At 41.9% G+C, this 288,358-nt stretch overlaps 4 protein-coding genes across 8 annotated transcripts; 1 reads left to right on the forward strand and 3 right to left on the reverse strand.

Moving 5' to 3' along the window:
* Window positions 1-1,365: 1,365 nt before the first annotated feature.
* LOC140198865 (interferon-induced GTP-binding protein Mx3-like) lies at window positions 1,366-46,107 on the reverse strand. 4 transcript variants are annotated; one of them, XM_072260032.1, is made up of 16 exons: window positions 45,901-46,107; window positions 44,776-44,840; window positions 43,077-43,152; window positions 37,395-37,589; window positions 33,756-33,948; window positions 27,419-27,556; window positions 24,039-24,193; window positions 22,836-22,974; window positions 20,515-20,713; window positions 17,769-17,847; window positions 15,764-15,886; window positions 10,645-10,789; window positions 9,008-9,166; window positions 6,200-6,276; window positions 3,601-3,801; window positions 1,366-3,136 (listed from the first exon to the last, which is right to left on the reverse strand). In XM_072260032.1, the coding sequence occupies exons 3-16, from the start codon at window positions 43,137-43,139 to the stop codon at window positions 2,909-2,911; spliced, it is 2,094 nt and encodes a 697-aa protein (XP_072116133.1). In that variant the 5' UTR covers window positions 43,140-43,152; window positions 44,776-44,840; window positions 45,901-46,107; the 3' UTR covers window positions 1,366-2,908. The 4 variants fall into 4 exon arrangements, with proteins under 4 accessions (XP_072116133.1, XP_072116135.1, XP_072116134.1 ...); XM_072260034.1 differs by lacking the exon at window positions 45,901-46,107 and adding an exon at window positions 45,387-45,406; XM_072260033.1 differs by lacking the exon at window positions 45,901-46,107 and adding an exon at window positions 45,185-45,236.
* A 14,545-nt stretch (window positions 46,108-60,652) lies between these two features.
* Window positions 60,653-158,006, reverse strand: c2cd2 (C2 calcium dependent domain containing 2). Of its 2 annotated transcripts, none has more exons than XM_072260037.1 (14): window positions 157,270-158,006; window positions 142,049-142,144; window positions 136,782-136,901; window positions 129,943-130,044; window positions 128,864-128,980; window positions 125,130-125,271; window positions 124,754-124,862; window positions 119,973-120,037; window positions 111,958-112,073; window positions 104,331-104,502; window positions 102,349-102,462; window positions 69,509-69,636; window positions 67,131-67,449; window positions 60,653-64,222 (listed from the first exon to the last, which is right to left on the reverse strand). In XM_072260037.1, the coding sequence occupies exons 1-14, from the start codon at window positions 157,570-157,572 to the stop codon at window positions 64,014-64,016; spliced, it is 2,112 nt and encodes a 703-aa protein (XP_072116138.1). In that variant the 5' UTR covers window positions 157,573-158,006; the 3' UTR covers window positions 60,653-64,013. The 2 variants fall into 2 exon arrangements, with proteins under 2 accessions (XP_072116138.1, XP_072116137.1); XM_072260036.1 differs by having other exon boundaries at window positions 124,754-124,919.
* A 12,459-nt stretch (window positions 158,007-170,465) lies between these two features.
* On the forward strand, window positions 170,466-182,074 carry atg101 (autophagy related 101). The gene is made up of 2 exons (XM_072260040.1): window positions 170,466-170,892; window positions 175,064-182,074. Exons 1-2 carry the CDS (start codon window positions 170,641-170,643, stop codon window positions 175,466-175,468), a joined length of 657 nt encoding a protein of 218 aa, XP_072116141.1. The 5' UTR covers window positions 170,466-170,640; the 3' UTR covers window positions 175,469-182,074.
* Window positions 182,075-183,946: 1,872 nt separating this feature from the next.
* On the reverse strand, window positions 183,947-229,591 carry zbtb21 (zinc finger and BTB domain containing 21). Its single transcript, XM_072260038.1, has 2 exons — window positions 229,470-229,591; window positions 183,947-198,336 (listed from the first exon to the last, which is right to left on the reverse strand). Exon 2 carries the CDS (start codon window positions 198,322-198,324, stop codon window positions 195,094-195,096), a length of 3,231 nt encoding a protein of 1,076 aa, XP_072116139.1. The 5' UTR covers window positions 198,325-198,336; window positions 229,470-229,591; the 3' UTR covers window positions 183,947-195,093.
* Between the last annotated feature and the right edge of the window lie 58,767 nt (window positions 229,592-288,358).

Consider the following 288,358-nt stretch of genomic DNA (forward strand, 5'->3'; position numbering starts at 1 on the left):
TTCTTCACCAGGTGTGTGGAAGCATTGCCATGTTGGAATTGCTCTGTTGAGACAGTATCCTGTATAGTAGCTGAGGCATAATGCCCCAGGTGGGCAGTACCAGCCAGCCTTGATTTGGATCAGGGAAAGCACTTTACTGGAAAAGTGATCGAGAAGGCTTGTTCTTTGTTAGGGGCCAAGTGTAAGTTTTACATTCCATGCCTACCTCAGAGTTCTGGCATGTTTGAGAGAATGAATCACACCCTAAAAGAGACCCTAGCAAAGGTATAACCTTTTTAAACAGGTCATACCTTCTCCCGAAGAGATCCAGTAAGCACATCAGAAACCCTGCCCCCTGCACCAACTCCTCAGCCACACATTCATCTGCCAATTCATTCTATTCCTACCCTAAGTGGCATGTGGTGCAAGCAGCAATTCAGAGATTACTACCCTGTTGGTCCTGCTTTACAGTTTTCTATATCCTCTCTTCAGGACCTCCTCCCATTTCCTACCTATGTCATTAGTACCAATATGTACCACGACTTCTGGTCACTCCCCCCACCCCCCTTAGAATGCTATGGGCCTCATCTGAAACATCCCTGACCCTGGGAGGCAAAGTACCCTCAAGTGTCTTTTTCACATTCATTGAATGTTGCCTGGACTAGAACATAAGAAATACAAGCCTATCCAGCCTGTTCTTCCATTCAATAAGATCATGGCTGATCTGGCCATGGACTCATCTCCACCTACCTGCCTTTTCCCCATTGCCCTTAATTCCCCTACTATGCAAAAATCTATCCAACCTTGTCTTAAATATATTTACTGAAAATTGGAGAGCATCCCTTATGAGAATAGGTTGAGTGAGTTAGGGCTTTTTTCTTTGGAATGAAGGCGGATGAGAGGTGACTTGAGAAATTTGTACAATAAAGAGGCATAGATCCAGTGAACAACCAGAGATTTTTTTCCTCGGATGGGAACAACTAATATGAGGGGGCATAATTTAAGGTGATTGGAGGGAAGTATAAGGGGGATGTCAGAGGTAAGCTGTTTTACACAGAGTTGTGAGTGCATGGAATGCCCTGCCGGGGTGATGGTCAAAGCAGATACATTTAAGGATATTTAAGAGACTCTTATATAGGCACATGGAAGACAGATACATGCAGAGCTATATTGGAGAGAAGGATTAGATTGCTCTTGGAGCAGGCTAAAAGGTTGGCACAATATTGTGGGCTGAGTGGCCTGTACTATGCTATATTGTTCTAATTGTGACTGGCACAGGTAACACAACTCAGTGACCACTTTTTGCATTAGAACACCTGAGATTTCTCCATATGGGCCAGGTGAAAAAATTGTCCCCCAAATAACTTGACAAGGATAGCCTATCAGTTGGTGCTTTCATCTCTCCAATTTCTTTCACCCTCTCCTACCTCCCCTTTCATCCTGCTTCAAGGGCAGGCCATGATCTTACTCTTCCCAAGACCACAGGCAGTATGATCACCAGTGCGACATTCAAGACAGACTTAAATTGCGCAGTAAGCAACTATCTCAAAGTACAAACTGGCCACATTACGATGTAGAATGGATGCTATTTAAATGCAACTTTTGAAAGGTTCTGGCTATACTACATATTAATAGCCATGTTTATCACAGAATGAGTCATGTGTACAGTCTCACCATATCATGAAAGATTCATCTACTAAGCATAGGTCAAAAAATCTTCATGCTGGTTCAGGAGGCAGACGTTTGTAGGGTAATAACTGTTTCTGAATCTGCTGATGTTGAATCCTATGTGGAAGCAAAGACTTGGCCAGTTACAGAAATTTAAGGTTGGAGATAGTGAGATTTTTTTTCCTCTTTTAAAACTACACTGCAAATGTTCTTTAGCACCATCTTCTATTAGATAAATGTTGTACCAGGTGGGTACTTTATAAGTCAGTGGATGAACAATACATCTTTGGTCATCAAATCTGTGCAAGTTCACCAGTCCCCTGTGGTACTCTTTGTCCATGTTTAACTGAACGTGCAGAAGTGAGTGCTGCAAGTGACCTCTATCTCACACACATTTATTATGTATTGCATTGTACTGCTGCCGCAAAGTTAACAAATTTCACGACATATGTCGGTGATATTAATCCTGATTCTAACAGTTTACATTGGTGATGAAAGACATTTTGACACCCTTGAACAGACCTTAAAAAGAAACAGCACAACCCCAATGTACATTGATTTCTTTTGATCTTGAAGATCCAAGGATTTATCAATTTATCACTGAACATACAAAAATTACCAATTATGAAACTGAAGTTTGTTCGGTTATAACTTAGCAAAAATGTAAAGCGCTTTGTGCAACATTGAATTACAGTCTAAAGAAGTAGCTTACCGACCCATCGGGAGGGACCACACTACAGTAAATCTAATAGTGCAATGAAGAAAACAAGTCAAGCACTAATTCCCACTCTCCTTCTATATATCCTTTTGAACATAACTGATAATTATCTATTTGCTTTAAGTTCAGTCTTTACCTCAATGCAACATCTGAAATATTATACAGAATGTAAATACTTGGAATACTCTGTGATATTACATCTGGTGTATTAAAGATAATTAAAAGTTTCTAGGCAGCTTAAACTAGTTTATATATTGAGCAGCTCAATATGCAGTTAATGGAAATTCAATCTATGACTTCCTGGGTCAGCTAACTTCAGTCAGAACAGGGAAGAGGAAATTATCCAGAAGGAAGACCAGGTGTATTGAAATTGGGCGAGGAAGATCCTTAAGTTCTTCTAATTTAAGTGAATAGGTTGACAATATTTACAGTTACACAGGATTGTAACATGGTGTGACTTTTGACTTCAGGACCAAACAGAATGAAGAAATTAGCAAATGAAATATGTATGCATTTTCGTGGTACTGACTGCATTCAAATTATTTAACCAAATTCAAGCAATATCTTCTGGGCTTTTCTCAATCGCTCTATTCTGCATTTAAGGTCGTCTCTCTTTCTCTGTACATCTTGATCTTCCATCAGATATTCATTGATGTGATCCCTCTCTTGGATGAGCTGTAGCATTGCCATCCGTACCTTATTCGCCATTTCATTTAAAATGTAGCAACGTATGACCATGGGAACCTGGTCAGCCAGTCGATTAGAGGCAATCTAGGGAGTTGAGAATAAAAATAATGGAAAAATGAAAATGAAGCAAAACTTCCCTGTGCACTCTTACAGATTAGCGAGTCCTAAATTCAGAGCTAAAGTTTTCAAGAATGAGTTTTCCTACAAAGGGGCTAATATAATCTGGAGCTTCCTTTTGCGGATGGCATTGATAGTTCTTTATAAAGGATGGTGTTAGGGCATGTGGGTCAGAGGTGAGTAGGAGACCACAAGCTGCAGTTGGAACAGAGTTGGGAGTCTCTTCCTATGTTCCTGTGAATCTGCTGTTAACCTCTAAGCAGATCAATGCAAGAAAATTCAACTCACTGTGTAGAATGCAACTGTTTCCTCATGTCACAGCAAACTCTTTCAACAATGTATTACTGCGAGCAAGGAGGAAATAGCCCACCAGTAGCTAGAACATACTGAACAGTTACAAATGTGCTTCATTATTATTACGATATGTTTACCTTGTAATATGTTTCTAAATGAAATGACATTTCTTTGAGGCTGATATTTCCATGGTTCCATAGTTGGTTGCCTTTCAATTTACTCAGGCCTTCGCTATAGAGACTATCCTGACAGTACACCGTGCTCTCGACCTTAAACTGGGCATGCAGAAACTTCTCTGCTTCATGTTCTTGCTCATAGCTGAGAGTTGCAATTTTGACCTGTACGTAAAGACAAAAATAGCAGAAATAGTCAGCTCAAGGCCCACTTTCCAGCGGGAAAATTTAGTGTCTAAAACAGTTTTATGCTCTACGAAACTGGAAAACCACCATCAACACAATACATCACAGTTACCTTTCCAGCCCACTCCAACAGCTCCTCCCCATTCCCACCATCTCTATCACCAAGAGGAACAAGGACCAGGGGTGTAGGTGAATACTGCTGCTTACAGTTCCCATTCTGAGTTGGACAGCATCGTTAATCCTGGAATTCCTGTCATAACACCACCATGGGAAGGTGGCAGTGGGGTGGGTGGGGGGAACCCTCACCAGAAACAATGTACAGTTTTAATAAGGTAACTCTCTACGACCTGCTCAAGGACCTTGATAGCAAGGTGCAGGTATGAAAAAAAAATACTGAAAAGCAACTTGTGACCAAGAAGGAAAGAATACTTAAGAACAGGAAATTTAGAAGATGGAGGCATTAAAGGTCTGGGAACACACACAAGGTTGGACAAACCCCCAGGACCAAGTAAGATCTATCCCAAAATGCCATGCGGGAAGAGGAACATGATAACTAGATCCCTGATACAGATTTTTGCATCTTCATTAACTACAGGTGAGGTACCAGAAGATGAAATGACAGGCTCCTGAGACCAGTGACAGTTGGAGGAAGTTGTAAGGAACAGGATCTAAGTTTATTTAGAAAAGGAACAACGGATTAGGGATTAAGAAGAAATGCCAAATGCCGTTAACAATTCTTAAGGTCATACAGCATTCCTGGAGCCCTAATGTACAGGTTGATGTTTCAAGTTGAGAATCTCCACAGGCACTGAGGAAACAGGAAAGATTGCCAGAATTTAGCAGTACAAGAAAAGAGCAGATGACAGGTGGAACCAGATGTAGGGAGGGTGATGAGCAGAAGGAACAAAGCAGGGGGTGGTTGTGAGGAGAGGGATGGGAAAAGAAAAGGAGGAGAAATCTAGGTGGATAGCTGAATGTGTTGAAAGAGAACACAAGAGAATATAGATTACCTGCCGATGGAAAATTCAATGGTGATATCAGATACAATTAGCACATTTAACAGGCATTTGGATAGACACATATATTCGCCAGGCATGGAAGCCTTTGGCCCAATTACACCCAAATAGGATGAGCAAAAGAGTTTAAAATCAGAATTAGATTTCTTATCACTAACTAAAATGACATTAAATTTGTTATTTTGCGGCAGCAGTACAGTGCAAAGACAAAGTTACTATAAATGACAAAATAAATAATGCAAAAAAAAAAGGAAAAGAAAAGCAGCACACACAAAAAATGCTGGTGAACGCAGCAGGCCAGGCAGCATCTATAGGAAGAGGTACAGTCGACGTTTCGGACCGAGACCCTTTGTCAGGACTAACAGTTAGTTCTTTCAGTTAGTTCTGACGAAGGGTCCCGGCCCCAAACGTCGACTGTACCGCTTCCTTTAGATGCTGCCTGGCCTGCTGCGTTCACCAGCATTTTTTTGTGTGTTGCTTGAATTTCCAGCATCTGCAGATTTCTTCGTGTCAAAGGAAAAGCAGGGTGATGTTTGTGGGTTCATGGACCCTTCAGAAATCTGACGGCAGATGGTAAGAAGAAGCTGTTCTTAAAGTATGTGTGAGCCTTCAGCTTCCAACACCTCAGCCCATTTTCCATAATACAATTACTCAACACTGAAGATGTACTTGATTCACGGTTAAGGAATTTACAGTATGATTGAGGGTGCAGGGGGACCCATAATGGTGCCTCATCTTTTCAATGATTTGGTTGAGGATCAGAATGCAAAAACTCTATTTTGTATTTTGAAGTCTTCATGCATATTGCCAAAAGTGCCAAAATGAAAAATCAAGCCCAGCATCTCTATGCAATTGTAACATGCATTGAGAAATTCTACGCTTTCCTGCAGTGTGTGTGGTTGGCATGTGATGAGCATGTGGTATGAGAGAGAGCGAGAGCGAGAGAGAGACAGAGAGAGAGATTGATTTGATCACATGCATGATAATAAATGAGGGCATGTCATCAAGATGATTTGAAATTTGTTGGGTAGCATTATTGACAGATATGGAAGCATGGGCAGTATATGGAGTTGTGGTAGAGAACAGCCATTGAATCATAGAAATTTATGACATGGGGGAAGCCATTCATCTTATTTTGTCATTGGCTTGACTGAAGCATTAGAAAAGGGGGCCAGCAACAATGGGATGAATGGCCTGTGTTTGTTCCAATGTTCCTATGGAGAAAACAATGGGAATGTAATTGGGCAAGAAATGGTTTGCAATTGGCAGGAACTTCTACCACCCTCCTACCCATTCCTCAAATTCTCCCCTGTTTCTCTGACTAACAGTAGGCAGAAGGTACGTGTACATAAATACTGTACCTTGGCAACTTTGTAAAGGTTGTAGAAGGCACTGAAATGTTGCTCAGCGACATGTAAAAGAGCTTCCCTTGTGATCTCTAGAACAGAACAGAGGACAAAAGTCACTTTCAAACCCACCGCCAAGTTACCCTGAATCAACTAAAAGAAAATGTCACCATTTTGTTTTAGTTGCTTTGGCAAATGATGCGAATAAAGGCTTAAAATAGCGATTTGAATGCATTTCTCTTACAAAACTCTTTCTCACGTTTTTTCTTCTGTACACCCTCCCTTGTTCATAGCCACAGGTTAATTGATTCTAACAAATGGTTAGTTTAAAAAAATAACACCCACAACACGCTGGAGGAACTCAGCAGGTCGGGCAGCATCCGTGGAAAAGATCGGTCGACATTTCGGGCCAGAACCCTTCGTCAGGACTGTAGGGGGAAGGGGCAGAGGCCCTATAAAGAAGGTGGGGGGAGGGTGGGAAGGAGAAGGCTGGTAGGTTCCAGGTGAGGAACCAGTAAGGGGAAAGATAAGGGGGTGGGGAAGGGGAAGCAGGGAGGTGATAGGCAGGAAAGGTGAAGAAAGAATAGGGAAAACACAATGGGTAGTAGAAGGAGGCGGAACCACGAGGGAGGAGGTAGGCAGCTGGGGGAGGGGGCAGAGAGACATAGGGATAGGGGAAGGGAGGGGGAGGGAATTACCGGAAGTTGGAGAATTCTATGTTCATACCAAGGAGCTGGAGAATACCTTGACGGTATATGAGGTGTTGCTCCTCCAACCTGAGTTTAGCCTCATCATGGCAGTAGAGGAGGCCAAGTATGGACATATCTGAATGGAAGTGGGAAGCAGAGTTGAAGTGGGTGGCAACCGGGAGATCCTGTCTCTTTTGGCGGACGGAGCAGAGGTGCTCGACGAAGCGGTCCCCCAATCTGCGTCGGGTTTCTGCCCCCTCCCCCAGCTGCCTACCTCCTCCCTCTTAGTTCCGCCTCCTTCTACTACCCATTGTGTTTTCCCTATTCTTTCTTCACCTTTCCTGCCTATCACCTCCCTGCTTCCCTTCCCTCACCCCTTTATCTTTCCCCTTACTGGTTCTTCACCTGGAACCTACAAGCCTTCTCCTTCCCACCCTCCTCCCTACCTTCTTTATAGGGCCTCTGCCCCTTCCCCCCTACAGTCCTGACGAAGGGTTCCGGCCCAAAACGTCGACCGATCTTTTCCACGGACGCTGCCCGACCTGAGTTCCTCCAGCGTGTTGTGAGTGTTGCTTTGACCCCAGCATCTGCAGATTATTTTGTGTTTAGTTTAAAAAAAAATGACTTTAATGTTGATATTACTCACACTTGGAGTACTGAGAGCAATTTTGGGGTTCTCTTCGAAGAAGGGATGAGTGGACATTGGGGAATGTCCAAAGGAGGTTCACAAGATTAATCCCAGGAATAAAAGAGGTAACGTAAGAGGGGTGTCAGATGCTCTAGGCCTGTACTTGCTGGAGTTCTGAAGAATGAGGGGGCTTCCATTGAAACCTGTTGAATATTGAAAGGCCTAGATAAAGTGGATGTGGAGAGGATGTTCCCTATAGTGGGGTAGTCTAGGACCAGAGGGCACAGATTAGGAATAGAAGGATACCCCTTTAGAACAGGGATGAAGAGGAATTTCTTGCCAAGGGGTGGTGAATCTGTGGAATTCATTGCCACAAGCGGCTCTGGAGATCAAGGCATTGGGTATGTTTAAAGTGGAGGTGGCTAAGTCCTTGTTAATATGGGCATCAAAGGTTACTGGGAGAAGGCAGAAAAATGAGGTTGAGAGGGATAATAAATTGCCATAACAGACTCGATGGGGCAAATGGGCTAATTCTGCTCTTATGTCTTATGACCATATCATTGAGTATTTTATTATTACTCTGGGCTCTTCGTGGACATTCAAAGGTCGACCGCACAAGGGTATATCGCTGTAGGGATCCAAGCAGAGACAGAGAAAGAACACAAGACTGAGATGATATCGGTCTACAAGACAGGTTCAACTACTTCAGTATAACTATCTCAGCAAGAATAAATGAACTAAGACTGAAGCTAGTGGATCTGCTGGAGAGAGGAAGATGAAATGTGCTGGAAAGCTCCTTTAAAGAGTTGAAGAAATCTTAGGCTCCTTCTTAATATGATTCTGGGGGGAGGGGTCTTTGGCCACTATCGTTAAAAAACTACCAGAAGTTTAGCCACTGGTTTTTGTCACTCCCACATTTGTTTCCAATGAGGTCAATACATAGACAGGAAGGTAAATTTCAGCCCAGGTACACCTACCACTGGTGAATTTAGGTGGTGACATCCACCTCCTCTCCATTGACTAAGTCTGCTTTTTCCGCTGTCTTGGGAAAGTGGACAACATTATCAAGGACCCCTCCATCCTGCTCATTCTCTCTTCTCCCCTCTCCCATTGGAGAGAAGAGACAAAAGCTGAGAACACAGTGCATCAGCCTGAAGAACAGGTTCTACCCTGTTAAAAGACTCTTGAATGATAAAGGATCTCTTGCATGATAAGCTCTTGATCCCTCAGTCCACCTCACCATGGCCCATGTGCTTTCTCTGTCTGCACTGCATTTTCTGGAAAATTATAATGCTATATTCTGCATTGTTATATCATTTACTTCTGTGCTGCCTTGATCCATGGACTGGCCTGACTGAAGTGCATCCAAACAACAGCTTTTCACTATTTCTTGGTACGTGTGACAAGAATGAAGCAATTACCAAAACCTTTGATGAATATTCTCATTAGAATAGCCAGTATTCTTACAGTTCAAAGTTGTGCACCTCATGCATAGCAGTCACATACCAGTAATACGCCTCATTTTTCTAATCGCTGGATCTTCCAGTTGTGCAATCTCTTTCTTCATAAGAGATTCGAAGGTTTTGTAGTTGATGAATCCAGGCAGCTCTCTTCCACGGTAAAGATTTTCATATTGGAGAACTTCGTCACGGACATAGTCTCGGACTGCCAGCGAAAGAAGATGTAAGACTCATATTCTTTTACAATATTCCATTCAAAAGGCAATATATAGATCAGTGGTTCCCAAACTTTTTTTGGCCACTGCCCCTTGGCAGCAGACCACTTACTCAGCAGCCCCTCTCCTTTTCCGGTCATTACATAAAAACTACAATGAATTTTGATTTACAGTGCACAGTGAAAGAAAATAGGAACAGCAAATTCAAAGCAGTGACAAATAATTGCAAAAAAAAATTAAAACTATTTAAAGCTACAAATAAAATTATTTCTTTAATTTCTGTAATTACAGTAAAAGCAATTTTCATCAACTACCTACAGAGGCAGTATTGTCAAAAATCAATGCTGGAGGAATTCAGAAGGTCAATGGGTGGAAGTGAACAGTCCACATTTCGGGCAAAACCCCTCATTAAAAGTACTGACCTCAGTGCTGGAATGTGTGGCGACACGTGGAGGCTGCCCCCAGCACATCCCTAGGTTGTGATGGTTAACACAAATGACACATATGTTGTATGTTTCAACATATATAATAATCTGAATCTGACCTGCTGAGCTCCTCCAGCACTTTGTGTGTGTTGCTCCTGATTTCCAGTGCCTGCGGAATCACTTGCATCTCTGTGTGTACATTCCTTCCTTACCCTGAGAGGGCACTGATTTACTCACTGATGATTCAGGCACGGAACGAACTGCCCTGGTTAACAGAGTACTAGGTAGCGCCTCAGGGCAGGGTAAGCCAGACAGAAACAAGCATAGGTAAGGTGCCTCCCTGTTTTTCCTAATGACTGATACAGAATGTCTCTCCGCCTGACCTTTTTCCAAATGACCCTTGCAACGCAAATAACCAGAAGCAGGAAGATGTCAGTCCATGGCCTCCTCTACTGCCACAATGCGGCCACACTCAGATTGGAGGAGCAACACCTTCTATTCCATCTGGGTAGCTTCCAGACTGATGGCATGAACATTGATTTCTCAAACCTCTGGTAATTGCCTCCTCCTTCACCATTCCCATTCCTGTTCCCCTCTCTCACCTCATCTTCTTGCCTGCCCATCACCTCCCTCTGGTGCTCCTCCCCCTTCCCTTTCTTCCATGGTCTTCTACCCTCTCCTATCAGATTCCCCTTTCTCCAGCCCTTTACCTCTTTCTCCAATCAACTTCTCAGCTCTTCACTTCACCCCTCCCCCTCTCCCAGTTCACCTATCACCTCCCACCTTGTACTTCTTCCTCTCCTCCCCCCACCTTCTTGCTCTAACTTCTCATCTTTTTTCCCAGTCCTGATGAAGGGTCTCAGCCCAAAACATCAACTGTTTATTCTTTTCCATAGATATTGACTGGCCTGCTGAATTCCTCCAGCATATTGTGTGAGATACCTTTCAACATTAGCCCGTTAGATTACATTTAATCAGAAAACTAGATCATACAGCCACAATAGTCAATTAAATAAGGTAACTCCAGTGATTATTCTACTCACAGTCTGATATTCTCTTTGCCAGGAATGAATTCCATGTCGCAAACTCCTTTCGCACTTTGGTGATGTACCTTTCTTCTTTTGTCTGGTCATGTGGTTCCTCCCCTGAAGTCAAACTTTTAACATGGTTGCAGAAATCATTGATTTTCTGTGATGAAATGACAAGGTTTGTAAAATTACTGGCATAACCATTAAGGAAAGAATAAAACAAAAAAGACCACTGCAAGGCATTGTTGTACCCAGAACTCCTTTTCCAAGTGAAACTTTTAAGACTTGAATGTCAGATCATTGGCTTTCAGACTGCAGGCTGACCAATGGTGGGAGATTCATTGTGTGACTAGTACATGCAATTTAATGAGGGTAGGTTTTGTTAATGGATTATGGGTAGAGAAAAGTGGGGTGGAGAGGGTAGTTTGGTACACAGAGGGAGAATTTCATAGGAACATAGAAAACCTACAGCACGATACAGGCCCTTCGGCCCACAGAGTTGTGCCGAACATGTTCCTACCTTAGAAATTACTAGGCTTACCTATAGCCCTCTATTTTTCTAAGCTCCATGTACCTATCCAAAAGTCTTTTAAAAGACCCTATCGTACCCGGGGACATCAGTGGCTCTGCTCAAGAGCATTGGGCTGGAGTAACTGGTAACACTGACAATAGACAATAGGTGCAGGAGTAGGTCATTTGGCCCTTCGAGCCAGCACCTCCATTCACTGTGATCATGGCTAATTATCCACAATCAGTATTCAGTTCCTGCCTTATCCCCATAACCTTTGATTCCGCTATCCTTAAGAGCTCTATCCATCGCTTTCTTGAAAACATTCAGAGACTCGGCCTCCACTGCCTTCTGGGGCAGAGCATTCCACATATTCACCACTCTCTGGGTGAAAAAGTTTTTCCTCAACTCCGTTCTAAATGGCCTACCCCTTATTCTTAAACTGTGGCCTCTGGTTCTGGACTCCCCCATCAGCGGGAACATGCTTCCTGCCTCCAGCGTGTCCAATCCCTTAATAATCTTATATGTTTCAATCAGATCCCCTCTCATCCTTCTAAATTCCAGAGTATACAAGCCCACTGGACAGTAAGCATCTTATTTCTTTGAATATATGGATTTTGGGCCACTGATCATGAAAATCAACATGGACTTTCCCCAACATGCATCCTTTTTTTGAAATTGCCCATATTTGTTATTTCAATTTATAATTCAAATCAGAATAACTGATGCCAAGATTAAGGAAGGCACTTTTGTTGGTCCACAAATTAAAACAGTTCATCAATGATAGGCAATTCAAAGAATTTCTAGTGGAACCACAGAAAATCACATGGAAGGTGTTCAAGGATGCTGTTGAAAATTTTCTTAGCGTCTACAGAGCACCAAACCACATGCAGTTGGTTCCACTATGTACAACATATAAAAACCATGAAGTGCAACATTCACTGAAGATTTATTTTCTGCATTCCCATCTAGACTTCTTCCCTGAAAGTCTTGGAGCTGTCAGCGACGAGCGTGGTGAAAGGTTTTGCCAGGACATTGCAGTCATGGAGGAACGGTATCAGGGCAACTCGAATCCATCAAAGCTGGCCGATTATTGTTGGACACTTTAAGCGAGCAGCCTCAGGCACTGAGTACAAACGAAAATCATCAACAAAGCATTTTTAAGCTTAGTTGCACTTAGTGGCTGTAAAAATGGTGCGGGGGCAGTGTTTCAACTTCTTGGATCATTGGAGCATTTTCTGGGGAAGGGGGTGACCTGTATAAGAGAGACAGGTTACACCTGAACTTGAGGGGAACCAAAACCCTGGCCGGGAGGTTTGCTGATGCTACTCGGGAGAATTTAATCTAGTTTTGCAGCTGTCTAGGAACTGGAGCCCAGGTCAGTAAGGGAAGGATCGGACCAGAAGGTAGATGCCAGGGGAAGTATTGAAAGCCAAAATCGAAATAACAGGTATGAAGTGTCCGATAGTTTGAAGTGTGCATATTTTAATGCTATGAATATTAATGGGTGAGGGTAATGAACTTAGAGCATGGATCAGTACATTGAACTATGACACTGTAGCCATTACTGAAACTTGGTTGAGGAATGGGTAATTAATGTAGCAGGTTTTCAAAGTTTTATAAAAGATAGAGGAGGAAGTAAGAGAAGTGGGAGGTGGAGTTTCACTACGAATCAGGGACAATTTCACAGCTGCTCTCAGGGGAGACATAATGAAGGGGTCAGACACTGAGTCCATTTGGATGGAACTCAGGAACAGGAAGGGTGCAATCACACTGATGGGATTGTACTACAGACCCCCAATAGCCACCGGGACATTGAGGAATAGATAAGTAATCAGATGAAGGAAATGTATAAAAATAACAGGGTTGTTGTCATGGAAGATTTCAATTTCCCTAATTTAAACTGGAACCGTCTTAGTGCAAGGAGTTTAGATGGGGCAGAATTTGTTAAGCATATCATAGAAAGTTTCTTAAATCAATCTGTTGATGGTCCAATGAGACTGGACCTGGTGTCAGGTAATGAGCCTGGCTGGGTAACTGACTTTTCAATAGGTGAACAATTAGGGAGCAGAGAGCACAATTCCTTATCTTTCAGGATAGTTACAGATAAGGACAAGAATGGTCCTAGTGGGATAGTTTTAAATTGGAGTCAGACAAAATTACGAGGGCATTAGACAGGAATTAAGAAGCATTAATTGGGAACACCTTTCTCTGGCAAGTCCATATCAGACATGTGGAGGGTGTTTATTGATCAATTGCACAGAGTATGTGAAAGGTATGCTCCTGTTAGAAGGAAGGATGGGGATGGAAAGATAAGAGAACCTTGGACTTGGGATGTCTAGAGAGGTGATGAATTTATTCAAAAAGAAAGGAAAAGTATGTAAAGCTTCAGAAGTTAGAATCAAATGAAGCACATGAAGAGTAAATGCCAGAAAGGAACTAAAGGAGGGAATTAGGAAAATCAGGAGGGGCTATGAATAGTCCTTGGCCAGCATACTTAAGATTTAGGAAGCACGAATCAGAGAGGGCTCTTGGGAGGTAGCCAGGAAGGAGCTTAAGAAGAAATTAGGAGAGCTAGAAGGGCACATAAGTCGTCCTTGCTGAGTAGGATTATGGCAACCCCCAGAGCATTCTACACATACATGAGGAACAGGAGGAAGACTAGAGTGAGGGTAGAACTGATCAGAAACCATGTGCTTGAAGTTAGAGGAGGTAAGGAGGTCCTGAATGAATACTTTGCTTCAGTGTACGTCTTTGACAAATGTGAGGTCAGTATAAAACAGATTCCTGTACTGGAACCTGGCCTTCATTTGCTGGGGGATCAAGTTCAATACCTGAGGTAATGTTGCATCACGATAGAACTCCGGTTAAACCCCACTGTGATCAGTATTATGTTCAGTTCTGATCACCTCATTACGGTAAGGATGTACAAGCTTCAGAGAGGGTGCAGAGACTATTTACCTGGATTAGAGAATATGTGTTATGAGTTGGAGGAGATAAGAGAGAGGTCCTTAATGAAAAATTTACTTTGGTACTCACCAGTGAGGTGGATGTTGATGGATGTGAGATCAGCATGGAGGGGTTATTATGTTGAAGTTAAGAAAGAGGTTGGCTTGGAAAATTTGAGAAGCATTAGGATAGATAAATCTCCGGGGCTGGAAGAGATGTACTCCGGGCTACTATGGGAAGTGAGGGAAGAGATTGCTACAATTTAGTAGTTGATCTTTGTGACTTCACTGACCACAGGAGTAATACCAGAAGACTGGACAGTGGCAAATGTTATTCTTTCAATCAAGAAAGTTTATACATCAAACTATGCCAGTGGTAGGGAGATGATTGGAGAGAATAGAGACGGAATCTATGAGCCAGCGTGGCTTTGTGAGGGGTGGGCTGTGCCTCACAAGCCCAATTGTATTCTTTGAGGGAGTGGCCAAAGAGATAGATGAAGGTAGAGCAGTGGATGTGGTGTATATGGATTTTAGTGAGGTGTTTGACAAGATTAATCATGGTAGGTTCTTTCAGAAAGTCAGGGGGCATGAGATCCAAGGACACTTGGCTGTTTGAATTCAAGGCAAAGTGTACGAGTAGATAGAGCATATTCTGCCTGGAGGTCTGGGACTAGTGGTGTTCCACAGACGTCTATTCTTGGACCCCTGTTTTTTGTGATTTTTATGAATGACTTAAATGAGGAAGTGTAATGATGGGTTAGCACTTTTGCAGGTGACACGAATGTCACTGGTGTTGTGGATAGTGCAAAAAGTTGTCACAGGTTACAGCGGGACATTAATAACTGGGCTGAAAAGTTCCAGATGCAGTTCAATCTGTAAAATTATGAAATGATACACTTTGGAAGGTTGTACTTTAAGGAAGAGTACAAGGTTCTTAGTAGTGTGAAGGAATAGAAGGAGCTTGATGTCCACATCCATAGACCCCCTCGGATTTGCTGCACTAGTTGATAGGATGGCACATGGTGTGTTGGCCTTCATTAGTCAGAGGACTGAGTTAAGGGCCATGGGGTAATGTTACAGCTCTATAACCCCGGTTAGACCACTCATGGATTATTGTATTTAGTTCTGGTCACCTCATTATAGGAAAGATGTGAAAGCTCCAGAGAGGGTGCAGGGGAAATTTACCGGAATCCTGTCTGGATTAAATAATCTCTTTTGATCAAAGGTTGACTGAGCTAGGGTTTTGTCTTTATAGTGAACTAGGGTAAAAGGCAACTTGATAGAAGTGATTAAGATGATAAAAGGCATAGATAGAGACAGCTAGCATCTCTCCCGGGGTGGCAATAGCCAACATGAGATGACTTACTTTTAAGCTGATTGGAGGAAAGTACGGGGGTAGTGTCAGAGAGAGTTTTCTTTTTACAGAGAGTGCAAGTACATTGATTGCACTGCCGGGGTAGTGGTAGGGGCAGATATATTAGGGGCATTTATGATATTTAGATAGGCACATGAATGGTAGAAAAATGGAGGGCTATGAGGGAGGGAAAGGTTAGATTGACCTTGTAGTTTAAAAGTTCATTGTGAGCTGAAGAGACTGTATCGTGCTTTTCTGTTCTGTGTTTCACAAATGTTGCTGTTGAACAGCCCAAACGTAGCCATTAAATAAAGGGAGCCTTACCTCGATTATGAATGTCATTTTCTCACTGTAAGAAGAGGGGACCGCAGAGTTGTGCATCTTCATAGATTCCAACGATTTGTTCAGTTTGCTCTCCACGTCCAGTCGCAACTGAGGCAGCGATTTCTTGGAAAGACGGATTACGCAAAGATCACCGTGTGTGAAGTGGAAAGGTGAGCCTGCCAGTTCTGATGCTAACTCCTCACTTTTACTTCCCAGCTTATTCCACAATCCCCTTCTCTGAAGGGAAGCTTGTAGCATGAGCTGATGGCCACCAGAGTGTTTTGAAATGCAGTGCAATATTTTTGAACTTGAATGTTAAATAGGTAATTTCATACAATGGCAATCCACTTGAGAGAGCATATTTTATCATCTCGTCTGAATGACCTCATTCCTACTCTACCGTAGTGTCTCAGTGCAGATCCCCAGCCTCTAATATGACACTTGATTCTCTAACTTTTATTGTCACTATAGCATAGAGAGTGAGAACAAACCTTGCTCTGTCCATTAATGTTGTCTAATTTGCCCACCGTTCCCAGTAATATTCCACTTACCTGATGATCTGTAAGTAATTTTTTTCATTGCACCTAAGCATACGTGTACTTTTGCATGACTCATCTTTGACTCTCAGTCTTTGCACCTCTGCACGATTATGTCAACTTCTGCTTCCTGCCATCCCTTGATCCCACTAACCCATCCCACATTCCTGGTCCTATGCTTGGGTCTTCCTTTTCAGAGGAACTTGCTATTCCCACTTCCCTATCAAGAAGCAGCAGCTGTAAGATCAGGGTTCAACTCCCAGTGTTGTTTGTAAGGAGTTTGTATGTTCCACCCATGGCCATTTGGGTTTCCTTGAGGTGCTCCAATTTCCTCCCACATTCAAAGACATACAGATTATGGTTAGTAAGTTATGCAATGTTGGCGACAGAAGCATGTTAACACCTGCGGGCTCCCCCCCCCCCAGCACATACGTGGACTGTTTTGGTCACTGACACAAATCAATGCATTTCACTATGTTTTGATGTTTTAATCTCAAGTTAATCACAAGACAATTTACAATGACCAATTAACCCACCAACTGGTACATCTTTGGACTGTGGGAGGAAAATCATGCAGTCACAGCAAGAACGTACAATTCCCACTGCTCCTTACAGGCAGTGACAGGAATTGAACCCCGGTTGCTGGTAACCATATAACCATTACTGCACAGAAACAGGCCATCTCGGCCCTTCTAGTCCGTGCCAAACTCTTACTCTCACCTAGTCCCACCGACCTGCACTCAGCCCATAACCCTCTATTCCTTGCCTGTCCATATAGCTGTCTAATTTAACTTTAAATGACAACATCGAACCTGCCTCAACCACTTCTGCTGGAAGCTCGTTCCACACAGCTACCACTCTCTGAGTAAAGAAGTTCCCCCTCATGTTACCCCTAAACTTTTGCCCTTTGACTTTCAACTCATGGTTTTAACTCCTCAACTCCGGTACTGTAAATTGTTGTGCTAACCACTATGCTACAGTGTCGCCCTTTGATGTACATGTGACAAATAAAACTAACCTTTCACTTCTACTTCAATTTTTTTTTCTAACCTGTTATCTCACATTAGCTGAGGGAATAACGCTCACCAGCAGAAAGATTCTCTTAATCAGTTAAATGCCACAAATTCAGGCTTACTGTTCAGAAATCCAAAGATGATCTCAAACTGCAATATATCCAAAAGAATTCCTGAAATGCACCTTATTATTTGTGGTAATATTACTTTCTGTGTCGTGTGTAAGTTACATGTACTGTATTGTACACTGATCTGGTGGTATACATGTATATGATAGAATGACAATAAACTTGAACTTTGACTTGGACTAAATGTGCTCCAGTTAAACAAAACCGATTTTCGGCTCATCGAAGTTCCCCATAAAATTCATGGTAGTGATGCTGAATTACCTTAAATATACAATTGAGCATAATGTATATTATCAAAAATTGAGATTGTTTACAGAATAAGACTTACATTAATGTGGTTAACAAGTTCCTTTGTTAGCCGAACAGCCAAATTTGAGATACCAGCCTTTCCTTCTTCAAAAAATTGCCTAGTTAATAAAATTTTAAAGAATGTCATAGTCAAGACTGATATTTTATGAGATAATGGCAAAATAATCCAACTATTTTTGTTTGCTTTAACTGGGAAGTGCTACGTTTATGAAGTGTAGAGACTTTACTAACAAGCCTCATGATAATATACTAGCAACATAAGCCAGGCGCCCATGATCCGGGTAATACCACAAGGCATGGAAAAATCCATGCATCTCCTTCACTCTGGATCATCTTCACTCTGGACAACCCTAGCACTGATTTTAGAGTCCTCCGCATGCTGCTCATAAACTCTGAACTGAAGGATATTTATTTATGGATGTGGGATACAATAGTCAATATTATCACTCTGTATCAGTCAGCACCAGTAATGCAATATTCCCAGTTTCTAAGGGTAAGCTGCTGGAACACAGAACTCCAGCAGAAAAGGAGGAGATGGAAGAGCAAGCATTACTTTTACGGCTGAACACAATCCATTTACACAAATCAGAAACCACTGGGGATGCTCTGTTTGTCTCTCTCTCTTCCTGGCAAGAGAGACAACCAGATCATCTCTGAGTGTCTCTATCATCTGCTGCTTCGATTTCACATTTCCAGCATCTGCTGCTTTGTTCTTGCCTCACTTTCTCCCCATTGTCCACCAGCAATAAATGACTGGGAAGGTCCAGTGTATTCCTTCTGATTCTCTGTGCATGAAAACTGACAAACTTGGGCAATCTACACCTTTCATTTTGCCCATCTCACAGTAAGTAACACTTCCTCAGCTCCATCAACACATTCTGCACCATGTCAACTTTGTTCCTTAGTCAACCAGCTCATGTATTGCCTGATAGATAGAGCAGTGAATGAAGCACGTGGCAAGCTTGCCTTCAATGGTGAGGACACTGACAATGGAGTGGGGACGTCATGTAGCAACTTTCAACCCTCAAGGACCCGGTTATGTTTTGTAACTTCAAGACATTAAACTAATTCAAAGAAAGGCACAAGGAGTCCGAAATATGGGTGTAAATTTGAGTTAACTTAAAGTGAGGCGCCCACTTATTATGATGACTTATGCAATTAATGTATTTTTACATATAACCTGTAATTAATTATTTGAACAGACAGAAATACTTAATCAAATGTATATGTATATAACACACACAACTTACACACATACACACACAGATTACTCAAATATTATTGAAATATTAAATATACAACAGACCCAACCATGCAGGCCATGGTCTCTTCTCACTGCTACCATCGGGAAAGAGGTACAGGAGCCTTAGGTCCCACATCACCAGGTTCAGGAACAATTGTCATCCTTCAGCCTTCAGGCTCCTGAACCAGCATGGATAACTTCACTCACCACAACACTGAAATGATTCCAAAGCCTATGAACCCACTTTCAAAGACTCTACAATTCATGCTCTCGATATTATTTATTACTTATCATTATTTAATTTTCTTTTTGTATTTGCACTTTTTGTCATCTTTCACATATTGGTTGTTTATCCATCTTTGTGTGTAGTTTTTCATTGATCCTGTTTTGTTTTTCTGTATCTACTGTGATTGCATGCGAGGAAATGAATCTCAGGTGACATTTATGTTAAATTGACTTTGAACTTCGGTTAAGAGTACACACTTAAGAGTACTCTGTGCAGTTCTGTTTGTCATGTTACAGGAAAGATGTGATTAAGCTAGAAAAGGTGCAAAAAAGATTCACAAAGATTTTTCCAGGACTGGAAAGTTTGACTTATAATGAGTGACCCTATAGGCTGGGACTGCTTTCCGTGGAGTGAAGGAGGCTGAGGGGTATCTTTATTCCTTGTTTACAATTCATGACGGGTATGGATATGGTAGATAGTCAAAGTCTTAGGATGGAAGTTTAAGATGAGAGGGGAAAGATTTAAAAGAGATCTGAGGGGCCAATTCTTCCCACACGGAATAGTGGGTGTACAGAACAAGCTGCCAGAGGAAGTGGTAGAGACAGGTACAGTTATAAAATTTGAATGATATTCGGACAAATGGCTGGATAGGGAAAGTTGAGGGACATGGGTTTAATGCAGGAAAATGGGATCAGTTCAGGCCAGAATGGACAAGTTGGTCTTAAGGTCCTGTTTCTGGTTTGTAAACTTCTCTGACCTTGCAGTAAAAATTAATGTAACATAGAAAAGACTGAGTGGTTTTGATTCCTGAAAACCACTGTTTGTTTTCCCAGAGAGTTTATCTACCATTGCCACGTTCCTTTTGAATGACAAGCAAATTCATTACTCAACATTAGCCCACACTGTCCTCAGCTGCTGTGTATAAATTATGCCATTTGTATTTTTTTTAAATATGGTTTGAAATAATGTTATTGGCTGATTTTTTTGTCAGACTTTGGAGAAATATCAATATTATTCCAAGTCAATTTAGACTATTTCCAAGAGCCTCAAATATCCATCTTAGTGCAAAATGGTTCAAATCCAGGGAATAACATACATTTGACTCTAAACCTCTGACCATTCCAATGTGAAATTAAATTTGCCTCCCGATAGTAAGGAGACGAAAGACATTATAAAAATTCACTAATATAAACAATAAAATCAGAATATGAAAAAGGACTGTGAGCAAATAGCAAGATGGAGGAGTTAATAAGAAATATTGAGAGATTAATTGAAAATGAGTCTCCCATCGTTTACCTGAATTGTTCATGGTCTTCAAAAAAAGCTTTTTCCTTCAAAATAGCAACACTGAGTGTTATTTTGTCATTGATATCTTTCTGGCCTCGACACTTAACAATCATGTAACCCTTACTCAATTCCACCACCAAGTTCTTCACAATGTCCACCACATTCTTCTCTGTTCCTTTGTCAACCAGGTCAGGTTTAGTTAAAATGCCTTTAGAATGTAAAGAAAGAGAAACGGTGATACAATTAATTTGTTTTGATTGATGGAGTGTTAAGATCGACTTTGAGAAGTGAGCTGTATTAAACTTTGTAAAATACTGGGTGAATGTAACTCTGTGAGCTTGCAGCATGTATCGTAGTTGTACAAATCATACACCAAAAGTTTGTTACTGTCTAATGTTCACTGATAGCAGCTGGATTCTTTCTTAGTCTCAGGCATCATTAACATGAGGATGTCTGTAATAACTGTTGGTCACTTTGAGAGCTAGGGGTGATGGATACTTCATCAAGTTGGCTTGATGGATCCTTTTACTGGATTCAGTCTTATCGCTTATATGTAATATTAACGTTGTTTTGTAACTAAAGAAATATTAAGCCGAAAACATTAGTGGACTGATGGATAAGGAGTGACCATTGAAGTGTTCAATTGATTTATAATACGCGTAATGAAGGTGGAGGCAAAGTCATGATGGTGCCGAATTGTGATTCCTTCACATTCATCTATGAAAGCAGCTTAATTTCTACCTTTGACTTCTCTCCTTCTCCCTTTCAGTGTGGATAGAGTTCTGTTGAAGACCCTGACCTGGAGTTATAATCAGACTTTGGTTCACTGTGGTCGTGGGAACCGCTCTGTAGGGCTCATGACTGGCCACTTTTCAATATCCCGAGGATAGGGCCTTGAAGACCAGCGTGCCTTTGCAGTTCTGAGGTCTCGCAGCCCTGAGGATGGGCTTATTCTAAGCTGGTGCCACCAACTGAAGCACTGGGGAAGAGAACGGAACATCAGAACAGCAGACCAGCTGTGGGAGGCTGTTTTCTCTCTCTCTCTCCCCCCCCTCCCACCTTTTAACAGACTTTTAACACCGTAAATCAATGTTTTGTTTTGTTATGTCTCCCCTCTCACTGTGAAAGGGGACACCTCCTTTTCCCTTTATTAGGGAGGGGGAGAGAGCTAGTAGCATGTCGAATTGGCAGGTGAACGATTAGTTTTTGTTGTCCAGTAGATCATGGTCTTTATTGGAGTGGTGCTATTGCTTGCTTGGTGGATGGAGGGTGCTGATGCTTTTTTGTGGAAGTGGGTGCGGTTGGGGGAGGGTTGTTGCTTTGCTACTGCTTGTGTGTGGGAGGGGGAGTGGGGGGGCTGTCATTCATCCTTTGGGGCACTCGTCTGTTTTTATAGATATTTGTGAAAAATTTCAGATTGTATATTGTATACATTTGTCGGATATTAAATGGAACTATTGAACTATTGAGCAACGTTAACAAACATGAGTTGCTTGAATGTATGAAACCAGGCTGCGTTCACGTTGGGAGTTCCCCCAACAACAATTAAGTATTGTGAGACCTGAAATCTTTGTGACTTACTACATAGTATTTTGGGTGGATTCTTTGTGCTTTCTATTTTATGATAATAAATTAGGCTTCATCTACTTTGGTTGTGCTTGTAGGCTCATTACCGTGTCTCCTGCTCACTGGAATAGTTTGAGTCTAATCCACAAGGAGAGTGAGAATGGAGAGAAAGGATTGGAAGCTACTAACACAAGGTATGGTTGAAGCTCATAAACAAATCTAAGCACTTTTGATAATTAGATGAAGGTAGATTTTTAATTTTATTTAATACTATAATCTATAAGACTGTTATAGCAAGTAATATTTCATGGTGCATTGGGGACAGTGACATTGAATACACTGCTTAAGATGATCTCAAAGACAGGTTGCTTTATGTTACCGTCCACAGGCTGTGTAAAAGGTGATGGGAGAGTGGAGTGTTTTATGCTCTGGCAACATATGGGTGGTGAACCTGAGGTGGAATTTCTTTAGCCACAGGATGGTGAACCTGTGGAATACCTGTGGAGGCCATCTATTGGGTATATTTAAAACGGAGGTTGATAGGATCTTGACTATTGTGAGCATCAAAGGTTACAAGGAGAAGCGGGAGAATGGGTTTGAGGAGGATAATGGAATGACAGAGCAGATTTGATGGGCTGAATGGGTTAATTCTACTCCTATGTCTTATAGAGTGCATTGAGACCAGGAGGATCTCCGCCATCAATGCTAATACTTTCCCCGATGGTCGGAAGCTAGAAAATCCTTCTATATTTATATGTAATTACCCAGAGTTCTGTCCCCGGTAGGATCCACTTCCTGAGCCATTTTCAGTGCTTCTGTGGTTGCTATGTCGACATTACACGGCACAACTACAAGATTAATTGTCTCTTGTTTCTGAATAAATTTTTTAATAAGTTTCTTAATCTGGAATAAAACAAACCACAAAACTGTGTAATCATAAAAAGGTTGACATTGACACATTCTAAAGTAACCAAACTCGGGTAAATGTGCAATGGACAACAGGGCAATGAGTGAAACATAGTGGGGTTCCGAGGTTAAACAGAGTGACACGCTCAGTGCAGACTGATGTACAATGATGTAAGGTGCATCAATATACTGGTAAGTTGATTTGGTCTAGGAAATCATTGTGCTATATTTAGCCTAATGCTGAGGCTTTATAAGATACTAGTCAGGACGCACTTGGAGTATTGCCAACAGTTTTGGGCCCCATATCTCAGAAAGGGGTTTCTGATACTTTATCATTGCAGCGAATCCAAAGAAGGTTCACGAGGATGATTTCAGGAATGAAGGGGTTAGCATATGAGGAGTGTTAGGCAGCTTTGGGCCTGTACTCAACTGGAACTAGGAAGAATGTGTGGGGATCTCATTGAAACTTACCGAATGTTAGAAGGACCAGATAAGGTGGATGTGGAAAGGATGTTTTCTCTGGTGGGGGTATCCAGAACTAGAGGGTTCAGCCTCAATATTTGAGGGGTGAACTTTTAGAGCAGAAGTAAGGAGGAATTTTTTTAATTCAAGGAGCGGTGAATCTGTGGAATGTGCTTCCACAGACTGCAGGCCAAGCCCGTGGGTATATTCAAAGAGGAAGTTGATAGTTTCCTGATTGCTTGGGACATCAAGGGATATGGTGAGCAGGCAGGTGTACAGGGTTGAGTGGGATCTGGGATCAGTCATGGTGGAATGACATAGCAGACTTGATGGGCTGAATGGTTAGTTCTGCTACTGTCTCATGGGCTTATGGTCTTGTCATCAAGCCTAGTGAATGCACAAAATATAAAGGAAATCCAAAATTTCATAACTTCAGGACACTCTCAAGTGGTTTAGAGGCAATTAAAAATATTCTTGGAACAATTTCACTTGTAAGTAGGAAATACAGAAGATAATTGTGATACAGATTCCACAAACAACTTGGGGGTACTTTTCCCTACATTATTTCAAAACATCAGATAGAAGTCAGGCCTCATTACCCGCTCTCCAATATCAACTGGCTGGTTACCAACTGCTACCCGGGCAATTCCTGGCAAGTCTATCAAGGTCAGGTCAGGAACAATGGTGGATTCAATTTCCAGACTGATCAATTCATCGCTGATTCCTACTCCTTGCCCGGCAATACTGTTCTGGGCTGCAAACAGTTACAAATTACATTCATTTTAATAAAAATAAACAATTAGCAAACTTAGAGACAATAATCAAGACACTTTGACTTGTAAATTAAACTTGTAAAATGAAGACAGATCTTGTGTTGCCCCGACATTGACAGCAAAAACCAGGGGAATGGTTGTTCATTCCAGCATGATCCCTGGTGTCATTATCTGCAGGGACACTGACTCCCATTTTTTCAGTATGCCTGAGCCCACTCCAGGGACAGTCTCAGAGCAAAGACTTACAGAATGTCTTTGACGAGCAGCAAGGCCCAGTGATGACAGTCAAGCATGACTGCACTGACCTTCTGTTCATGTTGCTGTTCATTGCAATTAACATCCTATTGATTAACATATAAAAATTTACAAGAAAGCACCTCAGCTAAACTTTTCATACATGGGGTTTAATATTAAGTACATGACTACAACTGATATTCTTGAATTTACTAGTTCATAGTTCTATATGGCGGGAGGAGAAGATGACGACGTGACGCAGCGTGCGCAGCTCTCCAGTGAAATGATATCATATTTGTTAAATAGGGGCCGTGCACAATTCTGATTTGATGGAGACAGACGTGAGAAGCAGAGGAACATCTGGAGAAATTTCTGAAATGCCCAGTTCGTTGCCGCTGCTACTGTGCGATCGAGAATCTCTGGAGGGAAGGCCCCAAAATACCTGGCTTTGCCTGCTGCTGGCGACCAACGCTGAGGTTGAAGCATTTGGCAGAGGTGGTGCTCAGTACTCGGTGTCGGGGGGCTGATCAGAGCTCAAAGTTTTCGGACGACTCAGAGTCAGACTGTGGTCAGGCATGGCAGGGAGAGTTTTCTTCCTTCTCCCCCGTTTGCATGAGATGTGGGACTTTTGAGAGACTTTGAACTTTTTTACTGTGCCATGGCCTGTTCTTCATCAAGTTATGGTATTTTTGCACTGTTGTAACTATATGTTATAATTATATGTTTTTTGTTAGTTTTTCAGACTTGGTCTGTCCTGTGTTTCTGTGATATCACACCGGAGGAATATTGTATCATTTCTTCATGCATGCATTACTAAATGACAATAAAAGAGGACTGCGTGTCCTCATAATCTAATCTATTGAGAGCATTCAGAATTCAGTATCAGAATCAGATTTAGTATCACTGGCATATGTCATGAAACTTTGCAGCAGCAGTACAATGATAGAGAAGAAGCTGAGTTACATTAAGTATATATATGTCTATTGAATAGACTAAAATAGGTAGTGCAAAAAAAATTTTGTAAGTAGTGAAGTAGCATTCATGCGTTCAGTGTTCATTTAAATATCAGAAGGCAAAGGGGAAGAAACTTCCAGAATCATTGAGTGATTCAGGCTTCTGTACCTCCTTGATGGTAACAATGAGAAGAAGGCGTGTCCTGGGTGGTGGGGATCTTAGTGATGGAAGTCGCCTTCCTTAGGCACCGCTCCTTGAGGATGTCTTGGATACTATGGAGGCTGGTACACATGATAAAGCTGACTAATTTTACAACTCTTCGCAACTTATTTCGATCTTGCGCAGTAGCACCCCCAAACCCGCTCCCACCATACAAGACAGTGATCCAGTTAGTCAGATTGCTTGCTACAGTATATTTGTAGAAGTTTGAGTGCTAGACTGGTTTCAATCTCTAAAAAGGCTGGAGAATTCCCAAATTATTTCCCTCCTGCTACCCTCGACTTTTTCACCTCTCCACATTGATGATGAAAAGTAAATTTGCATCTCATGTGAGGCAATCTTCCAGATACTTGCATATACTGCAGTTGTGTGAAACAGCAGGATGAATGAGGTAATTTTCCTGTTCTTCATTGTTCATGGGATACGTTCGGACCAGAAAAACTCTTGTCATAGTGCTTTCATTTTTTTTCATATTATCTCAGCTTATCTTTTCTTAGAGAGCAGTTAGCCTTACACTAGTCATGGAGGTGGCGTCAACGTACACCAAAACCAAGGGTGACTTCCTCCAGATGGTTCACAAAACTTCTTTCCACTTCTTTTACGCCTCCTTTTTCTGTCTTTCAAATGTGGCTCTGCTACTGTTGGATTGCGTGAATGACGGTTTGATAGTGTGTTTCCGGGTTAACTGAGCAGTCTGGCTCTTCGCGATCTCCGAAGGTGCTCCACAAGGTGCTTGGCCTCGAGGCCAAGAAGCCTGGAGATGGGGTACGAGCCTACGTTTGTCTCCATCTGCTCTCGCTGATTAAAGTGCCGAGGAGGATTGAAATCATTGAGGTGAGTGTGGAAGGTGGGTGAGTGTTCAGCGCCGTCTACCACCCTCTCGCTTGCTGCTGCCCCGGAAAAAGGTGTCTGCGTGCGACGGTCTCTCTCTTCTCCTCTGGCTCACCGGAAAAAGGTGTCTGCGTGCGACAGTCTCTCTCTTCTCCTCTGGCTCACAATTCCCGGAGGAAGGTCCTGGCATTTGACTGGTCTCTTTCTCCCTTAATACTGTCAGAGGATGACACCATAAACCTGGCTCTTGGGCAAGGTTTCATCAGTGCGATTTGTGGATTCCACTGTAGTTCACATTGTGATGTTTTTCTGGTCACTCCTTCTTTTGTTGCTATTTTGGACGACTTTGAATCAGGGTGGTCTGCAGATAATGAACCCTGAACTAAAGTGAATATGCTTGGACTCTTACTTTGATTTTGCGTTTTATATTCTATATTTTTTGCTCTTCTTTTTGGCGCTGTTTGCACGATTTGTTTTTTTTTTGCAGGGGTGGGGGGGGGGTCTTGATGTCTTGCTTTGAATGGTTTTCTTTGCTTCATGGTTGACTGTGGGGAAGACAAATCTCTGGGTTGTATGTTGCATATGTACCTGATAATAAAAGTACCTTGAACGTTTGAATCTTGAGAGACAATCATATTGGGGACTGGTTACCACAAGATGCATTTGATGGACTGACTCTGTGAAAGGGAATTTACATCAACGCCCCAAACTATATTCCTCCTGACATTATTGATGTTTTCTGAATGAAAATGGTGAACTTGCTATTGGCTGAAGAGCTGTATTTTCCATATTTAGGAAAATAAGTAAAAATGTAACTTTGAAACACAAGGTAAGTAGCTAGCTCTCACGATACTTTTGGCAATTCCTTTAAACTACTCTTTACAGTATTGTGATAATATGTTAAACCCCAATTTATCATGCATCATTAATCCACAAATGGTCCTAAAGAGCAATGTTTTGGAACATACCTTTGACAATTTCTTCTTCAACCTCAGCTGCGCAGCTGAGTTTCTTTGAATAATCCCTGTAGCTGATTCTCCCCTTCCAAACATTCTCCTTTTTAACTCTTTTTAGTTTCAGTTCCAATGGACATCTGGTTACAATTCCTGTTTCAAGGAAGACATTGTAAGGTATTAATTTGGACTAAAAAGTGATTATGGAAGGGAATGCTTTTGAGGAATGTGGTGAAAATAATGGCTCTGTGGCCTGGTTTGAAAATGACAGGATTGATGGCTTTGTGGCCTGGTTTGCAAACAGTAAAAAAAAATAGGTGAAGGGGCAGGTAGTATGGAGGAAGCAGAGAGTCTGCAGAAGGTCTCAGTCAGATTAGAAGAACGGGCAAAGAGGAGGTAAATGAAATACAGTGTGGGGAAGTGTATGGTCACGCACTTTGGTAGAAGGAATAGAGACAGACTATTTTCTAAATGGGGAGTAATTTCAAAAATCTGAGGTGCAAAGGGACTTGGGAGTCCTTGTGCAGGATACATTGAAGGTTAAATCACAAATTGAGTTGGTGAAAAGGAAGGCAAAGGCAACATTGGTATTTATTTTGAGAGGACCAGAATATAAAAGCAAGGATGTAATACTGAGGCTTTATAAGGTATTGGAAAACCAAATGGAATATTGTGAGAGTTTCCGGCTCCTTATCTAGGAAAAGGTGTGCTGACGCTGACATTGGAGAGGGTCCAGGAGAATAATTCTGGGAATGAAAATGTTAAAATATAGTATGAGGAGCATTTGATGGTTCTGGCCATGTGCTCACTGGAGTTTAGAAGAATGAAGTCTCACTGAAACCTACCAAATATTGAATGGCCTAGATTGAGTGAATCTTTGGAGAGTGTTTCCTGTAGTGGGGGAATCTAGGACCAAAGGGCACAGCCTCAAAATAGAGGGATATCCATTTAGAACAAAGAAGAGGAGGGATTTCTTCAACTGGAGGGTAGTGAATCTGTGGAATTCATTGCAACAGGCAACTGTGGATGCCAAGTCAATAGGTAGATTTAAAGATAGGTTCTTGATTAGTCAGGGCATAAAAGGTTATGGGGAAAGGGCAAAAGAATGGGGTTGAGAGGATAATAAATTAACCATAATGGAACAGCGGAATGGATTCAATGGCCAAATGGCCTAATTAGGCTCCTATGTCTTATGGCATCAAGGATTATAGGAAGAAGCCAGGAGAATAGGGTTGATAATATATCAGCCATGATGGAATGGCAGAGAGACTCGGACTGGCCAAATGGACTAATTTCTCTCCTAGATCTTATGCTCTTACTGAAAACAAGTCAGTCCAACAAATGGTCAACAGAATAACACTTACTTCTGAAAAACCATCTTAACTGAAAAATTAATTGAGATTTGAGGAACTAATGATACTGTCTTCAGATTAGCTTTTTACAAAATGTAGTCCTTTAAACATATTGCGTTGACAACACCATGTCAATCAGTGAGTTCAAGATGGGCTGGGCATATGACTCACAGCAAACTAACTATTGCGTATGAAACACGTCCATATATTTTGCGAACAAAGACTCAAGAATGCCCAGAATGTAGAAGGTGGAGCAGAGTGATGATGGCGCTAAATGGCAACGCCTTTGCTTGCATCTTCGGAAACAGCTCTATTCCCATCTTTAATATCTTTATCTTTCCCTTTCAGGCTTCTTTTGAAGACCCTGACCGGGAGTTGCACGCTGATTACGGTTCTTTACGGGAATGGGACCCGCTCTCGGGGTTTCATAACCAGCCGTTGTTATTCCGCACGCCAAGGGCTTGGCCTAAGAGTCCGGCTCAGATTTGGAAGCCTAGGATCTCAGGGCTCTGGAGACAGGCAGATCCAGGGTCGGTGTCATGGCAGGAGACTCGTGTCGTCAAGGAAGTTGGAATATCTACGGCTGTGTGCCCAGATTTTTGGGCACAGAGCTTGAAAAAAAGTGACGTAACGGACTTTAAACATCGTAAACCAGCGAGTTGTTTGTTATGTCTCCCCGCTAACTGGGAAAACGGAGACAACTCTTTCTCCCTTATTAGGGAGAAAGAGAATCTGTGGTATGGCGAATACCAGGTGAATGAGTAGTCTTTGGCATACTGCAAATCTGTGACTTTGCTGTTGCTTTGATCATGCTTGAGTGCTCGGTAGCAGGTGCCGATGTTTATTTTTGCAGGTGGGAGAGGGGGATCATTGCTCACTGCTGCTTACGCACGAGAGGGAGGGGAGCTGGGGGGACTTTGGGTTCTAACATTTAACTGTTGTTCATTCTTTGGGGCACTCCTCTGTTTTTGAGGATGGTTGCAAAGAAAAAGCATTTCAGGATTTACAAAGTATATTGTATACATTTCTCGGACATTAAATTGTACCTTTGAAACAACATGTCCCATAAAACCACGATAATTATTGTTGCAAAATGCACGGGTGGGGAATGTTTATATTAGAAATGTTCATAAGATCAGAATGTAGAACCATAGTAATTAATTACTGGATGAAATTCCAAAACATGTGGGATATTGACCAGAGACTCAGAACTCCCATAGCTGCTAATAAATTTTAAATTCAAGTCTGGAAATAAAATGGGTATTAGTAATGGTGATCATGAAACTACTGAATCTTTACTGTTGGGAAAGAAAATCAGCTATCCTTTCTCAGCCTGATGTCTATGTGACTCCAGATATGCCAAAATATTTGACTCTTAATTGAAAATGCCCGATAAACCAGTTCAGTGCCATGGCTGCCACTGAGGTCTATATTCTCAGAACAAATAAAAATGTGTCAATATACTTGATTGACAGGGATATTGGCCAATCAGATCTACTATGGCTGATCAGTACTCTCATTAATCTAAACATGAGAAAGTCTGCTGATGTTGGAAATCCAAAGCAGCACACACCAAATGCTCGAAGAACTCAGCAGGTCAGGCAGCATCTATGGAAAAGATTTTTTTTTAAATTGATGTTTTGGGCTGTCATCCTTCTTCAGGACTGAAAACTAAGGGGGAAGATGCCAGAATAAAAAGCTGTGGGGGAAGGGGAAAGAGGCTAGCTGGAAGGTGTTAGGGAAAGCCAGGTGGATGGGAAAGGTAAAGGGCTGGAGAAGAAGGAATCTGATACAAGAGTGGATCATTGGCAAAAGGAAAGGAGGAGGGGAGTCAGGGGGAAGTGAGGAGAGGTAAAATGCCAGAGTGGGGAATAGAGGAAGAGGGGACAAATTTTTCATTACCAGAAGGAAAAAAAAAATTGATACTCGTGCCATCAGGTTGGAGGCCAACCAAACGAAATACAAGATGTTGTTCATTCACCCAGAGTGTGGCCTCACCTTGGTCCAAGAGGCGACCTTGGACTGACATGTCGGAATGGCAATAGAAATTGGAATTAAAACATTTGGCCGCGAGCAAGTCCCACAAGCGGTCCCCCAATTTTACGACAGGTCTCACCAACGTATAGCAGGGAACACTGGAGGCACCGAACACAACAGCAGATTCACAGGTGAAGTGTTGCCTCACTTGGAAGGACTGCTTGGGGCCCTGAATGGAGGTGAGGGAGGAGGTGTAAGGGCAGGTGTAGCACTTAGACCGCTTGCAGAGATAAGTGCCAGAAGGGAGATTAGTGGGTGGGGGGGAATGAATGGACGAGAGAATTATGGAGGGAGTGATCCCTGTGAAAAGCTGGGGGAGTGACTAGAGGTAAAGAAATGCAGAGTGGTAGGATCCCTTTGGAGATGACAGAAGCTGCACAGGATGATGTGTTGGATGCAGTAGGTATGAACAAGAGAAACGCTATCGCTGTAAAGGCAACGGGAAGATGGGGTGAGCACAGATGCTTGGGAAATGGAGGTGAGGGCAGCATCAATAGCAGAGGATGGGAAACCCTATTTTTTGAAGGATGACATCTCTGATGTTCTGGAATGGGAAGCTGCATCATGGAACAGATGTGGGGGAGGCAAAGGAACTGAGAAAAACTAAACCTACTTGCTATGCATCTGATAGTAGAAATGTACAACTTGGATACTTATTCTTTGAAGAAGATAATGATTAGCTTTATTTGTCACATGTATGTCGAAACATACGTTGAAATGCATCTCTTGTGTCAAAGACAAGCACGGTGCAAAAATGTGATGAGGGCAGCCCAGAAGTTTCACCATGCTCCCAGCTGTAGCATAGAAGGGCCACAACTTACTAACCCTAAACTACATGTCTCTGGAATGTGGAAGGAAACCCATACGTTCACGGGGAGAATGTACAGACAGTGGCATGAATTGAATCCTGATCATGATCACTACTGCTGTAAAGTGTTATGCTAACTGCTTTGCCACGCCACCATTATTTCCAGCAATTACCTTAAAAATAACTTCCTATTTAATAGCATTTCTTTAATTGACACTTTTAGTACTGCAAAGGAATAGCAGATAGAAGGACTGAAATATTTTCTACTTTAGATGCTGTTATTGCACTTCAGCAATTGAGTTGGTTCAACCAGATTTGATCATGTAATTCTGTACATGATTGCTCTCAAATGTTTATTAGGAGGACAATTGCCTGGAACACAGGAAGAAGGAACTTGTTTTGGATAGCAGGGCCAACACTGCAGGTGCTGTTTCTTGGGTAGAGCACACAGGATGCTGATGGAATATTGCTGACTTAGAGTAACCACACAAGACACATTTCTCCCTTAGAGACATTTAAGGAATCAAATTATACCCAGCTAGACTTGATTACAATCATCGTCATCTGGCTACATACCTTCATTTCTTTCTTTTTTCCGGAAAGATGTCCACCTACTTCTTAACCTTTTTTCAACTGGCTGCTGTGATGGCCTTCTCTAACAACTGATCAATAAATCTGATCCCCTCCTGGGTGTCAAAAACACAACTGACATTCCCACCACCTTGATTTTTCCCATTTTAGCAGATACTTCAAAGGCCTATGCGAACATATTTAAAATTTTGGACAAACAAAAATGAGAACACATTTCTTAAATATGAGGTTCAGCAAATGATCAGGAACCCATTGGTGGCAGGAGAAGTGGAAACGGAATCAGTTGTAGCTTCACAAGGGAACTAGAGAGGTGCGTGAGAGAGATCAATTTGCAGGGTTGTGAGGAAACGTGGGGATAAGGGAGATTGGGATAGATTAGGATTCAGCACAGACTCAACAGAAGAATACACCATAAAATGGAAGGAGATACTTTTGAGGTAACTGGAAGAAATAATGGAAGCTAATGGAATATTCAATGCACATGTGAACTATGTGATTACGTTATTAGGCATGCAAGTTTATAAATGCTTTGTGATTCTAGGATTGTAATGTGGAGTATTGGGAACAATTGATCAGGGTGAACAATTTCTTTGGGCAGGTTTGAAAAATCTATATGGTAAGGCATTAGCTGTTACAGGGCTAGTGAAAACACAAGACAGAGACGGGTGGTTGATCAGACCAATCTTTGTCAATCCTTCCCTTAAAAGATAATCTCTGCAATTGTTTACAAATTTCTTGTAGTTTGATCCAAGAACATGTTTATTGGCAAAGATCCAGCCAGTGTTTCTTTCATTTCGATGTTCTTTCTTTCTGCCTTTGAGGGAAAGGTATTTTCTTCAAAGCCCCCTTCCACTTAATGGAAGATTAGACACAGTAGAAAGCATTCTTCTAGGGTGCATCGCAACCTGGTATGGAAGTTGTCCTGTCTACGACCAGAAGAAGCTGCAGAAGATTGTGAACACAGCCCAGCACATCACACAAACCAATCTTCCGTCCTTGGACTCATTTTACACCGCACGCTGTCGGAGCAGTGCTGCCAGGATAATCAAGGACACCACCCACTCAGCCAACACACTTTTCATCCCCCTTCCCTCCGGGGAAGGCTCAGGAGCTAGAAGACTCGTACAGCCAGATTTGGAAACAGCTTCTTTCCAACTGAATGGATCCTGACCCAGATCTGGGCTGTACCCTCCAAATATCTGGATCTGCCTCTCATTTTTTTTTTGCAGTACCTTACTTTCCCTATTCTATTTATGATTTATAATTTAAATTTTTATTATATTTACTATCAATTTGTACTCCAGGGAGCGCGAAGTGCAGAATCAGATATCGCTGTGATGATTGTACGCTCTAGCATCAATTGTTGGGCGACCATAAAGTAATAAAGTAGTTAGAAGGGTGAAGGCTGGCCTCTTATGACACCCAAGCCTCCTTCAATATGCATTTGTAGCACCACATCTATCCAAACATACAGTATATAGTTCACAACTATGAGTTGGGCATCTACATACAACAAATAAATCTACAGACAAACAGTTAATGATTGACTCCAACAGTCTCTTACCACTCCCTCTGGGAAGTGACACTCCAGAGAGGGCCTCCAAAACTGAGCTCTTCCCAGAGCTCTGATCACCAATCACTGCAATGGCTGGAAGCCCCAGATCTCTGTCCACACCAAATCCTCTCAGCGAGTCAATGAGATCAATGCATGGTCGTACCTCTTGTTCATATTGACTGGACAATGGAGTATCCATTGCCTAAAGAGAGAGGGAGAAAGAGAGAGGTAATCTTCTAGAGCTGCCTTCAGAATAAAATAAAAATGGCACTTTACATTGTTTTAACAGAATAAAAAGCAGTTTGAGGATTGAACTGGGTCATTGGAAAGAATGGCAATGGAGACCATTTTGGTGGTAAAAATCCCCCTTCCATAAAACTTAATGGATTTATGCCAATGGGCCAAGCACACCAGGAATAAAGTGAACCAAGACCACTTTTACCAATTAAAAGTATGATTAATCCAACTGGAAACTTGAACATTTGAGTAGTTAGGAAATTTCTAAGGAGAACTAGTGTGGATTCAGACCAAAAATATTCCCAAAAAGAAAAAAAAGCGAACTTTCAAAGCGAAGCCAGTGTTGACATTGACAAGAGTACAAGTTAGGTTTACAATGTAGTTATTGTGATCGACAGTATAAACAGCCTGAAGGGGAGTGGAAGGACAAAAGTCAAGTTTATTGTCATTATGTGCAAGTATATGTATGCACAGGTACAATGAAAAAGTCACATCACACGCACATAGTTCAAGTGAAGTAAAGGAGAAAATTAAGACGACAATGTGGGTACATGACAAAAGATTGGTCTGTAAAATTAAGAAAGTTGTGGAATTTTATTTATAAACCCAAAAAGCAAAGAGATAACAAAGCAAAGAAAGCAGCAACTGATGTCCAAATTTACAGCCTGTGCGCAAAGATATGAACTATATAATTCTAAGGGCAAAATGCAATCTATTGGAGGAACTCAAAGGGCAGGTTGTATCTGGAAAGGGAGTGGACAGTTTATGTTTCTACAAGTAGCTGAGACCTTGCATCAGATCTTATGCAGTGTTTCAGCCTGAACCTTCCAACTCCCCCCCCCCGCCCCCACCAATGGTGCCTGACCCCCGAGTTCATCCAGCAGATTTTTCGCCCCCTGTAACAGTATCTGCAGTCTTTGTGTCTCCATTATTTCAAGTGGATACTTTGTTCAGTCTCCAGAGAAAAAAAATAACAGGTGATAATGGCATTAATAGTAAGATGGAGGACTGTGAAATGGCATAGAATAATCAGAGTGAATACATAAAGAGATTATGCTCAGTCTGGAAAATTATACAGGCTTTTCGAACGTTCGCTTTATGACACCTCGCTGTTATGAAAGACCTACATGTTACCTGTTTTCGCTAAAAAACAGGTAATAAACTGTTACGAAAAAAAGGCAGCGCGCCCCCCGAACAGCCAAGCTCCTCCCCCGGAACTGCATTCTACCCGGCATTGCTTAAACACATGCCTGTGAGCATCTGTGCTTCATGTCGATTTACTTTGAGCATCGGTTAGCAAGATGAGTTCTAAGGTATCGAAAAAGCCTAAAAGAGCTCATAAGGGTGTTACACAGCGTAAAACTAGACATAATTAAGCGTTTTGATCATGGTGAACGAAGTAAGAACAAAGTGAGTTTGGCTTGTGGAAGCTGACGAAGATGATGTTGAAGAGGTTTTGGCATCCCATGACTGAGAACCGATAGATGAAGAGCTGGTGCAATTGGAAGAGGAAAGGATAACAATCGAAACCGAATGCAGTAGCGAACGGACCAAAAGTGAAGTCGTCCAGGAACTGAACGTGAAGCAACTGCGTGCGATTTTCGCTGCAATGATAAAGTACGACTTTAATTTTGAAAGGGTATGTCAGTTTAGGGCATATTTGCAAGATGGTTTGAGTACTTACAAAGAACTGTATGATAGAAAAATGCGCAAGGCTAAGCAGCCAAGCAAGCCTTCCACATCAGCCACAGCGGATGACAAACCTCGACCTTCGACATCGAGGCAGGCAGAAATAGGAGATGACCTGCCTGCCCTGATGGAAACAGATGACGATGAGATGACACCCCAGTGTCCCACCACCCCAACCTCCGACGACCCAGCCTAATACACCATCATTAGTGTGCTCGCTGTCTTCCCGATTCTGCTAAGTGATAATACACCGTACATACATTATTTCTACTTTATATAGGCTGTGTATTTTTATGTGTTATTTGGTATGATTTGGCAGCTTCATAGCTTAAAGGTTACTGGAGAGAGTGCTTCTGCCAAGTGTTTCTGCCGAGAGCACTTGCACTGAGTATTTCTGCCGAGAGTGCTTGCTTGAGATTTTCACTACGGTGGACAGTGCTGCAATGATTGCAGAAAAGTATTTCTACTTTATATAGGCTGTGTATTTATCAAATCATTCCTGCTTTTACTATATGTTACTGTTATTTTAGGTTTTATGTGTTATTTGGCATGATTTTGTAGGTTAATTTTTGGGTCTGTGAACGCTCACAACTTTTTCCCCATATAAATAAATGGCAATTGCTTCTTCACTTTACAACATTCCGGCTTATGAACCGTTTCATAGGATGGCGGGGGAAACCTGTATTTACGAAGGGAAGATCTTTCTTTGCAACAAATGAAGCTCAGGGTGAATTTAATTGAGACTTGTTGCCACAATTTCTGGTGCCAAATGCTCAGAACAACACGCGACTGTACAACAAGCAGCAGCAGCAAAACAGACCCTTTTCCATCACTCCACCACACACACACACACCCACCCCAGGACAGGCCATCCCATCTAGCCCTGGGCTCACAGACTTAGGGCCTGATATCCAGAATCAATGACTTTAAGGCTTCAACCTCAGGACTCGTTATCCTGAGGGCTTCAACCCCTGGTCTTCAACCTCCATATTCACCGACTTATGGGCTTCAACCCCAGGAGTCACCAAACACAGAACTCCGACATCAGGACTTGCTGACTGACCTTGAGCTTCCAATCTCGGGATACACTGACCTCAGAACTCTGACCCCAGGGCTCGCCAACCTCAGGGATTGCTGGCCTTCAACCTCAAGAGTACCCAACCTGACCTCTGACTCCTTCCCCCAACTCTTCATTTACTACCCCGACTTCTCAGTCCCCTCATCCCTGTGTCCTCTCCTAAACTGACCCCTAACTTACCACACTGGCCACAAAAATCAGGAAAAAAAGTAACAAGATGGTTTCACTGAACTCCTAAAAAAAATGTTCCTCCAACCTGAGTGTGGCTTCATTTTTACAGTAGAGGAGGCCGTGGATAGACACGTCAGAATGGGAGTGGGATGTGGAATTAAAATGTGTGGCCACTGGGAGATCCTGCTTTCTCTGGCAGACAGAGCGTAGGTGTTCAGCAAAACAGTCTCCCGGTCTGCGTCGGGTCTCGCCAACATATAGAAGGCCACACCGGGAGCACCGGACGCAGTCGACTCACAGGTGAAGTGTTGCCTCACCTGGAAGGACTGTCTGGGGCCCTGAATGGTGGTAAGGGAGGAAGTGTAAGGGCATGTGTAGCACTTGTTCCGAAAAAAGTAACAAGCGAGGTTACAATTCCAAGGCAGTTTAGGGGCATAATCTCATTGGGATTTTCACAAATTACGGTGACTGACCTTAACTGATATACTTCTCTGTTCCTTCCGTGCCTGACGTGCCTCTGGTACACCAAATGCATTGAACCAGACTTCCTTCTGTGGCCCATTGTTTGTGTCTCCATTTTGGATCAGGTTATTGGCTGTTTCATCTGGTACAAACAGCTCAATGGACAAACTCTCTGACTGTGGCATGAATGCAACATCCTTTTGTTCCTAAAATAGAAACACAACTCATTAGCTCCACAACGATAGTCACAGATGCTGAATGATCATCAAGCAGTTGTTCTATTGTCTAGCCCATATTGTGCTCCAGTTTTTGAGACAGACCCTGGAACGGACAACAGTAAAGTACAGGATCAAGCTCTTCGGCCTACAATGTTTTGTCACTCAAATTAAACTAGAAATTAAATGACTAATTAAACTAATCCCTTCTGCTGACACAATGCCCATATCCTCTCCATTCTATGTATATTCATGTGCTTATCGAACAGCATCTTAAATACCTCAGTTATATTTGCCTCTACCACCAGCTCCACAATGCATTCCAGGCACTCACACTAACCCACACATCTCCTTTGAATTTACCAATCTCACCTTACATTCATGCCCTCTAGTATCAGGTATTTCAATCTTGGGATAGGGGGGAAGATACCAGCTGCCTACTTTATCAATGCCTCTGATAAACTTATAAGGTCTCTCCTCAACCTTTGCCACTGCAAAAATAAGAACTCAAGTTTGTCTAAGCTCTCCTCATAGTACATGCTTTCTAATCTAGGCAGCATCCTAATATATTGCCTCCCAGGCGCCAGGGTTAAGGATGTTCAGATCAGGTCAACAGCATTCTTGAGGAGGATGGTGAGCAGCAATAAATCATGGCACATATTAGTACCAACATCATAGCTGGATAAAGGGACGAGGTCCTGAATGTAGGTAGCCCGGTGGGTATCTGGAAAGCAGGACTTCAAGGGTGGCCATCTCTAAATTGCTGCCTGTGCCACACAACAATGTGGGTATGAATAGGATGAATGTGTGGCTGAGAAATTAGTGTTGGGGGTATGATTCCAGATTTGTGGATTACTGAGAACTTTTCTGGGAAAGGAATGACCTGTACAAAAGGTTCAGGTTATACCTGACTCAAGGGGGACCAATAACCCTGTAGGCAGGTTTGCTAAAGCCATTGGGCAGAGTTTAATTTAGCTTGGCAGGGGTTTGGGAACCAGAGTGATTAGGTCAGAGGATGGAGCAATGTTGCAAAAGTTATATGCAGCTTTCAGAGAGAATGTGAGGAAGGACAGCCAGTAGAAAGAGCATATTTGCAGTTGAATGAGTTGAAATGTGTTTGTTTTGATGCGAGAAATATCAGCAACAAGGCCAATGAACTTGGTGCATGGGTCAATGGGTCAGCACGTGGAGCTATAATGTTGTGGCCATTGCAGAGACTTGGCTGTCACAAGGGCAGGAGTAGCTGCTAGATGTTCCAGGGTTTAGATGTTTCAAAAGGGACGAGGAAGGAGGTAAAAGAGATGGCGAAATCGTGGATAGTATCATAGCTGCTGAAAAAGAGGACATCCCGGAGGAATTGTCGACCGAGTCAGTGCAGGTGAAAATAAGGAAAAGAGCAACCACTCTATTTGGAGCTTTCTATATACCCGCAAAAAAAAGAGATACTGAGAGCAACACACATCAAAGTTGCTGGTGAACGCAGCAGGCCGGGCAGCATCTCTAGGAAGAGGTACAGTCGACGTTTCAGGCCGAGACCCTTCGTCAGGACTAACTGAAGGAAGAGTTAGTAAGAGATTTGAAAGTGAGAGGGGGAGGGAGGGGAGATCCAAAATGATAGGAGAAGACAGGAGGGGGAGGGATGGAGCCAAGAGCTGGACAGATGATTGGAAAAGGGGATATGAGAGGATCATGGGGTACTGATCCCTCTAAGATACTGAGGTGCAGATCAGGAGGATAATTTTGGAAAGGTGCGAGGTAGGGGCAGGTGGTATAGGAAAGTATTTAATTGCAGGAGGGGAATTAGAATACTACGAGGCAGGAAGTTGGGAGCATTAATTGGGAATGTACAATGGAAATGTTGAGGGTGTTTAGGGAACACTTGCATGGGGTTCTGGGTAAGCTCACCTTGTTGAAGCAAGGAAAGAATGGTAGGGTGAAGAAACCATGGTTGACAAGAGATGTAGAACAGCTAGTCAAGGAGGAAAGAGGAAGGAGGAAACATACTTAAGGTGTTGGAAGCACAGATCAGAGAGGGCTCTTGAGAATTATAAAGTAGCCAGAAAGGAGCTTAAGATTGAACGTCGGAGAACTAGATGGGGACCTGAGAAGGCCTTGGTGAGTAAGATTAAGGAAAACTCCAGGATGACTGTGGCAATTATAGATTAGTGAGGCTTACATCAGTTGTGGGCAATTATTGGAGGGAATTCTTAGGGACAAGATTTACAAGTGCTTGGAGAAGCATTACCTGGTTAGGAATCAACATGACTTTGACAGGGGCAAACATGCCTCATGGGCCTGATTGAATTCTTAGAGGAAGTGACAAAGCATATTAATGAAGGAAGAGCAGTGGATGTGGCGTTCATGGATCTTAATAAGCACTTGTCAAGGTTATCCACGGCAGGCTCATTCAGAAAGTTAGGAGGCATGGGACGCTGTGAAAATTGGCTTCACGGATTCTGAGTTGTCCTGTCCATAGAAAACAGAGGGTAGTGGTAGATGGAGCATTTTTTACCTGGATGGCAGTGACAAATGGTGTTCCGTAAGGATCTGTTCTGGGAACCCTGCTCTTTGTCATTTTTCTAACCACTTGGACAAGGACGTGGAGGAGTGGGTTAATAAGTTTGCAGATGACATGAAGGTTGATGGTGTGGAGAGTTTAGAAGGTAATTGAAGGTTGCAACAGGACATTGACAGCATGAAGATGTACACTGAGATAATGGTAGATGGTGTTCAATCTGGAAGAGTGTGAAGTGATTCACTTTGGAAGGCCAAAATTGAAGGCAAATTATCGGGTTAGTGGCAGGATTCTTAATAGTGTGGAGAAGCAAAGGGATCTTGGGGTTCACATCAATATACACCTCAAATTGCTGCACAAGATGATAGGGTGGCTGAGAAGGTGTGTTGCCCTTCATTAGATGGGGGACCAAGTTGAAGAGCCAGGGGGCAATGTTGCAGCTCTATAAAACTCTGGTTAGACCTCACTTGGAGTATTGCTTTAAGATCTGGTCACCTCATTATAGGAAGGGTGTGGATGCATTAGGGAGGGTGCAGAGGAGATTTTTTGAACGGTGCCTGGATTAGAGAGCATGTCTTATGAGGATAGGTTGAGTGAGCTAGGGCTTTTCAATTTGGAGTGAATGAGGATGAGAGGTGACTTGATAGAGATGTACAAGAAGATAAGTGGCATAGATCAATTGGATGGCCATAGTTCCCCCCGCCCCCCCCCCCCCGGGCCGAAATGGCTAATACAAAGGAGCGTAAGTTTAAGATGTTGAAAAGAAAGTAGAGGAAGAGTGTCAGAGGTTGTTTTATTTTTACCCGCAGAGATGTGGGTGCATGGAACATGCTGTTATGGGTGGTGGGGTGAGGCAGATAAATTAGGGACATTTATAAGACTGGTAGATAGACAGGTGGATGAAACAAAACCGGAGGGGGCTATGTGGGAGTGAACCGTTAGATTGAACTTGAAGTACAGTACTGCACAAAAGTCGTAGGCACATATACTGTATTCAGCTAGGGTGCCTACTGTACAGTACTGTAGTAATTTTATGTAATGCACTGTTTATTTGCAGCAGCAGTACAAACTAATTTCATGACATATGTAAATGATGATAAACCTATAAATCCGGTTCTAATATGGGTCTCTATTGTGGACTAAGAGCAAGAAGGGGGCAGGGAGAGGAGAATTATGGCTGGGAGAAGATGAAGTGAGAGGGGAGGGAGTGGGATGCATGAGACCGAGGTTCCCAGTCTGGGGTTCACAGACCCCTTGGTTAATGGTCGGGGTCCATGGCACAAAAAAAGTTGGGAACCCCTGTACCAAGGAGACATTTGCAATTATCAATAAACCAATTGTTTGGAATCAAATGATCTTGCCTGGTGTCCCGGGACTGGGGGTGTCTTTATCAGGGCCAGCCACTGCCCTAGCACTCGTTTTCTGGCACCTGTCCCACACCCTTCCCACGTCGCTTCACCCTCACCATTTCCAACATCCTTTGCTCCATCCAGATCAGAAACTTGCTGTCCCACCTCACGTTGACAAATACAGCACAATGCAAAGGTCTTAGGCACTCTAGCTACATACATGTGCCTATGACTTTTGCATTAAACAAGTGACTGAAAGGCTCGTACCGTGCTGTACTGTTCTATGTTCATGCTGGTTATCCTCTTCTGCACCCTCTCTAAAACCTCCCTATCCCTCCTACAATGGCGTAACCAGAAATGAACGCGAGACTCCAGACACAGGCTAACTAGCATCTTATAAAGACGCATATAAAGTTCCAAGTTTTGAACTTAATGCCTGATTAATAAAGTCAAGCATGCCCTATCAACCTGTTCAGGGAACTATGGATGCACTTGCCACATCAACATTCACTCTTACCTGTACAGTAGAAGGTAGTTGGGTAAAGCATCAGGTGACCTTAAAAATTTAGAACACATTTGTTTCCCAATATTTGCTGTTTGCAGTAATTCCTCACGAACAGTCGCAGGAAGTGACAGGAGGGTGCTAGGAGACAAATATAACACTACTCTGTTACCTCTCAAGGAAATGTTAAGGAAAACCAGCTAGTAACCCGATTCCAAAGGCTTACTTGCAGGTTGCGTCGGTGGTGGGGAAGGCAAATGTGATGTTAGCGTTCATTTCAAGAGGATTATAAGACAAGGCAGGGATGTAATGCTGAGGCTTTATAAGGCACTGGTGAGACCACACCTGGAGCATAGTGAGTACCTTTGGGCCCCATATGAGCCAAGATGTGCTGGCATTGGAGAGGGTGCAGAGGTGGTTCTTGAGTATGCTTCTGAGAATGAAAAAGCATATGAGGAGCACTTGACGGCTCTGGGGCTGTACTCCCTGAAGTTTAGATTAGGTTGAAACCTATCAAAAATTGAAAGGCCTAAGTAAAGTGGATGTTGAGAGAATGTTTCCGACAGTGGGGGAATCTAAAACCAGAGGGAACAGCCTCAGAATAGAGGGACATCCATTTAGAATGGAGGAGGAATTTCTTTAGCAAGAGGACAATGAATCTGTGGAATTCATTTCCAAAGACATCTGTGAAGGCCAAGCCATAGGGTATGTTTAAAGTGGAGATTGATATGTTCTTGATTAGTCAGGGTATCAAAGATTGTGGAGAAGGCAGCAGGAGAATGGATTTGGGAGGGATAATAAATCAGCGATGATGGAATGGTAGAGTACATTCTGGAATGGTCTAATTCTGCTCCTATGTCTTATGGTCAATGGATTCCTCCTGTAAAAGTCCAAAATCCTCAAAGATCAGGAGAACAAAGCATTAAGCCTGGATTTTAATCTTCCCTTTTCCCAAACAGCCCAAGAATACTTAGGGCAGGAACATTCTCAGCTATGCTATTGTGAAATGCTGGGGAATAGGCCAGAACTGGTTGCTAAAGATTGTTTGCCTGCCATGCCACATTCAATCTCTGCCAATTTGATGCCTTCTATGTGTACTGGACATGAAGTACCTTCAGCACTGCTGCATCTCTTCTCGATGAATGGGATTTTTGATTCTTTGAATTCATGGACATGTTGCTGTTGTATCTATGGAAATTATAAATATTTCAGTTCTGTTTTCATTTCTAAATTACAAATAATCTTGTGTACAAGATGTTCATTATTAAGTTAATTCAATCATTTAAATAGAAACAAAATGTCGTGTTTACACACTGTCAGTATATCCTATTCAATAGGCTCAGCAAAATGGCAAAGTCCAAAGGATGACAACCTACTCAAATGAAGGAATTTTACTTCTTCTCCATGCCATCTCATTGTCTATGATATTCTATCCTAGCCCCAAGTTCACTGAAGAATTTTTATACATTTTAATATACAGTAAAGCTTCAGAATGCTCAGGACATTGATGGATGTTCATCCTAATCACACAACAACCTTTTAATTCACTTTGATTTTTAGAAATGACTTTGCAGGACAACAATTTTTCCAGTGAATTCACTGAGTTAAAGGAAGCAAAGAAATCAGCTTCTTAAAGGGAATTGTGATACATCATCCAGAGAGCCAAACATTGAACCATTCAGATTTCTGAATAATAGGACAGGTATATTATATTGAATGTAAACCTATTTTATTTACTCTCTCCTCATAGAAGGACCTTCTCACTCCCTAAATCAGTCTGGTAATGGATTAGGTGAAGAAGGGCAGATGGAGTCTTGTGTGGAGAATCAACACTAGCATAGGCAGGTTGCAGGTTGCACTGAGTAACCTTTTTCTGCTAATGCTAATATGTTTAAAATGCTAATATATTTTTAGCAAAGTAATCCAGAGCAGAACATTACATGAGGAAGAGAAATCCCCACTCCCTGCAGTTTAGTTTAAGATCATAAGCGGCAAGGATTTGCTTAAAGAGTTTGTACATCTTGGAGGTGTAGCATGGGTTTCCCAGTAACCGCGTGGGTTTCCTTTGGGTACTCCAGTTCCCTCCCACAGTCCAAAGGCATACTGGTCGGTAGGTTAATTGGTCATTATAAATTGTCCCGTGATTAGGCTAGGGTTAAATTGGGGATTGCTGGCCGGTGTGACTCGAGGGGCCGGAAGCGCCTATTCCGTGCTGTATGTTAATAAATAGATGCCCATGCAGCTGAAGCAGAATGCTGTTGTGCTTTGCTTACCATGTGATCGGGTGGCATGGTAACACAGCAGTTGCTGTTATTTCCCCTGTAAGTACAGGTATGTGGGTTTGATCCTTATCTCTGGTGTTATTTGCATATTCTCCCCACGACTTGGCAAGTTTCAACTGGGTTGCTACTCCCTTATCATTATTTCGCTACTGTACACTCAGTGGCCACTTTATTAGGTACACCTGTACACCTGCTCGTTAATGCAAATATCTAATCAGCCAATCATGTGGCAGCAAGTCAATGCATAAAAGCATGAAGGCATGGTTAAGAAGATCAGTTGTTCAGACCAAACATCAGAGAGGGGAAGAAATGTGACCTTGACTGTGGAATGATTACTGGTGCCAGATGGGGTGCTTTAAGTATAGAAGAGCATCTCTGAACGTACAACATGTCGAACCTTGAATTGGATGGGCTACAGCAGCAGAAGACAATGGACATACACTCGGTGTTTCTATGTAAACGCAGAAGTTAAAATGGTGTTGGTACTACTGGAGGCCGGCAAACGGACTACTCATCGATGTAAACTAACCTGACACCAAATCAAAGAGCGATGGTTCAATCTTCGACACAAGAGGGCGTCTTCAGATTCTGCGCCTAAAGAACCATTTTCAGATCAGAACTAAAATTGTTGATAATATTTTTAAGATTTACGAGTCGGCTTCTCGCGCAGTCGTTTTAAAAGAAAAACAAGTAAATCACGCATCCGAATTCTGCAAGGAAGTTGAAAGACGCATTACACTTTGAACAAGTACTGCTGCCGGACGAAGATTAAGACCCTGAATGTTGTTGAGTCCCAGCCATTTGCTCCTTCCAAGAAGGAAGTTGTGAATTCTCGTTAGGAAAGAGGTCCCAACATCAACCAGCTACCAAAATCTCCACCCTCACCCCACACATCACTGCAAATGTCCTCAGGTACCCCGGAGCAAAGCCCGACTAACCTTAGTCCACATCTCTGAACTCCAGACCAACCCCACGTCAGTTCTTCATGAATGGTCTCTGTTATCTATTTCACAAACACTGCCCCCGGGTGCCCCAAGCTTACGGGTCCCTCTCCATACCCCTACCCTGTCACCCACTAGCACGGGCAAGGTGGGCTCACTATTTCAACACGGACGGAGTCCTACTCCAGGGGTTCTGTACCGGCTGCGAGGCTGTAATCCATTAGTTTAAAATCTGTTCCGTGTGCTGTACGATTCTAACAGCCATCTCTTCGTGTTTGCTAATCCAGACTGGAACTTGAGCAGCAGCCACCAACGGCACACGCACACTCCCCTCTCCATTGTCTCTCTGCGAACTCTCAACACCCCCTACATCACTTCCCAGGAGTTCTGTCGGGAGTGAACAATTACCACCCCAACTCCAAAGAACGGATAAGAAACATCTCCCGGAATCAAATTATATCAAAGACACCCCCTGCTAGAATAAAACTTGCCCTCGGAGTCAACATTGGCTGGAGATTCACCACGAATGAACATACTAGAACAAGGGAAGTGGATATCACAAGGAAATTAAACGTGTTTAAATGCATTATATAACTCAATGTAATATAGCGAATAACAGTAAATATTTTTGTGGGGGTTGGTTTGGAAATAATTGAGAAACGGTCATAAAAATAAAACCTAAATGAATCCGCTTAGTTGCAATAAGCACGTACCTGTATTTCGCCGATGTGGATGCGCGTCTCACTAAAACGCCTTTCTCAGCCAATGAGTCTTTAAATACCTGGACGTGGCCGATCCGGGAACAAGAATGAACCAATTAATTGCACACAGATACCACGAAAATCCGCGGAACAGGAAAGTAATGTGTAATGTGTCCTGCTTTTGGTTAATCGAAACTGAAACTAAACGATGTAAGACAACACTCACAACAAGCTGGAGGAACTCAGCCTTCATCTCCAACTGTCGCCAAGACATCACCACTCCTCTCTTCTGTTCCAACCTCACTCCCTCTGAACGCACTGTCCTCCACTCTCTCCGCACTAATCCCAACCTCACCGTCAAACCCACAGTCAAAGGTGGTGCCGTAGTAGTCTGGCGGGCAGACCCCTACCTCACTGAGGCCAAACGGCAGCTGACACCTCCTCTTACTTACCCCTGGAACAGGACCCCACCAAAAAAACATCAAACCATTGTCTCCCGTACCATCACTGCCCTTATCAACTCTGGAGACCTTCCATCCTCAGCCACTAAACTCCCACAACACGCACGGTTTTACCTCCTCCCCAAGATCCACAAGCCTGACTGTCCGGGTAGACCCATAGTTTCTGCCTGCTCCTGTCCCACCAAACTTGTATCTGCCTACCTGGACGCCATTTTGTCACCCATAGTTCAGTCCCTCCCCACCTACATCCAGGATACATCCCATGCACTCCACCTCTTCAATAACTTCCAGTTCCCCAGTCCCGACCACTTCATTTTCACTATGGATGTCCAATCCTTATACACCTCCATTCCCCATCAAGAAGGCCTCAAAGCCCTCCGCGACTTTCTGGACAATAGACCTCACCAGTTCCCACCACCACTACCCTCCTCCGGTTGGCGGAACTGGTACTCACACTTAATAACTTCTCTTTTGGCTCTTCCCACTTTCTTCAGACCAAGGGTGTAGCTTTGGGCACTCACATGGGCCCCAGCTATGCCTGCCTCTTCGTTGGTTATGTGGAATAGTCTGTGCTCCAAACCTATTCTGGTACTGTTCCCCAACTTTTCCTTCACTACATTGACGATTACATTGGTGCTGCTTCCCGCATCCATGCTGAGCTCATCAATTTCATCGACTTTACTTCAAACTTCCACCCAGCCCTCAAATTCACTTGGTCCATCTCAGACACTTCTCTCCCCCTTCTCAATCTCTCAGTTTGTCCACTGTCTCTCATAGCTACCTCGGTTATACCTCTTCCCCATAGGTGGCCTTAGCTATGTTTCACCCGTTTCAACGGAAACGGGCCCTGCCCTCCCAGGGGCCCCCGACTGACATGCAAAAATTTAATGCACGGCTCTCAGACGCCACAATATTCTCGTGCTATTGCCAGCCGAACCACCAGTGGGCGTTCGCTGACTGACATCTGAGAAAATATATTAAAATATTTACTTCACTTGTAAACATTGCTCCTAGCAAAGAAGGCTACTTTTCAATGAGAGGAAAATGAAACGCTCCTATCCTAGTGGTGCTGAAAAACGGAAAGTATTAGACAACAAAACAAAACGTCTAAATAGTCTCCCAAAAGTTACATCTTTCTTTGGTCCAGCATCTGTAAAAGGCCGGCCGACTGCAGTTGCTGCTACACCATCGTCACAGCACGGGGCTGCAGTGCCAACTGACAGTGTAAGCTGTACAGGAGATGTTGTTAATCAGAGCAATGAAAATGAGAAGAACAATTCTACTCAAACAGATGGTGATAATGATGACCAAACTTGGTTTGATGAACAAGAACCACAGCATGATGACAGTCCTACAACTGAGACAGGTGAGGGAGATGCCGCCACCAGCACACCAGACAGAGAGAAAGCCCCACTAACATTCACAGAGACCGATCCGGCACGTTGGCCAACGCATATTACCAGTGACCAAAAGATCGACATTGTTTGGAGAGGTTCTGTTCAGTTTGAGGACATTAACTTTCCACAGAGCCAATCACGCCGTCGTTTTACCAAGGACAGATATCTCATGAAGATGAAAAATGGAGAAACCATTCGTAGGTCATGGTTAGTGTACTCAGAATCAACTGATTCAATCTTCTGTTTCTGCTGTACCCTACTTGGCAAGCGAAATCACAGTCTCACTTGTGGAGGTTTCAGAGTATGGGAGCGACTCACTCTCACACTCCAGGATCACGAGAAGTAAAAAGCGCACCATGCCAACATGGATAGCTGGCGTGAGCTGGAAATGTGCTTAAGAATAGATAGATAGATAGATATACTTTATTGATCCTGAGGGAAATTTGGTTTCGTTACAGCCGCACCAACCAAGAATAGAGCATAAATATAGCAATGCAAAAACCACAAACAATCAAACAACAAAATGCAAACTATACCAGATGGAAAAAAGTCCAGGACCAGTCTATTGACTCAGGGTGTCTGACCCTCCACAGGAGGAGCTGCAAGTTCGATGGCCACAGGCAGGAACGACCTCCCGTGACGCCCAGTGTTGAATCTCGGTGGAATGTGGCCGAAGTCCAACAGTAAAAAGTTCAATATCCGGTCTACAAACACGTTCCTTGATCGTAATATGACCCGGATTGCACCATCTGTTGTTAACCAGAACAGTAAGCACCCAACTCCTTTACGCTTACCGCGCTCAGTGCACTTCCGGTCAGCCGGAACGGTCTGGAAGCCATCCATGGAGAAGTTTTGATCGGGTATGTCCTCGTGCAGCCCCGTTCCAGTGAAACACATCACACTGCACTCCCGAAATGTTCTCTGACTCCTGGCTAGCGCCATGAACTCGTCCATTTTATTACTCACCGAACTCCTCTTCTCCATAAGTCTCTGTTGGCTCGACCCGGTCCTCTTTCCTCGACTTTGTGATCCCCCTCTGCATCCTCTGTGTGTTTTCCTCCAGATTTCAGCAGAGGTGTCCGCCGCTCTGCTTGCTAAACCGGCCGGCATTAGCGCAAGCAGCTGATTCCTGGAATGAACAATGCTACCATGTTCCTGTCCCGCATGTCGGGATGTAACTATTTCCAGCGCTAAAATCCCAAATAAAACTCTCTCTACCAGCATGTTAGAGAGGGTGCAGCTTCGCCGTGTTACCGTGAAAAAAAATGCAAAAAATAACGCAAGTTAAAAGTAAGAAGGAAAAAAGTAAGAATCCAATCGGAACGGCTGTAACAGGCTGCATGCACGACCGGCGCGTACGCACAGTGCCATTGACAGCACGTACCTAGAAATGCAAATGCTGGAAAAAAAAACACTGGAATAATGTCATGAAGATGTTCATTGCCATAGTCTGTCACCTTGCAGAACGAAACCTTGCTTTCTGTGGACACAATTCCACCCTACATGATCCAAATAATGGGAACTTTCTAGCTCTGGTGGAGCTGCTTGCCGAGTTCGACCCAGTGATGAGCGAACATGTCAGACGAGCAGAGAAAAAAGAGATTGTTGACCACTACATGGGAAAAACCAGACAAAATAAGTTAATCACACTTATTGGATACAAGACACTGGAAGCGGTAACAGAGAGAGTAAAACAACCACGTTACTACTCGGTGATAATGGACTGCACCACGGACGCTGCACACACAGAGCAGCTCTCTGTGACATTGCGCTTTGTCACATGTCAAGTAAATGTCGGAGCTACTGTTACTGAGCATTTTGTCGGTTTCCTACCAGTGCTTGTCACAACAGATGCAGGCCTAGCCGACGTTTTCTTAACACATATGGAGAAGTTAGGATTAGATATCTCAAAATGCAGGGGGCAGGCATACGATAACGGGAGCAAGATGCGGCGGTAAAATAGCAGGGTGCAGAAGAGTGCTAGATATTAACAAAAAAGCTCTGTTCATGCCACGCGCCAGCCACAGCCTAAACCTAGTCATTGTCGATGCTACAAAATCAACAGTGGAGTCTGTGAGCTTCTTTGGGGTGCTGCAATGTCTGTAAACACTATTCAGCTCATCGACACAGAGATGGGAGCTGTTCAAGGAGAACGTGCCACAGATGACCCTCGAGGCCATATCCAACACGCGATGGAGTGCCGCGTGAAAAGTGTGACAGTCCTGCGCTACCAGCTTCCCGATGTTGGCAATGCGCTCCTGTCACTGATTGAACATGCCACACAGAAAGGTGAACATGCCACACAGAAAGGTGACAGTGAAACCACATCTGCAGCCAGAGGCCTAGACAGGAGATCATGTCATGGAAATTCTTGCTGACTGTTATCATCTGGTACAATGTTGTACATGAGGTGAATCGTGTCAGCAAGCTGCTCCGGAGCCCACAAGTGGGAATCGATGTGCTACAGCGCGAGGTGGAATATGTTCTGAAATTTCTCAAGGAATACAGAGAGAACGGCCTTTCATCCGCCCAAACAGATGCCAGAGACATAGCTGAAGAGATAGGGATGCCAAAGGTCTTTCTTACTGCATGAATCAGAAAACCAAAGCGCCAGTTCCAGTACGAGTCCCAAAGTGCAGATCCTTCCCTGACAGTGGCACCCGAGGAACGGTACAAGAGAGAAGTTTTCCTTCCACTCGTGGACTCTGCCATCACAGGCATTAGTGAGCACTTCAAGCTGATGGAGTCATTTTACAGTCTGTTTGGCTTCATTTATGGCAGAGAGAAACTGAAAAAAGCCATCCAAAGTTGCATACTGAAAGACAGCTGCGTAAACATGGAGAGGACACTTGGTAATCCAGGGAGCGGGAAGCGCAGAATCAAATATCGCTGTGATGATTGTACGTTCTAGTATAAATTGTTTGGTGAGAATAAAGTATAAAAGTGATGTGGATGCTGAGGACCTTTTGCGCGAGGTGTCGGCTGCTGTCAGTGCTGTGCCTGCAAAAGAAACCACTGGCCTGCAGATCCTGAGCTACATTTACAGCAACAATCTGGTTGAACTGTATCCTAACCTCACCATTGCTCTAATACCCATGTTGACAGTGCCTGTGACTGTAGCGAGTGCAGAGAGAAGTTTTTCGAGACTAAAGCTCATCAAAACTCATCTGAGGACAACCATGCTCCAGGAGCGTCTGTCAGCTCTTGCTCAGATATCAATTGAGCAAGATCGCTGGACAAAGATGAGCTCGTTAAAGCATTCTCAGCACTCAAGCACAGGACGGCGGTGAAGTTCCAGTGGTAAGTCTTTTTAATACATTTTTAGCAGAAATAAAGTTTATGATTAAAATAATAAAATAAACCACGTATTTCACTCAAAATGTGTGTAGGCGATAAGGCAGCTTTTCCACAAATGGTAATTTCTCTCTCCCGCTTGCATCCTCTTTCTCTCTCTCTCTCTCACTCTCCTTCTGTTTGCTCTCCAGGCCTTACATGAGCTGTCCGTGGTGCTGAAAGAGTGCGAGGCGCAGTTTGTTGTAAACTTCCAGTAATTAACTTTCAGACACTATTCATTGAATAAATAAAGTGTGAATTTTCATTAAATATGACATTGCTTTTGTTATTAATTTAATTAGAGGGAAATTGTTTAAGCTGTTCTTATGTCAGCTGATACCTAACACAGACTAGTTGCTGAAAAGGGCGAGGCTTCTCACCCCAAAGCAAAAAATGTCATTGTTTCAGTTTTTAATTAAGAGAATTGTTTGGATTATATTGAGCTGTCTGTCCATTATGCTGAAAGTGCATATAATGCGTCAACGTTTAAGTCTGAAATTATACCATTATTGATGCAAACCAACTTGAATATTCGCTTTTTTTCTTTCTTTTTTTTTTGAGAAGCGGGGGTAGGGCCCCACATTAACTCTTGAAACGGGCCCCCAGATGCTTAAGGCCGCCTATGCTCTTCCCACCCCGCCACATGCAAAAATACCATTCCCTATTCCCAGTTCCTCCGTCTCCACCGCATTTGCTCCCAGGATGAGGCTTTCCATTCCAGGACATCTCAAATGTCCTCTTTCTTTAAGGATCGTGGTTTCCCTTCTGCTGTCATCAATGATGCCCTCACCCGCATCTCCTCCATTTCCCGCACTTTGGCCCTCACCCCATCCTCCAGTCACCACAACAGGGACAGAGTTCCCCTTGTCCTCACCTACCACTCCACCAGCCTCTGGATCCAGCACATTATCCTCTGCAACTTCCGTCACCTTCAACAGGACCCCACCACTAAGCACATCGTTCCCTCTCCACCCCCTCCGCTTTCCGCAGGGATCGGTCCCTCCGCGACTCCCTGGTCCACACGTCCCTCCCCACCGATCTCCCACCCGGCACTTACCCCTGTAAGTGTAAGTGCTACACCTGTGCCTACACCTCCTCCCTTGCCACCATTCAGGGCCCCAAACAGTCCTTCCAGGTGAGGCATCCGGTGCTCCTGGTGCAGCCTCCTCTACATCGGTGAAACCCGACGCAGATTGGGGGACCACTTCGTCGAGCACCTCCGCTCCGTCCGCCAAAACAGACAGGATCGCCCGGTAGCTACCCACTTCAACTTTGCTTCCCATTCCCATTCAGATATGTCCCTACATGGCCTCCTCTACTGCCATGATGAGGCTAAACTCAGGTTGGAGGAGCAACACCTCATATACCGTCCAGGTAGTCTCCAGCCCCTTGGTATGAACATAGAATTCTCCAACTTCCAGTAATTCCCTCCCCCTCCCTTCCCCTATCCCTATTTCACTCTGCCCCCTCCCACAGCTGCCTATCACCTCCCTCATGGTTCCACCTCCTTCTACTACCCATTGTGCGTTCCCCTATTCTTTCTTCACCTTTCCTGCCGATCCCCTCTCTGCTTCCCCTCCCCCACCCCTTTATCTTTCCCCTTACTGGTTTTTCACCTGGAACCTACCAGCCTTCTCCTTCCCACCCTTCCCTACCTTCTTTATAGGGCCTCTGCCCCTTCCCCCTTCAGTCCTGACAAAGGGTTCCGGCCCGAAATGTTGACCGATCTTTTCCACGGATGCTGCCCGACCTGCTGAGTTCCTCCAGCGTGTTGTGAATGTTGCTTTGACCCCAGTACCTGCAGAGTATTTTGTGTTTACGATGCAAGACAACGAGCAACAAAGAACCGAAACGTTGACCACCCCTTCGCCTCTGCAGAGCCTGATGCAGCACACATGAAAGTGGTCATCGGGATAAGGGCAGCATCGGGTACACTTTTGCCCAGATTCTCTGGGGATTTGCTCCATCTTGGACTCCCAGTAGACAGGAAGACCGCCAGGTATTTGCTGAGATGGAGGATCGGGGAGCAGGGAGCAGGCCACAGCAGCCTTGAGAGCACAGTGCATCTGATATCCAAGCTCATCCCAGTTACTGACAGAGGCAGCTATTTCCACAGACATGAGCTTTGTTGACGTTTTTGGTCCACTCCAGGCAATTCTTGTTACACAGCTCAGCCTTTCTGAACCAGATCCCCAATACCTTCATGAAGTCAGACCTGACGGTGAAGGGGATGTGGGATTGGTCGGTTAGTTGTCAAAGAGCGTGGCCTTACTCTTACTGTGATGACTGTGGCCCCCGATGCCAACTCAAACTGGTCATAGATGATGATCAGTCTGAAAACTGAATGTGGATCCGAGCAAAAGACAGCAATTTGACGAATGATTTTATGAGGCTCATGTTGTCCTTGGGCACAGCTCCTTTTGGGACAAATTACATCACCACTGCAAACCATCAAATACACAAAATCATAGATAGGGTGAATGCAGGCAGACATTCTCCACTCAGGTTGGCTAAGACTCGCACTGGAGGTCCTGGGTTAAGGGCAAAAGGTGAAATGTTTAAGGGGAACCTGAGGAGGATCTTTTTCACTCAGAGGATGGTGAGAGTAAGAGTGTGGAACAAGCTGCCAGTGGAAGATGTGGGTTCAATTTCAACATTTGATCAAAGTTTGGATAAGGGTATGGTGGGATATAGTCCAGGTGCAGGGTGATGGGCCTAGGAAGAGTAATAGTTCGGCATGAACTAGATGGGCTACAGGGCCTGCTTCTGTCCTATTACTCTATCTGGGAGGATGCTCAAAGTAGGACTCTGTAAGGTCAAAGACAGGCCTAGCACCTTAATGTTCCTGGGAACATGTGCTACAGGTAGGACATGGGGAATTGAATTTTTTATTATTTCTGATTTGCATTATTTTAATCTAACTATTCAATATACATATATACTTACTGCAATTGACTTTTATGTATTGCATTGTACTGCTGCTGCTAAGTCAACAAATTTCATGACACATGCCGGTTATAATAAACCCAATTCTGATTAAGGAGAACATCATAACAGTGGTCCAAGATGAAATTAATGAGGAATCAACCACCATGCTTTATGGGTGGTGGTGAGAAATAAACGGGGGATGATCACCTTGCTGGGATTGTACTTAGGGTTCCCTAATAGACTTTATGATTAGTTTTAGTTTTATTTGTCACACACACACCAAAACATACAGTGAGGTGCTTCATCCAAATCAAGTCATTAAGGATCGTGCTGGGTAGCCCGTAAGTGCGTCTCCACACCTCCTGCACCAGCAGAATGCCCACACTCACTAACCCTAACCTGTACATCTTTGGATTGTGGGTGGAAACCCACACGGTCATGGGGAAAACATACAGACTCCTTACAGGCAGTGGAGGGAATTGAACCCCCATTGGTAAAAACTGGCCCTATAAAGTGATATACACTGTGTTACCTTACTGCTCACCGCCAACACATAGTAGAGGAAAATTTTTGCAGGGAGGCTGCGGAGCATTGCAAGAATGAAATATTTGAAAAGGTAGTGGATTTGGCACAGTATATCACGGATAAAGCCCTCCCAACCACTGAGCACATCGGCATGAAATGCTGTCATAGGAAAGCAGCGTCCATCATCAAAGATCCTCACCACCCTGGCCATGCTGCTGCCATCATGTTGAAGATACAAGTACCTCAGGATTTTCACCGCCAGGTTCAGGAACATTTACTACCCTTCAACCATCAGGCTCTTGAATAAAAGAGGATAACTACACTCATTCTACAAACCCCATTTCCAGAAAAGTTGGGATATTTTCCAAAATGCAATAAAAACAAAAATCTGTGATATGTTAATTCACGTGAACCTTTATTTAACCGACAAAAGTACAAAGAAAAGATTTTCAATAGTTTTACTGACCAACTTAATTGTATTTTGTAAACATACAAAAATTTAGAATTTGATGGCTGCAACACACTCAACAAAAGTTGGGATAGAGTTAAAATAAGATTGAAAAGTGCACATAATATTCAAGTAACACCGGTTTGGAAGACTCCACATTAAGCAGGCTAATTGGTAGCAGGTGAGGTATCATGACTGGGTATAAAAGTAGCGTCAATCAAAGGCTCAGTCTTTGCAAGCAAGGATGGGTCGTGGCTCACCCCTTTGTGCCAAAATTCGTGAGAGAATTGTTAGTCAGTCCAAAAGGAACATTTCTTAATGCAAGATTGCAGAGAATTTAGGTCTTTCAACATCTACAGTACATAATATTGCGAAAAGATTCAGAGAATTCAAAGACATCTCAGTGTGTAAAGGGCAAGGTCGGAAACCACTGTTGAATGCGCGTGATCTTCGAGCCCTCAGGCGGCACTGCCTAAGAAACCATCATGCTACTGTGACAATTATAGCCACCTGGGCTCGGGAGTACTTCGGAAAACCATTGTCACTCAACACAGTCCATCGCTGCATCCAGAAATGCAACTTGAAATTGTATTACGCAAGGAGGAAGCCATACATCAACTCTATGCAGAAACGCCAGCGAGTTCTCTGAGCCCGAGCTCATCTCAGATGGACCGAAAGACTGTGGAACCGTGTGCTCTGGTCAGATGAGTCCACATTTCAGCTAGTTTTTGGAAAAAACGGGCGTCGAGTTCTCCGTGCCAAAGATGAAAACGACCATCCAGATTGTTATCAGCGAAAGGTGCAAAAGCCAGCATCTGTGATGGTATGGGGGTGCATCAGTGCCCACAGCATGGGTGAGTTGCATGTATGTGAAGGTACCATTGACTCTGAGGCGTATATTAGGATTTTAGAGAGATATATGTTGCCTTTAAAGCAACATCTCTTCCCGGGACGTCCATGCTTATTTCAGCAGGACTATGCCAGACCACATTCTGCACGGGCTACAACAGCGTGGCTTTGTAGACACAGAGTGCGTGTGCTTGACTGACCTGCTGCCAGTCCAGATCTATCTCCTATTGAAAATGTATGGCGCATCATGAAGAGGAGAATCAGACAACGGAGACCACGGACTGTTGAGCAGCTGAAGTCTTATATCAAGCAAGAATGGACAAAATTTCCAATTGCAAATCTACTACAATTAGTATCCTCAGCTCCAAAATGATTAAAAAGTGTTATTAAAAGGAAAGACGATGTAACATGCCTGTGCACCCTTTGCCATTTACTCTAGCCTGTCCATTAATTGTTCTGTAAAGGATGGCGTCACCTTTCAAGGTTCTAAACTTAACATAGAACATAGAAAAGTACAGCACAGTACAGGCCCTTCGGCCCACAATGTTGTACCGACCCTCAAACACTGCCTCCTTTATAATCCCCACCTTAAGTTCCTCCATATACCTGTCGAGTAGTCTCCTAAACTTCACTAGTGTATCTGCCTCCACCACTGACTCAGGCAGTGCATTCCACACACCAACCACTCTCTGAGTAAAAAACCTTCCTCTAATATCCCCCTTGAACTTCCCACCCCTTACCTTAAAGCCACGTCCTCTTGTATTGAGCAGTGGTGCCCTGGGGAGGAGGCACTGGCTGCCCACTCTACCTAGTCCTCTTAATATCTTGTATACCTCTATCATGTCTCCTCTCATCATCCTTCTCTCCAAAGAGTAAAGCCTTAGCTCCCTTAATCTCTGATCATAATGCATACTCTCTAAACCAGGCAGCATCTTGGTAAATCTCCTCTGTACCCTTTCCAATGCTTCCACATCCTTCCTATAGTGAGGTGACCAGAACCGAACACAGTACTCCAAGTGTGGCCTAACTAGAGTTTTATAGAGCTGCATCATTACATCGCGACTCTTAAACTCTACCCCTCGACTTATGAAAGCTAACACCCCATAAGCTTTCTTAACTACCCTATCTACCTGTGAGGCAACTTTCAGGGATCTGTGGACATGTACCCCGAGATCCCTCTGCTCCTCCACACTTCCAAGTATCCTGCCATTTACTTTGTACTCTGCCTTGGAGTTTGTCCTTCCAAAGTGTACCACCTCACACTTCTCCGGGTTGAACTCCATCTGCCATTTCTCAGCCCATTTCTGCATCCTATCAATGTCTCTCTGCAATCTTCGACAATCCTCTACACTATCTACAACACCACCAACCTTTGTGTCATCTGCAAACTTGCCAACCCACCCTTCTATCCCCACATCCAGGTCGTTAATAAAAATCACGAAAAGTAGAGGTCCCAGAACAGATCCTTGTGGGACACCACTACTCACAATCCTCCAGTCTGAATGTACTCCCTCCACCACCACCCTCTGCCTTCTGCAGGCAAGCCAATTCTGAATCCACCTGGCCAAACTTCCTTGGATCCCATGCCTTCTGACTTTCTGAATAAGCCTACTGTGTGGAACCTTGTCAAATGCCTTACGAAAATCCATATAGATCACATCCACTGCACTACCCTCATCTATATGCCTGGTCACCTCCTCAAAGAACTCTATCAGGCTTGTTAGACACAATCTGCCCTTCCCAAAGCCATACTGACTGTCCTTGATCAGACCATGATTGTCTAAATGCTCAGAGATCCTATCTCTAAGAATCTTTTCCAACAGCTTTCCCACCACAGACGTAAGGCTCACTGGTCTATAATTACCTGGACTATCCCTACTACCTTTTTTTGAACAAGGGGACAACATTCGCCTCCCTCCAATCCTCTGGTACCATTCCCGTGGACAACAAGGACATAAAGATCCTAGCCAGAGGCTTAGCAATCTCTTCGCTCACCTTGTGGAGCAGTCTGGGCAATATTCCGTCGGGCCCCAGGGACTTATCCGTCCTAATGTGTTTTAACTCCAACACCTCCTCTCCCTTAATATCAGCATGCTCCAGAACATCAACCTCACTCATATTGTCCTCACCATCATCAAGTTCCTCTCATTGGTGAATACCGAAGAGAAGTATTCATTGAGGACCTCGTTCACTTCCACAGCCTCCAGGCACATCTTCCCACCTTTATCTCTAATTGGTCCTACCTTCACTCCTGTCATCCTTTTTTTCTTCACATAATTGAAGAATGCCTTGGGGTTTTCCTTTACCCTACTCGCCAAGGCCTTCTCATGCCCCCTTCTTGCTCTTCTCAGCCCCTTAAGCTCCTTTCTTGCTTCCCTAAACCCATCTGATCCTTACTTCCTAAACCTCATGTATGCTGCCTTCTTCCACCTGACTAGATTTTCCACCTCACTTGTCACCCATGGTTCCTTCACCCTACCATTCTTTATCTTCCTCACCGGGACAAATTTATCCCTAACATCCCGCAAGAGATCTCTAAACATCAACCACATGTCCATAGTACATTTCCCTGCAAAAACCTCATCCCAATTCACACCCACAAGTTCTAGCCTTTTAGCCTCATAATTTGCCCTTCCCCAATTAAAAAATTTCCTGTCCTCTCTGATCCTATCCTTTTCCATGATGATGCTAAAGGCCAGGAAGCGGTGGTCACTGTCCCCCAGATGCTCAGCCACTGACAGATCTGTGACCTGACCCGGTTCATTACCTAGTACTAGATCTAGTATGGCATTCCCCCAGTCGGCCTGTCAACATACTGTGACAAGGATCCATCCTGGACACACTTAACAAACTCTGCCCCATCCAAACGCTTGGAACTAATCAGGTGCCAATCAATATTAGGGAAGTTAAAGTCACCCATGATAACCACCCTGTTATTTTTGCACCTTTCCAAAATCTGCCTCCCAATCTGCTCCTCTGTATCTCTGCTGCTACCAGGGGGCCTATAGAATACCCCCAATAGAGTAACTGCTCCCTTCCTGTTCCTGACTTCCACCCATACTGACTCAAAAGAGGATCCTGCTACATTACCCACCCTTTCTGCAGCTGTAATAGTATCCCTGGCCAGTAATGCCACCCCTCCTCCCCTCCCCCCGATCCCTTTTAAAGCACTGAAATCCAGGAATATTGAGAATCCATTCCTGTCCTGGTGCCAGCCAAGTCTCTGTAATGGCCACTACATCATAATTCCATGTATGTATCTAAGCTCTCAGTTCATCACCTTTGTTCCTGATGCTTCTTGCATTGAGGTACACACATTTCAGCCCTTCTACCTTACTGTCTTTACACCGTTTATTCTGCTTCTCTTTCCTCAAAGCCTCTCTATATGTTAGATCTGGCTTTTCTCCATGCATTTCTTTCACTGCTCTATTGCTCCGGGTCCCATCCCCCTTGCAAATTAGTTTAAACCCCCCCGAACCACGCTAGCAAACCTACCTGCAAGGATATTGCTCCCCCTCGAGTTCAGGTGCAACCCATCCAATCTGTACAGGTCCCACCTTCCCCAGAAGAGATCCCAATGATCCAAAAATCTAAAACCCTGCTCCCTGCACCAACTCCTCAGCCACGCATTCAACTGCCATCTCCTCCAATTCTTACCATCACTGTCACGTAGCACTGGCAGCAATCCTGAGAACGTCACTCTTGAGGTCCTGTTCTTCAGCCTTCTGCCTAGTTCCTGAAACTCACACTTCAGGACCTCATCCCTCTTCCTGCCTATGTCGTTGGTACCAACATGTATCACCACATTAAATCATAGTTTAATGTACAGTACCTTACATTTTCGGTCAGGTGCCAGACGCTTGGAGAGACTTGGCAGGGGGCGGGCACCCGGCGCTCGGCTGGGGAACGTGGCCAAGTGGTCGACGACTTGGTCCGGCTCCCCCACCGGACTTAGTCTGGTGAGGAGGGTGTGAGGACACCCAGCAGGGCTAAAAAAAAAAAAACCAAGACCTGACAAAGAGCGGATGAGCTCCTTGTGAGCCAACGGCCATCTTCCGTGGAAGAGAGTAAAGCCTCACCATGTACCTACGAATCATATACTATGCACTTAGTTAGAAGAGACATGATGAACTTGGGCACTGCACCGTGTACCTCGACCTGCCCAATGCCTCCGCCTAAGGGAGGGCCGAGCTCGAAGAAACGGCCGTGGCTGGAAGCCGACACGGCCTTGGGCTCGAGTTCGGCAGGGGCGGCAGCAGGCGGTGCCAAGGTGGCCAGCGAGAACAAACTGGAGGAGAGGCTGTAATCGGTGCTGTCGCAAGATCGAAGAAGATGGAGGTGCATAGGCACCAGCCCCGAATTCGGGACGGCACCCACTGACTGACTTTACATTTCATATTCCATTTCATCTGTCACAGTACTGTTGCACTGCGAAAGTGCCAACCAGTGAATAAGATGACAAGCTAATGAAATGTGCTCTCACAGCACCCTTTTGTAGAGTTCTGTCCCCTACCACGCGAGATTGCTGAGCATTCATTAAGTTCCATATTGCCTGCAGCAGTACGCTGACCACTACTTTGGGGTGCACTAAGGTAGGCTGTAAGTGTGCATCCTTTTTACGTGTACCACACTAACATCATACAAGAGGCAGGTTGTGCTAAAACAAAGATTTGTGACCGGTCAACAAGTGCTATTGAACAGTACCAGAATTGACCACTGATGGTCTGCCTTTGAATGAGCAAAATCTTCCCAAAGGCACATTTCAGAAGCCTTAGCTTGCTTTGGCAAGCAGGACAATGCAACAATCCCATAGGACAGGAAAAAAGGCAACAAGCAAATAAAGTCACGGTTCTCAATATTTATTGCAATAGTTATAAGAATTAAGACACTGTAGTTTTAGAAGGCAACTGGGTAACTTCAGTGTTTCTCTTTTTAAGCAAGACCATTAACATGCGGTATTTTCTTTAATTGTCAATAACTTAGTGTGCAATCCATTTTTAGTTTTGGTCCCTGGCTCAGTTCAAAAAACTTAATACTTACTTTTGTTCTTCCTTTACTATTTCTTGGTACTGAGGCAGCACCAAAGGAAGATTCCAGTTATGGTTCACAGGAATAACAAGCTTTATACTGAATCAGTACATTTTAAATACTGATTCTCACAGGTGTTACTTGTGTAGTCAGAGGGTTACACAGTCCTTATTTCCACTCTTTGGTCATTATTTTATACACTGGTAAACAATGGGATTGACATGCATAGAGATAGAAGGATTGTGTACTTCAATTAACATACCTTTTCCTCTTCTTGTCAAAGCAAGATGGGAAATCTCTACTGGACAATAGTTCAGTTTGAAAGATTGACTATGGAACTGTACACAGTACTTTGATACCACATCATCTCTAAACTTAGAGAAGGTATCAGCATTGAACACCAAAAATCCTGAACTGACAAAGCCCACACAGAAGAGTAGGTCACATACTAAGAATAAGTTTAGACCCTGCACTAGTCGTAACACTTATATTGTCATTTAATAATAAAAATAAGTTCACTGAGTAGCGAGTATAACTGGAAGACAAAGAATAAACAGCATTATGATTTTTCCCAGAACTAACTAAATAATAGAAATAGAAATCATAGGGTGCATTGTTAGTGTGGTGGGCAAGTAATAGGAAAGACTCGTAGCAAAGCCTAAAAGGTCAGAAGTCTCTTGCTTACAGTAGGCAATGGAAGGGTATGGGGCGGGGGGGGGGGGGGGGAAATAAAAGGCCAATTAATAATCTTCATCCAGTTCACTAAATAGGCAGCATTGTAAAAATGCAGCATGCTGAGTAGATCAGCCCTAGGAAACTGCACAGTCTTAAAGCTACACGTGGAATTCTGGATGAGTACAAGTCATCTTGTTTTCAGTTACACAGCTCATTATTGACTATGACAGTCAACTTTAGTTTGTGAGAAAGAGCAACGTTTGCCCATAGTAGCTAGATAACTAAAGGGAAATCAATGGCTGAATGAAGAGGCAGATGTGTTAATACAGCTCAAAACCTAGGCAGCACAACATTCCTACAACCCCTGAAACTGAGAACAAGCCAAACACCCTTCTGATTATTATTCAAATGCTCTTATAAAAATGGGGAAAAATGGCAGTAGAAAATATGAAGCAAGTGCATAAAAAGCCAGTTGTCAACTGGTCACAATCACTATAAACCAAATAAACAGAGGATAACCAAGTAGGGAGGCTCATATGATGATACTAGGCATGTTGAGAATGAGGGGCACACACTCACACAATCCAACAAAACTTCCAGCACAGCCTGGGACTAACAACCCAGCAAAAACCTAAGGATGCTCCTGGACTGCCAGGTAATTGCTTTCCAAGCCAATTGACCAGCTTAATGATAGGGCACCTTCATAGCCCAAATACCAACAGTCCTCATGCCTTTTTGAGACAATTACCATCTACAGATGAAGGGAAGAGCTCACTCTTGGTCAAATATATATAACACAAAACAGCACAGCTAACAGTGATACTAGACTGATGAATAGGAACCTGTGGGAAAATGGTGGACTGGTGTGACTTCTTAATTCTTCAAGTGAAGTTTCAGAAGATTCCTTTGCCCCCACTAAAAAAGTGGCTCGTAAAGTGATCCAGTGCAGCAGCAGGCTCACGTGGCAAATGGAAACCCTCGTTTTTAAGTGTAATTCCCCACAGTAATACAAAAGAATGTCAAATATACTGAATTTATACTACCTCATATATATTCAGCACAGGGAATATTTCCATACTTGGTCTCATCACACTTTTGCGGTTGGTTTTCCTTAAATTCATACTCCATAATCCTGTATTCCGCAATTGTAAACTATAGAAAAGCCACAGGTAGATTTGCAGTCAGAATATTCACCAATTCAGAGGCCGAGAAATGAATTCAATCCTCTAGCCTTGTAGTGTAAAGCATCAAGTTATTGGCATGACTTCATTTTTGCACATATCGAGTAATGCAAGTGTTTGGATAATTTGGATTAAATGTGATAAAATGGACACAAATTCCCAATTTCAGACTTAACAGCTACATACTCAGAAATTCAAACAATGCTTTTCCAATCAATTTCCATTGGGTTTGCATGAAAGGTGATAATCCGCTTACTTGACTCATTCAATTATCTCTTCTCCGATCAGTCTTACTGGCATCGCAAGGAAGTTCTCACAGTTAGTCAGCATCATTTCACTAGAGAAAGGTTTCAGGAAGTCTCAACGTGATTACTGCCACGATCTAAGAAAAGGACTCTGAGCTTATTGACCCACAGTTGTCACTGTAAAATGAGACTGGCATCATTTTTAAAAAATTACAGAAAAGAGAGTGTTTGAATCATTCTGCTTGCCAGAACCAACTTCTGAAGTGAAGACTGCTGAGAATGGGGAAAAAAAATGACTTCCCTATATTTGGCTCAGGAAGCCTGCCTCGAAGGCTCAGGAACTGTCCCACTTGCCGAGGCCTGGGGAATTGTCTGTGGACCTGTCCCATTTGTTGAAGTTCAGAGAGCTAACCTTGGAAACCATTTCTTCTGCAGAGGTCTGGAGTCAGTTTTGATGTGCAGAGGAAATAATGGAGGTGGGGAATAAGATGGCAGACAGAAGAGATTAAAGAAAAGCAGACACAGCAGTCGAAAAGGAAAACCCTTGGCTTTCAACTCTGCTGCAGCCTTTTAAACTCTAGACGGCAATAATGAATTGAAATTACATTGGACAGTGAACCACACTGCAAAATTATTCTAACCTAGCAACAATCAGGTCAGATAGGCACAAATTTATTCAGGGAAGGGTGTATCCAAAACAGGCTTTACCTGTGTTTGGGATTGGGTGCATGATAAAACAAAGATGCCCTGTCATTTCCAAATTCTTGAACGATATGCAATTCTCATAACTGAGGGAAAAAAATCCAGAGATTATGGAAGCCCAAATCCCTCCTGGGAAAAATGTTGCAATTTTTCCTCAAGCAAGTGTGAAGTAAAATTTTAAAATACGAAGTTTCCTTCTACACTGGAATAATCCTGATGAAGAAGCCTCTAACTACAAGTCACATAAAACCTTGAGGCTTTTGGAGTCTGCACATTCCTTAGTCACAGTGCATTGACGTGGGACGGAGGGAGAGAACAGGAATAAAGGGGAGGGCCTCAAGTGCTCAGGAACCTCAGTCTGCTGCAATGCCATTAACTTTAACTTTGCTTTTGGATTTCGGGAAAAGCCTTTTAATTTGCTTCCGGGTCGACTTCCTCTCTTTCTCCAAGGGTGTTGGATGCTCCAGATAAACCAGGTCATTGTGTGACTGGCTCATTCCAGGCTCTTTCTGATGATGCCTGCGCCGGAAAAAGAATTTTGCACTGCTCCGCATAAAGCTGCCTATAAAAGAAAAATAAATCTCTCATGAGTCAGGTATTGCACAAGGAGGCAATGTCGAGACCAAAACATGTGGGCTCCCTTCCCTAAAAAAAAGTCTTAAAGCACCTGTTGATCCACAATTTCCTTAGTAATTCATTATGGAATCTTTTACACAACGTGACAATGGATAGGAGCAGGATTGGTGCAATTTAACCAGAACTGTAGGTAAAACTGCTGTCGGGTCATGCCCTCTTCTCAGTACTACCACTAGTCAGAAGCAGCTTTAATATCACTGATATACATCATGAAATTTATTGTTTTGTGGCAGCAATACAGTGAAACACATAAAAAACAAATTACAATAAATACATATATTACTTATTGTAATTTATTGCTATGTACATACACACACACACACACACACACACACACACGTAATAAATAAGCAGTGCAAATAGAGAGAAAAAGTAAGGAGGTAGTGTTACTGGGTGCTTCATTGCCCTCTCAGAAATCTGATGGCAGGGGGAAGAAGCTGTTTCTAAAATGTTGAGTGTGTGTCTTCAGGCTCCTGCCCCTCCTCCCTGGTGGTAGCACTGAGAAGAGGGCATGACCTGGGTGATCGGGTCCTTAATGATGGATGCCGCCTTTTGAAGATGTCCTTGACGCTGGGGAGGATAGTGCCCTTGAAGGAGCTGGCCGATGCAGCTTTTTCCAGTCCTGTGCCTCTGCACACCAGACAGTGATGCAACACTTCGACTGCTCTCCGTGGTACTGCACATCTGTAGAAATTTGCCAGAGGAGCCAGAGCTACAGGAGCCGAAGAGCCACACATGATGTTTTACGAGAAAAGCTTCTTCCCCTCTGCCACCAGACCCCTAAAGAACCCATGAACACTATTTCACTCTTCCTCTTTCACACTATTTTTATTGTCATGAATATTAACTTTTTATGTCTTGTACTGGACTGCTGCCACAAAACCACCAATTTCATGACGTATGTTGGTGATGGTAAACATGATTCTGATCTACTCTTTGGATGTGATGGTCAACCTCTCAACTGTAACTGTACCAGAGGATGTACTGTAAGATTCTGTTCGTACAGGGTCAGGCTCTCCTTAATACTCTTTCCTTTCTTCTGTCTTTAAACACCTTGAAAGCACAGCATGGAAGACGCAGAGTTATACAGTATGAAAGCACCCTTTATCTTCTAACCCATCCATGCTGACCAAAATGTCAACCCAAGCTAGTCTCACTTTCCTGCGTTTGGCCCATATCCTCTTAAACCTTTTCTATGCAGGAACCTGTCCAAGTATCTTTTAAACAATGAAACATTGTTATTGCAGACACCTCCGGCAACTCGCTCCTTATACCCACCACCCTCAGTGTGAAAAAGTTTCTGCTTGGAATGCTTTTAAATCTTTCCTTTCTGATGTTAAACCTCCGACCTCCAGTTTTAAACTCCCCTAACATGGGGGAAAAACCTTAAACATGTGCATGCAAGAGGCAACAGTCTGCGAATCCATGAACACTACCTTAGTATTCCTTTTTTCTTGCAATATTTAATTTTTAGTTTATAGTAATTTTGTCTTTGCACTGTACTGCTGCCAAAAATCATCAGGTCTCAGGTCAATTAAGACAGGAATAATAAACTTGATCCTCATTCTGGCTGTTATAATGGAGAGACCACACATCTCTACCCACCAAAACCTATTGTGTTAATCTTCTGTAGCTTAGCTCTTGGAGCAAAGAAATGCCTACAGGCATTGCTGTCTGATGTACGGAGGGGATTAGATGTCTCCTCATTGCTGCCATCAGGAAGGAGGTACCAGAGTTTTAGGTCACATACCATCAAGTTCAGGAACTGTTATTGCCTCTCAACCATCAGGCTCCTGAACCAACTTAGATAGCTTTACTCACCCCAACAATGAACTGATTCCACAGGCTAGAACTTACTTTCGAGGCCTCGACAACTCATGTTCTCAATATTATTAGTATTATTATTTTGTTTTTCCTTTTGTATTTGAACAATTAATTTTTTTGCACATTGTTTATTTCTGTCTTTTTGTGTAGTTTTTCATTAATTCTATTGTGTTTCTTTGCATTTACTGTGAATGCCCATAAGGAAATGAATCTCAGGGTAGCATGGTGACACGTTATGTACTTCAATAATAAATAAACTTTGAACTTTGTACATGTAATACTTCACCACTCACTACCAAAAAGACGCACAGATCACGTGCATCAGGTCTGTTGACTTGCCCGAGTATGTCTGGTTCACCAATGTGTGGTTAATTCCCAATGCTCAGCAACCCCTTCCTCTACTCTGAGGTCAGGGGAACAACCAGAACGACAGAACGTTGAATGTTATAGCACAGGAAGAGGCCCATTAGTCTACAGCATCTGTGCTATCCAAGATGTCAACCTAAATACTCCCTCCTGCCTGCACACAGCCCACACCTTTCCACTTTCTGCTTTCCTTGTATCTGACTTCTACAATTTACGCCATGCAATGCTCCAGACACTTACCACTTTGTAAAGAAAATGGCATCATGAATCTCCTTTAAACCAGCTCCCTCTCCCTTTCACAGAGCCCTCTAGTATTTAACATATCCAACCTGACAAAAATACTCTGACCACAGACCTTTCCTATGCTTCTCATAAGTTTAGAATAGACGAGGAACAGAATGGATCACACCTGCATCTATTTCTGCTTCTATTTCATGTGAAGTTCCCAAAAATCCACACAACAAACTTTTATACCAAAAGAGCTCCCCAAGCTTCTCTTTCCACCCCAAAACTTCAAGCATTGGCCAGCAGGAGATAACTTTCAGGACTGACACAACTGGCAATCCAATGTTTCCTTTTGATTTTTCTCTAACATGGGCATTAAAGTAGACATTCCCAGTTTTTGGGACTCAAAAAACATTCACCTCTAGATTTTTTCACTGTTCCAGCTTTTGAGTTGTTAAAGGAACTTGTAGACTTCTGTTCAAAATCCAGGTCCTCCTGAAAGCCAGGGCTGCACTCGCCGAACTGTCCGTCAGCTCCAACTACTGACGGCAACGAAGCTGCTTCTTGAGCAGCACAAATCTCAGCCTCGGCTCCGCTTGCAGCTAGTGCTTTCTCAGAAGAGAGCTCAGTAATGTTGTTGGAGGAAGGGTGAGGTGGAGGTTCCTGTCTCAAGGATGCATCCATCGCAGCTGCATAGTTGGCTGATAAGGTCATTTGATCATCTACAGCCAAGGGAGCCTGGAGATGAAAAATGGAAATGATCTCTTCAAGATAATTCTAATCAATTTAATACGTAAAGACACACACTAAATACTCAGCCAGATCTCTGATTAATGCACAAATTCTAATTTATTTGCAAGGTCTGACCTGTGACATCAACTGTGCCTCTCTTCCTTCACATATGGTTGGACTTGCTATGAACTCCCAGCATTTTACCTTTTTACTCATATTTCGTAATACCATAAGACAGAGGAGCAGAACTGAGTCATTCCGTGTGTTTAGTCTGCTTCACCGTTCAATCATAGCTAATTCTAAATACTAAATTCTTTTAGAAGCCCTCAGTTCTACATTTCTTTCTTCAGTATTACCTTTGATACTTTAGAAGTGGTGAATTGTGCAATTCACCACAAGTCATTGTGTATACCCAAGGCAAAGGTTGATAGGTTTTTGATTAGGAAGGGTGTCAAAGGTTATGGGGAGAAGGCAGGAGAATAGGCTTGAGGGGGTTAGTAAATCCTGATAGAATGGTGGTGGACTCAATGGGCTGAATGGCCTAATTCTGCTCCTGTGTCTTATGGACAATTTCAAGCACTCAGTACTGACAATCCAACTTAAAGCCAAAAGACCCTAGGAGTACAAAGTTTGTATGTGCCTGTCAGAATAAAAGGTAAAGATAACAGGTGTAGGGAACCTTGGTTTTATGAGATACTGAAATACTGGTTAAGAAAAAAAGGAGGTGCATAGCGGGGGAGCTGCGGAGCAGACTTGATGGGCCGAATGGCCTACTTCTGCTCCTTTGTCTTGTCTTGTCTTGTGTATAGGCAGGTAGGATCAAATGAGGTACTTATGGAATATAATAAATGCAAGAGAACACCAGAAAAATCAGGAGGTCTAAATGAAAGCATGATGTTGCTGTAGCAGACAAGGTGAAGGAGAATGCTAAGGGATTCTAAAGATATGTTAAGAGCAAAAGGATTGTAAGGGAGAAAATTGGTCCCCTGGAAGAACAGAATGGTAATCCACGTGTAGAGCCAAAAGAGATGGGGAGGGGGATTCTTAAATGGATTTTTCTGCATCTGTAGCTCCGCATCCATCTTCATTGGGTAAAGAAGATGGACAAGAGGAAAAAAAAATACAGCCTGACCAACGGCCTGGAACACACCTTGCCTGTTTTAGTATGTACTGCTTTGAAGGAGGTTTCAGTTGTAAATTCTTCCCAATTGAGGATGGGGGTTGGAGAGAATGAGCACAGAGAAAACTCAGTGGCCACTTTATTAGATAATGCAGATATCTAATCAGCAACTCAATGCATAAAAATAGATAGAATGGTTAAGAGTTTCAGTTGTTGATGTTTGGTCTGAACAACAACTGATCCTCTTGACCATGTCTACAGTTGTTGTTCAGACCAAACATCAGAATGGGGGGGGGGGGGGGGGGAGAGGGGAGAAATGTGATCTAAGTGACTTTGACTGTGGAATGATTGTTGGCATCCCACAGGGTGATCTGAGTATCTCAGATACTGCTGATCTCCCTAGGATTTTCATGCACAGCAATCTCTGGAACTTACAGTGAATGGTATAAAAAACAAAATATCCAATGAGCAGCAGTTCTGTGGACAAAAATGCCTTGTTAATGAGAGAGGACAGAGGAGAACGGCTGGATTGGTTCAAACGGACAGGATAGTAACTCAAAGTAACCAGGCATTACAATAGTGGTGTGTAGAAGAGCATTTCTGAAGGCACAACACATTGAATCTTGAAGTGGATAGGCTACAGCAATAGAAGACCATGAACATACTCTCAGTGGCCACTTTATTAGGTACAGGACATACCGAGTGTTTCAAAGATTTGTGCAATACCTTGTTAATTCCTAAGAGCAGAAAAAATGACTGACATGACTGGAAAAAGTGTCCAACCCAGTAATAAAAACAAGCTTTCTCCGGATCAGAACTACCTTATAGGCATCACATTCTACAAGCAATAAATGCTCCCAAATAACATAAAATACTAAATGGTTAATGAAGAATGTTGGAAAATGAATTAAACATGATATTTCAGTGTTAAGGTACAGAACTTACCTTTGCAACACCAGAAATAACAATGGTACTTTTCTTGATGGGCGACTTCAGCTTCTGCTTTGCAGACTCAGTAAGCTGCCGAATTGCAGCCTCAGCCACTGGGTCGGTGCCACTCAAATGCAGGAGTTCTAAAACAATATAAGACTGAAATGAATTCCACACATTACTTCTGACTGGACTGGTTGATGTAACCAGCAGAAAGGGTTAACGTAAAAGGAATCAGAAGAAAAACTTCGGCTGTTCCAAATTAGTAAAAAAAAAAGGAACACATGAAGTAGAATCAGGTTTATTACCACTGGCATGTGTCATGAAATTTGTTAACTTAGCAGCAGCAGCAGTACAATAAATGATAATATGGAAAGAAAAAGAAAGTAAAATCAATTAGATTAAAAATAGTGCAAAACTGAAGTAATACATATTCAATAAAAAGTGAGGTAGTGTCCATGGGTTCAATGTCCATTTAGGAATGTATGGCAGAGGGGAAGGAGCTGTTCCTGAGTCATTGAGTGTGTGCCTTCAGGCTTCTGTACATCCTACCTTACGGTAAAAATGAGGAGATGGCATGTCCTGGGTGATGGAGGTCCTTAGTATTGGACGCCACCTTTCTAAAGCACTGATCCTTGAAGATGCCTTGGATACTACGGAGGCTAGTACCCATGATGGAGCTGACTAATTTTACAACTTTCTGTAACTTCTTTCAGTCCTATACAGTGCCCCCCACCCCCATACCAGACACTGACACAGCCTGTCAGAATGCTCTCCATGGTGCATCTATAGAAGGTGGCGGTCTTAATGACTTTGACTCTCTTACATTTGACAGAATCACATTGGGTCCACTGCCTTAAATCCACTTTTTCAACTGAATATACATTTGAGGAAAATTTTCAAATATTTCTTCAAGTACTAGAATCAGAATCAGGTTTAATTAATATCACTGACAAACATCATGAAATTTGTTGCTTTGCAGCAGCAGTACAATGCAATACATAGAAAAAAAACTATAAATTAATCGCAAGAAATATATATACAAATTTTTAAAAGTAGTGCCAAAATAGTGAGGTAGAGTTCTTGGGCTGGCTTATTGTCCGTTCAGAAACAATGGTGGAGAGGAAGAAGCTGTACTTAAAATGTTGTGTGTGTGTCCCTCAGGCTTCTGTACCTCCTCTCTGACAGCAGCACTAAGAAGAGGGCATGTTTGAGTGATGGGGTTCATTGATGATGGATGAGGCACTGTCTTTTGAAGATGTCCTGGATGCTGGAGAAGCCGGTGCCCATAATGGAGCTGACTGAGTTTGCAACCCTCTGCAGCTTTTTCCAATCATGTGCAGCGACCCCTCTATACTGGACAGTGATGCAACCTGTTAGAATGCTCCCCACTGTACTTCTGTAGAAATTGTTTTCTTACTGGCATCCTTGTAATCTATTTTTCTTACCTTTATTTACGCATATCCTAAACCTACATAATTGGCAATCAGCCTTTGAATGGTCAGTCTTTCAAACTGCCCTCAGAATTCTCTCACTTTCCACTACTCTCAAATTACTAATTAACACCACTTCACCACACCAGATAACTTCCAACACAATTTGTTCCCTAGCTGGCTCCCAAATGTGTAGATTTTTAAAAAAGCATCTAGAATATGTTCTATGAATCCATTCTCCAAGTTAAAACCCCAATTTTATTCAAAACTTTGTTTAAGACCTACAAACAGATGGCAAATGCCACCTACAATAGAACTGGCAGATGCAGTGAATATCCCCATGTACTTTTTGCATACCGGAAGACTGGCAACTTTTGATGTATTTACGAACAGACTGGTTCTTATTTTAAAAAACGGGATGAAAGATCCATTTTAATTTCAGATTTCCATCACCTGCAGTACTTTAGTTTTATGCAATATAATTAGCTTCATCTTCAATACTCGATATCCAATATCAATATCTTCTATTTACTTACACACAGCAGCCACTCTATTAGGTACCTCCTGCACCTACTTAAAGTGGCCACTGAGTGTGTATTTATGGTCTTCTGCGGCTGCAGCCCAACAACTTCAATGTTCTCTGTGTTGTGCTTTCTGAGATGCCCTTTCGCCACTGTCGTAACACGTGGTTAAATTACTGTCAGCTTGAACCAGTCTGGCTATTCTCCTCTGACCTCTTTCGTTAACAAATTGCCTTTGTCCACAGAACTGCATCTCACTGGATGTTTTTTTTTGTTTTTTGCACCATGCACTATAAACTCTAGGATTAATTTGCATAGAAATCCCAGGAGATCAGCAGTTTCTGAGATACTCAAACCATCCCGTCCAGCACCAAAAATCATTCCACGGTCAAAGTCATTTAGATCAGATTTCTTCTCTAATCTGATGTTGGATTCAAACAATCGAACCTCTTAACCATGTGTCCATGCTTTTATGCATCAAGTTGCTGCCACACGATAGGCTGATTTGGATATTTGCATTAATGTGCAGGTCTACAGGTGTACATAATAAAGCGGCCACAGAGTGAACACGTGTCTTTATCGTGGCAAGATAGTTCTGTGCTTTTCTATCAAATAAGATTTAATACCCAGACCACCGAGGGAACTGGTTTGTAGAGGTTGGTTCAAAGTTCCAAGTTCTTGTTTCGATTCAGCTGGTCATGACAAACAGCTACGGAAGCACAGTGAAGAGGATTCTAACTGGTTGCGGCACAGCTTGGTATGGAAACACCAATGCCCTGGAATGGAAAAGGCCACAGAAAGTGGTGAATTCAGCCCTGTCCATCACAGGCAACACCCTTCCCACCATTTACATGGAGTGTTCCCTCAAGAAAGTAGTATCCATCATCAAAGACCCCCACCATCCAGGCTCTGCCCTCCTCCTGTTATCAGCATCAGCAGGAGGTACAGCCACATATCTGGATTTACAGGCTTTGTGGTTTAGAACATAACCACCAAGGGGGGAATTATTAAAATAAGCTCTTGCAAAGAGGCCAGAATGGAGGAATACAGGTAACTTGAGGTGGCTCTGTGATGAGAGGCATTACAGAGATAGACAGACAAGGTCACATATATTTCTTTTTAAGTTACCTATCCAGAAGCCAGTATATAAAATTGCAGTCATAATAGGTGGACAGGTTCTGACAGAGGCAGTATTTTGGATGCTTGTATTAGAAATGGGACTAGCTACCGATTATCCCTCAGCCTGGAATGCAATCACCAATGACCAGGAACGGAAAAGGCTATTGAAAGTGGTGGATGCAACCCTGTCCATCATAGGCAAAGCCCTCCCTACCATTGAGTATATTTACATGGAGCACCGCTACAAGAAAGCAGCATTCATTAACGAAGACCCCCACCATTCATGCCATACCCTTTTCTCGTCACTGCCATCAGGCAGGAGGTACTGATACCTTCGGCCCCATCACAACCATAAGGCTCCTGAGCTGGCATGGATAACTTCACTCACCTCAACTCCTCTCACCGATTCTACAAACTATAGATTCACTTTCAAAGACTCCTTACAACTCATGATCTCAGTATTTTATTTGTACAGTTTGACTTCTTTTGGTTGTCGATCTTTATCTGCTTATATATACTATTTCATAAAATTCCATTGCCTTTCTTTTTTCTTGTTCGAGTTACAATCTCTGCTTTCTGGTATGCATTTACTATTCAATCAATTGGTTACCTCATCATTACAGCCTTGCAAGTTTGAAGACCAATGCCATGTTTAAGTTTGCTGACGCCATCACTGTTGTTGGCTGAATCAAGGGTGGTGACAAATCAGCATAAAGGAGGGAGATTGAAAACCTGGCTGAGTGATACCACGACAACCTTCCCTCACACAGTGTCAGCAAAACCAAAGAGCTGATTATTAAGTACAGGAGGAGGAAATCAGAGGTCCACGAACCAGTCCTCATCAGGGGATCAGAGGTGGAGAAGGTCAGTAATTATAAATTGCTTGGTGTTCTCATTTCAGAGGATTTGTTCTGGGTCCAGCACTTAAGTGCCATTATGAAGAAAGCACGGCAGTGCCTCTATTTTATTAGAAGTTTGAGAAGATTTGGCACGTTATCTAAAACTTTGACAAACTTCTATAGGTGCACAGTGGAGAGTATACTGACTGGTTGCATCACAGTATACTGACAGGAAACATCAATGACCTTGAGCAGAAAAAACCTACAAAAAGTAGTGGACCCAGCCCAGTCCATCACAGGAAAAGTCCTCCCCACCACTGAGTACATCTACAAGGAGTGCTGTCGCAGGAAGGCAGCATCCATCATCAAAGATCGCCACCATCTGGGCCATGCCTTCTTCTCACTGCTGCCATCAGGAACAAGCTACAGGAGCCTCAAGATCCACACCACCAGGTTCAGGAACAGCTATTACTCCTCAATTATCAGGCTCCTCAACCAGAGCAGATAAGTTCACTCACTCCAACGTTGAAGTGCCAATAGATTCGACAACCTATGGACTGTTAATTTTCAAGGACTCTACAACACCTGTTCTCAATTTGCACAATTTGTTGTCTTTTGCACACTGCCTGCTTGTCTATCTTTGTGTGTAGTTTTTCATTGATTCTATTATGTTTCTCTGTATTTACTGTGAATACACACAAGAAAATGAATCTCGGGGCTGTACATTGTGATATACTTTGAGAATGAATTTACTCTGAACTTTGTACATGTAATATTTCACCTCTGACAAGAAAACCATGCATAGATCACAGATTGTTTCCTATGGTGGGAGAGTCTAAGACCAGAGGACAAAGGCTCAGAATAGAGGGGTATCCTTTTACAATGGAGATGGGGAAGGATTTCCTTAATCAGAAAGTGGTGGATCTATGGAATTCGTTGCCACAGGCAGCTGCGGAGGCCAAGTCTTTATTTATATTTAAGGCAGAGGTTAATAGATTCTTGATAGGTCAGGGCATGAAGGGATATGGGTGGGGAAGTCAAGAGACTGGGGCTGAGAGGGAAAATGGATCAGTCATGATGAAATGGTGGAGCAGACTGGATGGGCCAAGTAGCCTAATTCTGCTTCTATATCTTATAGCCTTATGGTCTATCACATGCACCAGATCTTTAGACTTGCCTGAGTATGTCTGGCTCCATTGCTTCAGTCTGCTGGATTCACCAATGTGTGGTTAATTCCCAATACTTAGCAACTAATTCCTCTACTATGAGGTGAGTCAGAGAGACAGAACATAGAGCATTATGGCCCTTTAGCCTACAATATTTCTTTGCATTTACTGTGTATGCCTGCAAGAAAATTAATATTAGGGTAGTATATGATGACATATATGTACAGCGCCTATAAAAAGTATTCACCCCCACCTTGGAAGTTTTCATGTTTTATTGTTTTACAACATTGAATCACAGTGCATTTGACTTGCCTTTTTTGACACTGATCAACAGAAAAACTTCATGTCAACGTGAAAACAGATCTCTACAAAGTGATCTCAATTAATTACAAATATAAAACACACAATAATTGATTGCACAAGTATTCACCCCCTTTATTATGATACACCAAATCATCATTGGTGCAGGAAACTGGTTTTCGGAATCACATAATTAGTTAAATGGAGATCTGTTTTTGGAGAGCTGTGTGCATTCAGGCTGTTTCAATCAATTGTAGTAAAAATACACCTGTATTTGGAAGGTCCAACTGCTGGTGAGTCAGTATCCTGGCAAAAACTACACCATGAAGACAAAAGAACACTCCAAGCAACTCCACAAAAGAGGTTATTGAAAAACACAAGTCAGGGGATAGAGACAAGAATATTACCAAGTCACTGAATATCCCTTGGAGTACAGTTAAGTCAATCATTAAGAAATGGAAAGAATATGGCACAGCTGTAAACCTGCACAGAGCATGCCATCGTCAAAAACTGAGTATCTGTTCAAGAAGGGGACTCGTAAGGGAGGTCACCAAGAGACCTATGACAACTCTGGGGGAGTTACAAGCTTACAATTGTTGCCTGGGCATTTCACCAGTCACAGCTTTATGGGAGAGTGGCAAAGAGACAGCCACTGTTGAAAAAAACTCACAAGGAATCTCAGCTAGAGTTTGCCAGAAGGCATGTGGGAGACTCTGTAGTTAGCTGGAAGAAGGTTCTGTGGTCTGATGAAACCAAAATTGAGCTTTTTGGCCTCCAGCTTTTTGGGTAAGCCAAACACAGCACCTCATCAAAAACACACCATCCCTACTGTGCAGTGTCCAGATGTGCAAAGCTAAAACAGACTTATCCACACAGACTCAAGGTTGTAATTGCTGCCAAAGGTGCATCTACTAAATACTGACTTGAAGGGGGTGAACAACTGTGCTATCAATCATTTTGTGGTTTATATTTGTAATTAATTTAGATCACTTTGTAGAGATCTGTTTTCACTGACGTAAAAGAGTCTGTTCCCGTTGATCAGTGTCAAAAATAGCCAAATTACATCCACTGCAATTCAATGTTGTAAAACAATAAAACATGAAAACTTCCAAGGAGTGTGAATACTTTTCATAGGCACTGTACTTTGATAACTTTGATCAAACTCAGCAGGTCACAAAATGAGCTTTATAGTTCATTTATAGCTTTTCAGATAGTGCCAAGATGGGGAAATTGTGGGCAATTTGCATTCAGTAGAAGCTATGTAAAGAAAATTATCAGAGGGGTAATTTTTGCTGAGTCACCAAAGTGAATTCTCTTGTCCTTCTTTAAAATGGTACCCTGGGAGTATTGGTCACCATGCAAGGTGGTAAGCAGTTCCTTGACTATAGTCTAGCTGATAATGTGTAGGCCAGAAAATCCCTTATCAAAACTCACTGCCTCCACCAACCTGTCAGAACTGACTCATTGAGCTCAAGAAAATTCCTACAATCAGGTACTGAAGATGTGACAGCACACCAGAGAGGCGATGCTGAGTTTTTTAATGAGCTGACAAGGGCGATTGACGACGGTAGAGGTCTGCATGGATTTTAATAAGGCATTCGACAAGGTCCCCCACGGGAGGCTCATCCAGAAGATTAGGTTGCACGGGACCCATGGTGAATTTGCTGTTTGGATTCAGAACTGGCTTGCCCAGAGAAGACAGTGGGTAGTGGTTGAAGGAACTTATTCCAGTTGGAGGTCTGTGATTAGTGGCGTTCAGGTGTGCAAAGGGGGGGGGAGGGAGGGAGGGAGGAAGGTGAGGAAGGGGAGGAAGGGGGGAGGGAGGAAGGGGGGAGGAGGGGGAGGGGGAGGGAGGGGGAGGGGGGAGGGGGGAGGGAGGGAGGGAGGGGGAGAGACTGTGGAATACTCTAGAAGTAAGGATAGCCAAAAAAGGGGTGCATCAAGTGAAAGACCTGAAGTAATGGGGGACAACAAATTGAGAAAAATGGGTGAATTGGAGGAATTTATAGTTCTGTATAAAATTAAAGGTCAGAAGGAAGGGGAAGGAGGATTTAGAGCCCTTAATCCTTTGAAAGTGGCAGCAGCATTAGAGAACCAAATAGGTAAAGGATTCCAGGCGAAGATTTTGTCTAATGGATTGCTGAAAATTTGTTGCAAAGATATGGACCAATATAACAGTGCTAAAATGGTGGGAAAATTGGTTGTGAAAGTGGAGTGTTACATACCTCATGGATGTCCTGTGACTGTCTTATGACCATGATGAATTGAGTAGCTGATGAGCATGATGTAATGGTCTTTTGGAGGTCACCTGATGTAATTTTCCCGCCGATGTGTGGTCACGTGATGACATGTTCACCACGGGTACAAAAGGAGACCCCTGGGGTGACACAGTTAGTTTTCCAGTTGGAACTTCAGCCAGATACTCCGCTCCGCTGCGTATTTGCCTTATGACGTAGTTTTGATTTAAAACGGAGTTTTACATTCTATTGTAAGGTACAAAAGTGTTGGGCCGGCAGTTTAACCAATAGCTGCCAGGTTTGTTGATGCATCTTTTCAGTAATATTGGAGAGTGAAGACGGGAACCTGAAGGAGTCGTTCAGCAGCTTTGGATAGGATTGACCATTACTGAGTTCGTTCAAGGAAGAGTGATCTGTATGAGATAGCCTCTGCTAAAAGCAGCAGAAAAGGCTGTGCAGTATCTAGTATCCAGAGGAAAGGTCAGTGCCTTTAAAGAGTTTTATTTCCATCATCGTGAATCCTGCGGACAAGGCAGGTTCCAGCTGGGATCGGTAGTGACGTCGTGTTCGAGGAATTCTTTACTTAAGGAAAATCTCTCCTAATTGACTGTATAAATCTCTTGGACTTTCGAGTTTACCATTCTAAGAACTGTGTTTGAATTTACCACTTTAAGAACTGCTTTTGCATTTATCGCTTTAAGAACGAGTATTGAGGGGCGGTTTGTTAAATGGCCGCATAGCAGTTTACTTCCAATTAAGATTTTTGTGTTTTTTTTAATATTGAGCAGAGTTTAATAAATGTTTGATTGTTTTTATAAAACCTGACTTGATTGATAGTCATTGTTGCCGATCACGTGACAACCAAAAGAAAGGAAGGGAGTTAGGGGGTAGTGTATGGTATTTGGTCTGGCATGACTGAAAAGGAAATTCTGGACAATATTAAAGGTGGTTGAGTGATTAAATGATTAAAATCGAGAGAAGGCGGTGATTGGGATTCTCCTGTTCTTCTGGTTTTTGCGGTGATGTTCTTCCAAATAGAGTCTATCTTGGGTGCATGTCTTATCAAGTTAGACCTCCCTTGCACTGTTATAATTGCCAGAGATTTGGACACGTTGCTGGTTCATGTCAAGGAAAAAGAAGATGTATGAAATGTGGAGAGGATCATGATATTAAAGCATGTAAGGCAGTGGTGCCTAAATGCAGTAACTGTGGAGGGGACCATATAGCGGCATTCAGAGGATGTGAGTATCTTAGTAAGGCAAAGCATGATTCAGGATGTTAGTATCCAACAAAAAAATATCATATGCTGATGCAGTAAAGAAAGTTGATAGAGAGATAAAGAAAAGATTGGAACGATGGGCAGCCAGTACATTCTGCGTTCTCAGACTATGGTTCCTTCAGGCATCTTGTTGATGACTGAAGAGTTTTTTGGTGTTTGTTGTTGATGTACTGGTCGGGGCTAAAACTACAGCCAAGAGGTCGGATATGATAAAAGTAGTTGTTGGAGCTGCAGAGAGATTCCTTGATATAAAACAGATTTCACCAGAAAAATTACATGAGTATATGACAGACAAACAATCAATCACTGAATACTTCCCAGTTGTCGGGATCAGAGAGTACGGAGGAGCTTTATGTGGATGAAGAGACCAATAATTAGTATTTGGATGTTTTTAATATTACAATGGAATGCAAGAAGTTTATCTGCAAATGGTCAAGAATTAAAAAGATTTGTTGGAACTTTTAAAGACAAGCCTGATTTGATCTGTATACAGGAGGTATGGTTAAAGCCTCATTTAGATTTTGTGATCCCTGGATATGATAGTTTGAGAGCTGACAGAATAGGTAAATCTGGTGCAGGGTGTGCAACTTTCATAAAAACAGGACTCCAGTTTAGAAGACTTGATTTTAAATCTAACCTTGAAATTGTGGCTGTGGAGGTTTGGAGCTCTTGTGGTCGAATAACTTTGATCAACTTTATAATCCAGGTAATATGATGTTATCAGATTTGGATGAAATTATGAATAAGGTAAGATCCCCAGTAACCTGGGTTGGAGATTTCAATGCCCATGATCCCATATAGGGTAGTGAAAGTAAAGATAGTAATGGAGCCGTAGTAGAGGAGTTTCTAGATAAATACAACATGGTACTGCTAAATGACGGAAGGCCTACAAGATTTAATATTGTAAAGAATACTTGTAGTCACTTAGACTTATCTATCACTTCCTCAAACTTAGCTAGCATTGAGGAATGGGATGTTATGGACAGATACACACTAGGAAGTGATCACTATCCTATATTTGGTAGAAATTTGATAGGAGAAGTTGAGGAGGGCTCTGCTAGGTATAATTTTTCTTTGGCCCATTGGGATGAGTACCAGGAGAAAGCTGTGGATATAATAGAAGAGATTACTAGCGAGGGCTCCATAGACAATTGGAATGAATCCCTCTGTTCTATAATTCATAAAGTTGCTCAGTTGACTATTCCACTACCGACTGTACTTAAGGCTCGAGCATTAGTTCCATGGTGGAATAAAAATTGTGATATAGCAGTAAGAAACAGAAATAGAGCTTACAGGAAATTAAGAAAGTACCCAGTGTTAGATAATGTTATGGAGTATAAAAAGAAAAGAGCAGTAGCAAGGAGAGTAATTAAAAATGCAAAGAGGGATAGTTGGAGAAGATTTTGTGGAACCCTGAGCCCTGAGACACCTATAAAGCAGCTATGGACGATCATTCACAGAACGTCAGGGATATATAGGAAACCATCTATCCCACCTTTGCTGGAAGGAGATATTGAAGCTGTAACCAATAAGGAAAAGGCTGATATGTTTGTAGAGGTGTTCTAAGCGCTACACAGTTCTGGAGAGTTAGGTGCTTTGAGGAAAGAAATTATGCTAAAGGAAAGTTGGAAATTGGACAGGAGTTTGGATGATAATAGCTTCATAAATTGGCTTTTCTCCCTTCAGGGATTGCAGGATGCTATCCAATCAGTTTCAAACACTTCTCCTGGTAGGGATGGACTATGTTATGAATTGCTTAAGCATTTAGATGACTCTGTATTAATAGAAATACTAGCATTGTTTAATTCAGTGTGGAAGAAGGGAAATTACCAGTAGAATGGAAGCATGTGGTGGTAGTTCCAGTTTTAAAGCCAGGTAAGGACGTGTCTAGTTCTAGTTCGTATCGGCCTATAGCTTTAACGTCAGTGCTTTGTAAAATTATGGAACGAATGGTCACCAACAGACTTGTCTATTTTTTGGAAAATAAGGGACATTTTGCTGCCTATCAAACTGGTGTTAGAACTGGAAGAACAACAATGGAATCTGTTGCCTTTTTAGATCATGGTATTAAAAAAGTGTTTCAAAATAGAGAAGTAATGGTAAGTGTGTTTCTAGATATTGAAAGAGCATATGACTCACTATGGAAGGATGGCTTACTAATTAAACTCTATGACGTGGAAATTAGAGATATAGTGTTTAATTGGATCAAAGATTTCCTTAAGAAAAGGACAATTCAAGTAAGAACAGGTGGAACAAGCTCCAAGTCAGTTAAAATAGGTAATGGTATCCTTCAAGGAAGTGTCATTAGTCCAGTTCTTTTTAATGTCATGATAAATGATATCTTTGATCAGGTAGGGACAGGATTTGGCAAATCATTGTTTGCAGACAATGGTGCAATCTGGAACAGAGGAAGGAACATCAAGAATATTTTAAGGCAGGTACAAAAGGCTTTAAGGTCAGTTGAAAACTGGGCTAATAAATGGGGTTTCAGGATTTCTGCTTCTAAGCCCAAATATATGATTTTTGACTTTAGAAGAAAGATTCCTGATTGTGAATTGTGTCTATATGATTCTCCCCTAGAAAAAGTCAAGGTATTCAAGTTTTTAGGTGTCTGGTTTGATGAAAGACTTACTTGGAGGGTTCATATAGATAAAACAATTGGAAAGTGTGAGAAAGTTTTAAATTTTATGAGAAGTATTGCTGGATGCAACTGGGGAGCAGGGCGGGAAACTATGTACTTAATATATCTAGCTATGATTATAGTCAATAGACAATAGGTGCAGGAGTAGGCCATTTGGCCCTTCCAGCCAGCACCGCCATTCACTGTGATCATGGCTGATCATCCACAATCAGTATCCAGTTCCTGCCTTATCCCCATAACCTTTGATTCCGCTATCTTTAAGAGCTCTATCCATCTCTTTCTTGAAAGCATCCAGACTTGGCCTCCACAGCCTTCTGGGGCAGAGCATTCCACATATCCACCACTCTCTGGGTGAAGAAGTTTTTCCTCAACTCTGTTCTAAATGGCCTACCCCTTATTCTTAAACTGTGGCCTCTGGTTCTGGACTCACCCATCAGCAGGAACATGCTTCCTGCCTCCAGCGTGTCCAATTCCTTAATAATCTTATATGTTTCAATCAGATCCCCTCCCATCCTTCTAAATTCCAGAGTATAAAAGCCCAGTCACCCCGTACAGCTGCAGAAGGACCTCTTTGCTCTTATACTCAATTCCCCTTGTTATGAAGGCCAGCATGCCATTAGCTTTCTTCCCTGCCTGCTGTACCTGCATGCTTGCTTTCAGTGACTGATGTACAAGAACATCTAGATCTCGTTGTACTTCCCCTTTTCCTAACTTGACTCCATTTAGATAATAATCTGCCTTCCTGTTCTTACCACCAAAGTGGATAACCTCACATTTATCCACATTAAACTGCATCTGCCATGCATCCGCCCACTCACCCAGCCTGTCCAAGTCACCCTGCATTCTCATAACATCCTCCTCATATTTCACACTGCCACCCAGCTTTGTGTCATCTGCAAATTTGCTAATGTTACTTTTAATCCCTTCATCTAAATCATTAATGTATATTGTAAACAGCTGCGGTCCCAGCACTGTTGTTCAAGAGGCTACCTGGCTTAAATTTATTCTGGTTTTCTATTAAATCTTTGTTTGGCCATCGAGAGAACCAACATCAGATTGAAGAGTTTATTATTCAGTTTATAGGTAATAGTCTATATTATATTCAGACTAGGTTATATTGGAGAATTTGAGTTCCTTGAAGTTCTATAATTAATTATACATCCTGCAGAGGGCAGTAATACGACTAGATGCGTCTAAACTGCCGGAAATAATAATAATAATAATAATAATAATAAAAGGAGGGGGAGGGGACGATGACGACTTATGGCTGTCGCTAGGAACTGCTGGGTCGGTCAGCGGACTTGGAGGACAGGAAAGACAGCAGTTGGCTAAACAACTAGATTGTGAATGGACGGAGGACGGCAGGAAGAAGAGATGGAGGTTAGCGGGAAAGAGGAATGGAGTGGAAAGAGTAAGAAAAGAAGAGGTATGAGGTGTCAAACTCTGAGGAATCAGGGGATGATCAAAATAGGATAGCAAAACAATGGAAAGAAGATGAGATTAAAGCAATTATAAAACTGAGCGAACCCAATTCATTTGACGAAGGTAATCAACAAACTTATAGGTGAGGTCAAAAGAGCAAAGGTATTACAAAATGGATCGCTATTAATGATTTGTCGGGATAGTGCTCAGCAAGGCAAAGTGATAAGATTAAATAAAATAGGCGGCAAAAAAGTACATTGTCCAATACCCAACAACAAAGTGGACTAGAGGAATTATTTCAGGAATACCAACAAAAGTTACTATGAATGAGATTAAACAGAACATAAAAAGAGCAAAAATTATTGAGGCCAAACATTTGAAAGTTACAAGTAATGGAAAAAAAGTGTGATAGTTTATCAGTTATGATTAACTTTGTGAAGAGAGATTGCTGACTAAAGTTTATTTAGGGTATATGTGTTATGAGGTCAGGATATATATACCACCGCCTTTACGATGCTTCAAATGTCAGAAATTCGGGCATATTATGGTGGCCTGCAGAGGGAAACAACGGTGTGGGAGATATGCTGGAGAACACAAAAACTGGAAATGTGAGGCGGGAGCTAGGTTGAAATGCTGCAATTGTGGCGAGGAACACAGTGCAGCTTATCGAGGGTGCATTAATAGCAAGAAGGCAGCTGAGATACAATATGTAGTGTAACTCAAGAGATCAGTTACACAGAGGCAGTGAAAGGAGTCGCTGAAAAGGAGAAGACCATCAAGTCAACAAATACAGGGAATAATAAACCTGTGAACTGAGGGGTGTAATATGATAAATAAGGATACACTAATGAGTAGAAAGAATTTCGTACTGTTTATGGTAGATGCAATTAACTGTTCAGCACAAACAGACAAGAGAACCTAAAAAATTAAATTTGTAGTCAAGTCTGCAGAAAAAAATCTTGGTATTACAGGGCTTAGGTGGGAAGTAGTTAAAGGAACGCTGAATGGAGGATCAAACAGCTCACAGGCAGGGGAGGTGGGATCTTAATGGCAGTACATATTTTACAATGGAATGCAAGGAGTCTTATCATAAATGGACAAGAATTTAAGAAATATGTAACAGAACTTAAGGGAAAACCTCAGATTTTATCTACAAGAAACATGATTGAAACCACAATTTTACAAGGATATACAGCTGTTAGGAAGGATAGAAGTAATGGCAATGGTGGAGGAGTAGCAATATTTATAACCAGTGGGATGAAGTATAATATAATCAACATAGGGCAGAAATATGAATCAATAATAATCAAAATGTGGATAGGCAGAGAAAGTTAGGTAATAAAAAATTATTATAATCCATGTAGACGATTAAGCAAAGATACATTAAACACAGTGGGTGGTGGGATGAAAGGGAAAATAATATGGTGTGGGGATTTCAATGGACACAGTACACTATGGAGATGTAAAAATACTGATGAAAACAGATTACTGATAGAAGAATTTATAGATGATGAAAAATTAGTATGTATAAATAATGGAGAAGGTACGAGATATAACATATCCCAGAATACAGAATCTGCAATAGACTTAACATCTGTAAGTAGAGAATTAGCAGGAATCAGTACTTGGAATGTATTAAAAACAAACTACAGTAGGAAGCGATCACTATACCATACTCACAAGAATTCAGATTAAAATAGAACAAAATAAAGGACCTAGAGTGTCAAGGTGGAAACTAAATAAGGCAGATTGGGAGCTATTTCAAAGAAGAAGTGAAGTAAGATGCGTAAAGATTTTAGATGAAAATATATTGGATATAGAAGAAATGAATGATAAATTGGTCACAGCAATTATAAATTCGTCAGAGGAAAAAGAAAGTGTTCCACGGTGGAATTGTGAATGTTGTAGAAGCACAAAAGTAAGAAATAAAGCATTTAAAGTGTTAAAAAGACAACATTCGAAAGAAACATTATTACAATAAAAGAGCACAAGCAGAAGTTCGGAAAATAATAAGAGAAGCAAAGCGAGCATACTGGAGACAATATTGTAACAAAATTGGAAGAGAAACTCAACTGTCTGAAATATGGGACATGATAAGGAAAATGAATGGTATAAGAAGTAGTAAAGAGATTCCTGTGCTAAAAAGTAAGGACAAAATGGCAATTAACAATGTGGAAAAAGCAGAAATATTGGCAAAAACTTTTGTTAACATACATAGCTCGGAGAATTTGACGGTTGAGGCTAGACAGCAAAGGGAGGAGAGGCTTAAGCAAAATTCAAGAATTACGGACAAAAGAGCAACATCAGAAGAAGTGCTGGATACACCTATTAGCATAACAGAAAGAGAAATCCATTATGAATGCGTGGCCAACTTCTCCTGGGAAGGATCAAGTATGGGGTATAATGCTGAAGCACTCGTCAAGAGGTGCACTTTTAGTTCTACAGAGACTGTTTAATAACATATGGGAAATCGGTAAAATACCATCCGCATGGAAACATTCTATTATTGTTCCTATATTAAAACCTGGTAAAGATTCATCAGACCCAACAAACTATAGACCAATTGCATTAACTTCACAGCTAGGTAAACTTATGGAACGAATAATAACTGACAGGCTTACATACTTTCTAGAATAAAGAATTCTTATTTCTCCCTACCAAAGTAATTTTCGTAAAGGAAGAACTTACAGTAGATTCAATACTTAGCTTGGAATCTGAAATCAGAAAGGCTCAAACAAATAAAGAGATGGTCCTGGTGGTTTTCTTCGACATAGAAAAGGCATATGATATGCTTTGGAAAGAGGGAGTGTGAATTAAATTGAAAGAATTAGGGGTGGAAGGAAAATTATATAACTGGGTTCTCGACTTTCTTTTTGATCGAACAATTCAAGTCAAGGTGGAAGCAGAGTACTCCTGGACATATTTGGTTGAAAACGGAACACCACAAGGTAGTGTCTGCAATCCATTACTATTTACCATAATGATAAATGACATATTTGCACGAGTTGAACATAGTGTGGGGAAATCCGTATATGCAGATGATGGTGCTTTGTAGGTGAGGGGAAGAAATTTAATTTATACGCAAAGGAAAATGCCAGATGCAATAAATAAAGCGGAGGAGTGGGCAAATAAATGGGGTTTCAAATTGTCTATAAGTAAGTCGCAAGTGATATGTTTCTCAAGAAATCACAAACCAGTTTCTGTGAAATTATATGAACAAAAATTAGAGCAGGTAAAGGTAATTCGGTTCCTTGGTTTGTTATTTGATGAGAAACTTACATGGAAAAAGCAAATTGAGAAAATTACTATCAAATGTTAAAGAAAGCAACTTATTGAGGTGTCTTGTTGAACAGGATTGGGGTGCAAGCAGGTTATCACTACTAAATACTTATCAAGCTCTAATGAGGGCTACATTGGATTATAGATGTGTAGCATTCATATCAGCTGCAGAAAGTAATTTAAAAATGCTGGATGTTGAGCAACCTCAGGCCTTCAGGATATGTAATGGTGCATTCAGAACAACACCTATATCAGCTCCAAGTCAAAATGGGGGAAATGCCGTTAAGACTTAGAAGATTAAAGCTAGTGCTACATTACTGGGTTAACATCATGGGCCATAACTACTCACATCCAGCTAAAGTTATATTAAAAGACTGCTGAGAACATAATAATTCAAATTATAATAGCCTTGAATGGATCGGGGATGCAGCGGCACAAATATATGGTCTACACGAAATGGAGTATAGCCCTACAGTTCCAATATCTGATGTTCCTCCATGGCTCCTTACAATAAATAAAGTGGATATAAATCCACAACAACTTTTGGGAAAGAAGTCTGACTGTGAAATCAAACTGATAGTACAAGAATATATAGACCTGCATTTTAGAAACAAACTTGTAATATTTACGGATGGGTCAAAAGACCCTAGCTCTGGCCACACAGGTATTGCAGTCTACATTCCTCATTGCAAAACTAGCATTAGGAAAAGAAGATCAAACCATTTATCAGTGTACGCAACAGAATTAATGGCAATATTGAGTGCATTATCTTGGATAGAAGAAAATAATGTCAAAAAGGCTGTAATCTGTTCAGTTTGTCTGCATTAACCTCTATCAAATCAAGAAAATCAGAAAGTAGACAGGATATTTTATTGGAGATTCTATGCAAGTTATATGCACTGACCAAAAATGGGATGAGAGTGAAACAGGGAGACAACTGTACAAAATACAGAGGCAAGTCAGATACAAAGGAATATCAGGTGGACATAGAAAGATAGAAGTGATAATCAGTCGTTTAAGAATTGGACACACAAGTCTTAATTACACACTACATAAAATAGGGAAACATCCAACTGGGTTGTGTGAATACTGTAATCAACCAGAAACAGTTGAACATGTATTGATTAAATGTAAGAAGTACCAAAGGGAAAGACTGAAGATGACAGGAGCGCTTAAGATAAACAAACAAACTGCTGTGGGTATAGAATACATTTTAAGTGGGATTTCAAGAGAAATACAGACCTATATCATGAAGTATCTGAAAGACACTGGTTTATTATATAGAATTTAGGGAATACAATTGTTTTCATTCCTCCTGCTTATCAAATGATCCACATTGCCGTCTAGTAGGTGGTGGTAATGCACCTTAAAGCTGGGGGGGGGGGGGGGGAGAGGAAGGGAGACAGAGAGACAAAGAAGGCGGCAGCTTGTCATTTGACTAAATTGTGCTTGAGGAAGATTGTTGGGTTTAATGTTGAAATGTTGCAATCAGTATCTGTAAGTATGTGACTAATAAGGTCATAGGATATTATGGACAGATAAAGTTCCTGGGTGTCAACATCATCTCTGAAGATCTGTCCTGGGACCAACATATTGATCCAATACAGAGAAGGAATGTCAACAGCTGCAGTTCATTAGGAGTTTAAGGAGATTTGGTATGTCATCAGACTCTAGCGAATCTCTACAGGTGTACTGTGGAGAGCATTCTAACTGGTTGCATCACTGCCTGGTATGGAAGGTACACTGCATTATGTCAGACAATGCTGCAAAAGGTTGCAAACTCTGCCAACTCCAACATAGGCACTATCACCGCACTTTACACCACACGCTGTCGGAGCAGTGCTGCCAGGATAATCAAGGACATGACCCACCCAGCCAACACACTTTTCATCCCTCTTCCCTCCAGGAGAAGGCTCAGGAGCTTGAACACTCGTACAGCCAGATTTGGGAACAGCTTCTTTCCAACTGTGATAAGACTGCTGAACGGATCCTAACCCGGATCTGGGCCGTACCCTCCAAATATCCAGACCTGCCTCTTGGTTTTTTTTTTCCACTATCTTACTTTCCATTTTTCTATTTATGATTTATAATTTAAATTTTTAATATTTACTAATTTTTACTACTTCAATATTTTTAATATTTAATATTTGTAATCCAGGGAGTGGGAAGCACAGAATCAAATATCGCTGTGATGATCGTACATTCTAGTATCAATTGTTTGGAGACAATAAGGTATAAGTATCTTCCACAGCATTGATGACATCTTCAAAACATGATGCTTCAAAAAGGCAACATCCAACATTAAGGACCCCCAGCCACTCAGACATGCCTTCTTCTCATTGTCACCATCAAGAAGAGACCCTCCATCTTCCCTTACTCCCATGATCCACTGCTCTCCCTTTTACTTTGGAGTTGGCCAAAGTAAAATGGAAGGAGATGCTGGCAGGGATGTCAGCAGAGCAGCAATGGCGTGAGTTTCTGGGAAAAATGAGGAAAGTACAGAATAGATGTATTCCAAAAACAAAGGAATACTCAATTGGCGGAGTAGTACAGCTGTGGCAGACAAGAGAAGTCAAAGCTAATATAAAAGCTAAAGAAAGGACATGCAACAAAGCAAAAATAAGTGGGAAGGTAGAGGATTGGGAAGCTTTTAAAAATCTACAGAGAAAGTAACAGAATCCATTAGGAGGGAAAAATGAAATATGAAAGCAAGCTAGTAAACAATATTGAAGTGGATAGTAAAAGCTTTTACAAGTATGTTTAAAAAAAAAAGAGAAATTAGAGTGGATATAGGAGCGATAGAAAATGAGGCTGGAGAAATAATAATGGGGGACAGGAGATGGTAGATGAACTAAATGGGTATTTTGCATCAGTCTTCACTGTAGAAGACACTAGCAGTGTGCCAGATGTTGAAGGGTGTGACAGACGAGAAGTGAGTGTAGTTACTATTACAAAGAAGGTGGTGCTCAAAATGCTGAAGGACCTAAGGGTACAAGTCACCTGGACCAAATGAACTGCACCCTAGGGTTCTGAAAGAGGTAGCGATAGAGATTGTGAAAGCATTAGTAATGATCTTTCTAAAATCACTGGACTCTAGCATTATGCCAGAGGACTGGAAAATTGCAAATGTCACTCCACCCTAAGAAAGGAGAAAAGCAGCAGAAAGGAAATTATAGATCAGTTAGCCTGACCTCATGTGATTCGGAAGATGTTGGAATCAATTGTTAAGGAAGAGGTTGTGGACTTTTTGGTAACACAGGACAAGCCAGGACAAAGTCACCATGGTTTCCTTAAGGAAAAGTCCTGCTTGTTGAACTTGATGGAGTTCTTTCAGGTGATTACAAGTAGGCTAGATAAAGAGGATGCAGTGGATGTTGTTTATTTGGACTCTCAGTAGGCATTTGACAAGGTGCTACACAACAGGCTGCTTACCAAGTTAAGAGCCCATGGTACTATAGGAACGTTATTGGCACAGTTAGAGCATTGGCTGATTGGTAGGAGGCAGAGAGTGGGAATAAAAGGATTATTTTCTGGTTGGCTGTCAATGACTAATGGTGTTCCGCAGGGGATGGTGCTGTATATAAATGATTTAGATGGAATGGATGACTTTGTTGCCAAGTTTGCAGATGATACGAAGCTGGCGAAGGGGCAGGTAATGTTGAGGAAACAGGCAGGCTACAGAAGGCCTTAAGTAAATTAGGAGAATGGGCAAGAAAGTGACAAACGAAATACAATGTTGGAATTTGTGGTCATGCACTTTGGTAGTAGAAATAAGTGTGCAGATTATTTTCTAAGCGGAGAGAAAACCAAAAATCTGAGATGCAAAGGGACATGGGAGTCCTTGTGCAGAACACCCCAAAGGTTAACTTGCAGGTTGAGTCGGTGGTGAGGAAGGCAAATGCAATGTTAGCTTTCATTTCAAGTGGTCTAGAATACAGGAGCAGGGATTGGATGCTGAGGATTTATGAGGCACTGGTGAGGCCTCACCTTGAGTATTGTGAACAGTTTTGGGCTCCTCATTTAAGAAAAGATGTGCTGGCATTAGGGAAGGTTCAGAGGAGGTTCACAAGGATGATTCCAGGAATGAAAGGGTTATTATACAAGGAACACTTGATGGCTCCGAGTCTGTACTCACTGGAATTTAGAAGATGTCGGGGGATCTCACTGAAACCTTTTGAATGCTGAAGGGCCTTGACAGAGTATACGCAGAAAGGATGCTTCCCATGGTGGGGGAGTCTAAGACAAGAGGGCACAGCCTAGGAATGAACAGGTGTCCACTTAAAACAGTGATGTGGAGAAATTTCTGTAGACAGTGGGTGGTGAATTTGTGGAACTTGTTGCCACAGGCACCTGTGCAGGCCAGGTCATTAGGTGTATTTAAAGCGGAGATTGATAGGTTCTTGATTGGACACAGCATCAATGGTTACAGAGAGAAGACCTGGGAGTGAGGCTGAGAAGGGGAAAAAAGATTCAGCCAATGTTGAATGGTGGAGCATACTCCATGGTCTAATTCTGCTCCTTTATCTTATGGTCTTTGGAACAGCCTTTTCCCCTCATCCATCAGATTTTGGATGGACAATGAAACAACCCATAAATTCTCCATCACTATTTTTTGCTCTCTACTTGTAATACTTACAGCACCTATAAAATGTATTCACCCCCCCCCCCGGAAGCTTTCATGTTTTATTGTTTTACAACATTGAATCACAGTGGATCTAATTTGGCTTTTTTGACTTCATATTGATCAACAGAAAAGGACTCTTATAAGTCAATGTGAAAACAGATCTCTACAAGGTGATCTAAATTAATTACAAATATTAAACACAAAATAATTGCTTGCACAAGTATTCACCCCCTTTAATATGACACACTGAATCATCACTCATGCAGGCAATTAGTTTTAGAAGTCACATAATTAGTTAAATGGAGATTTCCTGTGTGCAGTCTAGCTGTTTCAATTGATTGTAGTAAAAATACACCTGTCCAACTGCTAGAGCGTCAGTATCCTGACTAAAACTACACCTTGAAGACAAAAGAACACTCCAAGCAACTCCATGAAAAGGTTATTTAAAAACCACATGTCAGGGGATGGATACATAAAAATTTTCAAGTCTCTGACTATCTCTTGGAATACAGTTAAGTCAATCATTAAGAACTGGAAAGAATGTTGTTCGTCCTTCGTAGTCGAAGATGACCATGGCTTCAAAGTCAAATGGGAGATTGGTGGCTGTGGGTCCGGAGGTGACTGATGAGGCCAGTCCGGGCCCTGAAGGCTCGCCCACATGTGGGACACAAGTGGGTGGGTGCTGTCGTGGCAGTGGATGCTGCTCGGGCCTTGCGCACAGCACACTTTCGTTGCGCCTCGATGATGCGCCTGACTTCAGCTGCACGGGCTCCTGTGGTGATCTTGCTGCGCCAAGCTGGACAGTCGAGGGCAAGCGTCTCCCACCTGTTGATGTCGACACCCAGGCCTTTGAGGGACGCTTTGAGGCAGTCTTTATAATGTTTCTTCTGCCCCCCTGACTGAGCGCTTGCCCTGACACAGTTCTCCGTACAGCAGCTGCTTAGGCAATCGGTTGTCTGGCATTCTGACCACATGTCCAGCCCACCTGGCTTGGGCTTTCAGCAGGAGGGTGCAGACGCTGCAGAGCCCAGCTGGTTCCAGGATTTCCGTGTCGGGGACTTTGTCCTGCCACCTGATGTGGAGGAGTCTGCGGAGACAGCTCAGGTGAAAGTGGTTGAGCTGTTTGGCGTGTCTGCTGTAGACAGTCCAGGTCTCGCTGGCGTAAAGGAGGGTGGTAAGGACCACTGCACAGTAGACCTTCAGCTTGGTGGTAAGGCTGAGTCCTCTCCGCTCCCAGACGTTCTCACGGAGTCTCCCAAAGGCGGCGCTGGCTTTGGCAATCCTGTTATTGACCTCAGCGTCTATGTTCACTGCGCGAGAGAGTATGCTGCCCAGGTAGGTGAAGTTGTCGACTGCCTGGAGGCTCTGGCCCTTCACTGTGATGCGCGACTCCTGGTATGGCTTTCCTGGGGCAGGCTGGTACATAACTTCGGTCTTTTTGGTGCTGATAGTGAGACCGAAGTTGTCGCAGGCTTGTGAGAAGCAGTCCATTTCACACTGCATCTCCTGCTCTGTGCTGGCGTTGAGTGCATAGTCATCAGCAAACAAGAAGTCTCTGATGACAGTCTCTCGCACCTTTGTAACTGCCTGCAGGCGCCTAAGGTTGAACAATCTGCCGTCAGTCCTGTACCTGACGTGGATTCCTTCTTCGTAGTTACGGAAGGCATCTATCAGCATGGCAGAGAATACCATACTGAACAGAGTCGGGGCAAGAACGCAGCCTTGTTTGACGCCATTTGTCACTGGGAAGGCCTCCGACTCGTCGCCGTCATCCAGAACTTTCACCATCATACCGTCATGGAACTGCTGGACGATTGTGATGAACTTGCTGGGGCAGCCAAACTTCTCCATGATCTTCCACAAGCCTTCTCTGCTGACCGTATCGAAAGCCTTGGTTAGATCGACAAAAGTCACGAACAGGTCGCTGTGTTGCTCCTGGCATTTTTCCTGGAGTTGGCGCGCAGCAAAAATCATGTCCGCGGTCCCACGTTCAGCATGGAAGCCGCACTGGCTTTCCGGGAGCAGACCTTGCTCAAGATGTTGGAGAAGGCGGTTGAGCAGGACGCGGGCCAGAATCTTCCCCGCAATGGACAAGAGGGAGATGCCTCGGTGGTTGTCGCAAGGCTGGCGGTTGCCTTTCCTCTTGTAGATGTGGACTATGCTGGCATCTTTCAGCTGTTGCGGGACCTGAGCCTTTTTCCACATAGACTGGAAGAGTACAGTCAGCTTTTGCATCATGACAGGGCCTCCTGCTTTGTATACCTCAGCAGGGATTGCATCGGGTCCTGGCGCTTTGCCACAGGAGAGTTGCTTCACTGCCTTCCTGACTTCATCTACTGTGGGGTGGGAGTCGAGGTTCTTGTTGATCTCTACCTGGGACAGGCGGGCAATGGCCTCGTCGTTGATGTCGGCAGGGCTGTTAAGGACTTTGTTAAAGTGCTCAGTCCACCGATCCAGAATCTGCTTCTTCTCTGTCAGCAGCTGCGTCTCATCTGCGTTGAGGAGGGGTGAGGAGCCGGAGGACTGGGGTCCGTATACAGCCTTAAGCGCATCGTAGAAGCGCTTTATGTCGTGGCTGTCTGCGTAGCCCTGGATTTCATCGGCCTTCTTGCTGAACCAGCTGTCCTGCATCTCGCGTAGTTTTTTCTGCACCTTTCTTCTTGCGTTGGTAAAGGCATCTTTCTTCGCTAGCGACGTGGGGTCGTTCTGATGCGCTCTGTAATGTTGATGTTTCTCTGTTAGTAGTGCCTGTATTTCTTCATCATTCTCATCGAACCAGTCTTGGTTTCTTCGGGTTGCTGGTCCGAGATGTTCGAGGGCGGTAGTATAGACAGCGTCTCTGAAGGCCGTCCACTGTTCCTCAACGCTGGTCCCGTCATCCTGTGGTGTGTCTGGCAGTCTGCCTTCAAGGTCATCGATGAATTCTTCTGCAACCCTGCTGCTTTTCAGCTTGGAGACATTCAGCCCCTTTGCAGTCTTCTGCCCTTGGGGTCTTCTCATGGGCAGAATGCGAAGCCTGAACTTGGACACAATGAGGCGGTGATCGGTCCAGCAGTTGGCACCACACATGGCTCTCGTCACTCTGACATCCATCCTGTCCCTCTTCCTGGTGATGATGTAGTCAATCAGATGCCAGTGCTTCGAGTGTGGGTGCATCCATGACATCTTCTTACGGGTGGGTAAGCGGAACAGGGTGTTGGTGATGACAAGGTCGTGCGTGGCACATGTCTTGAGGAGCAGAAGGCCGTTGTTGTTACACTTGCCAGTGCCGTGTCTTCCAATAATCCCTTCCCAGGCTTGGTAGTCTGTCCCTACTCTGGCATTGAAGTCCCCGAGAACGATGAGCTTCTCTGACTGTGGGATTGCTGAGATGAGGGTGTCGAGTTCTTCATAGAACTTGTCTTTAATGTCATCTGGGTTGGTCATGGTGGGAGCGTAGGCACTAATCAGCGTAGCACTCTGCTTGTTTGCAAGTGGGAGCTGAAGTGTCATCAGGCGGTTGTTGATGCTCTCTGGGTGCTTGGTGAGTTTACGGGCGAGGTTAGAATTGATGGCAAATCCCACGCCTGCTTCTCGTCGTTCAGCGCTGCTGCGACCGCTCCAGAAGAACGTGTATCCACCACTACGTTCTGTCAGCTGGCCCTTGTCTGGAAATAATATGGCACAGCTGGAAATCTACATAGAGCAGGCTGTCCTCAAAAACTGCAAGAAGGGGACTTGTTTGCATTTTGTTGTTTGATTGTTTGTGGTTTTTGTATTGCTATGTTTATGCTCTATTCTTGGTTGGTGCGGCTGTAACGAAACCCAATTTCCCTCGGGATCAATAAAGTATATCTATCTATCTTGTGAGTGAGGCCACTGAGAGTCTTATGACAACTCTGGAGGAGTGGAAGAAGGTTCTATGGTCTGATAAAACCAAAATTGAGATTGTTGGCCATCAGACTAAATGCTATGGCATAAGCCGAACACCACACATCATCAAAAACCATGAAGTGTGGTTGTGGCTGCATCATGCTGTGGGGATGCTTCACTGCAGCAGGCCCTGGAAGGCTTGTGAAGGTAGAAGGTAAAATGAATGCAGAAAAATACAGGGAAATCCTGGAGGAAAACCTGATGAGGTCTGCAAGAGAACTGTGACTTGGGAGAAGATTTGTTTCCCAGCAAGACAACGACCCCAATCATTAAGGCAAAGCTACACAGGCAATGTCTTAAAACCAAAGTTAATGTCCTGGAGTGGCCATGTCAGAGTCCAGACCTCAATCCAACTGAGAATTTGTGGCTGGACTTGAAAAGGGCAATTTCACTCAGAATCCCCATGCAATCTGACAGAGCTAGAACAGTTTGGTGAAGAAGAATGGGGAATAATTGCAGTGTCTAGATGTGAAAGCTGATACAGACCTATTCACATAGACTCAAGGCGGCAATTGCTGCCAAAGGTGCATCTACTAAATACTGACTTGAAGGGGGTGAATACTTGTGCAATCAATTATTTTGTGTTTTATATTTGTAATTAATTTAGATCACTTTGTAGAGATCTGTTTTTACTTTGACATGAAAGAGTATTTTTCTGAAAGAATACCGGTCATCAAGGAAATGGCGGCGTAAGGAAAAGGTCTCTCGACAAAAAAGAAGGTAAACTGCCCCATAATCGAATTTAGACAAATACTTAATATTGCATAACTATATTAATAAAAGGAGCAAGGATGATGTCTAAGAACAAGATTAAAAAGTCCACTCCGAAGGCTGATAAACATAAAGAGATGCAGCAAGGCGACGGGCCTAGCTCCCCCACAGCAAGCCAGGACAGAGATAATGAGGGGGAATCGGTGACTCTGTCCTTGATTCTCGGAGAGATTCGCGAGTTCCGACAAGATAACAGCAAACAGCTGGAAGATATTAAAGGAGAAATAGTAAAAACTAACTCGCGGATAGATGAAGCCGAAGCGAGGATTGTTGGAATTGAAGAGAAGCTACAAAAAGCAGAGGAGGTGATAGCAGAAATGCTGAAGCTGCAAGACCAGCTCCAGTGGAAACTAATAGATCAAGAAGGCCGCTCGAGAAGGGAAAATGTGAGGATTTACGGAGTTCCCAAAGGAACTGAAGGTAAACCCGGACTGATGATTCCCTTCGTTGAGAAGCTATTTAGAGAGAACCTTGATATACCGGCCGCAAAAGACCTACAGATAGAAAGAGCTCACCGCGCGTTGGCACCACAGCCTCCAGCAGGCGCCCAGCCCAGATCGATTCTGGTCAGATTTCTCAGTTACAGAACGAAGGAAGAGGTGCTTAAAAGGGCATGGCAAAAGAAAGGTTTCATGTGGAACAACTGTAAAATCAGTTTAGACCACGACTACGCACCGGGGATTCTTGCCAGACGAAAGGAATATACGGAAACACGGAGAGTCCTGAAGGAAAACAACATCAGGATTCCAGACCCTGTATCCAGCTCGGCTGAGAGTCTTTTACGACGAAGGGACAAAAGCTTACGCTACGGTGGAGGAGGCAACATTGGACCTGGCGGACCGGGGACTACCTATTAAAGTTATCACCCAACCGGAGTCGCTACTGGAGAGGATTCGGCAGAAGTCGTGGCAGTTAGTGCGGCAAGGACGCTCCACACGAACCAGAGTGTCAAACTACAAGGAAAAGCTGCAAATATTCAGACGCGAATGTACAGAGAACACAGATTAATTAAGAGAAATGACTGAAAAGAGTAAATCGGACTTAAAGGTAAAATGAAAACTGGTAACTGAAAATAAACTAGACGGAATAACTTGAATGATAGCAATATGGTCGAGACATAAATAGGAGAAAATTCTCTATGATTATTCAAACTGCTGAGGGCCCTCTAACACAGGGTGAAGATAGAGGTTATCTCTCTGAACTGAGGCGGGTCGGTGCTCAGGCCTCACTGTGGGAAGTCGGGAAAAATTTTCAAATGTTGCATGTTCAAAAATGTCTAGGGTGTGGTTATATGTCTTGGTTTACTGTTGAGAAGGGATTGCTTACTGTTTGGTTAGAAAAGGAGTGTTTTTTTTTCTACTAGAGAAAAATGCAAACTGAATTGGTAAAAATAATTTCCTATAATGTTAATGGGGTTTTGAATCCAATTAAAAGAAATAAGATTATGTCTAAATTGAAAAAAGAGAGGGCACAAATAGCTTTCCTCCAGGAAACACATATGAGCCAATCTGAACATGGAAAATTAAAAAGAATGGGCTTTAAGCATGTATTTTATTCATCATATAAATTGAGTCACAAAAGAGGGGTAGCTACTTTAATATCAAGTACTCTTAATTATGAACATATTTCAGAGACTAGAGACAAAGAAGGACGGTTCGTAAAAATCACAGGAAGAATAGAAGGTACAGAAATAACATTGCTGAATGTTTATGCTCCTCCAGGTTGTGAATGGTCATTTTATAGACACATTTTTGACCTAATGGTCAGTTCTCAAGGGGTAGTAATTTGTGGAGGGGATTTTAATATTAGATTAAATCCTATATTAGATTCTTCAAGAATAGTTACTCAGAATAAACCTCTGACTCGGAAAGTGAATTCATTGATGGAGGAGTTGGGAATTATAGATGTCTGGAGGGAATTACACCCTACTAGTAAAGATTATACATATTACTCTTTCCCTCATTCAGCTTATTCAAGGATAGACTATTTCTTTATCTTTAATACAGATAGACTCAGGATAAAAAACTGTAATATTGCAACAATTGATCTGTCGGATCATAGCCCAGTCTCTATGTCTCTAATCCTGGAAAGGAAAATGAGGAAAACACTATGGAGGCTAAACTCACATATACTCAATAACCCGAAAGTAATGGAGAGATTAAGGGGAGAAATCAAATAATATCTAGACCTTAATGACACGGGAGAAACATCACCAGTGATCCTATGAGATACATTGAAAGCTGTACTGAGAGGGAAAATTATTTCCATTACCACTCACATGAAAAAAATCAATGCACAAAAATTAGCAGACCTTCAAGGAAAATTAAAACAACTTCAAGTTGTAGATAGCAACAAAAGTAATTCAAATCGAAAACAGGAAATTAGGAAATTGCAAAGTGAAATTGACGATATTTATACGTTGGAAACTCAAAGAAATTTTCTTTACCTAAGACAAAAGAATTATGAAGTAGGAGGTAAATCAGCTAGATTATTAGCATATAAATTACGAAAACAACAAGCAGACAATACAATTCATAAAATAAAGAATCCAAAGACAAAGCTTGTGGAGAGTACAATAGGGAAAATTCAAGAGAGTTTTGAAACATATTATCGAGAGCTGTACTCCCAACCCCGGGCCCCCAATGAGCCCTATATAGACAGTGTATTGAATTTTTTAGATCTACCTAAACTTACAGATTTACAAAATGAAAGTTTATTAGAACCAGTAACTGTCAAAGAACTGAACGTGGTCATCTCTAGGTTAAAGGCTGGAAAGTCCCCGGGTTCTGATGGGTTTACCTCAGAGTGGTACAAGTCCCTGAAGACACAGTTAGCCCCATTACTACTTAACACCTTTAATTGGATCTTGCAGAGAGGAGAAACTCCACCTTCCTGGAGAGAAGCGATTATTTCAGTTATTCCTAAAGAGGGTAAAGATAAACTAGAATGTGGCAATTATTGGCCAATTAGTTTTCTTAACTTAGATTACAAACTATTTACATCTATATTAGCGCGCAGATTGGAAAAGCTTTTACCTGGTCTAATCCACTTAGACCAGACTGGATTTATTCAACAAAGACAAACACAGGACAACATAAGGAGAACTCTACACATAGTAGAACAGGTTAATAAGAACGAGACAGAGACAATGGTAGTAGGATTGGACGCTGAGAAAGCTTTTGATTCGGTTAGTTGGGCATTCCTATACAGAGTGTTAGGAAGATTCGGCTTTCAAGAAAAGTTTATTAAAGTAATTCAGACTCTATATGACAGCCCTACAGCCGGAATTAAGATAAATGGGGACCTCTCTGACTCCTTCATCTTAGAGAGAGGCACTAGACAGGGATGCCCAATTTCTCCTCTCCTTTTTGCGCTATATATTGAACTGCTTGCCTAACTAATAAGACAGAGCGAAATCGTAAAAGGTATCAAGGTGGCAGGGATTGAACAGAAAGTGGCGTTATTCGCAGATGATGTTTTGGTCTATCTGAGTGAACCAGAAAAATCATTTATAGGATTGTTTACACTGTTGGATGACTTTGGGAAAATATCAGGTTATGAAATAAATGTAAAGAAAACGCAGGTTATGTCCCTAAATTATACACCATCCAAAAAATTGCAGGATACATATGATCTTAAGTGGGAAGCTAAATCATTAAAATATTTAGGAATAACCCTGCCGAAGGATCTTTCAACACTGTCACAGGTAAATTATGGGCCACTAATCTCAGAGATAAAAGCAGATATGCATAGATGGAATCTTATCCCCTTTTTAAGTTTAAATTCAAGGATAAATACTATAAAAATGAATATTCTTCCTCGGTTATTGTATCTTTTCCATACTTTACCGGTGGAGGTGGATGAAAATCAATTCAGGGAATGGGACAAATGGATTTCCCGCTTCATTTGGCAAGGAAAGAAACCTAGAATTCGATATAACACCTTACAGTTAGGGAATGAAGGAGGAGGTATGGTTCTTCCTCGCCTGAGAAATTATTTTTATGCCTCACAGATAACCCCTCTGTTATATTGGTGTAATAGGGAATATAAGGCTAGATGGAAGGAAATAGAATTTGGTTTAGTTGACAGTTTTCCTCTTCAGGCCTCAATAGCTGACAAAGGATTGATGGCCCAGTTGGAAAAATTTAAAAACGCTTGGATAAATCTTACATTAAAAGTATGGCAGAAGGTGGTTAATTCATGTGGAATTAATAACATGTTAAAACTCTTTAGATGGTGTGCATATGATACCGAATTCCTTCCCAACAGAGGAGATAAAAGATTTGAGCTATGGATAAAGAAAGGTCTTACAACCTACCTCTCATTTATAGATAAAAGAGTATTACAAAGTTTCCAAATCCTGCAGGACAAACATGGCCTAGAACATAATGACTTTTTTTAGGTACCTTCAAGTACGAAACTATGTTAACCAGAGTTGTAGATAGACAGACCTATCAACAGTAGAATTAGAATTTTTCAAGATTCTGAATTCGGCTTGCAGTTCAATACCTAGTAACTCAGTTTCTCGATTATATAGTGCACTCTCCCATGCTAAAAATGTAAATACACTGTATATTAAAGAGAAGTGGGAGAAAGAAGCGGGGTTGGTACTTTCAGAGGAGGCTTGGGAGAAAATCTGCAGCTTTCAATGGTCCTCGACTAATTCTTTGACTTGGAGAGAACATTGTTGAAAAAACATTATAAGATACTTCAAGACCCCATATCAGGAAAAATATAAAGATACAAATGTGATGTGTTGGAGAAGGTGCGGCTCCAAGGAGGCAAATCATTTTCATATTTTTTGGGATTGCCCTAAATTAAGTCTATTTTGGGAAGGTATTCATAGAACATTAGTTAAGGTACTTAGGTCCCAGATACCTCTGAACTTTGAGACGCTCTATTTGGGGCATGTATTGTTTCTTGAACAGAAGGAAGATATAAAGTTGCTGCAGGCCCTCTTAGCGGCAAGTAAGAAATCAATCACTAGAAAATGGCTAAATCCAATACCACCTACATTAGAAGATTGATACGAAATTATCTTGGAAATATTTAAAATGGAAAAGTTGACTTACTCCCTGAGAACTCAAAAAGAAAAATTTTATCAAATCTGGAATAAATGGATTGAATATATAACCCCAATGCGAGCAGACTTTAGGTGACTCTCCTAATGATTTATACTGCTCTTCTCATCAACACAGTAATATTGCTAACGTAAGCACCCCTAGTCTAAATGTTTGTTTTTTTTGTTTTCTTTTGGAAAATAGAGAATTAACACAAGTAAAGGGAAAGATTTGGGAAAGGGATAAAAAAATGAAAAAATTAAGTAAATAAGTACATAGGGATTGGATAATTATGTCTGCAGGCAGGAGCAAGCATGAACAAATTAGGATATAAACACCTACAATGGTTGATACATAGGCTTATATACAACATTTTGGACCAGTGGAAATGGTCCAGAAGGGTTATATGGAAACTATCATTACCATTTTTCTTAACAACTAATTCCATTGCTTAGCCTAATAAGTTAGATTTACCACAGTACATAATTATCTATTTAAATGTTTATTTTCCTTTTATATCATCTCAATGTGTACTTAAGAATATATAAATAATTGTAGTTTTATACATATAAAAAAATGGAAAAGGTTATATGTGTGAAAAAAGTACATATTTGTGAATTCCTTATCCAAATAAAAATAAAATTAAAAAAAAGAGAGTATTTTTCTATTGATTAACGTCCAAAAAAAGCTAAATTAAATCCACTGTGATTCAATGTTGTAAAACAATGACCATTTATGGTCAACCGGGCCTGTGGAAGCTACAGGCCAACCAAGCAGTGACAACAGTAACAGGTTTTACTTCTCTTGCCAGAATGAAAGTGAAGTCAAAAGTATTATATCAGCAGTTTATGAAATCACAAAGAAAACAACAGGATCGAGTGGAACGATGATAACATGTCACAACAGTGTGCTGAGAACATTTAGAATTGGATTCTTTTTCCTTTCTGAAAATAGTAAACATTTGGAAGGTTCATTGCCTGAAGGAGAGGATTAAGGTACATGTTTTCCCTCATGATTACAGTTTGAATTTGAACCCAATTTTGTCTATCACCATTGTTCAATACCCGACTTGGCAAATGTAGCATCTGCTTAGCACCTCCCACTCCCCGAACACAATCAGGGTCTCGTGAAGCCACAGGAGCAGATGGTGGATGGTCGTATGAGCAGCTGGTGCATATCACAAGTCCTGGTTATGTGACCACTGACACAAGGCAGATGATCTCCGAAGAGTATTGATGATGGCTAGGGTCACCTGTCTTGTAAAGACACTGTCCAGAAGAAGGCAATGGTGAACCACTTCTGCAGAAGAATTTGCCATGACCGATCATGGTCATGGGACCACGACTGGCCACGTCGCATGACACGGCTCATAATGATGATTACACCTTCTAGGCTTAAGCTTTTCTGGAACTATGATTCATATCCTTTAGACCACTGCCATTCTTACTGCTTTCCCCGGTGCTTTTTGGTGCTTTTTTTTTTTGCAAAATCTGCGGGGTTGTAGTCTACAACGATTCTGTACAAAGAGCTCTAAGTTAAAGGGCTTTTGAATCTTTACAAAAGCAGTGCTTGTATATCATTTATAGCGATTCTGAAAGTCACAGTCAGATAATACAAAGTGTCTATCTTGCACAAAACAAGGTAATTTAATCAGACAAGCTTGCTTCTTATTGCTCTCCAATTTGGTAACCATATTTGGTTAAATAACTGTGCCCCAGGCTTGCCTAGTACAAGGTTAATACAGAATGCAGGGAAGCAGTTATTTTTTTCTATTTCTACTGTACTGGGGGCATGTGGCCAAGTGGTTAAGGCATTCGACTAGCAATCTGAAGGTCATGAGTTCGAGCCCCAGCCGAGGTAGTGTGTTGTGTCCTTGAGCAAGGCACTTAATCACACAGTGCTCTGTGACGACACTGGTGCCAAGCTGTATCGGCCCTTGCCCTTCCCTTGACAACATTGGTGTCGTGGAGAGGGGAGACTTGCAGCATGGGCAACTGCCGATCTTCCATACAACCTTGCCCAGGCCTGCGCCCTGGAGAGCGAAGACTTTCCAGGTGCAGATCCATGGTCTCGCAAGACTAACGGATGCCTTAACTGTACTGGACCCAAGGGTGCTTGGTACCAATATCATACATAAAATAACCAAACAGTATTCATACCCTCAGATACAATCCCACCTAATAAAATTATTTATAAGCAATGAGATCAAACATGGATGGTATTGTAAGACACGAACAATAGGCAGTTTGTACCTGTATCAGATGATGACAGGAGTTTGCTAACAGGTGCACCCTGCTCGGAGTTCCCTTGCACCAAGGATTCCTCCTCTGCATCTTTCACATCTGTAGAGGACTTTACAGGGGTGTCTGTTATTAAAGAGAAAAGTTCAAGGTCAGTCATTATTAGGAAACTGCCTCTGGCATTGAAATCCTACTGAAAATGGCCCTATTTACAATGTCAGAATGTAATTGCACAGAAGGGACCAGTTACCCAAACAATTCTTCTGCTTGACAGCAGGTTTGATGACAATGTTAGGGTCGGCCCTTTGAGTGAAGTGCAGAAAGTTTACAAGGGAGTAGGTTAAGTAAAGGCAGTGGAAGAATTGTGTGGTCATTGCCTGTCAGTATTAGCATCAAACTGATTTAAACTGTATAGGAAATCAGAAGAGGCAAGAACTCTGAAGTCAGAAGAAAGTGTCCACAGCCTGGGTGAATACTTATCAAATAGGCACTGAGGCAAAGGCAGAAGAGCTTAATATCATGCTTGGAATCCTGTTTCAGTAACTGTGGTTTCCACTCCAAATCACAGTACTCTCTACCTCTGTCCACTTCCAGCAATTCTAAAGAATGTGGGGAAGGGGGAGGAATTTCATATCAGAGACAGAGTGGACATAAAGGGGATGTTTCCGAAAGTCAGTGAGTCTAGGGATAGAGGGCACAGCCTCAGAATAGAAAGATGTCCCTTACAGAGATGAGGAAGAACTTACTTAGCCAGAGGGTGGTGAATCTGTGGAATTCATTGCCACGGATACCTGTGGTGGACAAGTCATTGAGTACATTCAGAGTGAAGGTTAATAGGTTCTCAATTAGCAAGGGTGTTAAAGGGAGAAGGCAGGAAAATGGGGTTGAGAGTGATAATAAATTGGCCATGATGGGAGTGGGGGACCAGGCCAAATGGAGTAATTCTGCTCCTCTGTCTTATGGTCTACAAGCTCCCCCACTCCCTCGCCCACCACATTCAATGAGTATCTTCTACTGTCTTCAGCGTGATGCCACAACCAAACAGCTTCCTTTCCCTCATGTCCTGGTATTCCCTGTGACCTTGGGTTCATTTTCCCGTCTCCACTGTTATCACTCCTCTTGCAACCAGGGGTGAGGTATCATCTGCCTTTTTACCTTTCCCCTTCCCACCAACCAAGGATTTAAATAGATGATCCGGAAGAATCGGCAACTCACTTGCACTTCTGCCAATTCCATGCAGTACATTCTGTGCTCACAATGTACCCAAACTCAAACCACCAATTACTTTGCAGGATTCCTCCTAACAGTGTGTAACTGTGACTGAACATCCATTTATAGAGTTATAGAATCGTAGAGCACTCAGTACAGAAACTCATCTAGTCTGTGCCGAATGGTTATTCTGCCTAGTCCTACTGACCTGTACTTGAACTATAGCCCTTCATCTCCTTCCCATCTATGTACTTGTACAAATTTCTTTTACATATTGAAATCAAACCTGCATCCAGAATTTCAGGATTGGGTGTGCCTGCACCCACACTAATCACCTGGGCCCCCCTGCCCCCCGGCTCCTGGCACTCTTTCTCTGCCACAGCACTCCACCCTTGCTGTTCCAAACATCCTTTGCTCCCACCAGATTTACAAACTCGCTCCCTGTGCCACAATGACAAATATGGTACTGTACAAAATTCTTGGGCACCCTATATATTCGTGCCTAAGACTTTTGCGCAGCATTAAATACAGTCTTTATCCCTTCTACTCTTTCAGCCCAGATGGAGAACCACAGAGGAAAACTTCAACTGTCCATTTCCTTCCACAGGTGCTGCCTGACCTGCTGATTTCTTCCTTTCTTATTCCATCACATCACTCCATATTCGACTCTTGACGGAATATGTGCCTAACCAATTAATTTTAGTCCCAGTACACTTGAGTTTTGGAGCTGGTCATGTGTGCATTTTTAAAGAAAAAGTAATCACCAATATTAACCCTTTCATTACCTGAAGGCGACGCACCAGGCTTCCCATCTGTTCGAGGCTTGGTCTTAACAGCGGTTACCGTGGTAACAACAGTGCCACAAGGCATGACTGTTCGATCCTTCTCTACTTTCTTTGCCGGAAGCAGAGTGGGAGATTGTCGAGATTTCATTTCATTAGGTTCCATATAACAGAACTGTAATGAGATCAGGCTCATGGTTCATATTCTTGGACTTTTCCATTATAAACCAGCATCCACCAAATGTCACCAAAGCAGATAGTGTGAGACTGAGATACGGAGACTCAACACTGAGTATACACTCAGTGGCCACTTTATTAAGTGGATACCTGCTCATTGATGCAAATGCAGTGGATTCTGGTAGACTGGGACACACGGGGACCAGTACATTTTGGACCAATTGAGTGGCTGTCCTAATTAGCTGAAGTTTCATCAAATTGTTACAAATATATGAACAAGACAACAACCCAAGTACCAATTTCAATATTTAAATGAAATACAGAACAAAGTAGTACACTACCAAAACTACTACAGTACTGTGCAATTGTGTATTAGTTCCTAATAGTTATTGATAGAGGAATTAATCCAGTGTACGCTGTCATGTTCTTTTGATTGACTGTAAAATGAACAAAATCAGAGGACACACCTAGACACATAATGGACTGCCTTCAAACAATGCTTTCAACAACTGCATCCTCCAAATCTTCATTTTCATTGTAACATCCAAGATGATTGTCGATACTTCAAAATTCTTCGTAGTTCCTAACTTATTGAAGTAGTGAAAGTATTTCATTTGCACTCCTTGCTGTTTCTGGAATTTTCAAACATCAATGCTTGAAACTGCAGTGAGCAAAATAGTTCTGAATTGTCTTACTGCTTATTACTCACCAACTATCAATGACAAAAATCACTGCTTTTTGAACACAAACACAAGCAGGCGATGCTATTTAAAAACCGTTTGCTCTAAGCAGTGTGTAGTGTTTAAATGCCACATAACTGATGCTAGTTAGAAATCGTTCAGCAACAGCTTTCGATCTTGAGTAAGCGGCATAGTGTCCCAAATAAACGAAGAGAATCCTGGCTATTTTCTCAATTTGTCTTTGTTCTTTAAGAGTTGTCCCAAATAAGAGTCTGCGCCAATTAACCACAATCCACTGTATCTAAGCAGCCAATCATGTGGCAGCAACTCAACGCATGAAAGCGTGCAGACATGGTTAAGAGGTTTAGCTGATGTTCAGACCAAACATCAGAATGGAAAGGAATGAGACTGTAGTGACCTTGACTGTGGAATGGTGGTTGGTGCCAGACGGAGAGGTTTGAGTATCTCTGAACTGCTGATCTCCTGGGATTCTCAGTCTCTAGAGTTTACACAGAATGGTGTGAAAAACAAAAAAGAGCATCCAGTGAGTGGTAGTCCTGTGGGTGAAAATATCTTATTAATGGGAGAGGTCAGAGAATGGCCAGACTGATTCAATAAACAGGAAGACGACAGTAACAAAATAAGCATGCGTTACAGCAGTAGAGTGCAGAAGTGCAACTCTGTATGCACAACACATCAAATATGAAGTGGATGGGCTACAGCAGCAGAAGACCATGAGCATACACTTAGTGGCCACTTAATTAGGTACAGGAGGTACTAATAAAGTGGTTTCCGAGTGTAGAGTATCCATCTAAATTCTTGCTCTGTTTAAAGTTAATTTCCAGCAGTTCCCAAATACATGGAGAGCTATGCAGGAGGGAAGGGTTAGATCGATCTTAGGTTAAAATATCGTTAGTCCATCGTAGGCCAACAGGCCTGTACTCTGCTGTAGTGTTCTATGTACTCACAGAGCGAACAAGCGTCATTATGCATGTTCTCTGAGAAAGTCAGAATTAAATTGGATATGCTCTAAGCAGCAAACCTTATTTGTCTCTCCAAGCCTAATCTTCCCCCAGGCCATTAGGCTTCTGAACACCTGGCCACATCATATTTGAAGTGCCACTGGTTAATCTGATCCGTACCTTACAATTTTTAATATTAATGCGCTTTAGTTTGTTATTTAAGTGTGATTCACCTGTAGATTTTATCCTTGCCTTCGTAAGTTATTGTGTGTTATGTGTTTTACACCCTGATTCAAGAAAACAACCTCTCCCTCAATGTCAGTAAAACAAAGGAGCTGGTTGTGGATTACAGGAGGAATGGAGACGGGCTAACCTCTATTGACATCAATGGATCTGAGGTTGAGAGGGTAAACAGCTTCAAGTTCCTCGGCACCCACATCACTGAGGACCTCACATGGTCTGTACACACCAGTTGTCTGGTGAAAAAGGCACAACAGCACCTCTTTCACCTCAGACGGTTGAGGAAGTTTGGTATGGGCCCCCAAATCCTAAAGAACTTTCTACAAGGGCACCATTGAGAGCATCCTGACTGGCTGCATCACTGCCTGGTATGGGAACTGTACCTCCCTTAATCGCAGGACTCTGCAGAGTGTGGTGCAGACAGTCCAGCACATCTGTAGTTGTGAACTTCCCATGATTCAGGACATTTACAAGGACAGGTGTGTAAAAAGAGCCTGTAGGATCACTGGAGACCCAAGTTATCCCAATCACAATCTATTCCAGCTGCTACCACCTGAGAAACGGAACTGCAGCATAAAAACCAGGACCAACAGACTGGTGGGACAGCTTCTTCCACCAAGTCATCAGACTGGTGAACTCACGCTGACTTAAGCTGACTATATTATGCTGACTGTTCTATTTATTATAAATTATTATAAATTACTATGATTGCACATTGCACATTTAGATGGAGATGAAACAAAGATTTTTACTCATGTACATGAAGGATGTAAGAAATAAAGTCAATTCAATTCAAAGAAATGTTGTCGCATTTCTATATACTACATCTATATCTACATTTCTATACACATTATGCGTTGTATACATCTACTATATGTAGATAAATGACAATAAACTTCACTTGATTCCAGTTATTTCTGGACACCACCAGGTTAGCAAATGACAAACACAAGAGATTCTGTAGATGCTGGAAATCCAGAGCAAAGGACACAAAATGCTGGAGGAACTCAGCAGGTCAGGCAGCATCTGCAGAGAGGAGAAACTGGATGTTGCAGGTCGAGAAGTTCATCCCGATGAAGGGCCTCAGCCTGAAATTTCCAGTTCATTCCTCTGCATAGATGCTGCCTGACCTGCTGAGCTCCTTCAGCATTTTCTGGAGGTTGGCAAACTGAATGCTTCGAATTAACTCTATGTGGAGGCAGAGGGTAAAGTGGAAATGTTACTAATCAGTACTGGAATAAAAACATAGAACTTGGCAGTTGCAAAACTTCACTCTGACCTCTCATTTGACTGGTCTCTCTCTCCCCCTCTTACTTGCTGCTACTGGAGGCGGGAGCCAGAATCTTGGGTCTTGGGCAAGATTTGTGGATTGGACTCTGTAGCTCACGTGTTGATAAGTTTCTGGTTACTCCCTTGTTTAAATTGCTATTTTGTGCAATTCTGATCAGGGAGGACTGGGAATGCAGCCTGCAGTCAATGCACAACAACACTAGGCTGTTTCAATGACTTTTTTATATTCTGCTTTTCACTTGTTCTTTGCCATTTGCATGATTTGCTCTCGTGCGCTGGGTGTTTGATGTTTTCTTTGAACAGGTTCCATGGTGTTTCTTTGTTTCATGTCTATGTGGGAAGACGAACCTCAGGGGCGTATACTAGAAACATAGAAAACCTACAGCACAATACAGGCCCTTTGGCCCACAAAGCTGTGCCAAACATGTCCTTACCTTAGAAATTACCTAGGCTTACCCATAGCCCTCTATTTTTCTAAGCTCCATGTACCCATCCAGGAGTCTCTTAAAAGACCCTATTGTTTCTGCCTCCACCACTGCCGCCGGCAGCCCATTCCACGCACTCACCACTCTCTGCGTAAAAAAAAACTTACCCCGACATCTCCTCTGTACCTATTTCCAAGCACCTTAAAACTGTGCCCTCTCGTGCTAGCCATTTCAGCCCTGGGGAAAAAGCCTCTGACTATCCACACGATCAATGCCTCTCATTATCTTATACACCTCTGTCAGGTCACCTCTCATTCTCTGTCGCTCCAAGGAGAAAAGGCCGAGTGCACTCAACCTATTCTCATAAGGCATGTTCTCCAGTCCAGGCAACATCCTTGTAAATCTCCTCTGCACCCTTTCTATGGTTTCCACAGCCTTCCTATAGTGAGGCGACCAGAATTGAGCACAGTACTCCAAGTGGGGTCTGACCAGGCTCCAATATAGCAGCAACATTACCTCTCGGCTCTTAAACTCAATCCCACAGTTGATGAGGGCCAATGCACCGTATGCCTTCTTAACCACAGAGTAAACCTGTGTAGCAGCTTTGAGTGTCCTATGGACTCGGACCCCAGGGTCCCTCTGATCCTCCACACTGTCAAGAGTCTTACCATTAATGCTATATTCTGCCATCATATTTGACCTATACTGCATATATACTGTGTATAAGTGTACCTTGAATTTAAATTCATAAATGGACAGCCTACAACATTAACACAGATTAGTAGTAGAGCTAATCATGATTTATAAAACCCAAGCAAGTTGTTGAACCTCAAGGAACTGTAAGTACCAATAACAGATTTCCGCTACCAAATCCTAAATCTTAATTGTTTCCCTTTAACATATCTAATTTGGTTTTAAAAGAGGTGGGGTTTAAACAATCAGTAGCATCACATAAAACAATTCAAAGAACAAAGAGGTTATGGTAAAGGCATTCACTCAGTGTATGTTCGTGGTCTTCTGCTGCTGTAACAAGGTTACATGTCAAGGTTCGACATGTTGTGCATTCAGAGATGCTGAACACTGTTGTAATCCATGGTCACTTGAGTTACTGTCACCTTCCTGTCAGCTCAAACCAGTCTGGCCATTGTCCTCTGACCTTTCTCATTAACAAGGGGTTCTCACCTGTAGAACTGCCATTCACTAGATGTTTTTTTTGGTTTAAAAAAACCCCAAAGAAGCATCCATTCTCTACGAACCCTAGAGGCTGTTGTTTGTGAAAACCCAAGGAGCTCAGCAGTTTCTGAGATGCTGAAACGACGCCGCCGGCACTAACAATCATTCGGCTGTCAGTCACTTAGATCATATCTCCTCCCCATTTTGATGTATAGTGTGAACAGCAAGTGAACCTCTTGACCATATCTGCATGCTTTTATTTACTGAGTTGCTGCCACATGAGTGGTTGATTAGGTATTTGCATTCAAGAGCTGTACAGGTGTTCACCTCATTAACTCCACCATCAGATTTCTGAATGGACAGTGAACCCATGAACACTATGCCATTGGTTTCCTCTTTTTGCACTATTTATTTAAAAAAAAATATGTATACTTATAGTAATTTAGTTTCATTATTATGTATTGCAGTGTACTGCTGCCGCAAAACAACTTTCACAATGTATGCCAGTGGTATTAAACTTGATTCTCATTCTGACCTAATAACGAGGCCATTGAGTGCATCTACAGTTTAATTTTAAAAGGCAAGATTGCTTAATTGAAAGTAAGCATAGAGTAGTATTAATGACAAGGCACGGAGTGTCACCGTGATACTGAGATGTTGAGTAAGGGTATGGAGTTATCTAAACCTGTAACATTGCCCCAGAGTTGGGTTAACAAAGTTAAGTGTACATTTTAAATAAAGGATGAAACCTTGACCCATAGATGACATGCTCAAGAGAAAGGTGTTTGATATTACAAATTGACAGTATAATATTAAGCTGTCACTTTAAAATGTTTTTTTTTTCCTGGAGGGTGCAAAGATTGAGGGAAGTGAGAAGGTTGAAGATTTGGAAAGGTTCATACAGAATAATGGGAATACCCAATGATTAGCATGCAGAGTGAGGACATGGTTGTAAAACTGATATGCTTTATGACATAGACAGAAACTGGCAATAGATAGCCAAATTGGGTCTCTCTCATGTGTTAAGCAATCTGTGGCATGATTGTCATGAAGACGGGGGCTAGATGCTTTGTTCATTGTTCCTACACTGTTTCCCTGTATCAGTCTCAGCAACAAACTGCTTATTCTCCTTCATATCCCTGATCAGCCAATTACTTTCCCAATTAGTGTACTGGTATGTATAAATGAGTCTTCACTGAGTTTGAAATAAACTTTGTAATTTGGTTAATGATTGTCATATGTACTGAGGGAGTGATAAATCTGTCTTGCATACCATTCATGTGGATGAATTCATTACAACTGTGCATTGAAGTAGTACAAGGTAAACACAAACAATGCAGAATAAACTTGTAACAGTTAAAGAGAAAGAGCAGTGCAAATAGTCATCAAGGTGCAAGGTCATAACGAGATAGACAGAGGTACAGAGTCCATCTTGTACTAGGGGACAGTTCAATAATCTTATAACAGGATAAAAGCTATTCTTGAGTCTGGCTGGTGATACATGCTTTCAGGATTTGGTATCTTTTGCCCAATGAAAGGGAGGAGAAAAGAGAATTCAAGGGTGGGTGGGAGCTCTGATATATCAAGGCCGCGAAAAGCGCAGACAGTCCATGAAGGGAAGGCTGGTTTCCAAGATGCGCTTAGCTGTGTCCACAGCTCTCTGCAGTTTCTTGCAGTCACATGCAGAGCAATTGCCACACCAAACTGTTTATCCCGATAGGATGCATTGTATAGTGCACTGATAAAAATTGGCGAGGGTCAAAGACGACATGCTGAATTTCTCTTTTTTTTGGCGTGTGCCTGCGTGCACACGAGTCTGTGTGTGTGCGTCTGCGTGTGCATGCGTGCGCGTCTGTGATGATGGATTTTTCATGGCTTTTTCCAAGGCGCAGAGCGAGACAGAGGGACTGTGTGGTGTGCCACTCCTCACACAGACACTTTCGCAGTATTTTCCCTTTGTTTTACGAGGTCGAGTTGCGATCTCAACACTCAACTCAGCACAGATGGAAAGCGTGCTTGGAGGCGGACCCGACTAGTTTCGAACCCGGGAACCTCCGCTCCCGGGTCCAGCGCCGATGTCGTTGTGCCACCAGCCGGCCCAACATGCTGAATTTCTTTAGCCTCCTGAGGAAGTAGAGGCACTAGTAAGCTTTCCTTGGGTATGGTGTCAATGTTGTTGACGAGGGCAGGCTATTGATGATGTTGACTCCCAGGAACTTGAAGCTCTTGACCTTGGCACCATTGATGTAAGCAGGAGCATGTACACCGAGCCTATTCCTGAAGTCAACGACCAGCTCTTTTGTTTTGTTGACATTGGAGGAAAGACTGTTGTCATGACACCATGTCACTAGGTTCTTTGTCTCCTTCCTGTACTCCCAACTCATCGATATTTGAAATGCCACCCACTATGGTGGTATCATCTAAAAACTTGTAGATAGACTTGGAGCAGAATCTGGCCACACAGTCATAAGTCAACAGGGAGTAATTACATTTATTTTGTATGATTGATCATTTTCTACCAATTGTTTTAAAGCTGTAAATCATTTTTAAGCTGTTTCAGCTACAATCTAAAACTCAAAATCGGTTGCAATTTTTCAAGCCTACTAAGCCCCATCCTTGAAAATAACACAAACCAGGAGAGGCGCAACTCAGAATGAATGTAAAATATTGTGATGGTTATTACCTCAGCTGTGATGGATCCTGAACTATTCCCATTCTGTGTGTTTAGCAGACGAAACCTTTGTCTTCCACTGGGCTGCTTCTTGAATAGATCTATTGGTACTATCACCTCACCAAGGACTGCAACAATGATGGAAAATAGTACAATTAAAATAGAAACCCTTTGAAATGCAACAAAAATCTACAATAGAAAAAAATAATCTAAACTTTCAAATGGGACCATTCATTAGGTTTCAATGCATCTGTAATTATGCTTATTGATCTTTTATAAACTTTTACCTTTTCCACCTCTTATGTGAAACTTGGTATTCCTACCACATACGACCAAATTCAGAGATGTAGCATGCTACAGACACAAGATCAGGAAGTTAAAAATTGGATGTGAACATTACACAAACAGTGAAAACTGTGACACTTAAAGCTCAAGGGAAAGCAGTAAAAGAAAGGCGGCCAAAACCAGGTAGACAGTGCAGTCTCAGTGTACTGATGTAATGAAATAATCTGTATGGTCGGCATACAAAACAAGTTTTTCACCATACCTCAGGGGAAAAAGACAATTTCAAGGTAGGAAACACAAACTCAGCCACTTTGAAATAAGAGAAAGAGTAGTCTCTCACCATGAAGTATTGTGGAGAGGCTAAAAGGGGCATGTTCAGGAACATACATCTCTAAGTTACAGGACATATAATAAATGTAAATGTATATTAAAAAACCTGATGGAGTAATGGCCTACACCCAAGGGTGCTGAAAAGTAAAAGAGGAAGAACTGAAGTTTCAAAGGCACATCAGCCCCGCCTGGAGTCCATTTTCTCCATAGTATTAGACACCATAGCTCATGGGACATTTATTTCTTTGGGGGGGATATAATCCAGAATTTCCAGAATGAGACCAAAGCTGTGTCAAATTCAGAGGGCATTAAGTTGGAGTTATAGGAAAAGGTTGACTAGATTAGGACTTCATTTTCTGAAGCATAGGAGAATGAGGTGAGAGTTGATAGAGGTAAACGAAACCGATACAGTAAATGCAAGGAGGCTTTTTCCACTGAGATTGGGTGAGACTCTGGAACTAGGAGTCATAGGTTAAGGGTGAAAGGTGAAATGTTTAGGGGTCTATGTCGGGACAATTCTTTTATGTTGTATGTCAATGATTTGAATGATGGAATTGATGGCTTTTTTGCAAAGTTTGCAGATGATATGAAGGTAGGTAGAGTGGCAGGTAGTTCTGAGGAAGTAGAGAGGCTACAGAAGGACTGAGACAGATTAGGAAAATGGGCAAAGAAATGGCAGATGGAATATAGTGTCAGGAAGTGTATGGTCATGCACTTTGGTAGAAGGAATGAATGGGTTGATTATTTTCTAAATGAAGAGAAAAACTGAGGCACAAAGGGACTTGGGAACCCTTATGCAGGGTGAGACTGGTGAGGAAGGCAAATACAATGTTAGCATTCTTTTCAAGAGGACTAGAATATAAAAGCAAGGATGTAATGTTGAGACTTTGTAAAGCACTGATGAGGCCTCACTTGGAGTACTGTGAGCAGTTTTGGGCCCCATATCTTAGAAAGGATGTGCTGAAACTGGAGGGGGTTCAAAGGAGGTTCACGAAAATGATTCCAGGATTGAATGGCTTGTCATATGAAGTGTGTTTGTCTCTGTGCCTGCGTTCACTAGAATTCAGAAGAATGAGAAGTGACCTATTAAAAGCTATTGAACAGTAAAAGGTTTTCATAGTGGATGTGGAGAGTATGTTTCCTATGGTGGGAGTGTCTAAGACCAGAGGACACAACCTCAGAATAGAGGGGTGTCCTTTTAGAATGGAGATGAGAAGGAATTTCTTTAGCTAGAGAGTGGGGTGAATCTGTGGAATTCTTTGGCACAGGCGGCTGTGGAGGCCAAGTCTTTATGTATATTTAAGGCAGAAGTTGATAGATTCTTGATTGGTCAGGGCACAAAGGGATACAGGGAGAAGGCAGGAGACTGGGGCTGAGGGGAAAATTGGATTAGCCATGATGAAGTGGTAGAGCAGACTCATTAGGCGAAATAGCCCAAGTGTGCTCCTATATCTTATGGTCTTAAACGAAACATCACTTCTCTGAGGTCAAAGGTGCAAAACAGAAACCATATAATGTAGTGACATGCAGCATATATAGTTACAATCCAGCACATACAGATACAAAGTGATATCAGCCCAAGTCCCAGAGTGACAGGTCCTGAAGATTGACTGGTTGACAAAGTGTGAGGTGAATGATTATGCAATCTTACTGGTGCTATTACAATAAAACAATAGTCGTATAAATATGTGAAACAGCAGCAATAAAAGATGAAAAAAGTGATCAGTCGATCAGGGCCCAGGGTATTGTAACAGGTTGTACATGCGTGTTGGGTAGCAGCAGGGTGTTAAGTAGTCTAACAGCTTGGGGAAAGAGGCTGTTACCCAGTCTTACAGTCTGCAGTACCTTTTGCCTGATGGCAGGGCAAGGAGATTGTGGAAGGATGAGAGGAGTCTTTGACAATGCTGGAGGCACTGCAAAGGCAGCGCTTCTGATAATTGTCCTGAGCTGGGGGGAGAGAGACAACAGTGCTTTTTGCAGCCCTCACCATTTGCTGCAGGGTCTAGCAATCACATCCACAGATGCACTGGGCTGTCCACAACACTCTCTGCAGAATCCTGCGATTGAGGGAGGTACAGTTCCCATATCAGGCAGTGGTACAGCCAGTCAGGATGCTCTTAATTGCACCCCTGTAGAAAGTCCTTAGGATTTGGGGACTCCTGTCGACCGCCTGAGGTGAAAGAGGCGCTGTTGTGCTTTTTTCACCACACAGTCGGTATGTACAGACCAAGTGAGATCATCTGTGATGTGTATACCAAGGAACTTGAAGCTGTTCACCCTGTCAACTCCAGATTTACTGATGTCAATAGGGGTGAGCCTGTCTCCATTCCTCCTGTAGTCCACAATCAGCTTCTTTGTTTTCTCAACATTGAGGCAGAGATTGTTTTCTTGACACCACTGTGTCAGGGTGATGACTTCTTCTCTGTAGGCTGCCTCGTTATTATTTGAAATAAGGCCAATAAACGTAGTATCATCTGCAAATGTAATTAGCAGATTGGAGCTGTGGTGAGAATGTATGTGTGGGGGTGGGGTGGGAGAACATTTGCTTGCATCAGCATTCTCAGGAAGTGATGGTGCTGCTAAAGAGGTATTGTTGAGTGATCAAGTGAGATAGTCAGCAATGTGCATGCCGACATACGGTGGTCTCTCTCCAAGGAGAACCATTGATGTGCAATAGAGAACGTTCAGGCTGTGCCTTCTTGAGGTCCACAATCATCTCTTTAGTCTTGTCCACGTTGAGACTCAGTTAATTGTGTTTACACTCATCCACAAGCTGCTCTAACTCCTCCCTGTATGCTGCTTCATCATTGTTGCTGATGAAGCCAACCACTGTTCTGTCAACAGCAAACTTAATGATGTGATTAGAACAGGATTTGGCAGTACAGTCGTGTGTAAGCATTGTGACATCAGTGGGTTCAACACACAGCCCTGGTGCTCAGCATGATGGAACCAGATGTGTTGTTGCCAATACAGACTTTCTGTGGCCTCGTCATCAGAAAGTCCAAAACTGAGTTATGGATGGAGGTGTTGAGACCCAACACGGACAGCTTTACCCACCAGCTTCTGGGGAATGATTGTATTGAGAACAAAACTGAAGTCAATGAACAACATTCTGATGTAGGAACACCATTATCTGGGTGGGACAGACTGGCTAATGGATGGAGACTATGGCAGTGTTGGTGGCAGATCTGGACAATGTGATTTGGTCCATTGTGGCAGGAAGGCAGTATTTAATGCAGTTCATGACCAGCTTTTCGAAGCAAATCATTACTATTGAGGTTATTGCCATGGGACGGTAGTCATTGAAGCAGGCTACGGCTGGCTTCTTGGGCACTGGGATGATGGTAGTGGGCTTGACACCGGCAGGGTTGGTAGTCTGCTCCAGGAAGATGGTGAAGATGTCAGTGAGAACATCTGTGAGCTAGACTGCACAGTCCATAAGCATTCGGCCATCTATGTTGTCATAGTTTTAAGGTGGTAATGGAAAAGGTCCATAAGTCAGGGTCCTAAACAGGAGCAGGGCTAATTTTGGGGGAATTGGACAGGACCTAGCAGAGGATGAATAGGTAAGCCTGTTTGAAAGGAAAGGAATAAATGACAAGTGGGGCACTTTTAAGAATGTGGTATTAAGTATCCAGGAGCAGCATGCTTCTATCAAAGCAAAGGGTAAATCTGGCAAGTTTAGGGAATCTTGACTGACGAAAGATATTAAGGCTCTGGTCAAGAAAAGGGAAGCATACATTGGGTTTAGGAGGTAGTGATCAAATAAATCCCCAGGTGACTAATAAAAATATTAGAAATAATCTTAAGAGGGCAAAAAGAAGCTATAAGATGGATTTGGCAGGTAAGGTTTGGGAAAATCCCAAGAGGTTCTACAGCTATAAAAACAGTGGCTAGGGAGAGAGCAGGTCCTCTTACAGATGTTTTTGTCTTAAGCACAGGAAACTGGTGGGATTTTCAATGCATATTTCTTCCCAGGGTCTACTGAGAATAAAGTTGTGGCTCCTTGAGAGATGAGAATACAAGTGAAGATGTTTTGGTAGACATATGGCTAGTGAGTTTACAACTTTCTGCAGCTTTTTCCAATACTGTGCAGTGGCCCCTCCATACCAGATGGTGATGCAACCAGATAGAATGCTCTCCACTATATATCTGTAGAAGTTTGTGTCTTTGGTGACACACCAAGTCTCCTCAAACTCCTAATGAAATATAGACACCGTAGTGCCGCCTTTGTAATCACATCGGTATGTTGGGCCCAGGAGAGATTTTCAGAGATGTTGATGCCCAGGTACTTGAAACTGCTCACCCTTTACACTGCTGATCCCTCCAGGAAGACTGGTGTGTGTTACCTCGACTTCTCCTTCCTGAAGTCTATAATCAATACTTTGGTCGTCCTGATGTTGAGTTCTAAGTTGTTGTTGTGACACCACTCAATCAGCTGACCTATCTCACCCCTGAACGCTTCCTTGTCACCATCTGAAATTCTGTCAACAATAGTTGTGTTACTGGCAAACTTAGAGATGGCATTTGAGCTGTGCCTCCCATGGTCATGAGTGTACAGAGAATAGAGCATTGGGCTAAGCACACATCTTTGATGTGTACCAGTGCTGATCCTCAGCGAGGATGAGATGTTACTCTGAACTGCATGGACAATGATCTCCTGGTGAGGAAGTCAAGCATCCAGTTGCAGAGAGAGGTGCAGAGGCCCACGTTTAGGAGCTTGTTGATTAGAATTGAAGGTATGATTGTGCTGAACTCAGAGCTGTAATCAATAAACAGCAGCCTGATGGAGATATTGAATTCTTCAGGTGACCTGAGGCTGAGTGGAGAGCCAGAGAAATTGCATCCGCTGTAGACCTATTGTGCGATAGGCAAATTGCAGAGGGTTCAGGTCCGTGATTAGGCAGGAAATGATTCTGGCCATGACCAACCTCTCAAAGCACTTCATCACAGTAGATGTGTGTGCTACTGTTTGACGGTTGTTGAAGCAGCTCACTCTGCTCTTCTTGGGAACTGATAAGGTTGTTGCCCTTTTGAAGCAGGTTCTTCTCCAACTGCAGCAGTGAGAGATTAAACAATCCCACCAGTTGGGTGACACAGATTTTCCATGCCCTGCCAGGTACACCGTCAGGGCCTGACGCCTCGTAAAGGGTTCACCCTCTTGAAAGGTGCCCTGACATTACCTCCAATGCAGCAATAAGAGGATCATCAGATGTTGCAAGGGTTTGCACGTGTAGTTTTACTCTCCCTTTCAAAGCATGCATAAAAGGTGCTGAGCTCAGCTGGGAGGGAAGCATCACAGCCATTCACGATGTTAGGTTTCACCTTGTAGAAAGTAACGACCTGCAAACCCTGCCACAGCTGGTGTGTACGGATCACGTGAGGTCCTCGGTGATGTGGATGCCGAGGAACTTGAAGCTGTTTACCCTCTCAACCCCAGATCCATCGATGTCAATAGAGGTTAGCCCATCTCCGTTCCTCCTATAATCTACAACCAGCTCCTTTGTTTTTGTGACACTGAGGGAGAGGTCTTCTTGACACCACTGTGTCGGGGTGATGACTTCTTCTTTGTAGGCTGCCTCATTATTATTTGAGATTTGATAGTGAAGGAGGTATGAAAGATTACAAGGGAATCTTAATCAGATAGGAAAGTGGGCTGAGGAGTGGCAACACACACAAAATGCTGGAGGACCTCAGCCGGCCAGGTAGTATCTCTGGAAAAAAGTACAGTCGATGTTTTGGGCTGAAACCCTTTGGCAGGACTGGAGACAAAAAGCTGAGGAGTAGATTTGAAAGAAGAGAGGAGGGGAGAGAGAAACGCCAGGCAATAGGTGAAACTTGGGGGGGGGGGGGAGAGGAAGGGATGAAGCAAAGAGCTAGGAAGTGATTGGTGAAAGAGACAGAAGGCCATGGAAGAAAGAAAAAAATGGGGGGGGGGGGGTGCAGCAAAGCACCAGATGGAGGCGATGGGCGGGCAAGGAGAGAGGGACAAGGGGATGGGAAACGGTGAAGGGAGGGTGTGGGAGAAGCATTACTGCAAGTTTGAGAAATCGATATTCATGCCGTCAGGTTGGAGGCTACCCAAACAGAATATAAGGTGTTGTTTCTCCACCCCAAGTGTGGCCTTATACCAACAGTGGAGGCGGCCGTGGATAGACATATCGGAATAGGAAGTGGAATTAAAATGGGTGGCCTCTGGGAGATCCCGCTTGTTCTGGCAGATGGAGCGTAGATGCTCTGCGATGCGGTCTCCCAATCTACGTCTGGTGTCACCGATATACAAGAGGCCACACTGAGGGCACCGAACACAGTAAATGACGCCAACAGACTCACAGGTGAAGTGTTGCCTCGCCTGGAAGGACTGGTTGGGGCCCTGAATGGTAGTGAGGGAGGTGTAGGGGCAGGTGTAGCACTTGTTCCGCTTGCAAGGATAAGTGCCAGGAGGGAGATCAGTGGGGAGGGACGAATGGACAAGGAACGATCCCTGCAGAAACTGGGGTGGGGGGGATGAAGATGTGTTTGGCGGTTGGATCCAACTGGAGGTGGCAGAAGTTTCGGAAAATTATGTGCTGAACGCAGAGTGGCAAGTGGATTTCAATCCAGGTAAGGGTGAGGTGATATATTTTGGAAAATTAAATCGGTATGGTACATAATGAATGATATGGCACTAGCGAGTGTAATGGAACAGAGGGTCTGAGGCGTGCAAGTGCAGTTTGTTGAAAGTGACATCATAGGTGGAAAAAGCACGTTTAGCACTCTAGCCTTCATTAGTCAGGGCACTGGGTATAGGAGGAGCCGCACTTGGAGTACTATGTACAGTTTTGCTAGTCCTGTTATTGGAAAAACATGGTTAAAATGAAAGGCAGAAAAGATTTGAGGATGTTGCCCAAACTAGAGGGCCTGAGCCAAATCTTTATTCATTGGAACATAAGTGAATGAGGGGCGAGCTCATAGAGATGCTTAAACTTATAGTAGCCATAGATAAGGTGAGCGGTTAGTCTCTTCCCTGGGGAGGGGAGTCCAAACTATGGGACATGGGGTAGATTTAAGATTAGAGGAGAAAAACTTAAAAGAGAGCTGAGAGGAAACTTTTTTCACACTGAGGATGGCATGAATTTGGAACAAGCTGCTGAATGAATGGTTGGGTCAAGCACAATTGCATTTAAGAAGCTCTTCCATAGATACAAAGAGGGGCGGGGCTTAGGGGGAGAGAGGCCAAACAAAGGAAATTGGGACTAGCTGAATGGGCACTGTGGTTGGCACGGACTTATTGGCTGAGTAGCTTGTATCTATGCAGTACTGCTCTACGACTATGACTAAAGTTAAAACACATCCAATTTCACATACTAATGAACACTTAATTACAGAAATAACCAGGTATCACAACCCTACTAATGGTGTCAGTAACTTACTCTCTGAGGATTTTCCATCCTCCAAAACCTGCATGTGAAGTTTCTTCGACTTGGCACTCAGCTCACTATTAGAGAGAGGGAAAAAAAGAGATAATAATAGTCATCAATTCAAGCCTCTGACACAATTGCAAATGTTCTTCCATTTGATTAGGAATATATACCTCCTCCAGTTCCACAAAACTCTGAACAATCAACAATTCCCCCAGCTTCAGCACTCTGCACCTCATCTCTGTAACCTCTCAGAATCTATGTTTGTAAATGCTTAGCACTGGAAATTGACCCACAAAGTCCTACAAAATATATCACTATTAGATTAACTGTTGGAATACCATGTTCAACCTTAGGCATATTTGGTCTGCACAACAACTGAACCTCTTGACCATGTCCCCATGCTTTTATGCATTTCAGTTGCTGCAAATAACTGGCTGATTAGATACTTGCATTAATGAGCAGGCATACTAGTGTACCTAATAAAGTGGCCACTGAGTGTACATTACCAATTCACGCAAGTTCCTGTTCTGTTACTGAAAGGGAGTGAATTGGACATTAGTAGATGGCAATGAGAGAACAAGAGAATGGAAGTCAGGAAGCAAAGATTCCTTTAGGCTCTCAAATAGGAACATTTTTGGCCTGTTTCCAATGTGGCCAGCTAGCTCAAAAGAAATCTTTGGCACCAAGAATCCACTGAGTGGGGAAGCAGGGCTGGAGGTGTTGGGATGGAGGAAAGACATCTCAGGGAAGGATAGAAAAGTTTATTGCTGAAATAGGATTGGATAAACATCTTATAGATGTGCTGGTGAGTTAACTGGCTTCTGTAAATGATGCCTTAGTGTAAACAACTGGCAAAAGAATCACCGGGGAATTAATTGGCAAGGTGTAGGGATACAGAGGAATAAGGAGAATGCTGAATCTGTGGAACTTATTGCCACAGACTGCTGTAGAGGTCGTGTGCTTAGCCCCTGTTCTACTCGCTTTGAGTGTGGCTAAGCACAGATCCAATACCATATTTAAGTTTGCTGATGACACCACTGTTAGCTGAATAAAAGAGGCTGAAAAAAATCAACATACAAAAGGGATACTGAAAATCAGGATGAGTGGTGCCATATTAAGACCTTCTTTCTCAATGGCAGCAAGAACAAAGAGCTAATTATTGACTTCAGGAGGAGGAAACTAGAGGTCCAGGAGCCAGTCCTCATCAGGAATTCAGAGATGAAGAGGGTCAGCAACTTCAAATTCCTCCATTATTATTTCAGAGGACCTCTCCCGGGCTCAGCACGTAAATGCCATTAGAAAGAAAGCACAACTGTGCCTCTACTTCCTTAGGAGTTTATGAAGATTTGACATGTCGTCTAAAACTTTGATAAACTTCTACAGATGTGTGGTAGAGAGTATATTGACTAGCTGCATCAGCCTGATATGGAAACACCAATGCCCTTGAATGGAAAATCTTACAAAATGTAGTGGATACAGGTAAAGTTCTCCCCACTACAGAGTATCTAAATGGAGACACCAGGAAATCTGCAGATGCTGGAATTTCAAGCAATACACATAAAAGTTGCTGGTGAACGCAGCAGGCCAGGCAACATCTATTGGAAGAGGTATAGTCAACGTACCCCTTCCAATAGATGCTGCCCGGCTTGCTGCTTTCACCAGCAACTTTCATGTGTGTTGATCTAAATGGAGAGCTGTCACAAAAAAGTAGCATCCGTCATCAGGGATTCCCACCACCCATGTCATGCGCTCTTCTCACTGCTGCCATCAGGAAGGTGGTACAGGAGCCTCAGAGTTCACACCAGCATGTTCCATAACAGTTATTACCCCTTAACTATCAGGCTCTTGAACCAAAGGGGATAACTTCATTTAGCTTCACTTGCCCATCACTGAACTGTTCCCACAACCTGTGGACTCAATTTAAAGGACTCTTCATCTCATCTTCTCCATTGACTGCTTATTTATTTATTATTATTTCTTTTTGCATTTGCATTGCACACTGGTTGTCTACCCCATTGATGCGGTCTTTCATTGATTTTGTTACGATTATTCTATTGACTTATTGAGTATGCCCACAAGAAAATGAATCTCAGGGTTGTATATGGTAACATGTATGTACTTTGATAATAAATTTACTTTGAACTTTGAAGTCAATGGATATATTTAAAGCAGAGCTTAATAGGTTCTTGATTAGTAAGGAAGGGCACCAAGGGTTACAGGGAGAAGACAGTGGAATGGGGTTGAGGGGAATAATAAATTGATGAAATGGTGGAACTGACTCGATGGGCCAACTGGAATAATTTGCTCCTATGCCTTACTGTCTTATGTTTCAGATGGGATTACTCTGCTCGGAAATAGTATGAATGAATGATCCAAGTGATCTTCTTTTGTACTAGATGAAAGAAAAATCTATAGAAGGTCTTTAAAACACACCAACTGGCGGCTAAAATTTCACCCTCCCCCCCCACTTCCTTTCCAAATACCAAAGAGGTATTTTGTTTTCAGCAATCAAATTATTCTTCCCATTTCCTGCCTGCTTCGAAAGCAGATCAACTTTGAACGTGTTTGAAAAGACGGATAGTAGGCCTTTATTACAACACTGGAGCTGTGACAGAGTGGCAGTAGAGCATCAAAAGCTGAACTTCCTCGTTTTGTACTTCAGTGTCATTGCTGAAGTCACAATGCTCTGAGCAAGGAGTGTTCAAGCCAAGCTGATTTCAGTACTGGTCCATCTTCCTACCACTAAGCAACACGCAGAGAAAAGGAAATAAAATATTTTAAATTTATTCCTTAAAAAAAAACAGAAATGCTTTTGCAAAATAAAAAGATCAGCAGGACTCCCCAGGGACTGCAACAGGCGGAAAGCTGGCAAAAAAAAAATAAAGGGACAAGAAACTGGAGCAGGATCACGTCGTAATGTCCCCTGAGCCTTTTCTACCAATCAGTATGATCATAGATGACCCTTCACCCCATCTTCTTTCCTGTCCAGTCACCAAATCACGTGTTTTCCTTCAGTGTCCAGAAAAACAATATTTTTCCCCAAGGCTGCAATTTTAAAAACTTTAGGCAATGGGCTCAGATTTACTTTAAAAAGCAAGCAATTAACTATTTAAACCCCCAAAGTATTCTATAGCTCTGATTATAATGTAGTGTTTCCTGTAGTAAAGTGACAAATACTGCACATTACCTCAGCATCACATTTTGCTTGTCAACTAACAGAAAACAAATTAAAACCAGCTCAAAGGAAAGAGATTCACTGGGAGGACAGATCACCAAATTCAAGATTGCTTCTTGTCATTCATCAGTACATAAGTGTAGAATAGATCAAATTGATTGTTACTGAGAATCTGATGCAACATAAAAAACACAGTAAACATAAATACAAAAGCAATCCTATTAAACAATGTACAAGTTACTATTGAGCGGGGCTCTATAATGTTCTGCCTTGTTCAAACAAGAAAACTACCTAGCAACAGGTGAAGACTCTTGTTTACAAGCTTGGGTAAAATGAATGGGGTGTAGAAACCATTAAAAGATATTTACCTCACCTTAGTACGTTAATACTATGGACAAAAGCAAATTGCCATCATTTATTAGGATCAGTCCCCAAGATCACCAACTTCAGATGTTCCAAGATCCAGCTATTTTCTACATTGGAGAACTTTAATAATAGGGATAGGTTGGATAGACTGGATGTGTTTTCACTGGAGCAAAACGGGCTGAGGGGTGATCTGATAGAGGTGTATACATTAAAATCATGAAATGCACAGATAGGGCAGATGGTAATGGCAGGGGTTTCAGAAACAAGACGGTATAGGTTTAAGCATGAGAGGAAGTTGCTTTAAAGCAGATCTGAAAGCTTACACACACACACACACACACACACACACACAGGATTAATATTGGGAACACATTAATGCGACTTGTGGAATCAGATGCAATCACTAGGCTTTAGAGTAATTTAGAAAGGTACTTGAATAGGTAAAGCATTGAAGTATATGGCAAATGTGATTAAATATACACAGGCAAAATGGTTGGCATTAATATTGTGGGCTGAATAGCCAATTTTTGTGCTGTTCAACTCAAGAATGAAGTTCACTGTATTACATAATAAACTTCAGAAACGGAACAGTGTAAAATTAAAATTAGTGAATTAAAGTTCAAAGTAAGTTTATTATCGAAGTATGGAAATGTCACCATATACTAGCCTGAGATTCATTTTCTTTTAGGCATTCACAGCAGGTCAGAAAAATATAACTAATGAAGAACTACAAACAAGGACTGACAAACAACCAATGTACAAAGGAAGACAAAATGTCTAAATAAGTAAATAATGCTGAGAACACAAATCCTTGAAAGTGAGCCCACAGGTTGACAAATCAGTTCAGCGCTGAGGTGAGTGAAGTTCTCTACAATGGCTCAGGAGCCTGATAGTAGAGGGAAATAACAAGAATCACAAGAAGGTAACCAGAATAATTAAAATAAAAGCTATTTTTGATCATTTCCAAATGGAAGAATCTTGACGATCTGAATAGGCCAAATATCCCAAGAGACATCAACTCTGTAGAGAACATGATGAGAGTATATCATACTTTATGGAGGGTTTTTTTTTGCCAAAGAGGGGCAGGAATTTAAAGGTGCTCCCACAGGACTACTTTCGATCCAAAGTTTAGAAGAACCACAGAAATCATAAAATCATGACAGCAGGAAACAGCTGCCAGTTTAAAACGAGACAGAGAGAGGTGGGGAGGGGGGAGGGGGGAAGAGGAAGAAGGAAAATCAATACTCACAACACAAACTGCTGGTCCCACAGGGGAATGGAAACACTGCTCATCACTGAACTAGACACCTTCTGCACTGGGTTGTCCAACTCCACGACACAGTATGGATGGATATGTTCTGCCAACACCAAACGCACACAGAACATTGTGTTCAGAACATGAAATCTAACGCTGACTGAAATAGAATTTAAAAACATTACAGCCCAAGGAGAAATTACACAACAGAACTTTGGAAGTTATTAATGGAACCATTATTTTTTAAATGCTAACATTTTAATTGTCTAAGGTTATATTTCAAGTTAAGCAAATGCAGATCAAGCTGCAAATGCACTGTGTTCGAACGAACTGTACTCAGTACACTATTTAGACACCGTGACGTGATTACCAGCAATATCGGGAGCTGCAAGGCCCTCCACTTTGATGATCTTCACCTTAAGCTTCCGTTCATGAGCTCTAGGTGGTTTGGGAGGCGAGAGGATCTGCGAAGATAACTCTACATTTGGCAAATTCTGAGAGATTGGGAAATTCTAAAGTGGGAAGGAAGAATTACACAGGTCAGAATGAATTGGTTACTGCTCAGATCTATTGCAAAAGAAATCTAGTTAATTATATACTGCCAAAGAACATACTCCTCATTAGGATTTTGCTTCTAAATTGGCCCTGTGTAGTCTAGTGGTTTATTTTGTAGACAAATGAGAGACTATGCATCAGATTAGCACCGTACTTAGGCTGTTTAAGCCAGTCATCACAGCTAAAAATAAATCAAAACTTTCATTTGCAAAAATCAAAACAATTCACCTTCTCTACTTAATACACTTTTCTGTGCATTAACCCAGCTTAGATCTTCCTTTGCATTCACTGCTCAGTTATCTATTGGATATGAGACTTGGCAGTGATTGCCTCCAACAGCTACCCAACACCCTCACGAGGCTTCCTTCCCTGTCATTTGCAGTGATTTCAGCTTATATCCAAACTCCTTTAACTAACTTTTCATGACTTATTTGCTTCCAAATCTTATCCAAAACATGCAACCTAAATTTATTAACAATCTTAGTCTCACACAGTCATTCAACCTTCAATACAGAAATAAAATTTCCCTTCAAAATTCCCCAAGTAGCTTGCCCTAAAATGATCAAATTAATCATTACCTAATCTAGTTTCAACAGTGTCAGCTTTGTTTGTGGCCATTGAGACATGTATTGAATTAACTTTTGCTTTACTCGTTTTTCTCTTCATCAAAACTCCATGAAGTCACGTTTGCTTAAAAAGTTGGTTCACCTTTTCAGTCCTGCACTAACCCCTCCAACAATCTCATTGATGGTCTGTCCAAATTCCTCCCTGATGTCACTTCACTGTCTAAACGTGCTCCAGATTGCTTTTACCTGCTCCAGATTGCTTTTATCTGCTAAAGTTTCCTGACTAATTCATTCATACCTTCCGCATCTTCACTCATGCCCTTGGAACCTTAGTCAAGTAGGGAAGGCAGGAGAACATGTACCAGTCCTCACTGAGGGGTCAGCTTTCGGGTTCTGGGGTGTCAACATCTCAGATGATCTATTCTGGGCACAGCACATTGATGCAATTACAAAGAAGGCACACCCATGGCTCTACTTTGCTAGGAGTTTGATGAGATTCAGTAGGTCACCAAAGACTCTTGCAAATTTCTGTGGAGGTACAGTGGAGCATATTCTGACTGGTTATATCACCGCCAGGTATGGAGGCTCTAGTGAAGAGGATGACAAGGGTGAAGAGGGTTTAGATTCAGCAGTGCCTCATGAAGGTGACATCCTTCATCAAAGACCCTCACTGTCTGGGACATGCTCCCTTGTTACTACTGTCAGGGAGAAGAAACAGGAGCCTGAAGAGCCCACACTCACTGAATCAGGAACAGCTTCTTCCCCTCCACTCTCAGATTCCTGAATGGTCCATCAACTAACTAACATACTGTGTTAGCAACACTACTAATTTAGTAATTTATAGTAATTTTATGTCTTGCATGTCTTGCTGCCACAAAAGAAATCTTACATCACATAAGACGTATAATGAACCTGATTCTGAATGGCTAACTTATCTCAAGACCTTTCTTGAAAAGAAACTCAAATCAATTTCCATAGCTTCTTTGACTTTTCCTTTCGTCCAACATTCCATTAAAATTTCTGTTTATCAAGATGAGAATAAACACCTTAACCAGCCAACGAGATCATGCGCATGTCTAGCAATAACATAGTATTCTTAGATAGAACAGTTACTAACTGGACTAACATCCCATCCCCTGAATGTAATTCTGCCATACATTTCAGTATGGTAGCATAGTGGTTAGTGTAATGTCATTACAGTGCTGGTGATCCAGGTTCAATTCTGGCGCTGCCTGCAAGGAGTCTGTATGTTCTCCCCGTGACCTAGTGGGTTTCCTCCGAGTGCTCCAATTTCCTCCCATGATCCAAAGAAGTGCAGTTTAGGTTAATTGGTCACATGGGTGGTGTGGGCTTGTAGGATCAGACAGGCCTGTTACCGTGCTGTATCGCTAAATAAATAAACTTTTCTGAACTTAATGTTAGTTCTATATGATGTAGACCACCTTTCCTGCAGTTAAAAATTTCTGCTATCTATCCTACCAGATCTATTCAAAATCCTATAAACTCCACTTAAACTGTGTTGCAGATGCATTAGTCAGTCACCAGTTTTGCCCGCTTCTTGTAATGCGACTTCCGAGGTCCAGCTGACATTCCGATGAGTACCCGAGCAACACACACACAAGATGATGGAGGAACTCAGCAGGTCAGGCAGCATCTATGGAAGCGAATAAGCAGTCAAATGTTTCAGGCTGAGATTCAGTCCCAAAATGTCAGCTGCTAATTCCCCTCCACAGAAGCTGCCTGACCTGCTGAGTTCCTCCAGCATTTGTGTATGTGTGGCTCTGGATTTCCAGCTTCTGCTGAATCTCTTGTGTCTGCTGAATCTCTTGCTGCATTCTTTCCCAAGTGAATACATATTTTCCATGGTGTGGTGTGGAGCACAGTATCAAGCATTCCAAGCATGAGCCAACACAGGACCTCTCCGGCTGTGGCAAAGATCTACATTAACCTCGTCTTCATATTTTGTGCAAGTACCTCGTATTGTCATTAGTATCAATTTTCTCAGCTCGAAAGAGGAAAACTACCAACAAGCATAACCTTAGCACAGAAAGGAAGAACTTGTATGCTACAGGTATTTATGTAGTACAGTGCTAACAGGGCACAATTTTGATCCAGTCCAATAATTCATAAGACTATAACAGACATGAGCAGAATTCGGCCATTCAGTCCCAGTCCACACTGCCATTCTGTCATGGCTGACTGATTTTCTCTGTCCTGCCTCCAGGGGCGCTGTTCATTTTGTACATAGTTTGTTTTGTATAAACATCACTTTCTGTTCACAAGCTGTTTTTTTAAACACTATTTCCTGTGCAGGTTATTTGCCTAGCTTTATACACAACGCACAGTGAGGGCAGTACATTCCGTCTCAAGCCCATTTTCCTGTGCTGCCCCCATAACCTTTGACTCCTTTACTATCAAGAACTTGTTAACCTCTGTGTTAAGTCTTCCCAATGAAATCTTCACAGCTGTCTGTAGCAATGAATGCCACAGATTCACCAACCTCTGGCTGAAAAATATTTCTCCTCATCTCTGTTCCAAAGGGATATATTTCTATTATGAGGTGTGCCCTTTGGTCCTAGACTCCCACACTATAAAAAAAAACCTCTCCACGTCCACTCAGTATAGGCCTTTCAATGTTTGATAGGTTTCAATGAGATCCCCCTCTCATTCTTCTAAACTTCAGCAAGTACAGGCCCAGAACCAACAAATGCTCCTCACAGGTTAACCCTTTCATTCCCAGGATAATTTTTATAATATACCTCCAAAGCCAGCGCATCCTTTTGTTTTAGACAAGGGGCCCAAAACTGTTCATAATTAACCAAGTGCAGTCTGATCAATGTTTTATAAAGCTTTACAATCCTAAGCAAATATGTATCTTGGCAATTTATAATTCTACAGCGAACTGTGAAGGATTCCGACCTCATGTAGTGCAGTTATGTATTTTAAATCTAACACATTGCAGATTTAGTAATTTCATACTTACATTATTTTCCTTTAAAGGTGCAGCCTTCATAGTCAATAAAACCATTGGACGGGCTGAGGTTAGCATATCTTGCAACAGTGTCTGAATAGTCTCTTGGTCTGCATCCCCTTCTGCTACCTAAGAGAGAAAAAGAAAAGACTGTGAAAGACAGGGTTCAGAACACAATCAAACGTGCCTTCAGTACCAAGTTTTGGTGGATAGCACCCAAGTAGATCCTGGGAAATCAGGAATTTATCTGGTTTCAGACAAGAGGCTGAAATTTGGAAATAGGCTCACATTTATAGAAAAGTATGGTATGGCATCGTTATACCTTCAAACGTCCACCAACTTAAACCAAATTTTGTGAAGAGACTTATTGTAAGTTAATGATGAAATTTATTCACAACTTTGAGAAGTGCATCTGACTTGAAATGGCAAATAAATTGATGTTTTGTTTCAGAAACTGATTTGACTACTGAACTGACTAACTCTTCTGTCTGATCATATAGTCCAAAAATCTATCCTATTCTTGAATGTACAACTTTGCATCTGTAACTTAGCAGAGTTGAGAATTTTGAAGATTCACAACCCACAAAAGAAATTCCTGGCTTTTAAAATTCAGCTTCAAAGACTTCAGAGGGTGAATTTCTACCCCCTTAAGGTTAGGCAAGTGGCTTCTTGCACAGATGATCATGTTGTAATAGCTCCTTCTTCACATATTACATACAGGTGAAAATAATTTTAAAAGGTGATTAAATAGTATGATTTAACCTATGTGGATCTAAGTGAACTGGATCAGGTTGTCCCAGATTGATTTTTAGGTTGCCTAGGTTTGCCTGAATTCAGCTGACAGTAACATGACAATGACTTCTGTGCCTGTGCTCTTGATGAGGCATTCCAAAACATCCAGAAAAATTTCCTGCTGCTGTAATCTCAAGATGGGAGTCCTTTACCAAATCACCAGATGTCTCTTTTTTAGCTCAAAGTTCAAAGTAAACGGAACCTTCTACTCTGAATTTTACCTCTAGGGTTCACAATAGCAAAGCTGTAAAGTAACAAGACAAATAAATTAACAGAAAAATCAGAACTTAGTGACTCACTTCCTTCTTAACTTTCGGTGTCACCTTCAGTTTTAAGCTTTGACAGTCCACAAGGCTCCACGTAACTCTTACAACGTCAGTTTCTTGAACGTCAATCTGCAGCTGTGGAAACAAGGATAAAGTTACTGAAAGGTAGGTTGCTCTTATCCTGTTCCAAGTTAAGATGTAGTTATACTGCAAATAGTAGTTTGCCATGGTCCTAATAACTGGGGACTGCTAGACCCAAGTTCTACTGACTACCTCATGCAGCACTAATAATGTGCAGTTGTGGTTCACTGCCTCTGCTTGATCTCTCAATATTGACCAAAATGAACCAACTATACTATCCTTTCAAGGTGCCTCTCCTCCAGCTGTGATTTAGGACTGACCTCTCTTGATGCCAACTTTGTGTGCCCAACCATGTATCAGTACAGCACAAGAACAGGCGCTTTTGCCTATGCTCCCTGTGCTGAGCAGGACGCTGAAGAAAATGATCAGTATCCCTCCATTCACTGCCCACCAAAGTGCCCTCATGTTGCTGTTCCTCTTGTACCTTGTGGCGCAACGGGCATCAACATTTCCGTTAGCACTTTGTTTTTTCACCAGGCCGATCTGCTAGCTCGACGCTCAACCCAGTACAGATGGAAAGCATGCAAGGAACCAGCTGGATTCGAACCGGGACCACTTGCCTTGGAGTACAGTGAAGATGCCACTATACCTCCGGCCAGCAAAGTGCCCATAAAAATACCTCTTAATCATAGCTATATCTGCTTCCACCACTTTCGCTGGCATCACACATGCATTTACCACTCTGTGTAATAACAATTTTGCCTTGTAAATCTCCTTTAAAATTATTTCACATTAAAGCAATGCCCATGTGCATTTGACATTTCCACCCTGATAATAAGATTCTGTTTCCCTAGCTATGCCTCTCATAATCTTATATACTTTAATCAGGTTACCCTCTGCCTCATGCTCCAGAGAAAACCAAGTTTGTTCAATATTTTATCATTAATACTGTCTAGTCCAGGCAAAATTCAAGTGAACAACTTCTACATCATCTCCGTCACCACATCCTTCCTGTGATATGGCCAAATCATTGTTTTCTAGCATTTACAACCACTTCTTGACCTTATACTGACCTTGGAGACTGAAGGCAAGCTTGCCATACACCTTCTCTACCACTCTATCTTTCCACTTTCACGGAGCTATGGACTTGGATCCCAAGATCCACTAATACATTAATCCTCCCACGTGTCCTGTCAATTGCAGTATACCAACTATTCCTCCTATGTTTGATGTCCCAAAATGCAACATCTCCATGGGATAAATGGAAATATTGCCCATATTTCCAATTAATTAATGCACCAGTATTGATGGCTTCTCTTTCCCTCCCACCATATTTAACCAAGCTTCCCCAGAGGTTCTTGCCACAGCTCCCCCCTGTATACAGCATCCAGTAGTATAGCTTACTCGGTTGGTAGGCCTCATCTCATTCACTCTTCCTCCAGAAACTCCACTGCTCCCCCACCCACTCCCCAACTCTGAGACGCACTTTTATCCTGTAATGGTCACTTTTCACCTTTTATTGCTGTTGTTTTGCATATTTACACACCAACTTGTAATAGTGCCAGTAATATTATGCTGTCTTATATAAATATGCAACTTGCAACTTGTGTCAACCCGTCAATGCTCAGGCCATGCCACTCCGGGAGTTGTTCTAATATTATTTTGTGACATTTTATGCTGCATCATAACTATATATGCTGTGTGTGACTGTACAGATGTACGGTGTTTTGCACCTGGCCCTAGGGGAACAATGTTTTGTTTAGCTGTATACATGTGAAAGGTTGAATAATAGTAATCTGGAACCAGAACTACAATTTCAAGGAAACACCTGGAAGTTCAAAGGGCATCGCCTTCAGCCTCCAATTCCACTCTCCTATTACTGATAACAACCTCAGCCATGCCAAATACCTCAGGCTGGAGCATACTATTAGCCATCTTTGCCTGAAGATGATTTTCACACTGCACAATAGTTGTTTAAGAGTCACCACCTCCTTCTTGAAGGACGAGCAACATATCGCCAATCAAAGTTCAACTAAATAACCAGTAATGCCTTGGATTAACCCTTGCCCCCTTTTTAACCAACTGAGCATTTGTGGTCCTCCAATTCTGGTCTTCAAAATAACACTTCTGCCATTTCCTTTGATCAGTCTGCAATGTATTTCCTCCAGGTGTGACAATTTATCCACATTTAAAACTACGGTGCTGCTGCATACTTCCTTCGTTAACAACACGCACCCCCATCCAATATTTAATATGATTCAAAGGTTCATCCTCTCTCTCTTTGAACTGGCATCCCATTCACTATTCTTCACTTCATTCTTATGTTAAAACAACAACTGCATGTTAAATTAGTGTAAATTTAAACACAAAGAAAACACTGATTGGTATTACCCTACAATTGTTAGACCATACGAACATATTGCATAGGAGCAGGATTAGACTATTCAGCTCAGTGAGTCTGCCATGCCATAATGGCCGATTTATTATCCCTCTCAACCTCATTCTCTTGTCTTCTCCCTAAAACTTTTTACTCCTTTACTAATCAAGAACCCATTAACATCCACTTTAAAATACCCAATGACTTGGCGTGCACTGCTCTTTGTAGTGATGAATTGCAAAGATTCACCACCCTCTGGTGGAAAAAAAAAGTCCCCCTCATCTTTGTTCTAAAGGGATGCCCTTCTATTCAGAGGCTGTGTATGGGCAGGTGCAGCACTTTCGCCGCTTGCAGGGATAAGTGCCGGGAGGGAGATTAGTGGGCAGAGATGAATGGAGACGCTAACCAAGATCCCTGTGGAAAGCTGGGGTGGGGGGTAGAAGGTAAAGATATGTTCAGTGGTAGGATTCCTTTGGAGATGGTGGAAGGTGTGGAGAGTGATGTGTTGGACGTAGAGGCTCATGGGGTGGTAGGTAAGGATAAGGCAGCAGGAAGATGGGGTGAGTGCAAATGTTTGGGAAATGGAGAAGATGCGGGTGATGGCAGGATCAATGGTTTTAGCCCAAAAAGTCAACTGTATATTCATTTCCATAGGTGCTGCCTGACCTGCTGAGTTCCGCTTGCATTTTGTATGTGCTGCTTTGAATTTCCAGCATTTGCAGACTTTCTCGTGTAATGAATGAAAATTCCAGTTTAATAATCAAAGGTTATATTTTGAAGGGATAATGATTTATGGTGAAAATTAAGGTCAACAATTTTCCCATTAATTTTTTAATGTTAATTAAAATGTCTCCCTACAATTATTGCAAAGACAATAGGCGTCCTTCAATGAATTAATGCTGTTTTAGACCACAGTACTGTGTCCCAGCTAAATATATTAAATTACATTCTATTTGTAGTTATCCGAAATGCAATTTGAAAATTAATGATGCCATGTGATTTGGCATGAGCGGTTATTTATCCAAGTTGAACTCTTCATTTGGTGCTAAAATCATTTCTCAAAATAAATTGCAATCTAAACTCAGTGGCCACTTTATTAGGAACAGAGTGGAACCCAGTGTGATCTTTTCCTGCTGTAGCCCATCCACTTCAACGTTCTTCAGAGATGCTCTTCTCCACACCACTGTTGTACTCTGACCATCATTGTTACTGTCAGGAAGGAGATACACAAGGTAGAAGACACACACTCAGCAATTCAAGAACAGCTTCTTCTCTTCTGTCACGTGATTTCTAAATGACATTGAACCTATGAATAATGTCACTTTTTTATTATTTCTGTTTAGCACTATTTTTAGTTACTAGAAGGGCATCCCTTTAGTAACTATTTTACATATACTTCCTGTAATTTATTTTTTCTCTATTTATTATGTACTTATTTGTAATGCTGCTGCTAACAAATTTCAAAACCTATGCCAGTGATATTAAACCTGATTCTGATTGTACCGTGTTTATTTGAGCTACTGTCACTTTCCAGTCTGACCTCTCTCATTAACAAGATGCTTTCACCCACAGAAAAGCCACTCACTGGATACTTTTTATTCTTCGCACCATTCTCTGTAATCGCTAGAGCCTGCTGTGTGTGAAAATCCCAGGTCAACAGTTTGAGCTACTCAAACCTCCCCATCTGGCACCAACAATGATTCCACAGACAAGGTCACTGAGATCGTATTTCTTCCCCATTTTGACATTGACACTGAACAACAACTGAACCTCTTGACCATACCTGCAGGCTTTTATACATTGAGTTGCTGCCACATGATTTGATGTTGCTGATTAGATATTTGTATTAATAAGCAGGTGTACAGGTATACCTAATAGTGTATAATAAAGTATTTTAAGAACATCCAGAAACATTTCACAATCATTTTATCATTGGAAAACAGAATGAACTTACAAATGCACTGGGACCCTCAGAGAATAGAATGGTGAGTACTTTTGGAAGAGAAGTTATTTAGTTGAACAAAATGGCCCATAATAGAAGAAAAGTGGCTAAAAAAAAAATCAAGAACCCAGGAATTATTACTGAAGAAAAGAATTAACTCAAAAGTAACAGTCCTGTTATTCTAGAATCAGGTTGAAAGAACAATGAAGAGAATTGTAAGCACGATATACAAGTTCCTAATTATTTCAAAGTTGCATTGCATTTATAATTAATGATCCAATATTCTTATAGCATGTTATAAAATTTGATTCAAAGAAACCAAACTGAACCTCCACAAATCTACCAAGTTTGTGGAGGAGTAACCTTGTGTTGGCTTAAGAGTAAAGCTTATTACTCAAGTACCTATATACAACCCTACACTTTCCTGTGGGCATTCTTAGCATATCTGTAGAATAGTAACTAGAACAGCATCAATGAAAGATCAACTAGGATCTCAATGCAAAATACGAACCATCTACAAACACCCTTTGCCTTCTGTGGACAAGCCAATTCTGGATCCACAAAGCAAGATCTCCTTGGATCCCATGACTCATTACTTTCTAAATAAGCCTTGCATGGTTACCCTAAAAGTGACTTACTGAAATCCATATACACTGCATCCACTACCCTATTTTCATCAACGAGTTTTGTTACGTCCTCAAAGAATTCAATCAGGCTCACAAGACATGACCTGCCCTTGACAAAGCCATGCTGACTATCCCTAATCAGATTATGTCTCTCCAAATGCTCCTAAATCCTGCCTCTCAGGATCTTCAACAACTTGCCCACCACTGAAGTCAGACCCACTGGTCTATAATTTCCTGGGCTATCTTGACTGCCTTTCTTGAACAGGGGAACAACATTTGCTGCTTTCCAATCCTCTGGTATTTCTCCAGTCCCTATTGATGATGCAAAGATTATCACCAGAGGCTCAGCAATCTCCTCCCTCGCTTCCCACAGTAGCCTGGGGTATATCTCGTCCGGTCCTGTCGACTTATCTAACATAATACCTTTCAACAGCTCCAACACATCCTCTTTCTTAAATGTCTATACACTCAAGTGTTTCAGTCCACTGTAAGTCATTCCCACAATCGCCAAGGTCCTTTTCACTGGTGAATACTGAAGCAAAGTATTCGTTAAGTACCTCTGCTACCTCCTCCGGGTTTCCATGCACGTTTCCATTATGGAACCTGATTGGTCCTATTCTCACATGGCTCATCCTCTTGCTCTTGTAGAATGCTTTGGGGTTTTCCTTAATCCTGCTTGCCTTCTCATGGCATTTAAGCTCCTTCCTAGCAACCTTGTAATTTTCTAGAGCTCTAACAGTACCTAGTTTCTTGAACCTTTTGTAAGCTTTTCTTTTCTTCTTAACTAGATTTTCCACATCCTTTCTACACCATGGTTCTTTTACCCTACCATCCTTTCCCTGCCATGCAAATGTTCCCTGAACACCTGCCACATTTCTGCCGTGCATTTCCCTGAGAACATCTGCTCCCAATTTACGTTCCCAAGTTCCTGCCTAAAAGCATCATATTTCCCCCTACCCAAATTAAATGTTTTCCCAAATTGTCTGCTCCTATCCATCTCCAGTACTACGGTAAAGGAGATAAGAGTTGTGATCACTACCTCCAAAATGCTCTCCCTCCGAGAGATCTGACACCTGACCAGGTTCATTTCCCATACCAGATCAAGTACAGCCTCTCCTCTAGTTGGCTTATCTACATATTGTGTCAGGAAACCTTCCTGAACACACCTAACAAACCCCGCCCCATCCAAACCCCTTGCTCTAAGGAGATGCCAGTCAATATTAGGAAAGTTAAAATCACCCATCACAACAACCCTATTACTGCACCATTCCAGAATCTGCCTCCCTATTTGCTCCTTGATGTCTTTGTTACTATTGGGGGGTCTGTTAAAAAAAAACACCCAGTAGAGATATTGCCCCCTTCCTGTTTCTGACTTCCACAATGACTCAGCAGACAACCCCTCCACTTCTGCAGCTATGATACTATCCCTGATTAGCAATACCAATCCCCCACCTCTTTTGCCTTCTGCCCTGTCCTTTTTGAAACATCTAAAGCCCGGAACGTTCAGCAGCCATTCCTGCCCCTGAGACATCTAAGTCTCTAATGGCCACATCATCATATTTCCACATATTGATCCATATGGCTCATCCACCTTGATTATGATACTCCTTGCATTAAAATAGATACATCTCAAACCATCTGGCTGAGTGCAATAGAAAATAACTCGATTTATTTCTGGAATATTATTGCTGTTTTATGGAAAATTTTGCGCAAGGTGGAAAAGAAAAGCAGGAAAATAAGAGGCAAAATAAATGCTGGTTTAGCAGCAAACCATGAAACATTCCCTGCCGCCAAGGAGGCTTCCCTGAAATAATAACAATTGGGCGTAGAAATTTTCAAGCCATACCTCAATATGAAGTGGAGACACTTGGACATTGAAGGATTCCATTCCCATAGCAACAGGTGACTCCCGTGTCACCGAGATGGAAAATTGGGCATAGTCTCCGGTCACTAGGCATCTGAACACCTGAAAACAAGTTCACAAGTTTATTGTGGAGCCTGTGCCAGTTTAGGAGATTGTCTATCCATCACCTACAGCTCACGTCTCACAGGTTAGTTACATATAGTACACCAACTACCTTAGTCCAAAATGATTAATCACCCAATGATTCCCTTTTTAAAAAACACAGGTAGTTTTGTCTGACACTGTTCATCACCCGCAAATTCCAGCACAAGCTGGTGTGAGCCTCATCAATCAATTTCTGGTCCCACTTATCCAGCTGTCCGTTAGGCGTTGCTCATGCACAAGCGGAGGAAAGGAGTTCAGTGGAACATGTTAAAGCCAAAGTCAAGTTTATTGTCAGATGCCAAGTACGTGCATACACCATGCAATGAAAGACTTCCTCGAGAAGCATCAGATATATGACATTCACAAGAAAAACAAATTAACAACCATAAATTGTACAAATTTATACAAGAACACAATTGGTAAAATAAAGTCCAATGAAGTGCAAAGTGGTTATAGTGTTGCTATAGTGAGGTAATAATTAGAATTGCGCAGGTTGGTTCAAGAAGAAATAGTGGACAATAATTTATGCTGGAAATGTAAAAATGAGGTGGGCACATATTTTCTCATGATTTGGGAGTGTTCCATGGTTCATTCATTTCGGTGTAAAGTTCTCAATCTGTTGGGGAATTGGTCGGGTTCCACACTGCCCTTGTGCCCACGGCTTTGTCTCTTGGGTGATAGGACAATGATACCTAATGTAAACAATGACACATTTACTATTTTAAAGATGGGTCTCATCACAGCTGCAAGAATTATATTGTCAATCTGGAAAAAACCCAGATATCCCACTGTGAAGGAATGGACTGAGGAAATGATTAAGATTTCATCATATGAACACATGTTAGGAAGAATTAACAGTGAGGGAAAAGTGCAAGACACGTGGGATCAGTTTTGGTTGTATGTTAATTTAAACTTAAATTAGAACTTCTTTTTGTCTCCAAGTTTTATTTGTTTTCCTGTCATGGGATGGCTGTGTAAATATGCTGTATTGTATCTGCTCTGTGATATGCTGTGCTGCTTTGTAAAATAAGAATAAATAATAATAAAAATTTGAATTAAAACAAAAGAAGAATATAGTTGACGGGAAGCAGCTGTTCACGAACCTGATGGTGTGGGATTTCAGGTGTCATGAGCCCTGCAGTCCTTGTATTTGTTAATTATCATCTTATCTAGAGTTATTAAGTCCTTGTACTTCCTGTTTGTCAAGTTTATTTTGACTGGCACAGGTTTTCAGCGTACTGCACTTATTGAAAGCGGATTCCAAATTAGTGCAGGTCCTTATGTGTTTCGAGAAGGATTCGTCTCACAGAGTTGCTTAGACAAGCAACTGAAGTTCATTTGAAATTCCTGAGTAAACTCGTTTCTGTCTTTACATGGGAGTCTGTCATTCCTCCGCACCCGAGTTCAGTCATTTGACAGTGCACACCGTGACATCAGTCTTATGTACCTCCTTCCCAATGACAGCCACAAAAAGATGGCATGACCCAGAACGCTGGTGGTCTTTGACGACCGATGCTGCTGTTTTGAGGCAGTGCCTCATGCAGACACTTTCAACGGTGGGAGAGATTTCCATGTGACGTACTGGGCCGAGGCCACTACACCGCAGCATATTTTCCTGGGCATTTGAGCCGCTGTTCCAAACCAAGCTGCAACCACTTAGTGGTGCCATCAGATCTAGAGAAGTTAGCCAAGCCTCCACATTGCAGATAAAAGGAGATCATTGTGGTTCAGTAGGTAGCAGTTGAACCTGAAACCTTTTGATTGAAAGGCTGTTTCAGCAACTAAAATCAATTTCAAAAGCAAAATCTGGTTCAGTTGAGAGACATCCTAGGTTGAGGGATGTACAGAGGAAATTACAGAGTACATTTCTTTAATCTTCCAAGTACTTATAGATTACGCATATTACTCAAAGACTGCAATACTACAACTGTTATAACCCCTTAACAAAAATGTAGCATGGGAACAAATTTTGTAATTAGACCAACTACATTCTCATCCAGTATATACCTGTATATTAGTGTGTGCTTTTCTTACTGGAAGTCTGCAATCATTGCTGGCAAGTGTGCGTGTGTATATATACACCATCAGCTAATCAGGGCAGCCACTTATTTGGGACAACTCTTAAAGAACAAAAACTAATTGACAAAATAGCCGGAATTCCCTTTGTTTATTAGGGACACTATGCTGTTTAATTAGGACAGGAGACTGTTGCTGAACAGCTTCTAACTAGCGTTAGTTGCGAGCACTTGTTGTGACCATACTTAGAGCGAACAGTTTTTAAATAATGTCACTTGCACGTGTTTTGTGTTCAAAAAGTAGTGAATTTTGTCACTGACAGTTGGCAAAAAGTAAGCAGAAAGACAATTCAGAACTGCTTTGCTCACTGTGGTTTCAATCATTCAATGCTTGGAGTTGCCAGAAACAGCTGAGAGTGAAAATGAAATGATTTTACTACTTCAATAAGTTAGAAACTATGATGTATTTTTATAATTTTCATACTGTCGCCTTTCCGTGAGCTTGAATCAGTCTGGCCATTCTCCTGTGATCTCTCTCATTAACAAGATGTTTTGACCTTGAACTACCACTCATTGGATGTTTTTTTTGCGCCAATCTCTGTAAACTCTAGACTGTTGTGCATGAAGATCCCAAGAGATCAGCAGTTTCTGAGATACTCAAACCACACCATCTGGTACCAACAATCATTCTACAGTCAAAGTTACTCAGATCACATTCCTTCCCCCTTTTCTGGTGTTTGGTCTGAACAACAACTGAATCTCTTGACCATGAGGTTTTATGCATCAAATTGCTGCCACCTGAATGGCTAATTAGATATTTGCCTTAGCAAGGTGTATGAGTACCTAATAAATTGGTCACAAAGTACATCGCTGTTAGCAAAAAGTTATCCATTAGACTGGAAGCTGCGATGCAATCAATTGCTGTTCACACGGGTCATTGATGCAAATAAATATTGACTTAATGGATGACTTCAAGTGGTTTTTGGAGATATTCCTTGAAGTGCATCACATGCTATGAAAAGCAGAGGTGATCTAATAGGATCAATGTTAAGTATGCGGTTAAAAGAGCAAATTCAATGGTCGGATAAAAAGTGAAATAAGATCATTAAAACATAGGAGCAGAATTAGGCTATTTGGCCTATTAAGTCTGCTCTGCCACTCCATCGTGGCTGATGTATTATCCCTCTCAACCACATTCTCCCGCCTTCTCCCCATAACCTTTGACACCCTTACTAATAACGAACCTATCAAATGTCCACTTTAAATATACCAATGACTTGGCCTCCACAGCCGTCTGTGGCAATGAATTCCGCAGATTCACCATGCTCTGGCTAAAGAAATTCCTCCTCACCTCTGTTCTAAAGGGATGTCCCTCTTTTCTGAGACTGTGCTCCCAATTATAGGAAACATCCCCTCCACATCCACTCTATCTAGATCTTTATGAGAAGCATGAAAACAACCTGGGGGGGGGGGGGGGGCTGCAAGGGGTGGTGGTGATGGACCCTCTGAAAGTACTAACACACTCAAGCCCAGCCAGAGTCAGTTCGAGTGTCTCAAGAAGCATATGATCCAGAAAGTATTCACCTTGCAGGGGTGGGGGCCACTGCAGGCATCATGGCAGCAGAAAGTTTTCCAAAGCCAAAATAAATCATTAAAGTAGCTACTCTTTCCAAATGTCTCCAGAATTATTAAAAAGACAAGGTTTAGAAAGGTATCAGAATTTAACTTTCAGTAACATGGGGGCAAAGTTGAAAAGGGTGATGAATACGGGCTGAAGTTACTATATTTGAATGCATATGGTATATGGACTAATGTAAACGATCTTGTAGCATAGTTAAAAATTGGCAGGTATGATGTGGACATCAATGAATCATGGCTGAAAGAAGATCAAGGTTGGGAATTTAACATCCTAAGTTACACATTGTATTGAAAGGACAGGCCATTAGGCAGAGGAGGTGGGATGGCTCTGTGGGTAAAAAAAATGAAATCAAATCCTTGGAAAGACATGACATACTCCTTGTGGGTAGAGTTCCAAAACTGAAAGGGTAAAAAGACCCTAAAGGGAGTTATATACAGGCCTCCAAATAGTAGCTGAGATATGGGGTACAAATTATGACAGGAGTTAGAAACGGTATGTAATATTATGTCAGTCATGGCAGATTTTAATATGTAGGCAGATTGGGAAAAATCAGGTTGGTGCTAGACCCCAAGAGAAAGAATTTGTAGAATGCCTACAAGACGGCTTTTTAGAATAGCTTCTGGTTGAGCCCACCAGGGAAAAGTCAATTTTGTGTAATGAACTGCGTTTGATTAGGAAGCTTAAGGTAAAGGAACCCTGAGGAGGTATTGATAATAATATGATAGAATTCACCCTGCTGTTTGAGAGTGAGAGGCTAAAATCAGATGTATCAATATTAAAGGAAATTACAGAAGCATGAGAGAGGAGCTGGCCAAAGATTAATGGAAGAGGACACTAGCAGGGATAGCAGTAGAACAGCAGTGGCTGGAGTTTCTGGGAGCAATTCAGAAGTTGCAAGATAGATTCATCCTCAAGAGTAGGATTCTAACTGGAGGATGAGGCAAATGTGGCTGATAAGGAAAGTCAAAGACAGCACAAAAGTAAGAGAGGAGCCATATAATACAGCAAAAATAGTGAGCAGCTAAAGGATTGGGAAGTTATTAAATCAGCCAGATGGAATGGTGGAACAGGCTCGAGGGGCCAAATGGCCTAAACCTGCTTATGTGTCTTTTGGTTATATCATGAAACAAAGCGTCTAAAGATGTTAGAAGAAACATCTGTATCATCTGCTCTCATATTTCAGACAATACCCACATTGAACAAGGAAAGGTGAGTGAGAATACAAACTAACTTGTACTTCCTGTCAGATAAATATAAAACAATGGGCGACATCAGAAAATTACTGCATAACCAAGTGTGGAGCTTTTGCTCATAAATGTCGAACATAAAAGTGAAATCTTCCCCCAACTCCAAGACTGAGAAACTCTAATGAATATTTCAGTCCCCATCAAGATCACAACAAATCAAATCAATGAGAATACTGTTACACACAGACACTGCACGGTACTCACCAAGTGTTGTTCTGATTTGATAACACTGGTAACACGACTCAGAGTCAGTGGTGATGAAGACAGAGCTGCATTATCAATAGTCAGCTGGAATGAACTCTAAAAAGAAAAAGTGGAAATAAAATTACTCAATATCAGTTCCCCGAAGTGCAAACTAAAATGGACAGAAAAGTCAAACTGCAAACTCCAACACAGTAGCATACTTGATAACATAAGAGTACAAATAAAAGACAATGCATGCTGTAAGTGAGTAATTTAAAAATCGTATGTAAAAAGTTTAATATGCAACACATACACTCAGTGGCCAGTTTATGTACACCTGCTCATTAATGCAAATATCTAATCAGCCAATCATGTGGCAACAACTCAATGTATTAAAAGCATGCAGACATGGTCAAGAGGTTCAGTTGTTGTTCAGACCAACTATCAGAATGGGGAAGAAATTTGATCCAAGCGACTTTGACCATGAGATGATTGTTGGTGTCAGGCAGGGTGATTTGAGTGTCTCAGAAATTGCTGATCTCCTAGGGTTTCATGCATAACTGTCACAACTGTCTCTAGAGTTTACAGAGAATGGTATGAAAAACAAAAAAAAAATCCAGTGAGTGGCAGTCCTGTCAGCAAAAGCACTTTAGTGAGCGGGATCAGAGGAGAATGGCCAGACTGATTCAAGCTGACAGCAAGGCGACAGTAACTGAAGTAACCACACAACAGTTGTGTACAGAAGAGCATCGCTGAACACACGTGTCAAACCTTGACGTGGATGGGCTACAGCAGAAGACCATGAGTGCAGCCACTTTATTAAGTACAGGAGGTACAACTTTCTATGGGAGCACAGTTGAGAGTGTCCTGTCTGGCTGCATCATTGTATAATGCAGAAGCTGCAAGACCCTACAGAAGATGGTAAAAACTGCCAAGAGGAGCACCGGCGTCTTCCTCCCCTCTATTTGTGACATTTACCAGCAGCATCGTAGACGAAGGGCCTGAAGCATTGTTGAGGATTCCTACCATCCATCCACAATCTCTTTGACCCACTACCGTCAGGAAAGCAGTTCGGGAGCATCATGACTAGGACTGCCAGACTGGGTAACAGCTTCTTCCCCCAGGCTGTGAGACTAATGAATACCCTACCACCACCAAGGTCTCATCGCTAGGATAGCAAGCTGTTTACTGTACTGTTTACTAACGCTGCGTAATGAGGAGGAGAAGATGGCAGCGCGCGCGGCCTCTCCGGTGAATGATATCTGTAATCTGTCATGTAGGGTACCGTGCACAATTCTGATTTGATGGAGACAGATGTAAGAGTACGGAGGAATATATGGAGAAACTTCTGAAATGCCCGCTTTGCTGCCGCTGCTACCGTGTGGTAACCGGAATCTCCGGAGCAGAAGGCCCCGAATCCTCGGCTTTGCTTGTTTCAGCGGCCGGAGCGAGGTCGAAGGCGCTCGGCAGAGGATGGCGCTCGGGAGGCTGTATCAGAGGGGCTGGTTGGAGGCTCGAAATTTTCGGATGGATGGACTCAGTGTCGGCTGTGGTCGGCTGCTTTCAAGACATCAGCAAGATGACGGTGCCTGGAGGTTTATGGCAGTGAGTTTCTCCCTTTTGCCACCTGCTATTGGGGACTCGGGAGTCTATCGACTCGCGGACTTTGAGACTTTTTTTTTTACCGTGCACATGGTTTGTTCTTCATCAAATTATGGTATTGCTTTGCACTGCTGTAACTATATGTTATAATCATGTGGTTCTGTCAGTGTTAAGTCTTTGGTTTGTCCTGTTTTTCCATGATATCACTCTGGAGAAACATTGTATCATTTCCAAATGACAATAAAAGAGGACTGAGTGTTCTCATAATCTAATCTAATCTAATGAGTACTACATGCACTTTGAATTATATTTTATTAGCTTATTTATGGTGATATTTTGTTTTTGGTGCTGCATGTAATACATGTTCTGTGGGTGCAGCATGTCCCAGAGGAATGTTGTTTCTCCACAGTCAGATGACAATAAACTTGAACCTTTTGTGCTTTCGAGGCAACACATGGCTGAATCTTTAAGACTGCTCTCAAATCGATTTGTCTGGTACTTTGAGATATCACATTGAAACGACTAGATCGCTTTCTCATTGTAACTTGTAAATACTGACGCACTTCAGGAAATATCTGCACCAACCTCCACCAGAGTCCATTCCTACTCAAAAGGTATGCCATTATGTAGAGTGTGCTTCAGTGTACAAGAAAAGAAATATGATGTCATGATGACAAAGGCGTACAATATTTTAGCTATTTACACTGTGGCCATTTTCTTAGGTACCTCTTGTACTTAATAAAGTGGCTACTGAGTATGTTCATGATCCTCTGCTGCTACATCTCATCCACTTCAATGTTCAATGTGTTGCACGTTTAGAGACGCTCTTCTGCACACCACTGTTGTAATGCATGGTCATTTGAGTTACTGTCACCTTGAACCAGTCTGGCACTCTCCTCTAACCTCTTGCATTAACAAGCAACACACATCAAAGTTGCTGGTGAACGCAGCAGGCTAGGCAGCATCTCTAGGAAGAGGTCAGTTGACGTTTCGGGCCCAAACCCTAAGTCAGGACTAACTGAAAGAAGAGCTCGTAAGAGATTTGAAAGTGGGAGGGGGAGGGGGAGATCCAAAAAGATGGGAGAAGACAGGACGGGGAGGGATGGAGCCAAGAGCTGGACAAGTGATTGGCAAAAGGGATATGAGAGGATCATGGGACAGGAGGCCCAGGGAGAAGGAAAAGAGGGAGGGAGGGAAAACTCAGAGGATGGGCAAGGGGTATAGTCAGAGGGACAGAGGGAGAAAAAGGAGAGAGAGAGAGAAAGAATGTGCGTATATAAATAAATACCAGATGGGGTACGAGGGGGAGGTGAGGCATTAGCGGAAGTTTGATAAGTCAATGTTCGTGCCATCAGGTTGGAGGCTACCCAGACAGAATATAAGGTGTTGTTTCTCCAACCTGAGTGTGACTTCATCTTTACAGTAGAGGAGGCCGTGGATAGACATATTAGAATGGGAATGGGACGTGGAATTAAAATGTGTGGTAACTGGGAAATCCTGCTTTCTCTGGTGGACAGAGTGTAGGTGTTCAGCAAAACGATCTCCCAGTCTGTGTCGGGTCTCGCCAATATATAGAAGGCCACATCGGGAGCACCGGACGCAGTATATCACCCCAACCAACTCACTGGTGAAGTGTCACCTCACCTGGAAGGACTGTCTGAGGCCCTGAATGGTAGTGAGGGAGGAAATGTAAGGGGACGTGTAGCACTTGTTCCGCTTACACGGATAAATACCAGGAGGGAGATCAGTGGGGAGGGATGGGGGGGACGAATGAACAAGGGAGTCGCATAGGGAGTGATCCCTGCGGAAAGCAGAGAGGGGGGGAGAGGGAAAGATGTGCATGGTGGTGGGATCCCGTTGGAGGTGGCGGAAGTTACGAAGTCTCACTTCCTCCAAACTAAAAGTGTAGCCATGGGCACCCGTATGGGTCCCAGCTATGCCTGCCTTTTTGTTGGCTTTGTGGAACAATCTATGTTCCAAACCTATTCTGGTATCTGTCCCCCACTTTTCCTTCGCTACATTAACAACTGCATTGGCGCTGCTTCCTGCATGCATGCTGAACTCGTTGACTTCATTAACTTTGCCTCCAACTTTCATCCTGCCCTCAAGTTTACCTGGTCCATTTCCAACACCTCCCTCCCCTTTCTAGATCTTTCTGTCTCTGTCTCTGGAGACAGCTTATCTACTGATGTCTACTATAAGCCAACTGACTCTCACAGCTATCTGGACTATTCCTCTTCTCACCCTGTCTCTTGCAAAAATGCCATCCCCTTCTCGCAATTCCTCCGTCTCCGCCACATCTGCTCTCAGGATGAGGCTTTTCATTCCAGGACGAAGGAGATATCCTCCTTTTTTAAAGAAAGGGGCTTCCCTTCCTCCACCATCAACTCTGCTCTCAAACGCATCTCTCCCATTTCACGCACATCTGCTCTCACCCCATCCTCCCGCCACCCCACTAGGAATAGGGTTCCCCTGGTCCTCACCTACCACCCCACCAGCCTCCTTGTCCAACATATTATTCTCCGTAACTTCCGCCACCTCCAATGGAATCCCAGCACTAAGCACATCCTTCCCTCCCCCCCACTCTGCTTTCCGCAGAAATCGCTCCCTACGCGACTCCCTTGTCCATTTGTCCCCCCATCCCTCCCCATCGATCTCCCTCCTGGCAATTATCCTTGTAAGCGGAACAAGTGCTACACATGCCCTTACACTTCCTCCCTTACCACCATTCAGGGCCCCAGGCAGTCCTTCCAGGTGAGGCGACACTTCACCTGTGAGTCGGCTGGGGTGATATACCGCGTCCGGTGTTCCCGATGTGGCCTTCTATATATTGGCGAGACCCGACGCAGACTGGGGGATCGTTTCGCTGAACACCTACGCTCTGTCCGCCAGAGAAAGCAGGATCTCCCAGTGCCCACACATTTTAATTCCACATCCCATTCCCATTCTGACATGTCTATCCACGGCCTCCTCTACTGTAAAGATGAAGCCACACTCAAGTTGGAGGAACAACACCTTATATTTCGTCTGGGTAGCCTCCAACCTGATGGCATGAACACTGACTTCTCAAACTTCCACTAATGCCCCACCTCCTGCTCGCACCCTATCCATTATTTATTTATTTATATACACACACATTCTTTTTCTTTATCTCTCTCTCCTTTTTCTCCCTCTGTCCCTCTGACTATACCCCTTGCCCATCCTCTGGGTTTTCCCCCCCCTCCCCCTTTTCCTTCTCCCTGGGCCTCCTGCCCATGATCCTCTCATATCTCTTTTGCCAATCAACTGTCCAGCTCTTGGCTCCATCCCTCCCCCTCCTGTCTTCTCCTATCATTTCGGATCTCTCCCTCCCCCTCTCACTTTCAAATCTCTTACTAGCTCTTCTTTCAGTTAGTCCTGACGAAGGGTCTCGGTGCGAAACGTCGACTGTACCTCTTCCTAGAGATGCTGCCTGTCCTGCTGCATTCATCAGCAACTTTTATGTGTGTTGCTTGAAATTCCAGCATCTGCAGATTTCCTCGTGTTTGCATCTTCCATTAACAAGGCGTTTTTGCCCATAGAACTGCTGGCCTCTGGATTTTTTTTTGCACCATTCTCTGTAAACTCTAGAGACTGTTGTGTGTGAAAACCCCAGGAGATCATTTGCAGGAGATCAGCTGTTTCTGAGACACTCAAACCACCCTGTCTGGCACCAACAATCATTCCACAGTCAAAGTCACTTAGATCACATTCCTTCCCCATTCTGATGTTTGGCCTGAACAATAATTGAACCTCTTGACCATATGTGTATCATTTAATGCAACTCCTTACAGACAACGGCAGAAATTGAAACAGGGTTGCTGGCATTATAAACAAGAGAAAATCTGCAGATGCCAGAAATCCAAATAACACACACAAAATGCTGGAGGAGTTTAGGCAGTATCTATGGAAAGGAGTGCAGTCAACATTTCGGGCCGAGATCCTTCAGGAGTCCTAGCTGCTGAGTTCCTTCAGCATTTTGTGTTGTTGCTGGCATTATAATAGTGCTTCACTAACTGCTATGCTACAGTGCTTGCCCCAGCAGCATCTTCAACAGCATTTCCCAAATTTGATGCAATCTCTACCACGATGGAAGATGAAGACAGCAACCTCACAGGAATAAGAGTACTTGCAGGTTCCCCTTCAAATCACATATTATCCTTGGAATTAGAATCAGGTTTATATCACTGACTTGTATGACATGAAGTATGTTGTTTTGTGATAGCAGTACAAACCTAAATAAATCATGCAAAAAAAAAATGAAGTAGTGTTTATAGACAGTTCTGATGGGGGGGGGGGGAAGAAGCAGTTCCCGTCAATAGGCTTCCACTAACCGATGGTAGAAATTAGAAGACAGCATGGCCCAGAGGTGAGAGTCCTCAGTGATGGATGCTGCCTTCCTGATGGTGAAGTGGGTTGTGCATGTGATGGAGCTGGCTGCAGCCTCTTGCAGTTTTGTGCATTGGAGCTTCTGTATCAGGCAGTGATGGAATTAGTCTTAGTCATACTTTATTGATCCCGGGGGAAATTGGTTTTCGTTACGGTTGCACCATAATAATAAATAGTAATAAAACCATAAATAGTTAAACAGTAATATGTAAATTATGCCAGGAAATAAGCTCAGGACCAGCCTATTGGTTCAGGGTGTCTGATCCTCCAAGGGAGGAGTTTTAAAGTCTGATGGCCACAGGCAGGAATGACTTCCTATGACGCTCTGTGTTGCATCTCGGTGGAATGAGTCTCTGGCTGAATGCGCTCCTGTGCCCAACCAGTACATTATGTAGTGGATGGGAGACATTGACCAAGATGGCATGCAACTTAGACAGCATCCTCATTTCAGACACCACAGTCAGAGAGTCCAGTTCCATCCCCACAACATCACTGGCCTTATGAATGAGTTTGTTGATTCTCTTGGTGTCTGCTACCCTCAGCCTGCTGCCCCAGCACACAACAGCAAACATGATAGCACTGGACACCACAGACTCGTAGAACATCCTCAGCATCGTCCGGCAGATGTTAAAGGACCTCAGTCTCCTCAGGAAATAGAGATGGCTCTGACCCTTCTTGTAGACAGCCTCAGAGTTCTTTGACCAGTCCAGTTTATTGTCAATTCGTATCCCCAGGTATTTGTAATCCTCCACCATGTCCACCCTGACCCCCGGATGGAAACAGGGGTCACCGGTACCTTAGCTCTCCTCAGGTCTACCACCAGCTCCTTAGTCTTTTTCACATTAAGCTGCAGATAATTCTGCTCACACCATGTGATAAAGTTTCCTACCGTAACCCTGTACTCAGTCTCATCTCTCTTGCTGATGCATCCAACTATGGCAGAGTCATCAGAAAACTTCTGAAGATGACAAGACCCTGTGCAGTAGTTGAAGTCCGAGATGTAAATGGTGAAGAGAAAGAGAGACAAGACAGTCCCCTGTGGAGCCCCAGTGCTGCTGATCACTCTGTCGGACACACAGTTGCAAGCACACGTACTGTGGTCTGCCAGTCAGGTAATCAAGAATCCATGACACCAGGAAAGCATCCACCTGCATCGCTGTCAGCTTCTCCCCCAGCAGAGCAGGGCGGATGGTGTTGAACGCACTGGAGAAGTCAAAAAACATGACCCTCACAGTGCTCGCTGGCTTGTCCAGGTGGACGTAGACACGGTTCAGCAGGTAGACGATGGCATCCTCAACTCCTAGTTGGGGCTGGTAGGCGAACTGGAGGGGATGGAACTAGTTAGAATGTTCTTCACCATACATCTACAGAATTTTGTAAGAGTCTTTAGTGACATACCAAATCTCCACAAAGTAGAGCCACTGGTGAGCCTTCTGTATGAATGCAATGTGTTGGGCCCAGGACATATCCTCTGAGATGCTGACACCCAAGAACTTGAAACTGCTCATCCCTTCCACTACTGACCTCTCGGTGAAGATTGGCAAGTGTTCACCCAACTTCCCCTTCCTGAATTTCACAGTCACTTCCTTGGTCCTGCTGACATAGAATGTGAGGTAACACTCACAACAGGCTAGAGGAACTCAGCAGGTCGGGCAGCATCAGTGGAAAAGATCGGTCGACGTTTTGGGCCGGAACCCTTCGTTGGCCCTGACGAAGGGTTGCGGCCCGAAACGTCGACCAATCGTTTCCATGGATGCTGCCCGACCTGCTGAGTTCCTCCAGCATGTTGTGAGTGTTGCTTTGACCCCACCATCTGCAGATTATTTTGTGTATAGAATGTGAGGTTATTGTTGCAAAAGCAGTTGACCGACCTCCATCTTGCTCTGACTCATATAGATCTCTTTGTCACCATCTGAGATGCTGCCAACAACAGTCCTGCGATCAGCCAATTTATAGATGGAGTCTGAGCTGTGCTTAGCCACGCAGTCATGAGCGTAGAGTGAGTAGAACAGTGGGCTGAGCACATAAACGAGGTGCGCCTGTGATGATTGTCACCGAGGAGATGTTATTTCTAATCTTCACTGACTAGTCTCCCCAATAAGGAAGTCAAGAATCCAGTTGCTGAGGGACACACAGAGGCCCAGCTTTTGAAACTTAGTAATTAATAGTGATGGTGTTGAACACTGAGTTGTGATTGATAAGCAGCAACCCAACCCTGCAGATGTCTAGGTGCCCCGAAGCAGACCCGAATGCTCGTGGGATTGTGTCCTGTTGCTAGATTGGTCGGTGACTTGCAACTGGTTCGGGTCCTCTCTCAGGCAGGAGTTAATCCTAGCCATAACCAGTCTCTTGCAGAACTTCATTACAGTAGATGTGAACACTACCAGGTGGCAGTAGTTGAGGCAGCTCATCCTGCTCTTCTTGGACACTGGTATGATTGCTACCCTTCGCCTTCTTAAATGGCCCTTAAGGACTAGTTTCTACTCTAATTCTGAGGTGGGAAAGCCTGTGAATGAATCCTTGTACCGCATACAAGGTATTTCATCTTCTGATCCAGTCGCTCTGGTGGGAGCACTATCACCACACAGACTGCAGTCTGGTTTGCCCCACTTTCTCACAAGAGCTAGGAATTCGGCAATGAATGCCAGCCCTGCCAGAGATGCTCACGGGTCTTAAGTGAACTAAAGGTATAGGCCATTGCTCCGGGCATTTCGCCTGGGGACCTCAAAGATAAGCTGGTCTTTTGTCAACCAGCAGGCTGTTCAGGATTACATCAGTGTGCAATCTATAAACTTTCAGAAAAAATCATGGAAATAAATAACTTTAATTGCATCTCAAAAATTCGATACATTAACAATTCAAAAGAATAGTTAATGCATCTAATGCTCTCTTTTAGAGTCCTGTTGAGAGCCAGAAGTTTTATTAGCTCAGTCAATAAAAAGTAATTTCCAACCCAACCTATTACACAAACACATATTTCTGAATGGAAACACCCAGTCATATACACATACATAATGCATCCAAGTAAATCTGAGTGGAAATTACCTTCTCAAACAAGATATACCAAAGTAGTCTGTCTTGACAAGGCTCATTTCATCACCCAAGTTGAACTTTTCAAAGTTTCCCAAACCCAAAATAAACAAAACACTGCATACTCCAAGCCAGCAAAACTCAAGTTTTGGCACAGACATTTCCTGTACATGACATGCAAAGTCATAATGGAACTAAGAGCCACATGAAAGATTAATAAATATTAATTTATTCTTGGGTTGAAAGATACTCTACAGCTATGCATTCCCTCCCCCCCCCCACATATTTTGTGTTCTAAATACAGTAAGGCACAATTCCACCAGCATTAGTGACTATGTGGCATCTTGCCCAAGTGGCCAGACTTTCCACAGCCACTTTGGAAATCAATGCTGAGAAACTGTGTCATTTAATAAGTCTAGGATTTACTTAATGCTTCCCTCGGCCTCAGAATTGCCTCCCCACCACTGAGCACATCTACAAGGAGCACTATCACAGGCAAGTAGGATCCATCATTGAGGACCCCCACCATCCAGGCCACGCTCTCTTCGTGCCATTGCCATCAGGAAGAAGATACAGAAGCTTCCAGAAACACAGCACCAAGTTCAGGAATAGTTATTACCTCTCAATCATCAGGCTTTTGAATCAAAGGGGATAACTTCACTCACTGCAACACTACACTTTTCCCACAAAAGGACTCTTCAACTTGATATTTATTGCTTATTTATTATTATTGTTTTGATTGTGGCCGCGTGGTGTTCCAGTTTCCTACCGCAGTCCAAAAATGTACAGCTTAGTACATTAATCAGTCAGATGGGTGTAACTGGGCAGCGCGGGCTCATTGGGCTGGAAGGGCCTGTTATCATAAATAAATCCTCCTGCATGATTAACTTCACACACGTGCATGAAAGCAGATAAATGAAAATATGGCAATAAGTTTAGAATGTGGAGAACAGTGACAGGGAAACAAAGTTAATGATTCAGGCGAATAAACAGTGATCAGTTCAGAGCAACACACACAGAACGCCATTGGCTCTCAGCACGTCAGGCAGCATCTAAGGAAAAGAGTAACTAGTCAGCGTTTTGGGCTGAGACCCTTCATCACTAGTGAAGTTTAAGAGACTACTGGACAGGTATATGGAGGAATTTAAGGTGGGTGGGGTTATATGGGAGGCAGGGTTTTAGGGTCGGCACAACATTGTGGGCCAAGATGCCTGTAATGTGCTGTACTATTCTATGTTCTATGTTTTATCAGGACAGAAGTCAACTGTTGACTCATTTGCATAGCTGCTACCTAACCTGCTGAGTTCCTCCAGCATTTTGTGTGTGTTGCTTTGGATTTCCAGCATCTGCAGACTTTATCGTGTTTGTGATCGGTTGTGGACAAAGTCCCAGATGGGAGTAACAACAGCAACGATAGCCAGTGATTAACCCACCACTAGGCATATCTTTGGACTGAGGGGGAAAAGCAGAGCTCCTGAAGGAAACGCACACGGTCACAGCAAGGAACTACAGACTCCTTGCAAGCAGCAGTGGGAAATGAACCCCGGTCACCTGCACTATAAAGCGCTGTGCTAACCACTTGTCTACCCTGCCCCCAAGTTCAGTGTTGCACGTGACAAATGAAAGAGCCTTCTGGCTGCTCTGCTTTCAGCAGACTTACTGCATGAGTTTACATTGCAGCCTTCAGCTCATAATGTTCCAAAGTACATTAGAACCAATTTAACCTTTTTTTGGAATATTGGAACAATAAACGTAGGAAGACAAGCAGCCAGTCTGTATGCTGAAAATAAGTTCAAGACTGTTCGGGGGGGGGGGTTGTTACGGAAATAAATAAGCACAACAAGATTGATAGAAACCTTAGCAACACACACAAAATGCTGGAGGGACTCAGGTCAGGCAGCATCTATGGAAGTGAACAGAGGGGGGACGTTTTGGGCCGAGACTCCTCAAGACTTCAGGACGCAGAAACCTTGGTTCTGCTTCCACCCAAGTAACAGAGAGAAGCAAGTGGAGCTGCTGCTTGGGCTCAGTCCTCATCTCCGGAGCTGCCTGTGTGGACATTGCACATTTTCCCTGTGAACACATGGATTTCCCACGGGTATTCCAGCTTCCTCCCACATCCCGAGTCAGGGTGAAAGGTGAAATATTTAAGCGGAACTCCTTCATTCAGAGAGTCACGTGAACGTGGAATGCTCTGCCAGTAGGAGTGGTGGAGGCTGGTTTGATTTCAACATTTACGAGACATTTGCCTGGGCACATGGGTGGCAGGAGTATGGTCCAGCAGCTGGTCCATGGGGCGAGGCAGAATTATAGCTTGCCATGGACGAGGTGGGCTGAGGGGCTTGTTTCTGTGCTATCGTGCTCTGTGACTATGACATGCTGTTTGGCATGTTACTTGCTAGCTGTAAGTTGCGCCTAATGTACGAAATCTGGGGTAAGTTGAGGAAAACATGGGGAGAATAAGTGAGAATGGGTGTCTGATGGATGGAGAAGACCCTGTGGTGGAAGTGTGCATCTCCGTTCTCTACATGTCTACAAGAACGCTGAGAAAAAAAATGCAACATGCCAAGCAGAAGGCTGAGTTTTGATGATGCAGCCCTCACTCTGTACCTCACCGAAAAACCAGCCTACAATCAGTCCCAATGAAGTGTCTTGGCCCGAAACGTTGACTGTTTATTCCTCTCCACTGATGCTGCTTGACTTGCTGAGTTCCTCCAGCAGTGTGTGCCGTTGTGTGTCTGGCATCTGGGGGCGGGGGGGTTCCCTCAAGCTTTGTAGCATCTACAGAATCTTTGGTGTTTATGAGCCTGCAACGTGGACTGGATCCACATCTATTCCTAGTAATGCACTGAAATAGGCTGGTTTTACAGCTAATGGTCACTTATTCAGCAAATTAATACATATATTAGCTTCACTACAGTGCTTTCTTCTTATGGCATCTTGGCATTCTAGGAAGTCCTGTGCATACAGCTCTCTAGTTACTAAAACTCCTGTTGGCCATGGCCTTTTGTTTTCCGTCCTGAGCCAATTTTACATTCAGCCTGATTTTCACAAGGACACGAGAGAACAAGAGATGAATAGGCCACCCACACAAAACTTGTCTCTCCATTCAGCCCTGATCGCAACTCTTCTTGTGCTAGTTCTATATACACACACACACACACCTTTTCTCTACCTTAAATAACTGCCCACTTTTCTTGTAATTTATTAGTTTTGCAACTAATTGTATTGAGACTTCCATCAACTTTATAGAATTAAACATCTTGCTTAAATCAATATGCAATACTGATGCACCTCCTCCCTCCCCGTTCCCCTCGGGTCCACTCTCCTCTCCTATCAGATTTCTTCTTCTCTAGCCCTTTATCTTTCCCATCTAGCTAGCTTCACCTATCATCTTCTAGCTAGTCCTCCTCTCCACCCCCCGCACCCTATTATTCTGACATCCATTATCCAGTCCTGAAAAGGGGTCGTGGGAAGAAACATCTACTGTTTATTCGATTCCACAGATGCTGCCTGACCCGAGTTCCTCCAGCATTTTGTATGTGCTACTCTGGATTCCCAGCATCTGCAGAATCTCTTATGTTTGCCATATCAAATGTACGGCCTTATAGTTGCATGAGCTTCCGCAGCAGACAAGCCCTGCTCCCTATTCTTGTATACCCTCACTCTCGCTAAACATTGACACTCTCTCCCAGAATTGTTTCCTATGATTTCACCCCCCCAAAAAAAAGATATTAAGCTGACAGGTACATAATTATCTATTCTTTTCTGCCTTTTAAAACATGGTACATTCCTAGTCTACCTGCTCTTCCTTGCTTTTGCACAAACACTTGCTAAATTTTCACTTTGAATCATACTATCCCTTCTATTTTCACTTTCGGGTTACTCCTGCCCTTACAAAGCTTTATTACCTTATAGCTTTCCTTGACCTTGCCTGTCATCATTTGTTCATGCCCTTTTATTCCTGTCCTACCATCTTTTTCCAGCTCACTTTTTACTTTCCTTACTCCTCTTGGCCTGCTGCAGATTTCAGCTCGTGGCATCCATCCAAAGTTTCCTGATTTTTTTCCTTTGTCCTACTGTGCCTCAGAAGGCCGCACATTCTGAATCTGATCTGAAGTTTCAATTCCTGCTCCTGAAACTATGGACTAAAAGCTAAGCTGGGATACCAGCAAGGAACTGTCGTCCAGCTGATAAAGTTAAACCTGACCCTTGATTTCTGCCGTAGGGTGAATGTAAAGGAAACAGTGTCACTATTTAGTGATATCAGACCTTCATCCCTCTGCCAGCATCACAGAAATCAATACCTGGTAACTTCTAATGTTTTTAAAGAGCTAGATGTGTGCATATCAGTTGCTGAGTTCATAAAGTGTTTCAGTGACTGTACTAAAGTGATCTGGGATGACCTGTCACTAAGGTGCATTGGTCATGTGCATTTTTTTTAAATGAGCCAGTCATCCTAGTTAAACCACAAGGTATAGGAGCAGAGTTAGCCACTTGGCCCAGAGTTTGCTCCACTATTCCATCATGGCTGACTTATTATCCCTTTCAACACCATTCTCCTACCTTCTCTCCATAACCTTTGATGCCCTTACTAATCAAGGCCCTGTTAAGCTTTGCTTAAATATCCCCAATGACCTGGCCTCCACAGCCGTCTGAGGCAATGAATTCCGCAGATTCACCACCCTCTGGCTAAAGAAATCTCATCTCTGTTCTAAAGTTGCCTCTAACACAACAGGAACATCAATCGATAATCATTCTGTATTTAAAAAAAAGTCATCATATATTCTGAACATGTCACTACTTTACAAACTTTGGGATTTAAGAAATATCCCCACATATTCTTCTATCAGCAGAGATCGCCCACCTAAGTACCAAGTATTCAAGTGTAGATCACCCACCTAAGTATCTCCAACTCTCCTGCTAAAGGTAAGTTAAAAAAATATTGAGTTCAATCACTACATCAATCTAGAGCCAAGAAACTTGATTTTTGTACACATCAACACACACAGAATGCTGGAGAAACTCAGCAGGCCAGGCAGCATCTATGGAAAAGACCACACAGTCTTTTTCCCATAGATGCTACCTGACCAGCAGAGTTCCTTCAGCATTTTGTGTGTGTTGCTCAGATTTCCAACATGTGCAGATTTTCTCATTTGTGGTTTTATACACATCAAGCTGCTTAGGACCCTGTAGCAAGTGAAGGTGATGTATGAATACTATTCAAGAGTATAAAAGAGTATACATTCTAGTATCAATTGTTTGGCGACAATAAAGTATAAAGTGTAAAACAAAAATCAGAGCAGACCCAGTCAACAGACTTATGTTAAAAAAAACAACCTTTCTCCAAGGAGAAAGACCTACATATAAAAAAAACTTTTCTCTACAGATCTGCTGACCCACTGAATATCTTCTGCATTTTCTGCTTTAAAAACAAACATCTTGTCAGACTGAATGCCTATGCCAGGGATCCGATGAAGGGTCGTGGCCCAAAAGTTCGACCGTTTATTCCTTTCCATAGATGCTGCCTGACCTGCCGAGTTCCTCCAGCATTTTGTGTGTGTGTGTGTGTGACTGAGTAAGTGAGTGTGTGACTGAGTGTGTGACTGAGTGAGTGACTGAGTGAGTGAGTGAGTGAGTGAGTGAGTGAGTGAGTGAGTGAGTGAGTGTGTGTGTGTGTGAGTGAGTGAGTGAGTGAGTGAGTGACTGACTGAGTGAGTGTGTGTGTGTGTGTGTGTGTGTGTGTGTGTGTGTGTGTGTGTGTGTGTGTGTGACTGAGTGACTCCCGCAACATAACTATACAGAAAAAAATTACTGGTAACTTTGAGGTGCTACCCCAAACTAAATCTTATAAGTGCAGCTTAATTCACAACAGATCAATATTCTGCAAAATGTTACACTCCACTGTTTATGAGAAAGACAGAAATGTTGACATTTGAAACAGGAATCCTGTCTGGAAATAAATCACTAGAACATCAAAGGACAAGGTCAGTACTTCCAATCCCACATCCAAGCCCAAGAGATGCTAATTATGTACCGTCAATTCCGTTCACTGTTTTACACATCCTTAGTTTCATTCTATCTAAGACAAGGCTCAAACATACTTCAACCCAAATTCATTCACCCATTCTGCTCCTTTGCTTTCACAGTGTTATCTCTCGTATTCTCTGTTGAGTCAGCTTGAGCTAGAAATGAGAACTCACCGTGCTCTTCGTAGCTGTCTTGTTGAGTGCCCTGATCCAAGCTCTCTGCCACTGACAGTTCCAGCTATCCAAGGACAGCAGCCAGGAGAGGAGAGTGGCCGCCCCATCAGACGAGTCACTAGGACGAGAATCTGCAGCCCCAAGCCCAAACTTCGCTTTAATCCTCCCCCAAGGAACCCCTACGACACAATGAAGCCCATACAGTGCCAAGGTGAGGACTGAGGCCAGGAACAAGGAAACAAGCCCAAACCACCTCACCACATCCAGGAGACCAGTCTCCATCCCAAAGTCCACATCAGACATGGCTGAAGCTAAACCCTCCAGGCCAGTCCCAGAAAGGGGCAGGATGTAGGAATTTAAAAAATATATATTCACAGCATATTTTAAAAATCCATTAATTGTAAATAGTTTCCTATATTATACTTCCTAACATATTTAAAATCAGAGCACATTTCCTAACTTATTACGATTAACAGGAAGCGTGGATAATGTTAATTCATTTAGAAATGTTGCTCATTTAAGCCTGTTCAATGCAGCGTCCTCAATCCCTCCATGGCCCTAGAGGTGAGCAGCGGCCTAAGCACGGCTCAGTCCCCGGCCTCAGTAGCGATCACAACCGCTTCCTACCCACATGCACTCTGACACCGCACAACATCCAGCCGGTCAGAAAGCCAAAAAAAAAACACCACCACCACCGCCCTCTCGCCGCTCTCACTCAGGGCACTGACGGAACCGCAGCCTGCGGCTGGGAAACAGCTCTCATCCGCTCAACCCCGCCCCCAGGGCTTCTTAAAGCGGCAACGCTTACACGGGAAGTGGGGCCCAACACATAGCTCCTATTACACAATTTCTGCCCGCCTTACAAGCCATCTATGTCCCAGAGCTTAGCAGTTTCATCTCTCAAGCATAAAAGCTGTGAGTTCTAATCGTACACGAAAAATCTGGACCTGTTGAGTTCTACACTGGTAGAGGTGGAATCTTCTGACCCAGTGTTAAACCGATCCCGGCATGTTAGAGATCCTGTTGCACGATTTCATATTACAGCAGGGGACTATTCTGGCTTCAGTCAACTTCTCTAGAATAGATCTTTTGTTTCTGACCACGTCTATCTGCTTCTCTTTCCACACATGCTGCTGAATGTTCCCAGTACTATCATATGGTTGTTGTGAGAACGTGCTGTGCCCAGTTTCATTGCTGTTCCCTACACAAAACCACAGTGACCTTACTTCAGCAAACAGAACGTAGAACACAGAACAATACAGCACAGCAAAATGGCCCTTCTGCCCACAACATGTGCCAAACTAATTAAAGTAAATCAAACGCCCAACAACACTAATCCCTTCTGTCTACATAATGTCCATTTCCTGCACATTCATCTGCCTATCTAAGAGATTTTTGAATGCTCCTATCGAATTTGCCTCCACCACCAGCCCTGGCAGAACATTCCAAGCACCCAACACTCTTAGTTGTAAAGAAAACTTGCCTGCATATCTCTTTTGATCTTACCCGCTCTCACCTTAAATGCATGTCCTTACCCTCCAGTGTTAGACATTTCAACCCTGGGATAAAGATACCAGCTGTCGATGCCTCTTGTAATCTCAAAAGCCTCCATCAGATCTTCCCTCAGCGTCTACCACTTCAGAGAAAACAATCCAAATTTTCCCAACAAACACACATTAAAGTTGCTGGTGAGCGCAGCAGGCCAGGCAGCATCTCTAGGAAGAGGTACAGTCGACGTTTCGGGCCGAGACCCTTCGTCAGGACTAACTGAAGGAAGAGCTAGTAGGAGATTTGAAAGTGGGAGGGGGAGGGAGAGATCCAAAATGACAGTGTTTCGCTGCCTTCCTTGTTCCCTCTTTCCTTCTATCATCCCTTCCAGTAACAATCTCTGCAGTCCACCACCTCTTAACAAGTGCCCGGCATATTCCAGCTTCCTTTTCTGCACATTCTTCAACTCCTTTTCTCTCCTCGCTCTCTTCAACACTTCCATATTACTGACCTTCATCACCCATCTAATTTTCTGCATTCTCCTTAAACACCACATTTCAAATGCCTCCAGTCGTCGTTGCGCTTCCTTGCATAAGGTCCACGATTCAACTCCATACAACAGACTGCTCCAGACGTAGCATTTCCAAATTCTACAACACAGCCCAAAGTCCAACCTCTTGCCACACAGCACGTCACTCAGGCTCCAGAACGTTGATCTTGCAATTTCAATTCTTCGTCTAATTTCTGTATCACATTTCCCATCCTCTGTGACCATCTGTCCCAAGTACACAAACTTCTTGACTTGCTCTGTGCCTACGCTGTTAATTTTGATACTGATTTTGGGGACTTCGTTCTACCATCATCTTCGTCTTTGCATCATTTATTTTCATTCCAAATCGTTCTCCTTCAGCATTTATCTTATCTACTATTCTGAGTAACTCATCCTCAGTCCCCGCTAACAACACTGAATCATCTGCGTACCTCAAGTTGTGCACCGAAACTCCACCAATTTGGACACCAGCTTCATCGTTCAACACCCTGAAGATTACCTCTGAGTAAATGTTAAATAATAAAGGGGAGATAATGCAGCCCTGGCAAACCCCTTTTTGGATCTCAACTTCCGGTGAATTCCCACCACTAATTCTTACTACTGCCTTCTGATGCCAGTACAGACTCGCAATCAGTCGAACATACATAGAAACATACATAGAAAATAGGTGCAGGAGTAGGCCATTCGGCCCTTCGAGCCTGCACTGCCATTTATTATGATCATGGCTGATCATCCAACTCAGAACCCCGCCCCAGCCTTCCCTCCATACCCCCTGACCCCCGTAGCCACAAGGGCCATATCTAACTCCCTCTTAAATATAGCCAATGAACTGGCCTCAACTATTTCCTGTGGTAGAGAATTCCACAGATTCACCACTCTCTGTGTGAAGAAGTTTTTCCTAATCTCGGTCCTAAAAGGCTTCCCCTCTATCCTCAAACTGTGGCCCCTCGTTCTGGACTTCCCCAACATCAGGAACAATCTTCCTGCATCTAGCCTGTCCAATCCCTTTAGGATCTTATACGTTTCAATCAAATCCCCCCTCAATCTTCTAAATTCCAACGAGTACAAGCCCAGTTCATCCAGTCTTTCTTCATATGAAAGTCCTGCCATCCCAGGAATCAATCTGGTGAACCTTCTTTGTACTCCCTCTATGGCAAGGATGTCTTTCCTCAGATTAGGGGACCAAAACTGCGCACAATACTCCAGGTGTGGTCTCACCAAGGCCTTGTACAACTGCAGTAGTACCTCCCTGCTCCTGTACTCGAATCCTCTCGCTATAAATGCCAGCATACCATTCGCCTTTTTCACCGCCTGCTGTACCTGCATGCCCACTTTCAATGACTGGTGTATAATGACACCTAGGTCTCGTTGCACCTCCCCTTTTCCTAATCGGCCACCATTCAGATAATAATCTGTTTTCCTATTTTTGCCACCAAAGTGGATAACTTCACATTTATCCACATTATTATCTGCCATGAATTTGCCCACTCACCCAACCTATCCAAGTCACCCTGCATCCTCTTAGCATCCTCCTCACAGCTAACACTGCCACCCAGCTTCGTATCATCCGCAAACTTGGAGATGCTGCATTTAATTCCCTCATCCAAGTCATTAATATATATTGTAAACAACTGAGGTCCCAGCACTGAGCCTTGCGGTACCCCACTAGTCACCGCCTGCCATTCTGAAAAGGTCCCGTTTATACCCACTCTTTGCTTCCTGTCTGCTAACCAACTCTCCACCCACACCAATACCTTACCCCCAATACCTCATGATCTCTTCCACATCCGAGTCGCCAAGGCATTTCAACATTTCGGCTGTAATACCATCTACAGCACAAGCTTTACCAGTTTTTAACTTTCCAATGGCTGCTCTTACTTCCGCTACCAAAATTTCCGGACCTTCCACGTTCTTCTCACTCACTTGCTCATTTCTAGCATTGTAGTACAATTCCCTAATGTATTCCATCCATCTACTTTCCACCTTGTCATTCTCAAAGAGTATGTTCCCACCCTTGTCTTGAATAATGCCAGTCCTTGATTGTTTCTTGTTCCTGTTGGTCATCTCTGCAATCTCCCTGTACATACCTCTTGAATGATGCAACATGTCCACGGTCTCTATCTTTTCACACCGTTTGATAAACCATTGTTCTTTAGCTTTTGCACACTCTGCTCTTATTTGTTGATCCAATTCCTTGTACTTAGATGTGTCCTTCTTGTGCTTCCTTCTCTCTTCCATGAGCTTCAGAATGTGATCCATCATTGATGAATAGAAATAAAAAATTGAATTAGGAGATTAAATTGGTTTTTTTTAGACAAAAATCGAAATAAGAAAATCACTAAAGATGCAGAGGGGGACTTTCGTTGAACTATTGGCTATTTCACTGTATAATTGACTGACGTGAACCAAAGGATTCAAGAATTTTTTTTCTACTTCCTAAAAATTCATCACGGCTTAGATTAAAATACAGAGCAATCTGCTACACATTAAGCGAATGTTGGGCAGGATAAAGATGATAGCTATATTCCACCACAGGGTGTGGTTTATGCTAACTGCTGCCTAAAGGCTGTTTCAATCAGAAAAGCTGACATTTGAGCAGCATGTCTTCCCAGAGAGAGGAGTCTGAGATGGAGGAAAGCTCAAAGGGAAATGGGGTCTCAGTCTGGAATGGGACTGAAAAATCATCAATTAAAAGCATACACTTCAAATTATGAAGGGCATCAATAGGGTAACTGCAAGCAGACTTTTTCCACTAAGGTTGGGTAAAACTAGAGCTAGAGGTTAGGGGTGAAAGATGAAACGTTTAAGGGGAACATGAGAGGGAAATGTGGGTGTGGTATTTTCATTTAACGCTATTTTAGCCTTGATATGTTTACATTTCCCAATACCATTCTTGAACACTGCTGTGGCATCATCCAGTACCTTTCTTTATTCGGCTACAGTTGACTCTACTGCAAGGGATGTGGCATGCAAATAGTGGATGGATCTCCAATCAAACACATTGGACTTGTATGTGGTAAAAACAGGAAGGCCAGCCTGTGGGGACATGAATAGCTGAGACAACTTCAACTTGATTGGAGATACATCCACTACTTTTTGAAACTGCAACTTGACTTTTTACCATTTTCTCTATCCTGTGCTGTCCATTTATTTTGTCTGCCTGACATGCTCTTTGTATGTGTCCTACTTTGTTGCATTTTCTGCACGTTTTAACTTTAAACCTGCATTGGTTTGGTGTATGCGAGCCCCTGCCGTAATGGAAACATAATTTGTTCGTTTAGGGAGGGTTCTGTTTAGAAGCTGCAATTTTGTTCACGCCCATTTTCATTCCTGACTCCAACTCAGTTGTGTCTCTGACTGCTGTTTCCATTGATACAACAATTTCAATCGTTCTTTTAAATGTGAGTTTTGTTTCAGTTAGGAGCCATTTTTGAAATCTTTCTTGTAAGATTCCTCAAACTAAATGATCTCTCAGTTTATTATTGAGCCCATCATTGAACTGGCAATGCTCAGGCAATTTCTTCAGCTCTGCCATGTTTATTGATATGGACTCACCTTCCTCTTGATTCCACTTATGAAACCTAGTGTTGTGTAATCAACAATGTTTTTGGTTCTAAATGTTCCTGCATTACTTTCACAATATCAGCAAAGTTCATTTTGGCTGGTTTGGTTAGAGCAGTCAGACTTCTAAGCAAACTGTATGTTTTTCCACCCAATGCTCTTTGCAAAACTGGCACTCACTTCCCATTGACTATTGCTCCATTCTCTCAGTATACATCATTCAGTTATATTTCTACTTTTCTTTATTTATGATTATTATCACCCGGTACTTACTGTTTTAAACACATGAATTTCGTCCGTATTCTGCTTTTTAAAAAAAAGACTCGACTGTCACTTCCCTTTGAAGAACACGTGCTCTGAATATTTTTAATTTGAATGTCCCACTGAGCTTCAACAGGCAGGTAGTCATCTCAGGTTCCTTTAAAACTTGCTTGGCGCCACTGTTACAGAAATTAATCACAAGGAAACAATGGGAGAGCCATGGATAACTTGTGTGTGGACATTTTTATTTTAGCGAGATGCGCACATATGACGTGGAGGCATGATGACATATGACGTGTGCGTGATGATGTACTTTTGATGGTGACTTTCTTATACGTATACCACCCAGTGAACTACTTAAATGAACAAGAATGCTTAATCAAACACTGTAGTTATAATATTACTCAAATATGACTAAAATGTTTAATACACAACACCCATGTTTGGGGACGAGGGAATTGCATTCCTTGAAAAGAGTCCTTATTGCAATTTTCCATAATGCAAAACTGTGTCATTTATGTATGTGTCAAATGAGAAGATTAGGAAAAAAACAGCATCAACTATTTACTTTATTTTCATATAAGCTCTGAGATAACAAATTTTATTCAGTATCTCAAATTTTTGGGTAGTGATATATGAATTCTGTAAGGCGATTTTATATAAACTGAACATCCGTAATGGGCTGTAAATCAAGAAAATAAAGGGAAGCAGTAAGTGAAATCAGACTGTTATAAGGCTGAATTAAATGGCATTAAAATCTGAAAGCACATTGCATCTGCAACAGGTGGAGGACTTAATGGTACAAATAGTAATAAATAGATATGAGCTAATTGTTATCACAGAAGAGTGCTGCTGGGTGTTCTGCATTTGGGAATGACAGGTAAAAATTGAAGGGGATTTGGTGTGACGTTGTTAATAATTGTCCATAGGCCAGTGTCCTATCATTGGCTAATCCTGGAGTTGATACTGAAGATCAAAGCCCGAAGGTCAATCAGAAGTTCAGAAGTTGAAGTCCGATGGCTGAAGCTCTGGGTCTATCAATTTGAAGTCCATTGGGGGAGTCAGAGGCCTGTTTTCTGCAAGTTTGCTGGAGGCCCAGAGGCCTATCCTGGGGTTAAAGGACTGTGTGGGTGTGTGGGTTCTTAAGGCAAATGATGCATCTCACTGTATGTTTCAATGTACATGTGATAAATCAATTAATCTGAATCTGTAATAACGAATACAATCAGAACTGTGGTAAATCATGAACTTGGCTTAGGATCATGGAATAGGATTAGCCTGGCTGAAGCTATGGTGCGAAAGGGAGCAGAAAACATTGGTGGGCATTGTATAACTAAATAAGGAGTAGGACACAATATAAGCTCAGAAACTTAATGCACATGTAATACAATACGTTTATAAAGATACAGGTGGGCAAACGTTGGCAATGTAGTGGATGAATTCCTAGAATGTGTATCAGATAGCTTTCTATCTGTGTCTGTATTTGAGAAACTAAACAGAGAAATGTTATTTTATCTCTCCTGCAGCACACACAAAATGTGGGGGATCTCAGCAAGTCCAGCAGCATTTATGGAGGGGAGAAAATAGTCGATATTTCTACATTGGCCCAAAATGTCGACTACTTACTCCCCTCTGTAGATGCTCCACTTACTGAGTTCTTCCAGCATTTTGTAGGTGTTGCACAAAATTTCCAGCATCTTCAGAATCTCCTGTGTTTGTATTTTATGTCTTGTACTGTGCACACAAAAGGGCTGATAACCAATCTTGTTGTAAGGTGTCCCACTGGAAGGGGTGACCATATAATACAATTTTACGTTTAAGTTCAACAATGATCTGGTCCAATCTGATACCAGGGTTTTCAATCTATATGAAGGAATATTCAAGATACGAGGGGCAGATTGGCAAATAAGGACAACAAAAAGATGACAGAAGGTGTAACAGTGGATAGGGTAAAAGCTAGCATGTAGATAAGTAATGCATGATTGAAACAAATATAATCTTGTAAGTTATACCTGGAGTATTACATGAATTTTGACCTCCTTGCCAAATAGAAGCAGGCCATGGAACTCTTTGAGCTCACTCTGGTTTCTGAGAAGACCACAGTTGATTCTTTATTCTTATCCCTAAACCTCATGATTCCCTTGGTGTCCAAATGCTTATAGACCTGAGATCTCAACAGCGAATTCCACCTGGTATAATCATCTAGGCAAGGAAATGTCTTAAATATTGTTTTAAAATCTAATGCATCTATTGCTTAAGAGTCCTGTGCCAAAGGAAGACACAATTCTTGTTTTTTTTTGTTAAAAATCTATGCCACATGCTGGTTGTCTGTCGATTTCACGATGATGACAGAACCCTGTGCAGGAAAGTTTTCAAAGTGGAGAAGCTGTTGCAGTGGAGCAGTTCCACTTGCTCGACCTCAGAAGCCCTGTTCCGGTGGTACAAGTGACCATCACAACTGGATGCAGTGAATGGCCATGACATCTTCTCTGCCTCGCTTTGCCCTTTTCTCTACTGGGATGGCAGCAGAACAGCTTTCCTGGCTGTTGGACCCCACTGGTGATCTCATCTGCCCAGTCCACTGAAACTGACTTGGCATGCTAGGATAGGCTTATCGCTTTCTCAGGCAAATCGGCTGCCATCGCCTGCTTTGAACCGCTCATCGAAGCGGTGTGGCCTCTATCACCTGCAAACAACTACTTGGAGCCTCAGGTGAGGACAAAGGTGGATGCGCTATTCTGAGGGCGATACAACAAACCCTTTTACCAGAGGAGCTACCCGTCCCTGGATACCCCATACACCCCAATTGCCACATAATGTTGAGATAAAACATTTTATTAACTTGATGTAGGGTCTTCAATCTGAAACATCAACCGTTTTCTTTTCCCACAGATACGCCCTGACCTGCTAAATATTTCCAGCATTTCTTGCTTTTATATGATCTTTTATTTACCTAGGATAAGAAGCTAGCTCATTTTGAAAACTAGTATCATAGAACATAGAGTGGTACAACACAAGAAAACAGGTCCTTCTGCCCGCAGTGTTGTATTGGACTAATTAAATTAGTAATCAAATGGCCAACTAAACCAATCCCTTCTGCCCACACGATGTCCATATCCTCCCATTAAAGAAAGGCAGGGGCAAGTACAGCAGCCATCGGCAGAGTGGTCATAGTCAGAATAGTTGAGGCTTTAGCTCTTCAAAACTTCAGCGGAGAGGCTTCAGTCAGAGGAAACAAAAAAAAAGGGAAAAGCTCTAGGCAGAGCTTTTTTCCTTCCCTTCTTTACATTTGCTCAGTTAGGGCAGTAGTGATGTCAAGCAGGATAGCTGAATGCTCCTCTTGCGGGATGTGGGAAGGCAGGGAGACCTCCAGTGTCCCTAATGTCTACTACTGCGAGAAGTGCATCCAGCTGAAACTTCTAACAATCCACATTAAGGAGCTGGAGCTGGAACTGGATGAACTCCAGATCATTCGGGAGGCTGAGGGAGTGATAGATTGGACAGATGGAGAGGTGGTAACACCCCAAGGTGCAGGACACAGGAAACTGGGTGACAGTCAGGAAGGGGAAAGGGGATAAGGAGCCAGAGCAGAGTACCCCTGTGGCCGCCCCCCTCAACAACAGGTATACCACTTTGGGTGCAGATGACCAAGAAAGTCACAGTAGTTGGGCTCTGGAACTGAGTCTGGCTATGTGACTCAGAAGGGAAGGGGGAGAAGAGCTGCGCTGTAGCAATCAGGGATTTGTTAATTAGAGGAACAGAAAGGAGGTTCTGTGGGCAAGAACGAGATTCCCAGATGGGACGTTGCTTCCTGGGTGCCAGGGTCCGGGACACCTTGAATCGAGTCCTCGGCATTCTCAAGTGGGAAGGTGAACAATTAGGGGTCATGGTCCATGTAGTTACCAATGACATGGGTAGGATGAGTGACGAGGTTCTGCATTGGGAGCTTATGGAGTTAGGTGCTAAGTTAAAGGACAGGACCCCAGAGTTGTGATCTCAAGATTGCTCCCGTGCCATGTGCTAGTGAGGCCAGAACTGGGAAGATTATACAGTTTAACATGTGGTTAAGGAGTTGGTGTAGGAAGGAGGACGTATGATTTCTGGATCATTCTTTTCCAGGGAAAGTGGGACCTGTACAGAAGGGATAGTTTGCACCTGAACTGGAGCAGGAATAAGGCTGCACAGTGGGTTTAAACTAGAGTTGCAGGGCAATGGGAACCAGAGTGCTGGAACAGTTAGTGGAGAGGTTGTGGAGGTGGATCTTGGTAAGACCTTAGACAAAGTCAGGAATCAAAAGGTTGAGCATGGTGCGACTGTGTCCTGAGCTGGATACATTTCAATGTAAGAAGTATGGTAGGGCAGGCGGATGAGCCCAGGGCCTGGATCAACACCTGGAATCATGACATTGTAGCCATTAGTGAGATTTGGTTGCAGGAGGAGCAGGACTTGGCCGCTTAATATTTTGGGGTTCTGTTGTTTTTGATGTGACAGAACGGGAGGGATTAAAAGAGGAAGGGTGGCACTATGAGTCAGGGAAAATGTCATGTAAGTGCTCCGTCAAGACAGACTGGAGAACTCCTTAAGGCATTATGGGTGGAACTGAGGAATAAGAAAGGTATGACCACGTTAATGGGGCTCTATTACATACCACCCAACAGTCCTAGGGATTTAGAGGAACAAATTTGTAAAGAGGTTACAAGAAACATAATATTGTTATAGTAGGTGATTTTAACTTTCCACATATTGACTGGGAATTCCATTCTATAAAAGAGCTAGATGGGATAGAGTTTGTCAAATGTGTTCAGGGAAGTTTGCTTCATTAGTATGTTGAAGTCCCAACGAGAGAGTGTGTGATACTGGATCTGTTATTAGGGACTGAGGCAGGGTAGGTGACAGAAGTTTGTGTCGGGGGAACACTTTGCATTTGGTGACCACAATGCCATTAGTTCCAAGGTAAATATGCAGAGATAGGTCTGGTCTGTGGGTTGAGATTCTAAAATGGAGAAAGTCCAATTTTGACGGTATCAGAAATAATCTGGCAAGTGTGGATACGGACAGGCTGTTTTCTGGCAAAGGTGTACTTGGTAAGTGAGATGCCTTCATAAGAGAAACTTTAAGACTACAAATTTCTATGTGCCTGTCAGAGCAAAAGGTAAAAATAACAAGTGTAGAGAACCTTGGTTTTCACGAGATAGTCAGGCCCTGGTTAAGATAAAAAAGGTGTATAGCAGGCGTAGGCAGGGTAGGAACAAATGAAGTGCCTACAGAACATAAGAAATGCAAGAGAAAATTTAAGAAAGAAATCAGGAGGGTTAAAAGAAGGAATGAAGTTGCTCTACTAGACAAGGTGAAGGAGAATCCTAAGGAATTCTACAAATATATGTTAAGAGTGAAAGGATTGTAAGAGACAAAATTGGTCCTCTGGAAGATCAGAATGGTAATCCATGTGTATAGGCAAAACAGATGGGGAAGATCTTAAGTAAACTTTTTCATCTGAATTTACTCTGGAGATGGACAAAGTCCATAGAAGTGAGGCAAAGTGGCATCAGTACCATGGACCCAGTACAGACTACAGAGGAGGAGGTGTTAACTGTCCTGAGGCAAGTCAGGGTGGATAACTCCCCAGGGCCTGACAGAGTGTTCCCTCGAACACTATGGGCAGCAAGTGTAGAAACTGCCGGGCTCCAGCACAGGTATTTAAAACATCCTCAGCGATGGGAGAGGTACCAGAGGATTGGAGGGTAGCCAATATTGTCCCGCTGTTTAATAAAAGGCTCTAAACATAAACCAGGAAATTATAGGCTGGTGTGTCTCACATCAGCTGTGGGAAAGCTATTGGAAGCTTTTCTAAGGGACCAGATATTTAACTATTTGGACTGATTAAGGGTACTGAGCATGACTTTGTGCATGGTAGATCATGTCTAACCAATCTTATAGCGTTTTTTTAAGGAAAGTACCTGAAAAGTGGATGATGGCAATGCAGTGCATGTTGTCTACATGGACTTGAGCAAAACATTTGACAAAGTCCTGCACAGAAGGTTGGTCGTCCAGTTGCTCGGCTTTCAAGATGAGGTAGTAAATTGGATTAGACTTGCCTTTGTGGGAGAAGCCAGAGTGGTAGTAGATAGTTACATTGGATGTTATGTTGAAGTTGTATAAGATGTTGGTGAGGCCTAATTTGGAATATTTTGTACAGTTTTGGTCACCTACGTACAGGAAAGATGTAAATTAGATTGAAAGAATACAGAGAAAACCTGCACGGATGTTGCCTGGTCTGGAGGACCCGAGTTATGAGGTGGTTAAGACTATATTTCTTTGAACGTAAAAGATTGAGAGGAGATTTGATAGATATATACAACATTATGAGGGGTACAGATAGGGTAAATGCAAACAGTCCTTTTCCACTGAGGTTGGGTGGAACTACAATCAGAGGTCATTGGTTAAGGGTGAAAGGTGAAAAATTTTAAGGGGAACATGAGGGTGTTTTTTACTCAGAGGGTGGTGAGTGCGTGGATCGAGCTGCCAGCACAAGTGGTGCGTGTGAGCTTGATATCAATGTTTAAGCAAAGTTTGGCTAGATAAAGTAAGGCAATGGTCCCAGTGCAGGTCGATGGGAGTAGGTAGTTTAAATGGTTTCAGTATGGACTAGATGGGCCAAAGGGCTTGTTTCTGTGCTGTACTTCTCTATGACATTTCCCTCACATTTATGTGTCTATCTAAACATCTTAAAAATCCCTAAGTATCTGCTTTTACCATCACCACAGGCAGCACATTCCAGGCACACACCACCCTCTGTCGAAACATCTTTCCTCTCAAATCTCCTTTCAACTTATCCCCCTTACCTTAAGTGCATGCCCCCTGATATTGAGACATTTCAACCCTGGATCATACTCATTAGCAGTTATTTATTTTCCAAGCTATCGTCTCTCAATATCTTCTTCCAAGTATCAGGACAGGAAGGAAACACAAGTTAATGTATGCTGTTTTCCAAGTAAACTTGCTTTATTTGTTGAATTAAGTGTCTCCGACCTGAACACAAGAGATTCTACAAATGCTGGAAATCCAGAGCAACACATACAGAAGTCAGGCAGCATCTATGGAAAGGAAGAAAGAGCCGACGTTTCGAGCCGAGGCCCTTCATCAGGACTGACCTCAGGATGCTATTGAGTATTCTCAACATTTTCTATTTTTTTGCTATATAGTGAGTAGAATGTCCCGCCCTACTACCAATGCACTGGCTGATACTTTTGGAAAAGAGTTTGCCAACATTCCGCATAAACGGCTTGGAGTGTTTTGTCCCAGTCAGGATACTGTAGTGACTGCCATTTCCCCGCCTCCTGCCCAATGGCGATGACGTCATCGAACAGAATGTTTACATTGTAGCCGAAACTCTCCGCGTTCGATACGGTATTTTGTTGGATGGTTACACTGCTTCCTCGAGGTACCGTTAGTGTCAATCCACGGCAATTGCAAACTGGTTAATTAGGGAGATCTGGCTCATCGGTGCGAGGATGAACTGTAGATCCCAGACTCTGGAGCTGACGGTAGAAGCCAGACAGATCGAGGAGACGGTGCTGGCGGTCCTCCACACCGTGCTTCTCCATAGGAGCTCGGGGAAATTCCATTACAAGAAGGAGGGCACCTACTCGATCGGCACTGTGGGCACCGAAGATGTCGACTGCGACTTCGTCGATTGCACCTACGTGAGAGTGTCTTCGGACGAGCTGGACCGCACATTGCGCAGATCAGTAGGCGAGTTTAAGGTGTGCTTCGACTAGATTGTTTTAATATAGTAAGTAGGTCCCGCATATCAACTCTGCCTCGTTATGAAACGAGATAGTGGCCAATTTACGGTTAACCGTTCATTGTACTTACTGAAGTCAAAGTAGTTCGATTGTTATTAACAAACGGCATTCGTTCCATAACGTACGGAAGGCCTACATTTATCGCCCCTGGCTATGCCCCACTTTAAGTGAAATAAACACAAACTCGAGGCTAAGGTTTCACCCCAGGGCAAGGCCTCAAGGGACCAAACTGAGTGAGGTTCCATCTGCTCTCTGAAATGAATATAAAAACGTTGTTCTGGACTAAAATATCGAGCTGGGTTATATTAGTCAGTCTGATACGAACCTTAATACATAATCTTTTGGCTTAGAGACAAGGATGCTACTGTTTAAGACTGATGCAAAGCCAGCTAAAGTAATTCTAGAAATGGGGAATGGATCATAGCAGTTCGTTCCTTTTAATACTGAAATATGCAGGTGCAGACTGGTATTTCTTGGGTATTACAAGCGGCATAGAGGGCAGGGAGGTGTGAGGGACATGGCCTTAAATGAGTGGCAAGTGTACGTAGTTTGGGCCATTTCTCAGAGAGCATTATTTCTTGGAGTTGCTTTTCCGCTTCGAGCGTGTTAATGTCTTAATACTTTGAAAAGTTGAAACAAAAGATTATTCCACATTAAATGAAAGGCTCTCTCAAACTGGAAAGATGAGACTAGATTATAAGACCATAAGATATAGGAGCCGAATTAGGGTCATTTGACCCACCAAGTCTGCTCTGCCATTTCATCATGGCTAATCCATTTTTCCTCTCAACCCCATCTCCTGCCTTCTCCTGGTATCCCTTCATGCCCTGACTGCTAAGACCATAAGATACAGGAGCCCATTTGGCCCATCGAGTCTGCTCTGCCTTTCCTACAATGTCTTTGAGCAGTTTGAAGACTCTATGAAGGACTAAGGAATTATGTTATTTTGAGGTTATAACTGATGGCATTGAATCTCACAACTATGACAGTGACGCTTCCATTTCTATAGCACATCCATGTATTAAAACACCTCCTGGGTCTGCACTGGTGCTCCATGAGATCGATACAGAGGAGAGCTAAACTCATTGGAATTCAGGAAAAAAGTGTGATACCACTGGCATATAAGATTTTGAGAAGTGAAGACAAGGTGAATGCCATTCCACACCAGGAGGTTCAAGAATTTGAGGATATGATCACATGATATGATGTTTGTTTTGGAGTGAGGTGAGGGAATATTTATTTACATAAGGGATTATCAATATTTGAAATTCTCTCCTTCTGAGGGCTGTGTATATTTATTCATTGAACATTTTCAAAGCTGAGATTAGTAGACATGGTGTCTGAAGAGAAGCTGGCTGTTTATAAAATAGGTGGAAGAGATGACAAGACAAAATGGATCAGCCATTTGAATGACAGAGCAGGCTCGACTTAATTACTAGCTTTTAGATTTTGTTCTCAAACAGAATTTGGGCACAGGTCACTAAAGGTGATCTGGAACAGTTGAAAGTAGCTTAGTAAAAACTATAGTTTCTGAGGAGGTATTTTTCAAAGGCAGGAAGAGTGGCTTCATCATGTTTCTGAACTTTCAAAGAAAGCTGAAGAACATTTCAAAGTAAAAGTAAATTTATTATCAAAGTTTGCATATGTCACCATATTCAACCCTGAGATTAATTTTCATACACACATTCACAGTAGGCAGCACAGTAGTGTAGCGGTTAGCATGACACTGTTACAGCTTGGGTGTCGGAGTTCGGAGCTTAACTCCAATTTTATCTGCAAGGCGTTTGTATGTCCTCCCCCTCCGCTTGTGATGACCTGACACTTTATTGTTTACCTGCATTGCACTTTCTGTTACTGTTACAATTTATTCTGCATTATTATCATTTTACCTTGCTCTACCTTAATGCACCATGCAATGATTTGATCTGTATGAACAGTACGGAAGACGACACAGACAAAATGCTGGAGGATTGCAGCAGGTCAGGCAGCATCAACGGAGTAGAATATAGAGTGTATGTTTCAGACCGAGACCCTTCAGCAGGACTCGTTGCGATTCTTTATTCCTCTCCATGGATGCTGCCTGACCCGCTGAGTTCCTCCAGCATGTTATGTGTCCTGACGAAGGGTCTCGGCCTGAAATGTCGACTGCACCTCTTCCTAGAGATGCTGCCTGGCCTGCTGCATTCACCAGCAACTTTTATGTGTTGCTTGAATTTCCAGCATCTGCAGAATTCCTGTTGTTGTGTGTTACCTGGATTTCCATCATCCACAAAATACTTGTGTTTATAGTAAGCAAGATGAGCTTTTCACTGTATCTTGGTACATGTGACAATGATAAATCAATTCAATTCCATTCAAATGTATATTAGCCACTACATGACAAACTTTCATGAGTTGGGGAATTATTCCTGGTGTCCAATCCTGTATTTATCCCCTAATCAAAATAACAAAGAATATGATATATGACCATCACAAATTACTGTTTGTGGAGCTTTTTTGTTTATAAATTGGCTGTTTGCTGCCTTTTGTACATGTTTTTTGTAGTTAGAGTATATTGACTGTATTACAGCCTGGTATGGAAACACCAGTGTTCTTGAATGGAAAATCCTACATAAAGTAGTGGATACTATGATGGCCCGCCCAGTCCATCGCGGGTAAGGCCCTCCCCACTATTGAGCACATCTACATGAAGTGTTGTTGCAGGAAAGCAGCATCCATCATCAGGACCCCCACCACCTGGGACATGCTCTCTTCTCACTGCTGCCATCAGCAAGAAGCTACAGGAGCCTTAAGACTCACACCACCAAGTTCAGGAAGTTATTATCCCTCAACCATCAGGCTTTTGATCAAAGGGGATAACTCCACTTAACTTCTCTTGTCCCATCATTGAAATGCTTCCACAACCAATGACTCTTCACCTCATGTTCTTGGTACTTATTGCTTAATTATTTATTATTATTATTTCTTTCGTTTTGTATTTGCAGTTTGTTGCCTTTTGAACACTGGTTGAGTACCCAAGTTGGTGCGATCCTTCATTGATTCTATTATGATTATTATTCTATTATGGATTTATTGAGTATGCCCACAAGAAAATGAATCTCAGGGTTGTATATGGTGACATATATGTACTTTGATAACAAATCTACTTTGAACTTTGAACAACTTCAGATTAGAAGGACTTCTCTTTAGAACAGAGATGAAGAGGAATTTATTTATCCAGAAGTTGGTGAATCTGTGGGATCCAGTGCTACAGCAACTGTGGAGACCAAGTCATTGGGTATATTTAAAGCGGAGGTTGATAGGTTCTTGATTAGTAAGGCTGTCAAAGGTCACAAGGACAAGGCAGGGGTTGAGAGGGAAAGTAAATCAGTCATGACAGAATGGTGGGGCAGACTCGGTGGGCTGGTGAATTCTTTAACCGAAGGGTGGTGAATCTGTGGAATTTGTTGCCACGTGAAGCTCTGGAGGCCAGGTTGTTGGGTGCACTCAAGGCAAAGTTTGATAGGTTCTTGATTGGACATGGCATCAAAGGTTACGGAGAGAAGGCCAGGAACTGGGGTTGAGGAGGAGAAGGAAAAAGGATCAGCCATGATTGAATGGCAGAGTGGACTCGATGGGTCAGATAGCCTAATTCTGCTCCTGTGTCTTATGGTCTCATGGTCTTGTGGCTGAATGGCCTAATTCTGCTCCATATATTATGGTCTGTACAATGGTGACTGTAGCATTTGGAGATTATTGTAGCTATGGAAAGCAAGTCATAAATATAATTCTTTCTCTTAATCAGCAAGTAAAATCAGAAGGGAGACAGTCTGTCCCTATCTGCCTTAAACAATTTTGTAAGTATCCTAATAAAGTACTTTAATACCAGTTAGGGACAATGATCTCTAGATGATTTCTCTCTATACTCACTACCACCTCCAACTGGGAAAATCTGAAGCACTCTGTGGAAATTCAGAAACATAATAACAAAATATTTTTGTTTGCCTACAGTTTAGAGGTACCCTAAACTTTGAAAGTGGGACATTGAACAATGAGATTTTAAGATGGTAATTGAGATTTGTTGATATTCTGGAATGATGGAACCTACCAACAGCTTTCCTCTTGCTTTGTTTTTCTCCTTCGACCCTAGGATGCTCTTCGTAACTCTGGCAGTGATGGGAGCGGTCAGATTTCCCTGGAATTCTACCAGAAGAAGAAGTCACGCTGGCCGTTCTCTGATGAGTGTATCCCGTGGGAGATGTGGACCTTCAAACTCAATGTGGTGAACTTGGCTAATGAGCAGGAGAGGCAAATCTGCAGGGAGAAGGTGGGCGAGAAACTGGGCGAGAAGATCATCAACATTATAGAGGTGATGAACAGACACGAGTACCTGCCCAAAATGCCCACACAGTCGGAGGTGGACAATGTCTTTGATACGAGTTTAAGAGACGTTCAACCCTATTTGTACAAAATTACTTACCAGATCACTGATTCTCTTGGAACATCTGTTAGTACCACCATGAGGAGATTGATCAAGGACACCCTGGCTTTATAACCTAGCAAATAATTATCAGGAAACATCCTGTTGCACTTTTTAATTTACTTCCCTTAGCAGTTTGCTTTTGGTGTTTTATTTCCTTCAGACAACTCTTAAGTGTCTGCCCATTTTAAAATCTCATGGAATGAGCTGTGCAATATCTTTCAAATTTTTATATTGTTTGTGTTGCCCAGCAGAAAGGTGATAAATATATTTATTTTGTTACATGCTCAAAGATGGTCAGAAAACTATTAAGTTGCTGGAAAAGGCTCCAGAAAGGAGAAACACTGACTGTTCTTAACTGGTGAGAATTTCCTCTCAGATCCCTGGAAAATATCTTACATATATAGACAATGAAACGGCCAGTGACATTAGTAGTGTCATTCAGAGAAGAAAGCCTATCTGGTATTCGTTCAATAGGTAACCATTAAAAGATGGTTGCTAGCATCTGTGAAATAGTGCCCTAGCATTAGTTTCCCTCTCACAGAGAAAATGGAAGAAGGGGTGACAGAGAGTGGTAAAGAGAAGCTAAAAGTTATAGCAATTAAATTTAAAGTATTAGTGTGGATATGGTATTCTGAAGTGGAGTTTGAAAATAATGTTTTAATTTTCAAATAATCTATTGTGATAAAACCAAATAAACAGTAAGTCTATTTGGATTATTTGTTTACTTGAGTGGTTAAATTGTGGTTCTAGACAGGTCACCTGTGTTGACAGTGTACAGGTCTAGAGTCATTTATCACTGCAGCAAAACTTTTACACCATTTAATCTCATAAAAGAAATTGGGAAGGAAATGCTGGGAAGATGGCATTTGTAAAGAGAGTATCAAAGCCTTAGCACTGACACGGTCAATGGACCTGGTTACGTGGGCAGGGTCAGTCATTCTCTATGTTATCGTCATGAAGGGCTTGTGCACTTCCTGTGTTAATTTCAATAATTTGCATTTATACAGTGAATATATCCAATAAATTACTTAATGGCATGAATACAAATTAGACATAGTTTCCATACTGGAAAGGTTAATGAGCTGTTTCTTTTTCACATACCAAGCTTTCTAATATGCATAGAAACACAGAGGCTCACTTACAGTGGAACTAAATTTCTCCTTACATGGTCTAGGAAGTACCTAATCACTAGTCTCCATCTATGGCTTTGCGTATTCAGAAAGGACTACCGGTTCTTATCCAGTTAAAACTGCCCAGTCCATGCAGCACAAATTCACTGCTAGAGATAAGACCATAAGATCTACTATAACCCGCTAACAAGTAGGTTGGTTCAATTTTGAGAGTTTAGGTATCACTTTTCTGATGTTGGAGAAGCAGGATGTAGTTCCGAAATTCAACTTACAAATATGCCATCTTCAAACCATCTCAACTCCAAAGATGTCCCTCCTCCTTCCAACCTACTGGTGCATCACTGGGCATTTAACAAGCATTAGGGTTTCATAGGCAGCCAGAAGAAGCCATCAGTAAATTGAGATTGAACAGCCTATATCTTGAATTCTGTTAAACCTTGATCTCCTTATCTCTAATTGATAAACAATCATACCTCACTGGAAATATATGTTGGAAGTTGCCAAACCTTTGAGATGAGTAGAAATTCTCATACATAACCTCCAGATGTGGCTTATCCAGCACCTTCTACTGAAGGTTGTATTAAGGTGATCAATAGTCCAAATTTAGTCATGAGATTGCTGTGTTGAGTTTTCTGACTTTCAGTTGATTTGCAACCAGGTGTGTTACAGTTGATCTAGAGCAGGGGTTCCCAACTTGGGGTCCACGGACCTCTTGCTTAATGGTTCATGGCATTAAGAAGGTTGGGAACTCCTGGTCTAGAGCCTTGTGGCACAACAAACACCTTTGAGTGTTATCCAGTATCTCTTGCTACACAGTGCAGGCTTGCTGATAAGCAGGCTGCCACTATGCCAATTTTGCAGTCAAAAGGCTTACTGTGGGCAGTTGCATGAAGAAGGATGATTTGGATGTTGTGGAATTGTAACACTAGAAGAAGCCAGTGCCTTCAGAAAAGGAATGAAGGGAAAAGTGAGTGCAGAGTGGTAAGCTATGCTTAAATCTTTAAAGATAAATTATGAATATTCTTGCAGGAGTTAACAACTTCACCAAGACAGACATACACGAGACAAGTGATGTTAATTGTAAGATTTAGCTATAAATGTTATGTGAGATGTTTAAATAGGATTTGTACAGCACAACGATGACGAAAACTGTATTAGGAATTACTGAGTTTGATCATTAAAGCTATCTTGGTTTAATATGTAATTTTTCTTTTGAGAAAACTCAAACCATCAGTTCTGTTCCAAATAGTTAATCACTTTAGTTTTAATTCAGATGTCCTCCTTTGGCAATTCTATAGGATCTGAATATTTTAATTTAATTACTTTTGGCTGTTACTGACTATGCTTTAAACTTGGATCGAGGAAATTCATTAGGGTTAGTGATAGGACTAACCCTAATTCTACAACTATTGATCTCATAAACCTGTGATTGAAGGACTATCATAACCTTCAAGATACATTTCTGTTATGCATGGCTAATCATTATTTCAGACAGACTCTTAGGATGACTGACTTCCAGTGCAATCTTGAGGTTCCAAGGTGTAATGAGGCCAAAATAAGGAACTGCAGACCCCAGAGAAAATGGTGGCTGGTAGAATGAATGGATGCATAGTTTGTGAGGTGGAACACTCCTTCTGCTGCTTATAGAGGTCTGTGAGTTCCCAATGCACAATCTATCTCCACCACACTGGACAATTTCCCAGGAATCAATGGAAATGTTGCATGTCTTCATGGAACCATAGAAATACATTGCAGACTGAGAATTGCAGGAGCCAGGTCTTGGGGCATGCAAATTGTCTGCACAACACAGCTGACTGATTGTAGCCAAGCCCTCAGTGATGGAGACGTTGGCCTGAGAGAGGACATGAACATTGGCCCACTTCTTCCACTGTATTTGGAGAATTTGCATGAACCAAAGTTTGTCTATGTAATCTGCTCCTGCTACACTACAACAGTCCTCCAACAATTAAGGTTCACCATCAACCAATCTAGAACAAATAAAACCAAAAGATACTGAATGCTGGAAATCTAAAATAAAAAAGAGAATGTTGGAAATACTCAGCAGGTTAACCTGCACCTCTGGAGAGAGACAGAGGTTGTGTTTTCATGAGTAGAGGCACAGATCAGCTATGTTATTACTGACTGTTGGAACAGGCTCCTATGTAGGCAGCTGTGTAGGCAGGTACAGTGAATAACAAGGATCCACTGCTACCTCAGTGTTAACTGCAGTGCTCTAACTCAACTAAAACTTCTGTTTTTGTATACAAGGAGTCAGCAAGCTTATCGTATTTGATAACAATTGAGAGCTTGAGATGTTCTACTTTTTAAAGATGCACTAGCTTAAAAAGATGAAGCACTTTCTGAGCCAACCCTTTAATCTTGGGAGAGAATTGAGGGAGACCATGAATTAATATAGACTTCCAGTTTCACTTAATTATTAATGTAAAAAGAGTACTGAATTGGTCCTGTTGTTTTAATACTTGGCTGTTTGTGAGACTGTTCTCTTCAATAATGACAGCTCACTTTAATGTCTCAAATATATGATGCATATTGACAGCCTTGACTCAGTTGGTAGCACTACTGCCGTGTCAGACATTTTTCACTTCAAGTCACCCTCCAGTGACAGAGTGAAAAATTGCTGTTGATTCGCCAGTGCAGCACTCTTTCCTTCAGACAGTTAAGCCCATCTCTGTACTTCCATGGCTAGAAAAATGGTTCCATAGCACTGGAACAGTTTTTCTTTAATTTAGTACCTTATTATCCAGTGCATGAGTTTTCTACTGCAATCCCCATTACAATAACTCCATAATATGTTTGCTGTAAAGTTTGCTTTGGAACATATAGACTTACACACAGTGGCCATTTTATTAGGTACCTCCTGTACCTAATAAGGTGGCCACTGAGTGCATTTGTGGTCTGCTGCTGTAGCCCATTCACTTCAAGGTTTGATGTGTTGTGTGTTCAAAGATACAGATCTACACAACACTGTTGTAATACATGGTTTTATGAGTTACTGTCAAATGCTCTTCAGCTTAAACCTGTCTGGCCATTTTCCGCTGACCGCTGATATTGACAGGGAATATTTGCATTCAGAACTACAGCTCATTGGATGTTTGTTTTTGTCTGTTGTGCATGAAAATCCCAGGAGAACAGCATTTTCTGAGATACTCAAACTACCCTGTTTGGCACCAACAATCATTCCACAGTCAAAGTCACTTCAATCACACTTTTTCCCCAATTCTGATGTTTGGTCTGTACAACAACAGAACTTCTTGACCATGTTTGCATGCTCTTATGCATTGAGCTGTCCAACGAGCCCACCCAGCCCAATTGCAACCATGTGACCAATTAACCTTCTAACCCCTACATCTTTGGAATGTGGGAGAAAACCACTTGGTCATGTTGTTGTAATACCATGCTGCCCCGCCATGTTCCCCAACGATTGTCTACACCCCAGTTCTCATTATCAACTGCCCTGAAAGTTTGTCATTTTGCTCCTAAATTAGAGGCAGTTTCTGTCACTACAAATTGAGTTGATTCTCTTTGACCTTGAGTTAAACTTTTACCACATATCCTGTCACTGGGCTTATTTCATTCCAGTTCCATAAAGCTACTAATCTCAACCCTTGCTTCAGTTTAAGTATAAATAAAACTGCAATCCAAGCTTCGTTATCTTTTCAGTACTCTCCTGTTTAGGTTACTATTGTCCATAAATCTGCACTCAACTAAAACTTCTCCCTGCAACCCAACTCTTCTGTCCTTTCAGTATATCACACCTATTGCTCATCATTTGGCATTGCCTCTCTAACACACTGAAATAAAAATTCTTGCATTCAAATTCCTCCATAACTTCACCCCATCTTCTGCAACCTTCACCAACCCTATATAATGTTTGCACTCGATCTCTCAGCTTTTGTATAATCCCAGCATCCTTCGGCAATCCATCTGCATCTACACCCTAAATTCTAGAACACCATTTTAAATATATTGCATTTCATTTCCTTCTTGATCGGGACTTGGGCCATCCATGCTCTTGTCCTATTGGTTTAAGCTGAATTTCAACTTTGCTGGATTGGTCACCTCATTATAGGAAAGACGTGTAAACTTTGGAGAGGGTTCAGAGATTTACCAGGATGCTGTTTGGATTAGAGAGCATGTCTTCTGAGATAGGTTGGGTGAGACAGGGCTTCTCTCTTTGGAGCGAAGAAGAATGAGAAATGACTTAGAGGCATACATCTAATGGCTTGCCAGAGACCTTTTCCCTATGGTGTAAGTGGCCGATACTGTAATAGGGGACATAAGGAGAAAAGTACAGGGGGATGTCAGATAAGTTCTGTTTTTACACAGAGAATGGTGGGTGCACGGAACACATTGCCTGGGATAGTGGTAAAGGCAGATACATTAGGAACATTTAAGAAAATCTTAGGTGGGCACATGGATGATAGAGAAATGGAGGGCAATGAAGAAGGGAAGGGCTAGATTGCTTTCAGTCTCAGTAGATTACAAGGTTGGCACAATATTGTGGGCTGAAGGATCTGTACTGTAATGTTCTATGAATTTTGTGTTAAGTTCCTTGCACTTTACAACTGATTCTAGAATGTTAGAATCTAGACAGTTGTGGAGCTGTTATTGTTGAGATAATTCTCCATAATCTGTTCTGTTTCAGCTTTCTCTCTTCCTGTCTCACAGGCAATCAATAAAACTATATCGGTTAAAAATTAGATTCTGGGAAATAAATATCAGCAACTTACTTGAGGACAAGGAAGGAGGGAACGGGATCTGAGAATCAATCAAAATCAGGTTTATTATCAGTGACATGTTGTGAAACTTGTTGTTTTGTGACAGCATTTAATTCTTATTTAGTTTTTAATGTATATTTAGTGTAATTTTTTAAAATTATGCATTGTGCAGTACTACTGCTGCAAAACAATAAATCTCACAACCTATGCCAGTGATATTAAACTTGATTCTGAGCAATATAGTGCAAGACATTAAAAGAACTATAAATTACAATTAAAAAAACTAAGAGGAATAGCGAGGTAGTGCTCATGATGACAGAGGCAAAGAAGCTATTCTTAAATTGTTGAGCTTGCTTCAGTTTTCATCAGTAATATGTTTGTTAATCACCGCAATCTGGGACTGAATAATAACCAAGATAATGAAGCTCCAAGGTACAGCAGTGTTAAATGAAAAAGCCTTTGTGAACCATCTTTAACACTAAGTAAATAAAAATTATATTTAGCACTACATGTAGAATAGTGATCATACAAAGAATGACTACAAATTGAAGGGAGTTATGAGAAAATATAAACTTGATAGAATCACTTGGATCATGTTTGTTTTAATGGGAAGGGGAGAAAGACACAATTGTTTGAGTTGAGAAACCTGGTTGACTGATTGAGATCTTGGAGTCTTAATGAATAAACTTGATCTTTAAAATTTACCCTTTAAAAGGCAAAATGTATGAGATTTAAAAAAAATCAAAATCTATTAAGTATGGAAACAATTCATTTATTACCTTTTTTTTTAATAAATGTATTACACATAAGACACTGAAGTTAAGTGGTTAATTCAAGAGCGGAACAGTCAAAGCCTAAAGCTATTGGTTAATCTTTGGTGTCTGTGTGAGCAACTACTGTATGACAATGTACATTCCTTTTGAAAATAGTGCTTCAAAATAACCACACTTCATTTACCAATTTAAAAAATCTTAATTTAAATGTATAAACTTTCATGTCCAGGATGAATGAATCCAGGACAAACCAAAAAAAGGTCCAATTCAACTTAAAGACAAAAATCTTAAAGAGTTTTGTACAGTTTTACTTCATGCCAAAAAAAATTACAAATGAGACTCTTCTATATATTACGTCAGACTTTTGCAGGTACCTCTGTTGACTTCATTAACATAGAAATATATAAAGTAATACAATACTATCACTAATATGTATGAAAGGGTACAAATAAGTTTCCTTTAAATGAAGTCAACATGTTTCAAGAAAAAGAATATAACAAAGGTCAAAAAGACCTAAATTTTAAAATACATTCCACATGATCAGTAGTATATTCTAACAGTAAATTTTGCAAATGGATACTGGCATGTAATGCAATTATTGTAAATACAACTTGACATGCAAAAAACCTTCTCAAAATCGAGTCATAATGTATTTTAAGTAATAAATTGACCAATAAAGCCTGGTAAAATATCGACTACAAAAGAATTAAACAAAAGATATTATGCAACAAGAGTTTTTAGAAGTTTTTTTTACTGGATTCTATGATATGAAAAGAAATATGTGTTTATTTTTTCCTGACTTTTCCTGAAATCTTGCCTGCTGCCACTGGGTCACAGCTTCACAGGAGCCTCACCCATGTGGTCAATTCTCTTTAGTGAGCTTAAATGGTGTGCAACATATCTAAGGTTATCTCCACTCAGGTCCAAAGGTGATAATAAATAGGAATTCTGGTAGACTTTCCTCATTCAGCTAAGTGTCATGTTCAGATACAGTTCAGTATTGTTATGCATTTCTTCTCTTCTAGCACAGAGAAGTTGCTGAATACGGTTTGCTCTTATTCAAAACAGCAACTATTTTGGGAGTTTTTTTTTTAAATCAAAGACCTGCAAATTGGTTTGAAGTAGTTTAGGAAACTAGATCAAGACTGAATTTTACAAGGGCTGCTTTCAAATCAAAGTGAATGTCATATATGGATGCCATTATTCACTGAACCTGCAGTGTTTGCATACACATAAAATATGTATTCTCATACACACAGAATAACCACAAATACAAGTGAAAAGCAAACATGCAAACTACTTAAAACACTGCCCACAAAGCAAAATTAAGCCAGTCAATGACCTTGTTACCATTCCTTGCATTTGCCACCAAATTATATTTTATGAAATTTGGAAATAGATTTAACCAAAGCTAATAAAAACAATATTTTAGAAATACACAGGAGACTGGTCAGCATGGAGGACAAAAACAAAATGAAGTTTGGATCCAATGAAAGGTCCACTTGCAATATAAATCTATCTCAGTCTGCCAGATGTTAACTGAGATGATGTGAATTGTCACCATTTCCCATCACCTTTGTTTAAATCCATATTTCCAGGTATATATAAAAACTGCTTTTTGTAGGGTTTATAATTTGATAATCAGTAATCAGTGATTTACTCCCAATATAGTTCTTTTCCTGCAGATTATAGTAACAGCTTTGAATTCCCTTTAGAATAAAGAATTACATTTTTAGCATTTAAGCAAATAACTCTTAATAATGTGCAGATTTATGCCTTCAATTTTGTTAGGAAAGCAATGTCTTCAGGATTTCAAATTCCATCTAGCTCAAAACTGAATGTAGTTTTTGTTTTAAAATGTATAGTGTTCATACAGGAAATAAGGCACCATCTGCATTTAACCACCAATTTTCAAGTATAACTTTAATTTTATTTACTTCTTAAAAAAAGATAAACCATAAATCATCAAACTGAAGTTATAATAAAATGTCCCATGTCTTTTCACAAGAGCATTATGAGCAGCTTTAATGCACATTCATGCCCAACCCTCACCACACATATTAATTCCTGTCAGAAAATGTTGGACAATCAGATTTATGTCATTTTAGTAAATAGCAGGAGGTGCAAACAAAAGCTGGAAAAGTTATTCATAATTGTAAAAAAATTCAAGATGGGAATAAAGAGGGTGACAGTTAACCAAATGATAAACGTAAATTTTTATTTCGTTAAAACCAAATGCCTCCCCTCCCCCACTATACTTCAGTAAGAACTTAGATGCCATCCTTGTAATAATGAGAAAAAGGTGGCTTACCCTGACCTGCTCTTGCTTGTGTAAACAAGCAATGGCACTGTAACAGACTTGGCAACTTTTCAATTGCTGGATATGGTGCAGGATCAAAGGATACAAGAAAAGTAATTGGACAATAAGGCATTTTCTCTTTTTATCCTCCCCTCCCTTCACATAGTTTCGTAAACTAGCTCATTTACTTTATTCAAATCATATGTAGAAGTTTTGATTTTCCATGTTCTTCAGACTATTCAGTGAATGCTTCAATAACTGCATTTATATTTTGATTTTCTTACACTTCTTAATTAGAAAAGGAATACAAATACGGAAGATAACATAACCTTTGACTCAAAACTGGGTGTCCAATTCTGAAGAAGGGTCTCAGCCTAAAACGTGGACTGATCATTTCCATTGATGCTGCCTGTCTTGCTGAGTTCCTCCTACATTATGTGTGTGTTGCTTTTGATTTCTAGCATCTGCAGAATTTCTTGTCATTATGGTTCGCCAAGTTAGTTGACATTAATATATCAATTAGGAAAGTCAAAACCTATAATGACATGAATTTATTGCAATGTTATTGCTTGAGAGTTCAGTATCATTTACTATGGAGACAGTAATTGTGAAAACCACATGCAAATAAAAATCAAGGGCAGATTAGGGTTTTTTAAAATTTCTATATGGCTCAAAACTAAACAGAGCACAGGATAGAACCAAGGTGTGGTGTGATCACTGGCCATATTCAGAAATGTGCTCTGCTGCTGATAATTTCATTGAAAAGTTCAATCCCTACTAAATATAAAACATGAATATAGAAAAAGAAACTCATTCAAATAAATATCCTATTTAGTCCTGGCTATTAGTGTATGGACAAATTCACAACCTACACTATGTAAAATCGGGAATTTTGGCAAAAGTCTTGGGGAATGGAGCTTCCATATTTGAAAAATAATCTCTCTTCCAGCATGATTTTAAGCAGCTGTGGCAGGGAACATAGTAAGTAACAAGCTGATCTAGACTCTTTTATCTTTTGCTTTTATGTTGTTGTATCAGAACACTGAAAAACTGCTGAGTTAATTGCAGCAAGGTCATAAGGACCAAGCTGCATGATGAGAAGCACCTTTCTCATTGGACTTCGTTCCATGTGATTCTTTCAAAAAAGAGTACATTTATGCCTTTCCTAACAGGGAAATAAAAATCCATACAGTTCTTAAGAAAAACAAAATTCAGCTATTACTGTTATCTTTTAGAAACATAAAGCTTGATTTTAAAAATAAACAAGTCACTGCCTAATAATTCCAAAAAAATCTAATTTATAAATTTTGCACTTAACAATTATTTTTCTGAAAAATATCTAGGAAATTCTTATTACTATACATAAGGTCCCAAAACTAATGACAAAAAAATCCGTTTGTTACTGCATGGACAAACAGTATTATTTTGTACAGAACATAATTAATTATTAAAGTACAAATGCTGCAATACATTCGTTAACATTCCAGAAATTAAAACAGTATATTATACCTGTATTACACTGACTGTAAAGCCTATTTCCAGGCACTTGATTATTAGTCACCCATCTATTTATATGAAGTCAACTTTAAATTACAGAATTCCATTCAACTGTTTGCTTGTGAACTTCTCTGTGAATATTTCTAACAATGAGGATCAGCATTAAGTACTCACTATACAGTGAGTATAGTGCCATCTATTGAGCTATAGTACATTCTAATTTCTGCCTTGGAGCCCCAGCCTTACATTTTTCTGCAGCCACTACTTTGAGTGCAAATTTATAGATACTAATCTATACTGCAAATACTAAGTATAAATACTGCATAAAACTAAAGATTAATTTGAGGCCAACTTAGTTTTCATACATGAATCTGCCTGATATTACTTTCACAGCAGGTATATAAAAAATGGGTTAAAAAGTGCTAATTATTTCAGTCTCCATCAAAACAGCACTAAACCACCACTGCCATCCATATATACTCTCACTTAATTTTAATTAGACTCTAAGAGAGTAAAGTGTGCCATCAGGTAAGTGATCCTTAATCACATACAGTGGTGCTAGAAAGTTTGTGAACCTTGTAGAATTTTCTCTATTTCTGCGTAAATACAATCTAAAATATGAACAGATCTTCACACAAGTTCTAAAACTACATAAGGGGCACCCAATGAAATAACTAATACCAAAATATTATACTTGTTCATTTATTTATTGTGAAAAATGATTCAATATTATATCTATTTGTTGGAATAAGTATGTGAATCTCTTGGGTAATGCCTTCTACAAAAGCTATTTGGAGTCAGGTATTCCAACTAATGAGATGAGATTGGTGGTGTGGGTTGTAGAGGTGCCCTGCCCTATAAAAAAGACACACAAACTCAGGATACTGACAGAACCTGCTCTTCTCAAGAAAGATCTGTTTATGTGCATCATGCCTCGATGAAAACAACTTTCGTAAGAGCTTAGAAGAATTGTAGAGATGCATGAAGCTGGAAAAGGCTACAAAAGCGTTTCTAAAGATCTGAGTGTTCATCAGTCCACAGTAAGAGAAATTGTCTACAAATGGAGGAAACTCAGTGCTGTTGCTACTCTCCCTAGGAGTGGGCATCCTGAAAAGATCACACCGAGAACATAACATGCAACGTGGAAGGTAGTGGAAAAAAAAACCCAAGGGTAACAGTAAAAGAACTGCAGAAATCTCTAGAACTCTGTTCATGTGTCCACTATAAGAAAAACACAGAACCGAATAGTGTTCATGGAAGGACTTCATGGAGGAAATCACTGCCTTTGCCAGAAGGCTTATACTGGGGATGAGATTCGTCTTTCAGCAGGACAATGACCAAAAGCACAGTGGCTTCAAATGAAGAAAACTGATTCCTTGAGTGGCTCAGTCGAGTCCTGACCTTAATCGTCTTGGCAAGACCTCAAGATTGCTGTTCACTACCACTCCCCAACTAACTTGGCACAGCTTGAGCCATTTTACCAGGAGGAATCAGCAAACCTTGTCCATCAAGTTATGCAAAGATTATAAAGACTTACCCCAAAAGACTACTGACTGTAATAGCTGTGAGGTGGTTCAACTAAGTACTGAAAAAAAAGGGGATGAATACTTTTGAACTGCTGACATTTCAGTTTTTGAATTTTTAAGTTTTTCATGATTTACAATTTCCTTTTATTTTGGGGCTTTACTGTGAAAAAAGGAGGATGTGATTCGCAAATAAAAAAAATCTCAGTTAAATTGATCAAATTCCCTGGTTGTAATGCTCATTTATGTGAACAAAGGGTTGGATGCTGAATACCTATACAAGGCATTGTATTTAAAGTGGAGCTTGATAGGTTCCTGATTAGTCAGAGTGTCAAAGGTAAGGCGAGAAGGCAGAATGGCCTAATTCAGCTCCCATGTCTTATGGTTTTATCTAAACTGACACGCTGCAGTACTGAGAGAATACTGATGGAGAATCCACCATTCTGGTGAGATGCTAAAACACAACAATATCTGCTTTCTCAGATGAATGTATGAGATTGTTTCAAACTGTTTTTTTAAAAATCATTTCTAGCCAGGTTTGTCAACGTCACTAAAATTGAAAACATAGCTAGTTGTTTGTAGGAGCTTCCAGTGTGCAATTTGGCTACAGCTTAAACACACTATAAGTCTTCAGAAATATCATGACAGCTGCAAAGTACTTTGGGAATTTTAAGATTGTGAAAGGTACCACTGTATATAATTTTCAGATATTGGAAATTTCTATGTACGTGATTTCACCCTCTGACTATTTAATCATTTGTCATGCATAATCATATATCTGACTTATACTCAAAGCAAGAATGCAAAACATGAACCAAGATCCCAATCAAAGTTAGGAAATTCACATTTGGATCTAATGTACACTACAATGGTATATAAATCAGATGCACTTTGCAGCCTAGAAAGTTACAAGTACCATAGAGAACAGACTGAGTTTTATAAAAGAAAATCAAGATTATTAATTTTTTTTTATAACGCAGAGGCTACTTGGCCTATCAAATCCATGCCTGCTCCAGGCAGTGCAATGTTATCAGTCCCATTTCCCTCTTAACTACCTAAAACACTGCAACTTATTCACTTTAGCCCATCAACTTCCCGTTAAATCCATTTGCCATTTACAGTGGTCACTTAATCTATCAGAATAACCTCGGGATGTGGGAGAAAACCAGAGCACTTGGTGAAACCAGGTAGTCACAGGGAGAACATGCAAACTTCAAACAAGTAGCTACTACATTCGTTTTTCTTCCTCATCTCCAATATTAGACCAGGCCGTGAGCTCCCTGCAATTGAGAGACATCATTGGCAACACGTGCCTGGGACAGCAAGGCCTCGGCTCTGCACACTTCCAACAATGGGGGAGTGCAAGTGCAAGGGGTAGGTGTGACATGGTCCAGGCAGAGGTACGGAACTGCGAGGACAAAAGGTGGGTATCCAAGGCAGTGGAGTTGGGGGTCACAGGGCGCCTGGACGAAATGGGATCTTCCCAAGTGCAAGAACACTTGGGCAGAGCTTTGGAGACTGGAGCTCTTCCGCATTTGTTTCCTCCTGTGTTCTGCGTACGACACTCTCCTTACACCTTCACAGCTGCACACATGGGGTCTGAGAGGGGACATTAACAGCAAGCTTTGCGGTCAGTGGGGTTCACTGGCACACATACTGTCAGGATACAAAACAGCTTTAACACAAGGACAGTATACGTGGCACCATGAGAAGGTCCTGCTGTCCCTTGCTGACATACTGGACCGGGAGAGGTGTAAAAAGAGACCCGATGGCAGAAAGGTAAACAGGGCAGTCATTTTCATCAAGGGGAGGGCTATGACAGTCATATCAAAGAGCCTAAATCCAATCTGCTGCAAATTGCCAAATCATGGGAGATGAGGGTCAATGTGGGGTGGAAGCTGCAGTTCCCAGAAGTGGGGCAAACCACACTTCAACCAGACATCATACTGTGGTCTAATTAAGACAAGAAAATCACCCTGGTGGAATTCACAGTACAATGGAAAGATTGAAAAAGTAAGGAGGCATGGGATCCAAGGGGACATTGCTTTGTGGATCCAGAACTGGCTTGCCCACAGAAGGCAAAAAGTGGTTGTAGCTGGGTCATATTCTCCATGGAGGTCAGTCACCAGTGGTGTGCTTCAGGGATCTGTTCTGGGACCCCTACTCATCATGATTTTTATAAATGACCTGGATAAAGATGTGGAGGGATGGGTTAATAAATTTGCTGATGACACAAAGGTTGGAGGTGTTGTGGATAGTGCGGAGGGCTGTTAAGAGGTTACATCGGGACATTGATAGGATGCAAAATTGGGCTGAGAAGTGGCAGATGGAGTTCAACCCAGTTAAGTGTGAGATGGTTTGTTTTGGTAGGTTAAATATGATAACAGAATATAGTATTAATGGTAAGACTCTTGGCAGTGTGGAGGATCAGAGGGATTTTGGGGTCCAAGTCCATAGGACACTCAAAGCTGCTGCGCAGGTTGACTCTGTGGTTAAGAAAGCATACGGTGCACTGGTCTTCATCAATTGTGGGACTGAGTTTAGGAGCTGAGAGGTAATGTTGCAGCTATATAGGGCCCTGGTCAGACCCCACTTGGAGTACTGCGCTCAGTTCTGGTCAGCTCGCTACAGGAAGGATGTGGAAACCATATAAAAGGGTGCAGAGGATGTTTACAAGGATGTTGCCTGGATTGGGGAGCACGTCTTATAGGAATAGGTTGAGTGAACTCGGCCTTTTTTCCTTGAAGCGACGGAGGATGAGAGGTGACCTGATAGAGGTGTATAAGATGATGACAGGCATTGATTGTGTGAATAGTCAGAGGTTTTTTCCAAGGGTTAAAAGGGCTAGCATAACACAGTTTAAAGGTGCTTGGAAGTAGTAGATTCCAGGTACAGGGGTAAGTTTTTTTTCCGCAGAGAGTGGTGAGTGCGTGGAATGGGCTGCCGGCGAGACAGTGGTGGAAGTGGATATGATAGGGATAGAGACTCCTGGACAGGTATATGGAGCTCAGAAAAATAGAGGGCTATGGGTAACCCTAGGTAATTTCTCAGGTAAGGACACATTCAGCACAGCTTTGTGGGCCGACGGGCCTGTATTGTGCTGTAGGTTTTCTATGTTTTTCGAATGTGAGGAGGCTCACGAGGGGAAGGCTCTGAAGTACCATTCCTGAGTTCAGGAGTGCAGGAACAAAGGATGGCTGACATGGCTATTCCCCGTGGAGATCGGCTGTAGAAAGTTCCTGACAAGGTCAATATGGAAGTTGCTGTCTGCGTTGGGCCTTCATGAAAAGAGCATGAACCAAGCAGCTCGCAGGATGGGGGAGCAGGCGAAAGGAGTGGAGCTGGAAGTCAGGAGCAGATGGGCAGTGACGTGGCCACCATTGCTGACCCACCAACTGGAGGATGTAGTGGTTAAGTGTGGAAACACTCTATGAAGGTTGAGCACCACCTGACAACATCTGCTCCTGGCGAAAGGCTATGGTTATCTCATCAGGTAACTGAAGAAAGCACCCCAGTGTATGATGCAAGCAAGTTTAATCCATACTCCAATTATTTAAGAGTCAACTTTCTAAAATAGCCATTCACAAAGTACCTGTACTAGAATTTTTGTCCAAACTTGTTTCTCCTCTACTATATCCAACTGTTCCTTAAAAATGATCATTGTACCCATAAGCATATTTCACATATCCTCAAACCTCTCCAATCCAAACAGCTGTCCAATATCAATATCAATTCTACAATTATGTTTATCCTTAGTTTAACCTATTGAACTCGTGAATGCTTTTTTGCACAATTATTATTCAAAGACTACTTTTCCAGGCCAAAATACATCATGTTTCTTTATAATTCAGAACCTTGCAATGAAGAACCGCTGAGGGCTAACACTTTGCCTTCAATATCCAAGTCTTCCTCTGTTGCTTTTTGGATGAATTTCAAGGCATGGTCTAAAATCTATGGTCTGCCTAGAACTCTACACACCACTACAATGTACCATTAGAACCTGAAACCTAGATACTAAGTTAGTTAAAAACTATTAGTTACAACACTCTAACACTGACTTCTCTGTTCTGTGACATTTCTGTGGCACTGACTTTCAATTTCATGATCTATTGGCATTATTTGCTTTCGTCTAACTCAATCTTTCTGAAATACAAACCAGTTTTGAAGATGTTATTTAATTCCACAAAATAATATTTTGTTATGCCCAAAATTTTACATTAAACTATTAAGGATGCTGAAATATAAATTGCTTAATACATCATGTTTATCCAACAAGATGTAGATTAAAAAAACTAACAATTCAATAGTGTTAATATTACAAATATTGTTTAGTCCAGTTACATTGGAACTTCTATTGGGAGCAGCTGTCACCCTACTTTACTTGAAATTCAATAAGTATTATTCATAAATAGAAGATGTAATACCAGCAAATATTTGACACTAGCAAAATTAAAATAATATTGCCTATTTTCAAAATAAGACAACACTTTGAAGATGGATCATCTATAATCCATCAATTTTTTCTCTTTAAGATTAAATCCATTATTAGGCCTGAAATCCAAGCACTGAGCCTTAGGGGATGCCTTGATTTAATTACAACTGGGAGGTATGAATGAAACTAGAGTCAAAACTTATGAAAACTTTGCTATATTGATTGTTGAAAATACTTGCACTATTTTATCACTGTTCCAAAATACTTATAAGATACTTCAATTAATTTTGGTTCCCCTGGTGAAATGGCCAATTTAATCATCATTAAGCATTACAAACAAATACCTGTCTATTATTTCGTTCTGTTTGCCAGAGATTGCTATGTGAAAAATTGTTTCCATGTTCCCTATATTACAAAGTGAAAGTACTTCAAGTATTGTAAAGAAATTTCCGATGCCCTGAATAAGAACAGTGTTCTAAAAATTTGGAACTTTAGCATTTTATACATTTTCCTTTGTTCAGAATAATCTAACCTCCTCTTGAAGTTCAATCAGCTGGGAGAGTATTGACAGTCTTGATTTAGATATCCTGGTCACCATAACTAAAAATCTCATTAATAATAAAAAAATTTAAAAGTGCACATTAAATCTATGCTATAGTGCAACCAAACATATTGATCAGCTACAATATTTATAACAAAGTTGTCTTTCTGCAATCTACAATAGGATTGTTATATTCACTGCCATTCTTTCTCTATTTCATAATTCAGTTTCTTTATCTTTTGCCAATAGAAATACTTTTTACTACCTGTAGGATCTTCTGTGCAACTTTGAAAACAAACAATGTAACTATCTAATGCCAACCAGGGCAGTAATATACATATATAATCCTAGTTATAGACTACCTTACTCCTCAGTGTAACACTGCTCTCTTATTTCCTGGATTTGGGAAAAGTCATGAAAGGTTAATACATTTTTTAAACCTTCAAAACTAACTTCCCTTTTAAATTTGGTTAATCAATGAAAGTATCATTGTCAACAAATAGTTAATTATTTCAGCCACCTTGTCTTTGTTAAGCTGACTGGTGTTTACGCTGACAAAATTAGATTCCAGGCTAAGAGTGGAGCAGTTTTATTATGAGAAAGATCTTTTTAAATTAAAAAGACTACATTTGGCTCTAGAGTTCCAATTTTAAAAGCAATCAGTTAACAAGATTATAGGGAATATTGACTTCTGTTCCTTGTTTACTGCCGTAAATGACATTTACCTGGAAATAAAGATTTTTACACAATTATATTCTACGTTGGTAATACAAAGTTCATTAGCTCAAGAATTAAGTTGAAAATGTCCAAAGCCACAGACCGTATATTGTCCTTTAAGATAACAATTCTGAAAATAAATGTTTAGCTACAATGAAAAATTAAGCTACTTGATTTCTTCTGGATTAAGATGAATTTTGCACTGATAATTATATTACAGATATAAGCAATAGTCCTGCCAGTTATTAATAGAAGCTTTCTGATTTTCTACTTGGGTGGAATGAGAAAGACTTTATCTGGTCCTTCAAATCATTTTAATGTAAATCACAACTGGATGCAGATCAGGAAAAACAAAACTGTTATGATCTTACTGGTCTGGACATGCCAGTATGTTTTCAATACAGCACTATCCCTACAGCAGAATCTGGTCAGATAATTCATATTTGAATGTCAAACAAATACTAACCAGATGTCTTTCTATTAATTCCATGTAAAAAAAATATTATTATGCAAAACATACTTATGGCCTGAAATGAAGGACACTGAATGACAACTTCAGTCACTGGCAGATTCTATGAAAATTTAAGTTCTTACAAACAAATGCAATGGCAATGAACTATCCACTCTGCTGCACTACACTATTGACCTTCCTGAGATTATATTCAACAAAAACAAAGTCAGTGTAATGCAAAGTCAGTGTAATGCTCTATTTTCTGTGCCATTGCATTTCACTGTTACCTCAGATTATAATAAAAACACTATGCATTTATTACAAACTGGCCTGATCAGACATTCTGTACATAATTCTGAAAGACATACAGTATCCTCTTCCATGATCTCATTTATTGTCATTATTAGCAAATCATTATTTCACTAACTTTGAATTCATTGTAATAGACTTAAAGAATTCAGTTATTAAGCAAACAAACCTGAACATTGCCTATCACACAAAAGAGAACTTGTGGTGGGAGTATGTGCTAGACTGTGCCCATTCTACTGTTCTCCATTAAAGTTCCAGTTATCATCTTTCAACATACACATATGCTGATGGAGGATTAATACGGTTCTTGGGCATAGTATTTGGTTCCTTTCTCAAACTATTTGGAACTTTCATTCGTCTTGTCTGCTAATTCTGGTCCTCATCACAGCATACTTTTAAACTTGAATTTCAATGTGTATTTCAGATCTCACAATGGAAGCACTTTTTCTTTAAATAGGTACAGTATAAAATCTTTGAATGACTGAGAGCACATGAATAAAGATAATATTTATCCCTCTCTGGCTGGAGGTTGCAAATTATTTCTTGGAGTTCACCTCAGTTAAAATTCCATTGCTTGCAGTAGTTTCTCATCCACGGTACTAACTGGTAAAGAGTGATTGACAACCATGCTTCAGTTTCTTCTCCAATCTCCTGACTGGTTTACAACTTATTTGTTGTAGGAGATCCCAATTAATTCCAAGGAGCTTTTAATGAGTTAAATCTACACTGATTGAACAACGAATTGCAACACATCCATAGAACTTAACCATTGTGTCTGTATTCCAACTTTTGCTGTGCTGAAGATAAATGTAACATTGTATCTGATTCCGTCCAATCTAACAGTCAATCTGTCAAAACAACTGACCCAGTAATTGTTAATTAAGTTGTTGCTAATGGAATAAAATTGCTTTAATATAATCTAAACTTCATGTTATTCAATTTTAAAACCACATGGTAAGCAGTCATCTCAATGCATCAACTGGTTCAGCAGTATTCATTCAGTCCTACTTAAATGAAGATTCTATAATACTGGTAAACTCCCATCACATAAAAATATGCTTCTATATAGCACCGGAATAACAATGATGGATTTTTTAAAAAAAACTCTAGACATTTTACTTTCTTCTATCAGTAATACCAGTTTTATATATTACTTTACAGCTTTCTTAACAAACTCTTTAATATACTAAACACTTATATTGCCTTACATTCAGCCCATGCTCTTTGCACCTTTTCAATAAATCTAGTGGAATTCCGTAGAAATCATAGGAGAATTAAATCTTGTCTCAGTTGTGTGTCTGTTCATGGCTCCACAAACTGAAAGCGGTCTTGAAAGTCCTGCGGCAAAATTTGCACATGAATGGCCTTTCAAAGGTAGCTGCTGAAAGAGGAGGGGCCTGTGAAAAAAGTGTATCTGATGCCTGTGGGCTGCGGGACCTGTCTGAGTGATTAGAAGGGGGTTCAGGGTCAGGGGAGTGCTCTTGAGGTGGTGGCGGGGGTGGAGGAGGCGGAACACGAGAAGGACTTCTTGCAGGTTTAGAGAATTCAAGATGTTCTCCTGATTGAGAAATGTGAGACTGGAAGTGGCTCCAGAGACGGAAGTTGGTACGGAAGGCTTTATGGCAAACGTGGCAAATGAATGGCTTAACAGCGCACAGCAATTCCTGATGACGTTCCAGCTGCTTATGGATCGTGAAGAGCTTGCCACATTTTTCACACGGCCAAAGTCCACGTTCTCCTTTGTATGTTAGGTCTTCTGGTTCCCCACTGCAACTGTTTGATTCAGAGGCTATGCCTTCCAAATGGATGGGATTAGAAGAGACCTCATCAGAGAGATGATCATCTTTAGTGTTGGTATTTCTGCAACTTGAGACACTCAGATCTTCAGGAAAGCAAGAGGAGTCTTCAGAATCAACATACATAGGTTCTGAAGAATCAGTGCATACTTCGTCGTCCTTTGAAGTATTGGGGCTGGCTACTGAGTTTTCTCCAACTTCAGTCTGACCTTCCTTTGGCAATAAACCATTATGACATATTGAATCCAAGCAAGACTGTTCTACTGGGGCCATTGTATTTTCATTGTGGACTTCGATCTGATGACGCCAAATGCTGAAGGAGGACTTAAATGTACGTTTACACTCTAGGCAGGTTAGTTTCTTGTATTCACACTGACTTTCGTGCTCTTGCTTTAGTTCTCTGGAACAGAACCTAAGGCTACAGTAGCAGCACACAGTAACATTCCTACAAATCCTCTCATGTTTTGCCTTCTCTGCCATCGATGGCATCTTGGTATTGCAATGCTCACACTGATGTTCAGTACTATCTTCACTTAGATTTTCAGTTATACCTTGTTCTTTTGACTTGAAAGCCTTGTTATAGAGCTTGCAAACAAAGGGCTTCTCACCTGGGTGGGTCTTCATGTGTTGCCTGTAACGCGACAAGAAGCGGAACAGCTTTCCACATGTAGTGCAGATGTATACACCTTTGGTTACAGACTTCAAATTCTTTTTGAATCCTTGTTCTGATCGTAGGCCTGGGTAACTATGAGAGATCTGCTTGCGGCGCAACTTGTGAAAAAGGGCCTTCTTGATCTCCCTCTCACGTATCATGTCACTCAGTTTCTTCTGAAATTTTTCTTCTGAAACTGGACCAGAGCTGGTGGCTGCCGATGGATTGATAACCACTCCATGTTGTGTTTGGCAGTGTGTCCAAACTTTGAAATTGGTAAGAAATCTCTTGTGGCAGATATCACAGGCGTATGGCTTATCTGGGTTATGGTACATGTCGACATGGCGGAAAAGGCCTGCTGTAGATCGGAATATCTTGAAGCAGGTCCTGCACTTGAACTGTTTACCAGTTATTGCTGATTCAGGATCAGAATATTCCTCCTTGTTCTCATCAGTCTTCAACAAATCGGGATTAGCATCACCTGTAGTAGGGCTTGAACTTTCCACAAAGCTTTGTGTTATTTTGGGAGAATGTTGGAAAGATTCTGATTTTTCAAAAGAAAACTTTGCATTTTCAGCCTGGAATCTTCTCTTCACTGGTAGCATTGACGTTCTTCTGTTCCTCTCTGCATTTTTCACTGCGAATTCCTTACTGGTAGATGGTGAAGTTTCTCCCACAGTAACCCGAATGATATCAGAAGTTTCTGAGACAGGACTACAAGGTTCTGTTTTCACTTTAACAGCTGTTGATAATGAGATGACCTCAGCATCTGCAGGCCGAGATACACTAAGTTGTTTTGGACGACACGTCTGCCCAACCTGAGGCATATCTTTTTGAAGTTGTTGCTTTATTGTATCTGCGTTTAACAGCTTTTGAGATGATACATCGCAAGCCAACTCCAGTGGTTCAGGCTTACACACTGATGATGAGCCATAGTTCAGTTTCTGATCAAGAGGAGAAGAGTAACAAGGGACCTGACTATCCATTGACAATGACCTCCGAAGTAAACTTTTCACTAGTGGACCACTGCTGACAACAGTCTGGCTGTTAGACTGCAATCTTGGAGGTTGAACTGCGGGCCCCACCTTGGTATAATATAACAAATTATTCTCTTCCATTATACCAGGATTTACTGTGTGCCCAGATTTTTGTTGGGAATATGCAAATCCTGTGGTTCCATGAAATGAGAATGCAGGTGTTAGTTGTGGCCTAGACAAAGGCTTTCCATTGACTAGGAGGTCAGTCAGACTTTGCCTTGTATCAGAAACTTTGCCAGTGAAACTTGAAGTGCCATCCATGCTCATGGAACTTTTCCTATCCCACCAAAATCTCATCCTACCATTTCGTTCTTCCAGAGATTTGATGGCTTCATGGTATTTTGTGTTGCCTAAAGTACCAGGCATATCCTTTAACATCGGTTGTCCTTTATCTTCCAATAGGTGAGTCGTCTCAACATCTCTAGCCACAGCACTAGAATTTGCTCTTAGGGCATTCATCAAAGATGAGGATTTAATACTGTGTCTTGGTTCTTCCTCTGATGTTTCCTTTTTCTGAGTGGAATCAGCACCCTTTGCTTCAGACTCGTTGCTATTTTTATCAAGGTCATTGCGACTCTGACATACAATGACACTTCGTGGCTGGGAGCTACTTCCATCATCGACTTTACTCAGCTTTTTAATAGGACCTGGTGTGCAAGAAATCTGAGGTGTCTGCGATGGGATGCTGGTGAGAAAAGAGATACCAAGGTCACCACCTAGATCATGGATGGCTGCTAGACTTTTCTTCTCTATGAAGAGGGATGAAGAGTAGATGTAATTCAGAACATTTTCAAAAATAGGTGCTTCACAGAGATCCAGCTGGAAGACTGACTGGCTCTCGTTCTCTTTCTTAGTAAATAAAGCCCGGAAGTAATCACTGCTGGCGGCCAGAACATTCTTATGGGCCCGGAATTTGTGGTCACCAACAATTAGGACTACATCACACAGCTGGCCTTTGAGACGATCTTCATTGAGTGCACTCAGGAGAGAGATGGCATGTGCTGGATTGATGTAGTGAAGTAATCCTTCCATGATCTAGTCCACCTGCAAAAGAGTAGAAAAATGAACGTCAAACATCAAAAAGAAAATATATAATGAGAATACAGCAAATACAAAAAAAAATCAAGAGAGTCTGAAGTAATCTCGACATTCTCTAACAAACACAAAGCATACAGTCATCCCTCGGTATCTGCAAGGGATTGGTTCCAGGACCCCTCCGGAGAAACCAAAATCTGCGGATGCTCAAGTCCCTGTTGTAAAATGACGTAGTATTTGCATATAACCTACACACATCCTCCCACATACTTTAAATCATCTCTAGATTATTAATAATACCTAATACAATGTAAATGCTATGTAAATAGTTGTTACACTGTTACACTGTTTAGGGAATAATGACAAGAAGTCTGTACGTTGAGTACAGACGCAACCATTCGTAGCTCTTCTGGGAACACTGATGCTGCCTCGGCATCAGCCGATGCCGATTCTCCTGTGATCTTTAAGCTCTTGAGGCTGTAGCGCTTTACATCGCCAGCCAGCCATCCCTTACTAGCCTTAAACTCCTTCCTCTCACTCACAACACAAGTAGCGAACGAACGAGACGCGAGGCAAACAATGAGTGCTGGAGAGAGACTGAGGAACTGTGAAATGGCGGGAAGCTACAGCAAGGTATGCCTACATCACTTCATTCGCGTGGATTCAGTGTAGTGCTCGGCGCGCAGCAAATTCAAGTTTTGCTTTTTAGAACTTACTGGAATTTTTTTTGGGAATATTTTTGATCCGCGATTGGTTCAATCCGCGGATGCGGAACCTGCGAATATAGAGGGCCGACTGTACTACTAAGCACAGTTAACTAAGCTATGCAACAATAGTGATATTTACAAATCCGTATGACATCCACCGAAAGCCTGATTTGATATTCTTGTCCAAATTAAATACCATATATTTAGGAAATGTTGTGATACACTGTGTATTTCCAATTTACACTGGACCATGGGAAATTCATCAAGCAAGATCTTTCAAGCATTTGGCTTTTGAACCAACCTACAAAACTCTAATCGTTCTCTCAGTATAGCAATACCATGTTCACACTGAGCACTTTGGACCATTTGTTTTTGCTTGTGCTAACTGTGCTCTTTCTTGTTAAAATAATGCTCTTTTTGTGGTTGTAGTCATCAATGTCACTGATAATTACACCCGGAGAAGTGCATCTGGCCACAGCTCCTTGCCGACTGCATTAGGAAACTGGAGCTAAAGATGGATGACCTAATGTCAGTCCATGGCCTCTTCTATTGACGTGATGGAGGCCACACTAAGGTTGGAAGAGCAACACCTTATATTCCATCTGGGTAACCTTCAACATGATGGGATGAATACTGATTTCTTGAATTTCCTGTAATTGTCCCCCACTCCATTCCTGCTTCACTCTCTCACCTTTTTCCTTACCTGCCCATCACCCCCCTCTGGTGCTCCCCTTGCTTCCATGGTCTTCTACCCTCTCCTATCAGATTGTCCCTTCTCTAGCCCTTTATCTCTTTTACTAATCAACTTCCCAGCTCTTCACTACACCACTCCCTCCTCCCGATTTCACCCATCGCCTGCCACCTTGTACTTCTTCCTCCACTCCCACCTTCTTACTCTGACGTTTCATCTTTTTTTTCCAGTCCTGAAGAAGGGTCTTGGCCTGAAATGTCAACTGTTTATTCCTTTCCATAGACGTTGCCTTACCTGCTGAGCTCCTCCAGCATTTTATGTTTGTTGCCTTGGACTTCCAGCATCTGCAGGTTTTTTTTTCTCGTGTTTGAAAGAGAATACTAGTGGCTTCTACAGATATGTTAAGAGCAAAAGGATTGCAAGGGAAAAAAATCCGTCCTCTGGAAGATCAAAATAGTAATCTATGCATGGAGCTAAAAGAGATGTGGGAGATCTTAAATGGAATTTTTGCATCTGTATTTACTCGGAAGACAGATACACAGTCTATAGAAGTGAAGCAAAACAACAGTGAGGTTATTGACTCGATACAGATTACAGCAGAGGAGGTGTTTGCTGTCTTAAGGCAAATTAGGGTGGATAAATCCCCAGGGCCTGACAAGGTGTTCCATTGGATCCTGTGGGAGGCAAGTGTAGAAATTGCAGGAGCACTCGCAGAGATATTTAAATCATCCTTAGCGACAGGTGAGGTACCGGAAGATTGGAGGATAGCTAATGCTGTTCCGCTTAAGAAAGGCTCTAAGAATAAACCAGGAAATTACAGGCCGGTGAGCCTGACATCAGTAGTAGGAAAGTTATTGTTGTAAGTTATCCTAAGGGACTGGACATATGAGCACTTGTATAGACATGGACTAATTAGGGATAGTCAGCCTGGCCTTCTGAGTGGTAGGTAGGAAGATTCCAAATCTCGTCATTTTGTTCTATATGGTGTTGAGCTCCTTGAATGTTAATATTGCATCCATGCGAAGGAAGAATATTGGACATGGCAAATGGAAAATGCCTTATTTATGGAGTCAAGCAGGTAAATCACTTGCTACAGAATACCTAGTCTCTGGCCTGCAGTTCCAGCCAAAGTATTATGTGGCTGGTCCTATTAAGTTTATGGTCAATGGAGACCCAAAGAAAAATAGCACCAATGACAGTGTTTCTCAATTCCTATTGACTTCCAGTTTGCCCATGCCCCTTGATATTCTGTCAAATACTAGCTTGATGCCAAGGGCAGTCACCCTTTTCACACCCCTGAACTTTATCTGCTTTGTCTGGAGGTGGCCAAAGCTGTAATGAGATACCGAGTGGATAGTCCTCATGGGACTTTAATGGAGCTACAGCATGCAGGTTGTTGATGAACAAATAATCAACTTTTAGCAATCTTCCATCTCTTTTCGGATAGCACGTGATCAGCTTTTGGGCACTTGGCCAAATTCAGATTTAAGTAGGGTATCAGAAATGCTTCTCAAATGTTGATATTTCATAGCTATTGTTGTATTCAGAACAGTCGTGCTTAATATGTGGAGTAAAGAGAATTTAAAGATTCAAAGTACAAACAGAATACAACTCTGAGATTCATCTTCCAACTTTCCTTTGATAGCAACTAGTGAGAGGGAGAGAAAAACATCAAATACAGGCAGATGGTACTGAACACCCATCCATCTTCCACTCTTGTCTTCATCAATTTCAACCTTGCTCAATGTCTCAATCAGAGAGAAGCAATGGACCTGCACCCTACGTCCAGACCACCAGGCTGCACACTCCACTCCCATCCTCACCGAACTCCCACAGAAACAGCAAAGCACTAGATCGCTCAATCGTCCCAAAAAACATACCATCAAAATGTAAATCACAGGGACAAATCATACACAGCTTATTAGAAGAATCATATTTGAAAGAAGTAAAAGTAGTTTTGTGAACTGTCTGCAGGAAGCTGCCATCAGTCACACAATTTGCTGGCACCATCTTGAACATATATTCTCATTTGTTATGATGGGATCTGATATGAAGATCAAGATGCCTTATCCACTCAGCTTTTCCAGCTAAAGATAGCAGTAAATACTTGGTTTTCTGTTTTGCACTCATGGGGTTTGGCATCAGTGCAAAACAAGGCCTTACTGTTGCTGTCTAACTTGCATCAATGATTTTGTTTCTGGGAGGAGTACCTATGTTCATCTCACTGGATGGGAAGGCTCTACAACAGTTAGTCAGAACTGTCTAACGCATCACTGACACCAGCCCATCCATCATCAAGGACATATATACAGAAAATCTGCTGCAAAAGTCCAGCTACATCTCGAAGGATCCCATCCACCCTTTCTCCTAGATTGCTTCGTCCCACACCCATTAAGGAGGCTACATAGCATTCATGTCAGAACCACCAGACTCAAAAACTGTAACTTTCCCAAACAATAAGGCTGATCAATACCTCCATTGACTAATCCTCCCCTCTACACCCCACCATCACTATTACCTAATCATTTCCTGTCAGTCACCTTATAAGATTACACCATAAGATGTAGGAGCAGAATTAGGCTATTTGGCTCATCAAATCTGTTCTGCTATTTCATCATGGCTGAACCATTTCCCTCTCAGCCCCAATCTCCTGCCTTCCCCCATATCCCTTCATACCCTCACTAATCAAGAATCTATCAAACTCTGCCTTAAATATACCCATGACTTGGCCTCCAGTCGCCTGTAGCAATGAATTCCACAGATGCACCACTCTCTGGCTAAAGGCATTCCACCTCATCTCCATTTTAAAAGGATGTCCCTCTGAGGCTGTGCCCTCTGGTCCTAGACACCCCCACCATAGGAGACAACCTCTCCACATCCACTCTATCTAGGACTTTCAACATTCAATAGATTTCAATGAGATTCCCTCCTCATTCTTCTGAATTCCAGTGAGTATAGATCCAGAGCCATCAATTGGTCCTCGTATGGTAACTCTTTCAGTCCTGGAATTATTTGCCTTCCTCATCACTGACTCAACCTGCAAATTAACCTTTAGGGAATCCTGCATAAGGACTCCCAAGTCCCATTGCACCTCCAATTTTTGACCTTGCTCTCCATTTAGAAAATAGTCTATACCTTTACTTTTTCTATCAAAGTCTTTCTGACACTGTATTCCCCCACCTCTTCTTTGCCCATTCTCCTAAACTGTCTAGATCCTTCTGCAGCTTCACTGCTTCCTCAACACTAACTGCCTCTCCATCTATCTTTGTATTATCCGCAAACCTGGCCACAAAATCATCAATTCTGTCATCTAAATCATTGACTTAGTATAAAAAGCAGTGGTCCCAATACAGACCCCTATGGAACACCTCTAGTCACTGGCAGCCAACCAGAAAAGTCTCCCTTTATTCCCACTTTTTGACTTTTGCCAATCAGCCAACACTCTATCTCTGCTGGTATCTTTCCTGTAATACCATGGGCTCTCAATTTGTCAAGAAGGCTCATGTGCAGCACCTTGTCAAAGGCCTTTTGAAAATCCAAGTACACAACATCCACTAATTTCCTTTTGTCTGTTCTGCTTGTCATTTCTTCAAAGAATTTCAACAGATTTATCTGGCAAGATTTTCCCTTAAGGAAACCATGCTGACTTGGCCTATTTTATCATGTGCCTCCAAATACCCTGAACACATACCTTTAACAGTCAACTCCAAAGCCTTCCCAACCACTGAGGTCTGACTAACTAGCCTATACTTTCCTTTCTTCTGCCTCTCCTTCTTGAAGGGCAGAGTGACATTTGCAAATTTCCAGTCTTTTGGAACCATGCCAGAATCTATTGATTTTTGAAAGATCACTACTAATTCCTCTACAATCTCTTCAGTCATCCCTTTCAGAATGCTGGAGTTTCGAGCATCTGATTTATGTGATTTATCCACCTTCAGACCTTTTAGTTTCCCAAGCACGTTCTCCCTAGTAATGCCAAGTTTACTCACTTCTGCCTCCTGACTCTCTCAAACTTCTGGCATACTGCTAGTGTCTTCCACAGTGAAGACAGATGTAAAATAGTTATTCAGTTTGTCCACCATTTCTTTGTTCCCCATTACTACCCATCCAGCATCAATTATCAGTGATTCAATATCTACTCTCACCTCTCTTTTACTCTTTATCTGAAGAAACTTTTGATATCCTCTTTAATATGATTGGCTGGCTCTCCTTCATATTCTATCTTTTCCTTGATGACTTTGTAGTCGCCTTCTGTTGGTTTTTAAAAGCTTCCCCCCAATTCTCTAACTTTTTGCTCCATTATATGCCATCTCTTTGGCTTTTATTTTGGCTCTGCCTTCCCTTGTCAGCTATGGCTGCATTATACTGCTTTAATAATACTACTACTTCGAGATATATCTATCCTGCACCTTCAAAATTTCTCCCTGAGATTCCAGTCATTGCTGCTCTGCCATCATCCCTGCTAGTGACCCCTTCCAATTAACTTTAGACAACTCCTTTCTCATGCCTCTTTAATGCCCTTTACTCAACTGTAATACTGATACATCTGACTGTAGCTGCTCCCTCTCAAGTTGCAGGGTGAATTCTAACATACTATGATCACTGTCCTCTCAGGATTCTTTTACCTTAAATTCTCTAATCAATTCCAGTTCTTTGCACAATAACCAATCCAGAATAGCTGACCCCCTAGTGGGCTCTAGCATGAGCTGCTCTAAAAAGCCATCTTGTAGACATTTTACAAACTCCCCCTCTTGGGATGCAGCACCAACCTAATTTTCCCAATCTATTTGCATATTGAAATCCTCCATGACTATCGTAACTTTGTCCTTTTGACATGCCTTTTCTATCTCCTGTTGTAATTTGTAACCCACATCTTCGTTACTGTTTGGAGGCCTATATATATTTTCAACCTTGCAGTTTCTTAGCTCTACCCATAACGATTCTGTGATAAAGTATGTAAAGGGTTAACACGGTCAGTTAAACATAGCAGGCTGTTTTCTCTGAAAGAAACCATTGATGATCAACACATGTGCTATTCAATGCTGAGCAATATTTCTTCTCGAAGTTAGCCAGGTGATGTTTCAGGGTCCTTGTCCTTGTGCAGTCATATGCAGAGATAAGACCAGTCTGTCCTATGTATGAGGCCATTATACCTATTCTGTAATTTGCCTCTCGGTACTGTCAAGCACATAAATAAGTTTGACTCCAGCTTGGTATATGTGGGGGTATTTGAACAAATATATCTCTTCTGTAAGGGGAATTGTTCGTTGGTGGACCGGGCAAGAAGAGCCACAGACTGGTCTTGTTTGAGTGACTAACTGAGTAAGCCCCGGGGGCTTTGAATAAAGAGTTTGTCTCTGAGTAACTTTATCCCAATTTGACTACCACATCTGATCCTACGTCATCTCTTAATAAGGACTTGATTTTATTTTTTGCCAACAGAGTCACCCACCCCCTCTGCCTACCTGTCTGTCTTTTTGATACAATGTGTATCCTTGGATGTTAAACTCCTAACTACAATCTACTTTCAGCCATGACTCAGTATGCCCACATCATACCTGCTAATTTCCAACTCATCTACCTTAATCAGTATTCTGCGTGTATTTAAATAACACTTTCAGTCCTGTATTCATATTGCAATTCATCCCGTTGACTGCAATTTTTCCCAATCTCTAGCCTATCCTTACTACACATTGCCACTGTTTGTAAACCAACCACCCTATCTTCAGCCCTATCACTCTGGTTCCCACCCCCTGCAAAATTAGTTTAAACTCTTCCAAACAGCTCGAGTAAACCTGCCCGCCAGGATATTGGTCCCTCTTGGGTTCAGGTGTAACCTGTCCCTTTTGTACCTTCCGCTGAAAAGATCCTATTGATCCAGAAATCTGCACCCCTGTCCCTTACACCACTTCCTCAGCCACACATTTATCTGCCAAATAATCCTTATCCTCACTGGCACACGGCACAGGTAGCAATCCAGAGATTACTATCCTGGCGGTCTTGCTTTTCATCTTTCTAGCTAGCTCCATAAAATCTCTTTTTAGGACTTCCTCCACATCTTTCCTATCTACATCATTGGTGCCAAGACTTCTGGATGCTCACCCTCCCCCTTTAGAATGCAGAGGACCTGATCTGAGGCATCCTTGATCCTGGCACCTAGGAGGCAACATACCATCTGGGTGTCTCTCTCACGTCCACTGAATCTCATCTCTATTCCTCTAGCTCTGGAATCTCCTATCACTACTGCAGTCCTTTTTATCTCTCTGCTCTTCTGAGCCACAGCACCAGATAGCACAGCTTCTCCTTCGTAGGTCATTCTCCTCAACAGAATCCAAAATGGTATATGTTTTATAGAGGAGAATGGCCACAGGGGTACTAGTTACTGGCTGCCCAAATACCCTTCCTTCTCATGACAGTCACCCAGATACTTGCCTCCTGCAACCCAGGAGTGATTTCCTCCCTGTTGTTTCCATCATTTCCTCAGTCTTCTGTATGAGCCAAATGTCATCGAGCTACAGCTTCAGTTCCTTGACAGTTCAGTGCACCTGGTGCAGATGTGGTTATACGCGAGGCTGTAGGAATTCCCATGTCTTACACAAAGAACATAACACTACCCAAGTCATTCTCCCTGCTCTAACTATACCCTAACATTTCAGAAATCATTATCAAGTTTAATTATCATTCAGACCATATATGGATACAGTTGAACAAGGCAGTGTTCCTCTGGGACCGATGTACATAAAATACATTCAAAATAGCGAGAGAGAAAAAACACACACACGTCGTTATGCAAGAAAACAAATGTATAGTCCAAGTCCCTGAATGACATGCAAATTGATGGTACAGCTCCTGAAATCCAGCCTGTCCTTCTGCTGGTCGAACACTGGAGGGCAGCACTGATGGGAGAGGCCAGCTCCCAACCAAGCACAGACTCCACACTACACCGCCTCCAGTATCATCTCATCTGGACTGCAGCAGCAGGCAAGCCCGAATGAGGCCTTGTCCTCACTGCAACTGAGGCCACGTTGCTGCCTCATCGCCTGTCTCATCACCAAACAAGGGAAACAGGCTTGCCGCATCTCACATTATCAATGTCCAACAGGGTCTTGCAATCACAAGAGAACCATACAAGACAGTCACTCGTGTACATTGCACGCTGCTTTTGCGCACCAACTCTGATGTTTTTGAGTAGCTGGCAGCAGCACAGCTGCACCCAGCTCAGCTCCTCCGAACCATCTCTGGCCTGACTGCTGGCTTCTCCTTCTCCCGGCCGCCTGCCAGCTTCTCCTTCTTCCAGAATAAAGAGTAAAGAAGAAGAAACTTAACAGATACTTACTTTGCCCAAGCCAAAATTTCCCCACTCTCACAAAGATTGCTTCGCTTCCCACTACCTTATTTTAGGCGAAGTTGCCTCTTTTTCTCACGTTTACATTCACTGACTGGCCACAATTCAAACCCTGAAAACAGCCACAAAGCGCTGCTTTTTTAATCTTCAATCATTTACTGATTGGCTGTAATTCAAACTTATGTACAGATACTCCTGTGCCTAGTGTCACTTCTGGACACACAATCCATCTATGCATATAAGCTATCAGACATTTTTAAAGTATATTGTGTTTTTTTTTAATTATTGTGTTCTTTATCTTTTTTTTGGTGCTGCATCAGACCCAGTGTAACAATTATTTTGTGCTCCGTCACAATTCCATAATCTGAGGTACAAAAGGACTTGGAAGTCCTTGTGCAGGATTCCTTAAAGGTTAAGTTGCAGTTTGAGTCGGTGGCAAGGAAAGCAAATGCAATGTTAGCATTCATTTTGAGAGGACTAGAATATTGAATTGAATGACTTATTTCTTACATCCTTCACATACATGAGGAGTAAAAATCTTTACATTATGTCTCAGTCTAAATGTGCAACCATAGTAATTTATAATAAATGGAACAGTCAATGTAACATAGAAATACACTCAAATCAGCATGAGTGAATCAGTCTGATGGCCTGGTGGAAGAAGCTGTGGTTCTGGCTTTTATGCTGCGGTACTGCTTCCCGGATGGTAGCAGCTGAAATAGATTGTGGTTGGGGTGACTTGAGTCCCTAATGATCCTTCGGGCCCTTTTTTCACACCTGTCTTTGTAAACGTCCTGAATCATGGGAAGTTCACAACTACAGATGCGCTGGGTTGTCCACACCACACTCCACAGAATCCTGCAATGAAGGGAGTAAAGTTCCCATACCAGGCAGTGATGCAGCCAGTCAGGATGCTCTCAATTGTACCCCTGTAAAAGTTCTTAGGACTTGGGGGCCCATAGCAAACTACCTCAACTGTCTGAGGTGAAAGAGGTGCTGTTGTATCTTTTTCACCACACAGCTGGTGTGTACAGACCACATGAGGCCCTCGGTGATGTGGATGCTGAGGAACTTGAAGCTGTTTATCCTCTCAACCCCAGATCCATTGATGTCAATAGGGGTTAGCCCGTTTCCATTCCTCCTTTAATCTACAACCAGCTCCTTTGTTTTTCCCGACATTAAGGATTAGAACTGTGGGTGGCGACACAGTCATGGTTATATAGGGAGTAAAGGAGGGGACTTAGTACACAGCCCTGAAGGGTTCCTGTGTTGAAAGTCAGAGGGGTGGAAATGAGGGAGCCCACTTTTACCGCCTGCTGGCGATCTGACAGGAAGTCTAGGATCCAGCTGCACAAGGCAGGTTCAACGCTAAAGTCTCTGAGCTTCCTGTTGAGCCTAGGGGGAATTACGGTGTTGAATGTTGAACTGTAGTCCTAGAACGGCATTCTCACCTATGCATCCTTCTCCAGATGTGCAAGGCAGTATGTAGAGCAGTGGCTATTGTATCGTCTGTCGATTGGTTGTGTCAGTAGGTGAATTGTAGGGGGTCCAGTTTGGGTGGTAGCATGCTGCAGATGTAGTCCTTGACCAGCTTCTCAAAGCATTTGCTTAAAATTGAGATGAGTGCGACAGGACGCCAGTCGTTCAGACATGATATCTTGGTCTTTTTTGGTACAGGGACAATGGTGGATGTTTTGAAGCAGATGGCACTCCACACTGGGAAAGGGAGAGATTAAAAATGTCTGTAAACACACCTACCAGTTGTGCTGCGTCCATCCTGAGTACTCGCCCTGGAATGCCATCCGGTGCCGCAGCCTTGCGACCGTCCACTCGTTCAAAACACCTGCATACCTCAGCCTCGGAAATGACCAGGTTGCAGGCTGTAGTATGGCTTCCTCGGAGGCTCAGAGTTAGCGACATCGAACAGAGCGTAAAATGGATTGAGCTCATCTGGGAGAGAGGCTGCGATGTTGGCGGCACCACTACGTTTGGCTTTAAAGTCTGCAATAGTATGCAACCCTCACCACAAGTCACGTGTGCTATTCACAGTGAATCTTCATTCAATCCTGTCCCTGTATTGTTGTTTTCCAGCCTTGATAGCTTTGCGTAGATTGTAACTGCTTTTCCTGAGCTCCTGCTGATTACCGGCAACATAAGCTCTGTGTCGTGCGTTAAGTGCTGCTTGCACGGAACTACTGATCCAGGGTTTCTGGTTCAGGGAGACCCTGACCGACTTCTGGGGGACAATATCGTCAATACACTTCCGGATGAAGCATGCAACTTCATCTGTGAACTCAGAGACATCCTCCTCATGGAAGACATTCTAACTGACGTCAAAAGCAAGGATGTAATGTTGAGGCCTCACCTGGAGCACTGTGAGCAGGTTTGGGCCCCTTATCCAAGAAGGGGTGTGCTGACATTGAAGAGGGTTCAAAGGAGGGTCACGAAAATGATTGCAGGATTTAAAGGCTTGTCATATGAGGAGTGTTTGATGGCTCTGGGCCTCTACTCACTGGAATTCAGAAGAATGGGGGGGGGAATCTCATCGAATCCTATTGAATGTTGAAAGGCTTCGATAGAGTGGATGTGGAGAGGATGTTTCCTATGGAGAGGGAGTCTAGGACCAGCGGGTACAGCCTCAGAATAGAGGGATGTCCATTTGGAATGAAGGAGGAATATCTTTAGCCAGAGAGTGGTGAATCCGTGGAATCTGCTACCACAGGCAACAGTGGAGGTCAAGTTACTGGGTACATTTAAGGCAGAGGTTGATAGATTCTTGATTAATCAGGGCATGAAGGGTTACGGAGAGAAGGCAGGAGACTGGGGCTGAGAGGGAAATGGATCAGCCGTGATGAAATGGCAGAGCAGACTTCAGGGACCAAATGGCCTAATTCTGCTCCGATATTGTACAGTCTTATGAAATGACATTAAACAATCTTGAATCATATAATTGTAAATAGTGCAATTCTCTATGTAACATAATGCTCCATGTCTAGTTCCCATGCAAAATTATTTAAGAGTAAAGAAATTATCTTTTGAGCTAACTAGCAGAAAAGGAAAGTTGAGGCATTGATTAAATTAGCCATAATCATTTTGAATGGTGGAGCACTCTCTAGAAGCCAGGTAATCTCCTCTGTCTGTTTTCTTGTGTTATGTGTCCTTGCATACAACGTACTAGTTGGGATCATGAGATAATACAATCCTCTTCCAATCATTCATTCTAACAATTTTGCTTCTCTATTTTTTCAAACTTTGATCTTGGGACTATAATGATGATCACAAATCACACGATCTCAGTTTGCATGAGGATTTTAAATCCACAAATTGATTACAGGCTGAAGAATTACTCAATGCATACTCAGTTGTACAGTGAGTAATTCTTAATCATAACTATTTCTTATAGATGATTTCTAACACACCATCTCACTTCGTCCCTCAACACCACCTCTTTAGTCAAAAAAGCATAGCAGTATCTTCACTTCCATGAGGAAACAGAGGCTAGTGAGGCTCCCCACCCCCATCTCCAATTCTAACCAAATTTTACATGAGTACCATCGAGGATGTACTGATCAGTTACATCACTGTCTGGTATGGGAATTGCATCTGACCACAAATCCCAAGAAAGGATAGTGAGGACTACAGAGAGGATTATCAGAGTCTCTCTTCCACCCATCAAAGATACTTATCTAGAGCGCTGTGTGCGCAGGGCCGTTAACATTGTCAATGATCCCTCCCATCCGTCCAATAATCTCTTTGACCCTCCTCAACCCCACCATCAGGCAAGAGGTACCATAGCATTAGGACAAGAACTGGCAGCTTCTTCACCCAGGCCACAAGACTAATGAACTCCAACTCCCACCCAGGTCTCATCATGAATGAAGGGTCAGCAGCGTTATACTGTTTACTTTTTAAACTTGTGTCATAAATACACTTTATTGTTCTTTATTTATTTGTGGAAATACTACTTTGTGTTTTGTGTGTACATTATATGTACTGTGTTGTGCACCTTGGTCCAGAGGAATATGTGAATGGTTGAACAACAATAAACTGAACTTGAACTTAATTTTTCACTTTTGACAATATCAACATCAAAAGATGACATTGACATGTACCGTTATTGGGTAGAAAATGATTTTCCTAGATGTAAGAAGGAAATAAATTGTGTAAAAGCTTCGAGTTTTCTTTTGGTTTAGGTTACTAATGAATTCCTAGATTAGGCTACTGCATTGCAATCAGTTTCAGATTTCTCAAGGCCAATATAAAGTATCCCACCATATTCCTGACAAGCTTTGGATCAAGATTCTGATCAAAGGTCTTGGACCTGACATGTTAATTCTTTCCACAGATGCTGTGTTTCACCATTTTCTGTTTTTATTTCTGTTCTCTTTTACCCCCTTCAGCGTGATTCTAACACTGTGCCAAAGAAAGTGTTCTCAGAGCGAAGAGTTTCAACTGCACAATGACTATGTGGTTGTCACTCCCATACAGACAGATACCTTTGCAACACATAGTTCGATAATAATGATGATGAGGTGTGTTCCTTGTGTTGATTTGTTTACTAACCAGAGATCTGATAATAAGACCACACAACTAATAACAATGAATTATGTATGTTGCTTAGTATGCTGAATACAGTACATTTATTCATAAAACAGATTACAAAGTCTAGATGATAGAATCATAAAGTGGCAGAACAAATAGAAACAATTTGGCTTTCGAGGCTATGTAGGCTCTCAGCAAAAATACAGCTCATTTTGCTCCCTTGCCCTTTTTTCCTCACCTCTTATTGTTTTTAAAAACCAAGTACTATTCCAAACTCCCTATGGACTCAACTATTGAATTACCTTCCACCACCTTACTTTTCTGATGGAATGGGAACACTAATGCCTAAGAATGGAAAATTCTTCTAAAAGTAGTGGATTCAGCCCACTACATAACAGGTAAAGCCCTCCCAACCATTGAGCACATCTACATGAAACATTACTATAGAAAAGCAGCATCCATCAGGTCCTCCCCACCCAGGCCATGGTCTTTTCTCACTGCTGCCATCAGGCAGAAAGTACAAGTGCTTCAGGGCTCGCACCGCCAGGTTCAAGAACATTTACTACCCGTCAAACATCACTCTTGAGCAAAAGGGGATAACTACCCCCATTCTATTTCTGGTGTTCCACAACCAATGATTTCACTTTAACACTCTTTATCTTATTATTTCGTGCTCTCGTTATTTATCACTGTTTATATTTGCATTTGCACAGTTTGTTGTTTATTGATCCCGTTAACAGTTAACTGTTCTTTTGACTTGTTGCTTATGCCTGCAGGAAAAAATCTCAAGAGTTGTATGTGGTGACGTGTAGGTACTCTGATAATAAATTCTACTTTGAACTTTGAATCAAGTAAGTTCTCTCTATTGTCTGTGGTTCTTTTGTTGATCATGTTATATGGGGATACTTTGGTCCTTCTCCCTGAGGGCAATTTCTCTGTAACTCCTCTCTCTAGAGACCCTTCATTATATAGACATGTCTTTTGCACTATTTTGTCAGCTGGTGGTGCTCCCGAGGGTTGGTGCTGTGATCACCTCTTTTCATCTATCTGTCAATGATTCGAATAATGGAATTGATGGCTTGCGTACAACACAAAGCAGTGTTATAGAACCACAGCACAGAAACAAACCCTTTGGCCCATCTAGTCCATGTTGAAACCATTTAAATTGCCTACTCTCATCGACCTGCATCAGAACCATAACCCTCCAAGTATCTATCTAAACTCCTCTTAAAGGTTGAAATCGAGCTTGCATGCACCACTTGTGCTGGCAACTCATTCCACACTCTCATGACCCTCTGTGTGAAAAAGTTTCCCCTCATGTTCCTTTCATTTAAACTTCTCACCTTTCATCCTTAACCCTTGACCTTTGGTTGTAGTCCCATCCAACTTCAGTGGAAAAAGCTTGCTTGCATTTACCTTATCCATAACCCTCATAATTTTGTATACCTCTATCAAATCTCCTCTCAATCTTCTACAATCGAAACAATATAGTCCTAACCTATTCAATCTTTCCTTATAACTGAGCTATTTCAGATCTGACAACACCTTTGTAAATTTTCTCTACACTCTTTCAACCTTGTTTACATCTTTTCTGTAGGTAGGTGACCAAAATGTGCACACAATACTCCAAACTAGACCTCAAAAACGTCTTATACAATTTCATCATAACATCACACCTTCTGTACTCAGTATATTGATTTATGAAGGCCAATGTGCCAAGAGCTTTTTTTATGACCCTGTCTACCTGTGACACCAGTTTCAATGAGTTATGTACCTTTATTCCCAGATCCCTTTGTTCAAACACACTCCGTAAGACCAACTCTGGTTGGTTCTATCAGTGCAAAACCTCGCAACTGTCTGCATTAAATTCCATCTGCCATTTTTCCAACTGATGCAGATCCCTCTGCAAGCCTGCCTACTACTGTTTACTACTCCCCAATCTTGGTGTCATCCACAAATTTGCTGATAACCACATTATCATCCAGATCATTGACATAGATGACAAACAGCAACGGACCCAGCACCAATCCCTGCAGCACACCACTAGTCACATGCCTTCAGTCAGAGAGGTAACCCTCTACTACCACCCTCTGGCTTCTTCCACAGAGCCAATGTCTAATCCAATTTACTACCTCATCCTGAGTGTCGAGCAACTGAACCTTCTTGACCAGCCTTCCATGTGGGACATTGCCAAATGCCTTGCTAAAGTCCATGTAGACGACATCCACTGCCTGACCTTCATCCACTTTCCTGGTAACTTGCTCAAAAAACTCTAAGATCACTTAGACATGAATGACCTATCACACACAAAGCCAAACTGACTATCCTTAATCAGTTCTTGTCTATCCACATGCTTACTGTCTATCTATGGTCCCTTAGAATATTTACCAATAACTTTCCCACAACTGATGTTAGACTCACTAGCCTTTGAAGTCCTGGTTTCTGTTTAGAGCCTTTTTTTAAACATTGGCTATCTTCCAATCCTCTGGTACCTCTCCGATAGTCAAGGATGATTTAAGTATCTCTGCTAGAACCCCAACAATTTTTGCACTTGCCTCCTGTAGGATCCAAGGGAACACCTTGTAAGGCCCTGGGGATTTATCCACCTGGATTTGCCTCAGGGTAGCAAACAACTCTATAATCTGCACAGGGACCATGAAGTTCGTGCTGCTTTCCCTCATTTCAATAGACTTTGTATCTATCTCTCGAGAAAATACAGCTGCAAAGAATGCATTTAAGGTCTCCCCCATCTGTTTTGGCTCAACACATGGATTACCATTTTGGTCTTCCAGAGGACCAATTTTGTCCCATGCAATCCTTTTGCTCTTAACATATCTGTAGAATCCCTTAAAAATTTCCTTTACCTTGTCTGCTACAGCAACTTCATGACACCTTTCAGCCTTCCTGATTTCTTTCTCAAGTGTTCTCTTGCATTTCCTGTACTCCATAAGCTCCTCATTTGTTTCTATCACCTATACCTACTTGCCTAAACATGCTATACACCTACTTTTTTCTCTTAACCAGGGCCTCAATATCTCTTGAAAACCAAGGTTCCCTACACTTGTTATCTTTACTTTTTATTGTGACAGGCACGTGTAAGCTCTGTACTCTGAAAATGTCATTTTTGAAGGCCTTCTTTCCAAGCACATCTTCACCAGGAAAAAGCCTGTCCCAACGCACCCTTCTGATACCATCAAAACTGACCTTCCTCCACTTCAGAATCCCAATCTGTGGACCAGATCTATCTCTTCGAATATTTACTTTGAAACTAATGGCATTGTGGTCACTGGATGTAAAGTGCTCCCCTACATAAACTTCTGTCACCTACCCTGCTTTATTCCCTATTAGCAGATCCAGTATCGCATGGTCTCTCTTTGGGACTTCTATGTACCAATGAAAGAAACTTCCCTGAACATATATGACGAACTCCATCCCATCTAGTGCTTTTACCGCATGGGATTTCCAGTCCATATGTGGAAAATTTAAATCATCTACTATAACGACCTTATGTTTTTGAAACAGGCTGCGATCTCTTTACAAGTTTGTTCCTCTAAATCCCTAGGTCTGTCGGGTGGTCTGTAATTTAGCCCCATTAACACAGTCACCCCTTTCTTATTTTTCAGATACACCCATAATGCCTCACTAGTGGAGTGCTCCATTCTGTCCTGTTGGACTGGCAGCTCAATATTCCAGGGTTCTGTTATTTTAGACAAGACAGAGAGGGAAGGATTAAAGGAGGAGGCGAAATACTCCTCCCTTAATCCCTCCCACTCTGTCATGTCTAAAACAATGGAATCCTAGAATATTGAGCTGCCAGTCCCACCCCTCCTGCAACCAAGTCTCATTACTGGTGATGATGTCATCATTTTAGATGTTGATCCATACCCTGAGCTCATACACCTTTCCTACACCTTTCCTACAATACTTCTTGCATTGAAATATACGCAGATCAGGACACTAACCGCACCATGTTCAACCTTTAGATTTCTGACTTTGTCTAACGAATTCCCTATCACCACAACGTGCCTCTTCTCCCCCACTTTCCTTGAGTCACAGAGCCAGACTCAGTGCTGGAGGCCCAACGAGTGTGAATTTCTTTCGCCAAACGGTGGTGAATCTGTAGAGTTCAATGTCACAGGTGGCTGTGGAGGCCAAGTCATTGGGTACATTTAAAGCAATGATAGATAGGTGCTTGGTTAGTATGGACATCAAAGGTTACAGGAAGAAGGTAGGAGAATGGGGTAAGAGGGATAATAAATCAGCAATATGGAATAGCAGAGCAGAATTGATGGGTCAAATGGCCTAATTTAGTTCCCATGTTTTATGCTATTCCTCCAGTCTCTGCTACACGAATCAATTTTAGCTAAAGTGGTAAAATTTTGCATGTCTAATTATGGAATGTCATTGATGATCTGTGCTCCTGATCTTTACACTCTGACTTTTAAGTGTAAGTGCTGATTAAGAGGAAACCAAACTTGGTTAATTATCCTACACACAAGTCATCTGGAAAGTAAAATCAAGCGCTGATATTAATTAACACCTTGAAGATGGAGAAAAAAAGACTTGTCTGTATTGGGGGGAGGGGGAGAGAGAGAGAGAGCATGAGAAAGAAAGAGAGAGAGTGAGAAACTAACATATATATTAGTTTTTTCAAGTAAATGCAAAATGCAAAATAACATTCACAAACATTGAAACTTGATTTTTCTGCTCCAGTTAGCAAAGATTTGATCTGAATGGAGTAAATAAGTACATGCAAGACTTTTATGTACTATTTTAAACCATTCCAACTTTTAAGCATGATAATTCAACAACCCTACAGAACAGAGATGCTTATTTGTCCATAGACTGTGCCAAGACTTTCGGTTTTAGATGTCACTGGTATTGCCCAGTGACTACTTCTCGGCAGCAAAAAACAAAACAAAGAAAACTACTAAATAGCTTATTAATAACACTTTATTAATAATGGTCACTGCTAACAATGGAGAGGTGAGGAAGCCGAGGTGGAGGTGAGGCATGGTCGAGGCAAGCAGAGGCAGAGGAAGAGGCAGGGTCAAAGCAGAGTCGGTATATTTGAGGCTTTCCCGAGGGAGAGGAAAGTCCTGATGTCTGATGGATTTAGTCGCTGAGCCAATTCGGAAGGTCGGGTACAGGCTGAATCGTGGTGGCATGGTCCAGTCCACAGAGCCACCTGAGAGTCACAAATATCCTGATGTTTGGGTGATTCCTAAAAGTTCAAAGTACATTTTAGGCAAGATAGAAAAGATCAAGGTGTTGGGACTGGAGGTGAGGGATGGGCCAGTTCTGCCTGGTTTTGCTTGCTGCTCCATGCTGAACTGAGACTGTGACTGGCTCTGGCTTCACTTCTGTGGTTTCACTACGTTTACTCGGCTCTGTGATGAACTGAGGCTGTGGCCTACTCCAGCCTGGCTTTGTGTCTTTTGTTAATCTTCAGTTCTGAATGCTGTTGGCTTACTTCTGTTTGTTTGTACGATTTGCTTTTTTTTTCCCCCGTGCATTGGGTGTTTGATGGTCTTTTTTTTAAAGTGGGTTCTTTTGGGGCTTCTTTGTTTTGTGGCTGCCTGTAAGGAGACGAATCTCAAGGTTGTATAGTGTATACATACTTTGATAATAAATGTACTTCAAACTTTTGGGAATGCTATATTTGCAATAACCGAACCTCTCAAATTCACCACTAGATTTTTAATAGGTAAATTAATGAATTAAAATTCTTCCAATCAGTAACTCAGCAATTAATGGATCAGTGCAATACAAGTGAATGGATGATTAGGTTAATATCTCATAAATGCAAAAAACAAAATATTAATGAGTCATTACTAATTCAGTCTGTTAACATGTTTTACAGCATTTCAAAAGTTCATGTAGATCCTTGGACGTGGGGCATAAAGAATGCCAGGAAAAGAGATGCTGCTGATCTGAACATGTAGTTGCATTTGGAACATATGTATTCATCAACTGAGCCACCAGCAACATCAACTCATCAGTCGCTATTTCAATTGATAAGTCATACGAACGTGATAGACACCAAAAGGCAACCATCCAAAAGCATAACGATTTTTCATTTTTTCCTGTAGTCACCAACAATAGGCTGCATGTTTCTAAAGCATTAATAAATCTAGATGAAAGTACTGTTTGATCTGACAAGAAGCAGTAAGGTATTTCCTTTTTCCACAGTGGTTGGGTGAGACTAGAACTAGAGGTCATAGGTTAAGGAGAGAATGAGTGGAAACTTCTTCACTCAGAGATTGGGGAGAGTTTGGAACGAGCTGCCAGTAGAAGTGGTGGATTCAATTTTGACTCCAAGATTTAAGAAATTTGGATAGGTACATGGATGGAGAACTATGGTTCAGGTGCAGGTGGAGGACTATGCAGATTAATAGTTCGGCATGGACTTGATGGACTATAGTGTTCTATGACTCTATATATCTAACTAAAAGAAAACAGTGGAGTGCTAATTTCAATTAATTAGTCACCAGTCATAATTGGCTACATGGATTTTTTTATAACTACACTCTTACTGAAGGCAGGGCATTTTAGTAATAGAAAATACCAACTATCTACAAAAAGGGAAAGTCAGTTTTATTTTAAAATGTGTGTGGCAGCAGTGTGAGAGGTGGAGTTTGTCAAGATTTCTAAAAAAGAAATCTCTGCAAACTTGAACTGGGACATTTTATTTGTTCTGGTTGCTGATGGAAACTGAACCTGGCCCTAAACAACCTAAATATTCTATGTTGTAAATCTTTGCATCTGATTTCTCTATTTTTGTTAGCCAACTAACAAGTCATATCCAAGTAATTAATTATTTTAGTTTAAAACTCCAGTCTCAGTTAGATTACACACTCTCAAATTGAATGTGAAATTGTATATATCACTTCTCTTTCATGAAGAATCTTATACAGCAAGATTCTGAACTAATGCTGCCTCAGTACACATCGCTAATACAAAATAGGGTATTGCAGAGAATGATCTCAAGTGCATTTCAATCCCATTGAACAGCCTTAGAAAACATGGTGGATTCAAAGTACAAGTTGTGTGAATTTGCAAATAATTTCTATTTCACATTGACACTAAGCTTTGGAAATGTAAATGTGTACAGGCCTGAAATGACCCCAAAAATGAAATGCAGGGAGAGCTGCTCCTTTATCAGAACTGTCTCTTTATTCTAGCCGCAACCAGGTCTGTGTCACGTGAAAATCACTTTAAACAGTGATGCTGGCTGCATGCTCATCCATGGAAAATAAATTTGCAATACCTTCCTCAGAACTACCTTCCTGAAAAGAACAAAAATGTTTTAAAGCACATGTTTATAATCTTAAAAATAATACTATTTGATCCTTACAATTCATTAACATTTACCCCTTTCAAACTCTTTGCATCTTTATGAAATATAATTATTGATTTTGTTTCAGTGCAAATTTCTTTTACTATTAAATTCATTACAAAATTAACTCTTCTGGGGTTGTATTTGAGTCTGATACAAATCAATCTGACATGAGATAATATGCAAGAGTTTAGTATGTTTCCTCTAAATAAGATAAAAATTTATCCCAAAGGAAATTATTGTTGCAAAGATGCGCATGCAGAAATATATATACTTTAAAATACAGAATATAAGCATTGAGTTACAAAGAAGATACAAAATGTGCATTAAAAAGTAGTAGTGCAAAATACAGATGTGCAATGAAACCATATACTTATATACTGGAGGAGGAATTGTAGAGTCTTATAGCCACAGGGTGAAAGGGAGAAATAGAGAACATTGTGATCATGCCATCTTCTCTAAACTAGACGATACAGTTTAACTTGACAGGAGCTCCAGCATTTTCATATCATTGACACACAATGCTTCCTTTCCTTAGCAAAAATGGTTTAAAATGCTTAATTTTGCACTTTTTAAGAAAGTTATGCTATTGAACCCAATTAAGATTTTAAATGTTTACTGACTTTCCTTAATCAGCACTGGATCTAAATTCTGCATGTTCCAACTACACAACACGGAGTACCTTAATCTCAAGTAGTAAAGAATCCCCATCCACTGATATGAACAGGTAATTGCTTCAAAAAGTAAAGATTCCGTAGCTGGCAATCCCTCCCATGACCAAGATGCTGTATTATGTTGCACTATCCTTCAGAAATTAACAATTTATCCTAATCACAGTTAAAATTTGCTGACTCATTGCAACCTTGTTCGTTTAGTATGCAGAAATTATAAACATATTATTCTACTATCCCCTCCTGTCCACTACTCCCAACCACCGCACACACCCTCAACTTTAAGTCCAAGATTTGGTGATCCTGCTACAATAATGTTCTTTTCACAAATCAACATGTTTTCTTTTAAACAACACACATAAAAGTTGCTGGTGAACGCAGCAGGCCAGGCAGCATCTCTAGGAAGAGATGCAGTCGACGTTTCAGGCCGAGACCCTTCGTCAGGACTCAAGTTTTCTTTTAACTCAAGTTTGGTTCTCGTAAAATTCAGGAAATCTTTTGTCAGCTTATTTTGCAAATATCCAAAATATCCAGCATTATTATTTGACTCTCTGGAATTTTCCTGGCTTCCCAAGTCCAGCAGCACAGTTAACGTCTAGCTACTTCATGTTGGTATCTGCTAATACTAGTCTCAGTACTCAACAGAAAGGGCCATGCCATCTTATAATCATCTTTTTCCTTTCACTTTCCACCTTTGCAATTTCATTACATTGACATATCAGTTTTTTGAATATTCAACTGTTAACAAAGTGAATTGATTTGTGTACCAACCAAGGAAGAGCAGTGCTTCATGAAATTGTGCTGCACATAAATATGAACATTTCTATTGACACAAGATTAAATACAATCTTCTTCTCAAGTCCATCGCCCTACTGGGGCATAGGCTGCAGGCAGCAGCTTGCCAGAGTCCGTTGTCCTGGGCCAGTCTTTCAAGTTTGCCCATGTACGGTCCACTTTCTTGATGTATCCTTCCTCTCCCAGGGATGAAGTTTTTGGAACTCCTGTTGGCATTTCTGCATCACTAATTTTTTTTTTTTAAACAGGATGGGTTGCTAGCCCCATGCCCAACATTCCTCCTTATGCCCAGCTTGGGATCATTCATGGTGGAGTTAAACATACAATCTACTTGCTAAAATATACGCAATCTAATACAAGTTGTATTGCAACACTGAGGGCCCACGATCACAAAAAGAAACCACATTCATGTCAATGGGAAAGGATAAAATATGGGATATTTGTAATACGTAGGTTAGGACACAGCTGGAGAACCCTGCACAGATCTGGTTCCCATGCTATAGGAAGGACGTGATTACATTCAAGAGGGCACAGAGGAGATTCACCTGGATGTCACCTTTGATGGTGTGTTTCAGCTTTGAGTAATTGTTTTCCCTTGTAGCAGAGAAGGAAACTAAGTGAGATGTACAAAATTATGAAGACATAGATAGGGTAGATAGCAAGAAACTTTCCCCTGCAGATGAGGCATCCAAATCCAGAGGTAACAGGTTTAAGTTAAGGGATAGACAATTTGGGGGGGTGGGGGCTGAGGATCAATTGGGTGGCTGGAATCTGAAACACACTTCCAGAGGAGTGGTAGAAGCAGGTACTGTCACAACAACATCTAGTAGAGCACCAGAATCACAAGATCATAGAAACTTTGGTAAATTGGTTTATTATTTGTAATCCAGGGAGCGGGAAGCGCAGAACCAAATATCACTGTGATGATTGTACGTTCTAGCATCAATTGTTTGGCAACAATAAAGTATTGTCACATGTACTGAGATACAGTTAAAAACTTGTCTTGCACACCATCCATACAGATCAATTCTTTACAACAGTGCATTCAGGTAGTACAAGCTAAAACAATAACAGTGTAGAATAAAGTGCTACAATTATAGAAAAACAGCAGTATAGGTAGGCATTAAAGTGCAAAGTCACAACAAATTATGAGGTCCAGAGTCCATTCTGATCATGGTGGAGAACCATTCAATAGTCTTACTATTGCAGGATAGCAGATGTCCTTGAGCCTGGCAGTATGTGCCTTCAGGCTTCAGTATCTGCCTGATGGGAGGGGAGGGAAGAGAGGATGTCCAGGGTGGTTGCAATCTTTGCTTATGCAGCCTGCTATTCTGAGGTACTGAGAAGCGTAGGTAGGGTCTATGGAGGGGAGGCTGGCTTTCATGATGTGCTGCGCTGTGTCCACAACGCTCCACAGTCAACAGTCATGAGCCAAGCAGCTGCCATACAAAATCATGATGCATCCAGATAGGATGTTTTCTATGGAGCACTGGTGAAAATCAAAGAAGACATGCCAAATTTCTTTAACCTCCTGAGGAAGTAGTGGCACTTGATGTCAATGTGGTTAGACAAGATAGGTGATTGATGTTCACTCCTGGAAAACTGATACACTCAACCTTCTCACTGTAGGTGCAAACAGGAGCATGTGCATCACCCTCTTTCCTCAATTCAATGACAAGCTCTTTTGTTTTGCCAACATTGAGGGAAGACTATAGACCGAGTACTGGGAAATGGAATTAGTAATGGAAATCATTTCCTAAAAGGGTGACAAAGACAGAAACTGTCATCACATTTACAAAGTAACTGGAAGTGTATTTCATGAGCAGTGAAAATGTGGAGCTAAAGACCAAGTTCCAGGAGATGAGATTAGGCAACATAGCTCTTATTGAGGCCCTGTGCTGGGTCAACCATGGATGTTGCATCTTAGCTGTGTATGCGTCACGCAAACCAGGGCAGTACAATATGGAGAGCAAGCTGTTTCCCCTGCAACAGGCTCCCCCTTTCAAACAGCAGGTGATGAATCCAAAGAAATGGCAGAGACTGATAATTTTTGGGCACCAGTGGCGTCATAGTTGTCGGTCAGCGTTGAACTCAACGTAGGACTGCCTTAGGGACGAGCTCTGGATCTTCCCTCAGAGTTTACTCCTGAAGCCTTCCCTGTGAGTGAGTATTGCAGCAAGGCAGCGGAGGTTTGAGATCAGAGTTTTCCTTCTCACAGTTGAGCTGCCAACCACAGCTGATGAGCCCCATCTGCCCGAAGTGACTGGTTATCAAAGTGCCAATAACCACTTTTGTTCCTTTTGCCGTCAGTAAAAATGGTTCCACAGGGCTTGAAGACCAACAGCCAGACTTGGTTTTCAGAGGCTAATTGGGAGCATTTAATAGGTAGTGGGAGCTTATCCCTATTACTACCCCCAGATATAACAACTTTAAGCAACCACAGCTGAATCTTATATAGCCGCTCATATACAGCTGAATCAAGGGTAGTGACAAATCAGCATATAGGAGGGAGATTGAAAATCTGGCTGAATGGTGCAACAATAACCTCTCACTCAATGTCAAAAAAAATACAAAGAGCTGAATGTTGATTACAGGAGTACAAAGCAGAGGTCTGTGAGCTAATCTTTATCAGGGGCTCAGAGGATCAGAAGTAGAGAGAGTCAGCAACTTTAAATTCCTCGACGTTATCATTTTAGAGGATCTGTCTTGAGTCCAGCATGTAAGTGCCATGACAAAGAAGGCATGACAGCATCCCTACTTTCTTAAAAGTTTGTGCAGATTCAGCATCTCATCTAAAACTTTGACAAACTTCTACGGAGAACACTGACTGGTGGTATCAAGATCTGGTATGGGAACACCAGTGCCCTTGAACGGAAAAGCCTTCAAAACATAGTGGGCAGAACCCAGTTCATCACAGATACAGCCCACCACTGAGCACATTTATAAGAAGTATTGTCACAGGAAAGCTGCATCCAACATCTTGAACCCCCACCATCCAGTCCATGCTCTCCTTCTGCTGCTGCCATCAGGAACGTACAGCAGCCTCAAGTCCCACACCAAATACAGGAACAGTTATTACCCCTCATCCATCAGGCTCTTGATCTAGAGGGGATAACTTCACTCACCCCAGTACTGAACTGATTCCACAATCTATGGACTCACTGTTAAGGACTCTACAGCTTGTATTCTCAATACTACTTGGTTATTTTTTTTGTATTTGCAGAGTTTGCTGTTTTTGCACATTGGTTGTTTGTCCGTCCGTCTCTGCCGTGTGTGTTTTTTCATTGATTCAATTGTGTTTGTATTCACTGAGAATGCCCATAAGAAAATGAATCTCAGGGTACGTTGATAATAAGTTTACTGTGAACTTTGATATGTAACCAAATCATGGAAAATCATTTGGGATTCATGCCTAAATTCATTAGTAGATTTCAATCTGATTCATATTTTATTTTCATTTAATTTTTTTTATTAATTATTACTGAAGATCACAAAAAATACATTAAGGTAATCAAGTCAACATGTCAATATGTGCAATGAAGAATTAAATTACCAAATAACTGATTAACAAAGCTAAACAATATATCAGTAATAATAAGGAAAAATAAAGTGTTAAGAATTTTTTCTAAAAAAGGAGGGAAAAAAGAACCCCTACTAACTAAAACTAAAAATTCTTCTTTGGAGGAATTAGTAACTAAATACTCTCTCTTGTACTCACATTTCTTGCAATATCTTCAGGTCAAACATTTCTTACAAGAATATTTAAGTAATTTTCCATAGATACAGCATTCTGACCTGTTAGTTATTATTTTAAAATTGAACCCTTTAGTGAAAGGTTTTATTGGGAAAATTTATAATTTACTGTTACAACAGTACAATTACCCGTCACTTAAGATTAAGCAAGATTGGGAAAGAGAGCTTAACATGACCTTGATAACAGAGGATTGGTTGCAAATTTTAAAGTTGGTTAACTCTTCTTCGATCTGTGCCAGTCACTCTTTAATTCAATTTAAAATTGTACATCGTTACTATTTAACAAAGGAGAGACTGTCTAAAATATTTCCTAATGTTGATAGTCAGTGTGATAGAAGTAAAACCGAGCCAGCTACACTAACACATATGTTTTGGTTGTGTTCTGTATTGAAACATTTTTGAAAATCTATTTTCTCTACAATTTCTAAAGCTTTGAAAATTAATTTACAACCTAATAAATTGACAGTTTTGTTCGGTATAATTCCTCAATATATTCATGGTATTTCTACATCAGACCAACATGTAATTGCATTTGTTACATTACTGGCCAGAAGGGCTATTTTATTGAAATGGAAAGATGCCTCTGCTCCCACTTTGATACAATGGTCGTCTCAGGTGATGCTATGTCTTAGTCTGATTCATATTTTAAATGTATAAATGGAACAGTGCAGAGATATTACTTTCAACAACTCCAGCGATTAATTCACAACCTTCAAGACACAATGTTAGTCCTGACGAAGGGTCTCGGCCTGAAATGTTGACTGCACCTCTTCCTAGAGATGCTGCCTGGCCTGCTGTGTTCACCAGCAACTTTTATGTGTGTTGCTTGAATTTCCAGCATCTGCAGAATTCCTGTCGTTTGAGACACAATGATGTGTTTATTTTAGAATTTTCTTTTGCTACTTAGAGAAAGTTGCTGTTGATGTGATTGGTTATAAAACAAGGAGGTGTTAAGATCAAAGAATGGTTGGTAAAATTGAGGTAAGCATAAACTAGAAAACGGTTACATGCTGCTGTAGTTGTGGGCACAATGTGTGCTAAAGATGGCTCGCAATTGCAAATCCTGTCAAAGGGAACAAAGACAGCCTCAACTAGAGGAAGGGAAGCAGGAAATATTGTACAGTATCTCAAATGCATGTATTGACCACTAGAACAAAGAGTGCTCAACACCATCTCGCTCCTGTATGCCTTCTCATCACCCTCCGAAATTCTGCCAATAATCAGCAAGTTTATTGATGGCATTTGAGTTCTGCCTAGCCACAAAGTTGTGGGTGTTAAGAGAGTAGAGCAGTGGGCTAAGCACACATCAGTGAAGTAGAGATGTTATTTCGATCCACCCAGACTGCGGTCTTCTGGGGAGGAAGTCGAGGATCAAGTTACAGAGGGAGGTACTGAGGCCCAGGTCTTGGAGCTTCTTGATCAGAACTGTAGAAATGATTGTGTTAAATGCTGAGCTAAACAACAGCCTGAAGTAATAGTATTGTCCAGGCGAGAGAGAAACACCAGGTGATAAGTAAAACCTGGAAGGGGATGGAAGTAAAGAGCTGGGAAGTTGATTGGTGAAAAAGACCAATGGAAGAAAGAAAAAAGGGGGAGGAGCACCAGAAAGAGGCAATGTGCAGGCAAGGAGATGAGGTGAGAGAGGGAAAAGTAATGGGAAATGGTGAAGGAGTGAGTGTGGGGGCAGTACCAGAAATTTTGAGAAATCAATGTTCATGCCATCAGGTTGGAGGCAATCCAAATGGAATATAAAGTGGTGTTGTTCCAACCTAAGTGTGGCCTCATCACAACAGTAAAGGAAGCCATGGATGGACATATTGGAATGAGAATGGGAAGTGAAATTAAAATGGGCGGTCACTGGGAGATCCACTTGTTCTGGCAGACGGTTCAGTGCTCAGGGAAGTGGTCTCCCAATCTACATCAGGTCTCACCAATATACAGGAGGCCAAACCGGGAACACCAAACACAGTAAATGACCCCAACAGGCTCACAAGTGAAGTGTCGCCTCACCTGGAAGGACTGTTTAGGGCCCTGAATGGTAGTGAGGGAGGAGGTGTAGCACTTACTCCGCCTGCAAAGATGTGCCAGGAGGGAGATCAGTGGGGACAGACGAATGGACAAGGGAGTTGTGTAGGAAGTGATCCCTGCGGAAAGTGGGGGAGGGGGGGGAGGAGGGAAAGATGTGCTTGGTGGTGGGATTCTGTTGGAAGTGGCAGAGGTTTTGGAGAATTATGTGCTGGATGCGGAGGCTGGTAGGTGAGGACAAGCTGATTGCATAGCACGAGGATGGGGTAAGAGCAGACGTGTGTGAAATGGAAGAGATGTGGTTGAAGGCAGTCTTGATTCTATAATGAAAAGCCTCATTCTGAGAGTACATGCGGTGGAGACAGAGTAATTGAGAGAAGAGGATGGCGTTTTTACAAGTAGCAGGATGAGATGAGTTATAGTCCAGGTAGCTGTGAGAGTCAGTGGGTTTGTAATATATATCGGTGGATAAGCTGTCTCCGGAGATAGAGACAGAGAGATCAAGAAAGGGAACGGAGGTGTCAGAAATGGACCAGGTGAATTTGAGGGCAGGGTGGAAGTTGGAGGCAAAGTGGAGAAGTTGGTGAGTTCAGCACGGGTGCAGGAAGTGGCACCAATGCAGTCATCCATTGTAGCATAAGAAAAGTGCGGGATGGTCACCAATGTAGACTTGGAACATAGACTGTTCCACATAACCAGCAAACTGGCACACTGTAGATGTGAGTGCTTAAAGGCAGCTCTTCTTGGGCACTGGTATGATTGAATGCCGTTTTGAAGCAGGTGGGAACTTCCGACTGTGACAATGAGAGATTAAAAATGTCTTTGAACACACCTGCCAGTTGATTGGCACAGGTTTTCAGAGCCCTACCTATCTTGAAAGACGTTCTGACATTGGCATCCAAAACAGAGATCACAGGGTCAATGGATCCTGCAGGGATCCTCATAGCTGTAGTTTTATTCTCTCTTTCAAGCCATGTATAAAAGGTGTTGACCTCATCTGTAAGTGAAGGTCCTGCTGAAGGGTCTCCAGCCGAAATGTAGACTGCACTCTTTTCCATTGATGCTGCCTGGCTTGCTGAGTTCCTCCAGCACTTTCTGTTTGTAGCTTGGATTTCCAGCATCTGCAGATTTCTCTAGTTAGGTTTTGTTTTGCAGGAAGTAATGGCCTGCAAACCCTTCCAGAGTTGACATGCATCCGATTCAGCCTCTAACATGACATGGAAGTTTCTTGTAATGGGAAGAGTTGAATGAAGAATGTTTAAAAGAACAGCACTATATAACTCTAATGAAATTATTGTTCTGGCCATATGTGTAGGCTATTAGTTACACTGCGGTATAGGATAATGCCTTTCTTTCAAATCATGTTACCTGGCTAAAAATACAAAGAAAGATCCTGCTGTATTTTCACAAGGACCAAGGCAGCGAACAAGTACTGTAATGCCAATAGGCTTTTAGTCACTGATTATATAAATCCTTCACTGCAAGGATCAAACCACACCCAAACAGAACGGAAAAGTTATGTGTATAATTCTTCTTTACTTCTCTTCCACCCTTTCTCCCTGCAAAACCTCCAGCTTCCCAACACAGGAAGAATCTGTTCAATTTGGACACACCCAGAGCTGCATTCCTGCTAACTTCTCCAAAATAACTACACGAGTATCCTCTCCCAGGCCAAGACCCACAGCACTGAGGCCCTACTTACATTCTACTGCATAGACCACTTCATTCAAATGCCCAATAACAGACTCCTGAATACAGCCCTGTCACATAAAGAAATAGTAGATATTAAAAGATGGTCTCAAAAATCTCCATGAGGAAAATTACAACATCCCAGGATTCCCAGGTCACAGCAAACTCAACGTGGAGAAGCAGTTTTTGGAATAATATTGAGAATCTTATGTCCATGCCTTGGGAAAACACATGATCCCGTGTAAATGGGAGACAAGAGTACCATAACACAAACTACCTTCCTACCAATGCCATCGGTCTGATCTGTGGAAGAGAGTTAAAGAAATGCAGATGCAGAGAATCTGGAAAAGAAACTACATGTTGAAAACACCCTTCAGGTTAATTGGCATTTGTAGACAAGGAAACATTATAAATTTCAGGTCAAAGGGCCTTCATCAGAATTGGGAAAAAGACAAATAAGTTTAAAGTTGTTTTTTTTTGGTAGAAAGCAAAGTCAATGCACAATATTTAATTTACATTGAATAGTGGTGCCAGTGAATATAAAAAACATAGCTGAAACTGATATTTGTAGCTGGGCCAACTCCTTTGTCTCTGTTTCAGAAAACGTTAAACAATTGTTGAAAACCTTTATGACATCTCTCTCATACCACCAAACATTTACAATTAATCCACAGAATACGCTGGAGGAATTCAGCAAGCCAGCAGCATCTATCGAAAAGAGTAAACAGCTGACGTTTCGGGCTCAGACCCTTCATCAGTCTTAATGAAGAGTCACGACCCAAAACTTCGACTTTCCATAGATGCTGCCTGGCCTGCTGATTTGTTGAAATAACCTTTCGCAAAAAAAAAGTACTTTTACAGTTAAAACACGAGTACATCTGCGCTCCAAATGTCAGAAGTAGCAGATTTAGAATATGGAGTGACGGCAACAAAATGAAGACAATTCAATTTTTTTCACCGTACAATCCTACAACATTTTGCACTTAAAACACAAATGTTTCATAGAAGCACAGATCTCCTTCAGAATAGTGCGTTAGTAAGGAAAGGCCTTCGTTTCAAAAAGTTACATATTTCTCTTGCGTAAAACATACTTTATTCATAAAAATAACACAGGAAAGGGGGAGGCCATCAGTCCACAAACAGCATTTTTCCATTTGCAATGCCACTCCTAATTTTCCATGATACTTTGTCATTCTATAACCTGAGAAAAAAACTCAGCTTCACGCCCTGTACAATTTGTATCCATTTTTCTCTAAAAATTAATTACACAGCAATACATAGAGACGAAAACCAACAAGAGGTTTAACCTTTTGCCTTCGCACACGTTAACGCATGCGCAGTATTGATAACTGAGCCCGCAAAACGCACCCACTGCGCATGGGCGTGATGCTGTCCTGTTCACGCCTGCGTGATAGGTCGGCGGCGCTAGAAGCCGGCGGAGGAGGGGGATGGGGGAAGAATAACAGTGAGTGCGAGTTACGTCAGGACAGGCCGCGTTCTGTCTCTCTCTATCCCCTCACACAGAGAACTCTGCGAACTTCCGGTTTTCCGTACTACATATACCACAAATTCGGTAACTACTCACCCTCACGGGTGTCTCAAACTTTGGAAAAAGTCGCCGGACGATCCTCTGCTTTCGGTTATTATTTTTTGTTGCTTTAGATTTTAGTGCCGCGCGCCGCCGCAGTGATTCCATCCATCTTGAATTTGACGTCATCCCACACTAGGGATGAGGTCATTCCATGGACTGCTCGTCATGCACGCTGCTTTCGGATTGGCTGAAAAGTCAAACGGCGGAGGCGGGTCTTCAACGTAATTTCCGATAGTGTCAGTCAATCACACAAAAAAAATGTTGGAGGAACTCCATCAATCAGCGTTTTGGCAGGGTATTACATTTTTAAAAAACGGGATTATAGTTCTCGGGGTGGGGATGGTTTGGTCTACAGGCATAAATTTATATTTGTGTTATACTACACGTAATTTATTAAAGGCAGTAAGAAACGACACAACTCAGCTCTTAATTAGATATGATCAAGCTGCGTGTGAACTGAAAATGTGGAAATGGCAGCCGAAATTTCTTACTGCTTTGCATGTGCTTCCTGTGTAGCCATGTTGGCGGTTCCTCAGTATACCACTAATGAAGGAGTGGGGCTTTCACGCTGAAGTGTCTGAGGCGTGGCTCAAATGTTATTAAAAGTGAGCTTGGCTGAATGGGAGCAGGGAAGACAACAGTAGAGCTGTGTAGGGAGATCGGCTGAGGGGGAAGGAAGGGATTGAGGAAAAAAGTGGAGTGGAAAGGGAGAAGGTAACTGGAGGAAGTGGAATGGGGAGTTAAAAGGGGAGGGAAAAGATGAAAGGGATAGTGAGAAGAGCAGAGTACGAAGTGGGTGAAGGGAAGAGGAGAGAAGGGAGGCAGGAAGAGACTGAAGAACAAAATGGAATGATGGGAGGGAGGCATGATCTTGGGAAAAAGTGGGTTTAGAGAGTCATAAGGTAAATGTTAGAATGGGATAGAAGAAGAGGCAGAGTGTGAAAGAGTAGAAGGAAAATGATTGGAAAGATCAAAAAGAGGGTGGGTGAACCAGGAAGGGAAGGATGGAAGAATATATTGGGAAGCTGAGGTGGAAAAGAATTGGAGGGAAAGAAGGGAGAAGAGCTAGATCGGGGGAAATTGGAACCATGAGATAGGAAAGAGGGTGAATGATAGTGATATAGATGAACTGAGTTAATAATAAATACAAGGTCTATAGTTCTAAACATTACAACTTTTAACTTGGAAGCCACAATTGTTTAAATGATTTGCAGATCAACAGCACATGCTGTCACTTACCTGAAGAGATATCTTAACAGGAGGACCCCATCTACTGATTCCAATAGATATTTGGTAACGTATGCCTGCTGACATCGTGCAGCTGAGATGATTTTATTAAAGAGCAGCAGTTTTAAGTAATGAAGCATACAGGGAAGTTGAAATCAAGCAATTATTTATCTTGGACAGAACACAAACTGATGGATGAGGAAATTCATGAGCCCCGGGCAAAAAGAGATGAGAAGGGTTTAACCCCTCCTCTATCACTCCTCCACCCCCAAAAAAGATGGTGGATATGGAATGGGGTCTCTGAATGTTAAAAAAATGTATATATTTAAAGGAAATAGTTGTGGATTCCTAGATTGATATTAATATAAATGTGAAGAACAGAGAACTTTGTTGAAGTGAGGTGGAAACCATGATTGAGTTAGACCTGCTTGGATCATGTGCTAAATTGCCAAAACCCCACTATTTTAAAAGACTTTTAAGTTACTTAAGTGGAGTGATCATTGTTTTAAGTTATCAATTTGCTTTTTTATCTTATTCTTTGATCATATTGAAAATCTTTGCAAACAGTAATTAATACAAGCACATTATGAGGAAACATAAGTAAACTCCTGAAAGATATTGATGCAGGATTACAACCAGTATCAGCATTGCCTTGGCTGAAATAAAAAAACTCAGCAAAAAACCCTACTAAGATCTGTGGTAACCTCTGATCTATTTGGGTGGCTGTTTGATTAATGTTCTAAAGATCTTGAAAAGTTAAGGGTTACATTGCAGCTTTGAAATAAAGATGTTACTGCCAAATTTGATTAAATAAATCCTCATATCTGAAAACTAGGTGCAGAGTACTTTAAAGAAGTGCTACGATCCCACAGAGGATGATCATAGTCACTTGATCCCAACCTGTTTGACTCTCCCCTTATGCTCCTACACCTCTTTTCCTTCAAAGCTATCCCCTTGATCAAGGGTTTGATATTCATTCATTTTAATTTCCCTTTTGTCTTGCTTCCTTTTTTGAAGTTGTAAATGCTGACACTGATGCTCTGAACGAATAAATGACTTTGTATTAATTTTAAGTTTTATTCTGGTTAAATCCAAGCAAAGAGTTACGTTTATTTGGCACCTTTCATGACCCCACCTTTCAACTTATTATTCTTTTGATTTGAGGCTACAGTTTAACTCTTTACAAAAACAAAAAGGTGTAGTATCTGGAAATTAAAAAAAAGTCCTGGAATTGCCCAATAGGCCAGGCAGTATTAGTCAGAAGAGAGAAAGAGGTAACGTTTCAGGTTACTGACTGTTCTTCAGATCAGCAGATCATCAACCTTGAATACTCTCTGGCATTCTTATTCATTACTTTTGGTTGAAAGAGCAGTGATCACAAACAGGAAGCGCCACTAATAAAGATCTGCTGTTGTGAACAACAGCTACATGAGGAACCTGTGATAGATAAGCTTACATCGTACACACACTCACAGATTTGTACTCAGACATCTTGCCAAATGCCAGGAGGAATCATTCTTCTCACCTTGGTGACAGTTGGCAGCATAGTGTTGTATGTGGAGCCTGGATTAGCACAAGCTACTGAGAGGGAAAGCGATGGCAAGTCAAGTGGACAGCATCCACCCAAGGCAGGTAAGTTTCATTGCCCTTGTATCAGAGATGGTGATTATTACATTTGATAAGCTGCTTCAAGTAGATTTAAGTGAGCATCCTTGCCAGTATTTTGACTGTTACATAATGATAGATAATTAATGAGCAGATTTACATCTGGGTGCCAAATTCTGTGACGGTAACGCACTGCTCAACTTCAGCAATCAGAAGCTGAAATTGAAAAGTTGAAATCCATAAACAAAATGAGAATTTGAACAAGAGAAAATCTGCAGATGCTGGATATCCGAGCAATGCACACAAATCTTGCCGAAGGGTTTCAGCCCAAAATTTCAACTGTACTCTTTTTCTTAGATGCTGCCTGTCCTGGTGAGTTCTTCCAGCAGTGTGTGTTGCTAAGACTTATTTCTAATGGGTTGATTTGGAATCTCTGCCTCCTTCAGCCAAAGGCCATGTAAACTTTGGAAGGTCCTTGAACAATTTCCAATAGTTATGGCAGTACTTGTTACTATTTCCAGTAATTTTTTATTTTGAGGTACAGCATGGAACAGGTCTTTCTAGCCCTTCAAGCAGGGCTGTGCAGCAATCCCCATATTTAATCCTAGCCTAATCACTGGACAATTTATAATGACCAATTAGCCTAACAACCAGTATGGTTTTGGACTGTGGAAGGAAACCCACGCGGTCATGTGGAGAACATACAAATTCCTTACAGGCAATGGCAGGATACTTGTATAAACCATCTACATTCCCCACCCCCTCTCACCATCACTTTCTGATGTCCTCTTGTTATTTTTTCAACTGCAAGTCAATTCTCAGGAGACTACCTGAATTTCCACAGCTGCCTTACTTTGCCTCTTGTCAACTGACATTGCAGAGTTAAATTGCCTCCTGATGCCTCTGCATTTGGTCTTCGAATATCCATGTTGAAGATAGCCTTATTTAAAAGTAGAAATGATTTGCAATATGTCAAGGTTTCACTTACCTGTATGCATCAGAATTACCCAGAATAGCAAATTCTTCCAGAGGCCAGAGAATGCGAAAGTGATTTCCCCTGTTCACTTATGTTAAGAATAGATATATTCACTTCTGTAAGTGAGATTTTATTTTCGGCAAAGTGACTGTCATGCTTTACACTGATAACTCAACAATCATTGGTCATAAAAAGAGGAAGAAAATCACAGACTTTTTCTCTCCGGATCAAGAAGACAGCGGTAAGAGGCTAAGGGTTTCCAGCGAGAAGACATTTTATTTCTTGGAGTAGGAGTGAGGCCAGACTGCACAGGCGTGTGACGTCAGCCAGTTGAGCGCGAACAGTTTAAAAAGAAAACCGCCATATCCAACGGACAGCGTTGGAGCGGGCTGCGGAGTGAGAGGGTGCAGAGTGAAAGGGCTTTGGCTCAACGGGCTTCGGCGGAGACGGGAAGAGGCTTCCTGCGACCGTTGAGTCTCATAGTAACGGAGTAAGTTACAGTTTTTTGGTATTTGGTACAAACAGTAGCATTAGAGGTATGCTTCTAGGATTAGTGTTGTGCTTGGAGTGCCAGATGTGGGGACCCTGGGAGACTCCCAGCCTCCCCAAGGATTACATCTGCACCAGGTGCACTGAGATGAGGCTTCTGAAGGACCGTGTTAAGGTGCTGGAGATGGAAATAGATGACCTTCGGTTAATTAGGGAAAGTGAGGAGGTGATAGATACTACCTATAGAGAGGTAGTGGATAGCACCCCTGTGACAGTCCCCCTCAGAAATCGATATATCGTTTTGGATTCTGTTGAAGAGGCAGACCTGACAGAGGAGGACCACAGTGAACGAGACTCTAGCATTCTGCCCAGTGCCAAAATCAAGAGAGCAAGAAGAAATGCGGCAGTTATAGGGGACTCCATCGTAAGGGGGATGGACAAGAGATTCTGCGAGCCGGACAAGGATACCCGGATGGTGTGTTGCCTCCCTGGTGCCAAGGTACGGGATGTCTCAGATCGAGTCCAGAGTATTCTGAGGAGAGAGGGCGAGCCTCCGGAAGTCTTGGTACATGTTGGTACCAATGACATAGACAGAAAAAGAGAGGAGGTTCTGAAGAAAGATTACTGGGAGCTAGGAAGAAAATTGAAAAGCCGAACCTCCAGAGTAACAATATCAGGATTGCTGCCTGAGCTGCATGCTAATGATGGTAAGAATAGAAAAATTAAGCGGATGAATGTGTGGCTAAGTAACTGGTGCAGGGGGCAGGGTTTCAAATTCTTGAATCATTGGGACCTATTTTGGGGAAGGTATGACTTGTACAAAAAAGATGGATTACACCTGAACTCAAAAGGTACTAATATCCTAGCAGGATTGTTTAATATAGCTGTTAGGGAGGGTTTAAACTAAGTTGGCAAGGGGAAGGAAACCAAGATGTTAGGATCAAGGAAGAGGAAAATAGAAATAAGTCAAAAATACTGTGCAGCAAAGATGGTAAGAAGGACAGGCCGGGGAATATATGGGATAGTTTGCTGCAAAATAGATATATAGCACAAGTGGCAACAGGTACCGATCTAAATGTACTGTACTTAAATGCACGCAGCATTAGAAATAAAGTAGATGACCTTGCTGCACAGCTGCAGGTTAAGAGGTATGACATTGTGGCCATCACCAAGACATGGCTAAATGATGGATGTGATTGGGAGCTGAATATCCCAGGATACACAGTGTACAGGAAGGTAGGTAAAGGGGGTGGCGTGGCCCTGATGGTAAGTAACGATATCAAATCAATAGAAAGAAGGGACATAGGATCAGAAGAGGTAGAATCCTTATGGGTAGAATTAAGAAATGGCAAGGGTAAAAAGACACTAATAGCAGTTATATACAGGCCTCCAAACAGCAGTCGGGATGTGGACTACAAGTTGCAGCTGGAAATAGAAAAAGCGTGTCAGAAGGACAATGTCAAGATAATTATGGGGGATTTTAATATGAAGGGATTGGGAAAGTCGGGAAGGTAATGGATCTCAGGAGAAGGAGTTTGTAGAATGCCTACAGGATGGCTTTTTGGAGCAACTTGTCCAGAAGCCCACCAGGGGACTGGCTGTTTTGGATTGGGTGCTGTGTAACGAACCTGAGGCGATTAGGGAGCTGGAGGTAAAGGAACCTCTTGGAAGTAGTGATCATAATATGACTGAGTTCAGTTTCAAATTTGAAAAGGAGAAGCTGGTATCAGGTGTATCAATATTTCAATGGAACAGGGGAAATTACAGTGGTATGAGAGAGGAACTGGCCCAAGTCAATTGGAAAAGTAATCTAAATGGAGGGACGGCAGAGCAGAATTGGATGAAATTCCTACAAGAAATAAGGAAAATGCAGGAAAAATATATTCCAAGAAAAAAGAAAATCATGAATGGAAAAATGGCAGAAATGTGGCTAACGAGAGAGGTTAAGGCAAAAATAAAAGCAAAAGAAACGGCGTACAAGGAAGCAAAAATTAGTGGGGAAAATGAGGACTGGAAGACCTTTAAAAACTTACAGAAAGAAACTAAGAAAGTCATTAGGAAAGAAAAGATGAATTATGAAAGGAAGTTGGCGATTAACATAAAAAAGGATACTAAGAGTTTTTTTAAATATGTGAAGAAAGAGAGTGACAAGGGTAGATATGGGACCGATTGAAAATGATGCTGGAGTAATTATAATGGATAACAAAGAGATGGCGGAGGAACTGAATGAGTATTTTGCATCAGTCTTCACAGTGGAAGACATGAGCAATATACCTGATAGCCAGAGGTATCAGGGAATAGAATTAGGTACAGTCAAGATAACTAGAGAGGAAGTGCATGGGAAGCTAAGTGGACTAAGAATAGATAAGTCTCCTGGCCCGGATGAGGTGCACCCAAGGGTTCTGAAGGAGGTGGCTTTGGAGATTGTGGAAGCATTGGAACTGATCTTCCAGGAATCAATAGACTCTGGCATGGTTCCGGAGGACTGGAAGGTCGTAAATGTAGTTCCGCTATTTAAGAAAAGAAGGAGGCAGCAAAAAGAAAATTACAGACCTATTAGTCTGACATCGGTGGTTGGAAAGATATTGGAGTCAATCCTCAAGGACGAGGTTATGAAATACCTCAAGGTGCATGACAAGATAGGCCGAAGCCAGCATGGTTTCATGAAGGGAAGATCCTGCCTTACCAACTTATTGGAATTTTTTGAGGTAATCTCGAATAAGATTGACAAGGGAGAGGCTGTGGATGTTGTGTATTTGGATTTTCAAAAGGCCTTCGATGAGGTGCCGCATATGAGGCTGCTTAATAAGATGAGAGCCCATGGAATTATAGGAAAGATATTGAAATGGGTGGAGCATTGGCTGATAGGCAGAAAGCAAAGGGTGGGAATAAAGGGATCCTATTCTGATTGGTTGCCGGTTACTAGTGGTGTTCTGCAGGGGTCGGTGTTGGGGCCGCTTCTTTTTACGATGTATATCGATGATTTGGATTATGGATTAAATGGTTTTGTGGCCAAGTTTGTGGATGACACCAAGATAGGTGGAGGAGCAGGAAATGTTGAAGAAACGGAAAGGTTGCAGAGAGACCTAGTCAGTTTAGGAGAGTGGGCAAAGAAATGGCAGATGAGATACAACGTTGACAAATGTACAGTTGTACATTTCGGAAGAAGAAATAATCGGGCAGATTATTATTTAGATGGGGAGAAAATTCAAAAATCAGAAGTGCAAAGGGACTTGGGGGCCCTCGTGCAGGATACCCTAAAGGTTAACCACCAGGTTGGATCGGCAGTAAGGAAAGCGAATGCTATGTTGGCATTCATTTCAAGAGGAATAGTGTATAAGAGTAAGGAGGTGTTGATGAGGCTCTATGGGGCATTAGTGAGACCTCATTTGGAATACTGTGTGCAGTTTTGGGCCCCCTATCTTAGAAAGGATATACTGATGTTGGAGAGAGTTCAGAGAAGGTTTACGAGGATGATTCCTGGAATGCAGGGGCTAACATATGAGGAGTGTCTGTCGGCTCTTGGATTGTATTCATTAGAGTATAGAAGAATGAGAGGGGATCTCATAGAAACATTTCGAATGTTGAAAGGGTTGGACAGAGTAGATGTGGAAAGGTTGTTTTCCTTGGTGGGTGAGTCCAGGACAAGAGGCCATAGTCTTAGAATTAGAGGGTACCCAGTTAAAACAGAGATGAGGAGAAATTTTTTTAGCCAGAGGGTCGGGGATTTGTGGAATTCATTGCCACATATGGCTGTGGAGGCCCGATCATTGAGGGTGTTTAAGGAGGAGATTGACAGGTATCTAATTAGTCAGGGTATCAAGAGATATGGGGAAAAATCCGGAAATTGGAACTAGATGGGTGAATAGTTTAGCTCATGGGGGAGCTGCGGAGCAGACTCGATGGGCCAAATGGCCTACTTCTGCTCCTTTGTCTTGTGTGTGATATCTTGTGTGTGATAATCTGTCACTCCTGTGGTCATCTTAATCTCATTTTCAGTTTTGTCTCTGAGCTTGAAAATGTGAAATTGATCAAATACAAAAATGTAAAATATGAAGTCATTTTCAGGTATCTCTAAGTGTTTTACAGAAACTATACAATCATCTTCCAACAAAAATTGACAGAAAGACTACCTAGTCTGTTTCACACAACTTCAGTGCCTTGTTGTCTTACAGTATGCATTCAACCCATGAAAGAAGGGGAAAAAGCAAAGATAATGAAGAAAACTGGTGAATTGAAGAAATGAGGAGCTAAATGCAGCTGCCTGGGTCCTGTGCTGAAGAGCATGATGCTGAGATACATCCTAGGATGCGCTGGGACACATAATCAGTGATGTAACCTGGGGTCATCGGGTGTTTCGGGGTTCTCAACATCTCCCAGGCAACTCAGGGTCGATCGGGCCCTGGCTTGTGTCCCAGCAGCACTGGTTCCTAGTTCACCTCTTGATCCATAGCCATCTGGAGGCTTGCTCAGCAGCCTTTGTGATGGTCTTAATGGCTCTTCTCTTTGCAGCCTTCGTAATGCCAAGGAAAGAGTAGATTCTGCAGAGTGATCGGCCAGCAAAACCTCTGTACTACTCCTCTATAGGCTCACGTTGTACCCTCCACCCCCATGCCTGAGGCTGCTCCATCACCTCCTTGTATTTGGCCTTCTTATGCTCGAAAGCCTCCTCCATCTGGCCTTCTCAAGGAACTGTCAGTTCTACCATGACCACCTGCTTTGTGGTTTCTGACAGAGTGGCCATGTCAGGCCTCAGTGATGTTGATGTAATGAAGTCAGGGAACTTTAATTGCTTGCCAAGATGGACTTTCAGTTGCCAGTCAGACGCCATGTCAAGCAAGTTTGCTGGTGATTTGAGCTGAGGCTGTAGTTGGTCTCCAGCTTTGACAAAGGATATGGACTTTCTGGCTTGTTCAAGGTGGTTAATATTGTTAATGACCGAGGAGATATTTGCTACCTTTAGCGCCTGGTCATGGCGCCAGCAGTAGCGGCCTTCTCCCAGGGCTTTTGAGCAGCTGCTGAGGATGTGTTCCAGGGTCCTTGTTCTAGGGTCCTTAACCAGGGCAGAGAGAACATGATGGTGCCTTGCTTTTGCCCCAAGCAAAATGGGTTGCTGGACTAGGCAGGACTTTGTACTCAGCCTGGATCATGAACCTTATGTGCTGGGTTTTGCCTGCCAGATGTTGAACTAAGATATTTTCTGTTTCAGCACACCTCATCTTGTCCAAGCTCCTTGCTGCCCCATTCCTACCGTCCTGATGATATGCACTTCCTCGACAGCTACTCACAACTCTTCTGGACCAGAATCACAATCAGGTTTATTATCACCGATATGTGACATGAAATTTGCTAACTTAGCAGCAGCAGTTCAATGCAATAAATAATCTAGCAAAGAGAAAATAATAATAATAATAAATGAAATAAAATAATAATAAGTAAATCAATTACAGTATATGTATAATGAATGGATTTTTAAAAAAGTTTCCAGTTTGCAGGTGTCCCTATTGAAGCGGGTTGAAGGAAATCTCCCTAGCCCCACCTGACTGCGTGCCACTGTACCTACCAGATCCCTGCCTCGGCCATCTCCACTGTGTCCATGGCCTTCCTCTTCCTGCCTGTCCGGACTCAGTGCCTGCTGACGTGACTTTGGGGTTGCTGGAATATTTGTATAGCAGCAATGATCTTGTACAAGAAACATAAACTCCTCATTCAGACTGCTGAAGGGAAGCTGCAGTTTAATTCCCTTCCTTTTCAGAGCAATGCTGCTCAGGGTACGTGGGAGGCCCAGCTATCTTCAATAGTAACCATTGATCTTTCTTTCAATGACTCACCTGGGTAGGTTTCCGATCCACAGTATTTATTGAGCAAATTATTTGAGGAAAATGTGTGAATCATTCGTTTAAGTCATTATTAATATGATGTCTAACGTTCAGCTCCTTAATCTGAATTGCAGTGGTATGAAGGTAAGCTCTGAGAGTCAAAGTGTAGTTAAGGTATATTCCTTCTCAGAATGCTCCTTCTTCAGCCCTCTACCTCTTCCATCTATCATCTCTCAGTTTTACACATTATTATCACCCTCCTACCACAACACCTAATTTCCCATCACCTGGTCTCATACAGTATATCACCTTCCACCTTGTACTCCTCCCCCTCCCCCACTTTATTCTGGCTTCTGCCCCCTTCCTTTCCAGTCCTGACGAGGGGCTTCAGCCTGAAACATCAATTGTTTATGCACTTCCGTAGAAACTGCCTGACCTGCTGAGTTCCTTCTGCATTGTGTGTGTGTGTTGTTTAAGGTATAGGCAGTACCAGCTGGGCGTGATGTTTGACCTGCCAAACAATAGCGTCACATGATAGGTAAGTCAATGTGTTTTTCAGTGGGTCCCTAGGGAAAAAAGACAGGGAGTGGATATACTATCACAGTTCCAAATATGAGATGACATATGCTATTAGTTTACAGCCCTGAAGCTGTAGCTCACTAAATTCTTTATACAGAGGATGGCATTCATTTCCAAATTCAAAACTGGGTAACTTGCAGGATAGATCATACAGAAGTGACTCTATTTTTAACATTTGCTTTATTGCAGATTAAATTTCTTTCTTTATTTATTGAGATACAGTGTGAAACCAGCCCTTCGAGCCACTCTGCCCTGCAACCACCGATTTAATCCAGGCCTAATCAGAGGACAGTTTACAATGACCAATTAACCTACCAACCGGTATGTTTTTGGACTGTGGGAAGAGGCTGGAGCACCTGGAGGAAACACACGCGGTCACAGGGAGAACATACAAACTCTTTACAGGCAGTGGCGGGAATTGAACCCTTGTCACTGGTACTGGAAAGCAATCTGTTATCCACTACGCTACCGTGCCATTATTTTAGAACTTTGGTTATTTTAATGTGCGTCTCATGATAAGGGATCAATTAAAGTCTTACATGACTTAAAATTTACTAAATAATCTGCAGTTTGCAGTTTAGAAATTTCAAAATTGCACAAATGGCAATTGTGATTGATCTCTCCCTTGATATATTAATACATCTGCTGGTATTATTATGCCAGCATATCTCAAAGTTGTTTGCACAGTAAATTGATGTAATGCTATTTGATTGCTCTAACGGGGTCAAATATTCTGTGCCAGCACTATCCCACTAACAAAAATGAGATTGTATTTGTATAATTCCTCGTGATATTTTCCCAAAATGACCCATATACAAAGAGTTGCTTTGAAGCACAATCATGATAGTTACAGTGAGATAAATTAGGAAGTTACGGTTTTCTATGCTCAGTTTTATTTTAACTCATTCACACAATGTAGACATTAGAGACCAAACCTACTTTAATGGTTCATCTGCCGTTGTCTTTGAGAAGACTTGTGGTGAGTGACTTTTACAAGCTTCCATAGGCCCGGTGGTGAAATCACCTCTACATGCTATAAGGTGGGCAGTTCAGGATCTAAAGTACAAGCCTTCAACCTTTGCTGTATCGAAAGACTTCAGCCTTGATTATCAAATGACAAATTAACATATTTGTAAACTGGCTTCTGTAATGGTAGGAGCATGAAAAGGAGGAGTTGCAGATCTTTTAGGCTTGCCTTTTGCACTTGTGCTGGACTTGAATTGTGAATAGGGATTTAATGGTTATTAATTGTTTAAAGCTTCATCATTATGACTGAATGTGGCCCTAATAATGCCTTCTTCGATCAATATGGGGGATTTTAACCTAGGTAGCTTGAAGAAATTTTTGACCAACTATCACCATATAACCTTTGGAACCAGAGGAGTCAACACACTTGACCACTGTGACACCACCACCCAGCCATCAAGAACACTCACCATGCCATCCCACACCCGCATGTTGGAAACACCCATCTAGTTCCAATTTCCGGCTTTTTCCCCATATCTCTTGATACCCTGACTAATTAGATACCTGTCAATCTCCTCCTTAAACACCCTCAATGATCGGGCCTCCACAGCCATATGTGGCAACGAATTCCACAAATCCCCGACCCTCTGGCTAAAAAAATTTCTCCTCATCTCTGTTTTAACTGGGTACCCTCTAATTCTAAGACTATGGCCTCTCGTCCTGGACTCACCCACCAAAGAAAACAACCTTTCCAGATGGCTGCATGGTAAAGGTAGAGTGAAGGATAAGCTGAGCTGTGGGGTTAGAGATAGCTGTAGAATCAAATTTTCCACATTACTTCATGAATTTCAGCTGCTTGATTTGGTCAGAATCTATCCCAATAGGAGGGTGCTCCTGCTGCACAAAGGGTACCTGATAGCAATATTAATAGATCACTCTCAGACAGATAAATAAGGATACGTCAAATGTTGAGGGTTCCCTCATGTTGGTTCTCTTGCCAGCTACTGCAGATCCATTTTGTAGTCACACCCTCATGACATGCTCAGCTCTGTCACAGTAACAGTCCCTTAACTCAGAATACAATTTCTGCATTTTCTGTGCCAAATGCTTCTTCCAAGATGTATTGAAGAGGGAGAATTATAGATCCATCCACTGAGATAGATGGTTGGTAGTAATCAGCAAGACAAGACAATTCCTTCCTCCCCCCTCCCCCCCCCCCCCAGATACTGCTTGATCCACTGATTTCCTTGAGCATATTGTTTGTATTTGATAGTTGGCATGGACACGGTAACCGAAAGGATTATTAAATGTGCTGTATAACTTAATGGCTCAAGACAGGACAAAATGGACAAGGAAAACTCCTGCTTATTACTACCAATCAGTAAATGGCACGACCGTTGGGAACATAAATGTACAGAGGAATCATGGGTGAAGATCCATTATTCCATGAAAGAGGCAGCTCAATTGGTTAGGATGGTAAAGATGGCATGTTTGGGCATTGAGTTTAAAAATTGGCAAAGTCATGTTGCAGCTCTACAAAACTTTGGTAAGGTCACATATGGAGTATTCTCTGCAGTTCTATAAAGAAGCATGTGGGAGTTTTGCAGAGCTTCAGAGGTTTGCCAGGATAATGCCTGTATTGGAGAGTATTAGCTATAGGGAGAGGTTTGGGCAAATTTGGATTATTTTTGCTGGAGCTTTGGATACTGAGGAGGCAACGTAATAGAAGTATATAGTTATAAGACGAATAGTTAGTGTTGATAGGGTACCCAGGGTAGAAATGTTAAATACTAGATGATACAGGTTTATGATGAAAGTGGGGGGGGGGGGTAAGTTTAAAGGAGACGTGCAAGGTCAGAGGAGTAGAGGCATTTAAGAGGTATTTATACCTGCACATAAACAGGCAGGGAAAAGAGGGAAACTGACCATGTGCAGGCATGTGGGAGTAATTTAGATTGGTATCATGGTCACTGTCAAGATGGTAAATGAATGCTCTGTTCCTGTGTTGTACAGTTCAGTGTTCTAATAATTAATAACGTAGGATGGTAAAGCTTAAGGGGCAATATGGTTTAATAGTTCTGTTTCTAGTGTCTTATGATCTCTTACTTTAGCTTCATTATCTCAGAGTTATTATTGTTGATTCTTAGACTCACTCCTTCATCTTCTGTACCTAATAAAGTGACCATTGAGTGTATGCTTGTCATCTTCCGCTGCTATAGTCCATCCACTTCAAGGTTCGAAGTGTTGTGTGTACAGAGGTGTTCTTCAGCACACCACTGTCGTAGCGCGTGCTTATTTCAGTTACTGTCGCCTTCCTGTCAGCTTGAATCAGTTGGCCATTCTCCCCTGACCTCTCAATAACAAGGCATTCTCGCCCATGAACTGCTGCTCACTGGATGTTTTTTGTTCTTCGCACCATTCTCTGTAAACTCTGGAGACCGTTGTGAGTGAAAATCCCAGGAGATCAGCAGTTTCCGAGGTACTCAACCCACCCCATGGCACCAACAATCATTTTATAGTCAAAGTCATTTAGTTCATATTTCTTCCCTTATTCTGATATTTTGTCTGAACAACAACTGAGCCTCTAGACCACGTCAGCATGTTTTTATGCACTGAGTTGCTGCTACATGATTGGCTGATTAGATATTTGCATTACTGAGCAGGCGTACCTAATAAAATGGCTACTTAGTGTATGCCACCATTTTTCCTATATCTGTAAGATCAGTTCATATCCTGTGAAATGACACTGTGCACAGAAGGTTTCCAGAATATTAGGAATAGTGTTTTAATGTTGCACAAGTTCTTTACTATCCATTTGATCCTCAGGAATGAAAAATAAGATTAGGGTTTAATATTTCATCATTGAAGTATGGGGCACGCACAGTGATAGCTTCTCATTTGTGAGTCAGCCTGCAGCTCTCCGATCTCTGAGTGAGACTGCTGTCAGTTCAGCTCACACTGCAAAGTCTTATGCATGTAATCCAGGCTGACATTCCCGTGCCATTCTGAGTGCTGCACTTCAATTGAGAAGTTAAACCAAGACACCATCTGTCATCCTAGGAGGATGTGAACTGACTAACATTATTAGTCAGCGAGGATCACTAAAAACAGATTATATTTGCAAGGTGTCTGTCCACCCTAATCAAACTTTTGCCTCCTATCATTCCTCAGTTCCTCAGATGTGGACACAGAAACCTCATTCCTTATAGTCACACATAGAAACTTTAGCTTATTAGTGGTAATATTACTTTTATCAGCTGTGTGTCGGTTATACATCATGCATTGTGAACCTTGTTCCAGAGGAACTTTGTTTCATTTGGAAGTATACATTTATATGGTTGAATGACAATAAACTTGAACTCGATTCTAGTCTTATAAATTGAGCATCCCTCTATACCAAAAATTCTGAAATAATCGGTATACAGAGTTCAAGCTTTGTTCATCACAGTGATTATAATTGGCCTTGTTAAATATTCAAAAATAAATGGCAACTGGAACTGATTGTTACGGTGGAATAAGAGCAATATTTCGTGATGCTGGATATGCACAATGAAGATTAGAATACATCCTACCTCATTGCTGATATCCTGATATCAAATATTAATTGGATGTAAGCAGAGTGAAGCTATGTCTAGGCACATGGGTGTTCACTCGGGAGATACAAGAGAATCTAGATGCTGGAATCTGGAACAACAAACGTGCTTTCCTCAGTGGGTGAAAGATCCCAGTTCTAACATTCCATTTGGATATTATCCTGTTAACACACACAAAATACTGGAGGAACTCAGCAAGTCAGGCAGCATCTATGGAATTGAGTAGGTAGTTGACGTTGCAGGCTGAGGCCCTTCTTCAGGACTGCGAAGAACAGAGGAAGATGCTAGAATAAATAGGTGGTGTGAGGAGGGGAAAGATGGAAAGTGGCAGGTGAAGTCAGGTGGGTGGGAAAGGTTGAGGGCTTGAGAAGAAGGAAACTGATAGGAGAAAGGAAAGGAAAAGGGGACCCTGGGGAAAGTAATAGCCACTTGAGAAAAGGTAAAAGGTCAGAGTGGGGAACAGAGGAAAGGACGGAGGATTTGTTTACTGGAACGAGAAATTGATATTCATCTCATCAGGTTGGAGGGTACCCTGACAGAATATAATATGTTGCCTCACCACATTGAGGGTGGCCTCATCTTTGCATGATTGTCTCACCTAGAAAGATTGTTGGGGCCCTGGATGGAGGTGAGTGAGGAGGTGTATGGGCAGGTCTCGCACTTTATCCGATTGCAAGGATAAGTACCAGGAGGGCGATTACTAGGGAGGGATCAATGGACAAGGGAATCACGGATGGAACTATCCTTGCAGAAAGCAGAGGGAGGGGAGGTAAAGATATGCTAATGGGAGGATCCCTTTGGAGATGGCGGGAGTTGTGGAGAATAATGAACTTAATGTGAAGGCTCTTGTAGTGGTAGGTAAGGATAAGAGGAACTCTGTCATTATGAGGGTGGTGGGAAGCTGGAGTGAGTGCAGATGTACGTGAAATGGAGGAGATGCATTAATAGTGAGGGTAGCATCAGTAGTAGTGGAAAGCCCATTTTTTAAAGAAGGAGGGTATCTCTGATGTCCTGGAACAGAAAGCCATGTCCTGGGAACTGATGTGCTGGAGGTGAAGACACTGAAAAAAGAGACTATCAATTTTACAGGAGATAGCATGGGAAGAGGTATGGTTGAGATGACCTTGGGAATCTGTAGGTTTATAAAAGGTGTCTTTTGAAGTTTGTCTGCGGAGGTAGAGACAGAAAGATCGCAAAAGGGGAGGGAGGTGTCAGAGATGGACTGAGTGAATTCAAGGGAGGGTGGAAATTAGAGGAAAAGTAGATAAAATTGATGAGCTCAGTATTGGTACATGAAGCAATGCTAGTGCAGTCATCAATGTAGCAGAGGAAGACTTGGGGAGTATAACCAGGGAAGGCTTTGAACATGGACTGTTCTATGCAGCCAACAAAGAAGCAGGCATAGCTGGGGCCCATGTGAGTGCCCATGGCTATCCCTTGGGTTTGGAGAAAGTGGGAGGAGCTGAAGGAAAATTATTCACGGTGAGGACCAGTTCTGCCAGGTGGGGGAGGGTGGTGGTGGAGGGGGATTGGTTTGGTCTTTTGTCAACAAAGAAGTGGAGAGCTTTGAGGCATTCTTGATGGGGGATAGAAGTGTATAGGGACTGGAAGTTCATGGTGAAGATGAAGAGGTCAGGGCCAGGAAATTGAAAGTTCAAAGTAAAATTTATCATCAGAGTACATACATGTCACCACATACAACCCTGAGATTCTTTTTCCTTTGGGCATAATGAGAAAATGTATAGAACAGTAACTGTAAACACGATCAATGAAAGAACAAGAGCATAGAAGGAAACAAACTACAAAAGCAAATATAAATAAATAGCAATAAATAATGAGAGCATGAAATAACAAGATAAAGTGAGATCATTGGCTGTGGGAACACCAGGAATAGAATGAGTGTAGTTATCCTCTTTTGCTCAAGAGCCTGTTGGTTGAGCAGTAGTAACTGTTCCTGAACCTGGTGGTGCAAGTCCTGAGATACTTGTTCCTTCTGCTTGATGGCAGCAGTGAACAAAGAGCATGGCCTGGATGGTGAGGATCTTGGCTAATGGATGCTGCTTTTCTATGACAACATTTCATGTCAATGTGCTCAGTGGTTTGGTGGGATTTACCTGTGATGTACTGGGCTGAATCCACTACCCTTTGTAGGATTTTCCACTTAAAGTCATTGTAGTTCCCATACCAGGCCACAATACAGCCAGTCAGTACACTTCCCATCACACATCTATATAAGTTTGTCAAGGTTTTTTATGACATGCCAAATCTCTGCAGACTCTGAGGGAAGTAGAGGCACTGCCGTGCTTTCTTTGCAATTACATTAATGTGATGTGTTACTGAGGAGATCGAGGGCATGGGAAGTGTCATGGGTGTAGGTTGAAAGGACTGAGCCAAGTGGGGCAGAACGAAATCAAGATATTAAATCAAGGTATTCAGTGGAGCAGGGCCTACTCGGACAGCCTAGCATTTCATATTAATCTTTATGACAACTTGCATGTGAAAATTCCTGATGTTTATGACCAGGTTTAAAATTTTGAGCATGTGTCACATTTGTAAGTGTCCTTTGTTAGAACAGTTAAGAGAGTACAAGACAAATTTTTCATTTATTGTAAAGCAGGAACATGGTATTAGTTGCTATATAAACTAGAGTAACTCATGTTGAAATATTGCTGCCTTTGCTGCTTGGCTTCCCGCCGAATTTTGGTAGAACTGTCAGAAGAAGTAGAAAGAAGAGATCTTCATCCAAAAAAATCTAGGGTGGATGCAGTCCAAATTCTCTTTTTGTTAGTAGCCCAGAAACATGTTAGCTAGGCCATAAAGGAATGCATTCTTGGACGTCGTCCTAGTGGAGTTACATGAAGACCCATATCTTCATGGTTAAGGTGCTTGTAACCAGAGATTTAGACAATTGATGAAAGGTATGTTTGAATTCCACCATTGTCACTGGGGAATGTAAGTTCATTCCATTAAATAAGCAACTGGATTCTCATAAAAATGTATCTGGTTCAATGAACGATGTCTGCCTCTTCGTCTGGCCTTTTATGTATTTCCTGGCCTATATTCTGATTGAATATGAATTGGAAGGTATAAGGAGGCTTGTATAGTAAAAACATCAGGTCAGAATCAAAATTAAGTTCATTACTGACTTTTATGTGGAGGCCAAATCACTGGGTATATCTTAAGTGGAGATTGATAGGTTCTTGATTAGTAAGTGCATCAAAGGTTATGGGGAGAAGGCCGGAGAATGGGGTTGAGAGGGAAGAAACATCAGCCATGATTAAATATTAGAGCAGACTTGATGGGCTGCTTGGCCCAATTCTCCTGCTGTGCCTTATGGTCTATTGTCTTATATGATGTGACATTTGTTGTTTGCAGTGGCAGTACAGTGCAGAGTTTTAAATATTACTATATATTACAAAATAAACAAATAGCACAAAAAGAAAGAAGACAAGATAGTGTTCATGGTTCAATCAGAAATCTGATGGCAGAATGAAGGAGTGGTTTCTAAATGACTGAGTGTGGGTGTTCAGGCTCTTGTACTTTCCCTCTGATGGCAGTAATATCTTTACATGGCTTATGAGGAAAGGTTGAACGATCTAGGGGTTTTCTCTTTGGAGCGATGGAGGATGAGAGGTGGTCTATAAGATTATGAGAAGCATAGAGCCAGCACTTTTTCCCCAAGATGCCAATGGCCAAAATGAGGGGGCATCCATTTCAGGTGAGAGGAGGAAAGATTAGGGGAGATGCCAGAGGGAGGTTTCTTACAGTGTGAGGGTGCCTGTATCAACTGGTGGGGTGGTGCTAGAGGTAGACACATTAGAGTCATTTAAAAGACCCTTAGATAGGCACGTGGATGTAAGAAAATCAAAGGGTTGTGGGCTGTGTAGGAGGGAAGGGTAAGATGGAGTAGTTTTTTACAGGTTGGAACAATGTTGTGTGCTGAGGGCCTGTACTGAGCTGTGCTGCTCTAACGAGAAGAAAGCATGTACTGGAGATTGAGTTTCCTTAGTGATGGATGCTGACTCTCGAGGCAATGTCTCTCAAGGATGTCCTTGATGGTGGGGAGGGCTGCTTTTGTGATTAAGCTGGCTAATTCTACAACCCACTGCAGCCTCTTGTGATCGCATGCATTGGAGCCTCCATACCAGGCCATGATGCAACCAGTCAGAATGCTCTCCACCATACATCAATTGAAATTTGCAAGAGCCTTTAGCAGCATACCAGATCTCCTCAAACTCTGAACAAAGTAGAGTTATGACATGCCTTCTTCATGATTGCATCAATATGTGGCGCCCAGGATAGATCTTCAGGCATGTTGACAGCCAGGAGCTTGAAGCTGCTCACCCTTTCCGCTACTGACCCCACAATGAGGACTGGAGTGTGTTCTCCCAAGTTCCCCTTCCTGAAGTCCACAATCAATTCCTTGGTCTTGCTGACATTGAGTGTGAGACCATCCAAACAGCCCATTCCTGCACACCTCCTTGTCGCCATCTGAGATGTGCCAACAACAGTGGTGTTATCTGTGAATTTATAAATGGCGTTCGAGCTGTACTTAGCCACATAGTCATGAGTATGGAGAGAGTAGAGCCATGGGCAAAGACACATCTGTGTTGACTGTCTGTGAGAAGATGTTACCACTGTTCTGCACTGACTGTGGTCTCCTGATAAGGATCCAGTTACGGAGGGAGGTACAGAGGTCCAAGTTTTGAAGTTTGCTGAGTAATACTGAGCAGAGGATGGAGAACCGAGCTGGAATTGATAAGTAGTAACACGACATATGTTTTGCTCTTATCTAGATACTCGAAAGCAGAGTGGAGAGCATGTGAGATTGTATCCACTGTAGATGTCCTGAAAATGCAAGATTTTGTGTTACATTTACTTAATTACACCATTGTCAAATTTTCTTCGACTCACAATCTTATAATGGTCTTAGTGAAAGTGTGAATCTTCTGCAGTTTTCAGTTTAATTTGGGTATAAAATTCAGACCAAAAATAACAGTGCAAAAGGCAAATACTATTTTTCTGGTGTTTTTGTGTGATTTAATTTTTTGCCCTTTTTGCCACCCTATCAACCTGTGAGCCCCTTTCAGAGAACTTGGACCCCAATTCCCTCTGTACATGAACACTGCTTAGGGTCTTGCCATTAACAGTGTACAGTCCCTATACATTTGATTTCCAACTATAAAATACATTGCAACACTATACATTGACTCGGTTAACAACCATCTAGACTTATCCACCCCTATGTGCAAATGGACTATATCCCATTGTATCCCTTGGTAATCACTAACACCACTAACCTTTGTATCTAAGTTTACAATTGACAAGGAAAACTTAAAGTGTTAATCAAACTCACTGGATGGAGGAAAATAAATAAATCTCACCCCATAAAAACAATTAGACCATAAGATATAGGAACAGAATTAAGCCATTTGGCCTATTGAGTCTGCTCTGCCATTTCGTAATGGCTGATCCAATTTTACTCTCAGTCCCAATTTCTCTCTCAGTCCCAATTTCCTGCCTTCTCCCAGTATCCCTTCATGCTGAGATCAGTCAAGAATCTATCAACCTTTGCCTTAAATATATATAAAGACTTGGCCTCCAAAGCTCCCTATGCCAAAGATTTCCACAGATTCACCACTCTCTGCCTAAAGAAATTCTTCCTCATCTCCATTCTGAAAGGACATCCCTCTATTCTGAGGCTGTGTCCTCTGGTCTTAGAGTTTCCCATCATAGGAAACATCCTCTCCACATCCACTCTATCAAGGGCTTTCACCAGTCGATAGGTTTCAATGAGGTCACCACACATTCTTCTGAATTCCAATGAATACAGGCCCAGAGCCATCAAACACTCTTCATATGATAAGCCATTCAATACTGAAATCATTTTCATGAACTTCCTTTGAACCCTCCCCAGTTTCAGCACATTCTTTCTAAGATAAGGGGCCCAAAACTGCTCACAGTACTCCAAGTGAGGCCTCACCAGTATTTTATAAAGTCTCAACATTACATCCTTGCTTTTATATCTAGTACTCTTGAAATTAATGCCAGCATTGTATCTGCTTTCCTCACCACAGAACCAACCTGGAAATTAACCTTTAGGGAATCCTGCAGAAGGGCTCCCAAGTCCCTTTGCATCTCAGTTTTTTGTATTTTCTCTCCATTTATAAAGTAGTCAACCCTTTCGTTTCTTCTACCAAAGTGGATGACCATACAATTCCCAACACTGTATTCCATCTGCCATTTCTATGCCCATTCTCCTAATCTGTCTCAGTCTTTCTGTAGCCTCTCTATTTCCTTAAAACTACCTGCCTTTCCACCTATCTTCATATCATCTGCAAAATTTGCATCAAATCATCAATTCCATAATCCAAATCATTGACATATAATGTGAAAAGAACCGGTCCCAACACTGAGCCTTGTGGAACACCACTTGTCACTAGCAACCCGCCAGAAAAGGTTCCTTTTATTCCCATTCTTTGCCTCCTGCCAATCAATCATTGCTTTATCCATGCTAGAATCTTTCCTGTAATACCATGGGCTCGTAGCTTGTTAAGCAGCCTCATGTGTGGCACCTTGTCATAGGCCTTCTGAATTAGCTCAGGATTTTTAAACTAATTATCTTATCTGCATCTCTACAACAATCTGCTTATTTGAACTGAACATTATTAATGGCATGACAACTGCAAAATATTTTTTATAGTTTTGTAATGGATATTGTTGAGAAAATTGAAACAAACTTTGAAACTATATATTGAGTGAATATGCATTGAGGATCATCCTGTGGTTTGTTTTATTTCTAATGCTGATCAATGAATTTAAAAACACCTATTTCAAGTTATTACTTACTTACTGCCCAGTACACCATTAGGACAGCAAAGAAGATTCTCCATCTCTTGTGATGTTCAGGGCTTTCTTCATCATGTCAGTAGCTTCCTCTCGAGTTTCACTACTGGCATTCATGCAAGTCCCAAGTGGGGACCCAGGAGTACCATTGCACTCAGATATAGAAGGATTCTTCATTGCTGTTTCTGTAACCATTTTGTTTTTACCATTCAGGGTTATTAGCCCTGAGCTGAACCCCCGAACCTGGAGGACTGGTGCACCACTCCTACTTCGGCCTTTACCATTTGACCTTTTTGGCATGGGTGGCCTTACAAAGAGCCAAAGTGTAAGGCCCTGACTCCAGCCAGCATAACTCTGAGGGTTATTGAAGCACAAAAGCCTCCAAGTCATGACAAGGTTGTGGTCCTGTTGGAGGATTTCAAGTTAATATCAATAATATAGCCAGTTAAAGAGAAAAAATCATGTCTCTACTAACGTACTAGACATCAGAGTGCTACTTAGAAGGAACAAACTCATCTATTAATATGTATCTTTTATTTCAGTTCACAAGGGTCTTTTTCATCCAAATAAAACCCATTAAACAATATTGATTAAAAAGGGAAAATTTCTTTTTTTTTCTTGCATGTGGATGATGGGTTGAAATATGTGCACTCAGGCAGAACTTTAAGATCCATAAGATTTCAGTTGATTGGAAACTTATGGATTTTAATGTTGTTCTTCACATTTTGCCATGGGCTTCAGCTGGCCCCAACACTGGTGCTGCACTCTGTAATCAGTTGTCACAGCGCAGGAATACTGACACTAAACACGCACCTCACTCTTCATGTCAACATGTCAATCTTAAGGCCATGCCACTCAGGAACTTGTGCTAATAATATTTAGTGACTGTGTATGCTGGATCGTAACTATGTGAGCTTCTGTGGCCATACACTCAGTGGCCACTTTATGAGGTACAGCTGCTTCCTAATGCAAATATCAGCTAATCGTGTAGCAACAAGTCAATGTATAAAAGCATGCAGACATGGTCAAGAGGTTCAGATATTGTTTAGAGCAAACATCAGAATGCCGAAGAAATGTGATCTAAGTGACTTTGACAGAGGATGTACCTAATAAAATCGCCACTGAGTGTATGTACTGAGCTTTGCAACTTGGTAATAGAGGAACGATATTTCATTTAGCTGTATACCTGTGTATGTTTGAATGACAATAAACGAACTTGAACTGGAAAAACAAATTGAACATGATATCGGAAGTTACAGAATGTAAAAAGTCCCTTCCACTTTTCCATGTTAGATGCTTAAATAGTGGATTATCAATGTATTAGCTTTTCCCCCAAATACTGACAGCTTGGCAAGCTAGGTGACTGAAATATGCCTGAAATCACTGATATATTTATTCATACTGGTAGGCAGTATTTCCTATTGGGTATATTTAAGGCAGAGGTTGATAAATTCTTGATTAGTCAGAGCATGAAGGGTTGCAGGGGAGAAGGCAGGAGACTGGGGCTGAGAAGGAAAATGGATCAGCCATGATGAAACGCCGGAGCAGATTCAATGGGCCAAATGATCTAATTCTGCTCCTATATCTTATGGTCTTTATTTCCGACAGTATGATGTTTTGCCTTTGTCAATAATATTACTTACGTACAGTATGATGTGAAATTTGTTGTTTTGAGCAGCAGTACAGTGCAAAGATTCAAGATTCTTTACTGTCATTTCCAGTGCACAAGTTTAAGGAGCAATAAAATAATTGTTACTCTGGATCTGATGCAGCACAAAAAACACAATAAGATAAAGAACACAATAATAATAAAAACACAATAAATATAAACGTAAGATAGATTATATATATAGATTGTATGTCCATAAAGTGACGCTAGGCACAGGAGTGACTGACAGTGTTGATGAAGTGGTGGTGGGGGGTGTAGAGGTGTGGGTTCTTGGGTTGAGGTGTTTCTCTGCTTTGCTGCTTGGGGAAAGTAACTGTTTTTGAGTCTGCTGGTTCTGGCATGGATACTATATAGCATAGCCTCCTCCCTGATGAGAATGGGACCAACAATCCATGAGCAGGGTGGTTGGAATCCTTCATGATGTGACCAGCTCTCTTTCAGCACCTCTCTGTACATATGCAGGCTGGTGGGCCGGTATGCTGGTGTCTTGTGCGGTTTTGAATTCCTGTTATAGAATGTTAAAGACATAAAAATCAATAAATTTAAAAATAAATAACGGGAAAAGTGAATCATGTGGTAGGATTCACGGGTTCATGGACTGTTTCTAAGTCTGATGGTGGAGGGGAAGAAGCTGTTCTTGAATTATTAAGTATGGATCGCCTTCCTTGATGGTGTGGTAATGAGAAGAGGACATGTCTTGGATGATGAGAGTCTTTAATGATGGATGCTGCCTTCTTCGGGCACTAAACTATATTATTGAGAAATGCTGATGATTCTACAGAGTTGTCAGCATTTCTCTGCACGTGAAATGTGCAGAAGTGCAGATCTCCCACTGCTTGTCAGGGTTTCTGTGACCACACTTCTCTTCTGAACTCCTCATGGAGGCCAGTGATGATCTCCTCATGCACTTACGCCTGCCAAAGTTGTGATGTGTCAGAATCAGCACTGGAGACACAACTCCAGAGGCATTTGGACTACTTGTGTCAATCCCTCCTTGAAATGCACGCAGGAACATTGATGCTGAAGCTCAGGATGATCTTGGAGAGGAGGTCCTTCCAAGGCAAGAGTAAGCTTAGTGAGAGGTCACTACCGCAGTATAATTCCATGTAAAGGAATCAAGTTGACCTGTGCATTTAAATTTTAATAAATGGAACCAGTGCACTTCAAGGTGACATGCTGCAAACTTTGAGACTTTGGACTTGTAATCTGTGTTGTTGCAGCAACTGAAATGAGTAACCCATGACCCTTTTGTGCTTGGTGCAATTAACTAAAATTAAAGATAAAACATGCTCAGACACAAGGTCCAAACAAAGGTGTAATTGTTCATCCTTTATGTCTTTTTCATGATCACACGACTTTGCCGCGTGACTACCCCATTAGTGAGTTGCTGGCTTGCGGTGGGGCTTGACTTGTTGAGATGTGTGTTGCAGGCTGCTTCAGCCACCCAGGGAAGACATCGTTAATGCAGAATACTCCGAGTCCCATTCACTGGTTCGTTGGCAAGACCAGAGGTGAGGGAGCTGCGTGACTTCAGTTGTGGCATGGACCGCTCCCTCGTTCATGCCTTGGGATCACCTGTAGCAGCCGCTGAGGAAGGAGATGCCAGACAGTCCTGACGAGGGGTTCCGGCCCGAAATGTTGACCAATCTTTTCCATGGATGCTGCTCGACCTGCTGAGTTCCTCCAGCGTGTTGTGAGAAAGTGCTAGAGCTGGCTGTGTGTCGACAGCCAGATGGCTTTTTAGAACAGCTTGTTGTTGAGCCCACTAGGGGATCGGCTGTACTGGATTGGGTATTGTGTAATGAACCGGAGGTGATTGGAGAGATTGAGGTGAAGGAACCCTTAGGAGGCAGTGATCATAACATGATTGAGTTCACTGTGAAATTAGAAAAAGAGAAGCCGAAATCTGATGTGTCGGTGTTTCAGTGGAGTAAAGGAAACTACAGTGGCATGAGAGAGGAACTGGCCAAAGTTGACTGGAAAGAGACACTGGCGGGAAAGACGGCAGAGCAGCAGTGGCTGGAGTTTATGCGAGAAATGAGGAATGTGCAAGACAGGTATATTCCAAAAAAGAAGAAATTTTCGAGTGGAAAAAGGATGCAACCGTGGTTGACGAGAAGTCAAAGCCAAAGTTAAAGCTAAGGAGAGGGCATACAAGGAAGCAAAAATTAGTGGGAAGACAGAGGATTGGGAAGTCTTTAAAACCTTACAAAAGGAAACCAAGAAGGTCATTAAGAGAGAAAAGATTAACTATGAAAGGAAACTAGCAAATAATATCAAAGAGGATACTAAAAGCCTTTTCAAGTATATAAAGAGTAAAAGACAGTTGAGAGTAGATATAGGACGGATAGAAAATGATACTGGAGAAATTGTAATGGGAGATGAGGAGACGGCAGAGGAACTGAACAAGTATTTTGCATCAGTCTTCACTGAGGAAGACGGCAGGATACCGGACACTCAAGGGTGGCAGGGAAGAGAAGTGTGCGTAGTCACAATTATGACAGAGAAAGTACTCAGGAAGCTGAATAGGCTAAAGGTCGATAAATCTCCTGGACCAGATGGAATGCACCCTTGTGTTCTGAAGGAAGTAGCTGTGGAGATTGCGGAGGCATTAGCGATGATCTTTCAAAAGTCGATAGATTCTGGCATGGTTCCGGAAGACTGGAAGATTGCAAATGTCACTCCGCTATTTAAGAAGGGGGCAAGGAAGCAAAAAGGAAATTATAGACCTGTTAGCTTGACGTCGGTGGTTGGGAAGTTGTTGGAGTTGATTGTCAAGGATGAGGTTACAGAGTACCTGGAGGCATATGACAAGATAGGCAGAACTCAGCATGGATTCCTTAAAGGAAAATCCTGCCTGACAAACCTATTACAATTTTTTGAGGAAATTACCAGTAGGCTAGACAAGGGAGATACAGTGGATGTTGTATATTTGGATTTTCAGAAGGCCTTTGACAAGGTGCCACACATGAGGCTGCTTAACAAGATAAGAGCCCATGGAATTACAGGAAAGTTACATATGTGGATAGAGCGTTGGCTGATTGGCAGGAATCAGAGAGTGGGAATAAAGGGATCCTATTCTGGTTGGCTGCCGGTTACCAGTGGTGTTCCACAGGGATCAGTGTTGGGGCCGCTTCTTTTTACATGTACATCAACGATTTAGATTATGGAATAGATGGCTTTGTGGCTAAGTTTGCTGATGATACGAAGATAGGTGGAGGGGCCAGTAGTGCTGAGGAAATGGAGAGTCTGCAGAGAGACTTGGATAGATTGGAAGAATGGGCAGAGAAGTGGCAAATGAAGTACAATGTTGGAAAGTGTATGGTTATGCACTTTGGCAGAAAAAATAAACGGGCAGACTATTATTTAAATGGGGAAAGAATTCAAAGTTCTGAGATGCAAGTGGACTTGGGAGTCCTCGTACAGGATTCCCTTAAAGTTAACCTCCAGGTTGAGTTGGTAGTGAAGAAGGCGAATGCAATGTTGGCATTCTTCTAGGGGAATAGAGTATAGGAGCAGGGACGTGATGTTGAGGCTCTATAAGGCGCTGGTGAGACCTCACTTGGAGTACTGTGGGCAGTTTTGGTCTCCTTGTTTAAGAAAGGATGTGCTGACGTTGGAGAGGGTACAGAGAAGATTCACTAGAATGATTCCGGGAATGAGAGGGTTAACATATGAGGAACGTTTGTCCGCTCTTGGACTGTATTCCTTGGAGTTTAGAAGAATGAGGGGAGACCTCATAGAAACATTTTGAATGTTAAAAGGCATGGACAGAGTGGATGTGGCAAAGTTGTTTCCCATGATGGGGGAGTCTAGTACGAGAGGGCATGACTTCAGGATTGAAGGGCGCCCTTTCAGAACAGAAATGCGAAAAAATTTTTTTAGTCAGAGGGTGGTGAACTTATGGAACTTGTTGCCACGGGCAGCAGTGGAGGCCAAGTCATTGGGTGTATTTAAGGCAGAGATTGATAGTTATCTGAGTAGCCAGGGCATCAAAGGTTATGGTGAGAAGGCGGGGCAGTGGGACTAAATAGGATAAAATGGATCAGCTCATGATAAAATGGCAGAGCAGACTCGATGGGCCGAATGACCTACTTCTGCTCCTTTATCTTATGGTCTTATGGACTCACAGGATTCTGTGCTGTGCTGATGGCTGTCTCCTGTCAGTGCTGCCCTCTAGTGTTTGCTTGGTGGGAGACAAGCTGGATTGCTTTCGTCTCAGGCTGCACTGCACAATATGAAGAACTGCTGTGGGCTGTTCTTGTGGAAACATGGCTCCAGGTCAACATCAATCTACAGGCCATGACTCTCAGGGTTTGGGCTAGATTATTACTTTTTACATTTTTGTTCATATCTGTATGTTTTTCTCTGTTATCATAATTACATGTGGTATATGTGTTGTAAACTGTGTGTAACTGTTGGTTCTGTGTTTTGTACCTTGGCTCCAAAGAAATGCTGTTTTGTTTGACTGCATTTATGTGTATGGTTGAATGTCAATTAAATTTGAACTTGAATTCTTCACTGTTGAAATGATTGCTGTTTCATTCCTTAACTATATTAGTTCACTTCGTGGTCTTGCAAATAACAGTATGTGAACAATTATCTTCTGTACACTCTTAAATCTCACAAATGGCACAGAAAATACCCTGTAGTTTTTCTCCAGCACTCAACATCAGTAAGAAAGGGTAAGATGAGGGAAAACACACCAGTTCTCTTTGAGGGATCAGAAATGGAGAGAATGAGCAATTTCAAGTTCCTGGGTGTCAATATCTCTTGAGCATCTAACCTCTTCCCAACATATCGATGGAGCTACAAAGAAAGCACGACAGCGGCTATATTTCATTAGGAGTTTGAGGAGATTTGTTATGTCAGTAAAGGCACTCACAGATTTATACAGATGTACCTTGGAGAGCATTCTAACAGGCTGCATCACTGTCTGGTGTATGGGGGGGGGGCGGGTTGCTACTGCACAGGATTGAAATAAGCTGCAGAGAGTTGTAAACTCAGTCAGCTTCATCATGGGCACTAGCCTCTGTAATATCCAGGACATCTTCAAGGAGCGATGCCTCAAAAAGGCAGTGTCCATCATTAAGGACCCATATCATCCAGGTCATGCCTTGTTCTCATTGCTGCCACCAGAAGGGGGTACAGGTGCCTAAAGGCACACATTCAGTGATTCAGGGACAGCCTCCTCCCCTCTGCCATCCAATTTCTGAATGGACATTGAACCCAGGAACACTGCCTCACTACACTTTAATTTCTATTTTTGCACTGCTGATTTTAAGTTAACTATTTAATATACATACTTACTGTCATTCACAGGTTTTTTTCTATTGATATGTATTGCACTGTGCTGCTGGCGCAAAGGCAACAAATTTCACGACATAGGCCAGTGATATCAAACCTGATTCTTCCATCAGACACCTAACTTGATTTATCTATTTGTTTCTCAGGCCCACAAGATGTTAATGATTTCTCACTGGATTCGGAGAATTGCACTGATTACACCGCTATAAGACTGTTCCAGATCGATGGTAATAAGACAGAAGGCTTGCTTTCAGCACACCCTGAGGAGTGCAAAATTAACACTACTTGCTGGAAATTTGAATTATATTGTACAAATGCCACCTTCTCCAAGTGTGTCACGTCTCACAATCAGGGTGAGTGAACTCACAAGTACATGAGTCAAGTCAAACAAAATTGAAACCATCCAGTACCCTGTGGCGAGAGATTATTCCATGTTTGATGACAGTATGTTTTCTTTTCAATGATAATCATGGTTCATGTGATGTTAGAAGGTGGAAGGTATAATATCTGAGTTAAAAAGATGGACAGCACCTTAGTAGTGTGATCTAGAAATGTAAGTGTAGGGTCGAGGGGCAAGGTATGATTGACATTCTCAAGATGTCCCATTCACTGACCTCCTGTCATCTGGCACCTCTTGCATGGCGAAGAAGACTTAAGTTTCTGTCAGAGCCCCACCAAACACCTCCCATAGCAGCCTTCATTCATCTCATCTGGCCACGTGTATTTATCTAAACCCACTCCTTTTCTACGCTAATTTGTTACAGAATTTCACTGTCTCCCTTCCCGAATTCTCCATCTATAAAGCCCTTCTCTGTAGTGAATACAGATTAAAAGTATTCATTTCAGACCTCACTTACAGTACATCTGGCTGTATGCATATGTTGCAACATTGGTCTTTATTGATCCTGATTTTTCACTGGTTACCTTCTTGCCCTTAAAATTAAAGATCTTTAGAATTTTACTTATCTTTCCTTTCGGTGCCTTTTCAGGCTCTAACTTTGCCCTTCTAATTACTTTCTAAGGTACATTTCCTCCACTACATGTCATGTAATCTTGTAGGGCTTCCATTATTTGCAATTGTTTAAACCTGCCATAAGCTAGCTTTTTAAAGGAATCTGGCTCTTAATGTCTCTTAAACATCAGGGTTTCCCAGATTTGTTGCCTTGACCTTTGTCTTCGCCATTACAGAAGTACATTGGCTCTGAACTCTCACTATGATTGCCTCCCACTTGTCGCCTGTAGACATGCCCGCTAATCGCACTTAGGTTACTTCTGCCAGGTTCTCTCTTAACATATTGAAATTAGCCTTTTCCCAGCACAGGTCCCAGTACAGGACCTTATCCTTGTCCTTCTCCATAATCACTTTAAAACTTAAGGTCACTTTCTTCTCACTGCTTCCATGAGGAAGAAAGTATCTATCTATCTTTGTTATTAATTTTTTTTTCCTTTTTATATTTGCACAATTTGTTGTCTTTAGCACATTGGTTGTTTGTCAATCTTTGTGTACAGTTTTTAAAATTCATTCTATTGTGTTCTTTGTATTTGCTGTGAATGCTCACAAGTAAATGACTCTGGGTTGTATATAGTGCCATATATGTTTTATTTATATATATATATATATATATATATATATGTGTGTGTGTGTGTTCAAGCCCCAGCCGAGGCAGCGTGTTGTGTCCTTGAGCAAGGCACTTAATCACACAGTGCTCTGTGACGACACTGGTGCCAAGCTGAATCGGCCCTTGCCCTTCCCTTGGACAACATCAGTGTCGTGGAGAGGCGAGACTTGCAGCATGGGCAACTGCCGGTCTTCCATACAACCTTACCCAGGCCTGCGCCCTGGAGAGTGAAGACTTTCCAGGCGCAGATCCATGGTCTCGCAAGACTAACGGATGCCTTGATTTATCTTTATATGTAATTTGGTAATAATTTAAATTTTGAATTGATAGTAAATTGTTCCTCCATTCGCTTTGTTACATCTCCAAAGATTAGATCTAGTATTTCAGCTTCCCTAGTCAGGCCATCCAGGTGCTGGCTGCAAGCATTCACCTGGGTACATTTGCAGAATTACTACCCCCGTAAGCCTTTCATTTTAAAGCAATTATAGCTGTATGTATTTGTGTTGTAACATTTCAAAACAGGTTTTGTAAGGTGTAACATAACGTTTATATGTTGCTTCATTTCTTCATTTGCTGTACATTATTTAATAATAATAATAATAACCAGAAATATGCTGAATTAAAAGAGGAAATTGAAAGACTGTGGAACATGAACAGGGCATTCATTGTCCCAATAGTAATTTCTACAACCAGTATCTTCTCAATGTAACTACACAATAGCAATATTTGTGAAAATCTCCACAAAGCCACAATCACTAGAATAGTCCGAAAGTTCCTAGCAATTGAGAAATAAGCCTGCTTGGTTATGCCTGTACCTCGGGTTTTACCAGCTTGAGATGAAAAAAAATATTAATGATAACTTTATTTATAGAGCAGTTTTCATACAGATTATGTTGTTCAAAGTGTTACAGTGGGATAAAAGTACAAACATGAAAATAATATGCAAAATAAAAATAAAAGTAAACATGAAAATATAAGATAAAAAGATATTAGTCAAAAGCAAGGCTAAATAAATATGTTTGAGCTGGCATTTAAAAGTGTCAACTGAGTCTGCACTCTTTATAGTTTTAGGTATGGAATTCCACAGTTTAGGAGCATAGTTTAAAAACGCGGACCTGCCAATTTTCATTTGAGGGAGATCGTTTAAATTTAAGAGACTGGTAGAAGAAGACCTGAGAACTCGAGCAGGATTATAAAATGAAAACAATTCTGTGATGTACTTCAATCCCAAACCATAAAGGGCTTTAAAAACAAGTGATTAGAACTTTAAAATAAGTTCTAAGAGATACTGGAAGCTAATGCAGGGTAACAAGTATGGGAATGATCTGTTCCTTCATTCTGCTTTTGGTTAAAAGTGTAGCAGCGGCATTCTGAGTGAGTAGAAGTTTGTCAATAGTTTGATGTGAAGGCTAGTAAAAGGTGCATCGCAGTAATATAACCATATAACAATTACAGCACGGAAACAGGCCACCTCGGCCCTTCTAGTCTGTGCCGAACTCTTACTCTTAATCTAGTCTATTCGATATAAAGGCGCGAATTAGTTTGTCTGCATCATTATCTGATGGAAATGAACGTATATTTGCAATATCTCTGAAGTGTAGAAATGTTGCTTTGATCACTTTCTTTATGTGGGGTTTAAAATTCAAATCTGAATCAAGGTTAACACCTAGGCTGGTTAATTCTGATTTTCCCAGGTGAGCCAAGTTCCCAAGTTTATCTCTTTTGGTTTTTGACTTTCAGTTTTATTTTCATTTAATTTTAGAAAATTAGTGCTCATCCATTTGTTTATCGTAACCATAAAAGAAGGCGGAGAAGATGGGGTGCTAGCGTCACACTCAAACAAGATGGAGTACACAATTGTATGTCATCTGCATAACCGTGGAAATCAAGCTTATGCTCTCTAGTGATGTCTCCTAAGGGGAGCATGTATAAGGGGAAGAGCAGGGCACCAAGACAGCTTCTCCAAATAACATAAAAGGGTACATTGCATCTCTTAGAAACTTGGTCTCCAAGAGAAACAAAAAGTTCTCTCTAAGATATATGAACAAAACCAATTAAGGACGCTACCATAAAGGCCAATCCAGTTCTCAGGGCAATGTAGGAGAATGTTGTAGTCAGTTGTGTTGAATGCAGCAGTTAGATCTGGAAGAATTCGAACTAAGATTCTAGTTAGCATCAGTGCTGAGATTAATATCTCTGGCAATTTTGGTAAGGGCTGTCGCCATGCTGTGGTTTGCTCTAACATCTGACTATAGCTTTTCTAGAATATTGTTCTCATTCAGAAAGTTGTTGAGGTGGTTGATAATGACTTTCCAGGAAGGGAAGATTTGATATAAACACAAAATACTCTGCAGATACTGGGGTCAAAGCAACACGCACAACATGCTGGAGGAACTCAGCAGGTCGGGCAGCATCTGTGGAAATGAACAGTCAATGTTTCAGGCCCAGACCCTTTGTCAGGATGAAGTTGACTGTTCTTTACCACAGATGCTGCCTGACCTGCTGAGTTTCCCCAGCATGTTGTGCGTGAAGATTTGATATGAGCCTGTAGTTAGTTAATACCTCACTATCAAGATTTGGCTTTTTAAGTAGGGGTTTGACAGCTGCAGTTTTGAAGGTGTCTGGAAAAACTTCAGTCTCAAGAGATGTGTTAACAATTTTTCCCGAAATTGAAAACACTATTAAAAGAATCCTTAAAAATTGTGGTAGGGATAGGGTTGAGACAGCAAGTAGGTGGTTGACTCTCTGTTACAGTGTTAAAGAATTCTGAATCAAAAATACTTGTAAATTTTGATATGTTTGTTGTTTTTTTAAGAGGTTCGCTGTAGAGGTTACCAATACCTGTAGCTATACTCTTTCGAATGGAAGTAATTTGTTGATAAAAAAATATTACGAATTCCTCACAAATTTTGGCACTAAGGACATTATAGGTAGGGGCTGAGTTCAACAGTTCAATTTATAGTTGAGAAGAATATTCTTAAGATAATTAACAATTTTGATATGATAACAATCTTCAATAAGCTTTTCATTTACAGTTGGAATTAAATACTATCTGGGATGGATGAAATTTAAGGTCAATACATCCAAGAAGGGCACCAACTACAGCAACTGTGATTATTTAGATCAATTTTGGAACAGTAGGAGTTGGGTATGTAAAAACCATTGAATGTACGTTCTCAGGTTTTCTACTGTAAAAGCCAATGATCAATCATCTTTGTAAACACTGAAACAAGACTGCCATAAATGGTATTAGTCACAAAGATATCACATTGTACCACACCTCTCTGCCCTTTGCCCAAATTGCTATTCTTCCTGTCAGTATGTAATGTGATTTTTAGAAAAGCAGAAGGGGTTCTTAGTAGCAATTTCCTAATGCTATCCTTCTCTCCCCATGCCTTTACCCTCTATCATTATTTTGCACAGACACAGATTAATTACTATAGTGCCCCTAAAGAGCTTTCATTTATAGAACGCCTTCTTACAGCCACTGTACATCCAAAAGTGCTTGACCCCATTGACGTATTCTGAGGCATAAAATAGAAACCTTGACAGCAGTTTACAGTATATGGGGAGGCAGAAATGTGGCTCAGAGGAAAATTTCTTCCAAGCAGGATCATTGTTCTTTTTATGGGTTTATCTGTCTTCACAGACTGTACCCTCAGTTCTGAGAGAATGCCACACTCTAAGAATGTTGTATTCATACTGAGCACTAATAGGAGACTCCAAAGCCAGCTCATCTTTCCTTAGATAAGTTGCCAAATCTGTTCACAATGTTCTGAATGGGGTCTGATGGACACCTTTTAAAAGCCTCAGCTGTACACCCTTGTTCTCATCATCTTGAATGCTAATGTTGCACTTGCCTTCTTTATCACTGACTGAACCTGCAAGCTGGGGCGCCTCGGCAGCCTAGTGGTTAGCACGACGCTATGACGGCTCAGGGGGGTCGGATTTTGAAGATCAATTCTGGTGTCCTCTGTAAGCAAGTTTGTACTTTCTTTCCCATGTTCCTTCCCCTGTGGGTTTCCTCTGGGTGCTCTGGTTTCCTCCCACATTCCTAAGACGTATCGGTCAGTAGATTATTTGGTTTTTGTAAATTGTTCTGTGATTAGGCTAGGATTCAAATTGGTAGATTGTTGGGCTGGAAGGACCTCTTCCACGTTGTATCCTCAAGGTCCCTTTACTACTCTGATTTCTGAATACCCTCCCCATTTAGAAAATAGTCTACGCCTTTATTCTTTATACCAAAGTGCAAACCACGTTTCCCTATGCTGTATTCCATTAGCAACTTCCTTACCCACTCTCCTACCTTCTTTTCCCACTCAGCACATCACAGAAACCAACCTCCACTCCATGGTCTGTTTGCAATTCTTGCTGCCTCGATAAAGCAGCCAGCATAATCAAAGACCCTAACCCCTTCCCGGTAGGAATTTTCTCTTCTTTCCTCTCCCAAGGAGTAGGAAAATACAAAAGCCTGAAAGGACATTCCACCTGAGCCAAGGATAGCATGTGTCCTACTAATACAAGAATATTGAACAGTTCCCTAATGCGGACTCTTGACCATACAATCTACCTCATTTTGACCTTGCACTTTCCTGTCACTGTTGTGATCTATTATTGCTTTACCTTGTACTACCTCAAAGTACTGTTGTAAGGAATTGATCTCGAAAGGCAATATGCAAGACAAGCTTTTCACTATATCTTGGTACATGTGACGAAGTACACCAATTTACCAATTTATATGTGGTAAAGGTGAAGTATCTGTGCTTCTTATCCAAGGTTCAATAGATTGTAAGTTTATTGATAGAAGGATCAGCGGGCAGTCAGCGAGAGGGACAGCACAGAAACAGGCCTTTTTGCTACTGAGTCTCTGCAGCCCATCAAAAGACCCATTTACGTGAGTTCTACACCAATCCCACTTCATTCTCTCCACATTCTCGTCATTTCCTTCCAGGTTCCAGCACCCACCAGGGGCAACATAAAGAGACCAATTAACCTCCCAACCACACGTCATTGTCACAGTGAGCCTCCACACAGATAGCAGCTGATGTCTTGACTCACTCTGGGCCTCTGACACGGTGAGGCAGCAGCCCTACCATCTGTGCCACTCAGAGTTCAAGAAAGCTTTCATACCACACAGATGGGAGGGAGAAATCGCAGTGTTTTGATAGCTATCTGTGCCATAACTGAGTTGTATTCCTCAAACACATTAGGCCAAACGGAGGCCCCGATTCACAAATTTTATGAAGTTCTCCATTTTTGCAATCCTACTTTGCACATCAGCACTCTCTAATTATAATGACCAACACTATAGCAATTAGCATCATTTCAATCAAAACACTTCCTGATATATTATAATTTCGTGTTACAGTTGACAACTATGCTCAGTGTCTCTGATGCAAATGTCCGCATTCTCTGCCTAAATTCAAGCTTTGGAATCAGCCTGTATCCAGGTTTTCACTTTATTTTTGGGCTGAATCAGAATTTTGGTCTTGTTCAGTTTCACCAAGCGCTCAGGAACTTTACTGACACCAATGAATTTGACATTGAAGTTGGAGGTAAGATGGGTAATTGAATTTTAAGTGAGATTAAGTACTTTAAGTTGTACAGAGGCAAAGACTTACTGTTAATTATTCTGTTGCAGCAAAGGTTCTCTACCCATGTGATGAACAAAGTGAGAGTGCTTCCATGTATTATGAGATGAGGGGAACATGGAACTCAACTACGTTCTCTGAAGTGATCCAGTCAACAGATAGTAGCTCAACATCGGCACATTCTGAGACATCCAGCCAACCAATAACTTTGAATCTTAGCGGGAAGCCCCAGTCAATGAGCCAATTAGAAGAGAGCAGAAAAACCGCTGTTTCAACTGAGTGGCCTAAATGGTGGCAGATGACCTCAGATGCAGCAGCATCTGATACAACAGAAGCAAGTAAGCTGAATACCTCTATCAGTAAATCATATCTCCTCCCACTCTAGTTTCTTACACTCATTTACAGATTTAATATTCCAGCCTTTTCCCCTTTATGCTGTATGCTAAATCCTGCATTTCCCACCCTGAACTTCTCCAGCTCTCCTTTCTGCATTAAGATGCTTCATTACAGCTCCCTCTGATAAGTCTACTCTATGGAATGGTCCTTTTACTGGTTATCGGTTAATGTGGTTCTGCACTAATTCAGGTTTAATATCGCTGACATTTTTGTGAAATATGTTATTTTGTGGCAGAAATGCAGTGCAAGGCATAAGCAAATTACTGTTAACTTACAATAAAGATACAATAAATAAATAGTGTAAAAAAGGAATAGTGAGGCAGTGTCGATGGGTTCATGGACCGCTCAGGAATCTGATGGCGGAGGGGAAGAAACTGTTCCTAAGCATTGAACGTGCATCCTCAAGCCCTCATACTTCCTTCCTGATGGTAGTAATGAGAAGAGTGTAGGTCCCGGATGGTGAGTGTCTTTAATGATGGATGCTGCCACCTTCAGACTTTGCCTTTTGAGGATGTCCGCGATAGTGGGGAAGCTTGTGTGTGTGATGGAGCTGGATGAGTCTACATCCTCTTTAGATCCTGTGCTTTGGAGCCTCACAGCAGGTGGTGATACAACCAGGCAGAATGCTCTTCACAGGGTTAACAAGTGCCAGTGATATTAAATCTGATTCTGATTCTGACAGTGTTCTGGAGTCTTTGGAACATACCAAATCTCCTCAAATTCCTACTGAAGTCTAGCTGCTGGCATGCCTTCTTCATATTTGCATCAATATGATGGGCCTAGGATATGAGATGTTGATTCCCAGGAACTTGAAGCTGTGCATCTTTTCCACTGGTGACCCTTCAATGAAGACTGGTGTGTGTTCTCACAACTTCCTTTGTATTATGCCAGTCCCTGTGCCAGGTCAGAAGGCAGAATATAAATGTAAGTTATTTAACCTTTATGCTAAGATAGGTTTTGAAATGCTGAGTGCTAATACAGGCGGAAGAGTAGTGCAGACTGATCAGGCATGAGGGATTATAATGATTGTGGTGGACTGCAATAACAGCTGCTTCCAAAGTCATTGATAATGATAAACAGCAGTGGTCACAATGCATGAAAGAAATATTGAGCTGCAAAATTATGTGCACTTATACTAAGGAAGGGATGTGGAGAATAATTACCTTTGTGACTCTTGCAATAAAGATTTCCATTAATATAGCACCTTAAATTTACATTGCTGCTATCACAATCTCAGCATCTTCTGAACCAACAATTAAAATGTCTTTTGAAATGTAGTCCCCATCGTAATGCAATAAAATATGGCCGCCAGTTTTTTCACAGCGAGCTCCATGATGGTGATGTAAAATTGATTTGATAATTTGTTTTTTGGATATTATATAATAAATATACTATATAACATATGCTATGTGTATCATAGGATTCCATGGTGAAGTTCTTTAGGGTTCTTCAGAACAGTGTATTAAGATTCTTTATGTTTAGCTGAGGGAGCAGTTACGTGTTGTGAAATGATGAATGTTTTAAAATAAATATGCTTAACGTTGTTCTTTGCGCATGATGGGGAAGATTCCTCCCTGTCAGAGATCAGAATCAGCTAGCATGAGCAAGTAATAATTAGGTTTAAAGTTGATCTGCACCATTTTTGGTGGCATTAAACAAATGTAGCACATCTCCTTATTGGTGTTTTGAAACAATTATGAACTTGCTGGTGCCATTTAAAAAGTAGCATTTTCAGGCTGTGTTTCATGATGCCACATGTCTCAGAAGCAACAGGAACACTGAAGCTGGATTTCCTGTAGGTGGCAACAATTAGGCACTCAGAGAACTCATCACCCACTCCTTAAAGTTGAAAGAGGCACATCAGCATCATTCCAGTTACTGGAGGGTACTGTTCACTTGTACAGTGTCCCACTCACTCCTGAAGGAAGGGAGGGAGAATGCTAAGTCCATGTTTCAATTTGTCTTATTTTCCAGCCTTTACTGCATTCAGAGGTTCTCTCTCAATCACTAACTGGACCTTTTGCAATGACCTCATCAACAAAACAAGCATCAATTACAGGAAACTGGAGAACATCTTGATGGCCCAGGTTATGTTTCATTCCAGTTAAAAATGTATTCAAATTAGACCTGCATTTACATAATATTATAATGTTTTCATATGATCATTTATATAATAAATTTATACAAATTATTTTGAATGTGTAATTTTTTAAAGCGTGGTCACTGCTGAAGAAAATGTTGCATTGGCCTTGTATCCAAATAGTTCCCACAAAGTGGAAATAGAATAATGATCAGATAATTATTTTAAAATAGATCTACCATGTTCTTCTTTGAATACTGTATTGAATCTTTTATCAAAAAAATTGGGTTTATTGTCATATGGTTTCACTTTCCAGGACGCTTCATCTCATGTTTTTGATATTTCTTTCTTTCTTTTTTTTGTATTTGCATAGTTTGTTGTCTTTTGAACATTGATGGTTTGTCTGTACCATTGGGGGCAGGGTGGGGGGGGAGGATCCTTCCTTGATTCTATTGTGTTTCTTTTATTCACTGTGAATGGTGACATATAGTATATGTACTTAATAAATTTACTTTGAGATTTAGGCCAGCTCCTCTGCCCAATACGTGATCTAGACTTATTGATACAAAAATGAAAACAGAATGCTGGAGAGAGAAAAGCAGAATTAACACCTCATTCCTTTAGGGTAGGTAATGTTTTAATGTGGTCCCATACTAAACACTGTCTTTTTTTTCATCTACAGTTACCTCAGCTGCTAACTGAAGCTGCGGAAGTCATATTGAACTGTGCACTTGAATTCACTGTAGTTGTGGAAGAATTCAGCAAAGACAGCTTGATTGTTAACTTGATCCTTCTGACTCACCTTGTGAAGAACGTGAACCTTGCCAGCATGAACTCTGTACTGTCTGCTGTCAACCATTTGCAGAACTTCAATGATTGTCTCTTACAGTTGTATGGAAACATTGAAGGTATGGGGTAGACACCCTTATTTACACCAGTAGTGTGGTGTAATGTGGTATTACTATGGAGCCAGCCTAAAAGATTTGGGAATTTTAATTGCAAGTTATTCCCCAAAAAATATTTGCTGGGTTAAGGACAGTTTATCCTGATCACTCCTCACCATTGAAAGGAGTCGCAGCATAGCTCATAGCTACAAGAATACAAGAATATTTACAAATGGAACTTTTTTGGGATGCACAAACAATAATGACATTTTGAAAGTTAGAGTCATACAGCACAGAAGCAGGTCCTCTAGCCACTCATCCATACTGGCCACCAAGCATCCATGGCTACCAATCCCATTTACCAGCACCTGGTCCACAGCCTTCATTGCCTCAATGATTCAGGGCCTCATCCAAATACTTCTGAAATGTTAGGAGGGTCATGCCTCTTGGGCAGTGTATTTCAAACTCCAGCCACTTTCTTGGCAAAGTAATTCTTTATTTTATCCTCTCTAAACATTTTTCTACTTACCTTAAACTGATGCCAAAGGTACCTCTGCTTTGTGGAAAAAGTTATTCTTATCTATCCTGCCTATGCCCCGTATGTTATTTAAAAATATATTCAACTCTCCATAAAACTTACTACTATGAAAAAAGGAATCAACCACGGTCTTCTTGAAGAGCAAGAAATTTTGATGGGTCATACAGCCCAATTCTGCTTTTTCTTATATTCTAAATAATAGTTTAAAGATATATCCTTGTGTGGCTGGAGGGAGTGAAAGGCTTCTCCAGGCTTTGCAAGGGAACTGTGAGGATCAGAAACCCCAAAATTTGACTGCCATTTTCTAGCTAATGAGCTTTTCTCATCACATGCAGACTGGAGACAAAGTTAAAATCTTCTGAGCCTCACATGGTAGAGGATTTGATGCTTGCTCAACCCAGATGATGGCAGGGGTTAAAAATCATCCTTTTTGTGGGGATGGAGACAACCAAGGTAGGGGTGGTAGATACCTATTAATACACACGTATACAGCTCCAAACTGATCCATACCTGAGGCATCGTCCCGGTCTAGTAGGGATATGATTAGAACAATCAACAAACAACCAAATCACTTTCTGTTATGGGAGCATTGCAGTTTATTTATCAACAAAGAGGAGTGCTCTCTGACCCATACAAGTAACCAGGAACCAAATATGTTTTGAGAGGGAAAAATAATTACACAGTAGGTCAGGAGCAATCTACTAGCTGGGCCCTGTTTCTTTTTTTAATTTTCCTATGTGAATGTTGAATTATAAATGTTCAGGAATTCAAATTAGTTTTGCCTTTTCAAATTTGGCAGATGTAGAGCAACACTTGGTTATTTTTCAAGAAACTTTCAATTTCTTTAACACAGTAATATTAAGTTGCTAGTAGCCGTTTTACCTATCTTAATTGCTTAGAAGATCAATTCCACTTTCCTCACTTCTCGTTTTCTTCCTGTTACAGACTTTATACCATGTGAGAATAACATTTGTGTCTACAATTGTAATGTCACTAATGGGATGCACAAATGCACGTGCTTAAACGCATTGAATGGTGACAGCTTTATGTGTGTGCCTAATGATACAAGCTCATGTGAAGGAACCCAGGTTGTGATTCCAGGACCTCTTGCACTGGATCTTGAAAAAATGGCACAGCTTCTAGACTTTGCAAATAACCCAGGATGCTCTTTCAACAGAAGCACAGCTGGCACATCTGGAATTCTGCATGTGGGAGATTTGTGTTTGGTAAGTGAAAAATAAGAAGCAAAACATTGTGCTGTTTGCTTAATCAACCAGCTTTTTAGAAAACGACGTGTGAAAGATTGGGACGATTTATATTCTGGTCCAAACTCTGACAGGTTTCTTCCAAGTTGAAAGGAAAATCAAACTCTCTTTATGTAGTAATAGTCTCAATCATTTTCATTGTACTTATGGTTTCTTTGTTGGCACTGCCAGGTTTTTTTTTGAAAATCGGAAGGGTTAATATGCATCTCCAACTTCTGGTAAATGATCTTTAATATTGTTGTTGACATTAAAGCTAGACTGATACTGGAATGTTTTCACTTTGTGGCCAACCTCACATCTTGGGTACAATAAAGTATGATTGCATTTTACTTTCTTCTGAAGTTTCTGTCCACCTTAATGTTCTCTTGTCCACTCTTTTAAATCAGGAAATGCTTCATGTAAATAGCCATGCATCTTGTAGCTTTTAAATGATGCAGTTTCCAGAGAAATATGTCCAGTGGAAGGCAAATGTCAAGGAGATGTGTTTTTTAATGGTGTATTGAAGATTGAGCGGATTCCCTGTTACAAAGGATGTTCTGATCATGAACCAGCTATCAGTCATAGTGGCAGCAAGCAGTGACAGTATTGGTTTTTGTATTGGTTTATTACTGTCACAGGTATAAGATACAGAGAAAAGCTTGTCTTGCATACTGTTTATGCAGATCAAATCATTACACAGTGCATTGAGCTGGAATAAGGTAAAACAGTAACAACGCAGAATAAAGCATAAAAGCTACTGAAAAAGTACAGTGCAGGTAAACAATAAAGTGCAAGATCATAATGAGGTAGATGTGAGTCCAAGAGTCCATTTTATTGTACAAAATTCTGTTCAAGATTCTGATAGCAGAATACAAGTTGTCCTTGAGCCTGTTAGTACGCGCTTCAGTTTTTGTATCTTCTGCCGGATGGGAGAGGAGAGAAGAGACAATGTAGTCAGAGGTACATCAGTCATAGATATTTGATTCTCCAATCTGAGTTCCATGCAAACTTGACACTCCACCAGGAATTTTGTAAATGTAACTGAGTGGCAGTTGTCGGGAGGTTGGAGATTCATTTTGTGAGAAGGTGTCATACTGTCAGAAATACTGAACTTCAGATGATTGTTAAACTACAGGCCCACCCACTAGGTTGACATTACACTACCTTAATGTTCATCAGTTCCATTGTATTCATTATGCTTAGCATCCGATATTCAGTCCTAAAACAGAATTAAAAATATTGATTATCTGCTCACTACCGTAGAACTTGTTGTTGTTATTGTTCCTTTTCACACTTCATGGCACATTGAGTGGCGTTTTTTTGCTGTTTCCGAAGCATTTGACTGTTTTTTTATGACCAAGTTGCTAGCTTGACACTCAACCCAACACAGATGGAAAATGTGCAAGGAGCTGGCTGGACTTGAACTTGGGACTCTTTGCCTCAAAGTCTGGTGCTGATGCCACTACACCACCTGCTGGCATCAAAGAACTTATCAGTGTTCATATTATGTAAATTATGACAATGTTTCCTTTTCAAGAACTCACTGACTTATAAAATCTTTTAAGACGTCCTAAGGCTATGAAGGCTGCAATAAAGGTACAACTCTTTTATACTGTGCAGTACTCTCACCAAATGTTTCTTCTTCAATTGCGAAGGAAGTGTACAAGAGCATGATGAGTTAGATAGAATTGAGTTAAATTGACTTTATTACTTACATCCTTCAAGTACATGAGGAGTAAAAATCTTTACATTACGTCTCCGTTTGTCATGGTCCGGTCCGTGAAGTCCGCATTCCGGTTCACGGTCCGGTCCATCGACCCTTGCTCCAGGTTTTCCTGTCTACCCTGTTTCTGTTCCTGTTGAGCACTAATTGAGGCAGCTGATTCCTGTTGGGGCTGGCTGCATAAATACCTCCAGAGACCCAGGGTGTGGTTACTGGATTGTGCTTGTCCTTACTCCTCGTATCCCTTCTCCTGCCTTCTGTTTCCTTGCCTGAAGCCTTGCCTTGTCTTGCCGGAAACTCTCGCCTCATCTCGCCTGAAGTCTTGTCTTGGAGCCACCCTGTACCTATCTCCCTTCCTGTCCCTTGCCTCCATCGGGTAAGCCAGGCCAGATTGCCGTTACCCTGCAGTGGATCCTGTCCCTTCCTGTCCCTTGCCTCCGTCGGGTAAGCCAGGCCAGATTGTCGTTACCCTGCGGTGGGTTCTGTCCCTTCCTGTCCCTTGCCTCTGTCGGGTGGAGATCCATGCCCTGCCCAGGTGACCCGCACCCTGCCCAGGAGTACCGCGTCCTGCCCAGGAGGAACTTCAAGCCCCCACATCTCTAGCTGAGCCTCGCCTCGCCTCGCCTCAAGTCTCTAGCCGAGCCCCAAGCCAAGCTTCAAGACCCCAAGCCTCAAGCCTCTGGTCTCCAGCCTCGCCTCAAGTCTGAAGACTCTAGCCTCATCCTGCCTGCCAGCCAAGTCACGTCCTAGTCTAGTTCTGGGGTCCGAGCCAGAGGCAAGACCCAGGTTCTGGGTCCTTGTCCAGTCTCTGGCTCGGAGTCCAAGCCCTGGCTCCTAGCTCTCTTGTCTAGTCCTGTTCCGGGTTCCCGGTTTTCGTGTCCATGTCCTGGCCCTCACCCTGTATCCTAGTCCTGTCCCTGGTACTTTAGTGTCTGTGTCTTGCACTTGGGTCCGTTCCCAGCCACCTCCTTATGACATTGTTCAAATGTGCAATTATAATTTATAATGAATATTATGTACAACAGGGTAGTCAATATAACATAGAAATACAGCAGCATCAGCAAGAATTAATCAGTCTGATGGCCTGCTGGAAGAAGCTGTCCTGGAGCCTGTTGGTCCTGGCTTTTCTGTTGTGATACTGTTTACTGGATGGTAGCAGCTGGAACAGTTTGTGGTTGGGGTGACTCGGGTCTCCAATGACACACCTGTCTTTGTAAATGTCCTGAGTAGTGGGAAGTTTACATCTACAGATGCGCTGGGCTGTCCGCACCACTCTCTGCAGAATCCTGCGATTGAGGGAAGTACAGTTCCCATACCAGGCAGTGATGCAGCCTGTCAGGATGCTCTCAATCGTGCCCCTACAGAAAGTTCTTAGAATTTGGGAATAGGGAGAAGTTATTCCAGTTAGTAAATGGTTCGGGGACCAAGGGACACAGATTCAAAATGATTTTTTCAGGGTTTTCAAAAGCAAATTGAATAAAAATTTGAAAGAAAATAATTTGCAGGATAATGTGGAAGCAGCTGGGATGGATAGCGACCTTTCAGTACCAAATCAAATATATATTCCTATGATTCTCAAGTATAATTGAGCCTGAATTTCTGGGAACACAAGACAATGCAGCTGGAATCTAGAGCAGAGAGTAAATTACCAGAGGAACCATTGAGCAGCATCTGTTGGGGAAGAGGAACCAGATTCAGACTCTCCATCTAGACTAGGAAAACCTCTGTAGTAAATAGATCTTTTAATCAGTTAATTGGAGTAATAATAACACACCACTTTCCTTCCTCACCTCACCATGTTACAGGACGTCACTGATGTTGTCACAGATCTGTGGCTGGATTGGAAAAACAATGAAGTTCTGCACTTGGTTTTGGAGGGACCCAATCTCACAGTCTGCCAATTCTTAGTCCCCCCCAAAGAGCAGATGATGTGAGTACAGCTCCTGATATAAAATTGATAGTAAGTAAGGTAAAATTGTACAAATCATTGGAAGAAGGAGTGGCAACTAAACTAGATGCTTGAATCTAACTCTGCCGGCATTTGTCAGGGCATGTATCCTTAATATTGTGTATATGAGTGCATGAGTGAATGAAGAGATGAGGAACATGTTGCCTCGCTGGAAATACTGTGAAGCTTCCAAGTAAGTTTTTAGGTGTAACGGTAGCCTAGCAGTTAGTGCAAAGCTATTACAGCTTGGAGCTTTCCGGGGTTTGGAGTTCAATTCCGGTGCCGACTGTAAGGAGTTTGTACGTTCTCCCATGAACTGTGTGGGCTTCCTCTGGGTGCTCCGGTTTCTTCCCACAGTCCAAAGATGTATCAGTTGGTACGTTACTTGCTCGTTGTAAACTGTCCTGTGAATAGGTAGGTTGCTGGGAGTTGTGGCTCATTGGGCCTGAAGGGCCTGTATACAAAATCAGAAATCAGAGATATTGTTACCCTGCAATGTCAACTCAATTTCCACAGATGATGAGAAACCTGCTGGACTTTTCCTAAATTTTCAACCTTTATTTCAGATTTTTAAGCATCTGCAGATTTTGTTTTTAAGTTATGGAAGCACACACTGTTTTAGTTGTATTAGCAAGACAATGTGGTGATTGAACCCTGGAGGTTCTTACTGCTACACAGTAATGCATTTTTAATGTCTTGCAGATTCAAATTAATTGATAACACAGATAGATTTAAAGGATCTTTCCTGGTTGGCTATACACAACTGAATAAAGAACAACCCCATGCATCTGAAAAATTTGAAAGTTTGACGGGAAACCGGATGGATCATCGGAAGACCTTGGCTGTTTACACAAATGAAAGTCTGACTGTGAATGTGAGCATCCAGACCAGGCTGGCCAGTCACCCCAAGCTTTTTCTGAAGAGTTGTGAGGTTGTGTCAGTATACCAAGATTCTGAAAGGACCAAGCTCATCGAGGATGGGTAAGGAAAGATGCTCAAATCCATTGTTCATTCATTGGAACTTGGGGTTCAAGTCCATAACTCCTTGAAGTTGCTGTACAAGTTGACAGGGTGGTAAAGAAGATATATAGCATATGTTTCATCTGTTGAGACATTGCGTTCAGGAGTCAGGAAACTGTATAATCTTCTGGTTAGGCCACATCCTATATTGTTCGATGTTCTATTGTCTTCAAATTAACCTTGTGGTAATTGTTGGTCAATGAATTGTTGATGCTATCACTGCAAAATATTTATTAGTTTTAGGGAGGGGGAGGGAACGTTGACTCAGACCATGAGAGGCCTGCGTCGGGCATTTTCATGCCTTACAAGTAGCAGATTGGAAGTCTGTGTGGGGCGCCGCTCCTCGCACAGACACTAGAACAATGTGTGGTTAAGTGCCTTGCTCAAGGGCACAAACATGCTGCCACAGCTGAGGCTCAAACTAGTAACCTTCACCTCACTAGACAAATGCCTTAACCACTTGGCCACATGCCCAACACATTAGTTTTAGACAGATATTACAGCTTAAAACTTGGTATCATGGAAGCACAAAAGGCATGCTGTTGCATTGCATGTCATCTGTAAGCTTCTGTCTTGGCACTATCACTGTAACATTGTCTTCAAATCAGGAGTGAAGTGTGGGCATAGAAGACTGTATCAGGAGCAACACCAGGCCAACTCAAAGTGCAGTGAAGTTACTGCTCAGAACTTCATGTATTGCAAACACTGGAAGCAGCATGCTGTACACAGACGTAACCAAACACATAGCCGATAGATCAAATCAAAACCTTGCAGTCATCGATGGTGGTAGCCGTGGCTCCCTAAAGTCTTTACACCATCTACAAGGCGTACATCAGGAGTGAGATGGAACTGTCCACCTATCTGGGTGAGTTTAGCCAAAGAGGTTTGACACCATTCAGGTTAAAGCAGTTCATCTTCAGATATTCAGTTTTTTTTTACCACTGGTCTGTTCTTGTTACCGTGTATAATTTCTACCAAACACAAGAGCCTAGCATGGCTTCTTCTTCTGCAAGGTTCTACAAGGGCTGTGGTCCTCAAGTTCCCATTCAAGCCATTCTATATTGTGCCTTGGAAGTAAATAGTTTTATTCTCTAATTATTGTTGGGTCAAAATCCTGGAAATCACTACTTAATAGTACTTAGAGATATCTTCCTTACCCACACTTTGGTAATTCATTTAAGCAAGTCACTTAATCTTGTGGGTTGGGCAGTAAATGCCGACTTCTCTAGCCTTGTCCACAACCACAAAGAAATTAAAATAATAAGTACTCCATGCATACATTAGATAGTGACCCTCCTGTTATGAGAGGAATTCTGATCTCCTCCTCTTGAGTTTCAATGAAAGAATCCTTGTTGCAGTCTTCATTAACATTTGATGGTCAGCACTGATCAAGGACTCACACTCAGTGGCTACTTTATTCAGGAGCAACACCAGGCAATCTCAAAGTGCAGTGAAGTTACTGCTCCTACTTAATAAAGTGGCTACTGAATGTATATTCCTGGTCTCCACCTGCTCCTCCTCCATGGAAAAGGATAGAATCAGAGAGGAAGGAAAATTTTTAATTGGGGAAGGGCAAATTATGAGGCTATAAGGCAGGGGTCCCCAATCTTTTTTGCACTGCGGACCGTTTTAATATTGACAATGTTCTTGTGGACCGGCCAACCCCGGGGGGGGGGGGGGGTGGTGGTGTTCAAGTCGGGTTAAACTCACCTCAACATGTCTTTTACAGTTAGAGTTGCCAACTTTCTCACTCCCAAATAAGGGACAAAAGTAGCCGTCAAATCCCGGGCCACTTTACCCCAGGAAAGACTACCATGACCATGAAGCCTTGCGCGGGCACCTGCGTACGCATGCGTGATGTGAGCATGTGATGTGCGCATGCGCATACGTGCCGATTTTTTCCCCACAGATCAGTTTTGCCTTCATCTTCCTGACTACACTGTACATACATTATTTGTACTTTATATAGGCTATGTATTTATCATATCATTCCTGCTTTTACTATATGTTAGTGTTATTTATTTTCGGTTTAATGTGTTATTTGGTATGATTTGTTAGGTTATTTTTTGGGTCTGGGAACGCTCAAAAATTTTTTCCACATAAATTAATGGTAATTGCTTCTTCGCTTCACACCATTTTGGCGCAAAAGGTTTCATAGGAAGGCTCTACCTTAGTGGGGGAAATATGGGACAAACCAATTTAGCCCAATATACGGGATGTCCCGGCAAATACGGGACAGTTGGCAACCCTATGTTCAAGTTCAACAGTGCGTAACAGAGAATGAGGAAAGGTGCAGCTGACTCGTATTGTTTCCTCAGAGCCTGGTAGCACATGCTTTGCGGCCCGGTGGTTGGGGACTGCTGCTATAAGGCTAGAACTTGTGGGTGTGAATTGGGATGATGTTTTGGCAGGGAAATGTACTATGGACGTGTGGTCGATGTTTAGGGATCTCTTGCAGGATGTTAGGGTAAAATTTGTCCTGGTGAGGAAGATAAAGAATGGTAGGGTGAAGGAACCACGGGTGACAAGTGAGGTGGAAAATCTAGTCAGGTGGAAGAAGGCAGCATACATGAGGTTTAGGAAGCAAGGATCAGATGGATCTATTGAGGAATATAGGGTAGCAAGAAAGGAGCTTAAGAAGGGGCTGAGAAGAGCAAGAAGGGGGCATGAGAAGACCTTGGCGAGTAGGGTAAAGGAAAACCCCAAGGCATTCTTCAGTTATGTGAAGAACATAAGGATGACATAAGTGAAGGTAGGACCGATTAGAGATAAAGGTGGGAAGATGTGCCTGGAGGCTGTGGAAGTGAGCGAGGTCCTCAATGAATACTTCTCTTCGGTATTCACCAATGAGAGGGAACTTGATGATGGTGAGGACAATATGAGTGAGGTTGATGTTCTGGAGCATGTTGATATTAAGGGAGAGGAGGTGTTGGAGTTTTAAAAATACATTAGGACAGATAAGTCCCCGGGGCCTGACGGAATATTCCCCAGGCTTCTCCACGAGGCGAGGGAAGAGATTGCTGAGCCTCTGGCTAGGATCTTTATGTCCTCGTTGTCCATGGGAATGGTACCAGAGGATTGGAGGGAGGCGAATGTTGTCCCCTTGTTCAAAAAAGGTAGTAGGGTTAGTCCGGGTAATTATAGACCAGTGAGCCTTACATCTGTGGTGGGAAAGCTGTTGGAAAAGATTCTTAGAGATAGGATCTATGGGCATTTAGAGAATCATGGTCTGATCAGGGACAGTCAGCATGGCTTTGTGAAGGGCAGATCATGTCTAACAAGCCTGATAGAGTTCTTTGAGGAGGTGACCAGGCATATGGATGAGGTTAGTGCAGTGGATGTACTCTACATGGATTTTAGTAAGGCATTGGCAAGGTTCCACACGGTAGGCTTATTAAGAAAGTCAGAAGGCATGGGATTCAGGGAAGTTTGGCCAGGTGGATTCAGAATTGGCTTGCCTGCAGAAGGCAGAGGGTCGTGGTGGAGGGAGTACATTCGGATTGGAGGGTTGTGACTAGTGGTGTCCCACAAGGATCGGTTCTGGGACCTCTACTTTTCATGATTTTTATTAACGACCTGGATGTGGGGGTAGAAGGATGGGTTGGCATGTTTGCAGATGACACAAAGGTTGGTAGTGTTGTAGATGGTGTAGAGTATTGTCAAAGATTGCAGAGAGACATTGATAGGATGCAGAAGTGGGCTGAGAAGTGGCAGATAGAGTTCAACCCAGAGAAGTGTGAGGTGGTACACTTTGGAAGGACAAAACTCCAAGGCAGAATACTAACTAAATGGCAGGATACTTGGTAATGTGGAGGAGCAGAGGGAGCTAGGGGTACATGTCCACAGATCCCTAAAAGTTGCCTCACAGGTAGATAGGGTAGTTAAGAAAGCTTATGGGGTGTTAGCTTTTGTAAGTTGAGGAATAGAGTTTAAGGGTCGCGAGGTAATGATGCAGCTCTATAAAACTCTGGTAAGGCCACACTTGGAGTACTGTGTCCAGTTCTGGTCGCCTCACTATAGGAAGGATGTGGAAGCATTGGAAAGGGTACAGAGGAGATTTACCAGGATGCTGCCTGGTTTAGAAAGTATGGATTATGATCAGAGATTAAGGAGAGAAGGAGGATGAGAGGAGACATGATAGAGGTGTACAAGATATTAAGAGGAATAGATAGAGTGGATAGCCAGCGCCTCTTCCCCAGGGCACCACTGCTCAATATAAGAGACATGGCTTTAAGGTAAGGGGTGGGAAGTTCAAGGGGGATATTGGAGGAAGGTGTTTTACTCAGAGAGTGGTTGGTGCATGGAATACACTGCCTGAGTCAGTGGTGAAGGCAGATACACTAGTGAAGTTTAAGAGACTGCTAGACAGGTATATGGAGGAATTTAAGGTGGGGGGTTATATGGGAGGCAGGGTTTGAGGGTCGGCACCATATTGTGGGCCAAAGGGCCTGTACTGTGCTGTACTATTCTATGTTCTATGTTGTAGTCCATCATCTTCAAGGTTCAAAGTGTCATGCATTCAGAGATGCTCTTCTGCACACTAATTTTGTAATGTATGGTTATTTGACTTACTGTTGCCTTCCTGTCAGCGTGAACTTGTTTGGCTATTCTCCTCTGACCTCTCATTACCAAAGCATTTTTGCCCACACCACTGCGTGATTTTTGTTTATCAAACCATTCTCTGTAATCTCTAGAGAGTATGGTGTATGAAATCCCAAGAGATCAGCAGTTTCTGAGATACTCAAACTCCCTCCTGGCACCAACAATCATTCCAGGCCTGGCAACTCAAAGGCAAGATGCTCACCACTTGACTAGTGTTGCTACCTTTAAGGTAAACGTGCATATAGCCAGAAATGGCTGTGCTTGACTGTGCTTGCCTGTAAGTCAGGTTTCACAAAAGTCTCTGCTCTGCTCATGGCATCTTGATGTTAAATCCTTCAGAAGAAATCATGAGAATATTTAAAACAGGTGATGGTTTTTTATGTGTCAAAATGATCACCTTTAATTCTGGGTAGTACAGGCTAGTCTGTTTACTATCTCCTCAGGGGTCAAATCCACCATACTAGAAATCAAAGTGATCAGCATTCAATGGACTCTTTCGTTGTAAGTATATCCTTAGTTAGGGAGACCATATCTACACACAATATTCTAGACATGGTTTGCTAGGGCTCTGTACACTTGGATCTAGTACTCAGATCCTCTTTCAAAAAGGCCAAAGAACTACTTGCCTTCCTAATTGAGGAGAAATATTGCATAATTATGAACTGCTTGTACTTCAAGCCTCTGAGTATTTTTTTTTATTTTAATCTCTCTAATAGGTGTCCTACAGTAAATGGATTACCTAATTTTCTTAATGGAAATTCCTCATTCGTGTTGCTTTCTGTCAATTCATCGATACCAAAGAATTTTACTCTCTTGATATGTGAACTGCTGATTTGTGCTGCAAACCACTGTGGCTGCTCCAGAAATGTGAGTAAAAATCTCAATTGATCAATAGTGCTCAAGGAGTAATGCTGTCTTCGTGGTGTCCGGGACAAAGAAGCAGGCAGGAAAAGTCATTATGGACACTAATCACCCAGCAAACGGCTTTTTTCTAAAACTTGCTTCTGGAAAGCACTATAGGGCTATTAGATCAAACGCTTCACACCATTTTAAAGTTTCTTTTCCCCGACAGTTAATCTGATCAACCGTTCTAGTCAGCTCTTCCATCTCCCTCTAGCTATTATCTCAGTCACTACACCGTACTGTGGACACTTTAAACCACTTTTTATAATGCTGTTTACATTGTAAATACATGCTGGTATTTATGTACATTTATTCTATAACCGTACTTTCAAATTAATTTTTATATAATTCTTTATTCTTTACAGTGTTGAATTTTGTTTTTTGTTGCATGCCACACCAACTTACTTACTGCTTGTTACGCCACTGGCATTTAGGGCAGTAATGGTGATCCTCCATCACTGTCTGTCCATATAGTCACACACAGATATAGAAAGATTCTTCATTGCTGTTTCTGTAATTTATTTTTTTACCAGTCAGGATTGTTAGCCCTGAGCTGGACTCCCGAACCTGGAGGACTGGTGGACCACTACCCCCTGTCTGGCCTCTACCTTTTGACCTGTTTGGCATGGGTGGCTCTACCGAGAGGCAAAGCACAAGGCCTGCCATCAGCCAACATAGCTCTCTGGGTCACTGAGGCACGCAGGCCTCCAAACCCTACGCCAAGGTTGTGTCCTGTTCTTTTCAAATCTTTTTATTGTTATATACAGGAAAAATAACATTAGTACATTGAAGTAACAACACTTACAATGCCTCAAAAAAAACGTTATCTTAAAGATTGAAAAAAATTTTGTGATAACAAAAAAAACCTACTAAGCAGAAAAGTGAGAAAAAAAAGAACCCATTAGGTGTACAACCTCGGAGCCATGCGTCATACAAAAAGCTTCTAAAAATAAACATCAAACCGCCAGCAAGAAAAGAAAATATACTAAAAAAAATTTACAATTAGATCGTGGAAAAATTATATCAATTAACTCAAATGATAATAACGAGACCAAGGTTGTGTCCTCTTGGAGGACGGCACGCCAGCACACCACAGCAAATTTCTAAAACATGTAGATGTGCACAGTGAATAAAGTTGATCCTTGTAAATCGATCTAAACTTGTCTGCATGTTTAGTGTAGAAATGGGACCATAAGACTGATGATCAGAATTAGGCCATTCAGCCCATTGAGTCTGCTCTGCTATTCCATCATGGCTGATCCCAGATCCCAGATCCCACTCAACTCCATACACCTGCCTTCACGCCATATCCTTAGATGCCCTGTCCAATCAGGAAACTATCAACTTCCTCTTTAAATATACCCACGGACTTGCAGTCTGTGGCAGAGCATTCCACAGATTTACTACTCTCTTGCTAAAAAAAAATCCTCCTTAGCTCTGTTCTAAAGGGTTGCCCCTCAATTTCGAGTCTGTCCTGGATAGCCCCACAATAGGAAACATACCCTCCACATCCACCTTGTGTAGTCCTTTCAACATTTGGTAGTTATCAAGGCGATCCCCCCACATTCTTCAAAATTCTAGAGAGTACAGGCCCAAAGCTGCCAAACGCTCCTCATATATTGACCCCTTATATCCCAGAATCATTCTTGAGAACCTCCTCTGGACTGTCTCCAATGACAACACATCCTTTCTGAGACATGGGGCCCCAAAGTATTAAAAATACTCCAAATGCGGCCTGACCATTATCTCCTTGCTTTTATATTCTTTTCCCCTTGAAATAAATGTCAACATTGCAATTGCCTTCTTTACCACAGACTCAACCTGTAAAATAATTTTCTGGGAGTTTTGCATGAGGACTCCTAAATCCCTCTGCACCTCTGATGTTTGAACCTTCTCCCCATTTAGAATTAGTCTGCAGTTTTGTTTCTTTTACCAAATGCATTATCATACGTTATACATTATCCATCTGGCACTTTTTTGCCCATTCTTCCAATTTGTCTAAGTCCCGCTGCAATCATATTGCTTCCTCAGCACTACCTACCCCTCCAACTATCTTCAAATCACTCACAAACTTTGCCACAAAGCCATCTATTCCATCATCCAAATCATTGACAATGTGAAAAGTAGTGGTCCCAATACTGACCCCCTAGGAACACCACCAATCTCTGGCAGCCAACCAGAAAAGGTCCCCTTTATTCCCACTTACCGCCTCCCGCCTGACAGCCATTTCTCTATTCATGCCAGTGTCTATCCTGTAACACTATAAGAGTTCGTCTTGTTAAACAGCCTCATGTGTGGCACCTTATCAAATGCCTTCTGAAAATCCAAGTGAATGACATTCACTGCCCCTCCAATGTACACCCTGCTTGTTATTTCCTCAAAGAACTCTAACAGGTTTGGCAGGTGAGATTCCCTGTGCAGAAACCATGCTGACCTTGACTTATTTTATCATTAGTCTCCAAGTACCCTGAAACCTCATCGTCAATGATAGACTCCAACTCTTTCCCAACCACTGAGGTTAGACTAACTGGTCTTTTCTTTCTTTTGCCTTTCTTCCTTCTTAAAGAGTGGAGTGACATTTGTAATTTTCTAGTCCTCCAGGGCCATGCTAGAATTAAATGATTCTTGAAAGATCGTGACCAATGCATCCATAATCTCTTCAGCAACCTCTCTTGGGACTCTGGGATGTGGTCCATCTGTTACAGATGACTTATCCACCTTAAGGCTTTTGAGTTTGCCTGGCACTTTGTCCTTTGTAATAGCAATGGCACTCACTCCCGCTCCCTGACACTCATGGACCTCTGACACACTGCTAGTGTCTTCCACAGTAAACACTGATCCAAAGTACGTATTAAGTTCATCTGCCATTATTTCTTTGTGCCCATTATTATCTCACCTGCATCATTTTCCAGTGGTCCAATATCAACTCTCACATCCTTTTTACTCTTTAAATAAATGAAAAAACTTTAAGCATCCTTCTTTATATTATTCACTAGCTTCATCTTTTCCCTTTTTATTGCTTTTTCAGTTGCCTTTTGTTAGATTTTAAAAGCTTCCCAATCATCCAACTTCCCACTAACTTTTGCTACCTTATATGCCTTTCCTTGGCTTTTATGAAGTCCTTAACTTTCTTTGTCAGCCACGGTTGTCTACCCTTGCCATTTGAGACCAATTTGTTCTGTGGGACATATCTATCCTGTGCTTTGTGAACTATTCCCAGAAACTTCAGCCATCTCTGCTCTGCCATCATTCCTGCAAGCAACTCCTCCAATCCACCTGGGTAAGCTCCTCTCTCATGCCTCTGTAATCCCTTTTGTTCCATTGTGATACTGATATGTGTGATTTGTGCTTCTACCTCTCAAACTGCAGTATGAATTCAATCACATTATGATCACTACCTCCTAAGGGTTCCTTTATGTTAAGTACTCTAATAAGATCTGGGCTATTACACCACACCCAATCTAAGATAGCCTTTCCCTGAGTAGGCTCAAGCACAAGCAGTTCTAAAAATCCATCTCATAGACACTTGCAAATTCCTTCTCTTGCTATCCAACACCAACCTGATTTTCCCAATCCCCTTGCAATTGTGACATTCCCCTTATTAGATGCCTTTTCCGACTCCTTTAGTAATCTTAACCTCACTCTTGGCTACTATTTGGAGGCCCATATATGACTCCCATAATTTTTTTTACTCTTGCAATTTCGTAACTCCGCCTACAAGGATTCAATATTTTCCTACCCTACGTCACCACTTTCTAAAGATGGAATTCCATCTCTTGCCAACAGAGCCACACCACTGCTTATGCTTTCCTGCCTGTCCTTTCGATACAAAGTATATCCTTTGATGTTAAGTTCACAACTGTGGCCTTCTTTTAGCCAGGTCTCAGTGATGCCCACAACATATAGCGACCACTCTCTAATTGCACCATGAGTTCATCCACCTTATTCCAAATGCTACACGCATTTAAATACAGCACCTTCAGTCCTGCATTCTTCACCCTTTTGTATTTTGCCTCTGTGGTACAATTTAACTCTTTGCTCTTTCTGCATTTGTACCCAATCATTGGCTTGTCTTTCCTTACATTCATGTTACACCCATCATCTACTTGTAAACTAGCTGGCCCATCCTCAGCTCAATCATCCTGTTTCTTATCCCCATGCCATATTAGTTTAAACCACTCCCAACAGCTTTAGTATACCTGCCCGCAAGAATATTGGTCCCCATCGGATTCAAGTGCAACTCGTCCCTTTTGTACAGGTCACACCTGCCCCAGAAGAGGTCCCAATTATACAGAAATCTGAATCCTTGCCCCCGTACCCCCTCAGCCACACATTTATCTGTCACCTCATTCTATTCCTATCCTCACTGTTGCATGGCACAGGCAGCAATCCCGAGATTACTACACTTGAGATCCTGCTTCTCAACTTCCTTCCCAACTGCCTGTATTCTGTTTTCAGGACCTCCTCCCATTTTCTACCTATGTCATTGGTACCAATATGTACCACAGCTTCTGGCTGCTCACCCTCCCTTTTCAGGACATTGTGGATGCGTTCAGAAACAACGCAGACTCTGGCACCTGGGAGGCAAACCACCACCTGTGCTTCTTTTTTTTGTCTACAGAATTGCCTATCTGTCCCCCTAACTATAGAGTCCCCTGTTACTCCTGCCCTCCTCATCAGTTCCCTACACTCTTGGAAGCCTGTTCATATTCACGATGATTTCATGATGGGCAGAGTGCGGGTCGGTGGGACTAGGTGAGAGTAAGAGTTCGGCACGGACTAAAAGGGCCGAGATGGTTTCCATGCTGTAATTGTTATATGGCAAATGAGCTCTGAAACTGTGCTGTAACATCTGCTCATTATTTCTGGCAAACTCTAATTTTGCTCAGAAATTAAGTCTGAGCAATTTCACTAGAAACTAACCATGAATAATATTACTTATTTATTTGTAAGTTATCTGTAATTAACATGCAGCTTCATTAATTTAAACCTTTACTTCACCACAGAAGAAAATGATTTGTATCAGACATTTAAACCAGTGGTACTTTCGTCCATCCTCCATTTATTTTTCCTATTTACCCTCTCAGTGATGTTATTGAATAATGGAAAGCACGAGTGGCCTGGAGACCTGCTCCCTCCTGCGTGAATATGTGTGCCTCACATTACCCTCAGTTTGTTTGCAAATTGCTTCAAACCTATGTCGTCCATTTCTTCAGCTGGTTTTCCCTTCAGCGAGAATTATTTCTCTTTAATTTGTCTTCACCCTTTGTGATTTTAGCACCATCATATCACCTTAACTCCTTCTTTAGTCTGTCAAACAGTAGTAGCTTTGTAGCTTCTCCTGGCTCAGTCCCTTATTGAGAGCATGGGACAAAACACAAACAGGGCCTTTTATCCCGCCTTCTCCATGCCAACTGTGATGCATCTCCATGCAAACCTCATTTACAGTGTTTTAAGAGACACTTGGCCAGGTTCTTGAATAGGAAATGAGTAGAGGAGTATGGGCCCAATGTGGGCAAACAGTCGTACAGTCATAGAGTTGTCTGTTTGGCTTACCTTGTCCATGTCAGCTGAGATGCCTATTTGCTTGCATTAGGCTTGTATCCATAAGACCATAAGACAAAGGAGCAGAAGTTGGCCATTCGGCCCATCGAGTCTGCTCTGCCATTATATCATGAGCTGATCCATTCTCCCATTTAGTCCCACTCCCCTGCCTTCTCACCATAACCTTTGATGCCCTGGCTACTCAGATACCTATCAATCTCTGCCGTAAATACAACCAATGACTTGGCCTCCACTGCCGCCCGTGGCAACAAATTCCATAGATTCACCACCCTCTGACTAAAAAAATTTCTTTGCATTTCTGTTCTGAATGGGCGCCCTTCAATCCTTAAGTCATGCCCTCTCATACTAGACTCCCCCATCATGGGAAACAACTTTGCCACATCCACTCTGTCCATGCCTTTCAACATTCGAAATGTTTCTATGAGGTCTCCCCTCGTTCTTCTAAACTCCAAGGAATACAGTCCAAGAGCGGACAAACGTTCCTCATATGTTAACCTCTTTATCTATCTTGCCCAAATACCTATGCACCCCCCTTTTCAATATCAGCTTCCATCACCTCTTTTGCCAGCTTATTTCAGGTAACCACCACCCTCTGTAGCGTAAATTTCATATCCCCTTTACATTTCTCCCCCTTTATCCTCTAGATCTTGATACTCCCTGAACTGGAGAAGAGGTCCTGCATTATTACTTCTAATTTCTTGTTTTGTTTTGTATCTTCACTTTATACTTGCACCCTCCCCACTCACTTGCAGTATGTAGAATACTCGCAGAAGCAAGATGGCATGAATAATTATTTCTTACTCTATCCATCTGGAACATCATTCTTACCTTTTCGTTTAACCAATGTACATTGCCAATCTGGAATGGTAGCCTTCAGTTTTGACTTGGCTTATGGCTTATCTTTTATTCCAGAAGCTACAAAAAAACTTTGTTCCAAATTCAAACTCTCTCCTGGAGAACTATGTTGAGATTGGGCCAATCATAGTTATGGAAAGGATGGCTGAAGATAAAAATAAGAATGATGGTAAATATCATTTTCTTTTTGTTGCTTTCATTTGTTGAATTGGGATATTATTATCATAGGTACAGAGGTACAGTTAAAATATTGTCATGCACACCGACCATACAGATCAATTCATTGCAACAGTGCATTGAGGTAGAGCAATAATAGAGCGCAGAATAACGTGTCACCCTTAGAGAGAAAGTGCAGTGCAGGTAGAGAATAAGGCACCTAAGGTAGATTGTGAGGTCAAGAGTCCACCTTTTTGTACAAAGGCACCATTCTATAATGAATTTTAGGGCTGTATATGGTGACGTATATTTATTTTGACAATAAATCTACTTTGAACTTTGAATTGTATTCTTATAGTATGTGTTTTTAAGTGTCTGTATCTTCTGTCCCATGGGAGAGAGAAGAAGGGAGATTGTCCGGATTGGGCAGTCTTTGATTATGCTTGCTCCTTTACTGAGGCAGTGAGAGATGCAAATAAGGTCCATGGAGGGGATAACACACACACAATACTGGAGGAACTGCAGGCCAGGTAGCATCTATGGAAAAGAGTAAATATAGACATTTCAGGCTGAGACCTGTCGTCAGGATGGTGGGAAGGGGAGGCTGGTTTCTGTGATGTGATGAGCTGTGTCCACAAACTCTCTGCCATTTCTTGTTATGGCAGAACAGTTGCCATAACAAG

Source organism: Mobula birostris, chromosome 6 (genome assembly GCF_030028105.1).
Source record: "Mobula birostris isolate sMobBir1 chromosome 6, sMobBir1.hap1, whole genome shotgun sequence".
NCBI classification, from domain to species: Eukaryota; Metazoa; Chordata; class Chondrichthyes; order Myliobatiformes; family Myliobatidae; genus Mobula; species Mobula birostris.

Coding starts and splice junctions, on each gene's coding strand:
- c2cd2 (XM_072260036.1), bottom strand. CDS start 157,572: ATGTCTGATGTGGACTTTGGGATGGAGACTGGTCTCCTGGATGTGGTG. Junction 142,145..157,269: donor AGACAGCTACGAAGAGCACG/GTGAGTTCTCAT, acceptor TTTTCTTTTTAG/AGTTCATTCCAGCTGACTAT. Junction 64,223..67,130: donor AACAGTGAAAAAATCTAGAG/GTGAATGTTTTT, acceptor TTTCTTTTATAG/GCAGCTTTATGCGGAGCAGT.
- LOC140198865 (XM_072260032.1), bottom strand. CDS start 43,139: ATGTCCATGAATTCAAAGAATCAAAAATCCCATTCATCGAGAAGAGAT. Junction 20,714..22,835: donor TACCGGGGACAGAACTCTGG/GTAATTACATAT, acceptor TACATTCTAAAG/GCATTTTAACTAAACCTGAC. Junction 6,277..9,007: donor AAAAATGAGGCGTATTACTG/GTATGTGACTGC, acceptor GTTCTGTTCTAG/AGATCACAAGGGAAGCTCTT.
- zbtb21 (XM_072260038.1), bottom strand. CDS start 198,324: ATGGAAGGATTACTTCACTACATCAATCCAGCACATGCCATCTCTCTC.
- atg101 (XM_072260040.1), top strand. CDS start 170,641: ATGAACTGTAGATCCCAGACTCTGGAGCTGACGGTAGAAGCCAGACAG. Junction 170,893..175,063: donor GATCAGTAGGCGAGTTTAAG/GTGTGCTTCGAC, acceptor CTTCGACCCTAG/GATGCTCTTCGTAACTCTGG.